General features: G+C 41.0%; 1 long non-coding RNA gene across 1 annotated transcript; it reads right to left on the reverse strand.

The window, feature by feature from the left end:
- Nucleotides 1-58,662: 58,662 nt before the first annotated feature.
- Nucleotides 58,663-169,723, reverse strand: LOC140908143 (uncharacterized). The gene is made up of 3 exons (XR_012157776.1): nt 169,658-169,723; nt 121,854-121,915; nt 58,663-58,804 (listed from the first exon to the last, which is right to left on the reverse strand). It is a non-coding gene; the product is annotated as an uncharacterized lncRNA (long non-coding RNA).
- Between the last annotated feature and the right edge of the window lie 118,635 nt (nt 169,724-288,358).

Here is a 288,358-nt window from a genome sequence, read left to right on the forward strand (position 1 = left end):
AGGCTGTAGAGTGGCCATGTAGCAAACTTAGCTTGACCAAGTCAGGAGGGGAGGGGGTTTGGAGTGCCACAGAAAGGGCAGCTTGATCCCTCATCCTTCCTGATAAGAATTGTGTTGAAGTTGCTGATACATGCATTTTAGAAGAGCAGGATGTGCCCCAGGAATGTCTATTGGGGCCTCAAGGCTGCAAACTCTGGAAAAACCCACACCTGGTTAATCAATAATCAGAAGGAGCCTCTTGCTTGACCATTGGAACTGCTTGCTTAACAAGTTTTCTTTAAGGGACATGTCATTCTATTATTAAATGTAATGTATAAATAAGGGAGAAAAGTTTGAGGTAGGGGGACTCTTTGAGACTGGACTCACCCTCTGGATGCATCTTGTGTTTCCCACTGGCAGACGGGATGCCGCTGTGCCACTTGAGAGCCACACTCATCTTCAGTAATTATCGAGGGTTGGGGGTGTTTTACTAACTTGCTGCAGACATGTGTAAGTGCTTGTGACTAAGTAAAGTGTAGCTTTAAGTGAAAGCACTCTTGTGTTGTCCTGTTTGTGCCAGCCATCTATCAGTCGGACGGTCGTGTCTCCCCGGATTTATTTCCTGACACCACCTCGCACAGAGTAAAAGTTACCAAGAGCTTTGGGTTGAAAGAACCCAGATAACACATCCTCAGTGCTTTGTGGTCCCACTTCTTCTTTTCTTGTTTTCTTCTTATTTATATGACTGTCAAACCTTTTACTATTGGTTTTAATTTCCTTTGCAAGATCCAATTCTGCTTGACTTTTGGCAGTTCTCACTTTATCCCTGAACTTTCTGACCTCCAAGAAGTAGCTTTCCTTGCTGATCCATCCCATCTTCCATTCCTTACAGGCTTTCTGCTTTCTCTTAATCACCTGTTTGAGATGCTTGCTCATCCAGCTTGGTGCACAACCCTTCCCTACATTTTTTTTCTCCTTGCATGGCATGCAGGCTTCAGATAGCTTCTGCAACTTTGACTTAAAGTAATTCTAAGCCTCCTCCACATTCAGATCCTTGAGTTATTTGGTCCAGTCCACTTCCCTAACCAATTCCCTTAATTTTTTTAAATTAGTCTTTTGAAATCAAAGACCCTTTTTGCAGATCTATTTTTGTTTTTTCCTTCCATTTAGTTTAACTCCCTGATCACTAGAACCAAGGTTGTCCCCTACAACCAGTTTTTCTATGAGGTCCTCGCTACTCACAAATAACAAATCTAAAATGGCATCACCTCTTATTGGTTCAGCATCTATTTGGTGAAGAAATCTGTCAGCTATCACATCCAAGAAATTCTGGACTCTACCATTATTAGTAGCACTTGTCCTCCAATCTATATCTGGGAAGTTAAAGTCTCCTATAATCATACAATTCCCAGTAGTATTTATTTTATTAAAAACTTTATAAGTATAATATCCAATGGCTGAAAGTTGAAGCTAGACAAATTCAAGGTATAAATAAGGTACGCATTTTTAACTGTGAGCATACTTAACTATTAGAACCACATGCCACGGGTTGTGATGGATTCTTCATGACTGGAAACTTTTAAACCAAGATTTGATGTATTCTAAAAGATATACTCTAGTCCAAACAGGAATTAATTCAGGGAGGTCTTATGGCCTGTGTTATATCAGATCTCAGACTAGATGGTCGCAATAGTCCCTCCTGTCTTTATAATCTATGAATCTATAATGTATGAGATATCTTAAATCAGTACCGAGATTTAAATAGTTGACTGGGCTGAACAGAGAATTTAAGCAAGTGATTGAAAGTTATGTGACCAAACACCTACAATATTAGACACAAGCCAAATTTTGCTCTCTGTTATATGCATTCATTCCTGTTAAATTTTACATGGCAACAGGTATAAAGAGGTCAGAATTTGCTCCATAAGGGTGTCAATATTCCTAAAGACACTTTAAGGATGACAAATTTTGGTACCTAAGTAGTTATACATGATTTTGCACATGTCGACATGATTTAGCAACACACTAATATGAAATAATGTATATAAGTAAATATACTGGCTCTAATCCATGTTGCTAGATAAGATGAAGGGAATGAATCCTTGTAACGCCGTTATCTTAAAATGAATGCAGATGCAGACAAATAGCTCTACAAACAGTACAATTTCTCTTGGGTCTATCTAATTATAGTTCAATTCAGTTAAATTTTAATCTAAAATTATTTGCATTATGGATATATTTAAAATAACTTGTATGATATGATTAACTCATGTTCTACAACAAAACTGCTCTAGCAACAACAAATGTGATAAGCCTGTCTGTCATTCTCCCATCAAAACATGTCATTCATTTGCATAGTATTTTCCCTGCAGAGGTCTGAGATTGTTTCTTTCTGATCAATTTCAGAAAAGGAGAAACAGATCATGAATAGACTAATCACATACAATGAAAGTAACAAGGCGAAAAAGAAGCTATTTCAAAATTCTATAAAAAGAAATTGGCTTAGAATTACACTTTTGCAATAAAAAGGTAATTGAAAAATTAAAGCTTTTTAGCACTAGGAGAATACTGCAGACTATGAACAAATATAATTAAGTTTGGACAAACAATGGAGAATATTGGACATTTTGTAACGATCAGATATCAAACCCCATCTTTGGGATAGAACTGAGGTGACCCCATCACCCCAGTTATACACACAATGATATTCAGTTACCTAATTTCAACATAGGCTGTGGACTGCCGATGCTTCCTGCACAACAGCCCTTGGTAGAGATACCTAGAAAAGGGCAGTTCTGTTCATGCTTTACAGGATAATAAAACAATAAATGAAATAAAGAGGTTATCTGAGGGCATACATCTAGTATTGCTCTGCTAAGTCTTTAATCATAGGATCCAATGAAAATAACCATAGAGAAAATGTCTTGCTATAAACTCAAAACTTTAGAGTAGGGGAAAATCCTGCCAATAATTGAAGAGCAGAAATCCTTAGTACTGGCACAGTCCTCCTTTCCCTCAGCCCAGTACAAGCACAAACACATACCACCCATTTGCTACCAAATGATTTTCAAGTGGTGAATATTTAAGATTGGGGCCCAAGAGCTAACAGCTAAATTGTGGGAAGATAGGAACTGAAAGGAGAAAAAGGGCAAAAGTTGGTAAATGGCAACTAGAACAAAGAGAAAATCTGTAAAGATTCATAACAGGGCCTAACACACTTTTTTTAGGGCCTTTGGACTAAAGTTATATCACATATTCCACTGCCAGTCTACATAGCTTCAATTTTAAGAGGCAATAACTCTTTCCAACTATTCAGCTTCCTACACTTGACACTTCATCTCAATGTCAACAGGACACATTGACAACTACATTTTCCTCTCTCCATGACAAAACAACAGGAAAGGTGGAGCCCGAGCTCCAACAACTGAATGGCAGCATAAGGAAGCCATGGTGGACTGAAGATCGATGTCACCTATAAGGTCACAAACAACAGTGTCATGCAGTTCTAAGAGCCCTGCACCACATGCGCACACCGAACACACTAACCAGAGCACTTGCCTCAATTCTCCATATGCTTCCCTCTGATTGCTGCCAGCAGGCTGTAGCAGAGCTGCTTCCCCAACTGCTCCTACCCTATTCCCTCTGCTTGGGAAAACTGCACTAGGGTTACACCTGTTGGCCTCCCAGTCCATGTGGAGAATGGAAGTAAAAGGCAATGGAGTTGGAGGTTGGGACAGGACATCACAACCTGAGGAAAGCGGAAGGCAGGGCTTAGCACCCGGGATATATGGCAATGTGGGGATTTAATCATAGGTGGCAAAGGAGCCAGTTTGGACTTCATAAGTTTCATTTCATAGGGCCTGCAAAACCTAGAGCTGTCCCTTTAAGGAAGGATGTAGCTGGAGTGATGCAAAAGGAATTTAAAGAAAGTCTAAGGATGTGACCCTTGGTTTCAAATACCTATGATCCAGGCTATGCAGGAACATTTAATGTGTTAAGCACTGTCAAGGTTCCTTCCCCACTCTGAACTCTAGGGTACAGATGAGGGGACCTGCATGAAAGACCCCCTAAGCTTATTTTTACCAGCTTAGGTTAAAACTTCCCCAAGGTACAAACTTTGCCTTGGCCTTGAACAGTATGCTGCCACCACAAACATTTTAAAAAAGAACAGGGAAAGAGCCCACTTGGAGACGTCTTCCCCCAAAACATCCCCCTAAGCCCTACACCCCCTTTCCTGGGGAAGTCTTGATAAGAATCCACACCAATTTGTACATGTGAACACAGACCCAAATGCTTGGATCTGAAGAACAATGAAAAAGCAATCAGGTTCTTAAAAGAAGAATTTTAATTAAAGAAAAGATAAAAGAATCACCTCTGTAAAATCAGGATACCTTACAGGGTAATCAGATTCGAAACATAGAGAATCCCTCTAGGCAAAACCTTAAGTTACAAAAAGACACAAAAACAGGAATATAAATTCCATCCAGCACAACTTATTTTACCAGCCATTAAAAAAAAGGAAATCTAACGCATTTCTCGCTAGATTACTTACTAACTTTACAGGAGTTGTAAGGCTGCATTCCTGATCTGTTCCTGGCAAAAGCATCACACAGACAGACCAACCCTTTGTTCCCCCTCCTCCAGATTTGAAAGTATCTTGTCCGCTCATTGGTCATTTTGGGTCAGGTGCCAACTAGGTTACCTTAGCTTCTTAACCCTTTACAGGTGAAAGGGTTTTGCCTCTGGCCAGGAGGGATTTTATAGTTCTGTATACAGAAAGGTGGTTACCCTTCCCTTTATATTTATGACAAGCACCATGCAACAAGACCCATTAGCAAATACTTCTTTGAATTCATAGCAGCTCTCTCCGCACAAGGACTCTGAGATTTGATCTATAGTGAAGGCTCAAGATGACAATAAACAAATTCCTCACGATGATAAAAAGAAGGGCACTAAAATGTGTCTGTAGACCTGGTTTTGCTCCATGGGTGAGACGCTTGAGACGCTTATCTTTGCATCTAAGTTAACCCAGCTACAAAATGGGGATAATGATCCTTGACATCTTTTCTAAAGCCGTTTGCTGTCCTGGGATGAAATATGCCACAAACGTGTAAAATAGTATACATTATTTGGAGAGTGATTTCTAGTTAATGCAGTTGTGTTATCTGCACTTCACTAAGCAGCACTTACATGTAGTTGAACGGCATTAACCACACACGGAATGGCAGATGAATATATGAGGCCCAAGTCTTTTGTGCCTGCTACTGTACAATGACACCATTGCAATTTGCATATTCCTGGGGGTAGAAGAGACATTTAAGGAGGAACAAAATAACCTGGAGTGCACTGTGTGATGCCTTTAAAAAGAGATCTATTCTTTTTATTCAAAGATTTTCTTTCCAGTTAAAGTGTAAGTGGGTGGTGATTTTTTTTTTATTTTTTTTTAAAATAATGTAAGGAAGCTCTCAGAGGGTGCAGGGGTCAGGGAAAGAAAAGAGGCATCCAGAGACAGGACCTAAAGCAAACCTGACTAAATTATTTTTAAGTGAGTTTTTTTTCCCCACCCTAGTTATTTGACAGCTTCCAAATTTTCATCATCAGCACTGGAGAAATGAGAAGTTGTGGTTTTGCTGGGTTTTTTTAAAAAGAAAAACACTTGTTTAGAATACATATTCATAAGTGAGCAAAATATGATAAACACTAGCTCAAGCAGACTGCTGCTGCTGTTGTATATAAAAATACATAATCATACTATTTAAAGTAGCTGACTGCAAGCAGAAGAGAGTGGGTGTAAGCAAGATAAGAGGAACTGACATAGGACAACTTTTTTTTATATGCAGATTTCCCCTCCTCACAAATATATCTGTCCCTCCAAATATACTTAGTGTTTGATATTCCAGCTTTTCAGATTTCTCCATTATTTCCCTACCCATGTTGCAAATGGATCCCAGAACTCTAGATTCAATAGCATTGTTTTAAAGTTGAAATCTTTTAGTAAAATAGTCTATACCCTAGATATGGCCTGATTTCCTTTAGTGCTGGGCAATCCCTTCTCTCGTTAAGTCAACAAGAGTTGCAAACATTCAGCATCTTTATAAATCAAGCTACCAAGTCAATGGAACTGGTTGGAAAAAAACTAATGAAAAATCCAGGAATGTCAGAATTCTTTCCATTTGACAGGGTATGAAACATATCAATTTTTTCATTTTTTCTTGACATTTTTAATCGAAAATTCTAATTTTTTTACAAAATTATTGAAAGTTTTCATTTACTAACATTTTAATAACCATTTCAGTAACCATTTTGATGAGAATTTTGATAACCGTTGCTAAAATGTTATGAAACCATGCAGAAAACCTAAATGTCTCAGGAAAGTCAATTGTATTTTGTAAATTAAATTATTTTTCAGTGGAAAAAAACTTTGTTAGCAACTATTTGCTAAAGTATCCTCACAAGATAGAGCCCCATTGAGACTTATTTAGTAAGAGTACAAAGTAGCTTATATCTATTTAGGGTTTATCTAAATGGAAAAGTGATATCACTATAAATTGCTACAGTTCTACCTTTATAATCCCCCCTATGGGCACTTCTTAGTCTCAATTAAGAGGGACTTTTTTCCGTTTAGTTTAACCTCCTTCCAAAGCAACCTAAGCTACACAACAACAACAAAAGAGCCCTCTTATTCTGCAATAAGAATATCCACATGGGGAATTATATAATGCTATCAGTTTAACTTCACACCTTAGCTTATGCTGGTATTATTTTCCTGGGGTAGACAAGTCTTCTATAGCCCAATGTACTTTAAAGACTAGGTCCCTGATCCTGTAAATCACTGCACCAGTAGAGCCCCACTGAGTCATGTAGTGACTTGCAGGACCACAGCCTATATAGGAATCAATTTTCACCAATGAAAATCAGCCACTTCCCTGGTGGAATGTGGAGGATGTATAACAGTATTACAGAGCAGTATAACAAAGATTGAGAGATATACTATATCCCACTGGGCCTACTGAGTGTGGGGTTAAGGCAAGAATTTTAATAGTCATAATGCAAACAGAGTAGGTTTGGGGAGCTATTATCTTTGCTGAAGAAAAAAAAAAGGCTATGGGATCCACAAATAACAATGTTTTGTTTTATCTCTCATCTTAGAGACAAAAAGACTGTCCAGCCCACCAGAGCATTCATCCAGAATAGTGAAAGACTCAGCTAGGGCCAGACCAACCATTAAATATCCTAATTTTTCCCATCATGAAATTCATGCAATACGTTTTCCTGAACCAACACTTTGAAACTCCTTTTGGCAGGTATCATTTCTGAAAGGGTCCCCATCTTTAGTCACAGGTCTCTATGGTCTCAGAGATTCCTGAATTTACAATGTTCTGTCTCTGCATGGGGGCAGAGAGATGTTATTTCTGATTATGAGAAACAGTTGTTCCTCCAAAAAATAGCTCGTTTGCCAGGTTTTTGAAATCATATTTGCGTTGCTGGAATTTCATGAAAAATACTTATCTTGTATTTTTGCCAAAAATTCAGTGCAGCAAATCTGATTGATTTTTGCTCTCAGCTCTAATTCTCTGAGGATGTACTTCAGAGGGGAACAAGTATGATGTTGCAAATCGTATTCTTTTCTTCCCCCAAAGGATCTGTCTCTACGTATGTTATATATATAACATATTCCAACTTGAGGTACTGTTTCTTAAGTCCTGCAATAAAAATCACATGCTTATCCTAGAATCATACAAGCTAGGGACTGGAATTACCTATTCTAGTGTATGCCCCGTCCAAGTGCTGGCTGTTTCTTACTTTGTCCATCTTGCTTTAAACCTGAAATTGGATAGTCTCTCTTCTGGCTGCCATCAACTGCTCAGACATTTGTTACCTCTCCCCTGCCACAGTACTTGGCAAACTTTAACAATCACCATCTTGACCATCGTTATTGGTCCACAGAGAATATGAGTCTGCTCTAGCTGCCAGCCAGGGCCTTTAGTCCTTTAGCAGCTCATACTGTAGAGGCTTATGCTTTAGTTCTGAAAGTCCTGGGTTCAATCAGTAGAGTGGGTTATGTAACACACACTGAAGAGTGAATTACACCAGCTCTGTCAAGTATTTTATGTACCACTTATGGAGATGCTGATAGTTTAGGATCAAGCATATTCCCATTAGCCTGAAATGAAGTTCAGTGGTTTGAGCATTAGTCTGCTAAACCCAGGGTTGCAAGTTCAATCCTTGAGGGGACCATTTGGGATCTGGGGCAAAAATTGGGGATTGGTCCTTCTTTGAGCAGGGGGTTGGACTAGATGACCTCCTGAGATCCCTTCCAACCCTGGTATTCTATTCTATGAAATTTCTCCATTCTTTGCTATTGCTGCCAGTGCCCCTCACACTCCCTTCACTATCAAAACAAATGTGCAGTTAAGTTTTTCTAGCAGAAAATTCTATGCTGTTTGAATTAACCTTGAGCTGTGTGACCATAGGATCATTTCAGTAGTGTGGAATCCTTGTACAATCAATGAAGCAGATCATTTAAAAGCTGTCTGCATGCATTGTAATGCCAAAGTAAGCAGAGGCAGAAAAGAAGGACAATTGACAACTAGACGTGTAATTAAGAGGATCTGCCATCTGCAGTTCCAGGAAGAGCAATATACTTCTGATGGAAATAATTTTACTGGTATTGGAGGAGGGGAGCAATGGCAGGGCTGTGTGAAAGTATCAGATGGGATATACATGTTCTTATTCAAAGCCTGATTCTGCAACTCCTGGGCATGATTTGTTCTTGCCCTGCACCTCCTGTAGTCATTTACACAAGCGTGAAGTAACCAATATCAAAACAGAATAGTAGCATTTTACACACACTTTATATTGCTATAAGCAACTACACTGGGTGCAAGAAAATGATGAATCACACCTATTGAGCTGAGGATGATTAGTTTTGTGAGTACATAACTAATCAACATGAGTCGACCAACTAGAGGAAGAAAGGCTGAGGCTATATGTCTGCACTGCGGGCTCTACAGAGGCATAGCTAGTGTCATAGCTGTGCTCCTGTAACTTTGTAGGGTAGAAAGAAAAGGAGTACTTGTGGCACCTTAGAGACTTTAGAGACTAACCAATTTATTAGTCTCTAAGGTGCCACAAGTACTCCTTTTCTTTTTGCGAATACAGACTAACACGGCTGTTCCTCTGAAACCTGTCATTTTGTAGGGTAGGCGCAGACTACAGCAACGGAAGGGGTTTTACTGTCACTGTAGGAACTGCACCTCCCCAAACAGCAGTACCTAGGTTGACAGAACCATCCTTCTGTCGACTTTACTGTATCTACACTGAGGGTTGGGTTGGCACCGCTACAGCACTCCAGGGTGTGGATTTTTCACTCCCGTGAGTGCCATAGCCATGTTAACCTAAGCTTTAAGTGTAGATCAGGCCTGAGTGGCGGTAGGGTTGGAGGAAAGAGACTCTGAACAAGGCAAAGAGGATGCCAGGGCAGAGGGGGAGGAACGCTGTGCAAGGCAATCTCCGATCCCGAAGACATCCTTAGATTGCTGTCCCTATTGCTGCTGCTCCACCCGAAAGGCATGCCTATATCACAGGGGAGCAAGGTTTTTTTGTTACGGTTAATTTGCTTGATAGAATGAAGTTCTGCTTTACTTTTGCCTGGAAATTTTTTTTGTACTTTTTGTGTGATGGGAACTAAGTAGCTTTGTCATTTATTACATTTTGCACAACAATGATCGATAAATCTCTTTAATGCATAATTTTGAAAGATGTGGTGTTCAAAACAAAGACTGCTTGGTTTTGGTCACAGCTCAGTGACATCTGATCAGGCCAGATACCAGTCTGTGAATGGCTGTCAGATTATAGATATCTGGAGTTTTCAAGCAGTTTCTGTGATCAGCATGCAGCTCCATTCATCTATCCCTTCCCATTCTTTTCATATGTCATATAATAATGATAATGAACCAGGAAGTGCATATTTGCAGCCTGCACAATAGACAAACAATTTATCATTTTCTATTTAATTAAAGAATAAAAAGAAAATTACCCATAACAGCCTAGAGTCTTCTGAAGGATTCATGATTAACACATGGCTGAATGACACTGAGGCCAGCAGTGCCTTCCACAGATGAGCACCAGGGGACAAATTTAGACATGGTGTAAGAGGGTGCAAAATCCCTTGGAAGTTTCTGGTCCAGTTTGACCAATAATGGATACAGTGGGGTAAACTGTGTGTCAGGCTGTTGATGTAAAGTGAGTATAACATAAATATTGAGTGGTAGAAGCGATACAGAGGAAAAGCAAATAGCAGAAGGTGTAAAATAAAGCAGCTCGTTTTTGCTTGGGAGAGCAGTTAGTTTCTTTAGCCCATACACATACAGGCTGCATTCTGTGAAGCAAATTAACCATTTGAACTAGAGATATTGAACACATTTTCCAGGCAGTTTAAGTGCAGGCACAAGCCTACTCTTTCTGATGACACCCTCCAATTGTTTTTAAGTGGGCTCCATTGTGTCTTGGAAGCACAGGCCTGGACTTGCATTAAGCTCAGTGTGGAGCCGTCTCTCACAGTGTGGAGGCATTTTGAAGAGGAGCATGCCTTCCCATTGGCCCCTATGCAGCTGGCCAGCACTGCTTGCTGGTGCATGTTAACAAACAATCTTAAAACAGCTGCAGGAAGGGGTGCTACTCTGGTTCTCTTCCAGAACATAATGTTCCATCTTCCCTCAGCAGGTGCTCAGCAGTAGGAATAGCATAGTTTTAAACTGAATTTATTTCAGCACCTCTTGGTTGAGCAGAACTTTATTTATAGCGTGCACCATGCAGTGAGGTTATACACCCCATGATGTATGGGAATGCAGAGCACAGTAGTAATGCTTAGATTTCCTGGACTTTCATGAGTCTTCAGTTCATTTCACTTGTATTTGCATTATATTTACCTTTGTACAGGCCACTTTCTACTGGGGGAAAAAATCACAGAAGAAATGATTAAACAAATTGTAAAAATAACATAGAAGAATGCATTAGTCTTCTGGCTGCTATGGTTTAAATTCAAATACACAGTTAACATAATGATCTATCATGAACTATTTCACCGAAAGAGAGAAGAGAGAGAGAGCGCTATGTAGCACAGAACATTGTAACAACATTAAGACAATTATTTCATGAACTTTCAATTAATTCACATTCAATTAATATTCCTTTCTAATTAAGAGGAAGGATGGTCTTGTGCTTAAGGCATAGGAATTGGACTCAGAAAATCTCTGTGACTTCAGATTTCACATTTTTGTGCTCGGTTTCCTCACCTGCAAAATAGGAATATTACTACACTACCTCCAGGGTAAATTCATGTTTTGTAAAGTGCTTTGAGAGTCTCTTGTAGAAAAACGAAATGTTTTTTTTATTAAAAATGTGTATCAGACAGAATAGAGACGGTTAAGAACTAACATGCTCTGAAGGACACGTACTTGGACAATTTCCCAAATGAGGCAAGGTCCCAGCAACATCCAATTAAAATGAAACCAATCATACCCACCTTCTCTATTGTCCTTAACTAGCTACAGAGTATCTTAATAAAATGACATTTAATGCACCTTTCCATTACACTTGAGCCAAGATTTTTATTTTTTCTCTTTTATTTTAAGTGAACACTTTCTGATCTTTCCCATGTCTTCTGCTTTCCCCATTGCCACAACATCTGTATTTCTTTCTCTTTTATCTTTTCTAGAGCTCTTCTCATCTCCAGCACTGAATTTCCTTGTAATCCCAAATATATGCTCTGACATCTTGGAGTTGTTTTACAATAATCTGCTTACTCTACTTTGCTTGTGATATACAAATTAGGGCAAAATTCATCACTATAATCTGTATTGCAGATCTCTTGTTTGGACTGTGAATCTTTCCTAGATATTCTACACTTGTTCCACACATGAAATAGCTCTTTGGAGCAAGAAATGTGCCTTGCTCTGTGTTTTGTAAAGCATCACATTTGGGCAGAATTTACAATGAAGACCCTTAGTGCATACCCGCAGAGAGATGTATTTCTCCCTAAAAATTCTCCTACCAAAGTTTTCCTTCTGGTTTGTTTTGTTTCCCAATCCCCAGACTTTTGAGACTACAATATTCCATTTTAGAATTAAATATGAGAACTTTTTTCTTTTTATATTCCATGAAATCAAGTTCAGCAAGATCCTTAACCTAGCTCTGAAAACATTGAGACTACATGAGCAGATTAAGAGAGCCCCAACAGCAGCTTATCCTGTAGCCCACTGACTACAGCACTGCCTTGTAATTAAGATTCACGTTCAAGTCCCTTCTCTGCAGATGGGAGGATTGAATGTGGGTCTCCTACATCTGAGGTGAGTGCCCTAACTACTGGGCCCTTTACGGAAACTACAAATTTCAGGACATATTAAACATTTTGTTCAGCCCAAAATGGACTTGGCTGAAATTTTTCAAGATTTTCAAATTCAGTTCAACCTGAACCAATTTTTCCCTGTTTTTTGGAACTGCCAGAGGACTGGGTGGGGGGAAATCAATTATTTTCCAAGCTCTACTCATAAGTTTAAAGTAAAGCAAATACCTTGTGGAATCAGGTCCTAAATCCTGAAATACTTGCTCTCTTAAAGTCAATGGGAGTTATTTTACCAGCGAAAAGGCTTCATAAGTTAGACCAAGTGGTATCTGTTGATCCCTGTTCTCCCTTCTGCTCAGTCTCGGCTGGTATAAAAATATCTTCCAGAATTTTTCTAGTTATACCAAGTTGGAACCAATGTTAGTTTACAAAAGCAGCTCTATTTTATTCTTTAAAATTTCAGTTTTACCTTTCATCATCTCAAGTATGTGGTCCATACAGATAGCCAATCATTAATTTGAAACTTAATTATGTCATGAATTTAACATCACTCTGTGTTTGCAAATTGCTTATGAAGTATTCCTGATTGCTTCTCATGGAATCTTTATTCTTATGTATCCAGTGGATAGTTTGTGATCAAATTCTAGCCTCAAAGTTGCTTGTATACTGTTTATTTTAACTCTGTTACCTGTGGTGTGTGATCACTAAAGTATGTAGTAATGTTTCTGCTCCCAAAATGGATAATTGTAACTGTAAGTGGGGGAATGGTAAATATCAGAAGATAAATAATACACTGTTATGAATAATCATTCATTCAAATCAGTGAAACTTTGGGAATTTGTGAACATTTTCACAAATAGTGGTCATTCAAATACAACTCTATGAAGAATGGCAGAGTTAAGATGAGTTAGTTTCTTCAGGAGCAAGCTACAGTTATACTATGACAAGGAAAACAATGCATTTTGAAAAATAAAATGTCCATTATAATCAAAATCAATAAAGCAGGAGACACCTGCATTTAAAAGGCTTGGCCAACACGTGCTGTTAAGTAGATTTAAAATTCTCCTAATGAACTAGGGAGGGAATGTACTTTAAATCCTCCAGTGTCCAAAGCTTTTACAGCTAGTGCACTCCTTCCTTTCCTTCTGCTTGCCTGAACTTAGCTATTTAGTGGTTCGGTCTTATAAATCAACTCCTATATATTCCTGTAAAGTCTACAGGGCTGATGCTACTTGGGGGACATTTCTCACTGTCTTCAAGAAAATAACTTTTAGCCAAAGTCCTAGATCACACAGCACAGCCTGAGTAAACAAATTAGGCATATGGGAAGCTTACTCAGGTTGGGGTGGAAGAAGTCCCCAGCACATTAGGGTGGAGGTCTGTGGTTCACAAAATGAAGATCCTTTATGCATGGCTCCCCATGCACCCAGTGCTGTGGAATCAGACTGTTCCCACTGCCTTCCATAGCAACAGTTTTGGGGATGGTGGTGGTACGATTTCGTTCTTTATTCTTCCACTTCTCTGAAAGAGCTTATTAAATAGAAAGGCGCAATAGTTTAAAAAAAATAGTTCAAATATCTTATTCCTTACGTCATTTTGAAAAAGTTAGTGCTAGAATGCTAGGAGAAGTGGCCCTGTAAAAATTCTAATATTAATCATAGTGTACATAGATTGCAAACCAATGGGGATTGGGGATAATGAAAACAATCACCTACAATGGGAATACTATCCCCTTAAAAATTACTGGAGTTTTATAGGAACAGAAATATGTTCCTCCAGTTTTCCTTTGAGTTTTGTTATAATTTGTCCCTATTACTAGCTAATAATATAAATGCAGACTATGCACATGCTGTGCTTGTTGTGTTGTTTAAAATACAGGTGATTTTGCAAAAACAATGACCATCAAAACATGCAAATAGATTGGCATTCAAATGTGGTATAGTCAATAGGATGCCCTCATATATTTCCTTTTCTACTTTGTATACTCCTTGACCATTCTGCAAGCTGAAACAGTAACTCTCTTTAGCATGCTGGGGATCATATTACAAAAGCATTACTTGGCTGCTTTCTTCCACAGGAGCATCTGCTCAACTGACAGTCTCTAGTGTACCAACTTTGTTTTGTCCAAGGCACCAAATGTGAGTAATGGATCTGGCTAAGCGTGATAATGAATGACGTAACTGTCAAATGGGTTTAATTATCAGAACATTACATGTGGGATTATTTTGTAGTACAGTTTTTTAGTTCACTTACAGGCAGTCTTGAATTTTCACAAATTACAGTGAATTGCATCCATCAAAGTAGTCACCATATAAACATATTTCTCCAATGTCCAGAAGAGTGGAAGGATGGCACTGAAGCACAGTTTGCAAATTCTAGAAGGAGATGATCTATATTGCTCTATAAAACGACCATCAAAGCACTTCTGGGGATAACGTATATCCAGATATCCTACAAGAAGCTTTTTAAATATCTAAGACTTCAAAACCACAAGGCACTCAAATGCGTAGTAAAAGTTTTACAGTTAGTGAAAGTGATGATTACTCAGTATCCCCTTACACAACTCTTCTTGGGTTCAGAGAAGTCTGAATAATATACAGTAGTCTGAGAACAGCTGTAACAAATGTGGGAAAGCCTCAAAGTGAGAATGCTCTATTGTGTTCTGGACCTGCCCTTGAAATAAGTATCCAAATACAAAGGCTTCTATCATACAGTAACTTCACAAGCCATACTTAGCCCAAAGGCTCTCTCTAGGCATTTTTTTCTCAGGAGCATGTTGTGAACATTGGTGGGCGGGGGGGGAGCATTCATAGGAGACATCACGAGTCACTGGATATATTTTCTGAGGGGCACAAAACCAGGCAAAATACAAACAGGGATGTTGAGCAGATAGTACACTTAATCATGGCTTCTGGGAAGCATCTAGCACAATGGCTCTCTGATAGCGGACTGTGGCCTTTAGTCATTACCACAATACAGATAAACAAACAAACAAATAAATAAATAAATCCGGTATGCTCCCCTTCCTCCCAGCCAGTGTGAATGAAAAGCAGAGCAATCGTTTATGAAGTATCTATTGTAGCTTGTTACACTAACACTCCCTTGGTTCTTATACTCAGGAAAATGCAACAGCTGGGATTGTGCCATCTCTTGCTCATGCATGTCAGCATGTGAAACAGCCCCAAGCAATCTTCTTCCTTTGATTAGATGGATTAGTACAGTAATTTGAGGGATATTCCATGGATGCAGTAGCATGTCTGGAAAAGGACAAAAAGAACGAGGAGTACATGTGGCACCTTAGAAACTAACAAATTTCTTTGGGCATAAGCTTTCGTGGGCTAAACCCACTTCATCAGATGCATGCAGTGGAAAATACAGTAGGAAGATAGATAGATATATACAGAGAACATGAAAAAATGGGGGTTGACATACCAACTCTAATGAGACTAATCAATTAAGGAGAGCTATTATCAGCAGGAGAAAAAAAACTTTTGTAGTGATAATCAGGATGGCCCATTTCAGATAGATGACAAGAAGGTGTGAGTAACAGTAGGGGAAAAATTAGCATGGGGAAATAGTTTTTAGTTTGTGTAATGACTCATCCACTCCCAGTCTTTATTCAAGCCTAATTTAATGGTGTCCAGTTTGCAAATTAATTCCAGTTCTGCAGTTTCTCATTGGAGTCTGTTTTTGAAGTTTTTTTGTTGAAGAATTGAAACTTTTAGGTCTGTAACTGAGTGTCCAGGAAGGTTGAAGTGTTCTCTGACTGGCTCTTGAATGTTACAATTCTTGACGTCTGATTTGTGTCCATTTATTCTTTTGTGTAGGTTTAGCAGTTATAGAAGGGGACGGGGAGTCAATTGTCTAGGGTTTCTTTCCAGCTCTGCCACAGACTCCCAGTATGATTTTGATCAACCAAATATATACTAAAAGTAAAACCATGAAGTGATCCTGCTGACACTGGTAGCCAGCATAGTCCAGAGATCACAGCTATCATTGGTTCTCCCAGGGGAAGGTCATACCCCTGTGTTCCGCAATGGGGCAGAATATGACTGGTTTTCAAGGTTACCTTCCAACAAAACACATACCAATAGCTGATCCTAAAGGTAAAAAAAAAAAGAAAAAAAAAAAGAAATGGATCTCCTGACAAGGTTTACATTCAGAAAGGACAACAAATTCTAAATCTTTTATATATATACAAGCCATCCTTGACGGCGTCTGAAAGCTACGCTTGCAGGATCAGCTCTTGGTCAAAATGACCTTCTTGTTTCAAAGCTTATCTTTCTGCCGAGGGTAGACTCCATCAAGAGATGGAGCTAAAAATGAACAGGCAATAGTCTCCACTGTCTTATCTGCATTTTGCTTCAACCTGCCAGGGTGGGCAATTTCCCAGAGAAAAAAACTAGCATCAGCGTCCAGCAAGTTCAGCAAGCATAGAACAAATCTTGTTAAACTTTAGATACATCCATTCAAAACTAAGGAATAGGCTTGGTCTATTCACTGCATCAGTGCTGGTCTTCTGCTACAGAATGCTGCATGGCCAAATGGACCTGGACTGGTAGACTGAAACTCTGCCTGCTTCTCATTGCTTAGTGTGTTAAGCCTACAACTCAGCCGTGTCATTTTCATATAATCGAATGTTTGTGACCTTTGTTTATAGAAGATTGAAAACTGAAATGAATCATGACATATATAACTTACTTGAGAAAATACCAAACCAATGTATATCAACATCCCAAAGTCCAATATTATAGTTACAGATATTAGCATTACACCCACTGCAGTTTTACTTTTTATCTGTAAATTAATGAATCTACAAATTCACTGCCTTATGTAACCACAATTTGAATATGTAACTAAAATTAAGTGTAAGGTGGTGCACATTATTGAACCAGCTTTTAAAACAAAAAATGCCTTAAACTGTGACTAACTAGTTTTTCCCAGGGTGGTAAAAACTGTAATTTTATCTGGTAAATACCATGCCATCCCTGCAGCAGGAGGCTGTAACTGACTCACCTACTTTATGGATTGGGCATAAAGGGGGGACACATGATACATACTTACCCGTAACATATATCCCTTGGACAGAGGAAACTCTTATCAAGTGTCTGAGGCCAACAGCAATTAAAATCCCAGACAAGCCCCCACTTATGTTGTGGCTAACAGACCAGAGATTCCCAGAGCTATAAACATAAACCTATGGCTAAGAAGCCAGGGTCTCAAAATGAGAGCTGTAACAGATCCACATCCTCTGTGGACTGGGCACAGAGGGGGACATGTAACTCAAACTGACCAATGCACTATACACACACACACATGAAGCAACTAATAATGTGTGTAAATACTCCATGCATATGCTCACAAATTTGTCATGTTTTTTAATTGTGTACTCATTTTGTGGAAAATGTGTCATATTAATCCCTTGTCTAACTACTGACTTCAGAGAAGCTGCAGGAGAGCACATTTGGTCCAGTGTCATTACTTGGTTTTTGTTGTTAAAATTAAAATTTTGGATATATATGTGAAAAAATGACCCCTCCTTGCCTCTCTGAGCCATATGATATATTTTACTTCTTCTCAAAATAGGTCAGAATGAAAATTTCCATGTGCTTTATAGTTTGGGGCACAGCACTGACTTTTGTTTTTGCCAGTAGGTCGGGGTGGGCAAACTTTTTGGAACAAGGGCCACGTCAGGGTTCCAAAACTGTATGGAGAGCTGGATAGGGAAGGCTGTGCCTCCCCGAACAGCCTGGCCCCTGCCCCTATCCACCCCCTCCCACTTCTGCCCCCCTCAAAACTCCCAACCCATCCAACCCTCCCTGCTCCTTGTCCCCTGACCACCCCATCCCGGGACCCCCACCCCTAACCACCCCCCCCCAGACCCTACCCCCATCCAACCCCCCCTGCTCCCTGTCCCCTGACTGCCTCCCCTGACCCCTATCCACACCCCTGCTCCCTGACAGGCCCCCCCGGGACTCCCATGCCCTATCCAACTGCCCCCTGATCCCTGTCCCCTGACTGCCCCAACCCCTATCCAACCCCCCCGTTCCCTCTCCCATCCACCCCTCCGCAGAACCTCCGCCCCATCCAACCTCTCCCTCCTCCCTGACTGCCCGATGGGACTCCATGCCCCTTATCCAACCCCCCTGCTCCTCGCCCCCTTACCATGCCGCTCAGCCGCGCTGCCCGGCTGGAACAGAGCGCTGGTGGTGCAGCGAGCCGAGGATGCAGGGGAGAGGGGACAGCGGAGGAGGGGCTAGGGGCTAGCGTCCTGGCCGGGAGCTCAAGGGCTGGGCAGGATGGTCCCGCGGGCCAGATGTGGCCTGCGGGCCGTAGTTTGCCCACCTCTGCAGTAGGTGCTCCTCTCTGCCCGCTCCCCCCCCATGTGGCAAGTGGTAGGGCCCTCGGGGGAAGAGACCGAGCAGGGGCGGGCCTTCAGGAGGGAGTGCAGGGGAAGCAGGGGGCAGTGTCACACAAAAGATTAATCCGGCCCTCCGGGTGCTGAGTACCCCCTATTTTTTTCAGTGGATGCTTGGGTCCCGGAGCACTCACGGAGTCCACGCCTATGGTTTGGGGGAAATAAATACATTGCTCAATCTTGCTTTTGCCCGCCTGCTCCATCTCACACTCACAAATTCATTGTCTTTCATACCACCGTAGAGTGGAAGAAGCTACTTGGAAGAGGCCTTGTTTGATCATCTGAAACTGTGCGACAGTGTCAATTTTGTATTATAGCTTAGCTCCCAGCCAGCAGAATGAAAATGAAGGAACAATTCAGAAGCTAAGACATAGTCCCCCAAACTGGGAGATCCTATTCTGAGTCAAACAACTATAAATATTACTTTGCATTTACACTGGTATATAGAACAGTGCTATTTGGCCCTTTCCCTTGCCCAGCATGGTTCAATGATTACGGCAGAGAACTAGGATTTAGGTTCTAGCTCTTGCCTCTGCACCTCAATTTACCCAGTGGTAAAGTGGACATCAGAAAGTTTACTCGTGTTTTTAGAGCTTAAAGTTGAGACATAAAGATTAAGCGAACTAAGTATTTTTAAGCATCATACATATAGCAAAATCATGAAGTCCATACTCATGCAAGACTCATTTCTTCCATAGGGCCTTGCCTGTGTAAGGGAATGAGTTATGATTTAAACCCCAGATTACAAACTCTTCTGGGGCAGGGAATACATGGCCCCAGTTCCGCAAGGTGCTGAGAGCCCTCAACTCTCACTGAAGCAAAGAGCACATAGCACCTTGCAGCAAGCATTGAACACCTGATGGGATCAGGCTCATTCTCCTTGCATTCTCTCCTCTGGAGTGCGCATCGAGGAGATACCCCATTCCCCCATTGTTTCATTTTTTTTCTCCACAAAATTATACTAGAAAATGAAAAATCACCAGTTCTGCAGTCAGTGCATTAGGAGAAAGCACCAGAACTAAACAGACAATCAAATCTGATAACACTTAACAGTAAAACACCCTCCCACTCACTCTCCCCGCACCTTCACCCAAGTTGTAGCAGTGGGGAGGGTGGGAATAAAATGGTTTTTAAGTGTTTTTCTCCTTCAAAGCTTTTACAAAAAGCTTTTAAAGTGAGCTTTATGGCTCTCCACTGACAGGAACATTATCTTTATCTGCTTCACCCTATTGAATGTAATAAATCACTGTACACCACTTTGGTGATTTCTAAACTCAGATTATGCCCTGTGAATTATGGGTAACCTCCTAAAAACACCCATACACACAGTTTCTTGGTGTAGATTTTGAATGCTAGCATACGTGAACATCTTTCAGAATGCTCTTCAAAATGAAGCAGCTTTGGATAGGCAGTGTCCTATGTACTTCTATTAGGTTTGTATAATTCAGAACACACTCGCTGTTACTAGATACTAGTTATGCTTATTCATCCGTGGTCTTGTGTGACACTTTTTTTTGTAGCCATTAGTAGAAGGCGGGAGTCATTGTTGACTATGAAACATGTATGGAGACATGCTGGATTTCTCAAATGACTGCTCTGACGAAGTGAGCTGTAGCTCACGAAAGCTTATGCTCAAATAAATTTGTTAGTCTCTAAGGTGCTACAAGTCCTCCTTTTCAAATGACTGTAACTGTGAATAAACACTAGAGTGTCAGTATCTGCTAGTCAGTGGATACTGGGCACCATGGACAGGCAGCTTGCTATCTACTTTGTGCCTCTGCTCCAGAAATGTCTCTGCTCAAATGATTCATGAAGCTATTCAAATTGGAATACCACAAATCTAATGCTAAAAAAGGAGTGATTCTCTCTAGGTTTCATTCACTCCATACTGCCAGCTGCTGATCTAATGTAATTTGATGTGACCCATGCAGTCAAGTGTGACATTTCATTTTTGGATCAGATACCTGCTAACAGAGGTGATAGTGGGTATCAAAATTGATCTTCTGCTAGAAGCAATTGCTATGTATGAGCTGTCAAAACAAGAACTGAGGATGGAAATTCCATTTTGTGAAGGATTTTGATGTTTGTCTTCATTCTGATTAGGTAAAACATCTGTAAAGCTAGAAGGTATCTGTAAAAGAAAGTCCCAGAAAAAAATATTTTAGGTCGACAGAAACGTTTTGTTTTGGCTTTTAAAATTTTTAAATTGTATTGCAATACAACATTTAAAAAAATGAAACGAGAAGTTCAAAAACAAACAAACCCAAAATATTTAATTCTACAAATATTGAAATGGAAATTTCGACATTGCCAGAACTTCCCCCCATCTCACCTCCCAATTTTTTTCTCCTAAATTACATTTTGGCAAATTCAACATGAGTGTTTTGACATCAAAGGAACTTCATTCCTTGATGAAAAATAATTGTATCAGAGTTTCTAACCCATTCTAGTCAACTGTATACTATTTCTCCTTATTGAGGCTCCAGTTCACCAAAATACGTAACCAACGCCTCCCTATTTAACAAACACTTAAATACATACTTAAAGTTAAGCATATGCTTATGTTCCTTTGTTGTCAATGGGACATAAACATGTTCCTAAAGTTAAGCATGTGCTTAGACAAATAGGGATGGACTGCTAAATCAGACATATTCAGTACTAGCTAACCTTGTACCCTTTGATAGCGTTATCCAGTAAGAGGGGAAATATTACATCATCATAACCTAATTTATTTATTTAGGCTCCTGAATTTAAATAAATATTTGTATGAATTAAATATTTTTGGAACAGGGACTTAAACCTGAGTCTCTCACTACTCAGGTGAGTACCCTAACCACTGGGTTAGAGAGTCATTCTCACTCTTCCTGGCAAATGAATATTTAAATTATGTATACAAAGTGGAACTACTTCAACAGGAGAAAGCAAAAGCCTGGTGGCTAGAGCATTCACTTGGGAAACCTAGATTCAAATTCCTGCTCCTCATCCGGCAGAGTGGGAAGACAGGCCTGCATCTCCTACATCCCAGATGATTGCCCTCACCTCAGTGCAATTGGCCACAATGAGGTTGTTGTCGTCACAAGAAAGGGCTGACCTGATTTAGGGAAACACTGCTCAAGACAATCTGCCACCCTCAGCAGAACACCAGTGTACTCCCCATTCTTATTTTTCCCTGAGAAGTTCCATAGCCTTAGTTTTAATGTGAGCATTGAATTTACCATAAAATGCCTACAGCATAAAATGCCTACAGCAAGCATGATACAGTAGTTTCTACTGATGCAAAGCTTTGGCACCTATCTGCATCTTTAGGTGCTAGATAGCTTTAAGAATCTGTGCCCCAGCCCCAGTAATGATTGGCATAAAGCATTTTGTTTTAAACACAAAAATAATAAATGGTGGGTTCATTGTCTTCTGGTTTCAGAGCCTTGCTCACGTTTACAAGCTGTTCTCTGTAAAAGGTGGGTTTTTTTTAAATGACAGCTGAAATTCTAACAAAATCACATGCTTCCAGGAGGTGGGGCTTTATAACCCCCACTAAATATCACAAGAGCTGACAAGACTGAGAGGCTCATGTTTTAGCTCTGGATTTCCTGGGTTCAGTCCCTAGCAAAAGACCAAGATGACTGTCATTACACATGCTTGAACTGTTCACACCTGATAGCAAAAGGTGAGGGAAATGCTTCTGGTAGCACATACTGTCAGATTCTGCCAGCTATACAAGGCCTCTGGTCAAGCTCTCATCCCAGCTAGCAATGCCCCTTGGTGATAAAAATAAAAACAACAACAAAGGAATGAGCTGCAGGAGTAAAAGAGAATGCAGGCAGAAATCTAGCAACAGAGTGGAGACTGCCCAGTTTATTGCACCCAATGCAGCATATGGGCAGGTGGCATATATGCACATTCAGCGCAAGGAGCTCCTGGCCCTCAGAGACAGTGTACGAGCTTTGGAGACCAGGTGGCTAAGCTGGAGGAGCTAAGGAAGACAGAGAGATACATACATGAGATTTTCCGGGACACAATAGAACAGTCCCATCTCCGGTCTGACAGCCTCTGTGCTGTTGAGGAGATTGAAAGTCTCAGGGAAGGAGAACATTCCACTGGAGCAGAGGGAAACGATCCCATAGTTGGGATCCTCCTTCCAGATGATGTTGTGGTATCCTTTTGCACTGAGGACACCTCTCCGGGGGAGGGAACTCCAGTTATTAGGAAAAGACAGGTATTAGTAATGGAAGATTCGATCATTAGAAACATAGATAGCTGGGTTTGCAATGACCGGGAGAATTGCAAGGTGACTTGCCTGCCTGGTACGAAGGTTGCAGATTTCTTGAGACCGCTAGATAGACTTATGTGTAGTGCTAGAGAGGAGCCAGTGGTCATGGTACATGTCGGTACAAGTGACATAGGTAAGGATTGGAGAAAAGTCCTGGAGACCAAATTTAGGCTGCTAGATAAGAGACTGAAGTTGACGACCTCCGTGGTAGAATTCTCGGAAATGCTTCCAGTTCCACATGCAGGGCCAGTTAGACAGGCAGAACTGCAGGGTCTCAATGCGTGGATGAGATGCTAGTGTAGGGAGGAGGGTTTTAGATTTATTAGGAAGTGGGGAAACTTTTGGGAAAGGGGGAGCCTATACAGTAAGGATGGGCTCCACATAAACCAAAATGGAACCAGATTGCTGGCACTTAAAATTAAAGAGGTCGTATAGTAGTTTTTAAACTAAAGGCTGGGGGAAAGCTGACAGGTGCAGAGGAGCACATGTCTCGGACAGAGACATCCCTTAGAGGAGGATCTACTAATGGAGATTCTCTATATCATAGTAAGGGGGAGAGTATGGATGATGATAAAATACAGGTAGGATCAAATGAAAAAAGAGTTTAATTCAATCACATGAAATGGGAGACAGCTAAAAAAGTGACAAGTTTTTGAAGTGCTTATATACCAGTGCTAGAAGTCTAAATAATAAGATTGGTGAACTAGAGTGCCTCATATTAAATGAAAATATTGATATAACAGGCAGTACAGAAACTTGGTGGAATGAGGATAATCAATGGGACACAGTAATACCAAGGTACAAAACATATCTGAAGGCAGAACAGGTCATGCTGGGGGGGGAGTGGCACTATATGTGAAAGAAAGCGTAGAATCAACTGAAGTAAAAATCTTAAATGAACCAAACTGTACCACAGCATCTCTATGGATAGTAATTCCATGCTTGAATAATAAAAAATATAGCAGTAGGGATATAATACTGACCACCTGACCAAGATGGTTCTAGTGACTGTGAAATTCTCAGGGAGATAAGAGAGGCTATTAAAATAAAAAACTCAGTAATAATGGGGGATTTCAACTATCCCCATATTGACTCAGTACATATCACCTCAGGATGGGATGCAGAGGTAGTTTCTTGACACCTTAAATGACTACTTCTTGGAGCAGCTAGTCCTGGATCCCACAAAAGGAGACAGGATCAGGTCCAAGAGGTGAATATAGCTGTACTGCTTGGTAATAGTGACCATAATATAATTAAATTTAACATCCCTGCAGCAGGAAAAACACCACAGCAACCTAACACTGTAGCACTTAATTTCAGAAAGGGGAACTACACAAAAATGAAGAGGTTAGTTAAACAGAAATTAAAAGGTACAGCACCAAAAGTAAAATTCCTGGAAGCTGCATGGAAACTTTTTAAAGACACCATAATAGAGGTTCAACTTAAATGTATACCCCAAATTAAAAAAACATAGTATCAGAACCAAAAAAGAGCCACCATGGCTAAACAACAAAGTAAGAGAACCAGTGAGAGGCAAAAAAGAGGTAAAAGTGGAAGTTAAATCCTAGTGAGGAAAACAGAAAGGAGCATAAACTCTGGCAAATGAAGTGTAAAAATATAATTAAGAAGGCCAAAAAAGAATTAGAAGAACAGCTAGCCAAAGACTCAAAAAGTAACAGCAAAAAAAAAATATTAAGTATATCAGAAGTAGGAAGGTTACTAAACAACCACTGGACGATTGAGATGCTAAAGGAGCACTCAAGGAGAATAAGGCCATTGTGAAGAAACTAAATGAATTCTTTGCATTGGTCTTCATGGTTGAGGATATGAGGGAGATTCCCAAACCTGAGCCATTCTTTTTAGGTGACAAATCTGAGGAACTGTTCCCGATGGAGGTGTCATTAGAGGAGGTATTGGAACAAATTAATAAACTAAACAGTAATAAGTCACAAGGACCAGATGGTATTCACCCAAGAGTTCTGAAGGAACTCAAATGTGAAATTGCAGGACTCCTAACTGTAGTTTGTAACCTATCAAATGATGCCAATTATTATAAAGGGCTCCAGAGGTGACCCCGGCAATTACAGGCCAGTAAGCCTGACTTCAAGTACCGGGCAAACTGTTTGAAACTATACTAAAGAACAAAATTGTCAGACACACAGATGAACATAATTTGTTGGGGAAGAGTTAACATGGTTTTTGAAAAGGGAAATCATGCCTCACCAATCTACTAGAATTTTTTGAGGGGGGGTCAACAAATGTGTAGATAAAGGGAGATGCAATGGATACAGTGTATTTAGATTTCCAGAAAGCCTTTGACAAGGTCCCTCACCAAAGGCTCTTAAGCAAAGTAAGCAGTCATGGGATAAGAGGGAAGATCCTCTCATGGATTGGTAACTTGTTAAAAGATAGGAAACAAAGGGTAGGAATAAATGATCAGTTTTCAGAATGGAGAGAGCTAACTAGTGGTGTACTGTACTGGGCCCAGTCCTATTCAACATATTCATAAATGATCTGGAAAAAGGGGTAAATAGTGAGGTGGCAAAATTTGCAGATGATACAAAACTACTCAAGATAGTTAAGTCCCAGGCAGACTGTGAAGAGCTACAAAAGGATCTTGCAAAACTGGGTGACTGGGCAACAAAATGGCAGATGAAATTCAATGTTGATAAAAACAAAGTAATGTACATTGCAAAAACATAATCCCAACTATAGATATAAAATGATGGGGGCTAAATTAGCTGTTACCACTCAAGAAAGAGATCTTGGAGTCATTGTGGATAGTTCTCCGAAAACATCCACGCAATGTGTAGCGGCAGTCAAAAAAGTGAACCAAATGTTGGGAATCATGAAGAAAGCGATAGATAGTAAGACAGAAAATATCATATTGCCTCTCTGTAAATCCATGGTATGCCCACATTTTGAATACTGCGTGCAGACCTGGTCACCCCCATCTCAAAAAAGATCTACTGGAATTGGAAAAGGTTCAGAAAAGGGCAACAAAAATGATTAGGGGTATGGAACGGCTGCCATATGAGAATAGATTAATAAGACTGGAACTTTTCAGCTTGGAAAAGAGACAACTAAGGGGGGATATGATAGAGATTTATAAAATCATGACTGGTGTGGAGAAAGTAAATAAGGAAGTGTTATTTACTCCTTCTCAGAACACAAAAATTAGGGGTCACCAAAAGAAATTAATAGGCAGCAGATTTAAAACAAATAAAAGGAAGTATTTTTTCACACAACACACGTCAACCTGTGGAACTCCTTGCCAGAGGATGTTGTGAAAGCCAAGACTATAAGCTTATAATCTACTGAGCATGTTCATCCTATTTGTTTGCATGTATTATTTCTTTGTCTGGAGTTAGGAGAATAAGATATAGACTTGTATTACTGATGTAAACACAGTAAGTGGAAGCCATTAAGGGTGCTTCAGAATCAGTGAATTGTACATGGCTCTGTTTACTTGCAAATCTTCCTGTGTACGTGAAGGCCAACCCAGGAAGAATGGAGGCTGTGGTCTCACAGGACATGTGACCATGTCACCTGACAATGAAATCCATCTTAAATCTGGTACTTTTCCATTTAGAAGGAGGGGTGAGGACCAAGAGAGACAAAAGATTCCCGCCTTGTGCCAAAGCTATAAAAGGGGGTGGAGCAGAACAAAGAAGGCTGCCAGTCATGAAAAAAAAAAAACCTAGTTCCACCTGAGATGTCTGCTGGAACTAACAAGGACTGTACCAGGGGTAAGGATTGGGCCCAGACTAGGAAGGAAACTAGTCTGTGAAAGAAGCTTATTGGAACATCTCTGAGGGTGAGATATTACCTGTAATTAGCTTCTTAATGTATTAGACTTAGACTTGCGTGTTTTGTTTTATTCTGCTTTGTGACCTACTTTGTTCTGTCTGTTATTACTTGAAACTATGTAAATCCTACTTTTTATACTTAATAAAATCACTTTTGTTTATTAATGAACCCTGAGTAAGTGACTAATACCTAGGGGAGCAAAAAGCTGTGCATATCTCTCTATCAGTGATATAGAGGGTGAACAATTTGAGTTTACCCTGTATAAGCTTTATACAGAGTAAAACGGATTTATTTGGGGTTTGGATCCCATTGGGTGCTGGGTATCTGGGTGCTGGAGCTAGGTGACCTGCTGAGCTGTTTTCAGTTAAGTCTGCAGCTTTGGGAGCATGGGTCTGGGTCTGTGTTGCAGCAGGCTAGCGTGTCTGGCTCAACAAGATAGGCTCTGGAGTCCCAAGGTGGCAGGCAAAACAGGCTTAGAGGTAATCTCAGTACCGCAGGTGACAGTCCCAAGGGGATCTCTGTGACTGAACCCGTCGCCTGGCCATTCTTATGTTCTGATGTTTGTGGCTGCACAATACTAGCCAGACCTACAATGCTTAACCTGTGCTTATCCTAGGGGCGAGGTGCATGTGGGGGCACAGCACAATTTCCCTTGTATTCCCTTTCCCCAGCTTCATGGAATGAATTTTGCCTGCATAATGTTTCTCTTGCTTTTTGCCTCTTATAAACTGGGTGTGAACCAATACTCACAAGCCAAGATTTAGCTGTGAACCCCACAAGACCCAAGGGCAGAAACTCCCTATAAATAGCTGCCCTGTGCAGCCCTTAATCTTCCCATTCCCTTTCAATGATGTAGAAAGATCAGACTCACTGAGGGTCCTCATAGGAGTGGAGACAGAGCAAGGCTTGGTCCTGAGAGGCTCTACCAGCAGGACAGTGGGGTGGGAGGAGGTATTGTTTCATATTCTCTGTGTGTATATAAAGTCTGCTGCAGTTTCCACGGTATGCATCCGATGAAGTGAGCTGTAGCTCACGAAAGCTCATGCTCAAATAAATTGGTTAGTCTCTAAGGTGCCACAAGTACTCCTTTTCTTTTTGCGAATACAGACTAACACGGCTGTTACTCTGAAACATCTCCATTATAGGACATCCATAGGGTGTTGAGGGGCAGAGAGGGGATGAGGCAGGGGGAGGATTGGAATCCAGCTCTCCTGCCCACTGGGTCACACTGTGGGGTGTGACTCTCACTCCAGTGGGATGTGGCCCTGCCCAGGGGAAGGAATCTCCTCTGGGAAGACCTCCCACAGCAGCTGCCTGCCCCTACCAAATAGCCAGGAATGGGCCTGGGAGAGCAGGGAAAGGGACCACTATACTGTCTCAGGAATTCCTTTCTCTCAATACCAAGGAGGAGACCAGGATGCCACTGTGTAGTGCAATGCCTAAGTACCTTTGTGAATCTATCTCTTAGGAGCCTAAATCCCATTAGCTTAGGGTTTGTATGTAACGGTTAACTAGTGCATTTCTAAAGAATTGTAGGCCTGATTCTAAACTTCATTACCCTGCTGTTATACCAGTGCAATGCCACTGACTGGGAAGAAGTTACTCCTGATTTATTAGTATTGACCGTTATAATGAGATTAAATGCATGCCTTATGTGCATTAAAGACATCACCCTAAAATCATTCAAATCAATGCAAAAACTCCCATTGATTTCAGTGGGCTTTGGCTGAGGCCCTAACACAGCAGTTCCTAATTTTTTTTTTCAGACTGGTCCACATTTCAGTGGATGTTGTCCATGCACCACTTTCTCTGCAGTGCACAATCCATATGGAAGTTACAGCAGTTGTTTAAGGTAATAGTGCACAAAGAAATCAAAACAAAACACTTATCTTCTCTAAAGATTACATCTGTGTTCGCACTAAGATGGAGTATGCAAGAGAGAGCACCTTTGAGAAAGCTTAATTTGGTAGGGAACTGTAAAATGTTAAGTCCTCCCTATTTTATTAATGTTTAGTATAATTTTAAAGCAGGACAAAGGTACTGACATTGCTTTTTTACTAATAAATGATTATTGAAAATTGCAAATCTATCTACTAGTCGTCTTAACATTTTTATCCTAGGTTCTTTTTTTCCAACTAATTAGAACTTCAAATAGACCAGCTGCAAGTAATAAACATAACAAGTAGACTAGCATTATAAACCTGTGTAGTTGTAAATGTATGTGTAACACTGCTTTTTAATGCATCAAGTTTTAACCAAACTGTCTGGGAAAAATTAAAAATTTAGCAGATTACACACGAAGGAACCATGTACTTTGGAGTTTAATTTTAACACCACAAGGCTAATAGCACTCAATGTACTGTGTTACCTCTTCTCACTACAAATCTTTGAATGTATTATAGGTCATAAGAACCATAGAATTTAATTAATGTGATTCTGGCAATTTATACTGCATGATGCAGACACAACAATAATAAATATGAACTGAAAAAAGGCCCCTGAGTAAAAATACACCAAAAACAAGTAAACAAAATTTGCTAATAAACTAAACTGCATAGTTAAAATTAATATAATTGGGAACAGAGTATTGCCCTACCAAACCAGAACAATGGCTTATGAAGTCTGATAGCCTGCCTCCCTTTCACAGCATCCAGTTGATCAATAGTTTTGAAGAAAATGAACATCCCCCTAATAAATTGTGCATTAGGGGTTTAAATCACTGAGGGCAAGAGCTTAGTGGAGTTCAATATTTATACAGATAATGAGAATATCCATGATTCCACTACATAAATTAAAAAGATTTTTCATAAGAGATATAAACCCTATGGCTTTTCGGCAGAAGCCAACCACTAATTGAGGGGAGTTTGGACGACACCACTGGGCTAGACATGGGTGTTTTGCAGTATTAGGATGGAGAGATTCCTCTTTGTACAATGAGCTCTAGGACAGATCTCTAGCTCAGGAAAGTCACAAGATAACATCCATTTTAAACATGTCACAATTCGTAAAAAATACTAACTCAGTCATAAAAAGAAAAGGAGTACTTGTGGCACCTCAGAGAGCTGTAGTTCACGAAAGCTTATGCTCAAATAAATTGGTTAGTCTCTAAGGTCCACAAGTACTCCTTTTCTTTGTGCAAAAACAGACTAACACAGCTGCTACTCTAACTCAGTCATGTGCACTTCGATAACCCTCAAAGAAGTGATGAGAGTGTAAAACAAAGATCTTCTGAAAAACAAATGAACATGCTGGACTGAATCAATAGCACCACTTCCTCCTCTGTGCTTTGCCTATACAATACAGCTATAGTCCATAAGCAACACCCCATGTGCTTTACATGGGGAAGAACTTTATTTTTATTGTATGGAGGATTTTGCATTTGTTAGAGAGGAGACAATGCCCAGTAATTAAAAAAAAAATCCAGCAAAAATCTCTTTTCAGATTGTTGGTTATGCCTGCAGGAAATTACACCTGATTGTTGTTCTCCTCGTTGATCTGCTTTAAATGTTGGATTAACCATCAGGCCAGCAGAGTTGTTGGGAGAGAAAAATAACTAGCTGAGATCAGCAACTTGTCTCATCATGCAAAGAACAGAGATTTTCCCTAAGGGGGCTTTGGTACTTGAGGCCCAGTTAAGCTGCACCCAGTGAATCGCTGAGACTTGGTAGGTATGCCTAACTTTAATCCACTCTGATTTCTGCACATCCAGCTGTGATACCTTGTTCTTTGACCTCCAATCCTCAGGATGTCCTGCCAGCCATTACTTAGAATTACCATCACTGTTCCTCAGACGTTCTTGTCAACTGCTGGAAATGGCCCACCTTGATTATCACTACAAAAGGTTTCCCCTCCCCACCCACCCCCCCCCCCCGCTCTCCTGCTGGTAATAGCTCACCTTACCTGATCACTCTCCTTACAGTGTGTATAGTAACACCCATTCTTTCATGTTCTCTATGTATATAAATCTCCCCACTGTATTTTCCACTGAATGCATCCGATGAAGTGAGCTGTAGCTCACGAAAGCTTATGCTCCAATAAATTGGTTAGTCTCGAAGGTGCCACAAGTCCTCCTTTTTTTTTTGCGAATACAGACTAACACGGCTGCTACTCTGAAACCTATTTAAGAATGAGACAGTGGAACGGCATTACCTTGAGTGCCTCACTTGCACTAACAATAGCACCCTACACATATGCTGTGCTTTTCATCTCACATTACAAACTCTCACGATCAATGTAGTGCATGTGTATCAGCACACACACACACCCCCCCTAAGAACCACTTCACCCACGGCTGAAACACAGCCTCCCATGTTGTGAAACAAAGCAGTGATTTTAACCATATGCAACTCTGCTTCTCCCCTCCCCCCCTACACACACACACAAACAGGTGGAAATATACCATTCATTTAAAGCTCAAGATCAATTTATTTTGCTAAAATGGAATGTAACTGAAATTTGGATAGGATTTTGGGGCTAAGACCTCTTCTTTTGAAAAAAAAAAAAAGATAGTGGATAATTAAGGACTGCACATTCACAACCTCAACTTAAGATCTCATCCAAAAGTCAGAAACCTCAGGGCCCAATCCTTTACTCAGGCAAAATTCTGAGGTCAGTATAACAGTCTTGACTTCACTGGGAGTTTTGCCTCTGCAACAATTAAAGGATCAGGCCCCTAATTAATTCCATGTAATAGTGTGAAACCACCTGCCCGGCATTTTAAATAATTCTGTGTTATCCTAACCTCACCCACTGGACTATGGTAACAGCCACTTTTGACAACCAGGCGTCATACTCTCCCCTCAGTTTCACCTGAGTAAATTCAAAGGATAACCACTACTGGAGTAAACCATGTTAATTCTAATGTGCCCAGACACCCCAAATGTACATTTTACATGGATTATCATGTGATTTTGAATGAATCTAATGCCCTTGTATTATAATCACTAATATCTTTCATTTGAAATAAATATTGCAAACTGCTATTTACCTTTAGCTGGTGTACGCTCTATGCAATTTTGTTTTCCTATAACAATACATAATTAAAGTATATTTCTCCTTTTCCCATAAACACTTCTGAAAAAGTAAGTGATGAGTTATCAGGAGGTATCATCTATTGTATACAGTGTTTAGAGTCTTCTGAAGTCTTATCTTTTATTCTCATTTTGCAGTCTCTTCCCTTTTTTGATCGGTACTGCTTGTCTCAGTTCCTTGTCTTGTGAATCTCATTTCACACATATCAAAGACACCATTTCAAAACAGCAATATTTTAACATTAGTTTGAGACTTCATGAGTGTGATGTTATATCTGCATCACAGGATTAAACACATCATTCTTAATTCATAAACATCTGTAAGTAACACACTTCCCCAGGGAAAGGTTAAAATAAAGGCACTTATTTTATGGATTTTTCCCCTCTAATACAGTGTTTCCCAAATTTGGGACGCCGCTTGTTCAGGGAAAGCCCCTGGCAGGCTGGGCCGGTTTGTTTACCTGCTGCGTCCTCTGGGTTGGCCGACCGCAGCTCCCACTGGCCGCAGTACGCCGCTGCAGAAAGCGGCGGCCGGTATGTCCCTTAGCCCACGCCACTTCCTGCAGCCCCCATTGGCCTGCAGCAGCAAGCCGCGGCCAGTGGGTGCCGTGACTGGCCGAACCTGCGGATGCGGCAGGTAAACAAACCGGCCCGGCCCAGCTGGGGCTTTCCCTGAACAAGCGGTGTCCCAAGTTTGGGTAACACTGTTCTAATATATCAGAAGTCTTAAACTTTGATTTTGGATTTTTATAAGATTACTATATATATGTTAATAATTAAATACTTTATGGGGACCCATCAAACAAATTTCAGGATGAAATTTTAAAATGGCAAAGCTTGCTTTTAACACTGAATTTTATCTTAATAAATAAATAAAGAAGAAGAAGAATGGAATCTGGACTACCTTACATTGAAGAGTCTGTCAGTAACTTGAAGGAGTTCTCCTCAACTATCATCATTGCAGATATTAAACATAATAATGGTTAGCTAATTTACAGTGCTTGTTCTGTCGCAAAGTCACTTATTAAGTATGTTAAGAGTATGATAGTGGTGTCATGTTACTGCTAAATCCACTCATACATCCAATAAATAATCTAATTTACGTGTTCATGGTTTCCCATGGACTGTAAAGAACTTTAGAATGAAAGAAGGCCAGAAATACAGCCTCGGTTTGTTCCTTCCTGTGAACAATAGTTCCCCCCTCCAGAAACATGTCTGATTTTACTTGCTGTCAGACTGAGTAAATTAATGCTAAACATTTTTTTTGCACAGTTGGTTGTGCATTGTACCATACATTAATACTCAGTGGCCATGACATTTGTCAGTTGTATATATATGGATAGGCAACATGCTACTCTTCTGCAAAAAAATCACTTGCCTTACCTGCTTCTACAACCCCATTCACTCCCTCCTACATTTCCTCTGCTGGCTCCTCCATTGTCTCATGCATCTAATTCAAACTCCTCATTCTCACCTTCAATGACATCCACCATTTAGCGTCCTTCTACCATTCTGCTCTTGCCTCCTTTTCCTTTTCCAGTCCACACCCTCTTTTCTTAGCACACATTGCTCATCGGGTTGCCCACCTAATGTCCTTCTTACTAACTAGCCTCTGTGCTTTCTTACACACAGCACCATATGTTTGCAACTCCCTTCCTGGCCCTATCCATCTTGGGGAGAGGGTATGTCAAATCCACCAGCTTCAGGTCCACCTAGAAAATAATAGCAAAAAGAAAAGGAGTACTTGTGGCACCTTAGAGACTAACCAATTTATTTGAGCATAAGCTTTTGTGAGCTACAGCTCACTTCATCGGATGCATCGGATGCTGTAGCTCACGAAGGCTTATGCTCAAATAAATTGGTTAGTCTCTAAGGTGCCACAAGTACTCCTTTTTCTTTTGCGAATACAGACTAACACGGCTGTTACTCTGAAACCTAGAAAATAATAGGCAACCAGTAAAGTTCACAGAGTACTGATGTGAAATACTCCTGGTGAGATACACTGCTGTAGCGTACTTCACCAGCTGAAGTCACCATGTGGACTTTAGGTGTGACCTCATATAGGGTGCATTTGTAACACCGACAGACCCCGGTCATTGACAGGCGGGATCAAACCTGGGACCTCTGGCACTTAGTGCGTGAGCCTCTACCGCATGAGCTAAAAGCCAACTGCCTGCTAGCTAAGGCTGTAGAGCAGGCTCATCTCTCTCTCGCGCGCGCTCTTCCGTCACCACTAGATGGGACAGAACACCACACCCAGGAGGTGTGTGGGTTACACATTGCAGTGAAGGAATGAAACATGGTAGCAAGGTTCCCATCTGAGAGAAATAGGAACAATTTCCTAGCTAGATGAAGATGGGGGGAAAAAATATCTCTGATCACTGTCGTTATATGATCATCTGACAGGAGCTGGAAATCCAACAGCATTATGAATACAAGAAACAAAACACACCCTCTGTCAGAGGGGCAAGAATAACCCTCATCATATCTTATGGTGACTTCATCCAGCCAACCAGGAACAACTCAGTCTCAACCAGATATAACTTCAGTCAGATCATTCTCATCCATGCCTCAATTTCTGCAAACCCTGGCTTAATAATACAGATGTTCATGTCCCTAGGTTGACTGTGATGTTCAATGGTCCAAGATGCTGCTGATGCAGCCTGACATTTTTATTTGAAATATATGTATTTGGTGCAAAAATGTGACCCAAAGGCCTATTATCTTGTGTAACTTTTTCCAGCAGCTCTCCTGAGCAGGCATAATCTGACAGATATTATGAGTTCTATTTGTATGGTATGTTTCCTGCTTATGCGCGTCTTTCCTATTATCCAGTGGTCATCACATAGAGCTTGTTTGGCTGGTAGCTGAATGTTACGGTACAAGAGCAGCATAGGGACACTTTTGTATTTGGAATATGTGAGCACAACAATATTATTATTTATTATTTGCATTACAGTGGTACCTAGAGGTCCTGCCTGAGATCAGGGCACCACTGAAGAAAAGCTCAGTGAGCGTCTCTCCCCTGATCAATTTATGAAATAAATAGATAAAGGGTGTGAGGGCAAAGAGAGGAACAGAGAAGTGAAGTGATTTGCCCAAGTTCACACAGGAGGTCAGTGGCAGAACCAGGATCAGATCCCAGATCTGAGTCTCAGTTCAATGTGCTACCCCTTGGATAGTGTTGCCTTTCTGTATCATGGTATACTAACCGACTGGATAGCTGGCTCTTGGAAATCCCTGAAACTGAGCACTCCAGTGGTTTTAGAGCACCCAAGCAGCTGGGGCAGCTGAACAGGGATAATATTGTTGTAAATTTTGTGCTGCTCATATTCACCTTTGAAAGTCCCCTTGTATTCAGAGCACCTCGTATTGAATGTTCCAATTCCCTTCTGTATTTTTGGCATGGGGAGCTGCCCTCTAGCATGCCGATCATGGCCCTGCAGTTGCAATGCTCTCAGCACCTCCTTGGGTTCTTTCAATCAACTACCCAGAGTAGGTTGGCTCAAGGCACGTACCCACTTCTGTGAGGTCTGATTTATTAAATCTTTCTCCTAAGTGTATCTCACTTTGTTAGTCACCCCAGTTCACACCCAATCTGGCACCATATGAGTCCTAATTAGCTTCTTACCCCGTCAGTAGCTCTCCCAGCTCCCCTCCTGGAGCTGGAGTTGTACTTTAAATAAGTACGCACCATTTCTCTTAAAGCCAGGAGTCCCCAGCTCTCCTCCTTGGAGCTGGATTGTAATTTATGCAGTCACTTTCTCTCTCCTAAAGCCTGGAGTCCCCAGCTCTCCTGCTTGGAGTTGAATTGTAATTTAAATCAGCTGTAAGGACTCAGCCAGGCTATCCCTTTCCCCTCCTGTCACCTTCAGGCTTAGAAGGGTTCAGCACAGAGACCTTTTCCTGATGATATCTCCCTGTTTTGAAGGAAGAGGCAGAATATATACAGCCCATTCTTCAACCTCATTCCCAATTGATGGGGTGAGGGGAAGTCTTGCCCTACCCATTCTGTAAGGCTCCTGGTCCCAAGCCCTTAAAGAAACAGTAACTAACTTTCTCCCAGACACTACTTATTCCCAGAACCACTTCCTCCCCAACAATACCTTTTGTTCCCAGGGGGTTTGCATAAATCAAAACATCCCAAAATCTTGAAGGGCCATGCTATGTAATTGGTGTGGGTTGATCACAAGGCACCACTACCCTTACAGGGTCAGACTATCCCCCCTCCGAACTCCCAAAAGTCACCTTTGAAAATCATCCTGCATGTGCTTAGTGGTATGATTGTACAATCTGTTGGTGACAGTTCAACTAATTACTCTGAGGATTATGCCTTCAAACAACAAATAACTAGCAGATGAACCTCTAAGAAACAAGAATCCTGATTTCCTTTAAAGGATAGGGCTGGGCAGCTGGCAGAAAACAAATTCGCTTTTTATCTTCCCCCTAACACAGAAATTCGTTAATGAAATCTGAGAGCTAGTTAATTTGGCACATGTTCTCATTGCATTACCATATACAGGTGTCTACGCCTAAGAGAGACGTGCAATTAAAATCTACATTGGTTAGGAAGGGATCTACTGCAGACAGAGAGCTATGTGTTGAGTTGACTGTCAAGGTACCTAAATTTGCCCAATTAGCAAGATACCCCTGAAATTTTCAGCTCAAAATTCCTTCAGCGAATCATTATTCACCCATTCATAACAGAATCTGAGGGAACATCATTCCAGATTTTGTAGAGGCCAGGAAGCTCGTTCATTATCCCCAAAGGAAAAAGCTTTTAAGAATCACAGTAGAATGGCACACATCAGGAAATATTTTTGAGGGAATGGCAGTCTGATTTCTCCCGCACCTGTCCATTATGTCCTTGCGGGAGCAGGAGACTGGCACTCACAAGCCAGAGTGAGATCCATTCCCTGCAGATCTCTGAATATATTGAAGAATTTCTAAAAAATCTACTAGCAGAGCAAGTGAAACAAGCTTTATTTGAAAAGGCTATACGCCCTCCCTCCTAGCCACCATCTCCCCACACACACACACATCCACACAAAGGAGTCAAGAGTTTCCTTTAAAGAATCTCTTGGCCACGTTTTGAAAGTGGGGAGAATAGTGGAGGGGATCTCTGACTTCACTGTAAAAGCAGAGGGCAGATGGACATGGTATTTCACATAAGGGATTTAAGGATATCAAATCCAGATATGGTGCTCATCGGTTTGTGACTATTGCACATGCAGAAGGGCAATTAAGACACGTCTACAGATTTAAATATGGATGAACTCATAATTTTTTAATTGCTCGAGGTTATAAATGCTTAAAAGGTTGTTAAATGGGAACTTTGAAGAAGAATATTCTTCCCCCTGTATTTTTCCCTTCAGAGGCTAACATTTGCCTCTTAGACTATTTTGGGGCTTTCAGGCTGAGACTATGTCTCGACTGCAATCATTGGCTGTGATTGCAGCTCGAGCTACCACTCTTTAGCTACCTTTAATCTAGTTAGCTCTGGTCCTGGAACAGTGAGCTTCTTTGCAGCATGGGCTACACCTGAGAGTAATTACCCAGTGGCTTTGTACAGCCTACGCTGAAGCTCATTCACTGCAGCTTCACTGTTCCAGGATTAAAACTAACTCAGTTATGTCTGCACACCCAGTGACTACAGTCTTAATACACCTGTAGTCTTGAACGTTGAGGGCTAGCAGCAGTAGTTTGGCTGAGCTGGCCCTGGTGTAGGGGGCCTAAGGATGATTTTATGATACCCTGCTCCTGGGGTCAGCTAAAGGCCAGTCTGACCATTTGGCTGTAGAACCACCTGGAAGAAAACATAAAATCACCACTGATAAAGTTTGCAGAAGACACAAAAATTGGGAGAATGGTAAATAATTAATAGGACAGGTCACTAATTCAGAGTGATCTGCATCACTTGGTAAACTGGGTGTAAGCCAACAATATGTGTTTTAATACAGCTAAATGTAACAGATATATCTAGGAACAAAGCAAGTAGGCCATACTGATAGGATGGGGGCCTCTGTCCTTATCCTTTGAAAAATGTTTGGGGGTTGTAGTAGATACTCAGCTGAACGTGAGCTCCCAGTGTGACACTGTGGCCAAAAGAGCTCAAATGTGGTCCTGAGATGTAGCAAATGTGAAAAATTGGGACGGGGGTGGGGGGGTAATAGGAGCCTATATAAGAAAAAGACCCAAAAATCTGGACTGTCCCTATAAAATTGGGACATCTGGTCACCCTAAGGGGAATCATGAACAGGAATAGAGAGGTTATTTTACCTCCATATTTGTCACTTGTGTGACCGCTGCTTGAATATTTGCGTTAAGTTCTAGTGCCCACAAATCAAGAAGGATGTTGGTAAATCAGAGAGGGTTCAGAGAAAAGCCATGGGAATGATTAAAGGATTAGAAAACACCCCTTATAGTGACAGATTCAAGGAGCTCAATCTATTTAGCTTAACAAAGAGAATGTTAAGGAGTGATTTGATTACAGTCTGCAAGTATCTACGTGGGGAACAAATATTTAATAATGGGCTCTTCAATCTAGCCAACAGAGGCACAACATGATGCAATGGCTGGAAGATGAAGCTAGACAAATTCAGACTGGAAATAAGGCGTACATTTTTGAGAGGGAGGGTGATTAACCTTTGGAACAATTTACCAAGCAAGGGTCATGATGGATTCTCCATCACTGACAATTTTTTAATTGAGATTTGATGTTTTTCTAAAAGCTATGCTCTAGGATGGACTTAGGCAAAGCCCTATGACCTACAGTATACAAGAGGTCAGACTAGATGATCACAATGGTCCAGTCCCTTCTGGCCTTGGAATCTATGAATCTATTATGAGGCCATCTGAATGCTTCTCTTAATTATGCCTAGCTGTCCAAACCCAAGGGGCCATTTTGACAGCCAGGGGTTGCTGGTCATGCTCCCGTTGCCCAGGAGTGCCTACTGCAGTGGAGAGTAAGGGGGGATGGTGTAGAGAAGCTATTCTGGCTCTTTGCCATCTAAGCACTTCCTCTTACACTGTATGGCTGCTTGGTGCTGCTGGAGCTAGAGCAGGGCCTCGTATCTCTTATACTTCTTACAGTATTTAAAAATAAAATAGTTATGTGGTGGCAGCCATATGTTGTTGTTTTTTTAAAGCAGAGAATAGACCCGATTGTGTCGAGCCCCTGATCTGCTGTATAAGAAAGGACAGGCAGCAGGAGACTCTCCCTCTTCTTGTGAATTCCTAAGCAGAGTGACCCCACACAGCAGAGAATTCATGCTCAAGGAGGACATGGATTTGACAGCACTTCTGTCAGTGCTCAGATCCCCAAGGTGGTGAGGAGAGGGCCAGGCCAGGCCTTGTTCTCCCTTTGCATGGGCTAGCAGAGCTGGGCAAGCACAGAGGAAAATGGTACAATTCTATCTATGGTTTACACAGGCCACAAAGGGGGGCAGGAGAGGTCTACTATCAACCTCCACCCCAAACTGTGCTCCCATGAAAGGGACAAGCAGAATCTGGACTAAAAGAAAGATCCAAGCCACACTGAAATCAATAGGAGTGTTTCCATTGACCTCAGCTGGCTTTGGGTCATGTCCTATGAACATTCAAGTGGTATGTAAGAGATTTAACCTACACTTAGAATACTGGTCCTGGGAAATTAGTAATTAGGGCTTTAAAAATATATAATTATAGCAAGTGCTATCATAGCAGCTATTAACATGGCTACCTCACCACAACTATATAAAAATAAGCTTCCGTACGGAAACAATTGGGAAGCAGTATTTTAAAGGCCAAGGTTGTGACAATCAAAGGTCACTTATACCCAGGAAGAATTATACTCTAAATACATACAAATATTTTCATAACTGGTAGCCATGGGAAAGTTTAAAGGTAGTGCAGTTTAAAGGTAGTGCAGAAAAACTACTGACTGGTATGGGGATTTAGGTAGAAAATTTAATAGCTGGACATTCCATCATCTGCTAGGAATGATGGATCTGGCATTAGTTTTGATAGTTTTACTGTTTTGACTGTTTTACTCAAGCATCAATAGAATATAAATTTCCAGGAAGTTGCTAGTAAATACTAGCAGTTGGTTTTACAGTTTGAAATTGATTTTCCTAGAGGTGGAATGACCATTTTCCGACATCTATTCATTTATGTCTGTCCTCTAAATTTCTATTGCAATAAAGGAAAGATAGACTTTTAAAAGATTGACTGGATCTCTTTTTATTCTGTCCTATTTTAAGGGGGTTATGTAAACTGTCACTGACAATGTCGAGAGGCTTTTTATCTGGGTATTTCCATCACTTTTTTGGCTATTACTAACTTGCATGGGAAGAAAAGTAAGTCTCCCTTTCTAGAGTAAGAATTGTGAAAGGATAGTCAAAGAAAAAGGAAAGGCTTTGAATAAGGCGAGACATTCCTTAAAGTTAGAGGATTTGGTAGATTATGAAAGGAAGCAAGCTCAGGCTCAAAAGGTTATTAGAAGATCTAAGAAGCCCTGCTGCCAAAACCTCTATAGCACTATTAATAAAAATACTTCAGTGGGTAAAATATGAAATAAGATTATAAGGATCAACGTAAGAGAGCACAGATTCTTTGCAATACCTAGTTTAATTAAAAGTGGCATTACTGTTGATTCTAATATAGCGACGTTGAACATGGTGAGGGTTTTACTTAATGTTATTAAAAGCATGATGATATAAATTTCACGTTTTTTCTGTCAGGAATTTTTTTAAAAAAGGTTTCATGTTATTCTTTAAAACTGTGATGAAGAGGATACATATTTTTTGTTGCCAGTTAGTGAATTTAAAGAGGAGGTATTACCCAATTTTGAGATACTTTCCCTTGACTGGCTTAATTTGTTTTACAGAGTCTTTAATCATGTAACTGACAAATGTATTTGTTAATATTTTAATCTCAATTGAAGTAAGAGACAAGTTTCATATTTTTCCGAAGTCATATGAAATTACTACAGCTGGGTGAAAGATCCATAATAAACCTCATACCAGGCATATCTCACTTGCTTCCATGTTTTGTTATCAACCCCAAACTTCTCAGGTTAATCTGAGCCAGGTTCTGGCTGAACCCTAGGGATTCCCCCCCCCCCCCGCCCACAAATGGAAAACACATACACACAGGTGATGGTTTCACAGGATTTTGCTGTGAAACTAGGCAGAGATTTAGCTGAGTTTTGAGGGTTTGTTCAAAACTCAAAAAGGCAAGAGATATGAAACCACCAGGAATGAAGAGAGGACCAGCCCAGAATGGGGAGAAAGCACATGGTGATAGGAAGGGGGGCATAATAGGCTTCATTAATGAAGCTGAGGAGTGTAGGCATATGACTAAGCCCAGGACCGGGAGACTTGCTGGGAGCAGCAACTCCCTATCTCCCTTTATAGACAAAAAGGGAAAATAAATGGCGTGTTTGTAGTAGTATCTGAGGCCAAGTTCATTTGCATATTAAGCTCCCTGGCTCCCCCACGGGTAAAAAAATAAGGGTTTCCTATCTGCTGCCAAGTATGATTTGTGCATGAGCAAGCAGGGTCAGTGGGAGAGGTAGCTCCCTAAACACATTAGAGGAGATGTGAGGGGGAAACAGGCCTGCCAACCTCTGCCTAAAGATGCCAGAAGGAGGAATGGGCATGCCACCAGCTGCCATGAAGATGCTGGAGTGATTCAGGTTAGTCAGAAGGAACCACCAATAGGGTAGCAGACCACTAGCTTTCCCTTCCATGAAGATAACAAGTTGGGGAGTGATGGCAGAAAGGTTGTTGTGTGGGCCAGGGCTACGAGGCTGGGTTAGAGTCAACATTCTTTAGACATGCATCAAGTTCCTGCATTTCAAATCTTTAGGATCCTGGTATTGGAATTTTTTAATGTATTATCGCTATGTTGATGTTGGGGTTTTGTGGGGTCACATGATTTGCATTTATTTTGCAATGTTGTATTGTTGTGATGAAACGCCATTATATATGCATCCGATATCACAATACATAAGGCGGAGAACTCAGAGTTAGGGTGCCTTTTTTTGCTTGCTTTCTTTGTCCACCAGGAAAGAAGCTCTTTAGGCACAGCCTGAAAACTAGATCATTCTGGGACATAGTGAGCATTAGATCCCACCCCACTTATTAAAAAAAGAGTCCTGTGAAAAATGGAACAGTTGGAATTACTGTTATTTTAGATTGGGGGGTGCAGGGCAGAAACAAGAAAGAACAAAAATAAAGTCTCCGTAAGAGAGCACGGTGTATATGTCTCCTCTGTACCACGCTGCCTCATCTCTGCCTGATGAAATAGTTGTCCTCTGTAGCAGCAGACTCTTAAAAATGTAAAGGTATAGGGTGTGAGGAAAAAGTCATACCAGTACATAAGTACATATACAAAATAGGAGGGAAAGGGTGAAATTATAGGCAGGCTCCACTTCCACATTGACTGGTGGAGGAGGCTAGCATGGACAGGAATGCAAACTGCATCCTACATAAGCTGGTGATGGGCAATCTAAATACAACAGAAAGATGCTGCTACTGTGTGCATTCCCCAAACGTGTGGAAGACATGGGGCCTGCCTCACATGCAATGTCTCTGAGAGTTGCCATCATTTTGCCTTCCTTATCCTAACCATGACTACACTCAGCACAGGCAGGGGCTTAAAGGGCAACCTACCTCTAAAAGTGTAAGAATCTTCGGGCTTGTCCACACTGTGTGCTAGTCTGCACTAGAAGGCTGTACATTTTAGAGCACACTAGTGTGTAGCACACTCTCTGGCCTGTGCGGATCCTGCTGGTGCCCACTAAAAGTTCCCTAGTGCATGCTGACGTAATACAGTGTGACACAGGGCTACATTAATGTGTGCAAGGGACCTTTTCATACCATGTCAGCAGGGTCCACATGAGCCAGGGAGCGCGCAACACACCAGCGTGCACTAGAATTCACACCCCTCTAGCGTGGGCTAGTGTACAGGGTAGACAAGCCATTAGACTCTCTTTCTGTTGTTGATGTTCAGCTGTGTGCAATCAACTATTTGCTGTAATCAAGATCTAAGCCATGGCTAGAGGGGGTATCTCCAGAATTAAGTTTAAAATCCCAAGCTTCCGCATGGTCAGTATCAAATCCCAGTGGGATTGTCTCAGCTCTTCATCCTCCTTTATCCTTCAATAAAGGGCCAGACCCAGTGCTTAATTTGTAATGAAAGAGGTGCCCTAGCACAGATCAAGCACTGATGCACCCCCTTGCCCCACACACCCTATACACCCAATCCTGCCTATCCTTCATGCACCCCCCATCCCGCATGCACCCCCAACCCCGCCTAACCCCCAGGCACCCCAATCCCCCATGCACCCCAAGCTCAAACCCTATCACAAACACCCACCCAAACATATCCCCACGCCCTGTGCAATTATCCTGGGTGTGGGGCTGGTGCTTTGGTTTCCAAATGGGAAAGGGGGTGGGGGAGAGCAATGCTGCCCCTCCAACCGCCCCTGTCCCCATCACTCTCTCAGTGCTGGGATGGGGGTGTTAATTTTCCACCCTACCTGATCCATTGCTCCTGCACAAAGGGGCTGTGGGCTCCACCATCTGAACCTGGATTGCTCTGCTTTCAGCCTGGATCCGGGCACCTGCCCAGCTAGAATCCCCTGGGGGGGGCAGAGAGCACCCCTCCCCTTGCGCAAGTGGGTCCAGGATTGGACCCAGCTCTCACCTCCTTCTGGTGTCGGTCTCTTTTGGGGGATGGGCTGGACAGTGCCCCTCCCCCCTGCTGAGCCTGGTTGCTGCTGGGGGCTGTGGCAATAGGATTGCAGGCACTAGGGAGGATCAGTGCCCCCTGGCTGGAGCACAGAACTGCCTCCCTGCCTGGTGCATCTTGTGCACCCTGCTCAGACTGCTCTGTGCGCCTACTCCACCACCCCCAGGGGGGCCCTGCCCACAGCTCTGCCTCCCGGAGCTTCCCTCCTGCCCTGGTGCCCAGCTACTCCTGCACCTCACTGCGCCCCAACTCCATAATCACCTCCACAGTCCCTGATGCCTCACCTCTTCCCTCGCTGCCAGCACTGGGGAGTCTCTGCCTCTCCTGGGCCTCCCAGAGGGCAGCAGCCTCCTTGCAGGAGCCCCCCCGCCTGCCTCCCAAAGGCAAGGGGGCACTGGCAGAAGCGCTGATGGGGGGTGGTGTTCCCAGCCCTGAAGGACTCGCTGTCCACGGCGTGGGAGCTCAGCTTGTTCCAGTATAGCCACAGCTGCACCCACTGGGCAGCGGGCAGGCTCAGTGTGCTGCTGGCCCTGCGCAGGGGTGCGGGTGAGGTGGAGATGCTGGGACCTGTGGACAAAGCGGCTGCAGCTCCAGTGCAGAAAGGGTGCTCTGTGGCCAGCATGAACCTTCTGCTGCCCACGCCAGGATGAGTAACATGCAGCAAGCCCAGAGGTGCCAAGTCTCAGCCCCAGCAAGCCCCAGCACAAATTAAGGACTGGCCAGATCCTATTTCTTTTGGAGTTGATGGAAATTTTACTATTGACTTTAGTAGGTGCCGGAGCAGACCTAAAAGGCCAGATCCTCAAAGGCATTTAGGCACCTAACTCCTTTTGAGGGGTGTGTCTTAGGTCACACCTCTATCCTCAGCATTTCCTGTTGGCTAACTTAGGCTCCCTGCTTAGTGTGCTTGCTTTTTTTCGGAGTCCCTTTTTAGGTGCCTAACTCTTCCAGTGCCCGGTATAAGGAGACAGCAGTTGTGAATTGTACTAAGTGGCTGGGTACCTACGTCCCCCTTATGAATATCACCCTTTGTGTCTAACTTGGAGGAACTCCTCCATTTTGGCTAACTCACTTGGTGTTTGTGAGCTTGGTGGACACTCCCAAGAATCCTCCACCACTCATTAGTGATATCATTTCATGTCTGTCTGTGCCATGGGGGAGAGAGGTACAGTAATACCTCTAATAGAATTTATTCAAAACTTGGTTTCAGGCTTAGCTGGAATCATGGTGTAAATAGGAATTTTTCACCAAAGGCCAAGTGTGGTTCTGATTAAATTAAAAGTGATCTGGGTAAGAGGATAAATTACCTGAGTCACAGTCAAACTGGGTCAAAGATGACCTACACTTCCCTCCTTACCATGCTTTGACATTGGTATGCACATGCTAGACTATTTGTGAATGCATGATATTACATGCATGCAAGCTTTGATATCTATCAGTAGTTAAATTAGTGTTAAAGTCCTTTTGATAAGGAGTGAAACTGGGAGTCTGTGGAGAATTACCATTAAGCAAGTGGCAGAAGCAAAGGAAAAATGAATAATCCTCCATTCAGATCACATTTTAATTTCAATCCTATTTCATTACATAGTGGCAGGGTTCTTAATATTTGAGGATAAGAAAACCTTATTTTTTAGATTTCATACTGGGAATATTGCTCTCAGTCATACATTATGCCTTATTAGTAAACACGCATCTGAGCTTTGTTCTGAGTATTTTATTGTGAATGGTCAGAATTGTTCAAGCTACTTACCCAAAATGTTTATACATTGTGGTAGATTTTTTAAGGGCACTTTCCAATTTCCCCCTCCCCAATATCTTAAAATACAGATCAGCTAGACTAAACTTCTGCTTAATTCTGTTGCATAATGAAGCAGAGTGTCTATTGCTTTACATTACATATATACAACAGTGTCTGCAGAGAGTGCTTTTGCTGGTGACCTCAGCCTTTACAAGACAAAAAACACAGCTGGGAGCAGTATCACAAAGCAGACAACCAAGAGGAAGAGAGGGCTGCAAGCTGTGGCTCAGTAGGGCATGGACAGCTGCAGAAATGGAACTGGGATGCAGCCTGTTGGAGGAAGCCAAGCTGAGCTGCACTGTAGCTATGAAAAAGATGTGGGAAGCTTTTTTGAAGCTCTGCACAACTCCCCAGACAGCATGGCCAGCTGAAAGAAAAGCACTGCCCATGACATAGCGTCCAACAGAACTTCTGGGGAGAGGAGGTGAAGGGTGCGTGCTGCTGAGGGCAGCTAGGGGAAACGACATCCATGGAGAGAAATCACTAAATGGCTGCTGGCCCAAACAGAGAAAGAGTTCAACAGCCAAGAGGTGAGGCTAGAATTGGGCTGGAAGATAGGGCATAGTGGAAGTGAGTTAAACCACTCATGCAGCTGATGCATAGGACCCGGCATGCCAATTTTATGGGACAGTCCTGGAGGAAGTAACCCAATTCAAATTAAACATGAACTCTTTTAGGTGGGGAATGTATTTTCCCAGGAGATCAGTAAAACAGGCCGGATGGTGAATACAGACACAGTTCTGGAGGGAAACATGTCAGGAGCCAACATGACAGGATGTTAAAACGAAGTGTCAGCTCCCGCAGTATCATCATGTAATAAGGATCAGCCCAGAGTTGACAGCCATGTGAAAGACAGTCCAACCACCAGACACAAATCCTTGCAGCACAGAATTATGATAGGACCAGAAGGAAGCAGGTTAATCCCACCCTGTACAAGAAAGGAGAATCTGTACAATTGAACTCGACTTGCTTAAATAGAGAAAAGCCTGTGGCTTGCCTAAGGTTTTAGCCACCAAGGCAAACATATAGATGACCATATCCACATTGTCCAAAAAGAATAAAATTCAGTCCTGATGAGAAATTCAATATTAACATTCATTAAATAAAAAGTTCTTAAACATTCACTCTCCTGGGGCTCACTATATCTTGCTTAATTTATGTTTGTCTCATCCAGACTGTAAACTATTCAAAGCAAGGACAGTTTTTATTTTTGTTTATTGAACAATGCTAGAAAATTGATTGTGCTAAAGAAATAATGTTAACAAAGGAAAAATTTTGAATTATATTAAATGCTTTTAGAGCACTAAAAATGTAAAGTGTTAAATTATTATTTGGAAGTATTAACCATTATGGTTCTAAAAAATAAATGAACAATAAGGACTAGATGGTTGGCTCAGCAAACTAGTAACATGATGCCAAGAAATGGCTACAGGCTCAAGGACAGCCTGGTCAGAATGGCTGAGCATTGTTACAATTTCAAAAGCAGTTCAGGAGCCTGCAGAAACTCAGCTGATGGTCTCCATCCAGTTCCTAGTGAACAGATGTCTACAACCGAAAAGCCACTATTAAAAATTAGCACTATATGGCACCTTTGGGTTGGAAATTTCAGAAGAAAGGCCAGTGAATAAATGGGCAGAAAGAATGCACTTCCTCCAGGTCATTTTTGAGGCATGTTGGGATGCATATATGGATAATAAATAAATGACTTCTCTCTACAAGGTGATAAACTGGAGCTGCTTCACCTCAATTTTTTAGTAAGCTCATTTTAACAAAGGGAAAAAGCGTGGACTAATGAATGTGTAGCAGTTGAAAATACTGGAGAGAGAGGTGAAATTGCTGCAGTCTCCTGTCTTCAGCATCTTGCTCTATGAGAGACGTGGACACTAAGGAAACAGGACATTCAGGGTAGACAGACTCCTGGGTAGACAGATGCATAATACTTCAAGCCCCAGTAGCTTGTCTACCACCCAGGATCTCAAGCCCACCTGATCCCCTAGTCGTGAGAGCCTGATCTCAAGCCCGAGCTGCAACATCCACATTTTTAGCACAGGTTTCAGAGTAGCAGCCGTGTTAGTCTGTATCAACAAAAAGAAAAAGAGGACTTGTGGCACCTTAGAGACTAACAAATTTATTTGAGCCTAAGCTTTCATGAGCTACAGCTCCCACCCTATCTAACATCCCATGAATGCATCCGATGAAGTGAGCTGTAGCTCACGAAAGCTTAGGCTCAAATAAATTTGTTAGTCTCTAAAGTGCCATAAGTCCTCCTTTTATTTTTAGCACACTGTTTCAAGTCCCGCTATAGTGAATCAGTGTTACCTGGGATGGGAGTCTCACTCCCAGCTGCAGTGTAGACATACCCTTTGAATTAAAATGCTACTTGCAATTGTTTCACATTAGCTATACCTCGCACACCAAACTAACAAGGAGGTAATTGCCCGAATTTAACTGGAGTGATACTGGGTATTATCAAGATGATCAGAGAAAGAACACTGGCGTTTGTGGGACATGTGGGTCGGATGAGTGGAGAAAGATTGCCAAAGCAAGTTTTTCAGGAGCTGGTGCCAGATGCTAGAGCACAAGACATGGGGCCTGCCTCACATGCAATGTCTCTGAGAGTTGCCATCATTTTGCCTTCCTTATCCTAACCATGACTACACTCAACACGGGCAGTGGATTAAAGGGCAACCTAACTCTAAAAGTGTAAGAATCTTAGGGCTTGTCTACACTGTGTGCTAGTCTGCACTAGACTCAAATCCTTGCAGCACAGAATTATGATAGGACCAGAAGAAAGCAGGGTGCAGAATCTGAACTTGCAGTACTGCAAAGTAAATGATCAAACTAAAATTTCTGCCCTTTTCCTTTTTATAATTCCAAAGTATATTTTAGGTTTTAGAGTTATTTTGTTATCAGATTGACTTCAGATATCAGAAAATTATTTTTTGTTCATCTGATACAGATACCACATGATTTGGGACCCCATTTCATATGCTATTGTGTTAGTAAAAGAACTGGTTAGAAAATTTTCCATCCTGTGAATAAAATTGAGGTTTTGAAGGGGTTTTTTTTGTTTTGTTTTCTTTTTTTCTTTTTTTGTCTTAAATGGGGATGAAAAGCCAAAGTTTCTAAATTAGTAATGAGAAAAAATTCCCCCAAAATTTCGTTTCAGGTCAACTGAAAAGTTTCATTTTGATTTTGAGACCTTTTTTACAAAAATAAAGTACATTTTGAAATGACCATTTGTTTTAAAATGAAAAATTGAAATTTCTCATACAAAAATATCAAGACAGTATGTTTTGACATTTTCAAAACATTTTCCCTCATCTTCTTTTTTTCAAAATGAGATTGTTGAAATTGACACAATTATTAAAAAAAATTCATTTTAGTTTATCAAAGAAAATTGTTTCAACAAAAAATTTCTGACCAACTCTATTAGTAAATGCATGGACTACATATACTAGAAACATTTATCTTAGCGAGACTAAAGCACATATTGGGATTCTAGCACAGAATATGAATCAAGGCCTTTGCTTGGTGATAAAAATTCCATATAATTTCTCTTGTGAAATGAATTTCACACACACAAAAATACATAGTCTTCTTTTGTAATACTTTTAAAAATAAAAAAAATGTCCCTTTAATACCCATGCTGGGGAAAAAACAGCGAGGTTGATATGTATTGCAGTTTAGTCATGTTTAGAAAAAAATCCATTCTGGATGATGTAATCTAGTGTTATGTCTAATGGATAATGACAGGGCAAGCCATGCCAAGACCATATTGCACCAACTGAGCTAGGCAGCCAGTGTTTCACCAGTCTGTCTTTATTAGTGGTATCCTACTGAAAAGCATTCTTCTATTGTAGAGATATACAGGCAAAGATAATGCTCGTTGTTTTTCATACATAAAAATGACAAGTCATCATCATAGTTAAGGGGGGGGAGTACAGTTATGGGGGACAGGGTAACTATTCTGCATTATTGGATTTACCAATTCCAAAAAACAGTGTTTTCATAGGAAAATATTTTCTAAGGACTCTATACTCTAGGTTCAACAATCTATATAAGACAAATGTGCTTGACTGAGGAAATTAATGCTTTGTCATCATCTGAATTGTTGAAGGAAAACTGTGCCTGAAGAAAAATATTTTTTTGACGGATTCTCCCTCAAAATGGACACAGCCCCATAAATGCATTGGTTAGCAGTGAAGATGCTTGCATGTTATACAACTGCATCAAATATTTAATGGATAATTTGCCACAACAGTATGAGGGACAGTTTGCTCAAGCCTACCTTCTGTTTGTAAATCATGCAGCCTCTTCATAAATTATATGCTGGGTTTTCTTACCCTGAGATATCCCATTTTGCTTGGAAGATGTGGATGTATTTAACAGAACTGGTTTTTCATAATAAGTGAGCTGGGTCTTATGAACAATAACAACAGCTATTCTGCACAAGTTCATATCCTGTAACTGGCTAATTATAGCATTCTGTATATTGTAAAAAAAGTGTATATTGTAAAAAAGTCTTTCATTTAATGGTTTAATTGTGTGAAACTGTATGGCTTGTAAAATGGACTTCATGTCTGTGCAGGGGAGTAAAAAGGAGTCTGTCACACAAACACACTTATGCCCCTGCATGAACTACATGGATTTCAGGTAGGTCCCCAAAGCGTGGGACCATGCCAGCATGCCAACAGGGCTTAGTTGGCCAGCAGTAAACACACATATCAGACCAAGGGAGAAGCAGGGAGAGAACAGGGCCTTCAAAGAGGTATCTCAGATGTACAGTGCCTCCCAAGGCAGTTTACACACTACTCCTTGATCAGCACTGTCCCTGAAAGTCATGATCTACATGATAGCTACCTGAGACCAGGTGAGAATCAGATTTTTTCCACTCCTGCTCACACTGAGCAGTGTTTTATTCCATGAGAAGTCCCACTATAGGCCTAAATGCCAAGTAAGTTACTGGTCAACTTGGGTAGGGGTGGCAGCAGGCAACAAGATTGTGTTTTGTAATCATGTTAGCTCAATTGAGTTAGTTTAACACATTTAAAAAGCCCCTTCTAGGCTTCCTTCTGAAGGAACCCTAGGGCACAACGCAGCTAGGTAACATGGCTTCAGATGGGCTAGACTTTGTCTTCACAGGGTTCTTCATACATGTTAAGCTAACATAACTGGAAAACACACCGCCTTTTGCCTGTCAAGACAGAGTCAAAGTTTTACACTTGACTATTTTAGTCACATAGTTAACTTCTAATACCATACCAAGAGAATCATGTGAATATTTAGAAATGAAAAAAGTAGCCTTTTTAAGTAAGGGGTTACTGAGATTATTTAGTAAATTTTGAAGCATTGATGGTTATGAGGAGATATCAATCACTAACCAAAAAATGGAATGATTCCAAAAGCAAGTCTCCATTGAGACAATGATGTCCTCATTTACAAACATGTTAGCCTCTGCTATTATTTTTAATAGATGCAGCAGTTACAAAAACAAGATTATGGTAGCCCTGCATACACCCTGTGGCATCTGGTAAAGTGGTCCACAATCTGCCCTTTTTTTTGAATAAATACATTAACTATGTGCCCAGTTTATCTTTGTGTATCTTCTGTGCAGGTGGCTGGACTTAACATTTAAAAGCAGAATGGGATGTGAGCTAAATCCCAACAGGAGGAGTCCTTTGACCTCTTATTAATGTACAGACATGTTAAACAGTCTATGAGCTCTAGCTGGGAATCTGTCTGCCTATTTTTGAAAAGTAGCTTTTATTTCCATGCTCAATATTGTACTGCAGCTGTCATATGGCCATGCATTTTAAAGTTCTTTGCCTGTCAATCATTGCCAAATTAAAAAAACAAAAAACAAAAATACAAAACCCTAAAAGCACCAAGATTTCAAAAGAGCAGAGATTCCAGCATTTTGCAGGGTAACTGGGCTGTCTGCAGAAGAACATTTGCTATATATTATTTCTAGACCAAAGAACCACTGTATTTTTTACTGTAAATTATGTATTTTGTCATGTGTGGTGGTGGGGAAGCAGCAGATTAATTGTGAGTTTACTAGATATTCAAATTAATCTGGGAGTATAGCGCAGAACTGAGACAAAGTGGATATTAATTTAATTACAAAGGACTAAGCCTGGGCTCCCTTCAGTGTATGTAGATGCTTGGGATAAGGTACTGCTGGTGGGTGAGGGTTATTCTTTTAGTAGCTCATGTGACTCTAAGGCCTGAGATGTCTGAAGTCTGTATTAAAAGAAAAGACAGACACTGATGTAGGGACACTAAAGACAATGGCAAATCTCCTATTGACTTTAATGGGAGCAGGCGCAAGCCCATTTGTACGGTTTGATTCAAAAACTTTAACCAACCAACTACAGTGGGGTCCTCAGTAAGAAGAGTGACTGTTTCAGTGTTTGGGGATCACCAGTCTGCTAGTGACAGGAGTAGGCATTGCTACTTTTAGATCAAAATTTAAAGTGGAATCACCTGAAAGCAAAATATAAAAATATTGGTGTAAGCACCGTGCAATCATAAAACACTAAATACACCTGTTTTCTTTCCGACACAAAATGGACAAGTGTTTTGCATCCGTGAAGTTGGGATGCACACATTCAGTGCTCTGTGGGTGCCTCTGAACATAGAGAAAACCAGTGGAAGGGCCAGATGTATTACTGTGTTGGTCTCATTCATATGCCTGTTATTACTACTGACAGGTAACTTACATTCTCCTTTTGCCTGCAGCCTAACCACCTTAGGCTCTACTCTCATCAGATTTTGTATGCTAAGCAGAATTGGAAGACCTCCAAAGAAAATCATGTGTTATGGGTGTAATACCTTTTTCGCCACTGGCGTAGTACCTGTATGCTGTGATCTGATGTGGTTTGCTGCATTACAAAGATGTATATCTGAAAAGTGTATAAATCATCATTTTTTTTTCAAAGCAACATGGTGTGTACATAAACATAGTTTGCTAGGGTGAATATATTTGCAGAAGATGCAAGCTCTTGGCGGCTCAGCTTGAAGCAGGGAGTTGGAACACTTTATATACCCATTGTTTGGCATAGCACTGCTGCTTCTCCTGAAATCTTTGATTCTGATTCTCCCTTCTCCCGTTTCTTCTATTCCCCACCTCACCATCCTCTCCAGAATTGCTTATCGGGCAGCCATCCATTTCAGCAGCCCTGAGTGCTTCAGGAGATGGACCCTTTGGGAACAGAGCACCTCCTGGAAAGAGTATTAGACCAGTAGTGAGCATCTTGAACATCCCTTCAATTTCTGGTTAACCTGCACACCACATTTTTCACGAGCATATCAGTTAAAATAATTTTAGGTGTTATAACAATAGCAGGTGTAGGCACCCTTTACTAGAGGGGCCTCTGAACTTAATTTGGAGTGTTCCAAATTTGGGAAGATCCTGAGTGCTGCAATCCAGCCTTGAAGACTACAACTGCCATGATGCCTTGGGGAAAAGAGTGAAAGTGAGCGAGAGAGAGAGAGAGAGACTCTTCCTCTTCTAGGGAATTCAGGGAGAGCATGTGGTGAGCTCCATTTTGGGAGAGGAGCTGAGATCACTTTGTGGAGTTCTATCCAAATCAGGACTGGAGGTGCTGCTAAATTGCTGCTGGAAAGCCAGAAGCTTCTGACGAGAACCTGCTGGGGTTTTGATCAAGCAAGGAGCCTCAGAGGATGTTGATGGGCTTCACTGAAGCCAGAGCGGAGACTGATGCTGTGCCAGAGCTGGCGGTACATAGAGTTTCTCTCAGCAACCCTTCTAAAACCTCTCCTGCATTCTTGTGAGGAGATCCTGCTTCAGGAGGTAGATACCTGCTCCACAGGGGAGCAATAGATTAGGTACCTCTTCAACATCCAGGAAGAGTTTTATTCCAAATATTCTAGTCCCCCAAAAGACACGGGAGTGGAGACCCACCCTTGACCTGAAGCAACTCAATGTTTTTATTCACAAGCTAAACTTCTGCATGGTCACAATAGTATCAATACCATCCATAGAAAAAGATATATAGTGAACAGCTCTTGATATGAAAGAAACGTACTTTCCTGCCAATATTCCCCTTCCTGTAAAAGATTCCTCAGAGTTGTGGTGGGGCCTGACCACTATCAATATAAAGTACTCTCATTCAGTCTGCAACTGCACGCAGCGTCTTCATGAAAGTATTTTCCATAGTAGCAGCACAACTCAGACCGGCAGTTCCACCATCTTCCTGTATTTAGACAACTCGTTACAAGGATGGACATGTCCACAAGTCAGAGCAGCAATGAGGTCAATGCTATATCTCCTAGCATCCCTGGGAATCTCTGGGAACATGGAAAAGTCTACTCCGACTCTGACCCAGACCATAGTTTTCATAGAAGCAACCTTAGAGTCAGTCAGAACAAAGGTTTATCTCCCTTTGGACAGATTCCAAGTCATAGGCAGACCAACAGATCAGATTAAACACGACCGTTGGACATCGATTCAGATTTGCCTTATTCTCCTTGGTCACATGGCATCAAGTACTTATGTAACACTGTTCACCAGGCTTGGCTTTGGCATATATATATATGAGCAAACACAGAATGAATGTGTGGTGACAATCCCCATCAAGATAAGGTTTCAGAGTAACAGCCGTGTTAGTCTGTATTCGCAAAAAGAAAAGGAGTACTTGTGGCACCTTAGAGACTAACCAATTTATTTGAGCATGAGCTCATGCTCAAATAAATTGGTTAGTCTCTAAGGTGCCACAAGTACTCCTTTTCTTTTTATCAAGATAAAAGTCTCTCTGACTTGATGGGAAGATCCTGCACAAGAGTGCCTGGACATTCCTTTATTATCCCCTGCACCCAGAGTTGTCCCTTGGGTACGGCAAAATGGGGTGCCTGCCCTGGGCTTCGTGCTTTGGGGGGCCCCACGGGTGGGGAGGTGAGGCGGGTAGGTGAGTGGGGTGAGACGGCGAATGGGGAGGCGAGTGGCAGGCAGGAGGGCAGGGGGCAAGAAGGAGCCCCCCATGAGAACCTCCCCTTCCCCTCAGCATCTCCTGCCCACTGGCAGGCCCCACTGATCAGCACCTCCCACTCCCTCCCAGCGTCTACAGCCTGCTGCGGATCAGATGTTTTGCGGCATCAGGAGGCACTGGGAGGAGGAGGGGGAAGGAGTGAGGGCCCAGCATGCTCGGGGGAGGGGGTGGAACTGGGCAGGTGTAATGGGAAAGAGGCCGGGTGGGGAAGAGGTGGGGTGGGAAGAGGCAGGGTGGGAAGAAGCAGGGCAGGGGTGGGACCTTGGGGGAAGGGATGGAGTTGGGGCAGGGCCTGGGCAGAGCCAGGGACAGACCCCCAGCAAATAGGTGCTGAGTTTCTAATGTCCCAGGCCCCACACCCTCCTAGGGATGGCCCTGCCTGCACTTAACAGGAAAATAATCACAGATGCCTCTTTGTTAGGTTGGGAGGCTTGGTCTGACGGGTGCACAGCACAGTGCACTTGGATGCCCCAGAAACCAGGATCTCAGAGCAGTCCAAGAAGCATACAAGGCATTCTTACCATTAATCCAGTCTCACCACATTCTCATAACATCAGTCAATATGACAACTGTATTCTACATAAACAAATAAACAGAGAGGAGCAATATCCATTCCCCTGTGTATTGAAGTGGTCAGTCTATGGAACTGGTGTATCAGGAACCACTGTACCTTATTGGCAGCGTACCCCCCCAGGAACGCAGAATTTGCTGGCAGACAGCCTCAGCAAGCACTTTGCCACCAACTGCAAAGGGGAGTTACACAGAACAGTGGTGAAAAAGTATCTTCAATCAGTGGGGAACCCTACCCAGGAGCTGTTCGCCTCCCAGACAAACAGGAAGTGCAGCACATACAGTTCCTGGAAAGCTCAGGTCTTATTCTCCAGAGAAAATGATCTACTCCCTTTGAGGGTCCATTTGAACTATGCCTTTCTTTTATCACACTACTTCCTTGAGTACTGCAGAAGACCATGAGTTATTCTCATCACACCCAAATAATCCAAGAAGTTCTGGTTCACAGGTTTTCTGCTTATGTCAGCCTGGCCATCCATCGGCACGCACACCGGACATCTTGTCTCAAGAGAATGGCAGGGTCAGACATCCCAAGCCTGAAGCTCTTCACCTCACAATTTGGTATTTGGATGAGCATCAGACATAGAACACTGCTGTTCCAAAACTGTGCAAGCCATTCTTCCTAATAGCAGAAAGGACTCCAAAAGTAAATGTTACCTAGCAAAGAGGAAACATTTCTCTATCTGGATACACTGTATGTCTCCTGAGACAACAGGTGTTCCTGATATTTTAGATTACCTCCTTACGCTCAGGAAAATGGGTCTTTCCCCAGGTCAATATGGGTTGACCTGTTGGCAATCAGCACATTTCACCCACCAACGGATGGCTACTCTGTTTTTACTCACCAAACACCTCTAGGTTCCCAAAGGGCTTAATCTGAACAACCCCTCAATGGGACCTTAATTTAGTACTTTCAGCATTTACCAAGCCACCTTTTGAACCACTGGCCACTTGTTTAATGCTTCACCTGTCTATCTAGTTTGCCTTTCTTGTTGCCATCACCTTGGCCAGACAGGCAGGTGAACTGGGGGCCCTAATGGCAAACTCCCCCTTACACTCTATTTCATAAAGACAAGTTCTCGCTACAACTATATCCAAAATTCACCCCAAAGTACTTCTAGAATGTCATATAAACCAGACTGTCCTGAATTCCTCCCGAAGCCCTATATCTCCAGCGTAGAGAAGAGACTTCATTCCCTTGATGAGAGATAAGGTTTTGCATTTTGCCTACAGAGAACAAAACAGATCAGAAAGTCACCTAGGCTGTTTGTTGTCATAGCAGAATGAGTCCAAGGACAAGCTGCTTCTTTTCAGAGGATCTCCAAGTGGATCTCTGACCATCTGCTACTTTGTTATCAGCTGGCATACCTTCCTGCCCCACATGGGGAACAGGCTCACTCTATGACAGCACAGCCAGTCTCAGAAACGGAACTTCATGAAGTATCTCTGTTATTTGCAAGGCAGCAAGGTGGAGTTCTGTCCACACATTCACAAGACATTATGCTCTGGTCCAAGACTGCTCCACTGAAACAACCTTTGGAATGGCAGTTCTGCAAGCACCTGCATCCTCACACTCTCCTCTTCTTTAAAGTACTGCTCTCGGTTACCCAGAGTGGAATACACATAGGGTCCAGCATTTGAAGACAAAAGGGAAGTTACTTACCCTTCATAACTGGAGGTTTTTCAACTATGGTCCCTATCTGTATTCTACTACCCACTCTCCTTCATCTCGTCTTCAGATAATCTCTGATCTACAGTAAGAGGAGGAACTGGAGAAGCATCAGTCTCTTCAAGACCCAAAAAAGAGCTCTGAATAGGCTCAAAAACTTGTCTCTAAATAATAAGATGGGTGAACTAGAGTGCCTTGTGTTAAAGGAGGATATTGATATAATAGGCATCACAGAAACCAGGGTGGAGTGAGGACAATCAATGGGACACAATCATTCCGGGATATAAAATATATCAGAAGGACAGAACAGGTCATGCAGGGGGGGTGGGGGAGAGTGGCATTATATGTGAAAGAAAATGTAGAATCAAATGAAATAAAAATCTTAAATGAATCCACATGTTCCATAGAATCTCTATGGATAGTAATTCCATGCTCTAAGAAGAATATAACAGTAGGGATCTATTATCGACCACCTGACCAGGACAGTGATAGTGATGATGAAATGCTAAGGGAGATTAGAAAGGCTATCAAAATAAAGAACTCAATAGTAGTGGGAGATTTCAATTATCCCTATATTGACTGGGTACATGTCACCTCAGGACGAAATGCAGAGACAAAATTTCTCGATACTTTAAATGACTGCTTCTTGGAGTAGCTGGTACAAGAACCCACAAGGAGACAGGCAACTCTCGATCTAGTCCTGAGTGGAGCACAGGATCTGGTCTAAGAGGTAACTATAACAGGACCACTTGGAAATAGTGACCATAATATAATAACGTTTAACATTCCTGTGGTGGGAAGAACACCTCAAAAGCCCAACACTGTGGCATTTAGTTTCAGAAAGGGGAACTATGTTAAGTTCACTCCCTCATAGAATATCAGGGTTGGAAGGGACCCCAGAAGGTCATCTAGTCCAACCCTCTGCTCGAAGCAGGACCAATTCCCAGTTAAATCATCCCAGCCAGGGCTTTGTCAAGCCTGACCTTAAAAACCTCTAAGGAAGGAGATTCTACCACCTCCCTAGGTAACGCATTCCAGTGTTTCACCACCCTCTTAGTGAAAAAGTTTTTCCTAATATCCAATCTAAACCTCCCCCACTGCAACTTGAGACCATTACTCCTCGTTCTGTCATCTGCTACCATTGAGAACAGTCTAGAGCCATCCTCTTTGGAACCCCCTTTCAGGTAGTTGAAAGCAGCTATCAAATCCCCCCTCATTCTTCTCTTCTGCAAGCTAAACAATCCCAGCTCCCTCAGCCTCTCCTCATAACTCATGTGTTCCAGTCCCCTAATCATTTTTGTTGCCCTTCGCTGGACTCTCTCCAATTTATCCACATCCTTCTTGAAGTGTGGGGCCCAAAACTGGGCACAGTACTCCAGATGAGGCCTCACCAATGTCGAATAGAGGGGAACGATCACGTCCCTCGATCTGCTCGCTATGCCCCTACTTATACATGCCCTCTGGGGCACCTGGCATTGGCCACTGTCAGTAGACAGGATACAGGACTGGATGGACCTTTGGTCTGACCCAGTATGGCCATTCTTATGTTCTTAACAGAATATGGCCCAATAAAACATATTACCTCACCCACTTTGTCTCTCCAATATCCTGGGATCAATATGGCTACAACAACACTACAGTCCTACTAGCTCTTCTACAGTATGCATAATGCTATCCCAACAAGTAGCATGTTTTTTTAATTACTTTGCTGACCTGGGTTTATTTCCAAACATTGACATTGATCCTGCAATCAGAACATGCGTGGACCCTTGGACCCGCATGGGAATCTGACATCAATGACTCTCCAGGAGTCAGCCTATATGGCTCCATAATATATTGCTGCCAGTTCTTCCAACACCAGTTCTCATTCTCACCAGTGTCACCCCTCTGCCAAATGGTAGCAGATGTCTGTGGCCTTGCAGGTTGGCTTCCCAGTGGTAGCAAAATCAGCAACATGGAGTCTGGGTTTATTGTAAGGGTAAATTATTTTATTTACATACATACACAAGTCCTAGAACAGGGGTAGTCACAAACAGCATGCAGGAAATTGCCTCTGCTCTCACACCAATGTTTGGTTTCCAGGAATCCACATTGCATCACACATTTACAGTAACAGAGAACAAACCCATCTGCTGCTCTCCACAGCTTCTCTTTATACAGAAGACCCCTGCAACAACAAAACAACCAATTGAACCAACAACAACAACATAATGAAAAAATCCACAATGATACAGCATTTCTCCCGGGATTAAAAACTTGTTCACTTACTAAGAATACTTGGAAGATTATGTAACAGTGACATCTGGTAACATCTGCCATAACAATATCAGATTTATTTAAAGTGTATTTAAAAATAAAAGAGCATTAATACAATGATATGGGACATAAAGCACATCTCATTATATTATGCTGTGGTACCTCATAACGTTCAATTCATCCTAATTCCTCTTCCACTTTTTTTAAAATGATCATTTCTTCTATTAATTCTAATTTAAATTGCAAGCTTCTCTGAGCAGGGATCTGTCTTGTTGTTTGTCTATGATCTGTCACATATTCCCTAATACACATATAAATACTAAATAGTGAATGTGAATGCAGCAATGGTGCCACATGTGAATGCTATAATTTCACGAACTGTTTCTGTTCTGAGTTTTATTATCCTCACAAATAGCACACAGGGCTTTTGGTTGCTACCCCAATAATAAACAACAATAATAGAAAGAAAGGGTTTGGAAGGGAAAACCAATACAATGTGAAAACTTTCTGCCAAGGATTTCAATGTGAGTTATTAAAAAAAGGAAATGCATTACACTGAGGTTATTTGATTCTACCACAGTACCCACAATATAACCCATTCCAAGCAAAGGAAGAGTCAAATAATATGGCATTGTTGGATTCTTTTAACTGGTGCCCATTGCAGCCTTTGCAGAATTGTTCATGATGTGTGTCAGTTTTCTCTTCTGAACTCCATCTCTTTTCCATTTCAGCCACCACAGGTTACATATTTGCAAAAAGTGACTTTCAGCTCGGAATCTTATCACAGCCCTATTGGCTTGGCTTCTTTTGACCTTACCTGGCAAAGCAACTGCCTCAGAGCCCCAAAAGGCTGTTTTGTTTTGGTTTTTTTTTGTTACAGCCTTGGCAACAATAATATGCAGCACACAAATACACAATAACTCCAGGCACCAGATGGGTTGGTTAAGTCTGTTCTAGTGTCTTGCCACCAGCTTGCAGACCCAACAGACTACAGATAACTGTCACTAAAACAAAAATACTTGTTGACTGTCAAATAACTGAACCAAATCTGTCACTGCAGTATGTTCTTGTTTGTCCATATCTGCACCAAACCTAGACTGCTCCTAGTTACAAACACTTGAAAGGATAACATAATAGAGTCTTCCTGAGGCATGAGCTTATACTCAACTGTCTTCACTTGTATGGGAGCTCACCTACAATGGCAGCATCTTGAAAGAGAAAGGTGAACAGTAGAATCATAATCAGGAGATGGTGACTTTGAAATAAATTTCTTTCCAAGTCTATCAAGGTGACTGCTACCTTATTTAAAGACTGCTGCATACAATAAGAGTAAAGAAGAGAGCAATATAGATACAGAGGAAGTTTTAATATCTGAGAGCCAAGGAAGAGGTAGGGGTAACAGAAGGCATAAAGCAATGGGCATTAAATAGGCAGGGGGCAAAAATCAGGGTTTCTCATATAAACCATTTACAGAAGTTAGGGTCTCTAACCTACTTAACTATCTTCATTCATATGATCTTCCAGAAAACACCATCCTGGCCACTGTCTATGTAGAAGCCCTCTACATCAACATTCCACACAAAGATGGACTACAAGCCATCAGGAACAGCATCCCCAATAACGTCACGGCAAACCTGGTGGCTGAACTTTGTGGCTTTGTCCTCACCCATAACTAGTTCACATTTGGGGACAATATATACCTTCAGATCAGCGGCACTGCTATGAGTACTCACATGGCCCCACAGTATGCCAACATTTTTATGGCTGACTTAGAACAACGCTTCCTCAGCTCTCGTCCCCTAATGCCCCTACTCTACTTGTGCTACATTGATGACATCTTCATCATCTGGACCCATGGTAAAGAAGCCCTTGAAGAATTCCACCATGATTTCAACAATTTCCATCCCACCATCAACCTCAGTCTGGACCAGTCCACACAAGAGATACACTTCCTGGACACTACAGTGCTAATAAGCGATGGTCAGATAAACACCACCCTGTACTGGAAACCTACTGACCTCTATACTTACTTACATGCCTCCACCTTTCATCCAGACCACACCACATGATCCATTGTCTACAGCCAAACTCTAAGATACAACTGCATTTGCTCTAACCTCCCAGACAGAGACAAACACCTACAAGATCTCTATCAAGCATTCTTACAACGACAATACCCACCTGCCGAAGTGAAGAAACAGATTGACAGAGCCAGAAGAGTACCCAGAAGTCACCTACTACAGGACAGGTCCAACAAAGAAAGTAACAGAACGCCACTAGCCATCACCTTCAGCCCCCAACTAAAACCTCCTCAGCGCATCATCAAAGATCTAAAACCTATCCTGAAGGACGATCCCTCACTCTCACAGATCTTGGGAGACAGGCCAGTCCTCGCTTGCAGACAGCCCCCCAACCTGAAGCAAATACTCTCCAGCAACCACACACCACACCATACAACAAAAACACTAACCCAAGAACCTATCCTTGCAACAAAGCCCGTTGCCAACTCTGTCCACATATCTATTCAAGGGACACCATCATAGGATCAGCCACACTATCAGAGGTTCTTTCACCTGCACATCTACCAATGTGATATATGCCATCAAGTGCCAGCAATGTCCCTCTGCCATTTACATTGGCCAAACCGGACAGTCTCTACACAAAAGAATAAATGGACACAAATCAGAGGTCAAGAATTATAACATTCAAAAACCAGTCGGAGAACACTTCAACCCCCCTGGACACTCAATTACAGACCTAAAAGTCGCAATTCTTCAACAAAAAAAACTTAAAAAACAGACTCCAACGAGAAACAGCATAACTGGAATTAATCTGCAAACTGGACACCATTAAATTAGGCTTGAATAAAGACTGGGAGTGGATGAGTCATTACACTAACTAAAAACGATTTCCCCATGCTAATTTTCCCCTTACTGTTAATCACGTCTTCTTATCAACTGTTTCAAACGGGCCATCCTGGTTATCCGTACAAAAGTTTTTTTTTTCTCCTGCTGATAATAGCCCACCTTAATCGATTGGTCCCATTAAGAGTCTGTATGGCAACCCCCATTTCTTCATGTTCTCTTATATATATCTTCCTATTGTATTTTCCATTGCATGCATCTGATGAAGTGGGCTTTAGCCCATGAAAACTTATGCTGAAATAAATTTGTTAGTCTCTAAGGTGCCAGAATTACTCCTCGTTCTTTCTGCTATCTTCATTCACAATACGCTACTTCACTTCTCTTAGACTCTCTGTCACTATATTATCTTTCTGGCCAAGTTGTGGATCCTACTTTTGTCTTCATGTGAAAGAACATCCAGGAGAGACACCAGCTTAGAAATTGCGTTGACCAACATCACAGAGAGCAGCTAATCCAAGTGATGAGTGGCAAATAATTGAGAAACCATTTCTCCCCACTCCCAAGCCCAGAATCTGATGACAGGTTGGAGAACCACTGCTCCCCAGGGAAAGTGAAGTGATGTGTTTTGGGCTATCCTATTCTGAGCCCCAGGGAATGAAGTCTGGTACCTTTTGATTTCAGCAACTCCCCTGCAGCTAAAGGACTGAATTCTCAGTTTCTCTTCACAGAGGGCTAGACGCCAGGATCTCCACAGAGACTGACATGCGTTCAGTCTATTGTCAGCTCCCTCTAGTGCACCACAGCTCAGGGAGGGATTGAGTCTTGAAAAGTGTGCAGGGCAGGCACTCCTCCAGCAAGTTAAGTCTGCTCTGTATACCAGTGTGGAAGCAGGGTAGCGTCATGAGCTTGCCTTATCTATTAGGAGGAATGTGCAAAACAGGGACACATGCAGTGGGTGCATAAATCTCCTTGAGCCTGAGACTAAACAGGGAGATTACTTAATTTCCACATGCCTCAAAAGGTGTGGCTCCTCTGTATCACAGCACATGGCTTTCCCCTCCTCACCTCCTTCCCTAAACTACTAGGCCTGCTAAGCAGAACAGGCCACATCCCCAACTAGAGTAAATCAGCATCGCTCCATAAATGTCAGTGAAGCAACGCTGATTTATACCAGCTGAGGATTTTGCCCACACATCTGAACATTTTTCTTCTATTTTTAGATAAAAAAAATACAAGTTAGGAATATAATCTCTATAAAATTATAACACATATAAATGGTTTCCTCCCCCAACATTGTATGTCAGATGTGGAGAATCACATTGTTTTGAAAAGGATTACAAATTAAATTTAGGCTACAAGATGGTGTAGGAAGCTTAGTCTTAAAATAGGGTGTTTGTAGGGGAAAGAAAAAAATATCAGACAGCTTTGAAAAATGGGTTTATTATTCAGCCATCATGGGGCCTCTGAGGGCTAATCACTAGCTGCTTTTATTATGCAAAACTGCATCTGGTGTTCAGCTTCAACATTTGGAGTAAGTACTGTATAATAACCCTGCTAGTCTATGCTTATTTTCAAGTTCTAATATTTTTAATATCCTGTTAAGCACACCATTGGCTTATCTTCAGTAAGAATCAGGTTTTTAAAAGAATTTAATGAATTCATCAAAAGCTAAGAATATATAAATCAGTTATTAGTTAGGCTGTTGATGGCATTAGACTACATATTAGTGTGCTCTTTTAGGAACACACAAGATGTGCACTGTGAAAAGAAGGGAAAATGCATGTTTCAGTTTAGGTTCATTTCCACTACAATCTTCTTCATGCTTTCTGGCACATTTATTGGAGAAGGTACACTAGATTTTCCCTGTTCTCTCTCGTCAACGGCAGGGGTTGGAACCTAATTTCTTTAATAAAAGTTAGAGCTGTCATGGCCATGAAGGGAACAAGCTGGGTTAATTTAATCAGCCATCCTAGTTGAGTGTTTAATCCAACATGCACACTGTGTTCTACTTGGTGGACTTCTTAGAGAGCCCAAATCTCATATGGGCTGAGCCTGAGGTAGGTTGGGTCTGATAAGCCCATTTTCTACATCCGTCACTGAGGTCTGACCTGAAGACCTGGCTTGGCTTTGTGTGCTCTGACCCTAGCCTCAAGAGTCATTCAAGGATCAAAGTCTAGAGCTGCAAGCCAATAGGCACATGCAGGCTGCCATCAGGCACATTCATTCTGTTGCGTATGCCTTCTTCAGAGAAGGGAAGCAAACTCACCCTTTGCCCATTGGTTAACTGCCTGGTTACTTGCTGACCCGAATGGGGTGAAGGGAAAACAGAAAGTGAAAAACCCATAAACTAAGTGCCCTTTCTGCTCTGGAATGGAAAGTAGTTGAGTGGTTGCCTATTCTATGTAAAAACAAGTAAGAGAAAGTCTGGTCACTATAAACACTTTAATTCCAAAAGCTCCCAGAACCGAGTCTGGAGAGAGCTGGAAGAAAGCTAATTGGGCCCTTCCTAAATTCATGAAATCTTTACATCACTTAGAAATACAAACTTTTAATTACCAATCTACTGTACCTGTAAAATTCAGTTTCACATTCTAGATTGCCCATACACTTTAGCATATAGTCTGTGGGATTCCATATGCATCTCTGAGGATCATGCATAAAAATGCTGCTGGCTTCACTTGATGGATTATGCTCAAAGAAAATGTGAGCCAGGTCTTCAGGTGGAGTAAAAATCAGTATGTGATTTGACTTAGCAATATGCATATTTTAATTCATTTTTTGTACGTTTTAGTTTGTTCATGACAGAAGTGCTAGGAGCTGTGACAGCTGAAACAGTGTCAGATGACTTAGCCGGTTCCATTTTAGATTAATTATTCCTGGCTGAAAATTACCCGCACACTGGTGTTTAATTAAGAATAAAATAGCCTGTCAACCAATAAATAAGAGTTTTTTATTTGATTTCAGCTGTTTCATTCTCACAGTATTCCAGAATATGGGATGCCTGTTATTAATCATTTTGTGCTTTGGGGAGACCAGGCTAAAGTTATAAACCTTTTCTTGAGATATATCATATAAGACAATTCAGTTACTGATGAGGCATGAATGCATCTAATGGCATATTCTGTTGGGTGATTTATTTTAATTGTCACACTGGGACCTGTTATTACACAGCAGTAGAATGGGTCACTGCATTAAAAAAAATTAAAGCTGATGCAAGGCATTCATTTTTAGCCTGTTTGTAAATTCAGTATTTGGGGTAGAGATATGCTGACTACATAGATACTGTGTGGCAACATGCTCAGCAATGGCAAACTTCCCTTTATAATAAACAACTATTTGCATTCGAATGGTAAGGAAATTCAGTGACTGGCACACTAGGACTCTGTCATACGCATTGTGGCCTAAGAGCAGTTTGGGGAGAGTATCCGTGGATGGGAGGCATTTCTGTTAACAAAAGGTTGCTTCAAGGGAATCAAAAAATGCTGGGTCATATTTGGTACTTCAGTGCTTCCCAGGATACAAGATGTCAGCTAGAAAGGTTGAAGTTGATGGACAGACAAGTTCACAAGCTGTAGAGTTAAAATTACAAATATTGCTTTTCTCTAGAAGGTTTTGAAACTAATAGTTATAACTGGAACAGTGTCAAACAAACAGGTCTTTTCTGTGTCTAACGATTCTGTTCTGTTTTGTTACCTCACACAGAAGGGTATAGCTTCATTCATCCCAAAGCTCTTCGTAAGTATAAAGGTCATTCCTAGACATACATAATGCAATGAAAATTTGGCCATTAACTTTAAAAGAGCCCAATCCTGTATTTATTGAATATATATCCAATTTCCATACTTGGCAGCTCCCACTGAGGAAATGGAAGCTGCTGGGCACTATATATTCTGGTCAGAGATGAAGAAATTCTAGAAAGGATTACTTTGTGCCTGATTCTCTGAAACCTGAAATCAATGGGTCCACTGACTTCAGTGGGTCTTGGATCAGGCCCTTAATCCACCACCCAAAGATAACCACCTATCTGGTTGCTGTGGGGAAACACAGCAACCATTTTACAGTGTGTTAAATCAAACTAGCTACTATTCTTTGAGGTCCCTTTTGTTTGGACAGCTAGGAATTTTGTAATATTTGGGTCACATTCCCCTCTAAGCCCAGCATTGACCACTAGATAAGTTCCTGGTCCTTCTATGAATTGCTGCTGAGGAGCCAATTCAGTAGTTATCCCTGAACAACCTTGAGGATATGATGCAGACCAGCAGCATTATATGGGTCATGCAAGACATAACAGTCCTATCTCCCCACATCTCTTCACAATTGCATAAGAGCTGGCCACAACTTAACCCTTTATTAGGAATACCGAGACACCAGGCATCCTGCGACATCTGCTCATGAGTGCATACCGGGGAAAAGGAGGAGGGGAGAAGGGAGAGGGCTCCTGGAGTTTTCTCCTAGCCATATATATCTCTGCACGGGGTCTAGGTAAAAATTGAGCTGGGGATCAAATGCACAAGCCTGCTCCACTAGCCTTTCAAAAGTGGGAGAGGCATGGAGAACGCATGGCATGCTTGCAATCTAACACAGGGCGATGGGCTTGTGACTTCACTGTGAGAATTTTAGTGGAGTCAGCACAAATTACTTCTCTGAGCTCCTCCTACTCTAGCATGGTCCACAGCTTAATCTTTCATTATTTTATCATAGAATGTAAAGACTCATTCATTTAGCACTACTTTTTTCCCAGTAACAGCTCACCAGCAATGTTCCCTCTCATTTTTGACAGGCCATGTGTGCAAAAAATTTCTTGTGTGCAAATTTTTGTGCTTTTGTGCAAATTTTTGTGCGTTCAGTGTTTCGCCGCGTATGCGGGGTTTAGAATCTGTGTGCGCACGCCCATGCACACAGCTTAGAGGGAACAGTGCTCACCAGTTAATTAATCTTAAGTAGTATGAAGTTTGACACCACTTTGCAAGTGTTTAAAACTTTGTTATTAACATTTTTTCTGGGCTGAAGAGTAGCAAAGAATTTCCTGGTCTAAGAGCAAAAAGTTGTGAGGTAGGTGGGCCTGTATATGAAAACTGAACCCCCAAAAGAGTGTGATTTTAGGAGGAAAAGACTTTTTGCTCTGACTGGGTTAAAGTCTAACCTTTTGCCCAAATTTTGTGGGTTAGAAATGCTATTCAGAGCTGAAATACTGAACAACAAAATATAAAAAGGAAATTATAAGCATCTATCTGTAGAACAAGAACAGTCAAGGAATTATGACCTGTTCCTCTGTGTGTGTGTGTGTTGGGGGGGGAGGGGAGCAAGGGACTGAATGTATGAAATTAATATTTGTTTGCATTTTTTAAAGCTATCTTTGAGCTGGGACTTTTGTGCAGTGTTGGAAATAATACCTGTAGACCAATCCATGACCTCAAAAGTCTCAGAATACTGACTGGCCTGTTGATTGGCTATATTTTTGGATCCACAGAATTTCACACCATGCTTTTTTTGTTTGCATGAAGATGACTTAATCAAACTCCACTGGGTAATGAAAATGTCTTCAGAGGGGGTGTACCACATTCTGATTCACTAAAACTCCGGAAGAGGACCCAATCAGGCCACTATCTTCAAAAACTGAAACAAATGAAGGATTAGATTAATTTGATATTAACCCACTTTCATTTAATTTGCCTACATGTATTTCCAATATATGCTTTTTGTTAAGCTATTTAGTTTAGTTACTACAATACATGAAATTAGGAACCTGTCTGGTTCAGATGTTTCTTCCCTACCTGTCAGGGTTTCAAACCTGCTGAGTCCTGGTGCAGATAACAGAGGCAACTCTTTGACCCACCTATTGGTGGTCCAGAAAATTGCCTTAAGATCCTCCCATAACTGGTGCCCAAACAGGCTACTGTTAGCTTCTGAAGGAAAGTCAGCTTATGTATTGGCCTTTTTCCCCCCGAATAAGCAATGTGGGTTCCAGAAGCTTTCAGGGAGTAGTGGATACCAGCTCATCAACCTAAAAGTGACCAATTTAAAATGTGCCAATTTAAAAGAAAAATAAATATTTGTAAAAGGTATGATTTTAGAAGCACAGATCGCTGCTTTCATGGTTTCAGACACCACTTTTTCTTAAATGGTCTAATTCAGAAGAGATATTTTGTATCATGTATTGGGAAATAATATTAGCCCAATCCTGCATACATTGAAATCCATCCATTGCCTGGTGAAGGTTCAAACAATTTTAGCGTCATATTACATTTATTTGTAACTCAAATGAAATAAGAAAATTCACACAGAAGCCAATATTACAGAGAGTTCGGGTTTGAACCTCCCGAACACCACGCTCTACTTCCATCTTTAGCTCCTCTATCCACAGCATAGCTCTCACGGATATCGATGGTGTTGTCAATGTAGCATGCTGACAGTATTTTACATGGCCTCTTCTGTCTAGGAATTCTAGTGGCCTCAGATCTTCAAACCTGCATGTGAAATCCTACCCTTTGGAAGGGTGTTATGTTTGAGTGGGGGAGGGAAGATGATAAAGCAAATTCACCCATGGTCAAATACATGGACCATCCTGCTGTGCACATTTGGCAAGGAGTACAGTGTTTCTGCAGCTAACATGTATTGCAAACACTAGTGTACAGAATGGCCAATTAGTATGGACACATCTCCTGGTCAGCAGGCCACACTCCACAGTAACCACGATGAGCTGGCAGGCAGGGCAATAGGTCCTATTCCTGGAGCTCTCTCAAGAGCTCAGTAGTGATACTGCCCTGCTTCTTGAACAGAGAAAAGGGGAAGTAGTAGGTCCTTCTGCCTCAGGGAACCCAAATATGGAGTGGCTATTTCTAATTGTTTTGTCTTCACTGCCTCAGTTTCCCTCATCTGTTCAACATAGGTAGTGTAACTGAGGATCAATTAACATTTAAAGCACATTGAAGATCAAAAGGGGATAAAGATGGGTCTAGTTCTACAATCCTCATTCAGGCACCATTCCTATTGCCTTCTATATTTATTACTCTGTTCCAGAAGACACAGCACTATCTTTACATGTGTCTATTCTCCAAAAGTGCACCACAGTGAGATCCCAATTCCTGCCATTAATTCCTAAGATGCTATGTGAAGAGAAAGTTTAGAAATAAAAAAGCTTCCCTGTCCATATTTTATTAATAATTACTGGATCAATATGTATTTTGTAAATGCAAGTGAGAAAACAGGCACATGCCCCATGGAAGTTGGCAAGTTACCCAAATAATATTCAGTTAATTTAGCCATGTGACAATTTTGATATTGTTTAATTAAGGCAAAAGCATAAGAATAAGTTCACCTGCAAAACAACAGTCTGAATGAGAGCAATTGAGTTTAAAAGCTAGTAGACATGTTTTTTTAGAGATGAGCCTGAGCTATACACATCAGCCCCAAATTGAGGTGTGTTCAGATTCATGCCCATCTCTTTCTTGTGTGTTTCCTGTGTTCTTTTATGTAGATGCTAACCACAGCCCCAGTTTTATTTACTCTCACTGAAAGGCTGCTCTTGACTAACCAGGCTGATCTGTTGATTAATAGTCTCCACTGCTACCACCCAGTACTGACATCATTACAGAACCCATGCCTGTATTTATTCCTATTAACTACATTGAGGAAATGTTTATTTTTATGTCAGACACTTGGACCTGAATCTAGAGACCATTATTTTTCATAAATGTCAAACACCAAAGTTTCCTTGTTATAGTTATTAAACACTAGTGGCACAATAGCAGCAGAAGCCAAAGCTCCCATGAGAATTAGCAGCATCATTAGTACATTCCTCTTCTGGCTCACTCCTGGCTGTTGACACTTATTCTTCTGAATTTCCTAGTTTCATTTGCTTCACTCAGGATAGCTCATCAAATCATACAAGCTGTAGATGGGAAAGAAGAATTAGATCATCCAATCCATCTCCCTGCAAATGCAGAATTGTTCCCTGCAATTATTTTTTTGTTTTTTGGTAATCTAGTTTTAAATGTGCCTAACAATGGGGTTTCACCATTCCCTCTGAGAGACTACTCCACAGTTTCCAGATACTACTGTGCTATCAGATAGTAATTCCTACTAATGATGTTGAACCCCTGCACCAAGCTAAAATAATTCTCCCTCCTGCTAGTATTTGTAGATTATCAAATCTATTCCCTCTGTTCCCTGTGGAACTCTTTGCCAGGGGATGTTGTGAAGGCCAAGACTATAACAGGGTTCAAAAAATAACAAGATAAATTCATGGAGGATAGGTCCATCAATGGCTATTAGCCAGGATGTGCAGGGATGCTGTCCTTAGCCTCTGTTTGCCAGAAGCTGGGAATGGATCACTTGATGCTTACCTGTTCTTTGGCATTGGCCAAAGGTTAGAAGGCAGGATACAGGGCTAGACAGACCTTTGGTCTGACCCAGTACGGCCATTCTGATGTTCTCTTACAATTACCCCACCCCCTCATACAGCTATTTAGCTAATCTAACCTTCTCTCATAACTCAGCTTTTCTAGCCACCTGATTCTTTTTTCTTGTTCTACACTGAATTTCTTTCATTTAATTCAGTGGAAATTTCAGACTGTTTTCACTTCAGTCAACTGTATGTTATTGGAACTCTTATCTTCCGGTTCTCACAACTGCCTATTTGGTGATGACAATCGGTTTACGTGCTCACACAGATCTCTCAATTCAGATGGGAAACCAAATTTTTTTTTTTGTAATTTTCAGTAAACCATCATTTTAAGTGCTACGGTTGTGGTTCTACACAGATCCAAATGTTTCCCCTGACTTAATATCTGAATTATTTCTTGCAAGTATGCTTTTCATCTCTCTTTTCTGGAATCTATTCTCCGTTAGCATTAAAATCATGTGCCCCTCTGTTTTTTCAATGCCTTACAGTCTGAAAGTCAGCCTTTACACTAGTAATCTGTGTTCTTATACTACCTTCCTCACCATAGTATCCAAGCAATGTGACTAATATCTTTTCATGCAAGATATTGTCATTGTTCTTTCATCTGTGTGTACAGGCTCCTGAAATTGCTGTTCTTCTACATCAAAATATTTTCAATCTCGTCATTCATTGGTTCCAATCCAATGATCTTTCAACCTTGTTTTCCATTTAGCTCATTTATAATACCAAGAACTTCTTGCTGTAAGCTCACCTAATTTTCTGTCAGTTTCTGCTTTTTTATTTCCATGGCAGTTTCTCTGCTATGTCTAATCTCTGAAGCTATTACTGCATCGTAGCAATTTAGAAGATGTGGTATCTCACTTTCCTGTGTTTTTGAATTCTCACTGATAGATCAGAGAAAATTAAAGAAGGGAAGCTACTGATGATGAAAGCTATCTAAGATCTTAAGATAAAGTCACTTCTGCTTCTCATTTTGTATGGAACAACCAATTGCTGCCTGTTTTATAGGTGTCTGACAGCCTCTTTTTTTCCAAAACCAGGTCAACAAACAGGTCAATCTATTACTATCTTGAATTGAGTCTGCTTTGCTGGATCATTCATTGCACTGACATCCACATTTGAAGTCATTCTCTATGGCCTCTTCTCAGTTTCACTCACATTTCCTCAAAACAAGATGACAACTGGATTCAGATTCTCACTACATCATTGTTGTGCTCAAAAAAAATAAAGCTACACCTCAGACTACAATATAGTATACACTGCTTTAACTGATTGCTTTGTTTTAGGGAGCACCGTGTAAGCTGGTGACTCATTCTGATTGTACTGGGTGCCACAACTGGTTTAGAATATTTAAAATCAAGTTGGAGAAAAATAAAATATTTTCATCTATATTCTCTTGACAAAGAACTCTTCCTCACCTAGTAAAGTCTGCTGTTTCTAATCTAGGTATCAAACCCTCTGAAAAGCAAGAAACTGAGCACTCTATTTCATATTTTTCGCATCACCTTAATTATCTGTGTTGGAATATCGACACTAGCAATGTTGGGATTCCGCATATTGTTAAAATATTCTCATTATCAGTAAGAACTTGAACAATGTATTAGCCACTGCATTTTCACCAGCACTGCAAACTTCCCAACAGCTGCTGTGAGAACACGTGCCCCTCTATTTGTTTCAAATCAGTGTTACCAACCACATCTCACTGTTTCTAAAGGTTCCTGAAGCAATGTGCTCTTCAGGAGTAGATTGCATAGCAGGATTTTCCCCAGCATATTAAAAATTATGCAGTGGGTATTATCCCTTGTTTCAGATGCAAGCCCACCATTATGAAAGCTCCCAAAATATAAACACAGGAGGGCTTTAATTTAAAAAACAAACAAAAGTAATAAACAAAAACCTTTTAATTTAAAGAAAGGAAAAATGAACAGTGAGGTCTGGTGAGCAGGACTGACTTGAAACTATTAGACACAGTCACCCGTAAAGGTAAAAGACCTAGCAGGAGTGGATAGATTTGGATGTAAGCAAGCAAACATATCTCAGAGGACTTGATGGACAACTACTCACCTGTGAAATCCCACAAGACTCAGTCCCATTTCTTTCACCTGATTCAATGCATAGGTTATAGTCTTTTTGGGAAGTCATAACAAGCCACGGACTTCACAGCCAGCATTAAGTAGAGAATATCCCTCTACAGCCCCATCACCCAGCTCTTCAGGTGCTCAAACAAAATGAGCATTTGGATGAAAAAGATTCCTGAAACTTAATCCGGGCAAGATACAAGTAGTCCCGGTGGGCAGAGAAGTGTTTTGAAGCCTTACTCAAAACCATTATGTTGCTATTAATCTGATGTTCATCAAGGTTATATATTGCCCACACCTCTGCTTCTTGCCTCGCCTTTTCCTTGTTGCCCTTCCCAGGCTATGACCTCCTGTTAACATGAGAATGTAACACCATAATCTTTTGTTCTCCCCAGACTCAGTCAGCAGTCCTTTGTCCATGCCAGGCTAAATGATTTCTTACCTTGATAATGCAAGGTTGAAAGGGAGATTTCTCCCTCCTTCATTAAGAAGTCTTCAGCCTAGAACCCTTATATAAGTACTGGCCCAACACTGGCCTCCAGTGTTATACTGCTCAGACCTTTTCTTCTGGCCTCACCTCTCAGGGGAGTCCTCCTTTCTCCTACCAATCCACAGGCGTGTTGCCATTACTCCAGCTCCCTGCAGGTCTCTCTGCAAACTGAGCCACAAGCTTCCCCCATAGATAGTCTGCCAGTCACATGATTTTATCTTGGTCATGTGCTCTGGACCTGCCTTTCCCATCAGTCCCTTACAGGGAACTACATCTCCCAGAATCCCTCTCCAGTCCTTTCCTGGAAGGCCAGTTCTAGTCTTGCAAAAGGAAGCTGCAGAGAATTGTGTAAAATAGCTAGGGAAACACAGCTTCGCAGTATTTCATAACTAATGTGTCGGCTTATTTGGGGTAAGATTGAATCTGTTCAGAGAGAAAAATAGGTTAAAAAGTGTTAATAAATGTGCTAATCATCTAAAATACATATTGGATTTTTCCATAAAATGAACATGTATTCCAATATATTGTAGAACATAAATTAAGGTTCTCTGCTCTGGGCTATTTCTGGCATTTAAAGTAATTGCTGTAATGGATATGTTACAGCTATATCCAGATGTTACTATAGCTAAGATAAATGCTATTAAAAAAAATAACCCACCAGCAAATAGCCAGTGGATTTGCTTTATCATCTTACTGCCACTGAAATGAGCAGCATTCAGACTGAAGGTTTTCAGAGGGCTGAAGTGAAACTCACCATTGGATGACTCACAAATTAAATAAATAGTCTTCCCACCTGAAACTGACATTAAATAAATATTTTGTCATGTGCTCCCTATATTGGTAGGTCCACCCAAAAGGTAAGCTTTCCTTTTCCACTGAAGGATCCTCGGTTCACAAGAGACCATGAACCTGATATTCTCCTCTTGCATGGGCCTGTCTTTGAGGAGAGTAAACTAGGAGGAAAATCCACTGCCTTTTGATTATTGGTTGATTGGCACTGATTCTGTACCAGTTTAACTACCGTTTAACAGTGAACATTTGACATGCACATTTTCATCGATTGACTATACCATGATGATGGCTTACAGTATGCTAATCCTGTCACAAACTCTTTTGTCTAGATCACCAACTATATGGAGAGATTAATGGAGTATGACTAAACCAGACTGGTCTGTTCAAGTACTATGGCAGCTGGATTACAGAACATGGTGAGCTTGAATGTGAGATGCAGTGCTGAGGAGTGCTGGACCAGTGTGGAGTAGCCTCACAGGTATTGTGTACTACAAGCATATACCACTGAGATGGAAAGCCCAGCTGTATAGAAGAGTAGTGCACCTCCCGCAATGCTGTACAGTGCAGAAGCCTGGGCAGTATAGAGACGGCAGATTCAATGCCTACAGGTGTTGAGATGAGATGTCTTTGTGTAATAAAAAAAGAGTTTCAGGAAGGGGCAGATTTCAGAATCAAAGCATTAGGATGTCTGTGACATAATGTGTGTGACAATATTCAAGAAGTGTGGTTTCGCTGGTTTGGACACACAGAGGATGAGTGAATGAAGAGGACCTGGGGAAGAAAGCATGCAGGGAAGGTGGTAAGAAAGAAACCCCGAGGAAAGCTGAGGAAGAGCTGGATGGATTGCGTTAAAGAAGATGGTAAGCCTTAGACCCACTACAGGCAGACCAAGAGAGCAGATGCTTACATGAAGACCAGGCTCCAGATGATGTGATAAGATGAAGAAGTAGTTCACCAACTTTAAGTGAGCTACTGATTCTAGAGATCTCTTTAGTTCCTCAGTTCCTAAAGAGGAAGGACATCCCAGTGCTTAGAGTACTAACCTAGACTCTGGGATTTAATTCCCGCTCAGACACAGATCTCCTGTATGAACTTGGGCAAGTCAGTGGAATCAATGGAAGTTAGGAACCTAAATATCTTTGTAGATCTGGGCTTTAGTCTCTCCGTGCTTCAGTTCTCTATCTGTAAAATAGGTATAATTGCACTGCCCTACTTCTCATGAGGATATCTACATTAAAGATTGTGAGGTGCTCAGATACTATGGTGACTGGGCCATACAAGGACCTAAGAAAGACAGATTCCCAAAGAATCAGTTTTCAGTAGATAGCTAGAAGAAAATGTTTGGATCAAGTTATCCTACTCAGCTGTTCAAAAATAAATGGAGGGAAAAGACGGAAATCACAGATCTCAGCTAGACCCTGTCTTACATCCAACTGCAGACTCAACCTTACAAAGTGCTGAGTGTCTCCTGAAATGTCATGAATATTCAGCAGCACCTCTCAGGAAATATGGTACTTTGCAGGATTGTGTTCTGTATTGTTATCTGACAGTGATGGACATCTGGCAGACAAAGAAAAACAAGAAATGACTATGATCAAGGCTTCCTGGTTCTGTTCTCTACTCTATTTTTAGCTTATGATGTCACAAGCAGAAATTTCAGCTCTGCTTGTTTAGTATTAGTGACTGGCCACTGATTTTTGTGTCTTATCTACCTATCTTTTTGTGGCCATCATTTTCATTTGTCAGTTGCAGAGGTGTACACCTCTGCTCTTCCTCAGTAACCCATAACACATTATTCACAATAATAGAGTATCTTGTCTTGGGGACACTAGACTATATACTGTCTGTACTTTTTCTGTGGTCTGCCTGTTATAGGCTTGAGTGCCCCAATTTCAAAGCAAACACTTGCACTGAAGGAACTTTTGCTCTTGATGTTCAGGCCCTCACTCCCTCCTCTTAACCTCTGATAATAATAAATAATAAAATAAATAGTAATAATAATAATAATAAAATATTAAGAAATGTGTGTCCCAGTTTTCTATTGAAAACATCTCAATCTATGTCTTGCTCACTACTCTATCTTGAGTACATGTGCTTCAGTCATTCTGGAAATTTTGTTAATTCAAATTAAATAATGTTTCTCAAGCCACCTTTCTTCTCCCCAAAACAGGGTAACAGTTTATTTAGTCACCTACAATACACTTAAGATTTGATCCTGCATGGTGCTCACTACTTTTCACTCCCACTAAACTCAATGGAAGTATAGCATGGACTGGATCAGGCACAAGAAGTTCAGACAATTTGGAGAAGCTTTGGAGAATAATCCAAACTGTGAGTTCATGGTCTACCTACTTGAGACCCTCCATTTCTCCCAGACCATACTGTTGCAGATGCTGTAAGCAGAAGCTCTCAGTTGGAAGTATCTTGATTTAATAAAGAACTAAGATGCCCGTAGAGACTTCTCCATGAAGGGTCTTCAGCTATGGAACAAGTTTCTACTCCCAGTTCAAAATAGCCTGAGATTGTTGTCCATACTGTAAGGTCTATCTTCTTGGTGGGGTTCATAGAGGGTGGATCCTGATGGGGGAGGACTTTATAGAGGACAGGAGTTTTATTGGGGAAAGTCACATCCATAGGGATGTGTCAGGGACGGAGTTATGCATGGTGGACTTTGCTACTGATTTTGTTTTGGCTGTACGCTTTTTTTTAAATTATGTCAAAGGCTCCCAGAGTTGTAATCAGGTGTCTTTAATTATATTATTTAAAAGTGAATAAATAAAAATGCTATCCAAAGTGAACCTCCAAGGCCTTTTGATTAGTATAGTTCTTATTAATAAGCATGTAGATAGTCGAGATACAATTTATTGCATTGTATGGGACGCAAAATATCTGCTTCCCAGTCATGGACCAAATAATTAAAATAGGTAGCCTGAAAAAGTTTGGAAGTTCTGTTTGGCGAGACTAAGAGAATAAAAAAATGGGACATAGGCACTTTTGAAAATGTAACCCCATTTGAATGAATCACCTGCAAGTCTTCGGCTCCGCCCTTTGCCTCCATCTCTGTGACCTTCCCTTTTCTCAGTGACCATGTTGGACTGAAGGGAACCAAAGTCTTTTAGTGTGTTGTAGGCTGATTAGTCACAGTAAGGGAAGGATGTTTGGATTGATAATGTAGTGACAGTTGTTATATAAGAACCGAGATGGATGGATGGATGAATAGAGATGCTTTTGGAGGATTGCATAGGAAGAAGGAGCTGTTGACTTGCAGGCAGTTAGGCACATTGGTTCTTTATCTGAACCAATGTGAACATGAACAAATGTTTTTTTGAATCAGGCAAGTTCTCACTGGTTCCAAACTGGTTCATCCTTAAGGAAATCCCTCTTCCCTTTGTAATCTAACCAGCCAAACACTTGTGTGTATATATTGCAGAGAGGGGACAGAGAAGGAGAAATGCTAGTTCAACCACAAATAATGGACATAATCTATGTTTATAAACAATCTACATCACAAAGAAAAGAAACTGAACAAAATTCCTGACCTTGAAATCAAATAATTTTATCAAATGTCTTTTTACAAAGGCGGAATGCACAACAAATTAAGCGGAAATAATAAGCAGCAGTGAGAAATCACTGATTTGAATCATACATGACAGATAATTGTTTCACTTGAGTGAGGTTTTCACCCAAAACAATGCAGTTTAATAACTAAGCATTTTGTGTGATGTTCTATAAACACAACTAGAAAAGCCCAGCTGCTATAACTATTTTCACTCAAGATTGGGAAATATTTCTCTCACACCCCCAGATCTACAACTCTGGTCATTTTTGTAATGGTGGAGCAAAACCTGAACTTCTAAGCATGGTCAAAAAGGCTGCACCCTTAGAGGTGTTAAGCAATGTAGCAGCTGAGTAAATCACTCATTACTGATACTTCCCTGACCAAAGGGATAGCCTATAGTAATCAACAGGAGATAGCAGGGGTATGTAGTCTAGCTGCAGCTATAAATTTAGAGGCTTCCTGCAAGAGCCCGTTCTTGATCAGAAAGAACCTGTGACAGAGTGAGAAAGAGTTTAGTGACTGAGTGAGCTGCCAAGTTAAAGAGAATTTAGCTGCACTGAGAGCTTGGCTGCAGGAAGAGAAGTCTGAGGGATTTAACCAGTGATGAGGTGCCAAAATCTTAACGGGTTCCCTCCTCACCTCACAACAGGGTCGTTGCCCCCCCACAGGACCCCTGCCCCATCCAAACCCCTCCCGTGTCCCCTGACTGCCCCCAGAACTGGGCAGGAGGGTCTCGTGGGCCACCGTAGTGGGTGCCCACCCCACCCCTAAGAGCCAGAGGCACCTGCCAGAGGGCGAGGTGGGGAGTCCCAGAGGTGCTTACCTGGGGCAGCTCCCAGGAAGCATCCGGCAGGTCCCTCTGGCTCCTAGGGGCAGGGGAGCATAGCTAGCAGGGGTGCAGGGGGAGCGCCTGCTCCCCCACTGATCACATCAAAAGTGGTGCCTTAAGCGCCGACCTTCCCTGGGTGCTCCGGGGCTGGAGCACCTACAGGGAAAATTTGGTGGGTGCAGAGCACCCATCGGCAGCTCCCCGCCCCGCGCCCGGCCCCAGCTCACCTCACCTCCACTCTGCCTCCTCCCCTGAACACACCGCTCCGCTCTGCTTCTCCGCGCCACCCCTCCCACCCCCGGCTTCCCGCGAATCAGCTGTTCGGCGGGAAGCCTGGGAGGACTGAGAAGCAGGCAGCAGCTTCCCGCTCAGGCTGAGGGTGGTGGAGGTGAGCTGGGGTGGGGAGTGGTTCCCCTGCATGCCCCCCGCCAGGTTACCTGCTGCGGAGCGGGTGGCCCTGCTCACACCCCCTACCCCAACTCACCTCCGCCTCCCTGGGCCTGAGCGGGAAGATGCAGCCTGCTTCTCAGCCTGCCCCAGCTTCCCGCACGAACAGCTGATTCGTGGGAAGCCTGGGGGGGCAGAGAAGCAAAGCGGGGCGGCGCGTTCAGGGGAGGAGGCGGAGCAGAGATGAGCTGGGGCCAGGGGTGGGGTGGGGAGCTGCCGGTGGGTGCTCTGCACCCACCAAATTTTCCCCTTGGGTGCTCCCATGGAGTTGGTGCCTAAGGCGCCACTTTTGGCTGGTTAAATTTAGAAGCCCTTTTAGAACTGGTTGTCCCTCGCGGAACAACCGGTTCTAAAAGGGCTTCTAAATTTAACAACTGGTTCTAGCAAACCGGTGTGAACCGGCTCCAGCTCACCGCTGGATTTAACAATTAGAAAGGCACAAAGGCCCCAAGAAAACCAACTGACAGAATAAAGAAAACTCAATACACTTAACAAACATACCCTAAACTTAAGCTAAATAGAAAAGCCCCAAGAATAAAAATGCAGTCAGAAGAGCAGCAGCAGAGTGGGGCATACCCAGTTCTTTGCATTGTAATAAGTAAACATTTCTAATTACCTGCCTTGTGGGCAGGTGGCGTATGTACGCATATGGTGCAAACAACTCATGGCCCTCAGAGACAGAGTACAGACTCTGGAGGCCACTGTGGCTGAACAGGAGGGGGCAATGGGAGATAGAGTGTGCTGGGACCTACTTTCCAGATGATGTCATGATATCCTCTCACACTGAGGATATCCTTTTGTGGGCATGGACTCCAGTTATTAGGAAGAGACAGGCAATACTAGTGGGGATTTGATTATTAGAAATATAGAAAGATAGCTAGGTCTGTCATGACCAGGAGACCACCACAGTGAACCGCCTGCTCAGTGCAAAGATAATGGATCTCATAAGACATCTAGATACTCTTACAGTGTAGTCCTGTGGTCCTGGCACCTGTAGGCACCAATAACACAGGGAAAGTAGGAGAGAGGGACTGGAGGCCAAATTTAGGCAGGTAGATAAGAGATGAAAAATCCAGGACCGCCACGGTAGCATTCTCTAAAATGCTTCCAGATCCATGCATATGGCCAAAAAGACATGCAGAACTGCAAGGTCTCAGTGTATGCATGAGAAAATGGTGTAGGGAGGAGGGATTTAGATTTATTAGGAACTAGGGAAACTTTGGAGAAGTAATGGCCTATTCAGGAGGGATGAGCTTTTCACAGCTCCCATTGGCGAATGGCGAACCGCAGCCACTGGGAGCTGCGGGCGGCCGTACAAGTGTAAACAAACTGTCTGGTGGCCTGCCAGCGGATTACCCTGATGAGCCACAGGTTGCCCACCACTGTTTCAGAGGATTTTTTTTTTAAACTGAGGGATGGGGAAAGGCAGCAAGTATGGAGAAGCACATAGTCTGGGTGGAGATGTCCCTTAGGGATGAAATTATTAAAGGGGGAACTCTATCCTAGTAAAGAAGATAGGCAAGAAGTTGGTAAAGTATAGGTAGGAGCTAGAGAGGAACACTCAAACAAAACAGAGTCATATTTAAAAATAACTAATGAAGACAAGCAACTGAATATTGACAAAATGTACCAGTACTTACAAACAGGTGCTAGAAGTCTAAATACTAAGACTGGTGAACTAGAGTGCCTGGCACTAAATGAAGATATTGATATAATAGGCATTACAGAAACTTGGTGGAATGAGGATAATTAATAGGACACAGAAATACCAGGGTATAAAATATATATAAATGACAGAGTAGGTTGCCCTGAAGGGGGGAGTGGCATTATATGTAAAGAAGGCAGAGTGTCAAATAAGGTATACATCTTAAATCAAACAGAACCATTGAATCTCTATGGATAGAAATTCCATGCTTGAATAAAAAGTATAGCAGTAGGAATATACTGCCGACAACCTGACCAGGATGGTGACAGTGACAATGAAATGCTAAGGGAGGTTAGAAAAGATACAAAAAGCAGGAAGTGAAATAATACTGGGTGATTACCACTATTCTGATGTTTACTGGGTACACGTTACCCCAAGACGTGATGCAGAGATAAAATTTCTAGACATCATAAATGACGGCTTCTTGGAGTAGCTACTCCTGGAACCCACCTGTCTGGGGAGAGACAATTCTTGATTTAAACCTAAGTGGAGCACAAGATCTTGTCTAAGAGGTGAACATAGTTAAACCGCTTGTGAATACTGACCTAAGGTAATTAAATTTAAGATTCTTATTGGAGAATAATGCCAAAAGACCCCACCACAGTCACTTTAAAAAGGGGAAAACCACAAAAATGAGGATGCTTTTTTGATGGAAATTAAAAGGAACCATCACAAGGATTAAATGCAACATGAGGGCTATTTAAAATGCGACATGAGGGCTATTTAAAAACATGATAATAGAAATTCAGACTAACTGTATATCTGAAATCAAAGAAAATAAGAAGACCAAAAGAGTGCCACCATGGCTAAACAGCAGAGTAATGGACACTATTAGAGGCAAAAAGGTATCTTAAAATTTGGATGTCAAAACCTAGTAAGGATAATAGGAAGGAGCACAAATTTTGGCAGGTTAAGTGTAAAAGTATAATAAGGCAGGCCAAGAAAGAATGTGAGAAGCAAATTGTTAAAGATGCAAAAACTAACAGTAAGAAACAGTCATGGGGGCTACTAGATGACAAAGGTGCTAAAGGAGCACTCAAGGAAGACAAGGCCATTGTAGAGAAGCAAAATGAATTTTTTGCATTGGTCTTCACTGCAAAGGAGATGGGGGAGAGCACATGAGGCCTATACTTTTAAGGGTGACAAATCTGAAGTACTGTCCCACATTGCTGTTAGCAGAAGAGGTTTTAGAACAAATTGATAAATTTGTTATAAGTCACCAGGACCAGATGGCATTCACCCAAGAGTTCTGAAGGAACTCGAATAAGGAACTACTAACTATAGTGTAACCTATCATTGAAATAAGCCCCTGTAGCAGATGACAGGAAAATTACTAATGTAGTGCTGATTTTTCAAAAGGGCTCCAGAAGTGATCCTAACAATCACAGGCTAGTGAGTCTAATTTCAGTACCAGGAAAAGTGGTAGAAATTATAGTAAAGAACAGAATTATCAGATACATAGACAGACATGACTAGTCAGGGAAGAACCAACACAGTTTTTGTAAAGGGGAGTCATGCCTCACCAATATAAAAAAATTCTTTGAGGTGTCAACCAGCATGTGGATAAGGGAGATGCAATCAACATAGTGTACTTGGATATTCAGAAAGCCTTTGACAAGGTCCATTACCAATGGCTCTTAGTAGTCATGGGACAAGAGGGGAGAGCTATTCCTGTAACCCACAAGGGGAGACACAATTCTTGATTTAAACCTAAGTGGAGCACAAGATCTGGTCTAAGAGGTGAACATAGTTAAACTGCTTGCTAATAGTGACCTAAAGCTATTAAAAATAGTTAAGTCCAAAGCTCTGTGTGTAAAGAGTTACAAGGGAAATCTCATAAAACTGTCTGACTGGGCAACAAAATGGCAGATAAAATTCAATATAGATAAATGCAAAGTAATGCACATTGGAAAAAATAATCCCAACTATAGATATATACTGATGAGTTCTAAATTAGCTGTTACTGCTCAAGAAGCAGATCTTGGCATCATTGTGAATAATTCTCTGAAAACTCCAACTCAGTGTTCAGCAGCAATGAAAAAAAAAGCTAACAATGTTAGGAACTGTTAGAAAAGGGATAGAAAATAAGACAGAAAATATCATAATGCCACTATATAAATTCTGTGTTCAGTTCTGGTTGCCCCATCTCAAAAAAGATATAGTGAGACTGGAAAAGGTTCAGAGAAGGGCAACAAAGATAATCAAGGGTATGAAATGGCTTCCATATGAGGAGAAATTAAAAGATATTTGGGCTGTTCATTTTAGAAAAGAGTTTACTACAAGGGGGATATGATAGAAGTCTATAAAATCATGAATGGTATGGAAAAAGTGTATAAAGATGTATCATTTATTCTTTCCCACAATACAAAAACCAGGGGTCACCAGAAATTAATCAGTAGCAGGTTTATTACAAATAAAAGGAAGTACTTTTTCACACAATGCATAATTAACCTGTGGAACTCATTCCCATGGGATGTTCTGATGGCCAAAAATATGACTGTGTTAAAAAAAGAACTCGATAAATTCATCAATGTCTATTAGCCAAGATGATAAGGGTCATACTCCCATGTTCGGGGTGACCATTAAATAAAAAAGCTTTCACAAATTGCCATATTCTATACATTTCCCCTGAAACTCCACTACTGGACACTGTCAGAAACAAGATACTAATACTAGTTGGATTATTGGTCTGACCCAGTATAGCAGTTCTTATGTTCTTAAAAACAAAGAATTTGAACAAACATGATCCACAAGAACAGATCATTAAAATGGAAAGACTATACAATTGCCTGTTAGTAAACAAGAGAAGGAAGGATTGCCCAGTGGTTAGGGCATTAACCTAGAAATTAGAAGACCAAGATTCAAGCCTCTATTCTGCCAGCAACTTTCTGTGTGATCTTGATCAAGTTACTTATGGCCAGATTTTTAAAGACACCTAAAGATGTAGATAGAAGCCTAAGTCCAAAAACACCTAGGCACCTAAGTCCCCTTGATTAAATATTGTAAGGCTCTTAAGTTTACATACCACAGTAATAGAGGCCATACAAGTACCTAAGATAGATAAACGGTGATGTCAAGCTGCCATAGCTGTGTCTATGGAGGAAATGCTTAAAATGCAGCACAGAGTTTTGGCTGAATGACATTTATGGACAGAAACCCAACATGTCCTGATTAAAAGGGTCTCAAAATTTTCCCCATCATGACCTCTTTTGTGAATGTCCATTTATATTGGATAGATAGGCACTCATATTAATTAATAACTATATCCATACACTTCCAAACACTGAGCCAAATTCAGCAAAACTGGTCCAGGGAGATGTAGATTGAATCTCCCTGATCTAGGTTAGCTCAATGTGCCAGCTGAGAGATTCACCTCTCTACAAGACAGCCTATGGTCTTGCTCTGCTTTAAAGGGTTATTTATGCTTATTTTGTGTGTCTCCATTATTATAATATGGTTGCTATTTTTTGCAATTTAAAAATAAAAGAAAATGAAATGCATAGGAGGGGGAATAAAAAGGCTGCTTTCAGGGTTCCCTCCCCACTCTGAACTCTAGGGTACAGACATGGGGACCCGCATGAAAGACCCCCTAAGCTTATTTCTACCAGTTTAGGTTAAAACTCCCCAAGGCACAAATTCTCCCTTGTACCTTGGATTAGGTAATGCTGCCACCACCAAGTGATTTAGACAAACTCAAGGAAAGGACCACTTGGAGTTCCTACTCCCTCCTAATATCCTCCCAAGCCCCCATGCCCCCTTTCCTGGGGAGGCTTGAGAATAAACAAGATGAGCACAGACCAACCTTGGGTTTTTTTAGGACACTAAAAAAACCCAGTCAGATTCTAAAAGAAACAGAACTTTATTATCAAGGAAAAAAAAGGTAAAAGAAGCACCTCTGTAAAATTAGAGTGGAAGATAATCTTACAGGGCAATCAGATTAAAAAACACAGAGGATTTCCCTCTGGGCCAAACTTTAAAGTTACAAAAAGAAAACCAGGAATACACCTCTCAGCTTAGAGAAAATCACAAGCCAAAACAAAAATAAGATAACGCATTCCCTTGCTAGTACTTACTAATTCTAATGGAGTTGGATTGCTTGCTTCCTTGATCTGTGTCTGGCAAGCACACCGAACAGACAGACCAAAAACCTCCCCTCCCCCCAGATTTGGAAGTATCTTGTCCCCTTATTGGTCCTTTTGGTCAGGTGCCAGCCAGGTTACCTGAGCTTCTTAACCCTTTACAGGTAAAAGGATTTTGTGCCTCTGGCCAGGAGGGATATTATAGTATTGTATACAGGAAGGTTGTTACCCTTCCCTTTATGTTTATGATAGCTGCAGTCATGGTTATGGATCTAATAAGGTATGTCTACATTACATTGTAAACCCTAGTCTGTGGGACCTGCACTTGAAGATTGGTGTTTCCATGCCTGTGCTTGAGCATCCAAACTGCATTGTAAACCTGGGTCTCAACTGTGGTAATGTATCCATACTGTGCTCTGCAGAACTTCTGACTCAAAGGCTGGGTTTGCAGCTTGAGCTGTGTCCACATTGCAAAATGACAGGGCTTGGATCCAAATCTCAGTGGGAGTCAGGCTCAGGCCCTCCCTCCCCTCTGCCCAACTATGTCCTAGAACTCAGGTCCTGAATGCTTGCTGATCTGAGTCAGACATATTTGTGTGGGATGACAGGCAAGTTTGGGCTCAAACCTGAGTCTGAGTCCAGGTTTACCATGCTGTGTAGACATACCCAGAGAGTCCTCTCCTTTTTGTAAGGGTAATGCTGCAGTTCAGCACAGCCCACATGAAGTTCAAGTGGACATGCCATCCATTTGACTCACAAGCTACTGCCAGCGTTACAAGCAGTGCTCATTCTCACACCCTTGATTGGCCTGTTGCACTGAAATCAACAGGAGTCTTTCCACTGACTTCAATGGCCCTATGTGCCTAGGACATGCTCAGTTTCTCAATGAGGTACTGTTGAACATAGCATTAGGAAATGTTACCATTTTAAGCATTTAAGAATGTAAACCCAATAGTGCCCTCGACCCACTACAGCCTGTATGGGGTCACCACCCACAGTTTGGCAAATGCTGAATTAAAGGAAACAGCCCATAGAATAGTGATGAAACCAACAGAATTAAATTGAAGTTACTCTAAAATCCTATGTAACCCTTCTGCCCGTCAGAGTTGGCAGCAACAAGGGCCGGGTTCAATATCTAGGGGATCCATTCCAATAACACAATGCAAACCGGCTCGAGCCCCCACCCAGTGACCTGGGACAAATATATACCACCCCCGCTGGGCGCCTCCAAGAGGCAATACTTCCCCTCTCGCAAGCACATAGTCTGAGTGTAGCAAAAGCCTTTTAATAACAGAGAGAAACAATGTGGCATTATGTTGGGGAAACACCACCAACAGGATTCATAACAAAACCCATGAGCAAAAAACACACCACAAGCAAATTGGGGCGTGTCCTTTCCCTTGGGTTCTTGAGTCCAGCAACCCCAAATCACCCGAAGTCCCAAAAGTCCAATGCCCCAAAGTCTCTGTCCCTGGTCAGGGCAGCCCCAGAGTTCGAAAGTTTATCTGCGGAGCTTTATCTCCCAACCTGGGTGGAAATGGGACGGGGGTAAGAGGCACCTTACATGATCTGAAGCTGACTGCCCCACAGCTCCATAGCAGTGCTCCGCTCCGCCAGCCGCCCCACGAACTCCGTCGCTCAGCTGCGCGGCCCACAAGCAGCTCCTGCCATCCACAAACTGCTCCACCAGCCGGTCCGCAAGGCACTCCAGCCGGCCCGCCAACTGCTCCACAATATATCTTCAGGCTCCCCCACTACTTAACACAACACTCAGTGATTTCAGCTCTTAGGTGAAGTCAGCTTGTAGTAGGGAAGCCCCAGTGCTGGTGCACTGTCAGCCCAAAATGAGCTCAGCAGCCTATAACTAGACTTCTAATGAAATCAAAATTAGCTCTGATATTCCACAGTGGAGAGAGGAGGAAGCGCAATTAGCATGTAAGGCCCTCACCAAGGGGCCCATGCCACCAAGTATTAGTACTTGTCCCCAGCCTCTCTCCATTCACACAGTTTTGGAACCCATGACCCTTGCCTAGCGAGTGCTACTTAGTTGATGGTGAATCCCTCCATCATAACAAAAGGCCACGTGCAGTTCCAAGCACAGTTCCCATAATCAGGGTAATAACAATTTATTCTTCCTGCCCCAATAACAGAGACACTGGGGATCCCACAGCAGCCAAAGTGACCATTTGGGCAGCTATGGTCTCATTCTAGGCGTGGTGGGTGTGCCTATGCAAATGAGATCGGCCCCTGAAGTTCTTTTCCACAACTTGCCACACCTCACCACCAGATGTCAGGGTGGAGCTCATCCTGACACTGCTTACACCTATAGAATTTAACAGAGAATTATATCCTTTCTGTAGCTTTTCTTAATCATCCCACAGAATTGTACAACAGGGATAAAATTCTCTATCAAGTTCTACAGGATTTAAAAAACAAAAACAAAAACAAAAAACCACGTTAGAAAAGTGGTATTTTCAGTTCTGTAGGAACTTTCCATAAGGGAACTGAAGAGTCCCTGCATGACCATCACAACGTTGCTAATGTCCTATGTCCTAATCTGACCAAAGTAATTTAGTTATGATCACAGTCATAAATCCCATGAATAAAACATCTTCTACCTAGGTACTAAAGGAGTTATTACTGCATTATGGGAAGAATCTTCCCTTTTGAAGAAAGAACCGTACATTGCCTCTTTTTGATTTCCCAGGAAGGTTTAAATGTCATGGCAGTGTTGAGAGGAACAGAAGATATTTCTCTATGTCCCAGAGTATATCCTCACTCAGAAATTATACCACCAGTTACTAATTAGCAAAATCCACATCCTCACACCTGTAAACCAGATGTCGATGAGCATACAAATGCAGCCACAGTAATTCACACATTTTCTACCACATTAGAGGCTGGTAAATCATTATACTCTAATGTTAAAAAAAAAAGTAAGATAATAATAGAAAGTCTCTCAGCAGCTGTCATTGTGGTAGAAACAACACACCCCTGCTAGACAGCATTAACAATCCACTAAGTCTCATTGCCCTGGATCACTGCCAAAAGGCTTACATCACCACTAACATCAAATCTCATACTGTAATAATGTACTTTAAAATTCATCAACAGACCTCTTTAAAAAAAGAGGAGTAAAAAGCTGGCCATGCAATCTCTGAGATGCTTTGTATACTATAGCATGTAGTTAGTTAATAAGCTGACATTCAAATAGATAGAGCTAACCTAGAGAGACTATTATTAAATTACATTGTATCCCATGGTAGAGAATACAGTTGGACCTGAAATCCCTATTGTGGTGAATTGGGTTTCATTTAATGAAATCTTCTTCATTATATCCCAACTTGATGGAATGAAAGCGAAGTAAATCTCTCAGGCACACAGTCAAAAGTAATCTCTGATCTCCTAAGGTGACAATGCCCTCAACATGATTAACATTTTTAGATTTGCTAAATGTCTCATATGGTGAAGACTAGCGGTGGTCCCTGGGTATTTTAGTATCATCAATAGTGCAACCTTAAAGCAGCAGAGTTCTAACTAGGGAGGAATACACTGACTCTGAGCTGCAAATGGACCACCACACTCTGTGCCTACCAGGATAGGACAGTGAAGTAGGCCTGTGAGGATAAGTTCTCTGGTTGATCTGGGTCACCAAAATCCATCCTGTAGAACCATGCTATTTCAGTCTGATTCTGCATATGCTTTTTTTTCCCCTTCTGAAAGCATAGCACATGTATGTGGATCCTTCTTGGGCTCTCATCTAGTTTAACTCCATTCCTCCCAGCCTTAGATCAAAATGATAATGCTTTATGGGCACAGAAGATCAGATATATATTAGAAATGCATACTCCTTTCTGCAAGCATCAGGGGATTTACAGAATTACAAAATATGCATGCACTGTGCCTCTGCATCCCTGCACCCAATACTGAAATGTAATCATTTTTTTCTAAGTGGAGAGCCTAAAGGTAGGCATGTAAATGTATATTTAGGCACTTAATACTCAGTGATTGATATTCAAAATGTGGACATCAGTGAGAGCTCTGGGTGCTCAGCCCTTTTAAAACCAAGCCTTTTACTTAGGTGCCTAAACATGGTTGGAAAATGTTGGTCTATTCTCAGGCATGGGTGGGAGAGGAATTACTGCCCAATACAAGTCAATACGTGTTGCAGTGAATGATCTATATTGAAATAAGGGGCTTAATTCTCCAAAGGAGCAAACATCTTCAGCTCCTATTGGAATCAGAAGGGAATTCCAGGTACTCAGTACCTCACAGGGTTAGGCCCTAGAGCTGCTAGAAGAACAGGGGAAACAGATAGCTCAGTGGTTTGAGCATTGGCCTGCTAAACCCAGGGTTGTGAGCTCAATCCTTGAGGGGGCCATTTAGGGATCTGGGGCAAAAAATGGAGACTGGGGGTTGGACTAGATGATCCCCTGAGGTCCCTTGCAACCTTGATATTGTATGATTTTATCACAAAAATGTATATGAAAAGGTTCCCCCCTTTTTGTTACACAATTTGCATGTAACCTTAGCCCTGAGGCATAACTGCAGCTTTCCCGCTTTTCTCCTCAGAGTTACAGGTCCTGGGTTCACCTATAAGGGTGCCTGGTACCTCTGCCCAAGGAAACCCCTCTGGGTGCAGAAAACACAGAGGGCTTGTCCATTGGGGAAATATTTAACACAGTCTGTTACAGAGGAATGTCAGTCAGAGCACACACAAAAATAAAATATTTATCACAATTCCCAGAGTAATAAAACAGTAACCCAGGCTTTATTAGGTATGGTGAACTCAGGATGGGGGGAAATGGAAAAAGGGATCGGGATAATAGAAGTCAAACACAACAATACATAAACTCCACCTCTCCCAAATGTACAGCCAGTACAGCCCACCTTATGCTCCCTTCCAGCATCTTCCCGGGCAAATACACACTTTAGGCTCAGTCTTTGATAGGTGGTGCTGTGCTGAAGTCAGTGGCTGGCTTAATACAAAATAAACAAACAGGGGTGTTCTTACAAAGTATCCACACCAAGGATGATAAGCTCATCCTTCACAGTTTCTGGTCTGGCTGACCATTAGGTTGGCTCTTGGTAGCCTGATCATGACTCTACTCAGGCTCCTGGGTTTCTGGTCTCTGCTGAGATGACATGTTCAATATCCCAGAAATCCCAAAAGGTCTCAAAGTTTTCCCATACATAAGAATGTGGAGGGTAGACAGGTCACATCTGGCTGTGATCCTTCTCACCCCACTACGCTCCAAATACAATCACAACTGAAAGTGAAACCAAGCCCTTTGTCTCTGAGTTCTAGCTTATGATTGGTTCCGGGAGTGTTGCCAGCTGGCTCTATCTCCACCACAGACCCGAGGCCAGTGTTCTCAGACTTTTGTACTGGTGACCCCTTTCACATAGCATGCCTCTGAATGCAACCCTCCCCCCCCACACACACACACAAATTAAAAACACTTTTGTATATTTAACACCATTATAAATGTTGGATGCAAAGCAGGGTTTGGGGTGCAGGCTGACAGCTCATGACCCCCTAATAACCTCGCGACCCCCTGAGGGGTCCTGACCTTCAGTTTGAGAACCGCTGCCCTAGGCCAGGGGAATAGCATCCTGAGCCTCTGTAGCCACTGCTGCTGTAGTCTGGGATGAGTCCCCTTGAGCCTCACTGTGGTATTTCAGGAGTAGTATCTCCAAAGGGATTACACACAATTCTAAGTTTTTCAGTCAGTTCAGCTGGGCTCAGAGCAATGTGACTAGACACACACAGACAACAAATTTTCAAACTTGGCTGCATACATTGTGGGTATTGTGCATGTAAACCCTTCCATTTTGAAGACTAGCAAGCACTGATCTATGTCAAATACATAATTAAGAACTTATACTCACCTTTATCCTTTTGCTCATGCAGATGATAGCTCGTGGGTGCAATATAGAAAAACAGATTTAGTTTGTTTTGGTCCTGCTTTGAGCAGGAGGTTGGGCTAGATGACCTCCTGAGGTCTCTTCCAACCCTAATCTTCTATGATTCTATGAATATGGGTTTAGCATAACCAACGACTGCATGGGCAAGCTAGGTGGGAACAGGTTAGGGGGTGAGCTGCAAACACTTGGCTCACAGTGACACAAATTATTTCGGTGTTGTGTGAAAGAAGAGAACGTTTGACCTTCCTTGACTGTGATTAGCTGAAATCCTTCTCTTAGGATATAATATCACTTATTAGCTCTATGCCATCAGTTTAATACAGCCATAAAACATTTGTTTTGATTTTCTGGTTCATATATTCCCATCACCTATCAGGACACATTCAGAGGGTGGTTACAACTCTCATATACTGGAAAGACAGAGACTTTTTAGTAAATAACAATATTAAGCACTGTGATGGGATGTACAAACCCCACTCTGGGCCACACAGGCTTAACAAGCTAACATGTGCTCACGTAGTACCACCCCATCACACCTGAGAGAGAGGTCAGAACTGAAGGGAGACACTTAAGAGGGAAATCCCTGTTGATGACAGACGAGGGAACATAAGAATGGCCATACTGGGTCAGACCAAAGGTCCATCTAACCCAGTTTCCTGTCTTTCAACAGTGGCCAATGCCAGGTGCCCCAGAGGAGAGAGAGAAGACATTCATTCAGGGAAGAGAGCAGACATTCATTCCTCAGCCCCCAGAGAGGGGGTTAGCTAAAGACAGGAGCTTCTCAGATGCTGCCCGATGGTCCCTCCCTGAAGGAAGGAAAGGAGGTCCACGCTGACTCACCTTGAGAAGGCACCATTCCCCTCTATTACTTGCAAACTCGATTTAGGGCCACAGCCGGCAAGCACCCTCTGAAGGAAGCAAGCCTAAATCCAATTTTGGGATGATTCAGTTGCGTTAATTCCTTTTTATTCTATTCATTGACAACCCCAGAAGGGACAGGTTGTCTGGGGGCCAGTCGGAGGGCGAGCCTCTTTGGACTGGAACTGGAGTGGGAAAATCACCCAGACATCAGAACCTAGGGAGCACCATGGGGAAGGAATGCTGGTGACAAGTGCTCACACTTTACATCTTCAAAGCACTGTGAAAAATATTGATTAGGTTTTAGATTCACAAGCAGTGGAGTATTTTTAGCAGCCAAAATCTAACCATTTATGCAAGCACCATGAGCATACTTCACCCAAGCTGAAAAGATTCTTGCCATTTTGTTCCTTTGGGAAACCTGAGACAGGCAATGAAAAGAGAAAGGAAAGTAACCACACCAAAAAAAGGGAGCATTGGAGGTGTGATCAACAGTAATTAGCCAAATGTGAATAAAAATCAACCTTCCTCCCACTGAACTGGATCTGACCAAAGAATTCAATTCATGCATGTTTGCACCCTGGCGCATGTGAGCTTTTTGCACTCAGTCACTATAAACTACTAGAAAACGGAACAATCTGACATCAGAATAAAAAATAGACTGAAACCTATTATCCCATCACTTGTTCTCAACTTTACAATGAAAAATTCAATTGAACCCTGACAACTATCTACTTATTCAGACAGCAGTGAGCTGCAGAACACTTTATTAGCTTTAAATGTTTTGGTGAAGGGAATAGTTATAAAAAATAATAGGTGCAATTGATCATAGAACCATAGGGTTAGAAGGGACCCCAAGGGTCATCTAGTCTAACCCCCTGCCAAAATGCAGGATTTGTCGTTTCTGAACCATCCAAGACAGATGGTTACCCAGCCTCCTCTTGAAAACCTCCAGTGAAGAAGCTTCCACAGCCTCCCAAGGCATTCTGTTCCATTGTCCTACTGTTCTTACAGTTAGGAAGCTTTTCCTGAGATTTAATCTAAATGTGCTATGCTGTAGTTTGAACCCATTGCCTCTTATCCTGTTCTCTGTGGCAAAGAACAATTTTGCTATGTCCCTTTTTGGCATCCCTTTAGTTTTTCAAGCACCCAAGTTACTTTTTTACAGTGCAGCCAAACAGAAGCATTTAATTAATATACTTATAATGGTTAGAGGGGTTGCTTATGATATGAATTCAGTTTATGAATATTCACTTACATTGCTGAACAAGCCTACAATATGGCATGGCAGTCAGGTTTTGTTCACAACAAGGATACCAGTGGTAAGGAGTGCAGCAAATTGGCAGAGTGCTATGTGGAAGACTATGTAATGCTTGCTCACACTGAGCCAAATTGATTGCATTGACTTCAAAGGGTCCGGGATGAATTTACCCTACAGTGTCTGGTCTTTGATAATGCTGTGCCTTGCTCTTTTGAGCACTAAAAAATACACTATGGGCTGGATTGTGAAGTTACAACCCAGATGAAGTAAGTGATATTGCATAGGTGCCCTGTTTCACAACCAAGGCAGGAACAGGTCTGTGACTCACAATCTGGTTCCTTTTTGCTCTTGCTCTAGTTGAGACTTAAATATGCAGTAACGAAACAGCTGGCACAAATTATTTCCTCTCTGTAGCGGCTCATGTGCACATAATGGTGCATTAGGAGAAGTGGATCCAAGACTCCACCCACTCCCCAGCCCTGTTTGCCCATTCCCCACCCACCTACATGGGAAAGGGAGTAGCAAACTGGCTCTGGTTCCTACCCACCTACACAGGTTCCAGCTTCTTATGCCCCATTACTGCCTTATGTGGGTGCACAAGAAAGCTCACCATTGAGTCCTGAGTACTTGAATAAAAAGAGTAAATGGATCATTTTGCTGTCAATGATGAATGCTCTCTTCTTCTCCCTAACATTAAGGGCTTTGTTTTTATGTGACAGACCATTTATGGGGTAGATACAAGAAAGGTTGTGTAGGCTTTAAATATCAGCTACCATAAGGAAGAAGAGAACCATGAAAAATTCTTAGATTGTCAACACAACTAAAAAGCCAGCAAAAACCATTGTAATTTAAGCAACAAGCCTGACTTTTCCTCTGACAATGAAAGTAATGTTTAAGGAGACCCCTTATGGAGAAAATGTTCCCTCCACTATCTGATACACAGTCCTATCTACAGGTTACCTTTATGACAACCTGCAGAAGCAGCCAGCAGGCAGATGGACAGAAAACTGAATGCTCTGTTGGCTGCCTGCCATTCTCTGTATGGTGGCTGATAATAATACTTAATCAAATTCCTATCTGGGGTCTTTATCTCACACCAATGTATGCATGTATTCACTTGTTATTTGGATCACGTCTCCTCAGTGCTAGTAACAATTTGAAAATGATAACATTCACTGCTATTTTTATTTCTCTTGCAGTGAAAGACAGGATTCCACCCTCCCTATCCACCCCTCTCCCTCCCCCAAGACACATATATTGGATTATTGGCCTTCAGTTGAACTCTTTTACCAGGAGTCGTTTCCTTGCAGATTAACGCTCTAACAGAAAGCCTTCCTGTTTATGAAAATGAAGAATTCATATACAAAGCTGAACTTGGCTACAGTAGAGGATCAATGTTTAAGGGGCTGGTAGGAGAGAACACTGCATTACTGTTAATAAATCCTGGCCAGCGTGAAGATTCTGACAATTGTCCATCCTTGGGGCTCTAAAGAGGTGACCCAAGTCACACACAAATGAAGAGGTTAAAATCATTACACCACTGAAAAGAAGTGAATCTTTAAAAGGCATATTTTACTGATTGCTAACCTCTCCATTTTAAGGTTGAAGCCTTAACAGGTTTATTATGTCTTGTGAACTAAATTCTGCTCTCAGTTGCTCTTGTTTTACTCCAAATTTTATATTGATGTAGCAGAGCTCAGGATCTTTCCCACAGTTTAAGCCTCAAATGGCACAGAGGTTAGGGAGAGCAGAAACAAGAGCCCTTTATGTAAATGATGTTTTTAATATGGGAGTGTGACAATCAGGGTCGAAACACTCCAAGGGAAGAACTAGGGATCTGAAACCCAAAGAATAAGCAATTGAATCAACTGATAGTATACGATGTAACTCTGTATAAAAAAATATCAAGATAGATCTTTTATGAAAGCTTGTAATGTCCTAAACCTAACAATTATGAGATAGGTCTACAGGCTATGGTTATGAATTTATATAAATAGAGAACTAGCTCATAAAACTTTGCCTCTACCTCACAACAGGATGGCAGTCAGCCAGGCAGGGAGGGGTTGCCTCCCTACCCAGACAATACTAGCTCCAAGCACCTAGCATTGTACAACCCAAGAAAAGACAAATGATGGGCCATTAGGGTTAATGGGAAAACACAGACATCCTGGCTAGAATTTCCCCACCCTAAGTAATCATGAATCACCATGCCAGGAGAAAAGAAAAGAAAAAACCCTCTTTTAAAAGGAGGCTTGAAACTGAAGTCCTCATCCGGAACTGAGGGATAGTCTTAAAGGCAGGGGACTGTCTGTGAACACTGGATCCCACTTATGGTTAGGGGGCACATTCCGGCACCGATTCCGTGGGTGCTCTGGGGATGGAGCACCCATGGAAAAAAAATAGTGGTGCTCAGCACCCACCAGCCACCTGCAGATCAGCTGTTTGGCTGGGGGTGGGAGGCACTGGGGAGAGGGGGTGGAGTGGGGGCAGGAAGAAAAGGGAATTTATTCCATACAGAAGTGTAAAGCCTGAAGATGTGTCTGTGTGTGTATTTTCTGTGTAACTTGTATGTGTCTGTTTCCCTTACTTTTTCGTCTTTGAATCTGTGATTTTTCTATCAAAATAAATCTTTTATTTATTTTTACCCCAGCAGGTCTCCGACGTGCAAACTCTGTATGCCAAAGAGAGCTGATAACTGGGGGCTGTTTTCACATCTTCGGCAAATAACAAACCAGACGTGAAAAGTCTGAGTGCCTAGTAGTTAAGAATGGAGGATAAACCGATTTGGGGCATCTTGGGACCAGAAAGGCCGTTGGGTCACCCCGCAAAGGGGTAACTAGGCTGATGTAAGCCAGGCTAAAACCCTTATGCTTACAGGCTGACTACTGGTGTCAGGGCTTTGAGCCATAACATTAAGGCACCCAAAGTTAAAAGGCAGGTGGTGAGAACCCCTTGACTTGCCTGGGTGATCCCCAAACCGTCATAGGGAATGACTACTAATGCTTAGGTTAAGCCTTGGAGCATGCATAGCATGAATTAGATGTTGAAGCTGGCTGCCCATCCTTTTAATGGAAGTGTTGGGCCTGACACTGACTCCCAAGTGCTTACTAAATATTATACCCCAGAGCCAGCCAGGGGATAGGCAATGTGGGAATCAAGCATTTCAAATACCAGATGTTTCTTGGTGGGTACTGCAGCAACATCACTCATTCTGCCTGAGCCAGGACGGGTGACAGCAGAAAAGCACACCTCTCATATTGTGGTAACATGTGGCCTTCAGCGATCACTCAAGATATGTCTACACAGTATCAAGGAGCAAGCCTCCTGGTCTGGGTCCACAGACTTGCAGTAGCAGGGCCCAGGCTAGTGCACTAAAAGTAGCTGCGTAGACAGCACTTTGATGTTGTGGCTCAGGATGGAACTCAGGCTCTGAAGCCCACCCCCTACCGCAGGCTTCAGAGCCCAAGCTCCAGCCCTAGCTGTAACCACTACACAGGTACTTTTAGTGCACTAGTGCAAGGGGGGGGGGGGCTTGTGCCCAGATGCAGCATAGACATATCCATAATGATGATAGTAGATCTGCTACTGGTGAAAGGTGCCATATAAGGTTTAGATATTATCAATTATTATGTGTTCAGTTCCAACATGAGCTTCTGCAGCACCATGCCCAGACTTAAGGGCACAGTCAGGGGTGAAAGTGAGCTGGTCCGGGCCGGTACTGTGTACCGGTCAGAACCCGCACCAGCCCATACCCAGCCCACATTAAAGCGCTACCTCAAAGCGCTGCCGCGGCGGTGCTTTAACATTGCTGCCCCTTCTCCCCGTCGGCTGCCCTGCAGGTAGGGTCCGTACCAGCGCCGCCACCAACAGGGGAGGCAAAAGAGGCAGGGACATTAAAGCGCTGCCATGGCAGCGCTCTATGGATGGTCCTTTGCCGCGGTGGCACTTTAATGTTGCTGCGCCCCCGCCCCCATTGGCGGGCCCCCGTTGGAGTTTGCTGGGGATCTGTGCTAGCCCTTTTTCAGCTATCTCAGATCAGAGGGTTTTCCTGTCTCTCTCATGTGTCATAGAGAATGGGAAGGGAGAGGTGGTTTCTATGAACCCTCCCTCAAATTATGTTTCTGAATTATGCCCATTTTTGGCTTCAAATGACCCTGACCCTCACATTTTCCATGAAGTTAGGGTTAGGGGGAGAGTGAGTACAACCCATGGCAGCCAGCAAAAGCAAGAGAGAAGAAACACATTGTTGGCAGGCATAGACAAACTAGCTGGAAAAGTCAACAAACCAGCATGAATGTAAGGCCTTGTCTACACTTCCTGGGGGTTCAATGCACGGCGATCAATGCATCGGCAGTTCATTTAGCAGGTGTAGTGAAGACCTGTTAAATCGACCGCAGATTGCTCTCCCAACGACTCCTGTACTCCACCTGAATGAGAAGCGCTAGGGGAGTTGACGGGAGAGCGTCTCCAGTCAACATCGTGTAGTATGGACCCCATGGTAAGTAGATCTAAGTATGTCAACTTCAGCTTTGTTATTCATGTAGCTGGAGTTGTGTAACTTAGATCGATCTCCCCCTTTAGTGTAGACAAGGCCTCAGGCTTTTGCCTCAAACCAAACACAAACTTTATTTTAGATTCAAATTGGTTTAAGCTAGCCCCATAGTGAGATTTGGGAATCCTGTCCCAGCAAAGTTTAAGAGTCACTGGCAGGTCAAATCTGGCCCAAATCAAAGGGTTTTACAAAAGCTTGGCCTATGAAAGCAAAAGTTACTAGAAACTGAATAGTGAAATGGCCTCATTTATTTTAACTGGTCAATCTGAGAGAAAAAACAAACAATATAAATACTAAACAGTAAACAAGATTTTAAAAATAGTCAGTTTAAATCATCTTAGGTGGGTAAGTGTGTATATATATATATATATGTGTGTGTGCGCGCACACACACACACACACTCATTTTTTCATGTTACAAAGAAAAGCATCCTTTGGTTACAACTCCACCCACCCCTCCCAAAACAGTACATTAAATATGAATGTAGCTTAACCACATTTTTATATTATTTTCATATAAATTAACAAAGTATCTTCTGTGTATGACAGGCAAAGATAAAAGGGTCTAATACCCTTATTGTCAGTATAGGGAATTAGTATCTAAACAGTCCCATCTCAAAATCAGCTAAACTGGGACAGAACAAAAACAGAATACTTCAACCTAAACCAACCATACCAGCAGCACTACCCTCAATTAAACAATCTTGAGGTTCTTCCCCTTCTTTCAGGGTAGCAGCCATGTTAGTCTGTATCCGCAAAAAGAACAGGAGTATTTGTGGCACCTTAGAGACCAACAAATTTATTCGAGCATAAGCTTTCTTGGGCTACAGCCCACTTCATCAGATGCATAGAATGGAACATATAGTAAGAAGATTATATATATATACACACACACATACACAGAGAACATGAAAAGGTAGAAGTTGCCACACCAATTCTAAGAGGCTAATTAATTAAGATGAGCTATTATCGGCAGGAGAAAAAAAAACTTTTGCAGAGACAATCAAGATGGCACATTTCAGACTGTTGACAAGAAGGTGTGAGGATACTTAACATGGGGAAATAGATTCAATTTGTGTAATGACCCAGCCACTCCCAGTCTCTATTCAAGCCCCAAGTTAATGGTATCTAGTTTGAAAATTAATTCCAGTTCAGCAGTTTCTCATTGGAGTCTGTTTTTGAAGCTTTTCTGTTGCAAAATTGCCACCTTTAAGTCTGTTACTGAGTGACCAGAGAGGTTGAAGTGTTCTCCTACTGGTTTTTGAATGTTATGATTCCTGATGTCAGATTTGTGTTCATTTATTCTTTTACATAGAGACTGTCCAGTTTGGCCAATGTACATGGCAGAGGGGCATTGCTGGCACATGATGGCATATATCACATTGGTAGATGTGCAGGTGAACGAGCCCCTGATGGTGTGGCTGATGTGATTAGGTCCTATGATGGTATCACTTGAATAGATATGTGGACAGAGTTGGCATCGGGCTTTCTTGCAAGGATAGGTTCCTGGGTTAGTGTTTTTGTTGTGTGGTATGTGGTTGTTGGTGAGTATTTGCTTCAGGATGGGTGGCTGTCTGTAAGCGAGGACTGTGAGAGCGAGGGATCATCTGTCAAGATAGGTTGTTTTGTTAGTCTCTAAGGTGCCACAAGTACTCCTGTTCTTTTTCCCCTTTTTTCTGTCTAGAACACAAAGGTTCTACTTCCAAAATGCTTAGCCACAGCATAACAACTTGATCTCTGGGGCTGCCTTTTACACGATGTTCTTCTGTGATGTGCTGAGTATTCTTAGCTTCAGCTCACCGCAGTGAGACTTGAGGGAGTAACAAAATTAGGAAGACTGAACATAGCAGGAACATGAACAAGAATTTAAGAAAAGGAGTACTTGTGGCACCTTAGAGACTAACCAATTTATTAGAGCATAAGCTTTCGTGAGCTACAGCTCACTTCATCAGATGCATATCGTGGAAACTGCAGCAGACTTTATATATACACAGAGAATATGAACCAATACCTCCTCCCACCCCACTGTCCTGCTGGTAATAGCTTATCTAAAGTGATCATCAGGTGGGCCATTTCCAGCACAAATCCAGGTTTTCTCACCCTCCACCCCCCCCACACAAATTCACTCTCCTGCTGGTGATAGCCCATCCAAAGTGACAACTCTTTACACAATGTGCATGACAATCAAGTTGGGCTATTTCCTGCACAAATCCAGGTTCTCTCACATCCCCCCCCACCCCCATACACACACAAACTCACTCTTCTGCTGGTAATAGCTCATCCAAACTGACCACTCTTTCAGTTTGGATGAGCTATTACCAGCAGAAGAGTGAGTTTGTGTGTGTATGGGGGTGGGGGGGATGTGAGAAAACCTGGATTTGTGCAGGAAATAGCCCAACTTGATTGTCATGCACATTGTGTAAAGAGTTGTCACTTTGGATGGGCTATCACCAGCAGGAGAGTGAATTTGTGTGGGGGGGGTGGAGGGTGAGAAAACCTGGATTTGTGCTGGAAATGGCCCACCTGATGATCACTTTAGATAAGCTATTACCAGCAGGACAGTGGGGTGGGAGGAGGTATTGGTTCATATTCTCTGTGTATATATAAAGTCTGCTGCAGTTTCCACGATATGCATCTGATGAAGTGAGCTGTAGCTCACGAAAGCTTATGCTCTAATAAATTGGTTAGTCTCTAAGGTGCCACAAGTACTCCTTTTCTTTTTGCGAATACAGACTAACACGGCTGTTACTCTGAAACCTGTCAAGAATTTAAGAGAGATGCAGGGTATAGTGTAGTGTTAAAACTCCTTAGGTTGTGCAGAGTCCAATCACCATGATAGGAAACAGATGACTTGGGGTCAACTCAGAAGGTAGTTATCAGATTTGAGACAGAGCTTTGCAAAAGTAATGCTATCAAACATGGATGATAAGAACTGAGATTAGCCTCAATGGAAACCAGCTGGTTGAATAAGCCTTGGGGGCAAAACAGCTAAAGGGAGAGAATACATTCCTGTTAGTAAATTCTCAAACTTAGCTGCAAAATAAGTTTTAAAATATGAACAGTGAGTAACTTTCATAGTAAATATGTCTAAAGAAAGAGAAAAAACATTTCTATTTTGTGCCCAGATATCCTAACTTTTAAATAAGAAAAAAAAAAAACCTTGACAATGCTGAGCTCATCATTCATCAATACATATAGGAGAACTATCTGTAGCAGGTACATCAGAAAAATGGAGAGCCAAACTATAGGATCATTGCTATGTGGCCCATTCATTTAATTAATTTCATATAATAATTATTTTTGCCAGTTGTGCTGCAAAATCCTAGTTGTCTCTGGAGAAAGTTTATTGATTAGTTTTTCTGTTTTGGGATGAAGATGCTGTAGTCTGATTAGCATCTCTGCTTTGGGATGAAGATGGTGTTTCAGATGTCTGATAACATGATAGTGACCTACACATCAACACCATGAAAGATCTTGAAAAATCTTTTGCTCTCATAAGCCCTGTAGCAATCAAAGCCTTGAAGTCCTTGTACTTTAAAATACTAAGATTTTCAATTTTAAATAAACCAATTAAATCTTACTTGTAGCTCCCCATTAGAACCACATCATTACAATTTTAGTATTCTTAATCTCCTTAATTTAATTTGTGTTTTTTCAACTCAATAAACCATGGCAGTTATTGCAGGAGAAGTTTTCATCCTGCCTCCTTCTCATTTGCCTGGACCAAATACTTGGGTCAGGCCATCCCGAGTTGTACCACTAAGCAGAACCAATGAGAAGCTAAGGTCCAACCCTGACTATCAGCAGACAGGCATGTTGCAGCTGACCTTTGGGAGTGGCACGGGTAGGGTATTCACGCTAAGCAAAACCACTAGTCACAGTCAGTGGTATTTTACTCATAGGATGGACAAAGTGGGGTGATGTATGGGACACAGCAGCAGTATCACAGCTGGCAGGGAGGAATATATCACCAACCAATAATATGGTTGTACTTCTGGTTTTAACAGAACTCAGTGGGCCAGATTCTTACCCCCCCCCCCCCAGTTCAATCACATTATTGTTGCCTGAGCAGTACAAGGCTGCATCTGGCCAACTGAGAATTGTCTGAGTAAAGGAGAATTCTCAACACATGTTAAACCTGGCTGAAGTGGCTTCAATGTCCATCTCTTCTCTCCAGAATACGGAGCATGTTGGGTTGAGGGGAAGGGCCTAATGAAACTGGAGAGGGATGGAAAAGGGACACATGTTCCCCTATGCAAATTAACAGTTGGTGTATGATCCTTTAGGTCAGGGCAGAAGCATCTAGAAAATCAAGGACCCATAGCTGATACCTCACTATTCTGTGCTGAATATATCTTGGCACAGGAGAAAATCTGGTCTATTGTGTGTAAGGCTGATACTGAGGCATGGTGTCCAGCTATGTAGATGTGATAGGTGGGGATGAATCAAGGAACCCTAAAAACCCACCACCACCAAGCTATGAGGACACTCATAAGGAGAATAAAATAGGGGTTCAGAAATGGAGTTAGACACACAATGTAACTTATTAGGATAATGAAATACAGAGACCAGAAGGTCTACACAGCAATGAAACAGCCCCGCAGCCTGAGCCCCATAAGCCCGTAAGCCCAGGCCAGCTGCAGGTTTTTCTTTGCTATGTAGACATACCCAGCATGAGAGGATCAGGCCCTTAATGAGTAAGTTACACAAGGCAGCATCATTTTAAGCATTCAATACCTGAATGCTTCATCGTAAAAAATAGGGGTGAAATGTTGGTCCCATTGAAGTCAATAGGAATTTTGCCATGGACTTTAGTGGAAGCAGGATTTCATCCTGTGCATGGAAATAATTTATGTCATGATCATGACTTAGGGATTTGCTTTAGTAAGGACTGAGTGACAAGAGCTTTCACTTGGAAATAGCAGTATGCATTATTACTTCTACTACTTTTGCCACTATTATTATCTTATATTCCTATAGTTCCTTTCATTCCAAAGTGCTTGTAAACATATTCAGGAGTCACTTCACCAATCACTGAAGTGTTGTCCTTTCAGATGCAGAAGATACTGCACAACAGGATAGACAATATCAATACAGTAAAATAATCTGAGACAGGAAATGAAGAATACTGTATCCAATTGAAACAGTAGGAATTTAGGCAAGTAGAATGGAATTTATTTACTCTGACTTTAGCCCAGACATGAGTAAACACCCCTATTCATCCAAACATTGATGTGCCCACAAAATAATAAGGACTACAGTTTCATGCCACATCTGAAAGACACCGGGGCTGGTCTGATCTGATATCACAGATGGTCTGATCTGATATTTCAACACTGGTGAAATGCCACATCTGAAAGACACCGGGGCTGGTCTGATCTGATATCACAGATGGTCTGATCTGATATTTCAACACTGGTGAAATCTGGAATAACTCAGTTAAGTTAATATTACCTCAATGTAAAAAGCAGTATAACATCAGAATCAGGCACAGTAACTCCAACACAGAGCCCTCTACCACCAAGTAGGTGCACCGGTTCAGTATTCACTCAAAGATTATCATCAAAATCACTTTCTGCGGCATTCAGGGATCCCCTTTGAGGTCTCCCATCTAACTACTCATCAGACTCCAATTTAATTAGCTTGTAAGAACTAAGATGAGCCCAGCCTAAGGTGCAGCTTTCAGTAATAAAAAGTCTCTTCTCTCTAACATGAAAACCCCACAAAGAAACCAAACCAAACAAATTTAAATCCAAGATGCTTGAAGTATGGCTTTTCTATTTATGGTTTTGATCCAACTTCATTAAAATTAATGAGAACTGAATTAGACTCTCATGGGTCTAATCCAAAACCCATCAACATCAATAAGAGATTTTTTTCTATTGAGTTGGACTTTGAATCAGGAGATATATATATATGCATGCAGTGGCATGATTCAAGAACTTGGAGCACTAATCCAGATATAATTCTGGTTCACTGTGTAATTCTGGATAGGGCATTTAATGTCTCCATGTGTATTTCCCCATTTGTAAAACAGAGATACTAATACTGTACCACCATTATGTCACAAGGGGGTCATGCAGATTATTAGTGAATGTTTGTACAGCATTTTAAAGATAAAAAGTGCTATATAAGTGCTAAACATTAGATGTGCTACTGCAAAATACAAAAGCATTTAGAAATACATTTTCAATGATATGTATGCTATTGTAGTCTGATTAGTAGTCAGTGATATTAGTAATGAGAGCTGTGTTGCTAAACAATATATCACATTGAAAATTAATTCAGTCATAAAAAAAATCTTGCCTGTTCCCATTAAAGGGTTAAAAACTTGAATTTAATTCTTGTTAAAAATTCCAACCACAACTAGACGGAGAGAATTTATTTAATATTATGCAACAGAATAAGATTTGACTAAAGGTTTTATGGGATTAGCTGTTTCAAAGTATCTGTCTCTTCATAAACTGCAGTAGATGGGGTTGTGACTGTTTAAGTAGATATTATTTAAACAATCTCCTGAAAACAAGCTTGCATAAACTAAGATGAGCAAGGGCAAAGAGGCTTATTCTGATCTTTTAGATTTAGATACAGAAACATGTATCTTGGATTTAACTAAATATCTCTTCCTGTAAGGAAAGATTATTAGGATTATCTACTTTTGCATGTTTTGATGGTGTAGTCAGGATTAGGTGATGGGGGAAGTTTGAGTTCAGTGGGTCAAATTCATCATTGGTTTAACTCCACAGACTTCAGTGGAGATTCACTAGGGAAGAATTTGACCCACAAAATCTGACTCTCTGTGCACATAATAAAACTGATCAAGATCAGTACTAATTAATAGGCTAAAATTCACCCAATATAACTACAGCCAAGGTAAGAGTTACAACAGGGATGAATTTGGCCTTACATCAGTTCCCCCCACCCCACCCCCAAATTGTCTGTTTTAGTTTCAACAAAAATAATATGTCTAATTTACTCCTTTTCCCTGTTCGTTGTCTGCTTTCAGATATGTGCAACCCCTCACCTCAACATATGTTATTACATGGACAGCAGGATATAGATTTCTATTTAAACAACGAGCATCAAACATATAATAGCACTCTTCATCTTAAATTACATGAAAATTAAAGATGCATAAAGCATAAGCAAGGATATGGCCCACTGGTTTCAGCAAAACAATCTTTCCTCTTTCTTATCTGTGAGCCAGATCCTCAGCTGGCATAGATTGGCATAGCTCCACTGAAATTGAAGGAGCCATATGGATTTACACCAGCTGAGAATACATGTGCAAATACACATATATCACACACATGCACAAATGGCCATTTTAACTAGGACTCTTCCCATTTCATGGAAATTATTAGAATTCAATCCATCTGATATATAAAAAGAAATCCTTTTTTAGCTTCACCTTTTTCTGTAAAGGCTGCAACGGCAGGTAGATATTTAAAGAGCTAATGCTGTAGAGAGTTGGGTATTTGTTTCCTTGTAAATTAAACTTTAAAAAACACATTTGAATTCAAAGTATTTTAAAGCTGAAACCTTTTTTTTTTTTGAAGGTGTAATTATATTTCCTACTATAACCATCCTTGTGTGATATGGTTCATGGAATAGCTAACAGCGAAAATGTTGTTTAATTTACACCTGCTATGTGCTAGGGGTATAAAAAGATCTTTTAAAGTCATTGTTATATCAGTTTGACAGCACCACATTTTCACACTGAAATGCTACTAGTTGGATACATTCTATTCCATTCTTCTCATGGAATATAAAAGCTTGTTGTAGTAGAGTTTATTTGTATATTGCTGGCTATCCCCATGTTGAAGAAAGTAACCAAAAAGTCCTTGTTTCCAATGCCTTGAAAATAATTATAAATCTCTTTTATGGACATTTCTTTCTTTCTTTCCATATATCGAAGCACAGTAGTGTGTTCCCAGAATGATAATAATCTATTTCTCTCCTCACACTACTGAGCTGGCAGTGACCTCACCTGACCCAATTGAAATTGATTTTGTTGTTGAACTCCTAGCTAGTGCAAATTAATCTTAGATCCATACAAGATCAGGGAAGCAAGACAGAGTACAAAGACTCAAGTAGTGAGGGGAAAAATTAGTTTGAGAGAAGGTATTTTAAGTTTGGAAAGATAAATGGCTACAATGACTTGCTTTGATAGAACATCTGTAGCAAAGGAGAGAGAATGACAAGGGCTCTGAGAAAAAGCTGTAATTTAATAGCCTAATTTCCTGCCTGGTCCTGCAGAAATATCTGTCTGTTTCTGACAGCTGATGAAAATGCACCAGGATTTGATTTGCTCTCCAGTGTGGGACAAGTTCAGTCCCATCTCTCCCTCAGGCTACATGGCTACAGCAGATGGGCACTATCTCTAGTTTCCACCTCCTTCATTGTGGATTCACCATTATCTTTTTTTTTTCTTAATTGTATTCACGGCCCTTAGTTCTCTAGTTTATTATTTATCTTCTTGTTTTCAAATATAACAATTAGTCTCTCCTTATTGATTTACTCCTTGCGCCTTTGTTCACTCTGCTTGCATGCTATATTCCTTTCCCTCACTCCATGTCTGTCTTATCTATTTAGTTTGTAAGCTTTTCAGGGCAAGAACTGTTCACTGACTGGTGTGCGTACATGGCCTAGCACAATGGTACCTCATTCTTAGTTGATCCTTAGCCACTACCATAATTAATCATTATGGATGCCTGAAACACTTTGAACACCAGTATTTTTTTAGTACCTTTAAGAAGAGTTGGTGACTAAAAACCAAACACAAACCACATCACTCCATTGTCCTTTAAAGAGTGGATTTCAATTATAACTAACACACTGACCTTATTTTTACAATCTGTAAAAGATCCCTGTGAACACTACAGTCTTTGACAGAACTCAAGGATATTTGATATTATAGGGACCCTGCAGCCCATATTATTAAAACCACCAATCCCTAATGCCTGATTTATCATGCTAAATAAGGTGAAACAGTGTAACAAATAACTTTTTGCCATGGAATTGAAAGAATTGCACCTACGAAACTCCATGCAAAAATTTATATCCTGAAATAAATGTTCTAATATTGTATAACTAGATGTTGAATAATTTAAGCAGAATAAATTGAAAAGACTTAATCAGCTACAATGCAGCAGAATTTAACCTACTGCAGACTTCAGAAAGATTTGAGGCAGAATAAATAACAGTCACCAAAGGCCTGAAACTCTCCTGTGCAGTCAGTATCCGAACCCATTCTTCCCCTCTTGATCAGCTGCTTTGGTTACAGTTATGGCCATTGACCTACTTTTCAATTCTTTTGCTGCTTTTGTGTTGCAAAGACCCATCTAGATTACCCCCTGCCTCCCCGCAAAAAACAACTTTACCAAAGTAATATTTTATTACCAATAAGTCATTTTAAAACTATTACATTTGGAATTTAAGTAGACTCTTAAATAAAGAAATGAATACGTCAGTGGCATTTCAACATCAAAGCTCTTAAGCCTTTGTCTAGACATGCGTTTAAAGGTGCGTGGTGAGAATGTGCAAGACAACATGTTTGTTCTAGAAGTTTAGTATCGACAAAACAGTGTGTACTTAAACATGCGCGATGCTGGCTGAGTTAAAGCGTAGAATGTATACATTGTCTTTTGTACACTAGACTTTTACAGCATGTTAGTTAGCATATTCTAAACACACCTTTAAATCTAAGTCTATACAAAGTCTAATTTATGGAGATGCAGCATGATATTGTCCAATGTGTAAGGCCATAGGACTGGGAGTCAGACCTAAACTCTACCACTGACCTCTTGTGTGACTTTGGGCAAGTCTCTGTGCCTCTGTTTCCCCTCCTACCCTTTGTCTCTCTTGTCTATTTAGATTGTAAGCTCTTAAAGGCAGCGGCTGACTTTCTCTTTCCATGTTTGTATTTCTACAACACCTAGCATAATTGGGCCCCAGTCTCACTTCTAGGTGCTACCATATTAAGATTACTATTACAAATAATAATAATTTATTGCAGAGGTCACAAACTGAAGATGGCTGCCATTATCCCATCATTTTAAAGATAGATTGTTTAAACAGATTATTAGAACATAGGAACGGCCCTACTGGGTCAGACCAAAAGTCCATCTAGCCCAGGATCCTGTCTTCTGACAGCGGCCAGTGCCAGGTGTCCCAGAGGGAATGAATTGAACCGGTCATCGTCAAGTGATCCGTCCCCTGTCGCCCATTCTGTGCACAGTGAGAAAAAATACCAACATACCAATACACAACACATTCCCTCCCATTGTTGTTATCATGCATTCAGGGGAACCAGTTTTGCTATTGATAATATGAAGTGCTGGGCTCGTTTGAAATACTTTTATCAACATTTTACAAAGCAGCGATATTTTACAGAGTGAAAACTAGAAGGAGAGAGATATGATGCCTGCTTTATTAAAAATATATAATCAAAGTTTGATCTTCTGCTGAATTTATGAATGGAAAGTACGGAAAGTTGCCTTAGCTTTTACAGATTAGGAAATTATTTACTGGATCTAACATATCTGCTTTTTATTTTCTAATACTTATTTGTATGCCATACTATTAGTCTTTGAAAGTGCCCCTATTCAAATGTTTTTAGAATCCTTTAATGTTGTGTCCACAGTGTTAACGCACCATCAGCACGTAGTTTGCTGTGCCCTCCCATCCCCTACATCAGGCTGGGGAGTGATGAATGGAACCATGTAGTCATGAATCTGCCAGCTTTGCCCTTCTCCTGTCCCAAGCCTACACTGCATGCTGTGGTTCAAGGAGACCTGAGGAGTTGTGCTTTGTAGTGTGCAGGCTCCCAAAATCCAGCCATGCTCCTCCTTGTTCTATTGTGATCAGAGCTGTTCTCACTCAGGTTTTAGCTCATAGTATGAAAGAAGGTTTTAGCAAGGATTTTACCAATAAGCCTATTCCCCTTTCCTCACCCAACGCAGCAGTTTTGCAGAAGGAAACTATTTTTGTACTCATAAAGCAATTTGTTTTGATGTTATGTGAACAAAATTATGGCCCAGACTTTACTGGTATAAGTTGGCAGACCTCTATTGACATCAGTGGAGCTGTGCCATTTTACATACTGACAATTTGGCTCAATAATTTCTTCTAACAAATGTATTTGCTACCTTTACATAACAGACGTAAAAGACTATTGTTAGCGAAATGCTGTACACATGAAAGACACTTTTAGAATGATTAGAAGCAAGGTGCATCTTTCAAAACAAAGTTGTTTGCAAATAGTGTCTAAACCAAAGAGGAAAACCTGAATATGAACACTGGTAGGAAAATCAAAGTTCAGAGATGATGGCTTAAAAAGTGCAAAGCCTCATTCAGTTGTAAGTGTTCTTAATGAACAGATTGGTCAGTTTTTTCAGAAAGGCTTTGTAATTTCAACTTGGTATTATTCTAGAAAACGATGTATAGAAATGATACTTAGTTCTAAGTCACACATATATCCCCTGGTGAAATAGTAAAGGGGTATTGAAATCTCTTGTAAAATTAGAAGACTGCATCATTTGAAGCAAGACAGGTTTTCAGGATGGACCAATTTCCAGTTTAGTGCCTTTCTACAGGTTGTATTCATCATCAGTCAAAGCCAGGATGTAACGACTAACCCAATGTCCTCTGAAATATACTAGCTGTTTTAGAGAAAATGAGCTTTAACATCTGAAGGCAGCACCCATAAATTCAGTATTTCTCAAGAAGTACCAAGTGATTTTTGTATAAGTTATTTTCTAATTACTACTTGGAACAAAATGCTCAAAAATCAATAGGCTGTTCTTGATTACTGATTTAACCAGGCAAAACAGGTTATGTTCACTAAGTCAAGGATCCAGAGTAGCAGCCGTGTTAGTCTGTATTCGCAAAAAGAAAAGGAGGACTTGTGGCACCTTAGAGACTAACAAACTTATTTGAGCATAAGCTTTTGTGAGCTACAGCTCACTTCATCGAATGCTCAAATAAATTTGTTAGTCTCTAAGGTGCCACAAGTACTCCTTTTCTTTTTAAGTCAAGGACTAATCTTACAGTGTTAACCAATACTGTAATTACAATTCATAAAGAAGCAAAGAGGAAAAGGAAGACAATTTAGTGCAAACATGTTTGTGTGTCTCTGGAACATTTCCCAAAACAATTACAGCTCATACTTTCAGTTCCATGTTTCACGCCTCAGATTTTGCATGTAAGACACTAAACACATGTGGTGATATCAAAGAATTACTGAAAAAATTACATTTCTTACATTTTGAAATGTGAAAGAAAAGTGCAATAATGTGAAACTGCACAAATTCTTGGAAGTGTAGTGATGTAGTATAGATTAGAGTCATGTATACAAATTCTTGAATGTAAAAATAACAGAAAATTCTCTTTACCAAGGAAATTCTCATCATGCTTTCTTTCAGCATTTGTAAAGCTCCCATCACTGTAGTGTCTAGATGTTGTACATAGGTTATAAAAAACAACTGAGTACTGTCCAGAGACCAATCACTTTTCCATCCTGTGGGCTGGATTGTGCATTTTGCACAGAGGCCTGAGCATGGAGCTGCACTGATCCAGTCGGAACTCCAGGAGAAACTGTGCTTGTAATACATGGAGACCCAAACCAGAGTAGAACTGAAAAAGGAGATCTTTGTTCTGGCACAGGTTCATAGAGAAAACTAATCAGTCTCCATCTTGGAAAAAACTTCCTTATTCCCTCCCTTCCCACAACCCACTGGAGAATGCTCAGTACAGCATTTGGTCTTCCAACGGTCGTCAGCTATTGTCACATAAGTCACCATGAGACAATAAGCATAACAAAAATACCTACAACATTACAGTGCTACAGAATAGTAACATCAGATGGATGGAATGATGTCACTGTGGTCAGTGCACTACACTGCCTCAAGAAAGAGCCATGTTCAATTCCCAGGCCCATGTCTCACTTGTTGGCCATCACAAGTTAGGTGTACAGCAGAATCAGTATGTTCTGCCCCTCTAAAGGAGGAATCTAGCTCTGTAGCAATAACTTCACCCAGACTGGAACAGCTATGGAAAGTCTTTGTGGGGTCTCTGTGAACCAAAAATCCAAATTTCACCTGATATACTACACACCTATTTACATATTTTTTAAAAAAATCCCTGTTACTGTAGGATAACAGACATATCTATGTTATGCAACTTGTTGTACTGATTGTTTACTTCACTACTGGTCATTCAATGTGAGAACTGTACATAATTAGCAGTGTAAATGTGGGGGCATGGGCTTCAACATGGGCTAACAATACAAATATGTACCCAGGGTCCCCAGTGTTAGGGTGACCAGATAGCAACTGTGAAAAAATGGGACAGAGGGTGGGGAGTAATAGGCACCTATATAAGAAAAAGTCCCCAAAAATGCGACTATCCCTTTAAAAATGGGTCACCCTTTTGGTCACCCTTACCGAATGTGCTTGTTCAACCTGTGCTGAAGCCCGTGCCACTGCATCTTCAGTGCTACTTTTAGCCATGCTAGTGTGAGTAAAGCTAGTGCAGGTGTATCTACCCAAGCAGTCATCGTGCCTTGCATTGCAACGTAAGACACGCTTGTAATGTAGCAATGGCAATTAGTGAAAACATGGTCATACTATTAAGGTGTAGCTGCCATGTTGCTGTACAATGGATGTAGATTGGAAATACCATTAAACATGCATATTTGTTACTGCCTATAGGTATTTTCTCCTGACAAGGTTTTGGTGTATCAATGTCTGTTACACATATTTCTTCCAAGAACCAGCAAAGCATCGAAATGATGGTCATTGCCTAAAAGATTTTTTAAATATTAATGAATCAAGTAGCTAAATTACAAGCACAAGAAGATGCATGCACTTATTTTAGACAGGCCACAAAGAAAGGAATTACTAATACAGCTCACCTTGCAGCTTATGCTAAAATATGACATTTGTTTCTGTATTATACAAACACATAATCCAGCCCAACCTCATTACTGTTAGACAAAGTTGTGTGGGTGCCATATTATTGGACTCTGCTTTTTTTCAGCATCCATTCCTGTAGGCCTGTAATCCAGTGGAAAGCTGGCGTGTGCAAGGCAATGCACTTCTTTGACTCTCTAATCCTAGCATGGAAGCTGTGATCACAACTACCATGGGTACACACCATAACAGCCAACTAAATACACAGGTATGTAATCTTACTATACTATTAGTTTAGATCTGATTTTTCCCAGATCTGTCTCTTTATTTCACCATTTCTCTAGCATTTAAAGCAATTCCCTATCTAAAAGGACCTGTTCCATAATCATATGGAAATGTGGAATCAATTTGTTGATGAGGGACCTCAGATGTAAGTTTAGAGTTTTATGGTTGATTGATCATTAAAAATATTTCTGTAGATGACACAAAGGTCCAAAGCAATTATAAAATACTACAGGATTTCAATTTTTATAGTTATTTTGAGAGTCAGAGTCTCAAAATGCTTTATACTGTGAATGAACACAAGAAAATTTCCCCTGTACCAGCCAGAAGTAAGTATAAAGGAAAACATAGAGGAAAGATTGTTTATTCTCTTAAGATAAAACTGTTTTTATATTTGATTTTTAGAATAAAAAAGATGTTTGTTAATCACAGCTCAAGGGAATGTTCTAAGTGCTTCAGTGCTATGGGAATGGGTTCTATACAAAAGCCTAAGATAGAGAATGCTTGGGGGTAAGGGTAGAGGTGTGGGTGAGGGGGCAGAACCCACCTCACTCTCAGAAGCTACAGGTTAAAATTCCAGAAGAGTTGACTGACAACTTCAGTTGACTGACAACTTCAACTGACAAACCTTCAATTTGCACATGTAAATCAGATGCTTATCTGCAACCACAAAAAAGGGAAGTTTGGCTATGACTGGGCTGACAATCAGGCCATATCTATAAGATAGATAGATAGATAATATGTTATGGTATTATTGGTAACACAATGAATAATACTGTTGAGCACATAATAATGTCATTGGCTAAAAACTGTGAGATCCCTGGTGATCTAAGGGCATGTCTACACAACTGTGCAGTGTGAACTATGAGAGCGAGTTGCAGCACACAGCAGTGTTGCTAGCATGAAATAGATACCTTTTAGTTTGCACTAGCAGGGTCTACACAGGGCAGTTACAGCTCTACTCTTCAGTGTACTGCAACTCACACCCCTATGTTCCGCACTGCAGGGCTGTGTAAACAAGCCTTAAGTGTCAGATTTTCAAAAGTATTTAAGATCCTAAAGATGCAAATGGTGCCTGGTGGGATTTTCAGTAGATTAGGTGTCTAACTCCCATTTATTTCAATGGGATTTAGGTGCCTAATCTCTTTAGGCCCTTAGGGAAATCTCATCAGGTGACTAGCTGCATCTTTACACTCCTAAATGACTTTGAAAATCAGAAATGAAGGGTTCAGGATGTGGGAAGGGGCTCCGGGCTAGGGCAGGGGGTTGGGGTATGGGTGGTGGTGAGGGCTCTGGCTGGGGGTGCGGGCTCTGGGGGATTGGAGGGGGATCAGGGGTGGGGCAGGAGGTTTGGGCATGGAAGCTGGGCAGGGGTGCTGGCTCTGGCCAGCACTTACCTCAGGCAGCTCCCAGAAGCAGTGGCATGTTCTCTCTCTGGCTCCTGGCCAATGGGAGCTGCAGAGCTGGCACTTGGGGAAGGGGCAGCGCACAGAGCCCCCTGACTGCCCCTACACCTAGAAGCCAGAGGAGGGACAGACTGCTGCTTCTGGGAGCCACACAGAGCCACAGCAGTCAGGGAGCCTGCCTTAGCCCTGCTGCGCCACCGAGCGGTCTTTTAACTCTGGTGCTGACCGGAGCAGCCAGGGTCCCTTTTTGACTGGGTGTTCCAGTCAAAAACCAGACACCTGGCAACCCTAATTTCACTCCACCCATTCTGTGATCATTTGGCCAGTGCTCACAGAATGTTAGTGTTAGCTGGTAAATGCTTCTTTAATGTGTAATATTGTCATGTTCTCGTATGCATATGTGTAGAGGTTCTGCATGTTACATTGTAACAGGTGCATTATTGTGTCATAGCATTATATTAAAGCTTTATACTATGTATGAAGGGTCTCCTTGTACTATAAGTATTATATTGTAGATACTTTATATGGTCTGTGTATTCTATTGCCCTGCCTTAGTGTGTGATTTCTAAATAGAATGCAATTGTTATACTATATATAATATATTACAGTGTATTCTTTCCAATTAAGTGTAATTGTATCTGATTATTGCCTTTAAATAAATGTTGGTTTTCAAAGCACTACTGCATGAGGGAAAGCTTATATCTGTGTCCTCTCACAGATTAACAGAACACAACTCTTCTGGGGAGTCCTCTGAGGCTCAGAAACAAACTCCCTGGTAAAACCCCAGCAACTCCTCTAGGCAGGCCACCCCTTATTACCCACTGAAGTAGGCCAAATTGACAATTGGCTAACAATTACAGACAGGCCACTGTTAGGGTGCCTTTCGTCCAAATTTTGGGGTAACACTGTCTACACCATGTTCCTAGTACTTTTACATGTTGCACCCATGAAAATGTCTTCCAGGAGCATGCTCATCCATATACACAAAGACAAACATTGCAGTTCCCGTGGTCTATAGGCCAGACAATTACAAAACAAACAAACAAACAAAAAACACAAGAAAGGTAGTGCAGGGAATGGAGCATAAAAAAAATTGGTCTAATCAATGGACATCAGCAGAAGGGCAATTGCAGAGCATAGAATGTGGAGATTACTGAGGGGGTTCTTTAATGATAGCTTATAGACTTTAAGGCCAGAAGGGACCATCATGATCATCTAGCCTGGCCTGCCCCATTGCATGTGACAACCTCACCCACTCACTCCTGTAATAGGCCCATAACCTCTGGTTCAGATACTGAAATCCTCAAATCTTGATTTAAAGATTTCAAGTTAAATAACATCCACCATTTGCTCTAGTTCAAACCAGCAAGTGATCTGTGCCCCCACACCATAGAGGAAGGCGAACCCTGTCCCCGAGTTTCTGCCAATATGACCATGGGAAATTTCCTTCCCTACCCCAAATCTGGTGATCAATTAGACCCTGAGCATGTGGTCAAGAACCACCAGACACAAACCTAGGAAAGAATTCTGTGCAGTAACTCAGAGCCCTCCCCATCAAGTGTCCCATCTCTAGCCATTAGAGATATTTGCTAAAAGCCATCATGGATGTGCCATATGTCATTGTAGGCAATACTATCATACTATCCCCTCCATAAGCTTATCAAGCTCAGCCTTAAAACAATTAGGATTTCCCCCCAACGACTTCCCTTGGAAGACTGTATTCCAGAACTTCATTTCTCTGATGGGTAGAAACTTTTGTCTAATTTCAAGCCTAAACTTACTGATGGCCAGTTTATATAAATTTGTTCTTGTACCAATATTGGCCCTTAACTTAAGTAACTCTTCTCCCTCCCAGGTGTTTATTCCTTTGATGTGTTTATAGAAACAATCATCTCTCCCTGCATCTGTTGTTTTGTTAATTAAACAAGCCAAGCTCTTGAAGATTCCTCTAATTCAGTAGGTTCTCCATTCCCCTGATCATCCTACTAGCCCTTCTTTGAACCTGTTCCAGTTTGGATTGAGCTCTCTTAAAACTGCACACAGCGTTTCAGACGAGGTCTCATTAGTGCCTCGTGTAATGGTAATACTTCCCTGTCTCTACTGGAAACACGTGACCTGATATATCCCAGGATTCCCTTAGCCTTTTCCACGGCTGCATCATATTGGTGACTCAGTCATCCTGTGATTGATCAATACACCCTGGTCTTTCTCCTCCTTTGTCACTTCTGATACATCCCCAGTTTATAGCAAAATTCTTCTTGTTACTTCCTAAATGCATGACTTTGCACTATTAAATTTTATTCCATTTCTATTACTCTAGTTTTCAAGGTTGTCCAAATCTCCTTGTCTGATATTCCGGTCTTACTCTGTATTGGCAATACCTTACAACTTTGTGTCATCCACAACTGTTACTGGCACACTCCCACTTTTTGTGCCACGATCATTAATGAAAATGTTAAATAAGATTGGTCCCAAGACAGATTCCTTAGGAACTCCACTAGTAACTTTCCTCCGGCCAGACAGTTCACCTTTCAGCATGACTTGTTGTAGTCTCACCTTTAACCAGTTCTTTACCCATCTTGCAACTCTCATATTAATCCCCATCTTCTCCAATTTAACTAGTAACTTTCCATGTGGCACTGTATCAAATGCTTTATAGTAATATAAGTAGAAGAGATCTACTGCATTTCCTTTGTCCAGAAAATTGGTGGTCTTTCCAAAGAAAGAGATCAGATTGGTTGGGCACAATCTACCTTTTGTAAAACCATGTTGTATTTTATCTCAATTACGGTTTACTACTATGTCCTTAACTTTTCTCTTTCAAAATTTGTTCTAAGACCTTGCATGCAACTGATGTCAAATTAATGAGCCCGTAGTTTCCCAGATCACTTTTTTTTGTCCTTTCTTAAATGTAGGTACTGTATCTGCAATTCTCCAGTTACTGTGATTATGGATTCATTAATAATTCTTGCTATTGAGCTTGTAATTCCATGTGCCAGTTCTTTTAATATTCTTGGATGGAGATTATCCAGGTTCCCTAGGTTGGTCCCCTTACACTGTTTGAGTTTGGCTTCCACCTTACATGTGGGAATTTCTGCTCCCATATCCTTGTTCCCATTAGCCACCCTGCCATTGCCCTCAAGCTCCTCATTAAGCTTATTAAAAACTGAGGCAAAGTAGTTGTTTAGGTCTTGGGCCACAGCTAGGTCATCTTTAATTCCACTCCATCCTCAGCACTTAGCAGTCCCACTTGTTCTATCCTTGTTTTCTTTTTATTTATATGGCCAATGAACCTTTTATTATTTTTTTAATTTCCTTTGCTATGTCCAACTCTGCTTGGCTTTTGGCAGTTCTCACTTTTTCCCTATACTTTCTGACCTCCAAGAAGTAGTTTTCCTCACTGATCCAGCCCTCCTTCTATTCCTCGTAGGCTTTCTGCTCTCTCTTAATAATCTGTTTGAGATACTTGTTCATCCAGTTTTGTCTGCAATCCTTCCCTATGAAATTTTCCCCCTTGTTTGGGATGCAGGTTTCAGGTAGTTTCTGCAGCTTTGACAAAGTAATTCCAAGCCTCTTCCACACTAAGATTCTTGAGTTCTTCGGTTGAGTCCACTTCCCTAACTACTTCCCTTACTTTTTAAAGTTTTCCCTTTTGAAATCAAGGACACTAGTTGCAAACCTATTTTAGTTTATCCTTTCATTTAATTTAAACTGAATTAACTCATGAACACTTGGTCCAAAATAGAACAACTCATTGTAGAGGCCAATGAGGTGCGCGCTACTTACCAATATCAAATCTAAAATGGCATCACCTTTGTTGGTTCAGTGTCTATTTGTTGAAGAAATCTGTCAGCTACCACATCCAGGAATATCTGGGCCCTATCATTATTAGTAGCTCTTGTCCTCTAATCTATATATGGGAAATTGAAGTCTCCCATAATCACACAATTCCCAGTAGTGTTTATTTCATTAAAATATTTAAGAAATCTCTCTCTATATTCTTAATAGGGAGCCTTCAGTCATGTAGACCTACCTCTTCCTGATATTGGTGCAATTCTGCAGCCTTCCCCCTTCTTTTCCTTCTGGCTGAAAATCTTCTGTTCTCATTAGCAGATGACTCTCAGAAGATAGCCAGAGTTCAGAGCCCCTGGAAGATTGCAGTCTCCATTCTCTTCCCCTCTTCTTGTAGGACTGTTCACTCTTTTCTTTTTTGCTCTTCCATCTTCTCTTATTGCCTGTGTCTCCCCTTCATTTTCCATTTCATCAAACCTGTTCCTCAGCAATCTTTGTTGTTCACTAGCCAGTCTTTTCCTCCACCTTTTGTTCTTGTAGTCACATGCTTCCTCTAGCCACTCTTCATCCAGCAGTCTACCCTCATATTGCTCTAGCCCCGCATGCATCTGCAAGTCTTTAGGTTTTCCCTTCAGCTTCTTCTCTCCTTCCCACCACCATCCTCTCAAATCCCCATCAAAACTCAACTGTCGTTTCTAGCTGCATCTCCAAACCTCGGATCTTCTCTTCCATTACACATTTATCATGCAGCACTTCATACAAAGAAAGCACCTTTCAGGTACTCTTCTCCAGGATAATGTACATCCCACAGCTTCAAGAAGGAAAAAAACAACACACACACTCTTCCCACCCCCCACCCCCCCAAAAAAACACACACACACTCCCCCAAACTCTCCTTTTAAACTCCCCTGTTTTCAGTTCTGTTTGATGTCTCCTGTGCCACTGGCTGGCTTTTTGGTTTTCTGCCTTTATAGGCCTGCTGATTAAGGAAGCCCTGGATCCTAATCAAGGTTCATCTGTGATCAAAGGCTCTGCTTCTCACACAACACACTGTCCCCTACCAGACTTTTCAAAGTGAAAACAAAACAGCGAGCGAGCAAGCAAACACACTCTGAAGAACTCACTCACTGCCCCTAAGGAACTGGGGCTTTCCTCCTTCTCTTCCAACAGATCTCTACTCCAACTCCCCTGTTTTTCATCTCTTTCTGCTGGCTCCTGGGCTGCTTCTCCTGATAAGAATTGCCACAATGTCTTTACCCAATGACTTACCCAGAGAATTGCCATGCCTATTCTTTTCTCTGCCACGTCTCCTTTGGACTTTACACCTTGCCTCCCAATGTATCTGCAAGTTATTTATACAACCAGAGAATTACCTCCAAAGTGCAGAGTTGGTACAACTCACTAGTGATAATTCAATGCCTGCATTACACCAATATTACACATGTGCAGCTGCCAACATGTAGTACAACATAGGAAAGAATTAAAAACGACATTAAAAACAAAAAGATCTTTTAGCAACAAGATCAGGAGGTCATTACAGCGATGCAGTTTCTTTGCTAAAGTAATTAGGGCCAGATCCCGAGGTTCTTATTCAGTTTTTACTCAGTCCTGATGCAGGCAAACCTGCCATGAAAATCAACAGGAGTTTTATCTGAGTAAAAGGACTATTTCAAACCTAAGTGATGAACATTGGGGTGTCCATCACCCTTATTGTATAGTTTGATCCATAAAGGAGTACAAGGAACAGACAGGAAGGCAGGCTTTCTGATAAGTTAGTAGCCCACCTTGTTCCCAAGCAGAGGAATGACTAGTATAAAGAGAGAAGGGGAATCTCCAGGAAGAGAGTGGGGGGAATGTTTGTAAAATGACAGGTTGATTGAGACTTCACTCTCAGCAGGCTGTTTTCAGGATACCTGACAATGGAGTGCTCTGTACTACAAATGCCTGAGGGCTTTCCTGTCAAACAATGGAGGAGGCCTGGGTCTTCATAATGGATTATACGTGCTAGAACTTTGCTTTTTCAGTCATGAGAACATAATACCATCCAATGTGAATACAGTGTAATGTTCTCATAGTTATACTGATACAATCTGCTGTCCCGCAGGTGAGCTACAAACCAACTTAAACAGGAACTTTGAAAATAAGCAGAAAACATCCCAATCAGTAGGTCAAGAGAAAAATGGGGATGCAAGTAAAAATATTTGCATATCTTCTGCACATGCAGAACTCTATATTTACATGCACAAAATGAGCAATTGTGCATACAAATAAATAGTGAGGATCTCTGGTTACCCATTTAATATGTGGAAATGCCTGTTTGTATGTACAAATATGGCAACTTGTGTTCACAACAGATGTGCATTCATTTGTGTTGTCATGTGCTGCGTTTGGACCTGAAAATTTGGCTCATGGTACATAATAGCAAAATATTTCACATTTTTAATTTTTACTTTCTGGAAAAGATAGTTGTTGTCTAAACAATGGTTCTTCCTTCCAGATGGCTGCAATACTGCATATGGTAGCAGAAACAGTTATATTACTGATGCGTGACATCACAGTCACGTCCAGAGCAATAGAGGGCTATGTCATAAACCACTGATTTATTATATCACTGCAGAGTCAAACAGAATTTGAATATAGGTGTTGAAGGGTGAATAGTTTATTCACACTGGCTTAGACAAATAGCAACCTGAGACTTCCATTTTTCAGTTAAACTGTTCATTTTGTCACCTCCTTTGCTCACCCAACCCTATACCATATGCAGTGTTTACTTTGTGCCAGGGCTTGCCAGGACCAAGCCCCAGAACCATGAGGCTTGGTAGTCCATCGCCCCGGCATCTCTGGGCTGCCACGTCAGTTATGAAAGTAAAAAGTTGCTTGAGCCACGGCACCTAATTGCTTGAGCAATTAAGCACTGCCCATATGTCTGCTTTGTGCACCTGTCATGTCTTATTTGACACCTAGGACTGTAAAGTCTCTGGGATGAGGACTCCTTTCTTTGTTATTTGTCTGTACAGCACCTAGCACAATGGGACTGTAAACTCTGATCCAAGTTTCTAGGTACTAACATAATACAAATAAAATAATAATAATAGGTTTTAGTTAGCAGAGAAACTGAGAACTTACTAAATAGAATGGAAGGACAATAGAAATACCTTTTACTATGAAAAGTTTCCAACTAAATATAGAGTAGAACAGAAAAAAAGTTTTACGTGTATCTTATCAATATTCTTGTTGGTTTGTCATCAAAATTTCAATTCAACAGAAATCTTCCACATTACTGGATTTGTTATGTACATTTGTGAAGTCACCAAGAAAAGTAAACAAAAAGGAAAAAATTTAATATTATGATTATTATTGTTTAGCTTTCCCAAGTGCAGTTTTCTAGCTCCCTTTGCTTTTAATTTGTTCTTCTCATTCTTCTGAGGTCTTATTTTTTTGCTATTCTTCCTAATATTCAGCCTGCTTCTGATACCTGTATACTCACTCTGAGTGATCCTTACTCTGGCAATTAGTCTCATTCAACCGAGTAACAACTGCAAGATTAGAGCTAAACTCACAGCCTTACTTACAGTGTAAGGCTATGTCTACACTACGCAGCTTATCACATTCCCTGCCCTCACCTCCATTCTGCTGACAAAGAACTTCCACCCCCGAGTGGCATTTGCGTTGTCAGCAGGAGAGTGCATAAGTCGACCTACGCTACACAAATCCAGCTATGTAAATAATGTAGCTGAAGTTGACGTATCTTAGGTTGTGTTACCATGGGGTCTACACTGTGTGGGGGGGATGGAGAAAATCTCCCATCGACTTACCTTACTCTTCTCATCAGGGGTAGAGTAAAGGGGTCGACTGGAAAGCGATCTGAAGTTGATTTGGCAGGTCTTTACTAGACTCGCTAAATTGATTGCCGGTGGATCAATCTCAGAGCGTCGATCCACGCAGTAGCATAGACCTGCCCTAATACTGGGTTCAGGGTTTAACCTCCTCAGAGCAGACACATTTGCCTAATTCTCCAGTCATTTACAATTATCTAACTCCATTGTCTTCAACTGAGATATTTCTGATTTACTCTGGTGTAAGAGGAAAACTAGTCCCCTTGTTTTCTTAAGTTTTTGTAATGGCCATGTACACACATTGTGCTTCTGTATATACCTTATAACAAAATAGAAGAGTAAAGAATAATAGGAATAGGGCAGATGACAGTGGAGCTACACTAGTAGTATAAATTAGAGCACCCCTTAGGCTACTGTAATTGACACAGAAAGCAGGCTGGTGAAGAATCAAGGAACCAGTACCAGCTCTCTAATGATACCCATACTTCCCTGCACCAGAAAGAGCTGTGGCCCAGGGGAGAATTCAGTCCTAAAGATACAGAATAACCTGCAAATATCAAAGGTAACAACTACTAGAGTTAAACCGTTCTAAATCTTCAGGACGGGATAGCTTGTACCCAAGAATTTTAAAAGAATACACGGGAACTTTCTGAGCCATTGATGTTGGTAATTAAAAAATCTCGGAGTACTGAAAAAAAGCTATTGTGCCGAAGGATGAACAAAATGACCCAGGTAACTATAGATTAGTTATCACATCAGTTTGGGGAAAAATCATGGAAATACCAAGATGAAGTCAGTACAGAATTAAAGGATGGCGGTATAATTTATACTAATCGACATAATTTTATGGAAAATAGATCGTCAAACAAAATTGTTATAACTCTTGGAAGAAACTACAAGATTAATTGACAAAGGTAATTGTATTCACAGACTTCTGTAAGTCATTTCACTTAGTACCTAATGACATTCTGGTTAAAAAAAATAGCACAATATAAATAAATGCAGCACACATTAAATGCATTAAAAACTGGCTAACTGACAGATCTCTAAAAAGTAGTTGTAAATGGGAAATCATCATTCTTTGGGGTTCCAGTGTGGGCCTAAAGACTAATTCTTGGCCCAGTTGTTTAAATAGTTTTATCAATGATTTGGAAGAAAATGTGTCATTACTGGTAAAGATTGCAGATGACACAAAAAGCAGCAGAGAGATACATAATAAAAGGACATGTCAGTCATATGGAGCAATCTCATATGGAGCAATATGCTAACCTGGGTTCATTTAAATAACATGCATTTCAATACAGTTAAATGCAAAATCATATCTAGGAACTAAAAATTTAGGTCACACTGATTGGATGACTATTCTGGAAAGCAATGACTCAGAAAAGAACTAGGGGTCAAGACAAATAAACTGAACATGAATTCCCATGCAATGTGGTGGCAAAGACAGCAAATGCAGTTCTTCAATATATAAGGAGAGAATTATTTAATAGAATGATGGAGATATTTTACTACAGTTCACAGAATTAATGAGACCATTACTAGAACACTGTGTCCAGTTCTGCTGCCCACACTTTGACAAAGATTTGACAAAGTGGAAAGGATTCAGAAAAGAGCTACAAGAATGAATCTGGAAAACCTGCCTTACAGTTAGACAAAAGAAACAATCTACTTCGCCCAGTATGCAGAAGTTTAACAGGTGCCTTCATCATAGCCTGTAATACCGACTTTGGGAAAGATTTTTTTATATTAGTGTGCTCTTTAATCTAGCAGATTAACAAAGGCATAAAAAGATTCAATGGCTGGAAGCTGGAGCCTCACAAATTCAGAGTAGAAATAAGGCTTGTTTTTAACAGTGATGGTAATTAACCAGTGGAACAACTTACCTGAGGATATGGTGGATGCTCTGTCACTCGAACTCCTTGCAATCAAATGTAAAGTCATACACCTAGGAACAAAGAATACAGGCTAAATTTACATGATAGGGGACTCTATTCTGGGAAGCAGTGACACTGAAAAAGATTTAAGGGCCATGCATTTTGGCTGCTGGTGCACTTATACCAATGCCCATCATTTTGACCTGTAGACTCATAGACTTAGATATCTAAGGTTAGAAGGGACCATTATGATCATCTAGTCTGACCTCCTGCACAATGCGGGCCACAGAATCTCACCCACCCACTCCTGCAATAAACCTCTTACCTATGTCTGAGCTATTGAAGTCCTCAAATCATGGTTTAAAGACTTTAAGGTGCAGAGAATCCTCCAGCAAGTGACCCGTGCCCCATGCTACAGAGGAAGGCAAAAAAACCCCAGGGCGTCTTCCAGTTTGCCCTGGAGGAAAATTCCTTCCCAACCCCAAATATGGCTATCAGCTGAACTCTGAGCATATGGGCAAGATTCACCAGCCAGATACCCAGGAAAGAATTCTCTGTAGTAACTCAGATCCCACCCCATCTAACATCCCATCACAGGCCATTGGGCCTATTTACCATGAATAGTTAAAGATCAATTAATTGCCAAAATCGTGTTATCCCATCATACCATCTCCTCCAAAAACTTATTGAGTTTAATCTTGAAGCCAGATAGGTCTTTTGCCCCCACTGCTTCCCTTGGAAGGCTGTTCCAGAACTTCACTCCTCTGATGGTTAGAAACCTTCGTCTAATTTCAAGTCTAAAACTTCCCGATGGCAAGTTTATATCCATTTGTTCTTGTGTCCACATTGGCACTGAGCTTAAATAATTCCTCTCCCTCTCTGGTATTTATCCCTCTGATATATTTATAGAGAGCCATCATCTCTCCCCTCAGCCTTCTTTTGGTTAGGCTAAACAAGCCAAGCTCCTTGAGTCTCCTTTCGTAAGACTGGTTTTCCATTCCTCGGATCATCCTAGTAGCCCTTCTCTGTACCTGTTCCAGTTTGAATTCATCCTTCTTAAACATGGGAGACCAGAACTGCACACAGTATTCCAGATGAGGTCTCACCAGTGCCCTGTATAAAGGTACTAACACCTCCTTATGTTTACTGGAAATACCTCGCCGGATGCATCCCATGACCACATTAGCTTATATGTGGTCATGGGATGCATCAGGCGAGGTATTTCCGGTAAACATAAGGAGGTGTTAGTACCTTTATACAGGGCACTGGTGAGACCTCATCTGGAATACAGCCATATCACATTGGTGGCTCATAGCCATCCTGTGGTCATCAATACTCCAAGGCCCTTCTCCTCCTCCGTTACTTCTAATTGATGCGTCCCCAGTTTATAACTTAAATTCTTGTTATTAATCCCTAAGTGCATGACCTTACACTTCTCACTATTAAATTTCATCCTATTACTATTACTCCAGTTTACAAGGTCATCCAGATCCTCCTGTATGATATCCCGGGGGTCCTTCTCTAAATTGGCAATACCTCCCAGCTTTGTATCAACCACAATTTGTTGTTAGCACACTCCCATTTTTTGTGCCAAGGTCAGTAATAAAAAGATTAAATAAGATTGGTCCCAAAACTGATCCCTGAGGAACTTCACTGGTAACCTCCCTCCAGCCTGATAGCTCAACTTTCAGTATGACCTGCTGTTGTCTCCCCTTTATCCTTATTCACTTTTCAATTTTCATATTGATCCCCATCTTTTCCAATTTAACTAATAATTCCCCATGTGGCACCGTATCAAACGCCTTACTGAAATCTAGGTAAATTAGATCCACTGCTTTTCCTTTGTCTAAAAAATCTGTTACTTTCTCAAAGAAGGAGATCAGGTTGGTTTGGCACCATCTACCTTGTGTAAAACCATGCTGTATTTTGTCCCATTTACCATTGACCTCAATGTCCTTAACTACTTTCTCTTTAAAAATTTTTTCCAAGACCTTGCATACTACAGATGTCAAACTAACAGGCCTGTAGTTACCCGGATCAATTTTTTTTCCTTTCTTAAAAATAGGAACTATGTTAGCAATTCTCCAGTCATATGGTACAACCCCTGAGTTTACAGATTCATTAAAAATTCTTGCTAATGGGCTTGCAATTTCATGTGCTAATTCCTTTAATATTCTTGGATGAAGATTATCCGGGCCCCCCCGATTTAGTCTCATTAAGCTGTTTGAGTTTCGCTTCTACCTCAGATATGGTAATATCTGCCTCGATATCCTCACTCCCATTTGTCATGCTACCATTATCCCTAAAATCCTCATTAGCCTCATTAAAGACTGAGACAAAGTATTTGTTTAGATATTGGGCCTAGATTATCCTTAACCTCCACTCCATCCTCAATGTTTAGTGATTCCACTTCTTCTTTATTTGTTTTCTTCTTATTTATATGGCTATGGAACCTTTTACTTTTGGTTTTAATTCCCTTTGCAAGGTCCAACTCTACTTGACTTTTAGCCTCTCACTTTATCCCTACATGTTTTGACCTCAATAACCTCAATTGCTGACCCCTCCCATCTTCCACTCCCTGTATGCTTTCTGCTTTTTCTTAATCACCTCTCTGAGATGCTTGCTCATCCAGCATGGTCTACAACTCCTGCCTATGAATTTTTTCCCCTTTCTTGGGATGCAGGCTTCTGATAGCTTCTGCAGCTTTGACTTGAAGTAATCCCAGGCCTCCTCTGCCTTTAGATCCATAAGTGCTTCAGTCCAATCCGCTTCCCTAACTAATTTCCTTAATTTTTGAAAGTCAGCCCTTTTGAAATCAAAAACCTTAGTTGCAGATTTTTGTTTATCCTTCCTTTAAGTTTGAACTGAATTAGCTCATGATCACTTGAACTAAGGTTGTCCCCTACAACCATTTCTTCTATGAGGTCCTCACTGCTCACCAAAACCAAATCTAAAATGGCATCCCTGCTTGTCGGTTCAGCAACTACTTGATGAAGGAATCCATCAGCTATCGCATCTAGGAAAATAGGAAAATCTGAGCCCTATGATTATTACTAGAACTTGTCCTCCAGTCTATATCGGGAAGTTAAAGTCTCCCATGATCATGCAGTTTCCATTAGTATTTACTTCCTTAAAAACATTAAAGGGGGCTCTATCCATATCCAAATTAGATCCCGGCGGTCTATTGCACACCCCAAGCACTATCCCAGGGGAGGCTCTATTAGCTTTCTTCCCCAATGTGATTTTTGCCCAGACGCACTCTATCTTATCCATTCCATTGTTTCTTATTTCTTTACATTCTACCTCATCACTGATATACAATGCTACTCTACCACCTTTACCTTTATTTCTGTCTTTCCTAAACAGCACATACCCTTCAATATGTGTAGTCCAGTCATGACTACTATACCACCTGTCACGGTTCCTCCCCCACTCTGAACTCTAGGGTACAGATGTGGGGACCTGCATGAAAAACCTCCTAAGCTTATCTTTACCAGCTTAGGTCAAAACTTCCCCAAGGTACAAAATATTCCACCCTTTGTCCTTGGACTGGCCGCTACCACCACCAAACTAATACTGGTTACTGGGGAAGAGCTGTTTGGACGCGTCCTTCCCCCCAAAATACTTCCCAAAACCTTGCACCCCACTTCCTGGACAAGGTTTGGTAAAAAGCCTCACCAATTTGCATAGGTGACCACAGACCCAAACCCTTGGATCTGAAAACAATGAAAAAGCATTCAGTGTTTTACAAGAAGACTTTTAATAAAAAATAGAAGTAAATAGAAATGAAGAAATCCCCCCTGTAAAATCAGGATGGTAGATATCTTACAGGGTAATTAGATTCAAAAACATAGAGAACCCCTCTAGGCAAAACCTTCAGTTACAAAAAAGATACACAGACAGAAATAGTTATTCTATTCAGCACAGTTCTTTTCTCAGCCATTTAAAGAAATCATAATCTAACGCATACCTAGCTAGATTACTTACTAAAAGTTCTAAGACTCCATTCCTGTTCTGTCCCTGGCCAAGACGACTACAGACAGACCCAGACCCTTTGTTTCTCTCCCTCCTCCCAGCTTTTGAAAGTATCTTGTCTCCTCATTGGTCATTTTGGTCAGGTGCCAGCGAGGTTACCTTTAGCTTCTTAACCCTTTACAGGTGAGAGGAGCTTTCCCCTGGCCAGGAGGGATTTCAAAGGGGTTTACCCTTCCCTTTATATTTATGACACCACCATGTTTCCGTTATCCCTATAGTATCTGGTTTCACTTCCTGCACCAGTAGCTCTAGTTCCTCCATTTTGTTACCTAGGCTCCTCGCATTGGTGTACAAACATCTTCATTTTTCCTCATTGTTTCCTTGTTATCCCCTCACCCCCCACTGTCTGTCTGGAGCTGTCCCTTGTTTTACACTTGAATTGTAAACTCTTTCAGGTGGGGATTATCTTTTTATAATCTTCGCCTAGCACAATGGGGACTTCGTCTCCCAGGCATTGATGATGATAATGGAAACATTTGTTAACCAAAACCCATTTTTTCCACCAAAATATTTTCACAGAACATTAGGGGAAAATCTATTTTTCAAAACTTTCCATGAAAAATAAACTGACAGTTTTAGATCATCTTGATTGTTGGGCATAGTACTTATGCCATAAGAAAACCCATTGATACCTGCATTTTTAAAGCACTATAATGGAATATGTCTGTTTTTCTTTATTAATAAAACAAGTGGATCTAGTGCTTCTGAAAGATACTACATTCACAGACTAGGAGAATGATGTTTTCAATATATTCCCAGAATAGGTGTAACAAGTGCAATGGAAATACACTTCAAAGTCTGGCCAACTTGCTTCAGTCTTGACCTATAGGGACCATCTCTAAGGGTGAATTCAGTATTTTTGCTCATTCTACTTGGCCTCGCTGCTGAAACTGCCAAGTTCAAGTTTTGTGATGTGGAAACCTGCCCTTAGGAAATGAACTGAGTTTTGTGTTAAAACATTTGCAAAGTAATAAAAAACTATGACTGATTTATTGTGAAATTGGTGCCAGAATTGAATCCAAAGGTTCATTACCTTTAGACAAATCTGAACTGATTTTTGAATACTTAATGAAACATAAAACCAGTGAAATTTTGCATAATTTCAGGATTAGTTGTGAATATATTACAGAGATATGTGCACAATCATTTTTGTCTTGTTTTTAAAATGGATCAAGGCAATGGAAATGGCCAATTAAATACATTTTTGAAAGATTTTGTTCAGGAAGGATTTTAATACAGAGCCAATGTAGAGTGATAGTAAAATACTTATTTTTCCCTCCAATATATAGTCAGGGGAGTAAATCTCAGTGATTGTTTTACTTAGTAATTATTCTGCCTCTTAATAAAGTAGACAATAAGATTGAAACTGCCTATAAGTCAGTAGAGCTGATCAGAAAATGTTGACCAAAAAACACCAAATAAATGTTTGAATCATTTTGTCAACATTTTCCCCCATTTTGGTTGTTGGAAAAAAATGATGTAACTTAAATTTCAAAGAGAAATGGAAGGGAAAATTTTGCAATTTTTTTTTTCTGTTTTGCCACCAGCTTTATACAATAGTTTCAAAGTCAGTTTAAAACAAATAAAGAACTCATATTAAAATGTTACAGTATATTTACTTTGGGAGGAAGGGATGGAGAAAATCCTGTGATTGCAAACTGAGGCCTTGATCGTGCACTGAGACTTTTGGGGGCGCACACTCAATTATATAGTCACCATCAAATATCTGGAGCTGAATCCTAGTTACTTTATTTGTGAAATCTGAGCAGAATTTGGCCCTTCACTTGAAGATGTAATGACCTCACTGGGGATTAGAATTTTCTTTTAAATCTACTGCTGTGCTGCTGACAAACAAACATGTCTAGCCACTATTTGCATGGACACAAACTCCTTAGCTAGGGACTACATCTTCATGGTATATGATTTTCAGAGATGTTGAACATCTAAAACTTGGACTTGTTGGTGATGAGCACCTTTGAAAGCCAGGCCATTTACTTACATAGGTACCTATAGAGAGGCATTTCTTGATAACCCTGAGGATTCCAGTGAACGTAGAGAGCCTGTTTAGTAAACATGCAAGCTCTCCATAAACATACAACAATCAATGGCAACAATCCATAGAAAAGTTAAAAAAATGACATGCTGCAATGGCTGCCAATGGAACAGGGAAACCTTAATAGGGAAAGAAACTTTATTTCTAGTTTGTAAAGGACATTTGAAACAACTAAATAAAAGGAAACATTAAAAAACTATTTAACTTTGTCTCATGCAATTAATTGTTCCAAGTTTCTTTAGAATTATGCAACCAATGAACAAGTGCTTGTCAAATCACTTTTTAATTACATTCATACATTTGTTCCTGTTTTAAAATGGCCACATACTCCATCTGCCCATGCAAAATGCTTTGGTATTTTCATCCAACTTTCTCACGTAAAGCTTTGCACCAATCAGAAGCAGCACACTTCGTTGTTACAAAGACCATGACTGCAGACTCTCTCTTTTGGTCCTGATGATTAATTATCTTTCTGCTGTTGTATATTATATTTCTATGTATCTTTTATGATGAACATTCAAAAATTGTACAAATGGTAATAGTCTTTTCATACTGGCAAAAGTGCCACTGACTCACGGATAATAGAAGGCTTGCAAGTTACTTTTCACAGATGGGCACCATTTTCTGGGTGCTCAGCTTGATACCCTAGGGTTTGATTGACAGAAGTGCTGGGCACTCACCGCTGGATCTGAAGGATAGATGTTCAAATCATAGCTTCCATTAAGTATTATAAGATGCTAACTACTTGGAAAAAAATCAGGTCCTAGGCATTCAAAATGGGCACTCAAACCTGGTGGACACTTTTGACCTTAATTTATCCCTGCCTCGGTTTCCCATCTGTAAAATGGGGATAGTAATACCCCTTTACCTTTATTGTGAAGATAAATTTATTAATGTTTGCGAAGGTACTACAGTGATGAGTACCATAAAAAAAGTCCATGACAAAATTAACAATTCTGTCTTCAGAGCAAGGTTTGGATATTGTGCAGTAAATGAAGGATGCACCACACATTTAACAATGAGGAGACAACAAAACATTGACTAATTTCTTATTAAGTGAGCACTGTCCATCCTGTGCACTGAATGAGGCATGGTTCTTGTGGAAAAACTGATACGTGATCATATAATTAAAAACTGTCTTGTAATGCATATGGATAACGGGGCAGAATTAAGGTTGACAGAGCAATCTTAATTCTGGCATTTCCTAACTTGCATGCTTGATTTTGCAATCTTAATGTTCTTTTAACATGGTTGATTTGGGTGAAATTATCATCACCTATATTGTGGCTGCCAATTCACAATCGGGCCCCATTGTACTAAGAACTCCACATACTGAAAAGACTATCTATCCCCCAAAGAACTTACGGTCTAGCCCCAGCTTTTTCAGTGAGTCATTTAATATTAATTTAACATGAAATACAGTGGGCAGCACCACAAAAATGGAGGTTTACAGGATCACTAAAGTTTTGGTGGACAGTAAGGAGATTTTTTAGGTACAAACTATTGGGTTGGCAAACTACTGGCAACAACAACAACAAAAAAATAAAGGGCTGTGGCTGGGGGGGTGGCAGACTGCAGAGGGAACGACAGACTGGGAAACAGACAGGCAGTACAACCTGACAACTGGCAAGGTTTTGAAGCGTGAAGGTTAGTCTCAAAATACCCATTCTAACACTCCAGTACTGCAAATACCAAATGCTGTCCCCTGGAGTCATCCTTCACTACCACTATGAGTTATCATTTTTGGAAATAATGAAAGTGTATTGCAACTCGAAGCCGCACAATAGACAGGTGTGACCCATCTGAAAGAGCTGAATGTCTGTAAAGACTATTAGGAAACAAATGAAAAATGAATGGCAGCAGTATAAAATATAACATTACTAATGCAATGCAGTAACATGAAATATTTTTACACCAGCATTGGCCCAGCTATTCAAAGAGAAAGAAAGACCATTGATGTAAAATAGACTCATTTCTCCTAATAGAATTGCAATGGACTGCTTTAGATTTGCAAGATATCAGCTGTATTTGGTATAAATTTAATGTTTAAGGAAGATAAACTCAGGATGGGAAAATGTCAGCTTAATATAAACGAAGTGACCATAGACAGCTCAGCTACAAGTCTTTATGGGCTTGATCCAAAGCCCATTAAAGTCAATAGGAGTCTATTGACTTTAGAAAGTATTGGATCAGGCCACAAATTACTGGGTTAGGTAACAGCATTAAACTGATGAAAAGTATGAATAAATTTAATTACTGTGATTGATTTTATCAAATATTGACAACAGTAACTAGGCATGGTTTAAAAAGGAGAGCCAGAGCTTCAGCGTGCATTAATCAGCATAGCTGTATTAACTTCAATGGAGCTACACCAGTTTAGACCTCCTGATGATCTGGCTCTGAATGTTTATATTATAGAATCCATGAAGTTCAAAGTTGGCCTGAAAAGATTTGTGATGAAAGTTAAATACCTGCTTGGAAGATCCCCATAGAAAAAATAGTAAAGAGATATTTGAAAGCTGTTGTATAAACCATTATATACACTGAAAATATTGCAACTCACTCCCCTCAACCCATCCAGCTCTAATTCCTAATATATCATCAATAAAAATTCTGATTTTGAACTCCTTAGACAGTACCAAGTTCTTCAGCCACCAAGCTCATTGTTTCAAAAGCTAAATGACATATTAGTATGTAAGAATTCCTTTCCAGTAGGCATAAACATCAGATAATGGATACAAATATGCCCCACAATTCTCCTGTAGCCCAACAAAAGTAATTTTGTGTTTAGTTAAGTTAAAACAAAGAATTTTCCCCTTGTGAAGAGTACAAAATATAATCATCATTTACATTATAAGTGAAGTGAGCTGTAGCTCACGAAAGCTTATGCTCAAATAAATTTGTTAGTCTCTAAGGTGCCACAAGTACTCCTTTTCTTTTTGCGGATACAGACTAACATGACTGCTACTCTGAAACCTGTCATTATAAATTCAAAATCTCCTTCATTCAAGGGTATCAACTGGGCATGTTTACAATGCAACAGTGATAGGTTAATCAAATCTCATGGATTTGGAAGTTTTGCACACTTTGCAAACTGTTTTGTTAGCAGGTGGTTTTTTTGGGAGGGGGGAGTCAGCAGATTTCACAAAAAGAGTTCAATTTTATGTTGTTGCTGCAATTTAAATCCAATAATTTGTTTTGGTTGATTCAGCTTAAAAAATGTTTCATGTTAAATAGAAACCTGTTCTAAGCACAAGGGATGAAAAAACCACATCACTTCAAAAAAATCATTCTGACACAATTTGTAAGTAAGGATGAACAATATACTGTATTCCTGGCCTGAGTCTCCTTTCCAGCTGTTTCAACCCACTCCAGTAAGGCAAACAGCCAGAAAAACAATGTAACTGGATTTCCTTTCTGTAAGATGAATCCCCAGGTGGCAAAGTTGCTGTCGTAGGAGGCATTCTGAAGAGAAAAGGAACATAACCAGGCCACCCATAAATCCTGGCAATCCAAACTTTCAGAGTGAAGCGTGTCCTCCCCATGCTCTGCTGCCCTGAGCATATCTCAGTAGCAGCTGAGGATCTTGCCCCATGTGTTTATTTCTTTTAGTACCATTCTCTCTCCTCTCTTTCTTTGTCAATGCCTCTGAGTATTTTTCATTCTGCTTGTTTGCTCTGCTCCTTTTTTCACTGGATATTTTTTCTCTGTGACCCATCTGCTTCTTTCTTAGCTTATTCTAAGCAGAATGTGAACCCAATAACTTTCTAGCTGGTAGAAACATGAATCCAGAGTGTTTGAATTAGGCAAGTCACACTTGTTCATCCTTACTTCCAGTTTATTGGAATAGCAAGTTTAATTATGAAATGAGTGTCTAAATGAATATAGATCAGATTATCAACAAGATGTGATGCCTCCTACAGAGATGTCAGTGGAGAGATGAACGTGATTCTTATCTCACATCTGTTTCAAACTGCTGTAACTCTTGGCTTCAGTGGAATTACACCTGATTTGCAGCAGTGTGACAGGAAAATCAGACCCACTGTGGATAGTGAACAGGTCATTAGTTATTTTATTTTCCTGGTAAGTGATCAGATGAAAGCATTTCAATGGGGAGAAATTCATCTTGGGAAGATAAATAAATGTGTTTGCTAGAGAGAGTGATTTTTCTATCTGTTTCACTCAAGTTAATACACTATAAAGGAGGGCAGGGTACCAGGAAGTATAGATTGCAAAATAAACAGATCTCTAATATTAGAGCTCTCCTCTATGATGGACAAAGAAACAACAGGTTCTAGAAAATTAAGTCTAACTTATTCAGTATAAATATTTTAAAAACTACACATTTGTTAAAAAGTAAAGCAACTCTCACAGCTCAGCTGACACTAAAATCCAGATGTGGTAGCCAATCATCTGTGGAAGCAAACTGTGCCAGAGATAATTATGAATGCTGTTGTTGGCTTTATTGGCCATCCATTATAAATATTTATTTTGAAGAAGATACTTTTAACTTCTGATGGGCTTGATTCCATGTTTTGCAGTTCCTTCAGCCTTATTCCATCACAGTGCATTCTGTCACAAGGATAAAACTGAAAGTGAGTAGCAATGAGAAAATTTGGATTCACTAACAACGAGCTGCCATTATTACATCTGAAACAAACCTAGTAGATGGGAATGGATTGAACAGTGTAAAGTTCAAGCTTTCCATGAATCTGCACATACTACCAGTTGCAACTAATAGAACTGCTTTGGGGGAGCAAACCTCCTGTTTACTAGACATTAATTTGTTCTCCTTCCTCCTCCTAAATTAGTTTACTGTTTGTTCTAGTTTAATCCTTCGCCTATCCTTACAGTAGCTCTTAACAAAACATTTGGATGTGCTCTCCACTCATTTTGAAATGTTTATCTTAATAATTGATACAGCAGCACAGGTACCAACGACATCATTTTTTTTCCATGTTTACTGATCATTCTGAATAGTGAATTATACCAAATTTAGTGGGTTCGAAGACTATTAACTTATAAATGACAGCACCTCTCCTTCTAAAAAGCAGAAGGAACCTTTGTGTCCTATTAGCAATGTCTACCATACTGTGTTAGTCTAGTACAATTAATAAAATAAAACAGATATGTTGGCACATTGAATATCCTTTGCAGGAATCAGTTAGCCTTTAATCATGTTAGCCTAATTTAATCAAGTGCTAATCTGATATGAAGATGACATAACACTAACTTCAAGTACCCCTAATTTTGCATTCAGAATTAACTTTATACCTATTTGGTAATGTGCTCAGAGTAGAAAATAAATACACTATCAGACTTCAAAATGCTGGTTGTATTTTTTAAACTATTTGTCTGAATTTATAACCCATTATATTTAAAATACAGCTTCTGGGTCTGAATTACAGCCCTTTTTATTCAGAGATTGTTTAATATTTCAGGGGGAGGGATTCTCCCAGATTTTTATGAATGTTTGTTCTCTGTACACTTCTTCATATTCCTTGAATATTTTTATCCTTCTGTATCAGGCTGTAATGACACCGACTAATAGTAAAGGTCAGACAGTAAGGTTCTGGTAATAAAGATATGTTTCAAGAAAATACAAGAAGCACCCTTGGTTGAACTCTCTGTGAGGTCTGCACACTGCCATACTGGCAATGTGAAGTAGATACTGGCAAAGGGATACACTGAAATAGAAAGCAGTGAGTCTTATCAACCACACAAAACCATTGTGTACTTACCCTAAAAAATGGTAAATCACTGAAAAGGTCACAACCTAATGTGTACAATAGGGTATGAAATAAAAGGCCCTTTGTCACAGGATGTAAACAGAAATATTAAAGCCAGATTCTTGGGTGGTGTAAGCTGACAGCATAGTTCCATTGACTACACTGATTTACAGCAACGGCAGTTTTGGCCCAGACCTTCCAAATCTCTTGCTCTTAAAAAACACCTCAGGTTGCCTGTGGCAGGAAAAAAAAAAGGTAGGATACATTCATCCATATCCAATTAGCCCATAAGTGATTATTGCTTATTTATGCTGCGCCCAAAAGTGGGGTAGATGCTTTACAAAACCAAGACAAAAACTTGATTTGCAATGAAACTTTGGTGTGGTGATGCTGGGCGTCACTACACCTAATTTTAAGGCACCTAGAAAATCACTGGGAGTCACAAAGCCTGGGTTCGGCAGAGAGACTGGCACCTCAGAATGTGGTTCACACAGGCCAGCAGGCTATGAGGCTACTCACCTAAGATACTCAATGGGAGATGTCAAGACAAGGGGCTTGTGCTAAGTCTCGCCCCCTCTTAGAGATAGGTGCCTAAATCTGGGCCGAAGGGAGGCTTGGGATTCTCAGCTGCAACTCCTCTTTTGGTGTTAGGCACCTACACCATTTTTGCAAGAAGGCTGGGGGAGGAGGAGAACTTCCCTCATAACTTTTAGCCCAGACGTTAGAGTACTCTCCTGAGCTGAAGGAGACCGCTGCTCCTAGTACCCCGTGTGCCTGGGGGGGCAGAAGGGATTTGAACAGGCATCTGCCATCTCTCAGATGAATGCCCTAACCACTGGGCTACCTGGTATTCCGATGTGGGGCTCCCTCAGCCTCTCTTGGTGAAGCTGTTGCACTGTGGATCAATACTGAATGAATCATTGGGCCAGAGCGAGAGAGTGTGAGCCACAGCAAGCATGAGAACAACTCTGTAGCCTGGCAGTTATAGCACTCACATAGGTGACCAGGATCCAATCAACATGTGCACTTAGGTAACCAGGGGTCTCCCACATCCTAGGTGAGTACCCTAGCCAAGGGGCTAAAAATTAAGAGGGTGCGCCCAAGGGAAAAAAAATTAACTCACTTCCTGACAAGACAGAAGTTGATCAAAGCCAACACGCTGTGATCATCATAATCCAAAACCAGATGGTGCCTGTTAGGTTTATCCATTCACAGCTGATCGGCTGCAGGTGCTAACATGCCTAGCCTTTGGATGAAAGCCAGAGGCTCAGACTCTTTTGCCTCTACTCTCCAGCTCCCTGCTATCCTATCAGTTTCACCAGCTTGTTTTTAGTCTTTGCTTTCTGTCTGCTGCTAGTGGTGCCTGCTCTTTTGATAACTGGGTAGACAGGAAATGCTGAGATCCCTCTCCTTTCCCTGGCCAGTTGTCCACTCTGTTCCTCTATCCTTCCCATAAGCTGGGTGCAAGCGTACTGAGCAGCAAGATCTCTTCTGCAACACCCCTCCTCCTACCCTTCTCCTTGTTGGAAGCAGGTGAGTGGGTAGGACGCATGCTATATATACTGAGGGAGGAAGAAGTAAAGAGCAGGGGGAAATAGTGAAAATGAAAAAGGATGAAGGAAATGCAGAGGAGGGTTTCCACTCAAGGAGAGGTGCCTCCTGAAGATGAAGTGGAAACTAGGAAGCAAAAATAGGACGTAAGTGATATTTTAATTTACTGATTAAGGACAATGTGTGATTTATTTATTCATTTTAAATATCAGAGCAAGACCATGACTGAGGAGCGGGGCCGGGGGTTGACAGAGGAAAGGTGTGTTAGATGACCATCCATGTATGGCTAATCATACATCAGTACTCTCTGTAAGCAGCCTGTCTCCTATATCTCATGTCTTAATCTAAGGAATTATTAAAAGAGCTAGCTATATGTATAGCATGGATGAGAGATGACTGAGGGGAGAGATAATAAGTCTACAAATATTTAAAGGGCGTAAAAGCCATGAAGAGAGAGAGAAAGTACTTAGTGTAGTAATGGAATTAATTTAATATCAGTAAACTTGGGCTGAATACCAGCAAGTCTTCCTCAGAGTGGGCCACCTCATAGAATTCATTTTAAGCAAAAGGCCCTAAATCAATGAAGAGTTCTGCCTAAAAAAAATCTATGGCCCACACATGGTCCCTGTGACACACTCTCTTGAATGATGTAATGCAAGTGTTATCACTTGCAATATTTAAAATTAGACTGGACAAAGTGCTAGTAAGTAGACCATAGGGAAGAAGACAGACTTGGCAATTTAATACTGCCAAATGTTATGCTGGTGTAAACTGGCACATTGTCTCTGAAGTCCATTTACACCAGCAGAGAATTTGGCCCACAGTTTTTTCACATGATTCTGCTCTATTTGGGCAGGGAGGACAAAGCAGCTTGGTGGAAAAAGAAGGGGAAGGGATCAAGTAGTGGTGCATCTGTTCTCTGTAAAAGTGTGCCCTTTCAGTCTATTAACATAAAAACGACATTGTACTGTGTGTTTGCATGCAAGCATATGTGATAATCTTCCAGCATCTAGGCCACAGAAGAAGTTTAGAGACCTAATACTACTAATGCATAACTCATAGATTTCCTTTAGCTCAAGTGGTCATGGCCTATTTTTGTTGAACTGAAGAACTAGGGTTGTAGACCTGATTCCCTAGAGGAGCAGTGTGTGTGAGCCAGATAGCAACTGTGTCTCAGGTCTGCAACACATGAATTTGTTACAATATCAAAGTGAGGTTGAAAATCCTTTTTAACATGTTATTACTGTCTAGGAATCACAACATTTTATTAGTTAATATTTTCTGCATACCCCTGAGAATTATGTTAAAGTCTCAAGATTTTAAAAGTAAAATTAGTTTCTTATCCAATACCTATAAAGTTAGGGTCTGATTCCTATCTGGTCAAAGTTTCAATTTGCTTTGATTCTCTTCCATTCTGAGTCTGGACTTGACCAACATAACTGAACTGCCCTAAAATTATAGCATTATTTTACAGTAAATGTTTCAAGTCTGCCAAGGGAGACAGGAAAGGAATGTTTTAAAAATAAATGTTATGAAGGCCCAAAAGCTGCAGTTGAAATCATTCACAGAATTGCTTTACATTCAGAGAGGACAGAGGTTAAAAGTCTGAGGCCCCAATCCTGCAAAGACCCCCATGTGGCACTCATTGCAAAATCAGGCCTTTACTGAGCCATAATTATAGCAAAGGCAAGATTTAGTATCCCAGTCAAAATGAACAGCTGATGTCTCTCAAATAAAGAAGTAGTTAGGCAGCTCTTTTATAATGCATGCTGGGTAGATAGCCAACCAGGTCAATGCCATTATCATGCAATAGTTACTATAGAGCATACTACCAGTAGAAACAAACAAACACATTGTTCACTCTTACAAAAAGCTACTAGCGTATCCTAGAGTGAATTTCCAAAACACTGTTTAACATGGGAGATGTTGGAATTTTGACCCTTTACTATACAACCTTATAGTATTTTGTATAAGAGATAACTCATGAAAACATTTTTTCTACGTGAATTTGAGTGATTCCCCCCCCGCACACAAATAGCTCCCCAATATTTTCTAAAAAAAAAAAGGAGTACTTGTGGCACCTTAGAGATTAACAAATTTATTTGAGCATAAGTTTTCGTGCGCTACAGTTCACTTCATTGGATGCATTCATTTTCTGTTGAACCATGTAACAGCATGCCTGCCCCACCCTGAGGGTCTTACGATGCATGACACTGGACTCCAGCATAACAGACTGAAAGGGGCCTTTGTTTGCCTTCTATCAACCCTGAGTATAAGGATTAATGTTTTACTACTGATCCCTATCCTTCTACCCTGCAAATACTGTTCCAAGACAAAAAAGAAAAGTCCCAGAATAATTTACTTCTAAAAAGTCAATATCTAGAAACAATCAGCTTGTACTATAGACTCTGGTATATCATCTCAAAAGTCAGAATACTATATACAGTCCATGGGAATTGTATGTGCTATGTTTATTGTTATAAGTAAAGCTTGTTGGATATTGAAAACTACATATGAGAAGATGTTCTTGTGGTTAAAGCACTGGCCCAGAACTCAGGAAACCTGAGCTGAATTCCCTGCTCTGCCAAATACTTCCTGTGTGATCTCGGGCAAGTCATCATCTCCATTATATAGATGACCAACACTTTCCTTCTACTACATTTCCTCTCATCTATTCAGGTTGTACGCTTTTTGGGGGCAGAGACCAGAATGTGTGTACAGCACATAGCACAATTGGGCCCTCTAGAAACTTTTGTAATATACGTAATAATTATATCCATGAATAAAGAGGCCAAATTTTATTTACTTCCATTTGTGGTGCAATTTTATTTATTATTCACAAATATTCTGAGGACAGTTGCATATGCATGAATATGTTTGTGAACCCTGGCAGTTGCAATAATTCCTAACAGAAGTGATTACATTATTATGAATTATAAACTGTCATTCTTAATTTCCTATTGAAAAATTTGTCATCCAGTCAGGTGGCAGAAATAATCACACTTCAGTATAAGTAAATAGTTGAGATGAACAATTCACAAACAAGACACAGTCTGAAAGTTATTCATGTGAAATATAAAGCAAATATTTACAAATACCGCACAGATAATGGATATGATTGCAATTTTTTCCAGAACAAAATAAAAGTTGAAATTCATTACATTTTTTGGTTGGACTCAACTAATACTCAACTATTCTTTGAATAACTCTTGTTTTAAGTAGAATCATAGAATTTTAGGACTCAAAGGGACCTTGAGAGGTCATCTAGTCCAGTCCCCTGCACTCATGTCAGCATTAAGTATTATAGACCATCCCTAACAGGTGTTTGTCTAACCTGCTCTTAAAAATCTCCAGGGATGGAGATACCACAACCTCCCTGGCCAATTTATTCCAGTGCTTAACCACCTTAACAGTTAGGAAGTTTTTTCTAATGTCTAACCTAAACCACTCATGCTTCAATTTAAGCCCATTGCTTCTTGTCCTATCCTCAGATGTTAACAACAATTCTTCTCCCTCCTCCTTTTAACAACCTTTTATGTACTTCAAAACTGTTATGTCCCCTCTCAGTCTTCTCTTCTCCAGAGTAAACAAGCCTAGTTTTTTCAATCTTCCCTCATAGGTCATGTTTTCTAGACCTTTAATCATTTTTATTGCTCTTCTCTGGACTTTCTCCAATTTGTCCACATCTTTCCTGAAACGTGGTGCCCAGAACTGGACACAATACTCCAGCTGAGGCCTAATCAGCATGGACTAGAGTGGAAGAATTACTTCGAGTATTGCTTACAACACTCCTGCTAATACATCCCAGAATGATATTTGCTTTTTTTTGTAACAGTGTTACACTGTGACTCATATTTAGCTTGTGATCCACTATGACCCCCAGATCTCTTTCTGCAGTACTCCTGCGTAGGCAGTCATTTCCCATTTTGTATGTGAGCCACTGATTGTTCCTTCCTAAATGGAGTACTTTGCATTTGTCCTTCTGAATGTTAATCCTATCCCCCAAAGCACTTGCAATGCCTCTCAGCTTGGTATCATCCTCAAACTTAAGTGTACTCTCTATGCCATTATCTAAATAATTGATGAAGATATTGAACAGAACCAGACCCAGAACTGATCTCTGCGGTACCCCATTTAGTATGCCCTTCCAGGTTGATTGTGACCCATTGATAACTACTCTCTAGGAACAGTTTTACAGCCAATTATGCACCTTCCCTATAGTAGCTCCATCTAGGTTGTATTTCCCTAGTTTTAAAAACCTTGAGTGTTGTGATTTATGTGTTTTCTTCCTCTTCTTTTTTTAAAGTCAAGTGAAGAATGGCAATTTGTCTCCTGGATAAAGCACAAGACTGGGAGATCTAATTCTGCCTTTTACTCTCTGCATGATCTTGCATGGATCACTTAATTCTCTGTGCTTCAATTTATCAATCTAGGTATAGCTTACCTCCATCATCATGTCCTCAAGAGTAATGTGGGAAACAATTTTGACATTCAGGGAAAAATTTGACATTTGAAAAAATTTCCTGTCCTGAATTGGGGCAAAAGGTTGAAATAATGAAAAATTACCATTTTAAAAAAAACCTCATGAGTATTTGGGTCGACTGAAACAATAATTAAAAAAAAATTGTTCTCAACTCTTAGTTTTTTATAATTAGCTTAAATTTCCAAGCAAAAAGAAATTTAGAATCCAAACGCTCAAAATTTTTCATTTAAAAAATGAAAAAAAAGATGTTTAAACAATTTTGATTTTTTTCTTTAAAAAAAAATGGTTTAAACCAAGATTTTTCAGAACAATCCCTTTCCTGCAAAGTTTCGGTTTCAATGAATTAGCATTTTCCAATGAAAAAGGATTTTGCTGAAAAATTCCCAACCAGCTCTCCTTAAGACTAATCAACCAGTTTTTAATAGGGTTAAAGATCCTCTGAAGAACAGTGCTATGAAATATTGTTGTTTCCATGCCATATGCTTCAGTGTCATGAAGACAGTTTTTCTTACTTGTAACTACCAATGAGAATTCCCTTTAAGAATCTATATTGAAATGTTCCTCCTCAGACCAACTATTGTGCAGAGTGTACTGTGCTGGTTGTTTCTGTTTCCTCCCCTTCAGCACTGAGAGCCAGATTTAACTGTTCTTCATGCTGAGTAGTACTTTCTGCTAGAGTTCATGGCACCATTCCCATTAGTGAGTCTGTACAATGACATCAGGGAAAGAGTTTGGGCAGCAGTATTTTGGATGGACTGGAACAGTGGTGGGCAACCTGTGGCCCATGGGCAGCCCACCAGGGTAATCTCATGGCAGGCCGCAAGACATTTTGCCGATGTTGAACATCCGCAGGCACAGCCCCCCGCAGCTCGCAATGACCACGGTTCACCATTCCCAGCCAATGGGAGCTGCAGGAAGTGGTGGGCTGCAGGAATGTGCTGCCCGTCACTTCCCGCAGCTCCCATTGTCTGGGATCAGAGAACTGTGGGCACTGGGAGCTGCGGGAGGCCATGCCTGTGGATGGTCAATGTCAGCAAAATGTCTCATGGCCTGCAATCAGATTACCCTGATGGGCCACAGGTTGCCCACCACTGGACTGGAAGGTGGATGAGGTTCATATAAAAAAGACCTGATGTCAACTGTCCCAGTGGAAAACGAGTAGGAGTGGACCACTCTAATAAGGAGAGTTCATTGGGACTGTTCTAGTGAGTGAGTACTACTTAAGATGTGTAAGGGTTGCAGATTTGAGCCCATAGTTTGTAAAGTATTTCAAGATGAAAAGCACACAACACTTGTAAGACCTTATTAGGGCTTGTCTATGTTAAGATATAGATATTCAGGCCTGCCTGTAAAGGCCTATACTTTAAGAATGTAGGTATATGTAGCTAGTAATTTAGCTAGTAATAGAGGTATACAAGAAAGAATCTGTGTAAGGGCCTTCTCTCATTGTGACAGTCTGAGGCCCTGTTCTTAGGCCAATGCCTTTGGCTAAGCAGCAGAGGCAGCCATAAGCTGGGAAGCGAACAGTTACATCCTCACATTTCAAACTAGTCAATATGGGGCTGTTAGGAAGGTGATCTGATCTATCACCTCCAGAGAAAGGGAAGAGCCTAGAAGATGTAAAAGTAAATTTAGGTTGATAGTTTTCTGTCTGGTAAGAATTCACTTATCATTAGACACAGCTGGGAAACCCTTATGTCTTTATAGATGTAATTGTGAAATCCTCACTTCTGTATTGTTTTGTCATTATAGTTTCCACTTTGCTACTGTTTATTTGCATGGTCTCCGTCTGGTTCTGTGATTGTTTCTGTCTGCTGTATAATTAATTTTGCTGGGTGTAAACTAATTAAGGTGGTGGGATATAATTGGTTAGCTAACCATGTTACAATATGTTAGGATTGGTTAGGTAAATTTCAGCAGAATGACTGGTTAAGGTATAGCTAAGAATATTACTATATAAATTAGGGGCAAACAGGAAGTAAATTGATATTTGAAAATAAGGAAAAAGGAACTTGGATGTAAGCTTGCTGGAAGTTCACCCCAATAACATTGAATTGTTTGCACCTTTGGACTTCGGGTATTGTTGCTCTTGGTTCATGCGAGAAGGACCAGGGAAGTGGGAGAGTGAAGGAATAAGCCCCCTAACAGTCTACATATACAATGCAGCATCAGCATAGCTGCACTGATCCATTTGTGCCACTGTAGCAACTAGTGAAGTCTCTACCTACGCCAATGATAGAACTTCTTTTGTCAACGCAGGTACTGCACCTTCCTGAGAGCAGGAGACGCCCGCTGATCAACATAGTGCTGTCTTTACCAGGGGTTCAGTCGGTATAAACTGCATCCATCTAGGAGCATGGGTTTTCCACACACCTCTGAGCAATGTAGTTATACAGATAGGCTTGGTCTACACAACAGACTCATTAGTCATTCTTTACAATAAAAACAGGACTCTTTGGCAAAGCTCACATTCCCATGTAATTTCTATTGGCTGATAAAATTCCTTTAATCAAACAGCACATATGAGTTCACATAAAGACTCGGACCTAAGTATAACTGGCGCTACGTATTTCATGGCAAACAATTCAAAGTACTAAGTAACGTACAATGTTAGAATCATAGAATCATAGAATATCAGGGTTGGAAGGGACCCCAGAAGGTCATCTAGTCCAACCCCCTGCTCAAAGCAGGACCAATTCCCAGTTAAATCATCCCAGCCAGGGCTTTGTCAAGCCTGACCTTAAAAACCTCTAAGGAAGGAGATTCTACCACCTCCCTAGGTAACGCATTCCAGTGTTTCACCACCCTCTTAGTGAAAAAGTTTTTCCTAATATCCAATCTAAACCTCCCCCACTGCAACTTGAGACCATTACTCCTCGTTCTGTCATCTGCTACCATTGAGAACAGTCTAGAGCCATCCTCTTTGGAACCCCCTTTCAGGTAGTTGAAAGCAGCTATCAAATCCCCCCTCATTCTTCTCTTCTGCAGGCTAAACAATCCCAGCTCCCTCAGCCTCTCCTCATAACTCATGTGTTCCAGTCCCCTAATCATTTTTGTTGCCCTTCGCTTGTTGTACCAATAAAATAAAAACCAGCAGGATCTTATTAAAGGGAAAAAGGCAAAATACCACATTTATTGTGAATACAGAAAGAATCATAGTAAGCAGTTAGTTATAGCTATAACATTCCATTCAATCTCATATTTATTCACACATTCATTCATACACACACACACACAGGTTCTGCAAGGTTGTTATCATAGTTACCAGCCTTAGAGTTGCTCATGCCAAGCCACTGGCCAGGTGGCCTGGACATGAGGAGGGAGCAGGGCCTTGTCAGATGCTCATCTGATGCTCCTGGAAGTTGGTTTGCAGAATCAGACCCCCCAAAGTTCTCACTTTTTAGAGTCTATTTTTATAGGAATTTCTTCCTATGCCAGTCTATGGGAATTGCTTCATCATGCTGTTGCTGAATCAATCAGCAGATAGCACATTCCTGACGGCTCCAAGATGTTATCTTGTTCTTTGGTTCTCCCATCCTTGAGGCTGTTGGGTGGATTCCAGTCTGCCCTCCGGGGGGGGGGGGTCCCCTCTGGTTATTTCCAATTGACGCCTTCTTCAGCCGATGGACACTGGATTCTTAGGCTGGCACCTCCCTGATCATTCAGTTATTATCCACACCAAGCATCCATCCACATACATCCTCTATCTCTATTTTAATCACAATGGTTAATACAACAAAAGGGTGGGGAGTCTCTGGGTGCTGTTTCTGTTGTTAGAGTATTGCTTTGAGTCTCTCTCTCTGTGAATTGCTTTGAGAATAGACTCGGTCTTAGAATGTACTAACACAATTAGCAGCTTGCAAGTTTCACACATAGAGGGGAGAAACAGCACCAAAAACCAAGAGACCTCTTAATTAGTAATACCCTGGAATTTAAACTCTGGGGAATCAAACTCATTTGTGATTTTAATACAGAACTTCTTTAATATGATCCAACACGCTGGACTCTCTCCAGTTTATCCACATCCTTCTTGAAGTGTGGGGCCCAAAACTGGACACAGTACTCCAGATGAGGCCTCACCAATGTCGAATAGAGGGGAACGATCACGTCCCTCGATCTGCTCGCTATGCCCCTACTTATACATCCCAAAATGCCATTGGCCTTCTTGGCAACAAGGGCACACTGCTGACTCATATCCAGCTTCTCGTCCACTGTCACCCCTAGGTCCTTTTCTGCAGAACTGCTGCCTAGCCATTCGGTCCCTAGTCTGTAGCTGTGCATTGGGTTCTTCCGTCCTAAGTGCAGGACCCTGCACTTATCCTTATTGAACCTCATCAGATTCCTTTTGGCCCAATCTTCCAATTGGTCTAGGTCCTTCTGTATCCTATCCCTCCCCTCCAGCGTATCTACCACTCCTCCCAGTTTAGTATCATCCGCAAATTTGCTGAGAGTGCAATCCACACCATCCTCCAGATCATTTATGAAGATATTGAATAAAACCGGCCCCAGGACCGACCCTTGGGGCACTCCACTTGATACCGGCTGCCAACTAGACATGGAGCCATTGATCACTACCCGTTGAGCCCGACAATTTAGCCAGCTTTCTACCCACCTTATAGTGCATTCATCCAGCCCATACTTCCTTAACTTGCTGACAAGAATACTATGGGAGACCGTGTCAAAAGCTTTGCTAAAGTCAAGAAACAATACATCCACTGCTTTCCCTTCATCCACAGAACCAGTAATCTCATCATAAAAGGCGATTAGATTAGTCAGGCATGACCTTCCCTTGGTGAATCCATGCTGGCTGTTCCTGATCACTTTCCTCTCATGCAAGTGCTTCAGGATTGATTCTTTGAGGACCTGCTCCATGATTTTTCCTGTTCCTGTTCTTTTGTTGCCAAGGCCTTATCCAACAACAGACAGCCACCTCCAAGGTTGCTTACTCACAGCAGTTCTATGAGCCTTCCTTGTTCCATAGCTGTGCAGGTTGCTCCTTAGTCTGAAGGAAGGAGCAGTCCCCTAACAGTAGTGTCTACATAATGCATTAAGTGGCGAGCTTGGAAAAGAGGAGGAATCAGATGCTTTGACTAACCCAGTACCCAGGTAGCCCACTTACTCACGGGAATGACCTCAACATGCTTACAACATCCTCTGATATACTAATGCAGTGGTAAGTTCTCCTCTGACTGGCTTACAGTCAATTCAATCCAGACAGAGAAAAATTTTAAAGAGGTCATGTGGCCTAAAAACAGCTCTTTAGCTGACAGCTACCTCACATAGCAATGCCAGGAAAAAAAGAGGGGCCGTAATGGGTGATTCCACCTGCTATTACTGCTTTTTCATCAAATGTATGATTGGGACAAGGGACCCTCCATTTTAACGAGTGGGGGAGACTAACAACTCATGAGGGTAGGACTCTTTTCCACATCTGGCAAACAGGGAGTAGCAAACAGCAAATATCACAGATAATATTAATATATGTGATAATAATAATAATTAATTATTAATTAATTAATTATTAATTAATAATATTTACAGATAGTCTACAGGCCAGACAAGAGCCTTCCCTTGTAGCTACAACTCAAAAAGAAAAAAGTAGGGGGAGGGTCCAGTGAAGACATTTTAGCCTCAGATGTGTATCATTAATGCGTGTGTCCATCTGTGTGTGCATTTGCCTATGCACGTGGGTATTGCATTCTGTGGTCCCCAGCAAAGTTGCTCTACCTACCCATGCAACCCTCATGTTCTGTGCTCCCACTGCTCTGTCCTCCTGGGTGTTCTGTGTGCCCTGTCCACTGTGCTTAAAGTAGATTGAATCAGGATGGGGAAGCTTTCACTGCATAAACTGAGGAGGAGAGGGAGGTGTGAAGGAGCAGTGCTGCTGGCCCGATCCAGGGAGGATTCCCATCTGGTTTTACCTGAATGGGAGTGTTGCTCCAGACTGCTCCCCCTTACTGCTTAACCCCTGTCTGCTCCCCACTGTGCTCTGATCCCTTCCCCCATACTTAGTGGTGATCATTCCCCATAATCTCTACATACACTCATACCCTCACCCCTGTTTTGGTCCAGTCTCCCAGATAGTGTCTATCCCTCTCCTGGCACTACAGTACTCTCCCCCAACATTAGTAGTGGGGCTAGCTGCTTCCTCCAACGTGCTCTGGGAATCTAGCACGGGGACTCTTCTTCCTATTCTTATTGTGAGTGCAATTTCCCAGAGCAAAGTTGAAGTCTTGCCTCTGGCTTCCCTTTCTGGCTGAGTCAGCCTCTGTAGTTCAGCTGCTGAGTGAGAATGAGCTCATCAGCTCTTTGGTGGCTCAACAATGGAGAGAGAAGGGAGTGCTGCATTAGCTGAGGCTGCTATATGTAGCAGCATTTTCAGGGTTGGTGTTGGGGCTGACCTGGTCTTCCCTTACCATAGGCTCAAAGTTGGGGAGTAGAGAGAGACATTGTGGACTCTGAAAATTGGAGCAGGAAGGAGAAACAGGGACCTCACCTCCCTGTTGTTTCACCTATTCTCTTCTCGCTGCTATGCATTTGGATTACTTCAGAAACATCCTCTGCTTTTAAAACTGCAGCAGGGGCATGAGGGTCAGAAGGGGAGTTGTAGAGCCAACTGCTCTAGTTTTACATTGATGGAGCTCCACAAGTACTCCTTTTGATTTTAAGGAAGTTATTTCTGATTAATACCAGTGTGAGTGACATTAGAATCAGGGTCCCTATGGGCATACAAAGGTGGGCAGCTCATCCATTATATTTACAAGTCAATAGACCTTTCCCCACATTAAGTCATCCTAATATAGGCTTCCAGAGTTCAGAAGACTTGTATATATTATCTTACACACTAATTATATGCATAGAAATTGTAAGCAAATCCCTGGCCGATGTAACTCTTCACTAGTGGCCATTACAGGTTGTGCTGAATAGTTTGAATATGCTAACTTGTTTTACTATCAACATTTCCATATTTTTAGAATCAAAACAATCTTTCAAAGTCACCTTATTTTCATTTTACAAAGTTCACTACAGAGTAAAAAGTGCTAGCAGCCTGTGGCTTCAAATTGGCCTTTGTTTTTAATAATTAAAAACAGTAAGTCAGAAAGTGATTTAATTTTCTGTAAAAAGAGAAATCAGTAGAGGAAATAACCTAGACTTATGTCATCAACATTTGCCAGGAACTGAACTGAAGAGGACAGAACAAGAGTGTCATTGTTTCAAAAAGATTTCATTATGAATATGCTCAGATGGTTTTGATGACATCAGGCATAGTCAAGACAGAGCAAAAGCAGAGAGAAGCAATGGAAGGGAGGTGGGAGGGGAAATAGCTAGAAAGGTTTCTTTAAAACCAGAAATAATCCACTAATTAGTGGGTTTCTCTGAACTGGTGATTGCATAAATATCAGCTGATAGGTGTGATAAAAATCCCAGTGTGGCTGAGGGTCACCCAAAAATCTTCAAGGCCTTTTGCTCTTCTAAAAATGATTTCTAGAAAACAAATTGCTATGGCTCACAGAAGAATCTGTTTCACAAGCAAGCCCAGTATACATGGGTCATGCTTCCTTTTGAAGGGAAACACAGACTGAAAAATCAAACTAAAAATAAAGTAGTGTCAATGGTACTGAAAGCTATCAAGTGATTGCTGTAAGATCTTAACACAGCCCAGCTCCAAGTTTCAAAGGTCAGCTAAATGAAAGAGAACTTTACCGCCACAAAAACAGTCAGAAACCTCCTCCAGGGGGACAATAAAACCTAATTATGACAAAAAGCACTTACATGACATTTTTAAAAAACCACTGCAGAAAAATCATTAGATTAACCAGAGGGCATGATAACCCCAGAACTATTATTCATTCATTCATTGATGGTGACAACATGCTCACCAGCAAAATGATTACTCATCATGAATTTGAGGGTAGAAAGAGAAATGGAATACGTGTTTATATTCAAAACCTGTTTCAAAGGCTTCTATAATATTATAAAATTTATATCTTGACAGAAATTAAGGCTCTGATTCAGCAAGGTGCTTAAATACCTGACTAACTTCAAGCATGTGAGTAGTCCCAGTGAAGTCAGTATACTAGATTCTTACCTCAGCTATTCCAGTGCCATTCCAGACTAACTCCTCTGAAATCATCTGTGTTACTCTGAAAATGGCACTGGTAAGTGAGCTGAAAGTGGCCCTGTGATTCACAAGCTGAAAAAGTAGGATTACTCAGATGCACCAGGGGATACACCTGTTAGTTTGGAAACCCTTCTCTGTACACTATATGGGAAGAAGCAGCCTACAGTTTTAAAAACTGAAGGATGGAAGGGGGAATTTGAAGTAGCTTTAAGGGGAAAGCAAATCTGGCTATAAATAATACAAACAAATTAAAAGGATCCCACAAATCTAGAACATATCCATTCAAATGGGTTCATTTGATTCAGACAGCACAGATGAGAATCCCACATTTGTCCCCTCATGGCCAGGTAGGGACCTACAGCAATGACTTAAATCATTAGAGTTTTTGCAGTTACTCCTTTCCTTACTAGTGATTGTGCTAAGCAAGAGGGATTAAAAATATATTAAGAAACCCAAAACGAACAAGGTTGTACTAAATGAAAGGCAATGATGTTGCAAACAGTTATGCCTTTTTATTTACAGCTCCTGACATACATTTTCATTCATTCCAAAAGTATGAGAAAATGCTTACATGGTTTCAATTTTTTTTAAAGTGATACCGCGGTTGTTTCTTGTGTGTTGATCTGTCTGGATCACTGAAGCTTTACTCAACAGCCACCTGTTGATAACAGCTACCATGGCTACTATTCACCAGTTCAAATTTCCTGTTACTCATTATCTGAACATAGCTGCTTACATCCTCCTATATTGGTCTCTCATGCCTTTCTCTCTCAGTCAAAACAAGCTAACATATTGTCCTCTTTCAATTTCCTGCCCTAGGAAAAGTCAGTCTGCAGGATTATAGGGAAAACCTGAGAAGCAAGGAGAGTAAACAAAACCACTGGGCCTATTTTTAGTAAGGCAATAAGGAGAGAATGAGTCAGCCCACAACTGCTGATTTAGTCCCTCTTGCCTTACTCAGAAGACAGGTAATGTAATGATTCATGAGCTTGTGGCCTAAGGGAGTCAGAGGGAAGCTCAGAAGCAGGCGCCACAGTCTGAAAAACCTACAGCTACATAAAATACCTGTGGGAAATATTTTGATAAGAGGTGTCTGTAAAGCCAGTGTAATTGCTTGGACTCTTTTAAAGAGGAAATTGCCATCCTTTAAGAACAACTCTGAAGAGCTTAGATAAATATTGTAGAAGAACTATTCCCATATAAACTAGAGCAGTTAGTATCTGTTTTCCTCAGTTTGTTTTGGACTTCTTGAGTCAGATTTTATCTTTTGACGGCAAATCCACCAACCACCTGCCACCTGTATTTATAACTTTCTGCTGACACTACCTGTATTTGCATATGTTTACCCAATTTATTTTAGTTTGTCTAAACTTATTTTTAGCGAACCAACCACACCAGTTACACAAATGATGCCAATTTACATGGTGAATTGAAACTAAATTAAACAGGTTTTTCCCCCCCTAAAAGTTTACATAGATGAAACAATTTGTAATTTATTTACTTAATGTTACTGTTGTAGCAGGGACCCACAGTTCTGTTTAAACTGAAAAATATCAAATGTTGAGGTAATAGAACATTACAAAAAGGATGTGTCAAAAAGTTTAAATGACTCATTTTACACTTAGGATGGATGACTCTCAAAACATTCAGTCTGAAGTTTGAACCATAACTGAACTTCTTGAGACTACCTCCTCTCATTCTTTTACACCTTTCTCAGTCTCTACCAACAACTCCTTAACTTAGTCCTGGATCCACAACTCAAGCATTCATAGATTTTTACAGCTAGAAGGGACCATTACAATAATCTGTTCTGACCACCTGCACAAAGGCGGCCATGGAACCTCACAATAATTTCTGCATCAAGTCCATAATTTATGTTTGATCATTTTGACTTGTGCTGTAAATGCTTCTTGGGGCTTGAACTTAGGACTGCTGATACCATAAGTAAGCACTCATTTCCCCAGGCCATCTTTTGCATGTCTAAATACCTCCCTTCTCTCCCCCCAAATTTAAAAATTGATGATGGGCCTCTTTCCTGGGGCCTAAGAACTTCACTGATTTCAAGAGTTAATTTAATGTGGGTCACTGATGTGCCCCACAATACAATGTATAAGTAGGAGGGTCTACATTATTTCAAGTGGGAAGGTAAGGATTGTCATGGTGGACTCCAAATCAGGTCATAAGAGTCAGTGGAATAGAAGAGGTGATATGTTGAGGACAAGGCACCATTGATCAAGTGAAAGAAAGTGAGTGTTGTGAATTTTCAGGAAGCATGCTGTGAGTTACTGGAATGACGAGGAGTCAGGAGAAACCTGGAAACTAGTGGAAAGCAAACCAAGAAATGCAGTGAATGGCTAGAAGGATGCTCCTACTGGAGGCATGAACAGGAAGAAGTCATAGGTGTGGTTGTGCACATGAGAGATGCAGTGTGAGAAGGAGAGATCTAATTAACAGAACTTTTCCCAATCTTGCTCAGAACTAAATCAATGTAAAGACTGCTGTTACCTTGAAACATGAGCAGGCTTTGATTCAAAATCTTTAAAAGTGTTGCTAAACTGTGAATCAGATGCTAACTGCATAACCTGATTCCAGTTCACTATCTCACTATAGCCTGAATGCATCCGATGAAGTGAGCTGTATAAATGCTCAAATATATGAGCTCAAATAAATTTGTAAGTCTCTAAGGTGCCACAAGTACCCCTTTTCTTTTTATAGTAGGTAAAGTTTTCAACACCTTCAGATGAAGAGTTTCCAGCTATCTAGGGTACAACAGGGTCAAATCCTGCTTGTTTTACTAATTCTGAGCAGTACTACTGAAGTCAGCCTGACAAACTCCACTAAAGATAATGGAACTACTTGCATGCATACAGAAAGGCAAGATCTGACCCAATGAAATCAGTAGATTTGCAGCCACTTCCCTTTGGTTGCATTTATCCCAAAGATTCCTAGTTTGACAAAGAGGACTTCAGAAACGAACAAACAGTCTTATTAATTATGGGTTGCATTTTAAAAAAGACAGAGAATTGCATTAACATAACATTTCATATTTTGTATTCTATGTTTCCTTTTAAAATCTTTACATAAATACAAATAAACTTTAATTTGTGCTAAGACAGGAAATATTAAACATTTTGGCACAGCAAGATCAAAAAAGGTGTAAAGGTGTAAAGATCCTGTAATTTGTTCAGGTGGACCCCTATATGCTTGTGTGCACCCCATTAAATTTAATAGGGCCTCTCGAAGATGCAGGGGTCCACCCAGGCAGAACAAATTGTACCATGGGGGCTTTAATGTATAGTTTTTGAATATCATGAGAGGGAGGCTTTTCTTCCACTACTAAAGGAGATTGTCAGACCAAGTGAGATACAAACTAAGAGAAACCTATCTGTTTAAATATGACTTTAACATACTCTAACAGAAAGTTCTTCATAAAATTCTCTTAGCAATCAGAGTGATCTGTAATGGATGTTACAGATTTTACATTCCAGACTGCAAATCAATACTGAATGGATACATGAGGTTTTGTTAGACCTTAGTCTTGAGCCCTTCAGATCCTCCTAACCTGAAAAGATGCCCTTTTCAACAGTGAAAAATCCCACCAAATGGATTTGAACCCAAACTGGCTGAATGATAACATGATTAAACCATTGATCTTCCTGAATGATGTAAACCACTAAGAAAGAAACTACCATTGAATGAAATCAAACAAAACCCTTTAATTATTGATCAAAGATATAAACAGGTGATGGGGCTGTAATTTTTAGCCATGTCACTATATGGAATTATGTACTTCACTTTTTTAAAAAATACATAGTAATTTGGAAGATACTCTATAAATCTGTCTTTTTAATTATGCCCTTTAAAAAGATATTTTTGTAACCCTGTTTGAAATCAATTACTCCCTGGGCTTCCCACCATGTCCAGTAGTGGTGTTGGGTTTTTTTTAAACTGCCAATGGCTTTCGAAGTAATGCTACTTTAAAATGCCATATCCCCTTAGATTGCATCACTCTTTTCTAATTTCAAGCTACCACTGCACTATTTTGTGTTATAAATCTTTAACATTTGGATGCTTTCATCATTCTGAATTTAGTTGAATTAGTGAAAAATGTTCCTAGTTTCTTTTATGAGTCACATTATATATAAGAGAGGGAGACTAAAATACCCCAAATGTACTAGAATTAACTATTTCATCTTTAATATAAGAACAAGACAAATAACTCAACTGTAACTGGATTTTTTCCACCTAGAAAACCCATGAATATATACATTGAATGTTTGAAAAAGGACAGAAATAGATACATATTGTATTTTAACTGTAGTTAGAGAGTATCCGTACAAATTCTAGATCCAGCTAAAGCTACTCCAAAATCTGGTGGCATTTTGCTCCATGGTTTAAGATTGTCCTATTATAAAAACAGATGCTAGCTGCAAAGTTCAGAATTTCAGCCAAAGTTCAGATGTGTTTGGATCTGGAGTTTTGTTTAGTCCCATACCTAGTAGTCATGTATTAAAGATTGGTTTCAGAGTAACAGCCGTGTTAGTCTGTATTCGCAAAAAGAAAAGGAGTACTTGTGGCACGTTAGAGACTAACCAATTTATTTGAGCATAAGCTTTCGTGAGCTACAGCTCACTTCATCGGATGCATACTGTGCAAAGTGTAGAAGATCTTTTTATACACACAAAGCATGAAAAAATACCTCCCTCCACCCCACTCTCCTGCTGGTAATAGCTTATCTAAAGTGATCACTCTCCTTACAATGTGTATGATAATCAAGGTGGGCCATTTCCAGCACAAATCCAGGGTTTAACGAGAATGTCTGAGGGGATCGGGGGGGGGGGGTAGGAAAAAACAAGGGGAAATAGGTTACCTTGCATAATGACTTAGCCACTCCCAGTCTCTATTCAAGCCTAAGTTAATTGTATCCAATTTGCAAATGAATTCCAATTCAACAGTTTCTGGCTGGAATCTGGATTTGAAGTTTTTTTGTTGTAATATCGCAACTTTCATGTCTGTAATCGCGTGACCAGAGAGATTGAAGTGTTCTCCGACTGGTTTATGAATGTTATAATTCTTGACATCTGATTTGTGTCCATTTATTCTTTTACGTAGAGACTGTCCAGTTTGACCAATGTACATGGCAGAGGGGCATTGCTGGCACATGATGGCATATATCACATTGGTGGATGTGCAGGTGAATGAGCCTCTGATAGTGTGGCTGATGTTATTAGGCCCTGTGTTGGTGTCCCCTGAATAGATATGTGGGCACAGTTGGCAACGGGCTTTGTTGCAAGGATAGGTTCCTGGGTTAGTGGTTCTGTTGTGTGGTATGTGGTTGCTGGTGAGTTGCGCACGAAAGCTTATGCTCAAATAAATTGGTTAGTCTCTAAGGTGCCACAAGTATTAAAGATTATATATTTTTGATGGGGGGGAAGAGAGAACATTTTGTCCCAAGTTATATATTATTTTGCAATTATTCAGCCCTTTTCAATTCAAAGTATCACCATATAAGCATTATTTATTTAAGTCCCCACACCATGATGGATAAGCATTATTTAGCCCATTCTATAATGGAGAACTAAGGAGAATATAAATCTCACACAGCAAGAGAGTAGCAGAATTAGGACTAGATTCCAGTAATCCTGGCAACTAGTTTCCTGCTCAAGAAAACACATGGAGCTGAATCCTAAAAGGTACTGGGTCCACATAGTTAGGCATTCCATTGTGAAATTAATTTTATTTTGTTCACTTTAAGTCATTTATAGTTTGGTAAAACCACAAAATATTTTCTCTAAACTGGGGAATACTATAAAATACAAGGATACAGAAAATCATGAGAATTCAAAATCCTTTGAAAATGTTCTACACAGCAACAAAAATGGTCTCTTTCTACTCAGTAATAGATAAGGCTATCTGGACTAGATACAGTATAAAGAAGTCTCTGTTGGCATAAATTGAGTTGTTTTATTAGTTTAGTAGCACAGCACTAACTTTGAAAACTGCAGACTTTAGACCAGTCATTTCCCATATCGCTCATAATTACATTTTTGTCCTTGAATCCTTGGGGGAGGTATGTGTATAGCAAAACAAACAAACAAACAAAAAAACAAAACAAAACAAAAATAACCACACCTCTTGAAGGCTATTACCAGGCATTACACTATGGTGAGAGAATTTTTCCTCAGTTGCCCAGAATACCTTATCAGGCTCTGAATGGAGAGAATCTTCAGAAAAACCTCAGAAGGGGTTTAAATTTGCCAAAATTGTAAAATTTGCTTTAATAAAAGGAGTGGTGATGGTGTCAGGACCCTCTGACATCTTTAGAAGAGTAATTAGTTTTAAGAATAGGGCTTTAATTAAATTAGTACTAGTTTAAATTAGAAAATACAGTAATGGCGGCCATAGGAATACATGGGAGCTCATAGAAATGAATAGGGATGATGCAATCTAGACAAGGGATTACATTGTTTCCTGTGGGGAATGACTCAGCAAAATCCCATAGGAATACATTGTAGCCTATAGAAGCCAATGGGACTTCCAGACAGGAAATAGCTAGAGTTCATCTAAAGGTCATCTGAAAAACCCCATAGAAATGTATTAAGCCCATAGAAGTCCATGAGACAATGGAGGAACAGGGGAGGAGCTTTCTGTACACATTCGCATATGTGACCCAGTAATTAGCATACGCTAATATCTGGACGCTAATTGGCTGAGTTGACTGTCACTTCGGTACGTGCGATATAAATTAGCATATGCAAATCCTTGCATGCTGATTGGTCAAATGATAATAAATTATGTAATGAGCTGCAAAAATCATATATCATATATAAAGGCAGCAGCTAACTCTGCAGAGATAGTGATCAGCAAGAGAGCAGAACACTGCCGAACATCTATGAGATGATACCTGTGCAAGAGAAGCCACCTGTAAAGCTGAAGAACTGCTTGGAAGCCCAGCCACTAAAACAGCAGCCTTAGCAACGATTGCTCCTGGCACCCTGCCAGCAGGAGGTTTTTGCAGCAGCGGCCAGCAGGTTTCCCTCTCTCCTGCCTGAGAGGACACTTACCTCAGGGGAAGGCAGCAGTGAGCAACCCAGCAGGCAGCAGCACACAGACCACCAACAGACACCGCTCTCCAAAAGACTTGACAGAGCAGAAGGACCGTTCCAGGGACGAGTCAGAGAGATTTTATAAAAGCCTCTACGTTTTAATTCTTTTCTATTTAACATCCCGAGGCATAGGGGGTTCCAACGTAAATAAAGCTGGATGCCTGTGGTTTGAGTGAGATCTCCCTACCCATCTGATAACTGCCTGATCAGCATTTATTGGATGTTTAGGGTTAAGTATTTAGTATTAAGTGTTAACTAATATATTGTTCTATGTATTTGACTTGATACATTGTTACGAAGTATAGTGTTAAGTAAATGATTATATTGTTATAGTTATGTGATAGTTAATTGTAACTTATTGCTGTGTTGTGTTTTTATCTATCATGCCACTTCCTTTATATTGTATCTGTAACCTTTACTGTTTGTTTTATTTATTTTTACCTCTATCTCCTCTTATTCAGAAGTGAAAGATTACAATAAAAGTTATTTTTGTTTTCAAAGAATTTACTGCTTGCTGCCTATTCTTGATAGGAGGGCTGTATCTGTGTCCTTTAAGGGGAAATTTAATTGGCCCTGGTCAATGGCTTTTCTCTGGAAAGTCCATAGGGTAGACCATAACCTTTAATACCAGAATAGAGGGTTTAAATTAAAAGCAGTGGTTTTAAGTAATATCATTGACCTGATAGAATTGGGTTCAAATCCTCCAGTAGCATATTTTGCATCCCTGGTGAATAGATAGGATAAAATAATAAGTTTCAAATCTTCCAGTAACAATACAGCCCAAATATTATTAAAGTGACATGCAGCTTGTGGCCCCAGCTCATGGCCTTAAGCATGGAAGATGAAGAAACTACTCTGGCTAAGTACCGTTGGTTGTATGGAGAAAGGATGTAGGAAAGTGGCACCAATTTAGCTCAAATAAGTACATATAATGAGAAGAGGTTGGGTTTTGTTTTGTTTTTTTTGGGGGTGGGGGGAGGGGGGTCTTGCATGTTCAGTGAAAGAGACAAGCCAGGTGAGGTAATATCTTTTACTGGATCAGCTTCCCCCACGTTCTCTCTATTATACCCTGGGACTGACACAGCTACAACTACACAACATGGTCAATGAAATGCATTTAAAAATAACAATTAAAACTATCATTTCTGAGCTGATATCTTTCTAAAACTAATTTGTGATAGCCAGAATGTGGGAGCCTGACATAAAAGATTGCAAGTGTTTTTTTTTTTTTTCCTTTCTGCTGAATTACTGGTTTAACAATCAGAAGAATGCTAATATTTAACTTCTTAAACAGAACTTTTTAACATTCACACTGCAGTGGCCTAAACATAGGCTAGAAATGGTAATTTTAATTAATCTTTATTTTTAAACACCATGTATTGCATATATGTGGCAATAAGCATTTCTCATCTGAACTTTCAGATGAGTGTTGAATTCAGTAAGATGAAAGTACTAAGGAGGGAAGTTCCTTTAGTAAGGTTGAGTCTGTTTAGTGATTGGCTAAAAGACGTGTGACGAAAGCACAGGCTATTACGGAAAAGGTTGTTGGTGATTCAATAGACCGTGCTCTTCTCTCCAAATCAGTACTAGGCCAAAGGCCCAGCAGAGTTTTAGAGGGAACTGTTCTTCTAAAGGTACTGTCTTGTTGGATGAGATTTAAATCTATGATTCTCCTGACTGCTCACAGTCACTAAACAACCCATGGCACTGTTCATGAGGCAGTCAGAAGGCATGTGGCCTAGTAAGTACAGCACTTGCCTGGCACTAGGGAGACCTGGATTCTCTTCTGTTCTCTACAGGTTCTTATACTGTGCTCTTCACCATAGCATATGAGTACCTTCCAGTAGTGCATTAAGCAATTTGATTAATATCTATCTCATGTGATTTCTCTCATCCACTTCTGAGGGGGAGAAGTGTGTATAATGAAGAGTTTTGTTTTAGAATTTTGTTTACAGAAAGAGAAGTAGAACTTGTATATTATATGTAACCCTTCTGCCAGGTGGAGTCAGCAGCACCGAGGGCCAGGTTCAATATCTAGAGGTTCTTCTTCATAATATAACACAGAACTGCCTCAAGACTCATTAATTTGGAAAAATATGAAAGTATGTGACCATGAGCAAACACCCACCCCTGGGTACATTGGGCAGTGTCCTTTGCCTCAGTTTCTCACCTTGAGATGTGAAAGTCTAACAAATGTTCTTTTAACCTGCCATTGCCCTCTCCCTCCCCTGCACCCCATGCACAGTTGCGGTCCTTGGTCAGCACAGGCCCCGAGTTCAGAGGTGCATTCACGTAAGTTCACCTCCCACCCCAAGAATGTGCACACATATGTTTCATCAAACCATGCCACCAATCACTTTGATGTCACATTCTGAAGTTCTACCATTTAAACCAGCTCTTAATGATTGCAGAAGGTATGGGGGAGCCTCAGTGGGCTGGGCAGTCTCTTTCACAGCAGCACTCACCCACACCAGGTCTAAAGCTCAGCAGCTAGACCTGGGGTTATCAGTGACTGCAGCTCTAGCAATCACTTAGCAAAATAAAGACCCTCAATTGAGTCTGATCATCTTTCTCTTTAAACAGTAGAATAGGGCAGGGTCAAATAGTGCCCAGAACTCTTAAGGCAGAGCCCACGCTACCAGGCACAAGCATCTGCCTGCAGTCCTCACTCTCTTTCATTAGGATTTGACATTCCCTACCCCTTCCTTAGCAAGTGAGGTTCAGCTTAGGGTGGCTCTCCTCAATCAGAGCAGGCTAAGTATAGTTTTTCTTCCCTTTACTCATACGATTAGGATAATATTCCATTACCCCGTACTCAAATACTAGAGTGATTTGTAACCCAACACCAGACAAAATCCATCATTTTGGCAGAAGAGTTCCCTCTGCTGAGGACTTTGGCAGAGTAGGGGTGTTCATGCAAATACAGTCTGCTCCTGAACTCTTTTCCCTCCAGCTCGTCACTAGATGTTAGGACAGAGCTCATTCAAAGCTTGCTTACATCTAGACACACTGTTATACGTTTCTACTAGATAAGGCAAGGTCAAAGAAACGTGCACTTAGAGCAGAAGGCGGTGACACAGGTGATGGTCATTAGTTCCCAGGGGAGTTGATTCCACAGTCTTGGAGCCATCCCCACGAAAGCTCTGGTCTCCTGCATAGACAAGCTTTACCCTATTGAAGAGCATTCTATTGTGCCAGAGGAGCATAATGGTTGACCAGTCTTCAACCTGCAATTTTAGTGCATTTCTTAGGTATCGTGGGCACAGTCAATGGAGCACTTTGAAGATAAGAGCCAAAATTCAATAGTCTATAGGAAGCCAGAGATGGGAGGGCAAGTCTGATATGTTTGCAGTAGCCTGTGTTACTGAAGAGATGCACTGCAGCATTCTTTACTAGTTGGAGTTTCCTAAGTACTGACAGCTTCATGCCCATGTATATCACATTGCAGTAGTCCAGCTGAGAAGTGACTAGGGATATGTCTACACTGCAGCTGGGAAGGATAATTCTCACCTTAGACAGATGTACACACTCTAGTTCTGCTCAAGCTAGCTTGCTAAACCTAGCCATGGGGCCACACAGGGACATGTGGCAGCTCAGGCTAGCCACACGAGTACAATCTTATCTGAGATCCTAGCCTGATTCATCGCCTGTTTCACCATATCCACACTAGTATATTTGGCATGCTAGCTTGAGTAGAGTTAGCATGTGTACCTCTACCTGAGCTGGGAATTACACCTCTTAGGTGAAGTATAGATGTACCCTGACATGTGAATAACTGAGGCCAGATCATCATCTGCCAAGATTGGACAGTCTCTCCTAGCCAACCAGCTGTAATAGAAAGCATTACTCACAGATGCTGTTCTGTTATACCTTAGCATCAATGAAGAATCCAAGAGCACTCCTAAATTATAGACTGAATTAAGCATTATGGGTGTCCGCCTTCAACCAAAGGAGTCTGCACCAGGGCTGCAAACTCTTCAGAAATGCTTTTGTCTGCTCACCAGCATCAACTCCATCCCACTCAGGTTCAGCTACAACAGCTGTTCTTCATCTATGAGCTGTTCTCATCTAAGCACTGTGCCATCTTGGTGGTATAGCTGTACATGGTGAAGGACAGGTAGAGCTGTCTGCCAGTCACATATTGCTGGCATTGTAGTCCATGTTGTGTGCCCAGTTCACCCAGTGACTGCATGTTGTTGAATGAGTAGGACTGGAGAGATAATTGATCCTTGTGGGACTGTACAAGTGAGGGAGTCTTGTTGTAGAGGTGCAGTTTCCCATCACTACACACCATGTGCAGCCCTCCAGGAAGGATTCAAGCCATTCCCAGCTCTGCCCCTGGCTTGACTGACTTGCCAGAGATCACCTATTTCCCTCATCTGTAAAATCGGGATAAAAGTGCTCCCTTCCTTTGGGAAGTGCTTTAAGGTCTATAGATCAGAAGTACTACAAAAGAGAATAATTATACAGGTGTTGTTGTTAATCCAGATAACCTGGGAAAATACTAATTTGCGTAAACATAGGCTACTCTCATAAATTACCCCTGCAGTTTCACTTGGATGTGTTATTTGTCAGGAGATCAGCATATGGGCAGTTTGGTCTAGCAAGGAGAGCAGGAGTCAGCATCAGAGCCCAAATGCCAGAGTCCAGGCAGAACAAGAACTAGAATTGAAAATCAGAACCAGATTACCTGGAGTCAGGGAAGGCAGGGTAGGGCCTGGGCTGGGCTGGAGAAGGGCAAGGGCAAAGGAAATAGAGAATCCACAGGCATATGCATTGAGCTACTGCTGGGCTTAAGAACAGGCCTGCTGGCTAATCAGGTGGGGCTGTCTGTTGGGCAGCTCAGCTGTGCTCATTAGGCCATCAGGAGACTGAGCAGCTGCAGCTGCAGGGCCTTATTCCTGGTAGTATTATGCTTTACGTCCTGCCCTAAACTGTTGTCTAGTTTCCCCTCAAAGGCATTTAGTAGCAAGTAGCACAATTCATGCATATATTACATACAAGCTGCTATGTCAAAAGATTACTATTATAGCAGTAAAATAAAAACTTAAAAAGTTAGGAATTGCTAATTCAGTCCCTTTGTATCTATAGTATAGGCTCTGGGATTGGGGGGGGCACAATCCTCAGGTGTGCCAAACCCATGCTTGGTATAGCTGAGGATGAGGGAAGCAAAGGCAGTTCTAATACTTTTGTTCCTCCCTGATCTTTAGTTGACTGGGGGCCACATCAGCCCCAGCACACACTTCTATGGGCAGAGGGCTGCACTAGCTTTTGCTAGTTAGAACAGTTCCTTACGGACCCTTCTGCAGATGGCAGATTAGTGGAATGCCTTGCGCTCCAGCCCCATGTCTTCCAGCTCTTGTAATGTCCTCTCTTCCCCATCCTGATAGCCTCAACATTCCCCCTGCTTTGGGTGTGGGGAATGGAAGTGTTGGCCCAAGTCAGACGGGATGGCTTTACACCAGCCCAGGATTCCCTCATGTTCAGGAAATCCTCACTTACCCCTTGACAGCAGATTTAAGGTGCCTTTACGCCTAGTGGTGCATGGGGACCTTAGAAGCAGTCTAGGATCTGGCCTCAGGAGTTTAAATCCAGACATTCATTGGCTGATATATTTTTATCACACTTGAAAGTCTCTCTCTCATCCCACCCCTCTTTTGGTATGCACACTCCCAAATATCCACATGCTGAATATTTTCTGACTGACACCCAGAAACAATCACCTCACTGTATATGGCTGATATTCATGGTGTTTTGCAGATTTCTGACTCAAGTCACCAGTCCCTACAAATTATATGAATTCTCTCACAATGACCCTTTGAACCTAAGGAAGAAACTTCCTCCCCTCTAGAATAAATTCTCTGGCTGGAAAGAAGAATTCCTTTGAAGTGTTCAGCAGGGAGGTATTGACACAGAATTGTGGTCTCTGTATTGCTTAAAAATGTAACAGTCCCCGGACCTCACAGTTAGAATCATTCTCCAGTTCATTTAAATTACAGTTTGAATATGTACCTTGATTTAAAATATTTTCTATTTTTAAACCTGGAAACCAAAATGAGTAACTGCACTAATGTCAGGCATAACTTAATGGCCCTAGAAGCAAAACAGATGCTGAGAATCATCAAGGGCTTCAGAGAAGCAGTTGGGCATCAACATCATTTTCTTTCCTTACACTCAGCAGTTAATAGGGTTTTTGCTGAAAGCATCTCGGAATGGTTGGTACTAACTGGCAGGAAGCTTACTGCACATTTGCACATTCCAAGTGTCCACTCATGTGGAGTGAGGTCACTGGTATAAGTTCATGAATTCTGGAAAGACATCTAAGAGAATTAAAGTAATCCCATAAACTGACATCATTTGAGAGGAATTAAAGAATACTCTGGAAGAGACAGGAAAAACCAAAGACATTGCTAGTGTTATAGAAAAGCCACACAAATAAAAATAAATATTTAAAAATGCCAGTAGGCAGCATAGATCACAGGCTAAGTGATATTTTATAATTGTGTATGTTTTTAAAATCATAATTTTATTTCAGCCAATTACAACACACCTCAGAAGGAAGGGCAGTAGGAAGTTAGTTTTAAATGTTTAACAGAAGATACAGGGGAACATGTGCATAATCAAAAGCTTAAAAGTGTCAAATTCATGCAAATTGCTGGAATTCATACTGTGGGCTATGTGCCCAGTATTTTCTTGACAAGACTCTGTATGACAGAGGTCTATGTTTTGTGTGCTACAATATATTAATACTTTTAAAAATGAAAGTAGCTGAGGGCAAATACATTTTCAAAATACCCATGTCATTGGGCTTATGCCTGACATTAGTGCAGTCATGTCTTAGTGATGCAGTTAGGTCTTTGTTTGGGACTTCCTAGACTAATCCAATTTAAAAAAACCACTTCCCTACATATGTCATATTGTGTACATATAATTTATTTATCTTTACATGAAAGACAACTTTTGTGTTTTATTACCCATTAAAAATAATCTTCAAGCAAAAATGAGGCATGTAATGGGATCTCAGTGGGGTGATAATGTGTTTTCACCAATAAGAGCACATAAACAAGGAAAAAACTAACATGTTTTGCAAAAAACTCGGGCCAAATTCCTAACCCTTCTGAAATTGTTATCTCCTGCTTCACCTGTCTGATAACTGTGCTTGATAGACATTTGGATTCATCCAGCAAAGGACAGGAGCTACCTGTTCTACTTCAAGGTTTCCACCAGATGAAGTCACTTTTTGTCACCACCCAGAATTCTCCACGGCAGAAGCTGCATAGGGGATGAACTGAAGTAACTCATTCCCCAGCCACCCTAATCATTGCCTGCTTCATGGTCCGTGCCACCTACCACTGAGGCAGTGAGGCTATGGGATGCAAGATTGCACAGATCTTGCACCAACTGGAATCTTGATGCAGACTTTCTGACTCCCAGTGCCTTCTCTCACCATTTCCCTTGGTCAAGAATTTAGACCCTGGGCACAAAATGTAGGTAAATTTCTTACCACAATGTCGTCACCAGTAAATATACCAAAATGTGCAATTTCACCAAATGGTTTTATATTTATTTTCTTGAGGATTATGCCTCATGGTTATTTATTGTGGTTATGTGGTTATTGTTTCATTCAAGTAAAGTACAATAACTGGTTATAAGTTTATCTGACAGGAAGAGGAAAAGGATGATAACAGTGCCCTGCATAACAGCACATTCAATCTAAGGATCTCCAAGTGTTTTACAAACATTAATAAGACAGGTATGTTTAATTAGTCCTACCTTAACCAGAAAAGTTAATCTTTTCTCATTAGAAGTGTCATTTTCATATAAAACATTTCCAGTGTTAGCAAAATAGAAACAGAAGGGGGAAAAATCCACAACAATTTGAAGTGTTTTTCAGTGTTTCCTGGCAATATTAAGTAATTTGGAAATGTTATCATCAACTTCTGGCCTACAGGCAAGATGGACAAGTGCTCTTCAGTTTTCAGTTTTGTACTGCCTTTACTGCTCAATTATTGTAACTCACTTTCTTGTCTTAATAAATAGTTTTCCCATCATCCATCTTACCATGTTAGAGATACTTGACCACACAGAATAATATTTTCTAGACTGTCACCTTTCTTCTATGTATGGAACTTAAATAAGTTCTGCCTGAATGTGTCTGAAGAACATCTGTTGCAAATACTCCTTTTGAAGTCCTCCTAATTCTTTCTGTGAGATGTGTAGGAGACACCAATACAACCACATCTTACGATCTCTGATCAGCAACTATCCTCTTGTTTCATTGCGTAACACTCACAACTACAGCTGGATCTATGCCAAATATATACTAATATTTGTCATTTTTTCTTAAAGCCCAATAATTAAAATGTCCATTCTTTTAAACAAGACTAGTTCATCAAATGTGACAGTGTGTGGACTGGAATAACCTTTTGTTATATGGCCACCATTCCGTAATCTTAACATTTCACCTGAGCTGTAGGTAGGGAGAGGTTCCCTCCCACCACCCTGGAACTCAATGTTGTTCAATGGGGAGGAAATGGCAGATTTGAGTATGTCTATATAAATTGTCAAGTTAGATACTGCTGATCTACCAACCACCAAACAGACCCCTAAACTCACTATCTTAGAAGATGTAAGCATCCATGTCGATGATTTTGACACACAGGTGCAAAACCACATATTCACCTTATCTGACATGGTCTATCAGATGGTTTTTATTCCTTCACATAGAAGTACATACTCCAGATCTGATTTTTAGTATGTACCTAAGAAAAAATGCACAGGATCTCTGGGCTAGACCCACAAAGGAACTTAAGGGTGTTGCAGAGCTCAGTGTTGCAATACCTAACTTTTACGCACCTAATGGAATTCTCAGCCCTGGGTTAAGTGCCAAATCTCCCAAAGGAGAGAGAAAAGGATTCTCAGAAACCAGCAAGCTGAGCAGGGAGCTGCCTACACTAACGAGACTGTAGGAAATACCAAGGAGGGGGACAGGGCTTAAGCCCCAGGCCTCTCAACAAGAAGGTGGTAGTAGTGCCCCAAGGGTTGCCAGGTGTCCAGTTTTCAACCGAACACCCGGTCAAAAATGGACCACCCCCAGCCTTCCCCTTATACTTAATGGTCAGGGCACTTATCTGGGATGTGGGAGACCTGGGTTTGAATCTCTGTTCTACCTGGTATAGAACAGGGACTTGAATGCAGGCTATAGGGTATTCTAGGATGGATTGCTCTCAATTTCTTGTGTTGTAGCTGTCCCACTTTGTATTACTAATTACATATTCATTGTGCAAGAGTGAAAATGAGTCTATTGCCTAGTTGTTAAGGAACTCACCTGGGAAATCTGAGTCTTTGTTCTAATGATTATTTATATAAAGTGGAATATCTTCAACTGCAAAGATTGGAAGACCCACCATACCCTACAGCCTGGTATTTAAGTGCTTAAATACCTTTGAGGATCTGGGCCAGAGCAATTAAGGTATTTATCCAAGGAAACACAGGATGTTTGTGTCAGAGCCAGAAGTTAAACCCATGTTGTCTGAACCTCATCCATCATATGAAAGACATTTTTTCCCCAAATATATGTACAAGTTTAACCACTACTTAGCTCAGCATGGTTGTATGTAACTTTCTGCTTCAGGACATTCCAAATGAATGTGGTTACAAAGATAAGCCAGAGCTAAACTGGTATAAATTGGCCTTGCTCCATTGATTTCAGTGGAACTAGGCCAATTTACACCAGCTGAGGCTCTGGTCCTATAACTTTATTAGCAGCTGTGGCTGTTTATCATCTATCTGGACTGAGTACAACGTACAATATTTAATGTAACAGCTTAATTACAGAGTGTCCACAAGTACAGAGTAGCAATAATCAAATGTACAAAGGTTCTAACCTCATGACCAAATCTTAGCTGAACTAGAGAAAAGCTCTACTAATTATTCCATAATATAAGGGTGCATAATAGAAGACTGAGCTTCAGTTATGAGACAAGACATATCTTCTGCACTCACGTATTGAAAACACACTCTGTGGAAAAACATGTTTCAAATGAGGCACTTTCTCTACATACTCCTGTATAAGTGCTAACTGTGTAATTAAGATAGTGTTAGGTGATCCCTGATACTCCTTTTTAAATATAAAAGCATGGATTGTAAAGTAAATTGCCCCCTTTTAAAAAAAAAACCTCAAATGAGTACTGTTTGACTTCTCACCTTTTCACCGACAAAGTTCACCACTATGGATCTGCACATAGAAGAGAATTAAAGCTCTGCCTCAGCACAACCCCAAGCATTGGGTAAGGGTGGAAATCCAGTTCTGGATCCAAATCTAAATTTTGTGTATTGGGCCCATCTCTAATGTTAACACTGATCATAGCACGTGGGACATGCATTAAAAGTTACTTCAGTAAAGACAAAAATCCATGGGCCAGATCCGTAAATCAGCATAGCACCATTAACTCCAATGGCAATTGAATCAAGCATTGACTATTGCAACTGAGATCCTGGACCCATGTTTGTAATGTAAAATAATCCTTATTTTGCACATTATAAACATGCCGGAGGCTGTAAAAGGAAGAGTGAGCAATTCTCTAACGATGCTGACAGGTTCAAATGGATTCTAGTCAGAGTTGCTGTTAAGACAAATTTAATGCTTCAATAAACATGTACTGCTTTCAGTGAAGCAAAAGGGATCCTCACACTCAAATCTAGTGGCAGAATTTGACCTTTCAGCCCCACCAAAACATGGCCTAATCCTGCTGTCCTTACTCAGGCAAAGCTGGTTTATGTTGCAGGAACAAAATAAAACATAACTCACACTTTTAGACACATTTTTGGGGTTTTAGCCATTTTTTTTGTTTATTTTTAGCTTTTACCGCCTTTAAGGTTTTTTGCATAATGAACACGAGAGAGTTTTGTGGTTGGTAAAATGCTGGCCTCAATTATCTTCTTCCTAACATCCATGTAAACTCCTCTATAATCAGAGGAAGGGCAGAATTAGGTTCAATTAATTCAAGTAACTTTGATTGCAACTTCCTTGTGTAAATTATGTGTGAACATGAGATATGTGGGGCATATGTCAGAGCAATGCTCATGGCCTAAAGTGTCTTAGCTTCTGGAAATAAAAACAAAGGGCCTGCTTCTCCACTCACACAGGTGTAAATTAACAGTAACTCCAGTGAAGTTAGTGGAGTTATAATGGTGTAAAACCAGTGTAGAATAGAAGTAGATATAATTAACTTAATTCTCTTTTCACATTTACTAGCTTTACACCAGTGTAACCTTATTGACTTCAGCTGAATTACTTTTGATTTGCATCCAGGTGAGAGAGAGGAGAATCAAGCCTATTGTATCTAAAATGTAACAATAAACAGTGGACCATTTTTAAAAGGCCATGAAAAAGGTACAGCATGCAGGAAAATTGCTTTGTTTGCTTATTCATTTGCACCTTTGGAATGTTATTTTACTAATGCAACACATTCATGCAACTTGCCTTTTCAAACTTAACGGTAGAAGAGTGACACACCTGACTGAAAAGGTATCCACATTTCCATTTGAAATATTACCTGGAGTGGTTACAGCTTGCTAATTTGAGGTTGTGTGTTCATTATATTGAAGCATACAGGCAGGCACAGTGGTTTAATGTATTTTTAGGTTACTCTCAAGTGTGAGGAAAGCTTCAGAACAATGCATTACAAAGAGAAAAGGTTGCATTTCTCTACGCTCACCCTCAAACTTCAAACTGAATATACAATAACAAATGGTTAGGTCCATTTTGCAAAGGCATCTCCCTGCAGATTTCCATTCTGACTAGTTTAAAATTTTAAAAATAGTTACTGTCGTCCTCTAGCATACATAAAAGTAACTGAAATAGAGCTGGAGTACTTGTGGCACCTTAGAGACTAACAAATTTATTTGAGCATAAGCTTTCGTGAGCTACAGCTCACTTCATCGGATGCATTCAGTGGAAAATACAGTGGGCAGATTTTATATACACAGAGAACATGAAACAATGGGTGTTACCATACACACTGTAAGGAGAGCGATCAGTTAAGATGAGCTAATACCAGCAGGAGAGCGGGCGGGGGAGGGGGGAGAAAACCTTTTGTTGTGATAATCAAGGTTGGCCATTTCCAGCAGTTGACAAGAACGTCTGAGGAACAGTGGGGAATGGGGGGGGATAAACATGGGGAAATAGTTTACTTTGTGTAATGACACATCCACTCCCAGTCTCTATTCAAGCCTAAGTTAATTGTATCCAGTTTGCAAATTAATTCCAATTCAGCAGTCTCTCGTTTGAGTCTGTTTTTGAAGTCTTTTTGTTGTAATATTGCGACTTTTAGGTCTGTAATCGAGTGACCAGACAGATTGAAGTGTTCTCCGACTGGTTTTTGAATGTTATAATTCTTGACATCTGATTTGTGTCCATTTATTCTTTTACGTAGAGACTGTCCAGTTTGACCAATGTACATAGAAGAGGGGAATTGCTGGCACATGATGGCATATATCACATTGGTGGATGTGCAGGTGAACGAGCCTCCAATAGTGTGGCTGATGTGATTAGGCCCTATGATGGTGTCCCCTGAATAGATATGTGGACACAGTTGGCAACGGGCTTTGTTGCAAGGATAGGTTCCTGGGTTAGTGTTTTTGTTGTGTGGTGTGTGGTTGCTGGTGAGTATTTGCTTCAGGTTGGGGGGCTGTCTGTAAGCAAGGACTGGCCTGTCTCCCAAGATCTGTGAGAGTGATGGATCGTCCTTCAGGATAGGCTGTAGATCCTTGAGGATGCGTTGGAGAGGTTTTAGTTGGGGGCTGAAGGTGATGGCTAGTGGCATTCTGTTACTTTCTTTGTTGGGCCTGTCCTGTAGTAGGTGACTTCTGGGTACTCTTCTGGCTCTGTCAATCTGTTTCTTCACTTCAGCAGGTGGGTATTGTAGTTGTAAGAATGCTTGATAGGGATCTTGTAGGTGTTTGTCTCTGTCTGAGGGGTTGGAGCAAATGCGGTTGTATCATAGAGCTTGGCTGTAGACAATGGATCGTGTGGTGTGATCTGGGTGAAAGCTGGAGGCATGTAGGTAGGAATAGCGGTCAGTAGGTTTCCGGTATAGGGTGGTGTTTATGTGACCATCGCTTATTAGCACCATAGTGTCCAGGAAGTGGATCTCTTGTGTGGACTGGTCCAGGCTGAGGTTGATGGTGGGATGGAAATTGTTGAAATCATGGTGGAATTCCTCAAGGGCTTCTTTTCCATGGGTCCAGATGATGAAGATGTCATCAATGTAGCGCAAGTAGAGTAGGGGCATTAGGGGATGAGAGCAGAGGAAGTGTTGTTCTAAGTCAGCCATAAAAATGTTGGCATAGTGTGGGACCATGTGGGTACCCATAGCAGATACAATTAACTTAGGCTTGAATCGAGACAGGGAGTGGATGGGTCATTACACAAAGTAAACTATTTCCCCATGTTTATTCTCCCCCACCCCCCACTGTTCCTCAGACGTTCTTGTCAACTGCTGGAAATGGCCCACCTTGATTATCAGTACAAAAGGTTTTATTCCTCTCCCCCACCCCCCGCTCTCCTGCTCATATTAGCTCATCTTAAGTGATCACTCTCCTTACAGTGTGTATTGTAACACCCATTGTTTCATGTTCTCTGTGTATATAAATATCCCCACTGTATTTTCCACTGAATGCATCCGATGAAGTGAGCTGTAGCTCACGAAAGCTTATGCTCAAATAAATTTGTTAGTCTCTAAGCTGCCACAAGTACTCCTTTTCTTTTTACGATTACAGACTAACACGGCTGCTACTCTGAAACCTGAAATAGAGCTGTCCACTGAAGTGGATTTTGCTCTTTAATCGTTAAATTTTATTTTATTTTTTCTATTCCATTTTCTGACTCATGCAAATCTAAAAACGTCGCTGTGTGCCACATTTTCAAATGTGGCCTCTTTCTTTGAGTTCATAATCATTTTTGTGTGCACTTTTTGTGCACTATTTTTCTGCATACTAGCATTCCCATGGATCAAGCAAATTTGCTTTTCCAAATCTAACACAAATCAGTTTTGTATGTATAAATTCTATTGTGTGTATATGCAATTAATGATGCACAGAAACCATGTATGACAGTGACTTGCATGTCTAATGTGGTAAATGCCGCAAATAGACAGACCTTTGAAAATTTGACCTTATTGATTTGTAGGACTTTATATGCTACAATCACTTTACTGAGGGCTTGTCTCCACTACCGGTGGGATTGACGCTGCAGCAATCGATCCAGTGGGGGTTGATTTAGCGGGTATAGTGAAGACCTACTAAATCAACTGCCTATCGCTTTCCTCTTGACTCCGGTACTCCACCGGAACAAGAAGAGTAAGGGGAGTCGACGGGAACATTTCTCCTGTCGACCCAGCAAGGTGTGGACCCCGCGGTAAGTAGATCTAAGCTACGTCGACTTGAGTTATGCTACTAACGTAACTCAAATTGCGTAGCTTAGATCGACTTTTCCACGTAGTGCAGACCTGCCCTATGTGAGACACTTGTATTTCTTGAGTCTTTCATCTCAAAATATATTTTCTAACATATGAAATAATAACCAGATAATTAGGCAAAACAATTTAAAATATGAACTGGCATAAGATAGAAAAGTGCAAGTTAAAGAATATTATTGGCATCAAAGTTTACTGATGCTATTAGTTTCTCCCTGTGAGCCATACTGTGCTAGCCTTATTTATATTAATAGTACCTTACTTCTTGAGCACTAGGACTAAAACCAACGGGACTAAGAGGAGGCAGTGTAGTCTAGTGGAAGGTGTAATGGAGTGGGACTCAGAAGACCTGTCTTCTATTCCTGGTTCTGCCATTAGCCACTTGGGTAAGTCAGTTTGACTTCCTGTGATGTAGTTTCCCCAGCTGGTCTTCTTTGTAATATGCTTTAAGATCTACTGATAGAAAGAGTATATGAATTCTTATGAAGTAAAGTATTATTCCATTTAAGCAAGGATATGACAATCTGTCCCTAAAATAGTATATCTCATTTTAATGATCATCTACTTAAAAATATCATGGTGTTTTGACTTAGATTGTACATATTATTTAATTCAGATTGTACATTCTTTGGGACAGAGGTTGTTCTTTTACGCATTGTTTGTCCAGCACCTAGAACAATGGGCCATCCATCCTGATGGAGGTGGGTGACTCTGGATGTTACTATACTACAAATAATACTTTTTAGAAGAATTTAAATAATCAATTCTTTGAGAATTTAAAAGCAATTGATCTTTGATTTTTCAAAAACAAATATAAATATGTCCTTAGATTTGACTATGGAATGGAATAAAAACTTATGGAAATAGCTATCCTAAATCAGAGCTGTTTAGTTACCTTCAGTGTGATTCCGGTTAGACATGTCATCCTGGCATCTCAGCAGGTCCAGTACTTCCACCAGAGCTGCGGTCTGATGAAATAGGCCTGAGAAAACAACATTTGGTCATTAAACAATTTATAGAGGTTATAATTTCCACTGGGCAAGTCTGCACAGTGTCCTTGGAAAACTCTGCTTTTTCTACCAGCTGTAATCAAATGCGCATGAATTAGGAACAGGCTGCCAGGTGGCGAAGGACATGATTTTTACAAAAAGAGAGCTTGTACTGAGCAGAAAAGTGCTTGGCACTCGATGCTATAGCAAAATGGGATTTTGAAATTTTATTACAGAATGCAGAATAAAATAACTAAATGCTATAAGCACAGGAAAGCAAAATAATGAAAGTTAAGAAATAAAATGGAATAAGGGATTTACCAACGTTAAGCACTTGGTAAATAACCTTTGAGATGTTTATTGCTTAAAATGGGATAAACCCCCTGTAAATCTGGTAACTGTGTATGCCTAGATTTATATCCAGAAAACATTTTCCCCTCACCCACAGTTTATTCATCCTCTTGCATACATGGAACACTGTACTATTGTAACCCAGTGGTTTAGCACATATATTACAGGTTCGTCTCCGTGACTGTTCTGCCGGAGATAACTGATACAGCCCCCTGCTGTGGAGCCTGGATCTTTAGCTGAAGCAACAGAGCCTTATCCTTTTGGCCCTGGTTCAATCCATACAGTGTAGGCTAAGATAGTGGCCATCATTAGGGGCAGCGCTTGTGGGGGGCTATAGCCACCCCCAAATTTGCCTTAGCCCCTCTGTATCCACCTCTCCTAGCACAAAGGTCAAATGTTACTTCTCCACTGCTGCTTTCTGATCTGAGCTCCCGGCCAGCAGCCGCCGCTCTCCAGCCGCCCAGCTCTTAAAACAGCGCTGCCGCCAGCAGCAGTGCAGAAGTAAGTCCAGGCAGGGGGCCGGAGAGCTGGTCCTGGCCCAGGTCCCTGCCCACTGGTTTGTGCCACCCAGGGCAGGTGGAGGGTCCGGGGCTCCCCACAGCAGCCCAGACTGACCCACTCCAGCCTGGGCTTCTGGGCCCAGTACTCTGTGGTTGCTGCTCTCTGCCAGCCCCAGAGCCGTATCCTCCTACCTGGGAGGCTGTTATGGGCTGTGAGCAGTCGAAGGGCGGCTGGGAGCTGAGGAGAAGCCACTCTCCTGCCCCAAGCAGCAACAACAGGAGGAGGAGATTGGGGAGTGCTGTGGATTCCCACACCATGGCATCAGCCAGTGCAGCAGCTTCCCCCCACTGCCCAGCTCTGGCTTCGAGATTCCAACCTGGCTAGGGGGCTGAGCCTTGGAGGAGGGAAAGGAGGGGCCAGCACTTACCTGAGGAGGAGCAAGGGGTAGGGTCACAGAAAGGGGTGGGGGCTTGTGGTGGGGGAGGGTGCATCTCCCCCCCAATTTTTTGTCTAACCAACCTCAGCCCCCGCATCAGGAAGAGGCTGGCGCCATCACACTATGTCACCAGTATGCACAGTTTATTTTTCAGGAACAAAATAAAAATATTTGCAGCAAATTTCATCTTAAAGTAGAAGTCTGTTTCCTTTGTCATGATTGTGCCTCCTTCCTTTGTTTTGAAATGGGAAAACAAGTGATAGATTCCCCATTCCTTCATACCTTGACTGCCCAAGCTCTCATGAACGCTGGCGGTACACGGTTTTATCACTGACTAATAGAGAGAATTTTCACGACACCTCTTGTTAAAACACTGACTGCACATCACTATCACTGTACTATGTTTCCACTAAGCGAATGAATTTAGTGTGCACTGGATGAAGGTAAACCATTTGATGACTCCCTGTTGCACATATCACTTCTTACTGGTCATAAGGTAAATAAAATAATTTTAGTAAAGCAAATCATAAAATCTTGGTAGTGCTATAAATAACATTTTCATATATGTAGCATCCAACCTTGCACACCACTGCACCATCATTGTAAGATTTTTTGTAACAGAAAAGGCAATCTGAGCAAATAACCCTCTTTTTCTTAGTCCTGCTTCCCTGCTTTTTCACCATACCCATAAATTATTGCAACGTGATGTGTAAAAGCACCTCATGAAAATGACTGGCCTACCCATATGAGAATACAGGTATTAAAGAGAATTATACATTTCACATGAAATAAATAGAACTGGTCTCTGGAGAGTTCTGATGAGACAGACAGGCCAGGAGACAGACAAATATTTTCATAAGAACTCATTTGAAGAGGTTGCACTGGTATTTCTTGCAAAGCTGTGAGCCCTTTATGGAATATCATCACAGTGCTACATTATTGGGGATAGAGGAAAGCAGTGACCATAAATATGGGTGCTCTAGCAAGGATAAGGGACGTGGGCTCAACGGGTAGTGATCAATGGCTCCATGTCTAGTTGGCAGCCGGTATCAAGTGGAGTACCCCAAGGGTCAGTCCTGGGGCCGGTTTTGTTCAATATCTTCATAAATGATCTGGAGGATGGTGTGGATTGCACTCTCAGCAAATTTGCGGATGATACTAAACTGGGAGGAGTGGTAGATACGCTGGAGGGGAGGGATAGGATACAGAAAGACCTAGACAAATTGGAGGATTGGGCCAAAAGAAATCTGATGAGGTTCAACAAGGATAAGTGCAGGGTCCTGCACTTAGGACGGAAGAACCCAATGCACAGCTACAGACTAGGGACCGAATGGCTAGGCAGCAGTTCTGCGGAAAAGGACCTAGGGGTGACAGTGGACGAGAAGCTGGATATGAGTCAGCAGTGTGCCCTTGTTGCCAAGAAGGCCAATGGCATTTTGGGATGTATAAGTAGGGGCATAGCGAGCAGATCGAGGGACGTGATCGTTCCCCTCTATTCGATATTGGTGAGGCCTCATCTGGAGTACTGTGTCCAGTTTTGGGCCCCACACTTCAAGAAGGATGTGGATAAATTGGAGAGAGTCCAGCGAAGGGCAACAAAAATGATTAAGGGACTGGAACACATGAGTTATGAGGAGAGGCTGAGGGAGCTGGGATTGTTTAGCCTGAAGAAGAGAAGAATGAGGGAGGATTTGATAGCTGCTTTCAACTACCTGAAAGGGGGTTCCAAAGAGGATGGCTCTAGACTGTTCTCAATGGTAGCAGATGACAGAACGAGGAGTAATGGTCTCAAGTTGCAGTGGGGGAGGTTTAGATTGGATATTAGGAAAAACTTTTTCACTAAGAGGGTGGTGAAACACTGGAATGCGTTACCTAGGGAGGTGGTAGAATCTCCTTCCTTAGAGGTTTTTAAGGTCAGGCTTGACAAAGCCCTGGCTGGGATGATTTAACTGGGAATTGGTCCTGCTTCGAGCAGGGGGTTGGACTAGATGACCTTCTGGGGTCCCTTCCAACCCTGATATTCTATGATTCTATGATGACCAGAGATGTTGATTTCATGGTCAAGAAAGTATTCCCCCCACCCATCCTGGCCCATGAAAACTTTTGATAAAAACAAAATTGTTTTTCCATAATATTTTTGAATCTTCTGATGAAAAAATATTTTGGTTTAAAATTGATCCCCCCTACCCCCCGATTTTGGTTGTCAAACATGAAGAAATGTTTGATTTTCCATGAAAATGGAAACAAGTGTCAGAATACCTGTTTAACTGAAGAGCCATTTTCCATCAAAAAGTTTTGATGGAACATTTTCAACAAGCTACAACAATTGGTCATCAGTAATTTTTCTGGACTATGCAGGGAAGTAGATATGCAGATACCAGTAGACAGAATGAGCATCTGATGCATTCTAAAAGGTGATGGCATTATTTAAAATAGGAAAATGGAAAGACGACAGGGCTAGTGGAGCGAAGTTTGGTGGTTTCACACATAAAAAAAAGTTTTGCACAGAAGATATGTGATGCTCAACTCTGACAAAAATGTAACCATTACATTACAGTCAGTAAGCATTTCAGAGTTACTGTGTGCAATATGAAATGATCGTGAATAGTGATTTTCAGCAGGACGTACATGCACTGCTGCTTTTTGTATTCATTATCATCTGCTACATTATAGGCAGGGAATTAAAAGAATGGGGGTTTTATATCAAGGTCACTGAACCAGGAGCATTGTTCAATTGCTCATGTAAATCTCAAAATGGGGAAGTGTTAATGTGATTAGCACAGACTTCTACTTGACTATAAGGTGGATAGAAAGCTGGTTAGATCGTCAGGCTCAGCGGGGTAGTGATCAATGGCTCCATGTCTAGTTGGCAGCCAGTATCAAGCGGAGTGCCCCAAGGGTCAGTCCTGGGGCCGGGTTTTGTTCAATATCTTCATTAATGATCTGGAGGATGGTGTGGACTGCACCCTCAGCAAGTTTGCAGATGCCACTAAACTGGGAGGAGTGGTAGATATGCTGGAGGGTAGGGATAGCATACAGAGGGACCTAGACAAATTAGAGGATTGGGCCAAAAGAAATCTGATGAGGTTCAACAAGGACAAGTGCAGAGTCCTGCACTTAGGACGGAAGAATCCAATGCACCGCTACAGACTAGGGACCGAATGGCTAGGCAGCAGTTCTGCAGAAAAGGACCTAGGGGTTACAGTGGACAAGAAGCTGGATGTGTGTCAACAGTGTGCCTTTGTTGCCAAGAAAGCTAATGGCATTTTGGGATGTATAAGTAGGGGCATTGCCAGCAGATCGAGGGACGTGATTGTTCCCCTCTATTCGACATTGGTAAGGCCTCATCTGGAGTACTGTGTTCAGTTTCGGGCCCCACACTACAAGAAGGATGTGAAAAAACTGGAAAATGTCCAGCAGAGGGCAACAAAAATGATATGGGGACTGGAACACATGACTTATGAGGAGAGGCTGAGGGAACTGGGATTGTTTAGTCTGCGGAAAAGAAGAATGAGGGGGGATTTGATAGCTGCTTTCAACTACCTGAAAAGGGGTTCCAAAGAGGATGGATCTAGACTGTTCTCAGTGGTACCAGATGACAGAACAAGGAGTAATGCTCTCAAGTTGAAGTGGGGGAGGTTTAGGTTGGATATTAGGATAAACTTTTTCACTAGGAGGGTGGTGAAGCACTGGAATGCGTTACCTAGGGAGGTGGTGGAATCTCCTTCCTTTGAGGTTTTTAAGATCAGGCTTGACAAAGCCCTGGCTGGATGATTTAGTTGGGGATTGGTCCTGCTTTGAGCAGGGGGTTGGACTAGATGACCTCCTGAGGTCCCTTCCAACCCCGATATTCTATGATTCTATGATATGTAGCGAATATCTTAGATGTTAGCCAGAGGCCAGTAGCTACTGTGTTCGTGAAAATGCTCGTTCTCAATAGAAAACATGTTACAGCATGTGAGTAAAATTTTTAGAAGAACCTAAACAACTGAAAATTTTACTCTATAGCCACAAGGTGATTATCTGTAGGTAAGAACTGATATTTATAGTGTAGCCATTGAGGCTTCACAAGAGATGCCACAGAGTCGCAAGATGTTACAGTGCATTCCTGCAGCTCTACTGCCACATACCATGTGGTGTTGGAGCACAGGCCTGTGATCTAAAATCAGTCCAAGATACTTAACTGGCAAATGGTTCTCATTTGCCAGGCAGCCAGAGAACATGAACAAGAGTCGCTTGTCTGTTAAAGCAGGGGTTCTCAAACTTTTCCACAGTGTAAACCAACATTACCTCTAATTTTCCACCTTGTGTGCAGACTCGAAAGCTGACAGTGCATGAGTTTAAATTTGTGCACAGCTACTTGTCAGGGTCGTGGGTGGGTGTGGGGAATGTACATGAAGCAGTGCTAGGTGTATGCATATGTATATCATACATCAAAAGCTGATTTGGGACACAATCAGTAAAGAACTAAAGGGTAGTAGCATAATTAATGCAAATCAACTTGGCTTAATGCAAAATAGGTTTGGTCAAACAAACCAACTTTTTTGGTGAGATCAGAAATTTAGTTGACAAAAGGTAACTGTTCGCATAATATACTAGATTTTGGTAAAGCGTTTAACTTAGTGTTGCACGACGTTCTGATTTAAACACATACAATTATAACAAATCAGAGTATAATTGAAAATACTGAATATATTATAATCATATTAAATGGATTCAAAACTGATGGTAGTCCCTGGGGAGGAGAATAACCCTGAGATTATTGTCGGGATGGGAGGAGAGTTCCAGGGGAAGGGGGAGATCCTGAAGCCCCACATCCAGCAGCTTCAGGTAGGGGCAGAGCATTGTGGGGAGGGGCTCACCTGCACACAAGTCAAGTCACACTATTGTGGGTGCCTCTGAATCTGCAAGTGGGAGACCTAACGAGTTGGAGTGGGGAGCCAGGCCCAGGCCCAGAGGACTGGAGCTGCCACTGTGGGGTGAATGCGGGGCAGGTTCAGCCCTCCCCCCCACCAGAATATTTTCACCAGCCAGTTGTATTTACTCCAGTAATGGAATCACACACACAGAGTAAGCAAGGCAATACGTGAAGAAATGATGGGAGTAAAAGTAATCTTCCTTAAATAATAAAAGATATTAAAAATGTAAAAGCTTATATGAGATTTACTTTGATCTCCATGACGAATATAGTATCCTCATTAATATTTATACAAACAATTCATGTGTTGTTATTTGTTGTTTGACAGATGTTATCACAGTGAAACTAGTAGGAGAGAAATAAACAAAGTGATCCTTTGTTATAATGTGTGCAAACATGCTGTAAAAATAGGTGTTTTATTGTCTGTATAAAACAGAAGCCCGTATCTCTTGGCAAATGAGCCACCACAATACCTGAACAGCCACATAAGACAATGTTGTCCATGAGATTCTGCTCTCTCACCTGGGAGGTGGGTCGGGGGGGCCAGGGTAATGTGCTAAAATAGTTTGCAACCTAAGTGGAGGGACACGCCCAGCGAGTAATGATGGGAAACCACCTCTACCACTAGACCCATCTTTTCAGTATCTACAGGCAACCAAATACATGAGCTGGCCAGACAATACTGACTTAAGTGCCAGCAAGATGCACGTGGCACACAGCTCTACTCATCCTTCACCACATACAACTATACCACTACCACAAAGATGGCCCCTTGCTTGGATGAGATTAACTCATAGATGAAGAGCAGCTGGCTGAATACGAACAAGAAAGAAATGATGTTGGTGGGCAAAGAAAAGCACTTTGAAGAGCTTGCAGTCTGCTTTGGTTGAAGATATACACTCACAATTGGTCAATTCGGTCTCTAGTTTAGGTATACTCTTGGATTCCTCGCTGATGTTAAGCTATCACATAGCAACATGCATGAGTAACACTTTCCACCGTCTCTGGTTGGCTAGGAAACTCCATCCCATCCTGGCAAATGATGCCTGGCCTTAATTATTCATGCCTTTGTCACCTCTCAGATGGACTGCAGTGATGTGATATACCTGGGCACAAAGACATCAGCACTAGGAAACTCCAAGTAGTATAGAATACTGTAGTGCATCTCCTCAGCTACTGCGAGCACATCACATCTATTCTCCACTCTCTACACCAGCTTCCCATAGAATTTCAAGTCAAGTTCAAGGTCTTGGTCCTGATCTTCAAGACACTCAGTGGCCTGGGCCCCAGATATCTAAAAGACCACGTAAAGCTCCAGGATGAAGATTGTAGTCAACAACTCTACTTTCTTGGGGACCAGTTTGAGACTGTGAAATGAACTCCGCAGGAATTAGGGACTATCACAAACCTCACCATATTCTGCTCTAGATGCAGGGTACATTTCGTTGACCTTACCTTCTCTTACACAAAGAAATAAAAAGATGTATATTTTTAAAAAATCCTCACCAAAACAAGACATGCCATTGTACACACTTCTCCCCCTGGGGAGGGAATGAGAAAACAAACCAACATATGACAGATGTGTAGTCACATTGCTTAAAGCAACTGAAAGGCATTCAAATACTATGATGTAAGTATGGTATTAGCACATCTATAAAATGTCAGACCACTCCCAAGTGACCATCCAAACATGAGCATATTCCAATAACATCTACCGGGCAATGAATACTAGAACATTGGTCAAAACTGATGACTTCGGTGTTAAAGTCCTAGTAAGCAGTTGCACAATGACTACTGTGGATACTGCAGGACCTAGCATTTACTCCCCAGTCACAGCAAACCAGTTGTTAGTGCGCATTAGTCTGAAGTTCTCATGGAAGGGTGTTTGGACCATTGATGGTACATGGAGCACTTGCTTTTGATCTGCTGAGAGCGAGCTGGTCACATGGCTCCTTATTTCTAGCTACTAAATTCCATTAACCTAATTAAATACTTTAATTATTGTAGTTGATGCACAGATGTTTATTCCATCGCCAATGAAAGGAGTTGGTCCATGCAACTCTGAATGGGAGACTGGTTGGTCCACAAGACAAGTTCTTTATTAAAATGTGGTCCACTCTGGGGTTCCTTGGAGGCCATACACTCAGGAGCTGCTGTTAACTCAGCAGAATTAATCAGAAGAAAGAGGTGCATGAAGATCTCATTGTCACCACCCACCAATCAGTAACTCATCATCTCACTATTAATAAACAGATTCATAGTTTATAAGCCCAGAAGGAACTACCATGATCATCTAGTGCAAGGGTGGCCAACCTGAGCCCGAGAAGGAGCCAGAATTTACCAATGAACATTGCCAAACCGCCACAGTAATACATCAGCAGCCCGCCCATCAACTCTCCCACCCTGCTTCAAGCACCTCCCACCCACTGGCAGCCCCACCTGTGGGTGCAGGAGGCTCTGGGGGGAGGGAAAGGGGAGGAGTGAGGGCACGACAGGCTCAGGGGAGGGGTTAGGAAGGGGTGGAGTGGGGGCAGAGCCAGGGGTTGAGCAGTGAGCACCCCCATCACACTGGAAAGCTGGCGCCTATAGCTCCATTCCCAGAGTTGGTGCCTATACAAGGAGTCGCATATTAACTTCTGAAGAGCAGCATGTGGCTCCGGAGCCACAGGTTAGCCACCCCTGAATTCTAGTGTGAACTCCTGCATAAACAAGCCATAATGTTTTACCAAGTGATTCTTACAGCATGCCCATAACTTCTGTTTGACCTACAGCATATCTTTTAGAAAGGTAGCCAATCTGTGTTTAAAGACTTAATTACCCTCACCGTTTAAAAGTTGTACCTTATTTTAGACTGTATTTGTCTAGCTTCAGTTTCCAGCCATTGGATCTTGTTATGCCTTTGTCTGCGAAATGAAAGAGCCCTCTACTATCAGAAATCTTTTCCCCATGTAGAAATTTAAGACCACGATCAAGTCATCTTTTAATCTTCTCTTGGAAAATCCAGGTAGATTGAGTTTCATTAGTCTCTGACTGTGAGGCTGAGTGGCAGAGATCCCATGTCGGGGCAGCTTTCTATCCCCCTCAATGCAGTGGAAGAAGCCTCTTCAGCAGCCCTCCACTAGACACCATGGAAGAAGGAAAGCAAGCATGTTCAAGGTGAGACCACTGGGTTGTATACAGTCTGAATTTATTACACCCATAGCCAACATTGGGAGGAAGCAGCCAGACATCGGTGTTGCCAACGGTTGAAATTTTATCTTAAGACTCATGATAACTGGAGTTGTACTTAAAGCACCAACTACCAGAGACATGTGATTCCATAAGAATCTCAGCTTTCTTTTTTTTTTTTAAGTTAAATTTCTAGTCCCCATGGCTTCAGAGAAAATCTTGAAAACTTGACTTGTGGGAACCCTAAAAGGCTGAAAAACCTGAAGGCAAAATAATCAAAAATTTATTTCATGATTTGGGGGGATGAGACTCATGATTTTTGAGCCTTTCAAGTAACAAATACCTAAACAAGCATTGGTACTTCCCCAACAAGCCACTGACAGAAGGCAAAGGCAGCAATAGATTTTCTATATATATTTGTTTTAAAAAAACAAATTTAACTCTACTATGTTTGCTTTCCCCAAATACTCTAGTAAATGATATCCTGGCAGAAGCATTCACCTAAACAACTCATTTTAAACCAAATATCAAGGAATATTAATGAACAAAGAGTTTCAAATTGTAGAGTATTTGCCCTGGGAAACTGATTCAAAGAGTTACACTCAGATAAAGACGGAAGGTCCTAAGCACAGGTTTGCGCTGAAGAGTCTAAGCACTTGGTTGCTATGGTGACGGTGCTCCTAAGAAAGAGAGAGATTCTGCTGTGCTTTAGCTGACTTTCTTTTATTTGAGCCTTGCTTCAGCCTTCAGGACAATGATTGTTTCCATCACTTTTTAATACAGCTAAGGACATTTCTGCAATATGTAATTGTAGCAAACACCTCCTATTTTCTGTTTACATTATAAGCACGAGGCTACAACTATGATATGCCTAGGATAGGGAAGTTGTTGAGAATTGCTTCATGCTAGCACAATAATATTCAGCAGTGAAACTTGAAATTAAATATCTCCCTAGTCTCTTGCATATTGAAAAAATATAATCAAACTTGTCCAGACTTGACCTTGCATACCAGAATTAACTGATTAGCTCTACTTTCTTAGGAAAGACGGGGGAAAAGGATGCAATGTTGCCGACAGCTACTTCATTGGTATTGTCACAGCTGTGCTAAAAAAGATGCTTTTGTATGCGGTAATTACAATAACTGTCACCTCACTGAACACATGGAAAGTTAGATTGTGACCAAACAAGCTGCAGTTCAACACTGGTTATTCTATAGATGTGAATATGGCTCCTGTCATTTAGATAAAAATAAGGGAACCTGAAAGATTTAACTAATCATCATAAACTACGTTTTTCTCCCTGAAAGCTAGTTCTTATTTCAGTGTTTAATTGTGTATCTATCTATTTCCCTTTTTTACCTCACACACAGAGGTAAAATTCTGTGCCCAGAATTACGCTTCAGATTTTTATGTAGGGTTGGTTGAATAAGTTTGAAATGTCAATGAAAAATTGAAAGAAAAATAAAGAAGTCAGCAAAATCTTTGCTATTCTTCAACAGCTCTGTAGCTGATCAAGTGGTTGGTTTTTTTTAAAATTTCAACAAAAAATTGTGGAGGGGAGAACTGGGGTACACATCTTTCAGTTTTTATCCTAGTTCTACTTTCATGTCAGACATTTTTTTAATTTATTTTTCCAGATTTCATTTTAAAAGACTAAATTTTCATGTGAAATTAGAGTCTTCAAACACTGGGCCAGATCTTCACCTTTACTCCTGAGGGAATTCTGCGCCAAAAAAATTAAAAATTATGTGCACAATATTTTAAAATTCTGCAAATTTTATTTGTCAATAAATAAACGTGGCTCCAGCACAGCAGTGGCGAGCACAGGACACTGGCTGCACTAAGGTGGGAGATCACCCTGAAGCCCCCACCTCCCCGGCACAGGAACTCGTCAGTGAAGCTGCACCTGACCCTGACACAGTTCAAGGGCTGAGCCTGCCCCAGAAACACTCCAAGGCCCTGCTCCTCTGCGCCAGGTGTGGGCAGGCAGGCTCAGCCCAGCAGATCCAAGTTTGGAGGGGCTTAGTGTGGGGGGATCCGAGTGTGGGGAGAAAGGTTTCTGTGTGGGGCAATCTGGGTGTAGGTGGCTCAGAGGGAGATCTGGATGCAAGGGGTTCATTGCGGGGATGCAGGTGCAGGGGCCATGGGACTCTGCAGGGCTGGTCTGGGTGTGGGGAGATGGGGCTCAGCAGTGGGTCTGGGTGTGGGGGCTTAATGGGGGGTCCAGGTGCTGAGGCAGTGGGGCTTGATGGGGTGGGAGTCCAGGTGCAGCTGGTTGAGGATCAGTGGGGTGGGGGGCTTGTCATAGGGGTGGGGGGCTTGTCAGGATGAGGGTTTGACGGGCCTGCTTAATGGGGGAGCCCCAGCTGCTGCCAAGGGGACACTGCATACTGGGCTCTCGCTTCTCCCAGTGATTTCCCTATCCCCTTTTCTTCTCCATCCCTCTACCTTCACTCCCACATTCCCTTCCCCTGTCCCATTCCACCCCCTTCCTTCCCCACTGCCTCTTCCCCCCACTCCCTCACCCCTCTTCCCTCATTTTCCCCAACCACCCCTTACCCAGCCCCACCACAGGTACTCACTGTTGCTCAGAAAACGGGAAGGCTCCCAGCACACAGAAGGGGAGCATGACTAGCACTAGGACCCATCTGACTGTGGAGCCCAGACACAACCTCCTTCAGCTGGGCAGCTCTGCGCTTGCAGAAACGAGGGGGGCAGTGGCACATAACCCTGTGTGCCGCCCATGCCTCGCCTCTGTTTGGAGGGGGAAAATCCCCCCCAAACACTGCACCCATGGTGGGGGGGGGGCATTTTCTGCAAGCGCGCAGTCATGCAGAATCCCCACAGGAGTACACCTTGTATAAAATGGTGTAGCCTCACAGACTTTAATGGAGCTACATCCCTTTATAACAGCTGATGCAGCACAAAAAAGCATATAAAACAGACCACACATGAGCTACTTTATAAATATCAGATGTTGGTAGTTGTGACACTGTATCCCATAGTCTTCCAAGTGATATTATGATATGATTATGACTGTTAAATATTTTATGCAAGATAGGTTGTGTGAGATATCATTGAAAAGGTTATGTTTTGCTGAATATGATTATCCTATTTGTATTCACGTGTCATTTTTGTATCCAAATTTATGAATATTGACTATGTTTTTGTATTTCAAAATGTAGTTACACTGGGGCAACGCCCACTAGGCAGAATGCGCTGAGTCTAGATGGCTGGCTGGGAAGGGCACATTCAGGTTAATGAGCCATTAGGAAGAAACAATAGGCCTTAGGAGAAGCTTATCTCCCACCTAGGGAGCCTTCCTGAGGATGCTACAGACAGCTTCCGAGTAGTGGCTGCTGTGACACTACAGGGACATGTGACCACGTCACCTGGTGCCTGACTTCGTCTTGGGATGTCAGTATATTTCCACTTAGTGGCGTGGGAACCAACCTTTGAAACAAAGGGTTCCCGCCCTATGCTAAAGCTGTATAAGGCAGGGGAGTGACATCATCTTGGTTCTTCACTGACTCCCCACCCAGGAAGACTCGCGGAAACATCTGAGGAACAAAGACTGAACTGGGGGAAGTGCTGGGCCCAGGCTAAAGGGATTTTTAGCCTGTGAATGGAACACGTGGGGATTCCAAGCTGTAAGCAAGTGCAGCTTGCTCCTTAAGAATCTGCAGCCTGCTTGTATCATTAGTTAAGGTGAGGATCTGCTATTTATATCCAATGTATTTAGTATATTAAACTTAGTTTGGGTTTTTTATTTCTTTGCTAAGTAATCTGCTTTGCTCTGGGTACTATCCCTTATAATCACTTAAAATCTATCTTTTGTTTCTGCTTTATCTAAAACCAGTGTGTGGCAATCTTTCATAGAATCATAGACTTTAAGGTCAGAAGGGACCATTATGTTCATCTAGTCTGACCTCCTGAAAAACGCAGGCCACAGAATCTCACCCACCAACTCCTGTAACAAACCCCTAACTTATGTCTGAACTACTGAAGTCCTCAAATCATGGTTTAAAGACTTCAAGGTGCAAAGAATACTCCAGCAAGTGACCCATGCCCCACGCTGCAGAGGAAGGTGAAAAACCCCCAGGGCCTCTGTCAATCTGCCTGGAGGGAAAATTCCTTCTTGACCCCAAATATGGCAATCAGCTAAACCCTGAGCATGTGGACAAGACTCACCAGTCAGACACCCAGAAAAGAATTCTCTGTAGTAACTCAGATCCCACCCCATCTCACATCCCATCACAGGCCACTGGCCATATCTACCACTAATAGTCGAAGATCAATTAATTGCCAACATTAGGCTATCCCATCATATCATCTCCTCCATAAACTTATCGAGCTTAGTCTTGAAGCCAGATATGTCTTTTTGCCCCCACTGCTTCCATTGGAAGGCTGTTCCAGAACTTCACTCCTCTGATGGTTAAAAACCATCGTCTAATTTCAAGTCTAAACTTCCTGATGGCCAGTTTATATCCATTTGTTCTTGTGTCCACATTGGTACTGATCTTAAATAATTCTTCTCCCTCCGTGGTATTTATCCCTCTGATATATTTATAGATAGCAATTATCTCTCCCCTCAGCCTTCTTTTGGTTAGGCTAAACAAGCCAAGCTCCTTGAGTCTCCTTTCATAAGACAGATTTTCCATTCCTTGGATCATCCTAGTAGCCCTTCTCTGTACCTGTTCCAGTTTGAATTCATCCTTCTTAAACATGGGAGACCAGAATTGCACTCAGTACTCCAGATAAGATTTTACCAGTGCCTTGTATAACAGTTCTAACACCTCCTTAGCTCTACTGGAAATACCTGGCCTGATGCATCCCAAGACCACATTAGCTTTTTTCACATTGGCGGCTCATAGTCATCCTGTGGTCAATCAATACTCCAAGGTCCTTCTCCTCCTCTGTCACTTCTAATTGATGCATCCCCAGTTTATAATTTAAATTCTTGTTATTAATCCCTAAGTGCATGACCTTACACTTCTCACTATTAAATTTTATCCTATTACTATTACTCCAGTTTACAAGGTCATCCAGATACTCCGGTATGATATCCCGGTCCTTTTCTGTCCTCCCAGCTTTGTGTCATCCGCAAACTTTATTAGCACATTCCCGCTTTTTGTGCCGAGGTCAGTAATAAAAAGATTAAATAAGATTGGTCCCAAAACTGATCCCTAAGGAACTCCACTGGTAACCTCCCTCCAGCCTGACAGTTCACCTTTCAGTGTGACCCGCTGTAGTCTCCCCTTTAACCAGTTCCTTATCCACCTTCAATTTTCATATTGATCCCCATCTTTTTCAATTTAGCTAATAATTCTCCATGTGGAACCGTATCAAATGCCTTATTGAAATCAAATAAATTAGATCCACTGAATTCCCTTTGTCTAAAAAATCTGTTACCTTTTCAAAGAAGTAGATCAGATTGGTTTGACACGATCTACCTTTTGTAAAGCCATGTTGTATTTTGTCCCAGTTACCATTGACTTCAATGTCCTTAACTGCTTTCTCCTTCAAAAATTTTTCCAAGGCAATGCATACTACAGATGTCAAACTTAACAGGCCTGTAGTTACCCAGATTGTTTTTTTTACCTTTCTTAAAAATAGGAACTATGTTAGCAATTCTCCAGTCATAAGGTACAACCACTGAGTTTTATAGATTCATTAAAAATTCTTGCTAATGGGCTTGCAATTACATGTGCCAGTTCCTTTAATATTCCTGGATGAAGATTATCTGGGCCTCCCGATTTAGTCCCATTAAGATGTTCGAGTTTGGCTTTTCCCTCAGATATGGTAATATCTACCTCCATATCCTCATTCCCATTTGTCGTCCTACCATTGTCCCTAAGCTCCTCATTAGCCTCATTAAAGACTGAGACAAAGTATTTGTTTAGATATTGGGCCATGCCTAGATTATCCTTAACCTCCACTCCATCCTCAATGTTAAGCGGTCCAACTTCTTCTTTCTTTGTTTTCTTCTTATTTATATAGCTATAGAATGTTTTACTATTGGTTTTAATTCCCTTTGCAAGGTCCAACTCTACATGGCTTTTGGCCTTTCTCACTTTATCCCTACATGTTCTGACATCAGTAAGGTAGCTTTCCTTGCTAATCCCTCCCATCTTCCACTCCTTGTAGGCTTTCTGCTTTTTCTTAATCACCTCTCTGAGATGCTGGCTCATCCAGTTTGGTCTATTACTCCTGCCTATGATTTTTTCCCCTTTCTTGGGATGCAGGCTTCCGATAGCTTCTGCAGCTTTGACTTGAAGTGATTCCAGGCCTCCTCCGCCTTTAGATCCACCCGTTTTTCTGTCCAATCCACTTCCCTAGCTAATTTCCTTAATTTTTCAAAGTTAGTCTTTTTGAAATCAAAAACCCTAGTCACAGATCTATTTTTGTTTATCCTTCCATTTAGTTTGAACTGAATTAGCTCATGATCACTTGAACCAACGTTGTCCCCTACAACCATTTCTTCTATGAGGTCCTCACTGCTCACCAAAACCAAATCTCAAATGGCATCCCCTCTTGTTGGTTCAGCAACCACTTGGTGAAGGAATCCATCAACTATCGTATCCAGGAAAATCTGAGCCCTATTATTATTTCTAGAACTTGTCCTCCAGTCTATACCTGGGAAGTTAAAGTCTCCCATGATCACACAATTCCCATTAGTATTTACTTCATTAAAAACATTAAAGAGGGCTCAATCCATACCCAAATCGGATCCAAATGTCTGAATATTGGTGGCATCATAGCAGAATTTGTGGAAGCCTTCTTGATCCATTATTAGGGAGCATTCATCAGCTTACCACCTAATGATCTGCTGCACACCATCTATCCATCTTTTTGCTGGTTGTCCCTGCTACAATGACCCACCACCATTCCTTCCATGACAATAACCTCAAGAAAGTTTCTATGTCTGCACCTGATGTGACTAAAGTACATCAGTTTGTGCCTGTTGGTTACCAACAGCAGGGTCTGTTTCTCTCCAATAATATTGTTGAGAAAATTACGTTGGTACAAATCTTTGTAGTCTAGGCAAACCTTAGGGACTCTCAATGGGAGCACCGCAGCTAATTTCTCCAATTAGCATGCTTCACTGGATGCAAGGAGGTTTCAGATAGTCAAAAAACAGACTAAAGAGACTTTGTAGATTAATGATGATTATAGTGTTCTTTCCATTCCACTGGTATCTCAGGAGGATGTTAAATAGCAGCTACTAAAGTCAGACATTTTTAAAATCAAATAACTTGCATGCAAGAGTTTTAAAAGAGCTGACTGAGGAGCTCACTGAACTGTTAATGTTGATTTTCAATAAGTTTTAGAACACTGGGGAACTTCCAGAAGACTGTAAAAAAGCCAAATTGTGACAATTTGTAAGAAAGGAAATGGGATGACTTGGGTAATTATAGGTCTGTCAGTCTGACCTCGACCTCAGGCAATATAATGGATCTGATTCGGGACTCACTTAATAATGAATGAAGAAAAGGTAATAATTAATGCCAGTTAACATAGGTTTATGGACAATAGAACTTGTCAACCTAATTTCAATTTTTTATGATATCACAAGCTTGGTTGATAAAGGTTATTGTGTTGACATAATATACTTACACTTCTGTAAGGCATTTGACTTGGTACTGCATGACATTTTGATTAAAAAACGAGAATTACCTAAAATTAACATGGCACACATTAAATAAATTAAACTGGCTAATGGATAGATAATTGTAGAGAGGGCATCATCAATGAATGGCTGTGTTTATTGTTGGGTCCTACAGGGATCTGTTCTTGGCCCTACGCCATTTAACATTTTTGTCAATGACCATGAAGAAAGCATAAAATCATCACTGATAAGGTTTGCAGATGTCACAAAAATTGAGGGAGTGGTAAATAATGAAGAAGGCAAGTCATTGATACAGAGCGATCTGAATCACATGGTAAACTGGGCACAAGCAAACTACACAATGGCAGACACTATCATGAGAAACAGTTACTGTGAAAAAGATTTGGGGGTCACGCTGGACAAACAGAGGAACATGAGCTCCTAGTGTGATGCTGTAGTCAAAAGTGCTAATGTTATCCTTGGATGCATAAACAGGAGAATCTCAAATAGGAATAAAAGCTTATTTTACCTCTGTATTTGGCACTGGTGTAACCGTTGCTGTAATGCTGTGTGCAGCTCTGGTGCCCACAATTTAAGAAGAATGTTGAAAAATTGAAGAGGGTTCAGAGAAGAGTCACAAGAATCATTAAAGCAATAGAAAATCTGTTTTATAGTGATAGAATCAAGGAGCTCAATCTATTTATCTTAACAAAGACGGCTGGGGATGATGTGATTACAAGCTACATGGGGAACAAATATTTAATAATACACTTTTCGATGTATGAGGAAAAGACTTAACACTGCCCAATGGTGGGAAGGTGAAGCGAAACAAACTCAAACTGTAAATAAAAGACATAACTTTTTATCAGTAAAAATAATTAACCATTAGAACAATTTACCAAGGGTAATGATGGATTCTCCATCACCGACAACTTTTAAATCAAGACTGGATATTTTTCTAAAAGATACCATCTAGGAATTATTTTGGGGAAGTTCAATAGCCTGTGCTATACAGGAGGTCAGACTAGATGATCACAATGGTCCCTTCTGGCCTTGGGAATCCATGAAAACCCACTACCTTGAATTGCACTCAAAAACAAACAAGAAGCCAAGAAAACAGAAGAACTGATGTATGCAATATTGAAATAATTCTCTATTTGAGTATGTAAACAGCTAATATAAAATGTCATCATAATGACAGTATTGCCAACCCTAAAGTCCCAAAAGTCATGAGATTGGCCTCCAAACCATGAGATTTTAAAAACATATACAGTGTGGGTTTTGGTCTGTCTTTGGATTTTCCCCTCCCCTCCCCTCTTTTGAAAATGGTGCTGGCTGCTTCTCTCCTTTCTCTCCCACCCAAAACCTCCTCTTGGCTCCTGAAAGGAGGAAGGGGAAAGACTTCTACCTGCCTCCTGCAGCAGCATCCACTGGGTGCTATGCTCCAAGGAGGCCAATCAGAAGGAGACTTCCCCTAGGCAGGGCTGAAATTCCCAAGGGGGCTGCAACATCTTTTGTCATGTGAAGACTGGCTCCATACCCAACCAAAAATCTTATTATTTGTGAGGAAATCATGAGAGTTGGCAACACTCATGAATATAAAATTGTCAGGTCCAAGCCTGCAAGCATTTTAACATGAGGTATTGATGCCTGTTTTCATGAGCAATCCCATTGCCATCAAGCAGGACAAGGGCCTACATTTATAATTACTTTTTTTAGTGCACAGTTATGTATCTCTACCCCTTTTTGCTATTTAATGTTTGTAAAACACAGTTTAGTCCTGCACATTGACTGCCTTATAAGGAATGACAATACGTGCTGTGATTCATGTATGATTTGTAGAGTTCATGTGTTTATCTTTTGACAGTAGAGGGTGCAGATACCTTGTGGGTCAGACCCTCAGCTTGTGTAAATCAGGATAGCTCCATTGCCTTCACTGGATCTATGCCAATTCACAGCAGATGAGGATCTTGCTGAATGCATGACTGGTATCCTAGCATTGCCCGTAATTATGGAGGAAGATGTAATTTCAATGCTCTTAGTTGTACAGTTCCACATTATCAGCCAGCAATAAGTAGGGGGAAGGGCCATGCAATACTGTAACAGGAAGGCTGAGTCTAAAACCTTGTTGACTGTAAATTACATATTTAATGCAGTGTTGTTGTAGCTGTGTTGGTCCCAGGATACTAGAGAGACAACTTGTTGGTCCAATAAAATACCTCATCCATATTTAATGCAAGCTTTCTGGCTACCAAGGATTTCTTTCCCGATTGCCATAGAGGCACAAAAGGGCTTGCATTCTTAGTTGTGAAAATAAAACCCAGTACTTAATGTGACTGCTAACAAACCCTGGACGCCTGAAAGTGTATCTGAGTAAAATGATCTGACAATGCTATCTAAAGCCAAAGTCAAGGTTTAAGCATAAACCACATTGTCTTCTAAGCTTGCTTTTTTTTTTTTGCACCCACCAACTGGCTTGCAGCTGTGTTGTAAATGAGATTTCCAGTGCTTAGTGTTAGCCATGGATTAGACACAGATTCAGAGCACATGGAACCTGCTCTTGCTGATTTACTGTTGCCACTGACCTGAAATGTTTACAAATATTTTACATGGCTTTTTTTCCCCAAAGGCATTTACTACTGCTTTGTTTCTGTTCTGACAGCAGCTTGCAGATTTGTACCTTTCCATGCCTGCCACCCCCCTTTTTGATATTCCTTACCATATTGCAGCACAACAGGGAAATTAAGGACACTTTCATGCATGTGCCAGTGCCTTACTAGAAAACATGAACAATTTTATTACAGAAATAATTTTGTTTAGTAGGTTATTTAGGTCAAGATTGCGCTTTTAGGCAGAGCCCTGGGCATGATACATAGTTGCATCACAGCAGGAAGAACGCTTGAAAAGAATTCTGTCTGAAAGTCTTCTGGGACACAGTTCCTCCAGCTCTTCCCTTTTACACTTAAACGGAAGTATGCTATTGTGATGTTGCATTACAAAGCTTATAATCCACTGAGTTCATCCTATTTGTATGAATGTATCATTCTTGTATCTGAAGCTAGAAATATGAAGTATTACTCTGAAGTCCTACTGTAACTATGCGAAGTATGGGCCATTAATGGTGGCTTGGAATCTTGATGGCTCCCATTAACTAGGACAATTGGTTGTGAATTGCTCTGTTTACTTGCAAGCCTTCCTGTGTACCTGTGAGTCAGGCCAGAAAGAATGGAGGTTTGGCGATCTCACAGGACATGTGACCATGTCACCTGGTATTGGAATCCATCTTAAACCTGGTGCTCTTCCATTTAGAAGGAGGGGTGGGGACCAAGAGAGACAAAAGATTCCTGCCTTGTGCCAAAGCTATAAAAGGGGGTAGAACAGAACAAAGGGGGCTGCAGTCCTGAGAAATCCCCTAGTTACCACCTGAGCTGGAACTAACAAGAACTGTACCTGGGGAAAGGATTGCGCCCAGACTAAGAAGGAGTCTAGTCTGTGAAAGAAGCTTATTGGAACATCTCTGAGCGTGAGATTTACCTGCATTCCGTTTCTTAAATGTATTAGGCCTAGAGTTGCATGTTTTGTTTTATTTTGCTTGGTAACTTACTTTGTTCTGTCGGTTATTACTTGAAATCACTTAAATCCTACTTTTTATACTTAATAAAATCACTTCTGTTTATTAGTAAACCCAGAGTAAGTGGGGGAGCAAACAGCTGTGCATCTCTCTATATCTACTTTATACAGAGTGAAATGGATTTATTTGGAGTTTGGATCCCACTGGAAACTTCGTATCTGGGTGCTGGAGATAAGTGACTTGCTGAGCAGTTTTTGGTTAAAGTCTGTAGCACTGGGGGCGTGGACCAGAGCTGGGTCTAAGTTGCAGCAGACTAGCATGTCTGGCTCAACAAGGCAGGGTTCTGGAGTCCCAAGCTGGCAGTGGAAAACAGGCTCAGAGGTAATTCCAGCACGTTAGGTGACAGTCACAAGGGGGTCTCTGTGACCGAACCCGTCACAGCTGTGTCAGCCCTTTAAAAGCTATAATGTGTTGCTCTTCCCTCTGCGCAGAGCTTTGATCCAAGTAGATTCTATGTACCCACTTAGGTAGAGGACAGAGGATCCCTCACTCCCCAATGAAGTTGCTATAACCTGGTCCAGTTCCCCTCTGGCTGGACACCAGTCTGTAAAAGTAGACCCAGGCATGCAGTCCATGTGCTCCTAAGCCAACAAGGTCTTGGCTGGGATGCCTCACTGTTCCTAGCTCTTGGTCTGGGTGTCTAGGAGCTTGTCTATCTGGAGAGTTAGCACGTGGCAAGTCAGGTAGTAAATTTAGAGCACTTTAGCCTGACATGCTCTAACTGGTCACGTGGGCATTGCTATCAAACCCTAAAAGCTGTATTAGATCCAGGCCCCTAGACCTAGTCCAGGCCCCCAATTGCTTATACATGTTTCTTCAGCATTTCACCTCATTGTGGACTATGAGCTTCTCAAATAATCACTTCAGGGACAACCACAGGATAAACGAACAAGGAATACAGGCTTAGCAGAGGAACTTCTTAACCACAGTCACTTTTACTCTTAAGAAAGCACTAGAGTTACAGTTCTTTGCAAAATAAACAATCCTGAGATGATCCCTTCTGAGTCTGATCTCACCCCTTCTGTGAGTCTGAGGTCTGATCAGCATACCAGGAAAGACAGAGTCCCTCCTGCCCCATCTCTCTCCAGCACAATCTTCTGACATATGGCAGTGGATGGCCCCCTTTGTCAGAGGAATTACCTCCCGCGCACCTTAAATAGTTTGTCCCATTTTGCCCATGTGTTCCAGCTGGGAAATTACAGCCCCTTCCCCCAGGCAGGCTTCTGTAGGGAGTCCATTGTCCCGTAATGATGGGCCAGTATTTGAGTGGCAAAGTTGATGGCCTTAGAGTTTTCTTTTATGGCTTCTCAGCCATAGCCATTCAGCTAGGTGCCAGGCCCCTAATGCAAAATGATGTACTAATTGAAAACGGAGGTTACACTATGACATGAACATTACAAGGAAGGTTACAATCCAAAATAGAGGTTACAATGTAAAATGGAGTTCACAATTTGATGTAGACCTATCCCATATCAGTCACAGTGACCACGCAGGACAGAACACAATCTAGTCCTGACTGGTAGTGAGTGATATCATGCACCTGTCACTGCTTTGCTAGATGCTTGCGTAATTATTGGAGTTCCACTGTAATACCAAGACCTATGGTGCTAGTGGTATTCCCCATGTACCACATCACAGAGGGAAGCACTGTAGATACATGAGCAGCTAGGCTGTATAGGTGATAGTTCTAGTGGGTCCCAATAACCACTCAGACACATGGCTATGGGAAAGGATTTTACTGCAGCTGGCAGGAAAGGGGAAGGTTGCAAATGCTCTAGGTACAAAGTAGGGCTGTCAAGCGATTGAAAAAATTAATCATGATTAATCGCACTGTTAAACAAATAATAGAATTCTATTTATTTAAATATTTTGGATGTTTTCTACATTTTCAAATGTATTGATTTCAATTATAACAGAATAAAAAGTGTACAGTGCTCACTTTACATTTACAAAATATTTGCACTGTAAAAAACAAAAATATTTTTCAATTCACATCATACAAGTACTGTAGTGCAATCTCTTTATCATGAAAGTTAATTCTACATTTGTAAGTTCATGTGCAAAAAAATAACTGCATTCAAAAATAAAACAATGTAAAACTTTAGAGCCTATGAGTCCATGCAATCCTATTTCTTGTTCAGCCAATTGCTCAGACAAACAAATTTGTTTACATTTGCAGGAGATAATGCTGCCCACTTCTAGTTCACAATGTCACCTGAAAGTGACAACAGGTGTTCTGATGTCACTGTTGTAGCTGGCGTCACAAGATATTTACATGCCAGATGCGCTAAAGATTCATATGTTCCTTCATGCTTCAACCACCATTCCAAAGGACATGCGTCCATGTTGATGATGGGTTCTGCTCGATAACAATCCAAAGCATGTTCATTTTCATCTGCGTCAGATGCCACCAGGAGAAAGCTGTTTTTCTTTTTTGGTGGTTCAGTTTTTGCATCTGAGTGTTGCTCTTTTAGGACTTCTGAAAGCATGTGCCACACCACATCCCTCTCAGATTTTGGAATGCACTTCAGATTCCTAAACCTTGGGTTAAGTGCCGTAGCTATCTTTAGAAATCTCACATTGCTACCTTCTTTGCATTTCATCAAATCTGCAGTGAAAGTGTTCTTAAAACGAACAACATGTACTGAGTCATCATCTGAGACTATTATAACATGAAATATATGGCAGAATGCAGGTAAAATAGAGCTGAAGACATACAGTTCTCCCCCCAAGAAGTTCAGTCACAAATGTAATTAAACTCATTTTTTTTAATGAGGGTCATCAGCCTGGAAGCATGTCCTCTGGAATGGTGGCTGAAGCAGGAAGGGGCATACAAATGTTTAGCACATCTGGCACATAAATACCTTGCAATGGCAGCTACAAAAGTCCCATGTGAACGCCTGTTCTCACTTTCTGGTGACATTGTAAATAAGAAGTGGGCAGCATTATCTCCTGTATATGTAAACAAACTTGTTTGTCTTAGCAATTGGCTGAACAAAAAGTAGGACTGAGTGGACTTGTAGGCTCTAAAGTTTTACACTGTTATTTTTGAATGCAGTTATTTTTGTACATGAACTTACAAATGTAGAATTAACTTTCATGATAAAGAGATTGCACTATAGTACTTATATGAGGTGAACTGAAAAATTCTGTTTCTTTAATCATTTTTACAGTGCAAATATTTGTAATAAAAATATAAAGTGAGCAGTGTACACTTTGTATTCTGTTTTATAAATGAAATAAATATATTTGAAAATGTAGAAAAACATCCAAAAATATTTAATAAATTTCAATTGGTATTCTATTGTTTAACAATGCGATTAAAACTGTGATTGATTGCAATTAATTTTTTTAATGATTAATTTTTTTGAGTTAATCGCATGAGTTAACTGTGATTAATCAACAGCCCTAGTACAGAGTCTTAAAAGTTACAGTTCAAAGTGAGCAATAGCAGTAAATGTTTCCGTCCCTGAGGCAGTTCAGTCAAGAGTCAGGGCTCTTCAGGTCTACTGCCTGGAGTGCCCTCTTCTGTCCACTCTCTAATCAAGCCAATAAGCATTTGTGAGTTTCCAAGACAGGTTCATTTGGTGTGTCTCACTGGGACTCCTCTTTGCTGGTTCCCTGCCCAGTTGCTTCTGCTTCCCCATACGTCCCACACAGACCTACACCCATCTGTGTTGTCTGGCAGTCTCAGCCTGTTCCACGTGCAGCTGTGTCTACAGTTTCTGGGGGCTTCTCTCCAGCACCCTCCTGCCATACGACTCCCACTCCCAAATAGAGTTTGGCTACTTCCTGGTTCAAGACTTTTCCACTTACTGGCCAGGTGAAGGGGAATGCAATGGAAAGGGGGCTGATGGGTCCCTGCATAGCCAGAGGAAGGAGATGTACAACGGGGAGGGGGCTGATCAGAGCTGTAATCCCCTGCTTTGAAGATCCACCACACATGTGTCACTTCCTCTCTTAATACCATGCCACAAGGTTATCAAAAACCAAAAGACCTCCACCTTGAGAAATCATGGCACTTTTCTAAGAGACAAATTCACTGCTGGCACAAGTACAACTATCAGCCACCAGGTCTTGAAATATAGAGGTAAAATAAATGAAGTCTGGAAATCCCACCAGATTCATGGCACTGTCTGTGTGGTCCTGATTCTGCTCTTCTGACACTGTTTTTACACTGCTGTAACCCTATTGGCTTAACCCCACTGGGCTGCAACCTCACTGACATGTATTTCTTGATTTTACACCAGCGTAAGTAAAAGCAGATGCAGGCCTATGAGCTCTCAGTGTGCCCATGATTATCTAGTGGTGGTGTGCCCTCAGTTCCTACTGATCCAAAACTTGTCCTAACCATTTGTGCAGAAGAACCATATTATTTTGCCCCACCACTTTCATACAAACAGGGGTAGGATTTAACCCTTAATGGATATTAACTGAGGGATGTCAAAAAGAATGCAAATTGGTAAACTCTGCAAATCAAGTAGTGACAAGAATGGAACCCCAGTCACAAAAACTGTAATCGTAGGACCTTGTGGATTAGTTTTGTCGGTACTGTGAAGAAGAACTGAAGAAGACTGGCTGCAAATCATGAAACTAAATATGGCAACACCTACTGTGAACACCTAGTATTTTCCAGGTAAGTATTTTTTCCCCTGTTAATACATGGTTGTCAGTTTTGAAAAGCAACAGTAGTTTTAATATACTGACATGATCAAAACAGTACCATGTATACCACACATGCACTCCATCGTTTATGGAGCATTTCATGTTATATTCCAAAATATATACATTCATTTCACATTTAAGACAGACATCACCTTATTTTAAATGTTGTACCCACTTTATTAGACATGGCAAATACAATAGCATTCAATGCATGTTTCTCCCTCCACTATTAAAACATGCAGTGACACCACAAGGTGCTACACGTGCATGGTGGATTGTAAGTCCTTCTCCTTATTGGCCAGATACAGTTCACGTTATGTGCCCATGTGCATAAGGCACTCCCCAGCATGGCTTGTTTATATTCTGGGTAATACCATAGAGGGTGGTAAGCAAACTGCACAGCCACTACTCCCCCTCCCATGTGAGATGGCAGACAAAAGTGGGTGAAGACAATGCACAGCTAAACCAGTGCAGCAGGAAAAGTTATCTGCATCAGATACAGATCTAGCGTAGATTATTTCCCTAACTGGCACAAACGTGTGGGGGAGGGGGAGGGAGAGGGGTGAAAATCAGGGACCAGACTTTGAGCAAAAGTCTAGTTTCTGAACTGCTCCCCCCGGAGAGTAGTTACACATTGGTCCTTACTCAGGGCTTGTGGCACAAGGCATAATCTAGCCCTTTCCTAGCAATTCAACAGGCTGAGAGGTAAAGGGCACATTTGTTATTATTGGGGAATTCCATAATTAATGAAAATTGCAGTAGTAGCACATGCACACACACCTGCTACAGTGTGGTCTGTGTGCTGTAAAGAATATTTCATTTTCTAGTCTTTTTATTTTTGGTCTCACCCGAGCAGTTAAACTTTCAGTTTTTCATAGTAGAATTTATTGTGAAAGCGGCAGGCAAATTTATGAACCAAGGTATATATATCTACAGCAAAAAGCTACCCATATTTGCTTCACTTCATAGTTTGCTCCGAACAGCCACAGACCCAGCCATCCTCACTGTTCAATGGGAAACCAGTAGTAGCAGCCAGGAGAGCAGACATGTGGTTAACAGTTAACATCACTGTTTCTGATCCATGAGTCTCCAGACGTTCATCAACAGCAGAAGAACTGTGGAATTATTCTCATAGTGCTCTCACACGACGAAACAATATATTGGAACAAACTTCACCTGACAGATTTTGCAATAGGGCTAAAAATGAGCTGTTCTGAACAGTCACCATCTCAAATCCAAGGGGCTGAGGCCCCTCTGGTTAATAACTGCTAGAGAGCAAGGGAAAAAAATAAAACAAAAAGGAGTATCTCCAATGTGTAACATATTGTTACTTTTGCCAGGAAATGCTCAAATAATTTTGAGAGATGGTGTAGCATACATTTATGGAAATGCCTGAGACTTAGTGAGTAGTGAGCAAATAATTCTCAAATCACTAATTCAATTAATTGATTCCCTTATTCTCTTGTCCACAAGCTAGTTGTGATTCCTCATATTTCTTAATTATTTGAAAATATTCCATGTTTTTTTGTGAATTTTAGTGCTATTGACTGTTCACAGTTTTTTGAGGGTATTTGATGTTCACTATTCCAGCTCTATTATTTGGTTGTGAATAGCCCAATTGATCACACAGTACTGGTTCTGTGCCTTCCTAGTGGTTGAAATTCATGACCGTTCAGATGACTGGCACAAGGCCTACACTTTAAGTGGGACTGAAGTGGCGCATAACCTTGGGCTAGTGTAGCCCACTGACAAATGAGAGTTACAGGGCTCTCTCTGTTTGGCTTTCACTCCCCCTTTTTCACCCATTCAGGGTAAATTTTACCCCAGACTGGTTTGTGTGAGAATTTAACATTTAGTTTTGGCAAATACTTTTAAATGTGACTTTGCAATTCCCTTTTCATAAATATATACATCAATAAAACTCAAATCTCACAACAAGGGAACAGCCTGGCGGAATTCATTTAAAAATTCAAGCAAATCTTAGCAAAACGCTGTTTGCCATAGTTGACTAGTCCTAGTGAAGACAACATTCTATTTTGCTATCCCAGTAAAGAACAACTGTTTGTAGCAGAAAGAGAGGGGCTTAGTGCGACGCCAGAATCAAAGTCAGGCCCCGCCATGAGGCAAACACCTGTTTATAAGTTTACTGTCCAGTACATGAACTTGGCAAAAACATGGCTGGCATTGCTAAAACACAGGCACTCTGAAGAAGTACTAGGCACTAGGTATTCACATAAACAGATTCTAGAAGGCTAGGACAGATACACCCCAACGTAGAGTTATGGTATAAATACAAACCTAGGAAATGGTACAGGAACACACCGACCCTGAGTAAAGAGGACGGGAGGAAAAATGACGACGGGTGGAGATGTTTTGTTCAAACCACCAGGTACAAGGTGTAGAGTCAGTAACTAACAATGTCAAGAATGTAATACTTTACTGGTTGGTGTCAATGAATAAAAGAGAAATCACAGGAGGGGCAACTTTGTCCAGCCTAGGGAACAGCAGAAAGTCCCGCTGCTGACTTAGCTGAGAGTCCATTGTAATGAGCATACATGTGTTAGTGTCCATTTAGACATTGATCTGGGGAGCTAAGACCATGCTGACAATAAACTTGGGTGAGAGCCTTCACCACCAAACCGAGTCTGTGGTTTTTCTGGGTAATAATATCAAGGTCTGCTGGGTTAGCTAATGCACAGAGCCGGGAAAGCACACGAGAGAAGACATATGCACACCAACTGATAACATTGTTATCATATCAGCTAACATCACAGTGGAATTTAAGGCCATTCAATAACATCTCTGTAATCTTTGCACAGAAATTACAGTTTGTGTAATGTTTCACGACACATCGTCTAAAAATAGCATTCTCTCTCTTCCCTTTCAATACATAAGGTGCAAATTAAAGCCCCCATTCCTGCAAACTATTTTGTATGTGCCTAACTTCACTTGCATGAGTAGTCTTACTGACTTCAGTGGGCTTTAAAATGTGGTCAGCCTGATCCTAGCTGAGGTAAATCAGTGACCTCAACAGTGCTCTGCCAGTTCATACCAGTTGAGGTTCTGGCCAATGATGCATATACTGCAAAATAATAAAATGATACTGAATATCAAAATGAATAATAAAATTATATCATCCTCAGCATTTATGCATCACTTTGTAGAACATGCTAAAAAAAATGTACCTAACAATCCCTCTCCTCTTTCCTACTTCCATTTACCTATTCCCTTCACATTAAATATATATATATATCAGACTAATATTTTAACATCAGTTAATGGTTTTGCTCCTCACAATGATGCAGTCTATGTTTTGTATTCTATTTTTTACAAGAAGGTAAAAATGAGGGTACACATTTCCTGTTATTCAAAGTGCTGGTGTTTACTTCCCATGAGTGCCTGATGATTAAGTACTGCTCTTAATAACAACATTTAGATGTTAGCCACGGTTGTGGTAAATAAGCACCCCTACTTTCACAATAAGCCAAAAAATCAAGCTAATCCCATTTCAAAACAAGCCAGTCCCTAACAACCCCAATGTTCTATGTGACTGGATCCCCACAGCGTGCAGCCTGGGACTGTGGTGGACCTGCTGTGCACCCCTGACTATCTCCCCACCTTGCCCCTGCTTGCTGGGAGCTGATCCAAAAAAAAAAAAAAAAAAAAAGCAATAAGCTACAAGCCAAACAAGCAACAAGCCAAAAACTAGCCAACAAGCAACTCACAAGCTAATTAAGCCAAAAGGCAGCCCAATTTCGGTGTTTTTTTCCATAGGTTTGGCCTGTCTAGTTAGGACCTCATTCTGACAGGCCCTGAGCATCCACAACTTCAGTGGAAGTTGAGAACACTGTCACTCCTCAGGATCAATCCCTTTTGTATTAAATGATACAAACGTTTAATTAATCCTCACAACACACCTGTTGAAGTAAGCAAATATCAGCCCAGTTTTACAGATGGGGAAACTGTCTCAAAGGAGGGTAAGTGACTTTTCCAAGGCCATGTTGAGGCTGAAATAAGAACTCAGGGGTTCCTGGCTCTCAACCCTGCGTTCAGTCCACTAGACTATGCTGCCTGTGTTGCTATTGCGTTAGTTTCCAGACTGCTTTCAGAAGCAGTGTGACTACTTTACAAGCTGGCAGGAACAAGAAAATCTTGAAGTTCCCCATGGTGCAGAAAAAACAGATTGGAATATTGAAGATTGAAAAGTAGGTCAGACTTAATAAATGCATTTTTAAGTAATCCAGACTTTAAATTAAACCCTAATATCAAATGGAAGAATTTTCTGCTCTGTGCCAGTAACCAGAGATTCACCCTAGTGCTTTTATGATGTTAAAATTCTTGTTCACACAGAAATGGCTTATGCACATTTACATCAAAAAGGCCATGAGAGAATCTCCAAAATTAGACTTCCAATTCTAAATAAGAAAAAATGCAGAAAGAGGATGGGAATAGGGCCAAGATGTACTAAGAACAGCATCATTTACCTAGGAGATATTACATGTGGAAAAATCACTGCTTTGACTTGGAATACTGGAATTGTCTTGCCAACTACCTTCTGATTCCACTGCCCATTGCAAATTGAAAGAATTTCATCTATTATTTCCTCAGAACAATATTTTTCATTTGCTATTAGGCTATTTTTATGGGCTCTATTTTATGATTGAAACATAATGTGTGCTCAGCTGCTCTGCAATCTTGCCTTGTGCTCTGGAAAGGACTATAAATTGTAACAGCTCTCAGTGTTCCTTCTGCCACTGGGTGTTGACACTGGAGCTGATCCACCTACTGCCTAAACCTAATGCCAGATCTAATGGTGAGATAATGCCAGATACAAAAGAAGCAGATACATGAGGAGGACAGGAGCAGCTCATAAGTGGAAATTCAAAGGCTTGTAAGTTAACTGTGCGCCACACTGAGAAATATAATCTGATGAATTTTTACTCTTCCTACCTTCCCACATCCTCTGTTCTTTCAGCAGACCTCCCAAGTACTGTGAGAGGGTGTCCTGCAAAGGGTTTTGGCCCTCACGTCCCTAGGTGCATAACTGCACAGAACTGCTGCTGAGGATGTCTACTTTGCAGGACATGGGATGTCATAGATTCATAGATTCATAGATATTTAGGTCAGAAGGGACCATTATGATCATCTAGTCTGACCTCCTGCACAATGCAGGCCACAGAATTTCACCCACCACTCCTAAAAAAGACCTCACACCTATATCTGTGCTATTGAAGTCCTCAAATTGTAGTTTGAAGACCTCAAGGAGCAGAGAATCCTCCAGCAAGTGACCCGTGCCCCATGCTACAGAGGAAGGCGAAAAACCTCCAGGGCCTTCCAATCTGCCCTGGAGGAAAATTCCTTCCCGACCCCAAATATGGCGATCAGCTAAACCCTGAGCATATGGGCAAGATTCATCAGCCAGATACTACAGAAAATTCTTTCCCGGGTAACTTGGATCTTACCCCATCTAAAAACCCATCACAGGCCATTGGGCCTATTTACCATGAATATTTAATTACCAAAACCATGTTATCCCATCATACCATCTCCTCCATAAACTTATCGAGTTTAATCTTAAAGCAAGATAGATCTTTTGCCCCCACTACTTCCCTCGGAAGGCTATTCCAAAACTTCACTCCTCTGATGGTTAGAAACCTTCGTCTAATTTCTAATCTAAATTTCCTAGTGGCCAGTTTATATCCATTTGTTCTTGTGTCCACATTGGTATTGAGTTTAAATAATTCCTCTCCCTCTCTGGTATTTATCCCTCTGATATATTTATAGAGAGCAATCATATCTCCCCTCAACCTTCTTTTAGTTAGGCTAAACAAGCCAAGCTCCCTGAGTCTCCTTTCATAAGACAAGTTTTCCATTCCTCGGATCATCCTAGTAGCCCTTCTCTGTACCTGTTCCAGTTTGAATTCATCCTTCTTAAACATGGGAGACCAGAACTGCACACAGTATTCCAGGTGAGGTCTCACCAGTGCCTTATATAACGGTACTAAAACCTCCTTATCCCTACTGGAAATACCTCTCCTGATGCATCCCAAGACGACATTAGCTTTTTTCACAGCCATATCACATTGGCAGCTCATAGTCAACCTATGATCAACCAATACTCCAAGGTCCTTTTCCTCCTTGGAAAGCTGTCATTTGGGAAGCTGGCAGTAATAGGAATCTGAATGATAGAACCAATTCCCATTGCTTGTGATTGTCTGTCTCTCTCTGTTCTAGTTACTTACCTTAGACCTTAGTCCATCCCATGCTTTGCTGCAGACTGGGCTACCCACATTTGCCATCTTTGCCTGTGAACTGCCCTTTTCTCCAAATCTTCCCATTTCATGTTGTGGTGCTTGATGTCGTTCTGAACTGTTCTTTTCTATGTTATTCACAGTCTTCCTCTTTCTTCTTGCATTTTCTGGCTTCCATTCAAAGGCGGTATTTGGTAAACGTTCTTTTTCCATTCTTAGCACATACACCAGCCACTGATGTCTTCTCTTGTAAATTATTTGCGAGAGAGTGCCTTGTCCAGTAATTTTTCTGACTTCTTCATTCAACTTCCTATCTCTATAGGTTATTCCCAATAGTCTTCTCCAACACTTATGATGAAATGCATCCAGCTTTTGCATATCTTTCTTGGTAAATTGCCATGTCTCACTGCTATATGTTGTGATGGCGATAACAATTGCTTTGTACACATTCAGTTTTGTCTTGAGGGAGATGTTTTTGTGTTGCCAGATGTTTTTGAGTCTTCCAAATGCAGTGTTTGCCTTCCCGATTCTTCTTATTATTTCCTCAGAACTAGTACCATCTTGGCTGATGATACTTCCAAAATACATAACTGTACACCTTCTCCAGTTTCTCTTGTCCAATTTTGATTTCTGTTCCTGTAGTCGCCATTAACATGACTTTACATTTCTTTGCATTGTATCTTAAGCCTCCCACTATTGAGGGACGTGATCCTTCGGCATTGGTGAGGCCTCATCTGGAGTACTGTGTTCAGTTTTGGGCCCCACGCTACAAGAAGGATGTGAAAAAATTGGAAAGAGTCCAGTGGGGGGCAACAAAAATTATTAGGGAGCTGGAGCACATGACTTATGAGGAGAGGCTGAGGGAACTGGGATTGTTTAGTCTGCAGAAGAGAAGAATGAGGGGGGATTTGATAGCTGCTTTCAACTACCTGAAAGGGGGTTCCAAAGAGGATGAATCTAGACTGTTCTCAGTGGTACCAGATGACAGAACAAGGAGTAATGCTCTCAAGTTGAAGTGGGGGAGGTTTAGGTTGGATATTAGGAAAAACTTCACTAGGAGGGTGGTAAAGCACTGGAATGGGTTACCTAGGGTGGTGGTAGAATCTCCTTCCTTTGAAGTTTTTAAGGTCAGGCTTGACAAAGCCCTGGCTGGGATGATTTAATTGGGGATCGGTCCTGCTTTGAGCAGGGGGTTGGACTAGATGACCTCCTGAGGTCCCTTCCAACCCTGATATTCTATGATTTTATGAAACCTATCTTCTCCATTCTTCTTTTACTTGGTTTGTGCATTTTTTGTAGTCCGTTGACATCTTCATTGATCAGATCAATGTTGTCAGCAAAGTCTAGATCAAATAGTCTTGAATTGTTCCATTTTATGCCATATGGATCACTGTTGCATTGTTTTAAAATCCATAGTTGATGACTAGCATAAACAGAAAAGGAGACAGGACGCACCCTTACATGTGTCTTGATGCTGAATAGCTTACTCAATCCATTTTCCATTTTAATGCAGCATTTTGAGTTGGCATAGAATGCCTTCACAATGTTAGTTAATTTTGTTGGAATTCCATATTATTTCACAATTTTCCACATTGTTTCTCTGTTTACACTATCAAATGCCTTTTGAAAGTCCACAAAATTGATGGCAAGACTGCCTTGGAATTTAGTTATGTTCTCAGTAATCCATCTCAGGGTGAAAATAGCGTCTGTGCATGATCTCCATTGTCTAAATCTAGATTGTTGTTCATGTAGGATGATATCCATCTAGTTACTAGACCATCAGAAAGAACTGTGATATGCACAGAAAAGGACAGATTTACTCTTACTGGCAAATAGAGGTCCACACTGCACCAGCCTGCCCTGTAGCACCCCATCCATGACTGAATCCCAAGGAAGGCAGGGCATCTTCCACTGCCACCCTGCTCTACAGGTTTCACCCTTGAAGCTCTACTAGTGGTTTGAAAAGAGCCCTATTGACATGGGTGGCAGTAAGGACGGACTTAAGTACTGTATCCACCATAGCCTCTGTGCCGACCCCTTTCCCAGCCAGCCCTGCCCACTCTGGAGATTGTTCTGACTGGCGAAGGCCTCTTGGCAGTGTGGATACTTGCAGGCATTTTGCACATTCACAAGCCACCATGTTCCAATGGACTTTCCACTTTCTAGTGCCATTTTTCAGGGGCATGGAATTAAGTTGGTCCATGCTGTATAATTTATTTAGCTATTATTACTTTTCTATCAGTACTGAATCAGGCCAGATACTGACATCCAGTCACTGACATTGGGCTTACATCTTGCCAGATTCACAAATTGCCCTATCTGATTACTAGAATGAGTTCCAGAAATGCCAGTTATTCAATGTTTTAAAATATACACTTCACAGTTTACAAATGGTCAGAGTGCTTCCTGCTGTCATGATCAATGTTGGGAAAGCAATGCTGAAGAACAAGGTGTATTCAGGCACCCGATCTCATAAGATCAGCATGGTATAAACCAGATCTTCTTCAAGTGTAAAGCAGCATAACTCTACTGAAGCCAATGGATCTATGATTCTTAATTATGCCTGTGGCCCAATCCAAGTCACAATAAAGTCAATGCACTTTCTCATTAACTTTAACAAGCTTTGCATAAGATCTCCATTGAAGGTCAGTCCCACAGAGGGATAGCTATACACTGCAGCAGTTCTCAAACTTTTGTTTTGGTGATCCCTTTCACACAGCAAGCCTCTGAGTATGACCCCCCATCCTTATAAATTAAAAACACTTTTTAAAAAAAAACATTTAACACTATTATAAATGCTGGAGGCAAAGCGGAGTTTTGGGGGTGAACGCTGACAGCTCGTGACTCCCACGTAATAACCGGGTCATGTCCCCCAGTTTGAGAACCCCTGCTATCCAGTGTTCTTTTTAACCAACAAATGATATCAGCATTTCTAAAACTTGACACGCTTCATATTTTATCAGCAGACCTGTAAGTGATGAGGTTTTCAAGGGATTTAAAAACCTTCTTTGCCTTTTAGAATCATAAAAGTATTATAAAAGAATCATATGCTTGCAAATATAATTTATTGTTTAATACAAATATGACTCTATATAGTGAGATAAAGTTGCCATACAGGAAAAAAAAGTCTTTGATTTTAATAGTGTAAGTATGATTCACTAATGAAAAATTACAATACCAACACATGAAAATAAATAGCTGTCCGGTTGTTGCTGACAATCTTACTACAATAGCAAAGTTTAGGTTTGTTTTTTGCCATAATTTGTAAAATAGTTTTTTCTTGTTATTTATAAAAATACACCTTGGAAATCAGATTGAAATTGGTTTCCTTTCCAATTCTCTTTTTCCAGGTTCATGTGCACGCATCCAGTTATTTAAGGCTTGCATGTGCTGGATTGCAGGCATTGATTTTTGTTTAGAAATATCAATATTGACCACTAAAAGACTAAAGAATTTGTTTTTTTAAAAAAAGGGTACAATAAGAGAGAAACAAGGAAGATTGAACATTGGGCTTATGAATTATGCCAATGTCTTTTTAAACATGAATAATTCTGCAGCTGTTCAGGACTCAGACTGTGCTTCGGCCATATCAGGAAAGATCTTGAAATATAACACGAATTACAGCAGTTATATTTAAGGGGTAACGAGAATGGGACTGTGTTTTGTAAAAATGAAGCTTAGAGTCCTCAACAATGTGCAATCTTACATTACTATTAAAACTGTCTCCAGTTTTGCTAACAAAATAATGATTATTTTTTGCAATAACGAAACCGGATTTTAAAGTTCTTTAAATTGTTGACAACATTTGTGAGAGAAAGTATGTTATGACTACCACCATCACAAACAAGCCACTGCTGAGGTAATTTTTTTTTTTTAATGCACCCAATTACCAGTTAGGGTGACCCAATTTTGTCCCGATTTTACAGGGACAGTCCTGATTTTTGGGTCTTTTTCTTATATAGGCTCCTATTACCTTCCACCCCATCCCGATTTTTCACACTTGCTGTCTGGTCACCCTATTATCAGTGGAGGTGGTTATACCATGGAGTCATTGTTCAGAAAACATGCCATGTTCTGAGTGCAATCTCAAGCTGAATTTTTTTCCCCCTCTGTTCCTGATGTCATAAACTGTCCTTTTTGCAGAAGGCCCAGCAGGGGGCTGAGGACAGAGGCAGTTCTGACATTGCAGGCTGCTGCAGGGTGAAGTGTCATGCAGAGCTCAGAGACCATGGCTGTCACTCAAGGAATCATTAGCAATGAAAGGGAGGTGGTGTAGCTTGTTGTGTTGTCATCACACTGTAAGCAGGTTGGCTGCAGACCAAATTAGCTTGCTTGGGGAGTGTGAATCAAAATGACAAGAAATCTGAATGTTAATGAAAAGTTTCTCTTGCTTTAGGCTTCAGACTCCATCCAGCAAGCTGTCATCTGGAAGACATTATGTCTCTCTCTCTTTTGGGCATAAATTTTAAAGTTTACACAAATATGAAAATATGTTTTTCTTTTAAAAATCAGCAATGCTTGGATTTATTTTCCAGAATTCTGTACTGGAGTCAGAAATGGACCGATGACGTTTAAAGCTTATGTTTTAGGAAACTGAACAGGAGAGCAGTACAAAAAAAGCGTCCTGCCTTTCCTGAAGGTTAATTATGTGTATTTCACAAGACAATTAAAGTTATGACACTAAATGCCCTGCAGGTGCTGACTGGAGTGTAGCTGCACCAATTTGCACCAGCTTGCACCAGCAGAGAATTTGGCCCATCTGTCTGTAAACTGTTCAGGTGGTATTGCACTTTGTCCATGTTAAAATAAACCCACATAAAAATCAGGAGTAACTCCTTTGAAGTCAATGAAATCACATCCATGTAAAACCAATATGCAGTAACTGAAATTAGACAGAGAACCTTAATGTACATAATAGCTCATTTTCTAACATAGGCAGTCATATGTCTTGCCACTTGGTATGAAGTATAGTTCACTTTAATACACATCCTCTCTCTAATAGCTATTAGACAGCTCTAAGATAGCTGATTTCAAAAGGTTTCTTCCTTTCCACCCACCCCCCACCCCCGACTTGCACTGAAAGACACCTGGAAAATGGCATTTCCTGTCACCTGGCATACACTAAACATTTGAAGTCCTGTTCTTCACGATGCATTCCAAGGCAGGAAAGAAACTAAAGACACTTCTATCTAGCACAGTTACTATATATGCTACAAAGCAAATAGCAATTAATATTTTCTTTCCCTTGATTTAAAAGAAAAAGAAAAGAACAACCCATGAACAAGTTAAATTCTTCCTCACAAAATTCAGCCAGAACTAATAGTCTTGGAAACTGAATTCATGAAATGGTAAATGCTGATGTTCTAACTTATAATTTAATCAAGCAACCATGCAAGTGCCCTTTTCAAATCAACAGTCTGACAGACTCTAGCATAAAAGGGAATATAAATCTCTGCGCCCAGCACAGGAACGCTTTTCCAATTCGGACAGACATATTTCAGCGACACAGAAATGTGCATGCTATCACTGGGAGACAATTAAGACATTTGTAAAGCAGTTATGATAATTTATAAGTTTTTAAAACATGCAATTTAAGACACATGGTCCAAGAAGATACAGGTTCTTATGAAGAATATAATTAAAGTAGCTTTGGTGGAGGTTTGTTGTGTTTTTGAAAAACACATATCTGTGCAAGTGATTGGTTGTAGAATTTTTTTCCTGCATATCCGATAATAGACCAATAAGGATTGGTCCAAAGCCCACTGAAGTCAATAAAGGGCATTAGATCAGACTGTAAGACTCTGGTCCAGAAGACCACTACTCATCTGCTTCAAGTTAAGTCTGTACTTAAGTGTTTTGTTGGATCACTGCCTTAGTTGCCATGCTTTTAGATTTTGGATAAAAGACTTTGAACTCTTTACAAAATAAGGATATTGGTCAGTTAGGAACATAGGAATTGCCATACTGGATCGGACCTTAAGTCCACGTAGTCCAGTATCCTGTCTACCCCAGTGGCCAGAACCAAAGGTTTCAGAAGAATGAGTAAGAACCCTGGAGTAGTCAAATGTGGGATATTGTCCCCCCACATCAGGTCTCATCCTGAACTCCAACAGATAGATTAACTTAAAACCTGAAGCATGAGGTTTAATAGCCACATTTTTATTAATTTGATGATTCTGGAAATCCTTAAGATTATATAAATGTCCAATCCCTCTTTGAATCTTAAATTCTTAACCTCAACTACTGACTGTACCAAAGACGTCTACAGTTTAATTATATTTTTCCCTTTTTTACTTTTGAATCTCTCACTTTTAATTTCATTAAACGTCCTCTTGTTCTTGTGTGATGAGTAAGGCTTCTGTTTTGGGGGGGCTTATTAATTTAATTCTGGAGGGCTTATTTTTAGCAATCTTTTAGTTTTATGTAGATGTCCAAAAATTGGGGTGATTTGGTGCTCTCTTTTCATATACAGTAATAACTAATTATATACACATAACAGTAGTATATATCAGTGATTCTCAACCATGGGTATGCCTACCTCTGGGGGTATGCAGAGGTCTTCCAGGGAGTACACAACTCATCTAGATCAGTGTTTCTCACCTTGGGGGTCACAGCCCCCAGGGGCAGGGTGGGGCGACGGGACAGGTTTAGGGGGATCACAAGTGCAGGGCCACCATTGGGGGTGGCATGCTTCAGCCCTGCTTTGTAGGGCTCAGGCTTCAGACAACGCTCTCAACTGAAAACCAGGCTCAAGTATCACACTGAAATGTAAGTACAATATTTATATTCCAAATCAATTTCTTTTATAATTATATGACAAAAATGAGAAAGTAAGCAATTTTTCACTAATATTGGGCTGTGATACATTTGTATTTTTATGTTTGATTTTGTGAGCAAGTAGCTTTTAAGTGAGGCGAAAATTGAGGGTATGCAAGACAAATCAGACTCCTGAAAGGGGTACTGTAGTCTAGAAAGGCTGAGAACCACTTGTATATATTGTAATGCACTTATATGTGGTACTGTTACAAACAGCACTATGTTAAAGAGCACAAGGGAACCTTCAGTGTACAGCAGCAGGGTCTACATGGACCAGTTAATGTGCAGGACATTAAAACTCTTCAGAAATCATACCCCCGTAGTCCACATTTACTGCTCAGTATATACAAGTCCTTACATACAAATAATCATTTTTGATGTTTCTCTGATGTTTATTGGATAAATACCAATTTCTCTGTTTTTTCTAAATTGGGGTTATTTTTATCCATGTTTATTGTTTAAAACCAAAATCGGAAGCCCTAGTTCTGAGATAGTAAGAACAGAAGTTCCCAATCTGCCACATCTAGACCAATAAATATTTTATATATTCTGTATTATGTCCCCTCTTCTTCATCTCCTTGCTAAGGTAAGCAATCCCAGTCTTTTCTGTCACTTCATAGGAGATTTTTTTAGGCCCTTGATTATTCCCATCACCCTACTCCAAACCCTCTCTATTTCTGCAATATCATTTTTGAGACAGTTTGACCAGTACACCACACAGTATCCTTCATGAGGCCTCGCCATTGGACTTATATAAAGGCATTCTAACACTCTCCATTCCATTCTTTATGCAACCTAATATTCTGTTTGCTTTTTTGATGGCAGCTGCACACTTAGTGAAAGTTATCATTGAGCTGTCTAGAGTGATACCCAGCTCCCTTTCTTGAATTCATATAGTTGATTTAAAATCCGGTAAGGTGTCTGAGTAGTTTAAACTTTTCCCGCCAATGTACATTCCTTTGCATTTATCAACACTGAATTTCATTTGCCATTGTGTTCCCCCATTCACCAGTCTTTAGGTCTTGCTGAAGTTCCTAATGGTCCTCTCTACTCCTAACAAACCTAAATGATTTTGTGTCATCTGCAAATGTTGCTGAGATGCTGGCAGACCAAGTGCAAGTTTATGCCAAGGCCCCTAGGCCTCAGCTGAACACTGACAAATGCTTAGATGGAAACCAGTCTGGCTCTCTTGTGTGTTAGTATTGGAAAAATAGGTATTAGATTTATAAAAATGTGTTTAGACTTTATGAAATGCCTGTAAATTGCTGCATGCATTAATCTCACTTGTAATATCCGTATGCCATGTTATAAGAGTATATTAAATGTTCGCATTGTAAACCTCTAACTGTGTAACTCACCAACAGTCAAGAAAGAAACATTACCCAGTGTGAAATACTAGTTTGCTGCAGGAGGTATTATCTCCTGTCCAACAAAGAGAATGTCCATAAACACCGGACAAACCATTGTTGAATGTTAGAGGACAAAAGACTTTGTTCATTGCTTCCCCCAATACCCATGAAGAGGAGATGAGCATGAGGGCTTGGCCCATCAGCTTGATCTCGGGGGGAAAGGAAGAAAAATCCCTGACCGGGTGAAACTGAATCTTTATTCTGCTTGGATTCAGAGGGGCAAGGATTACTAAGTATAAGCAAAAGATCCCCAGTGCTTGGACTGGATTGGTCATAAAGGACATATAGAGCTTGCTTATTAAAGAAGTTTCTACCACCTTTTGGAACCTAACACTGTAATTTATCTATATGTATATGTTTACCTGCTTTAACCATGTAAAAACCTCATTTCTTTTTCTTCATTAGTAAATCTTTAGTTAATTTATTATAGGATTGGCTACAAACATTGTCTTTGGTGTAGGATTCAAGGTGCAATTGACTGGCGATAGGTGCAAGGTGCCAATTGACTGGTCTGGTCCTTTGGGACTGGGAGACCATCTGTCAGAAAGGCAAGCTTACCTAGGTGGCAAGATAGATTGCAGTACCCAAAATGTCTGTCTTTAACTCCACGTTAAGACTGCTGTAGTTCCTGAGTGTCACAACAGATAGTTAGCTGGTGAAATCTAAGTATAGAACTCACAGTTGATTTCTGGGGTATGCCCTGCTTAACAATCTGTCCTGAGGTTAGAATTCATGCCTGTGAGCCACTCCAGAGAGCTTAACAGTTGTTTCCTCACTACTCGCCCCTTTTATTATTATTAATGATAATAAATGCATTAAAGAACATGGGACTTAGCATGGAACCTTAAGGCCATTTAATCCTACTCTTTGCTTTCTGCCTCCTAACCAGTTTTTGACCGATGACTATATTTTGCCTCTCTCACCATGAGTACTTCGCTTCCTTAATAGCCTCTTGCGTGGGAACTTGTCAAAGGCCTTTTGGAATCTACATATATTGTGTCCACCAGTTCTCCTTTAACCACTACATTATAACACAGTGAAAGAATCCTAAGAGATTAGCGAGACATGATTTTCCTTTACGGAATTTGCATTGGTTAGTCCCTCATCAGATCACAATCTTCCATGTTTTGTTATTGGTTTAAATAATTGTTTCAACTAATTTTCCCAGGTACAGATGTAAGGCTTACTTGTCTATAATTCCTCAGCTCACCCTCAGAACTTTTTTTTTTAAATATAGGTACAATATTTGCTTCCCTCCAGCCTTGTAGAACAGTGGCTGTTCTTAATGAAAGGTTACATTATATTTTTTTAACATCTCAGTTATCTCCTTCAGAACTCATGGATTCATAGCAACTACCACTTGTGATTTTTTGCTTTTTTAAACTATTGGCTTGTTTTAGCACCTTTTTCTTCAGATACCTCAAATCTCTGAGAATACCTCATCTTTTTTAACAGATAAGAGCAGATCCATGTTACGTATCTCCAGATCATCCTCTACAGTGAAGAATGATGCAAAATATAAATAAAATAAAACCAACCAACCCACCCTTTTCAACAGTCTCTATCTTCCTTAATTCCTCCATTTTATCCCTGCTATCAAGCAGACCTACAGCTTTTGAATCTCTGGCATGTTTTTACACCATTAGCTCTTCAAAATCTATTTTGGCCCTTCTCATTTTCCTTTTATTTCCTGCTGTAACTTACACTCCTGTTTATTGGCTTCACTAAGTGGATTCTGAAGAATTTTTATTTGGCTTAAACAGATTAACAAACTTTGCCATTTAGTCATTTGTTTATTCCTTGCGTTCCTTGTTCAGTGGTACATCTCCTGAGACTCCGATTTTTTTTTTAATTAGGCCATATTTAGTCCTCATTGTAAGTCACCTAATTTTCAGAGGTGCTGTGCACCCGTCGCTCCCATTGAATTTAGTAGGGTTTATGAGTGCTCAGCACCTCTGAAAATTGGGCCACTTAATGCCATATTTAGATGTAATGAAATGTTTTACTTTAGGCATCTAGGTTTGATAATTTTGGCCCAATCCCACAATCTGGGGCATGCAAAACTAAAACAAAAAACAAGTCTCATGTAAGAGTGTGTGTAATAATCTGTGATCATACGCATATACAACTAACAAGATATAGACACAATATAAGGGATTAAACAATTTACAGCACACAAACAAGCCTCTGCAATTCTCAAATCAATAGCTAATTCAAAGATTTTACAATATTTGTTCAAATACATTTGATATTTTTAACTTGACAGCTCCACTAGACAGTTAGTTAAAAGGAGAAGCTCCATTAGCTCTGCCAGTAGAGAGAGCTGGTAAACCACTCTGCAGGCTTGACTGCTGTTCAGGAACAGAGCACTGAGACTCAAGCACATAAACCAGTTTATTAGAATAACTTCCAAATATATGACAAAAATAATTAAATAGAGACTAAGGCCAAAATTTACAAAGCTGGAGTCTAACATGGGGTACATAAATCAGCATGTAGGAACCTACATAATCTAGAGAGTTATTGCCTAGAGGAGTACCTAAGTTTTTCCTGAAGTGGCACATAGTATAGCTGTGTCATAAGTGACAAAGTATAGGAAATATCAGGCATGAACATATGAAACAATCAAGCTGTGAGAGATTTTTTTGATACACGAGTTAAGTTTCCAGAAAGTGAGAGAGTACCACAAATTGAAACACACTTTACATAAAAGGTTAGTTTCCAGTGAGTTCTAACTCATGTTGTTTGAAGTCTTTTTTCCCTTAAAAAAAAATCTTTAGTTTTAAGTTGAATTTTTTTCCCTACTAACTCAACAATTGTTTCATATTACCCTGCAACAGCAATTCTGATGAACAGTAACATCAACTAGGGCAGTAGTGGCCCAATCTTATTACACAGGAGGGCCACGTAAACCTAAGTACAACCTTGTATGGGCCAAACAGGTTCTACATATTTTAAGACGATTTAAAGTCACCTGTATTGATTTATATTTTAGGTACAGCTTGTTTAGTATGTATTTAGATAGGTTGTTTCTAGGTACAGTATCGTCTGTTTACTCACTTGTGTAAATCAGCCGTTAGTATATTTGTTGAAGCAGACTGTGGACCTTATAAAATGCTCTGGTGGACAGTGCACAGCCTGTGGGCCATAGACTGGCACCCCTGGACTAGGGAATATAGCATATTTTACATTTTTTCAGTATCAAATGTCTTCTTTCCGTTTTAACTCTGAAAAATTTATTTTTGTTATGGTTAAAATATGGTCATATTGTTATTTGTTCCTCATTACTTACACACTGTCACTAGATGAAGTATTTTTAACAGACTTTTTCTCTTAACACACTAACGTACTTATGGCGGCAGGGGGAAGGGGTTGGTTTGTTTTGCTATACCTAAGGGGAAAACAATTATGTAATCCCTTTGGTACAGATCTTCCCCCTCATAACTCCTGTGCAATTTCTAGATACTGTAGCAGTATGTGGTTTAGACCTGCTGATTAGATAGAATTGATGGAGTGCCTAATTCAGAAGTGATGTGTGAGATACAATAATTTAGACTTGCTTCCACTCACTGAGAAGTAATTACAGCCACATTTTACTCATGTGAAAAGGAGTTTCAGTGGAATTTACAGGCTGAGAAGGTGAAAGAAGGAGTAACAAAGTATTGGTTGAGATACTTTAGCTTCCACCTTCCTGTGGCTCCTCAGCATGTAATTTACGGTAACAGACTTGTTCTACCAAAGTGTAAGAGAATCTTAATGAGTGGGAGAACGACTTTACTCCAGTTTACGTCACCTCTGAAATACAGCCATTGTATGCATCCACAGATAGAAAAACTATGGTAAGAGAATGCTGTTTAGGTTGCAAAGTCAGGACTCAAAAGTTAAGAAATTGCCAGATTTGTTGTTGCCTGGTCAACCTTTGTTCTGCCCCCTTGTGCATCCAACCTGTGCATTAAGTGAGGCAGGGCTCCAGTGGAAAAACCAATATATGATCATGTAACTAAGGATTAAGTCTGCACAAATATAAATCTGACATTTACGAACTTGCAAGTGCTTAACTTTGCAACTTAACTAACATTCTTAACAGATTTTTTGTAAGTAATTTCCTAACTTTTTACAAGAAAAACAAATCCTAGTACAATAATAATTATGTCTATCTCTTGAATAGCACTTTTCAATGTTAGATCTCAAAGCGTGTCACAGTCTCAACCCCCACACCCTAACAATGTATCAAAAGTAGGGCTTGAATCCTAAAGTTTTAGCCTTGCAACACAGCGTGGGTTACAGGACTTAAAAATTCATTAGTTGACAGCAGGAGAAGTTTGTTATCTGAGAGGACAGATAGGATGCTGAGTCCTAGGGGAGCCTAGCCCAGCTGTCCCTAGCCCCCTCCCTCCACCTCCCCACAAAGCTGTGGAGCACTCCAGCCCCATGTGGTACCTTCAGAGGGATCTGTAGACTGAAGGGGCCATGGTCTGGTTGAGGTCTGCTTCTTCCTCCCCACATTTGGGACAGGGGCGGTGAGTTGTATGGTCCTGTGGTTCCCGGGGTTCCAGCAATATTCAGGGACCAGGGGCCCGGCACCACCAATTTTTGGGGCTGGGTCTCTCTCCTGGCCCCGCCTGCCTCACCCAAGTGTCCCCCAACCTGCACTTGCTGCCCCCGCACGCCTCCCCTGGGCCCCAGAGTGTCCCTGCTTCTCCCCTGCAGCTCCCAGCTGCCTCTGTGTTGCTGGCTCCCGGCATCAACTACTGCCACAGGGTCCTAGTGCCCCCATTCACTAGTGGATGGGCAGGCTGCCCTGACCCTGCCCTTCCACCTTGGACCCTTCCCTTTTCTGGCGGGACCCTCCACCAGCACAGGGGCCCCCCTTGCCCACAGTCATCGCTCCTGCCTCATGCTGGGCAAGGGGCAGCCCCATCCCACACCTGCAGTGAGGCTACAGTGAGGGGCAGTAGCAGGAGAGGAGGTGCATGTGATAGTAGACCCCCCTTCCCCAGCACCCGCCACAGGGGAGGTGAGGGGGCTTCCTGGACATGAGAAGAGCCCTAGGAGCATGTGCAGTGACAGTAGTGCGAGGTGAGCGTGCTGCTGGGGGGCGAGAGGGGGCCCCCCTCCCCTGGAGCTTGCTGCTGCCAGAGGAGAGAGTGCTGGGGGGGGGGGAAGTCCTCCTCTCTGGCCCTAGCCCTGGGGCAGCTTGCCTGCACCCCAAACTCATCCCCAGCCCTGCCCCAAACCAGAGCCTTCACCCCCAGCCAGAGCCCTCACCCCCCACACCCTAACCCTCTGCCCCAGCCCTGAGCCCCCTCCTACATAGTGAACCCCTCATCCCCGGCCCCACCCCACAGCCCTTATCCTGCACTCCAACTCTCTGCCTGAGCCCCTCCCACCCCCCCAAACCCCTCATCACCAGCCCCACCCCAGAGCCCTCAGATTTTTACATTTAAAATTATATTAAATAATATAGAGAAATCAGCTTCTGTTCTCTTCAAATTAGTCAAATGATTCAAAAAAATCAAATGATTTTTAAGCAAATCCTCTAACATAGGAATTTGAAGGAAATTAGCTTGAAATTTTGTTCTGAGAAGGACTTGTTAAGAGTGAACTGGAGTGTATCATTCCCCAAACCTTTCTAGAGCACAGATTGAAAGCAAAGATTTAAAAGATGTATGAAGGCTTTTTTGTTGTCGATATATTTAATTCAACATACTGTATAGTTAGTTTACATATAACCTTATAATGGCAGGATATTTCAGATTCAAATCCAACCTTAGTTCTCTGTAACTAATAGTGCAAATACCAAACATCAAACATGAGCCAGTCCTTTGGCTCAACAAGCTCAAAAAACCCTCCTAGGCTGAGTTCCAAAAAGGTCATTTAGGTTGTAACAATCTTTTACCTATCTGTAGCAGTTTCTAAAGCATCAGATAATATCTGAGATAAGAAGACTGGATTGCTACCTAGAAATTTTAGAATAATGATACCACACACACACATATACATATATTCTCCCTGACAAGAATAACCAGTTGGATGTTTTCACATCAAAATACAAGTGAGATATTGGTCCACTAGGAGTATTTCAGACCCACACAATTTCCAGGTAAAAATATCAAAGTATATCTTGTCTATTTTTTGTATCGTCTTATTTTATTGTTAGTTTGGGAAAAATCTCCCTTCCTCCCTCTCTTTCCTAATGTGCGTAAGTGATATAGGGGCCTAAGTCTCATTTTCAAAAGTGATTTAGGAACCATTTCTCATTAAAAGACAGTGGGATTTAGCGGGCTAAATCATGTAGGTAATTTTGAAAATTTTACCTGTAATCTCTTTAAAGGTTAGGGGAAAGGAGCTCTGATCAAGGGTTCTTTTTGGTATTAGAGATATGGAGTTGGGAAGTCAGGTGGTTCTTTCAAAGGCATCAGTTCTATTGCAGGTCAGAGGGTAGCAGTTAGAGTTCTGGAGATGTGAAGGAGCTGCAGACAGTTTTTGGAGAAAGAAGTGTAAGATTAAAAGAAAGGGAAACTATTTTAATTAAGTAGAAGAGAGGATAAGGTAGAACTCCCAAGAATCAAATTAGCATCCGCAGCTACATTCTTCATCACTAGCCATGCTTTCATAACTAGAGAGTCATATATTACCACTTTGTTAGGGGTACCCTGTAGGACTGGAAGAACTAAAATAGTCAAACATTCAGAGCATTATTCCTTGATAAGTAGGTATATTTATTGTATCCTATCCCTAAATCCTTCATACATCGGTTATGTCCTTAGTAGAGGTGGTCACTAAAATTGTGTGTTCTCATGAAAAATTTCCAAAAGAATTGTTTTTGTCAAAAAATGTCTTTGAAACTTCAGGTTTTTGCTAAAAAACCTAAAACAGGAAGGAGAAAAAAAAAAGAGTGAGAGGGAGGTTTGGCTAAAATTTTTCAGTTTTCTTAAGAAAAAAATAAAAATGAAGATTTCCCACATAAATTACTGTTTTTGACAAAAAAAAGCCATTTTTGATGAAGAATGTTTGACCAGATGTTTACTCCTCAGGCCTCTATCCTGTGTGCCCACATGCTTAATTTTAAACCTGTCAGTAGTCCCACTGAAATCAAACACAGACAGCAGCGTTTGCACGATCAATGCTACATGTAGTTCTGCAGGGATGCACAGTAAGAAAATTCCAATGCCTTTCCTCCTTCAAAAAATAAAAAACTCCTCATGACCAGTAAAACAAAGACAGAAAATATAAATAACTAGAAGTGTTAACAGAACCGATATGGAGAGAGCCCTTTCTCAGGACTTATACCTCTTGCCAGTCATTTTTATTTAACCAGTCTTCTTGCTTCAGTCTTCTGATTATTACACAAATACTTCATGCTCTGGTTGTTTTACAAGTGCACTAGCTCTTAGGAGAAGTGTAGTGCTACATGAGGCTGATATATTAAAAAATCCACCTGGGAGGTTTACATTTTATATCTTCAGCACTACTAATTATTCTCTAAGGGATTAATTACAGTAACTTTTTTAGCTTTTCAACAGGCTTATATTCACACTCAAGCTAATTTAAGAAACAGTTTGAATTGTGATCACAGAAAAATTCTGCTTGTTTCTTTAATGTATAATCTGCTGAATAGGTACCACAGGTGTTAAATTAAATCTACATATTGACCTGGAAATTTAAAAAAGACATACTATCAGTTCCACTTGTTTTTATGCTCTAGAGAAAGCTTGGCATGAATAAATTATGGGGGAATGAGATGAACATGCTGGAGGTCAGACCTATTTGTGATGTGTTCAGTTAAAGAGGTTCTGGTTACTCAATCAGTTTGAAAAGTTAGCACGCTATTTTCTCTAGTAGCTTTTGGTTAGTTTCTTCTCCCGTGTTCTCTATCTATTTAATAGAATGGGGTTTCCCACCACCAATTTAAAAACAAATCTTATCCTGGCCCAAATGACTAGACGACCCCAGCCAAGATTTTCAAAAATAACTACTTAACCAGCTAGGCTCCTAAGTTTGGACTGAGGCACTTAAATTTGCCAGATTGCAAATCCCGTACATGCAACAAATACTTGTCTTTCTTCCCTACCCTAATCCCTGGGTATAAAGCTTCATGTCATATTTTCCTCGCTATTCTCATTTTTTCTTCCCCTGAAGTGGGTGTGGGGAGGGGAAAAGAGATTATGTGTATGATATAAGAAAGGGAAAGAAATCCCTTCTCCTATTGCAGTCAGCCTGGCAATTTAAATGCTGCTGAAACCTTCTGCAGAGTGCCTAAGACCTGGGATAACCTTTTGTTCACCAGCCAGGATTAATCTGTACCATATTGTGTACAGAAAACTTCCATATGATAACAATGAAGAAGGTGGTGAATTGTGATTGGCTAAGCATTGTGCCCTTAGCTAGCGTGTGCTAAAGCATTCTATTTTTATTATCGTTATCCTGGCCTCTGAATTGCCACCCTACCCACTTTGTCTCATCCACCTGTTTTGTCTTTTCTACTTGGGGCAGGGCAGGGCAGTGTCTTGCTATATATTTGTACAGTGCACTTTCGGGCCCCAACCTAATTGAGGCCTTAGGCATTACTGCCACACAAGTGTTAAATAGTAATTAACAATGCCAATCCAAGCCATCATACAGGATGCAGCAGACCTCTGGTATGACAATCACAGTATGTCAGGGTGGCTCTGGTAAATTAAAAATGGAACTTGGCCTTAAAGAAAAGGCAGGACTAAGTCAGATGGTCAAAACTAGATTTTTTGGTTAAATAGGGACCTTCTTCCATGGACAGACATTGTAGTTTAAGGGCATCATCAATATTCCTTAATTTATGGGCCTCCTGAATGGTAATCTCCAAGATCCTTCCCCCCTACACAGACACTTAGTCGCAATTTCCTTTTGGGGTTAAAACAAACAACAAACAAGAGGAGACCGAAACAAGACATTTCTTGAGACTAGCAAAGCACTTTGTTATAATGTGGGGTCCTATTTTTCAGAGATTAGCGCATTTTGAAGCTGACCATACATTTGAATTATGTTGTAGACTGCTAGCCATTGGCAAAACTATCAAAGGTTCTGCAAAATGTAATTCCATGATTTGCTATAGTACCCCCAGCAAATTATTGCAATTAACTATCATACAACAGCAACAAATGGAAATTTTACACTTGGCAAAGCTGGAAAAGCTAAAAATGATGTGCTTGCTCCACTGTAACTGAGCTTCATCCCTTTGGCAGTAGGGCTCATGGTGTTTAAATTTCATTTTTAAATGCAGTGCCTTTTAACCTGCTATGTTTAAAGCAATTTGAATAAATAATCCGTGCAACTCATTAAGGGCTCCTTTCTGTAGCCACTACACATGCAGAATTCCCTTTGAAGACCATTTCCTTTTTGTTAATTTCCTTAATCACTTGTTGAAGTTGTATATACTACTGGCTATTTTAAACACTATTAACTTAGAAAAAATTAAACAGAATATTTGAAAACAAACCAATATTTCCCCGTCATCCACAAAAACGTTTCAGGTACTTGACATGGCTAAGCAACACCTCCACTGCCACAGTGACACTCATATACACTCTTGCTAGCTCAGGGAGAGCTAGCGTGAATAGACACTACATGAGAAGAGGAGTCACACCACTAGCTTGTAGTGTAGACGTAGCCACAGACACCGTAGAGCAGGACGACAACAAGGCAACCATTCTGCATGTCTCAGAGGATGCTGCAGCAAATCCATTATCCCACTCTGCTGAGAGCAAGAGTTATATTAGGGCCTAGCCTCATGACAGCTGAAAAAGCTTTGTAGATTATAGTGAATCACAAATTGAATGAGTCAAAATATGACGGAGTTGCAAAGAATTCTAATATTCTGAGGTGTATTAACATAAGTGACATATGTAAGGCACTGGAAGTAATTATTCTGCTCTACTTGGAACTGGTGGGGCCTCAGATGATATACTATTTCTCTAATGTGGATAAGGTCTTATAATATGGAGTTGTTTTGTAAGGTTTCAAGGAAGGTAAAAATAGTGATGCCCAGAATGAAGAGACCCTGATTAACTTGTCTGGGCCAGCCTGTTATCACGAAAAAAAAAGGAGGACTTGTGGCACCTTAGAGACTAACAAATTTATTTGAGCATAAGCTTTCGTGAGCTACAGCTCACTTCATCGGAGCTCTAGTTAATATAGTTAACAGTGTGAATATAAAGCATCTAATTACTGACTAGACTCTTCACTGCAGTTCATTCTTCTTCAATTGTCAAATATCTGAGAATCTTGCTAGGATATCTCTCAGACTTTCATTAGTTCAGGATGTTATCACTTGGGATTTTAACCTTGTAAAGAGACAAGCATCTCCAGAAAGGTCTGACTGCCCTTATCTCCCTTTGACATCTGTGGAAATTTGTGGGTGCTCAGGATCTCCCAGATGCTCACTAAGCGGATTTCAGGATGAAGCCCCACTTCTGATTAATCTAAATGCCTTTAATTGTGCCATTTACACCCTACATGCTATATGTGTAGTTAATTATGATTCATGACTCAGTCTTGGAATGTTATTATTTGCTGCTTTAGCTTGAACCCAATATATTGGATTAATGAGCTATGTCTAATATTTGTGATTTTATATGGAAAACTTTAATACAATAGAGAATTTGTACCTTGTAGAATTCCATCCATGTCAGTCTCGTCAAATTCATTAGCAATTGTGTCAGTAGATCAAGAATATGACATGGCCCTTAGGATGAAACAGCTTAAACTAATAATACAAATCCCACTGAGTAGCTCTTAAATATAGATATCCTGTCTTAATCTCCAAATCTAGCAATTTATGAGTCACCCACACACATTTTTTGGGTAACTTAGTCAGCACAAAAATGTTATTACCATGAATTGAAACTCTGTATTAGGTGCCAAAAAGGTGTTTCATATATTGATACACATTGGAAAAGTTTTCTATTTGAACAGGAGTACTTGTGGCACCTTAGAGACTAACAAATTTATTTGAGCATAAGCTTTCGTGGACTACAGCCCATGTCATCAGATGCATAGAATGGAACAGATAGTATGCATACAGAGAACATGAAAAGGTGGAAGTTGGCATACCAACTCTAAGAGGCTAATTAATTAAGATGAGCTATTATCAGCAGGAGAAAAAAAAACCTTGTCGTGATAATCAAGATGGCCCATTTCAGACAGTTGACAAGAAGGTGTGAGGATACTTTACATGGGGAAATAGATCCAATTTGTGTAATGACCCATCCACTCCCAGTCTCTATTCAAGCCCAAGTTAACGGTATCTAGTTTGCAAATTAATTCTAGTTCAGCAGTTTCTTGTTGGAGTCTGTTTTTGAAGCTTTTCTGTTGCAAAATTGCCTCTTTTAAGTCTGGTACTGAGTGACCAGAGAGGTTGAAGTGTTCTTCTACTGGTTTTTGAATGTTATGATTCCTGATGTCAAAGATCTACAACGTGTCCTGAAAGACGATCCCTCACTTTTATGGATCTTGGGCAACAGACCAGTCCTCACATACAGACAGCCCCCTTACCTGAAGCAAATAGTCAAAAGCAACCACACACCACACAACAAAAACACTAACCCAGGAACCTATCCTTGCAACAAAGCCTGATGCCAACTCTGTCCACATATCTATTCAGGGGACACCATCATAGGACCTAATCACATCAGCCACACCAGAGGCTTGTTCACCTGCACATCTACCAATGTGATATATGCCATCATGTGCCAGCAATGCCCCTCTGCCATGTACAATGACCAAACGGGACAGTCTCTACGCAAAAGACTAAATGGACACAAATCTGACATCAGGAATCATAACATTCAAAATATCTTCTTACTATATGTTCCATTGTATGCGTCTGATGAAGTGGGCTGTAGCCCATGAAATCTTATGCTCTGTCACAAATATAAAGGGAAGGGTAACCCTGACATGCTCAAATAAATTTGTTAGTCTCTAAGGTGCCACAAATAGTCCTGTTCTTTTTGCGGATACAGACTAACACGGCTGCTACTCTGAAACCTGTCTATTTGAAAGCATCACCACCACCACTGGTAAGCACAAGGAATTTCTGCATATCTCCTTGTCTCTTAAACAATATGAGTCCTCCACTACCAAGCAATGAATTCCAGCCTAATTGAAACAATTAGGCTAATACTGTTATTAGGAAAATACTTCTTTATAAATCATGACACATTAAATATTAATTTCTTATCTAACTTGCAGTATGACTACACACAGTCCCATTCGAATGTTCACTGCTGACAATAGAAATGATGGCCCTAATCCAGCAAATCGATGAATGTGACCTTCATGTGGGTGCAGGGGTCTTTCTATGAGCATCACATTGTAGAATACAGTAATGAAACTGTGAGTGATATCAGAGAACAAATACCATATAACTGATCTATGGTGTGTCTGCCCAATTAGGGGAGTTTTCCTTGCACTCCACAGGCTCAGACTGAGCTTCATGAGACAGCACCCAGATTCATGTAAAAGTGACCTTTAAGGATAATACGCTATTTGATGCAAGCATATGATTCCTGCATTAAGCAGAAAGACTCTAGTAGATCATTATTGTTATTCTGATTTGAGAAGTGTCCCTTCATAACATTTAATTTTTAAAAAATTACCACGTGTGTCAGTGGCTCCTAGAGCTCCGAGCCACTATGTTAGATGATGCTCATAAGTATAAAAGAGAGTTCCTGCCCCAAATAGCGTGCAGACTGTATCTCTTACCTGTTTAAATGGCAGGGAAAATAGCATTATTAGTGTTGTTTTAGAGGGGTGGGAGGGAACGGAGGCACAAAGCGATAAGTGATTGCTCAAGGTCACACAGGAATTCTGAAGCAAAGCTGGGAGTTCCTTTCTGAAGAAAATCCATTATGATTTGATGTTCTGACAAAGCAGCAGTAAAACAGAGCAAGACAGACTTCCAGTTAGTCACAAACTACCCCCCTAACAAATATTCACAGAACACATATCATAGAATATTTTACAGTCACAGTGCACCTTTTATACAGAAGCATTTGACACATTCACAAAGATGGGCATACTGTACTTATATGCATAAGTTAATCACGTTACCTACCATCAATCACGCTACCTACACAGTAAATGCTTTGGGATGGAACACAATAGCTATTTTATAGCTCACAGTAAAGCTACACAATATTTTAGGACACAAAGTAGTGAGTACCATACTCTGGGGCTTTTCAAAGTATAACACACATCTCAATACCGAGACCCAGGTCAAGTTCCATTTGTGACCACACAGCTCACATTTCTTTCCCTTCAACATCTTTGTGGCAATTTCAGCAGCTGCTTACCTAGAAAAGTAAAGTAGTGGTTTTTTAGCTGTCATCTAAAATAAGTTTGGAAGAGGAAAGCTATGTTGACAAAAACAAGGAGAGCCTATGCCATCTCACCAGCAAGGTTTCTATGCATCACCAAAATGTTGTCCGCGGACCACAGTTTTAAAACTACTGCCTACGAAATTGCAGGAGAAAGGTGGGCAAATTGACACCAAGCTGGGAGGGGTTGCAAGCACTTTGGAGGCCAGAATTAGCATTCAAAATGATCTTGATAAATTGGAGAATTAGTCTGAAATCATGAAGATGTCTGTTGAATTTCAAGTGGAAGGAAGGAAAGAAAAAAAAAAAAACTTACCTGCACAAATACAAAATGGGAATAATTGGCTAGGCAGCAATACTGCAGAAAAAGATCTGGGGTTAGAGTGGACCATAAACTGAACCAGAGTCAACCATGTGATGCAATTGTGAAAAAGGCAAGTATTCTGGGATGTGTTAACAGGTGTCATGTAAGACACAGGAAGTGATTGTTCCACTCTACTCAGCACTGGTGATGCTGCAGTCAAGGATCTCATAGGAATGAGAATTTGATTCATATGTCCAGTTCTGAGGACCATGCTTTAAGATAGATGTGAACAAACTGGAGAGTCTCCAGAGGATAGCAATATAAATTATAAGAGGTTGAGAAATCGTGACCTATGGAAAAGGTGGGAAGAATTGGGCATGTTTAGGCTAAAGAGAAGAGAAGAAACGGTGAGGGAGGCAGGGAACAGGATAACAGTACTCAAGTATGTAAAAGCAATCAATTATTCTCCAGGTCCGTCAAGGGTTGGACAAGAAGTAATCAGCTTGGTTTGCAGCAAGAGAGATTTAGGTTACATAAGAAAACCTAACTATAAAAATAGTTGGACTAGAACAGCTTATCTAAGAAAGTTGTGGAATACCCATTGTTGGAGGTTTTTAAGAATGGGTAAAATGATCAACTGTCAGGGATGGTCTAGGTATACTTAATTCTGCCTCTTGAGGTCCCTTCCAGTCCTACATGTCTATGATTCTATAAGTGCAAGTAGAATGTGATTATCCAAACTGGATATTTTCCTGGACAGAGTACATCTCCATAATCTTGTGAAAAGTATCATGCTACTGTTAATGGACTACAGTAGCAAGATCTTTTGTGTCATGTGTTCACCAAAAAATATCATTTCCATCAAAACAGTGACAACTAACATCATGCTGGGTCATTAGCTCAATCCTGACTTATGATGTGATCCTGAGCCATTCAAGTTAATGATAGTTTTGCCATGAAATCCAATAGCAACATGATCTGTCCCCTAGAAATCTAAGAATGCCCTACACTCATCCCCAAAAAAGTGGGCTTCTGTGGAATTCTGGGATTTCTATGTAGATTCCTTATCCTAGCTATGACCAGATCTGACCCCACTTAACTGGTGAGATATGAAAATCGATCAGCCGGAGTGGTATGGCAGTAGAATATGCACATGTACTAATGATGTCACCTAATGATAAAGTTAGGCAATCTCCTTTTCCTTGAGGCACTCTAGCCAAGACTGTCAAAAAGTAAGGATCCTAAATCTGTATTTAGGCACCGAAATAAGAGGTCCAATTTTAATCATCCAGTGCCCAATACCTCCCATGGAGCTCAATCTTCTTAGCGTATGCGCAACGTGCCTCAGGTGGAAGGTGACCAGGATTCATCACCAAATTTGGGCTGCTGGTTAGATCATTACCTTCCCTGGCTCAGGTCAGGTGCTGACAGGGTATGCAATGTGAACACTGACCAATGCCCCCTATAGAGCTCAATGAAAACTGTTGAGTGCAGTGCATTTTTGAAAATTGGCTCTCTTATTTAGGTGTTTGAATACAGATTTAGGGATAGATTTTCTAATGCATCTAAGGGTATGTCTACACTACCGGCCAGATTGTTGGGTAGTGATCAATCTATCAGGGATCGATTTATCACGTCTCGTGTAGATGCGATAAATCGATCCCCAATCGCTCTGCCATGGACTCCTGTACTCCACTGAGGCGAGAGGCAGAAGCTGAGTCAACGGGGGAGTGGCGGCAGTCAACCCTGCACCGTGAGGACACAAGATAAGTCAACCTAAGATACATCAACTTCAGCTACGTTATTCTCATAGCTGAAGTTGCATATCTTAGGTCGATCCCTCCACCACCACCACCACCCTCCCAGTGTAGACCAGGCCTTCGGGATCTGGAGCACAAGTCTGATTTCAAATTAATGAAATTTGTGATCCTAAATCATGGGGCCATGATGAAAAATCACATCCTGGGCCTCCATTTTAACAATTATGACAAACTGTTCTGCCTCATGTAACTGAAAATGAACTCTTGTCTTTCTTGATCTCTCCTCCAACAGCATTAATCCTTCAATTACAAATGCATTTAGGGTTCTCATCTTCTCTTGATGTGCAAACATACAATAGATCCTATTTATTTCCAAAGGGAATTTGATTCATATGTCAAGGGTCAATAGAACATGGTCTTTTCACCCTCTCTTTGTCCTTTACCTGGGGGGTTTGTGGGTGGGTGGGCAGGGGGGCCAGAAAAAAAAAGCGAGTTGCCTTCCTACATATACATAAATAAGAAAATGATAAAGAGGTATAGAATTATGTTTAAAAATATTAAGAATCCTTTTCTCCTTGGTCTTGACTGCACATAATTTATTTTTAACCATAAAAATTAAGTAATAGGATCAAAGAAAGACTTTAGTTGTTCTTGATGGGAAGTGAATTGTGCTTTTTATTATACAGTATGTGTCATTCCTCCATAACAAGTGTAGCAGGGTGAATAAGTGTTGTGAATCACAACCTAAACATTGAGTATAAGAAGCTTTCAGTTGTTTTTCTAAGACAAAAAATAATCAGATTCAGATAAAACCAGACGCATTAAAATAGCTGACTTGGGCCTTGTACACACTACTGCGGTAAGCTGATTTAAGTTACATTACTCCATCTACGTGAATGACATAGCTGGAGTAGACATAACTTAGGTCAACTTATTGTGGTGTCTAAACAGCACTGCGTCAATGGGAGAGCATCTCCCATTGACTTACCTTACTCCTCTCATTCCAGTGGAGTACTAGAGTTGACGAGAGAGAGCTCTGTGGTCGATTTAGCAGTTCTTCACTAGATCCGCTAATTGATCACAGCAGCGTCAATCCCTGGTAAGTGTAACCATGGTCTTGGACTGGAAATTAGAGGAGAAACAAGTAAGGGGACAAAAGTAAGAGAAGAGGATTCCTCGAGTCAACAAAGCAAGTGCACATCTTGATAGTTGTTTTTTTAATTTGCTTTCTTCACCCTCACCTTTTCAGGACTTACAATACTGATAGCAATCGCCTCAGTTTGTAGTTGGTCTGTTTAATGTGTATGGCACTTATAAATTAGTTGTAACTGTCTTGCAATAGTGTTGCCTTGAGTAAGATACAGACCTCTATGTAAATATACATAGCTCAGAGATGCTTAGTAATTCTGAAATAGTTGCTTGGGATATTTCTAAATTAATGTTACAAGTTTCAAAGCCTCATGAATATAGCTTGGCTGCTAGCAGCTAGTCATTAGGGTTTTTTTCCAACAATACTCTTTTCTCCTGTATTCAGCCTCTCCCAAGAAACAGTAATAGAAGGAGATACTAAAGCCTGATCATTCATAATGAATGTAGGCAAAAGCCCTAGAAGACTGGAAGATCAGGCTTTCACTAGACACACTGATCTATGTTGCAGGTTTAGGGCCTACCAGGTTGTGACTGAGCATCCTTAACTTTTTTTGACCTTTCTTCATGAGACATGAAGATAGTCACTCACAGGAAGAGCTCAGCACTTTGAAGGACTGGGACTATCAGATTGAGCATGGGAAAATAATCCATTTCCATGCTTCCCTCCTATGTTCCCAGAACATACAATGCAAAAGTTAAAAGCAGAGCAGTGAGTCAGAAGGTCATTGACAACACAGAAGCAAGCAGCATCAAGAAGATTTTATGCTCAAGGACACTTTAAAAGGCTAATAAATCCTAAACACTAGATCACAGGGAAATTATAACAGTCAGTTCATATGGAATTATAACAGTCAGTTCAGGAGTAAACACTGCTAAAATATTAATCCTCTCTCAATGAGAAGTACATTTTTTTTAAATTTACCCACAGCTGGCAACATTAAACAAATGCTCCCTGTAAACATCTGCAAAGCTACTTCATTATCCACCTTCAAAACGCTCCTTTCCCATGATGCCTACAAAAAACTTGACAATGCCTAGGCTGCTGGTGACTGATACCACTGCCTATCGGGCTGACTAATAAGATGCTATTTCCTTATACTCCCTCATCTGTCTGTGAAAACCCATCCATTATCTCCTGTTTATACTTAGGCTGAAAGCTCTTTGGGCAGTGACTGTCTTTTTGTTCAGTGTTTGTACAGCACCTAGCACAATGGTGTACTCATCCATGAATGAGATTCCTAGGCACTACAGTATAGACAAAGGAATGCTATGGCAGCAGAAAGCCATCACACCTCAAAAACTCTTAATAGCAAACAAGGAAATAGTTGATTTAAGAGTGTATATACCCAACTTGTCAATAGTAGATTATAAATAAATATTAAAAAAATAATTTAACTACTCAGTGTGCTCTGTAGTGGACAGTCCATAGAAGATCATAAAGGAAAAAGGCACATTTCTGTCTAAATGTTATTTTGATAGAAATGTGGCATATCAGCAGCCTAACTTAACATGAAAGTATCTTTACTGTGTTCCTTCCTAAGTGGAAGTTGTAGTCATTTTCCACAACCACAATCTCCTCTGTTGAGTATCCAGCATCAGAGTCCCTATACTTTAGTTTATCCCAGCAAAAGCCAGTAATATATACAATGTTTAGATAAACTATATGAAATATGAAAATATGCTATTTATGGAATATTTAACAAACCCAAGTAAATAGCTGCATCATCAGTTAATATACTGTAAACTAGAATCTAAGGCCTGAATCCTACAAATGCTTAAGCATGTATTTAACTTTATATTAAATCTAAGTTTGGGGGTCTCTTGTTCTCCTGCTGATAAAAGTTGAACACAGTGAAATGGAAGCTATCTTAAAAGGCAAGGAAGAGAGGCAAATACATAAATGTGATTAGACAAGGAAAGCATAATTTATAACAAAATATTCCAGTTTAAAGTAACAAATTACGGTAAGTGGATACTGTGTTGCCTAGCATCAATGGAACATTACCCTTAGTCCATGATAGAAGCAATTCTGAACTTTCAGAAAACCTTTGACAAAGTTTCACATGCTGGATTATTAATAACCCCCTCAATATGGGCTACGTAGTAAAACACTCAAATGGGTAAATAATCTGATAATGAGTGGAAAGCAGAGAGTTGGAGTTAAAGGTTGTATTCTTCAGGAATACTGATGAGGAAGGGAATCCCAGAAGGCTCTATACTAAAACTAGTAGATTATAGGGTTGTCTAAATCAGTTGCAGGTTATCTAAATCAATAGTAAAAATAAAGTGTCAAATAATTAAATCTGTAGAGACTACCACAACAGGCTATACTTTATAGGATAATCTTAATAAATTAAGCAAATGGATTCAGGGGTGGGATGTAAAATTTCATGTTTCTGATTCTAAAATAGTGGAGTTGTGTGGAAATACCCAAACTAAGTATAGTTTAAAATTCATTATTGGATTAGTTGATACAGTTGTGTAAAAGGATCTTAATGTGTCATTAGAACCATTGTTTACATTTTAAGTTTAATATTAAGCAACATTATGGAAGGAAGCTTAAATGTTGATTTTTCAAGATTGATGCAAGTCCAAGGACACTTTATGAAGAACAGCTAGACCTGCCTTACAATACTATCATGAACATTTATCATTCCAGGCACCAAATCTATTCATCTGCTTTTTATAATAACGAATAAAGAAACATTCACCACATTTGTCATCAAAAAGTTATTTTTCCCAGGTGAGTGGGTTAGTATAATTTCAAATGTGATATATCCCACAATTTTCAAGTCCTGGTCACCTATACAGTTCAGAATATATAGTTCAGAGAAAGTATAACATAGGACAACACAGGTGACAAAATGAAATACAGAGGTTTATATTCTCTCATTGTCATATACTGTGGCCTTTAAACTTGGTACATTTTGTCCTTGTGCATTAGAAATATTTGTATAATGTCCCATTCCCATTGAGCATATTCATAGTATCATATCAAGTAGTATTCATATCAAGTATTCATAATAGGAATACTTCATACCTGTGAGGCACCCATATCTCAGTAAATCATATAAGGTAGTGTCACACTGGAAGGGGTCACATCATAAAACATAATGATACAACTACTTGCGAGCCAAAAGCTTCTGAATATGACATTACATTGATCTTTTTGGAAAGAGATTCTAGGATAAATCTCTGAAATATTGGGGGAAAGGAACTGAAACACCTGAAAAAAGATCTGAACCAAACATTCATGATGACCCAAATCTTTCTGGTTAATTAGATCTCAGAGAACTGTTGTTTGCACAGATAACCAAAATAGTCACTACTAAAGGGGTAGCAGACAGCGTGGGAGATTCAGTATCTCTCTAAACTGTCACATCGGGAAAAGAAAAAACCTTGAAGATGTAACACTATCCAGCTCAAGTTGTTGGCAGACATTAAAGTAATTGAATAAGTGGGTAATTTTAAATTATCTTCAAATAATTCAACTTTCAGCTATCTCTGTCCATTGAATAATGCCATTGCCTCTGGTCCTTTCCATGCTCTCATACAATCTAAATTCGCAATTACTCTTCCCTCATCTCTGAATGAAATGACATTTCCTAATGTGACTGAGATCTTATAGCTTGCTGCTCTGGCTGAGGACTTTATAAAGGCTAGGGAACCTGTCTTCCAGCTTCATAATGACCAAACTCACATTAGCTTTCATCCGCTGAGTCACTACACTTGTATGATGACTTCTGTAACCTCCATTAAGGTGTCCATCCATTATCTCTCAGCTTTTTAACATCTTAATGTATAGGGAGGAATTCTTACAGGATGTACTTAATCCATAAAATACAATAAAACTGTTTAAATACAGATTTAGATTGAGACATAATTCAGGAGGCATAAAGAATCTGATGGTAATATTTTTCCTTCCACAAAAAATGGAAATTTTATAGGAGAACAGCTGAAATAGAAAAATGCAGATATTTATTAGAGGATCTATAGGACATGTAGTGTGTTTTTCTTCAGGTATCATTCAGATAACAATAGTTTATTTGTGCTGTATTTGAGACCAGTATTTGGCCCATTGTGAGATTTAATTAGTTAATGTTTAATGCTCTATATAACCTAAGTTAACTCCATTTTTTCCCCTCTCTGCTCAGATTGGCTGAAGTCAAATGCCGTACAAAATCAGGTACTATTAAATTCTTTGGACATACACAGTATAAACACACAATAAAATATTTTTATATGTAACTACTCCATGCAGAGGACTTCAGCAATGTATGCTCTGGCTTTGGAATAGCCTCATTGTTCATGAGCAGTGAAAACACAAGCAACCTCAAATGACATGCAACAAAACCATTTTATGACACTATTATTATTTACTTATTTATCTATCTTATGCAACACATTCTGGGCTGCAGTGCAGACCAGTGAAGGGTTGTGTGACCATTCGCCTTGCAATATTGGGTGCCTTACAAAGCTTTGCTGCTGTAGCTCTCAACCTTGGCCGCTCACAAACAGGTCAACCCAAAGCGTCTGTATAGTTGCAGCCCTGTAGCTACAGCTCTGACCCCAGCAACACTCTGGCTTCCACCAGCCTTGGTTACTAATTGTAGGGTGACCTCACACTCCCAGTCCCAAATTTCCCCCCAAAAATGTGTTTTGCACCATCCAGCCCTCTCCTGGGCAGTTCAGATATTAAAGATCATTTGCCGCTATAAGGGGTCAATATTCAAGAGTTTACTATTTTAACTGGAGTTACCCAAACAGTGCAGTTTAAAACACAACATTGGACTAGTTTAGATTAAAAATAAAACAAGTTTATTTAGCTACAAAGAGGTATAGTTGTACCTAAAATCTAAGGTGTCAAAATTAGAAATGGTTACAAGAGAAATAAAGATAAAATGCTTTCTAGTAGCTAAAATTTACCAAGCAAGACTTGGTTCAAGGTAAAATCCTTACCACAGATTCCCAGCAACACTGCTGACCAAATTCTCAGGTCAGGATCTCTCCCAGAGTCAAAAGGCTGCTACCTTTGTTGTCTTAGCTGAAAAAGAAAGATGGGGAGAGATTTCTTGGGCTGTTTTTGCTCCTCACTTTTATAGTCCAGTCCCCCTTTTAAGTGGATTCTTCTGAGGGTTACCCCTCAAAGCAAAGTTTATTGAAACAGTAAAAAGGCAATGTGGAGTCTGGTGGTGAAGGTGGTTCCATGCTTTCTTCTCCCTTGTGTATGCTGAAATGCAGATTTGCCTTGTTTCCTGCCATTTCCCCTGTTTCTATGTATATGTAAATTGAGATAAACACACATTCCTTTGTTTATGATTGTGAGGATGGTGCCCGTGGGAGCCAGCTGAGGTCACGCAATTAGAGTGAACTGCAAACAGAATGGGGCAGACAAACCCCAAAAGCTGGTGGATACTCCAACACTTAGATTTACCAAGCCAGGACAAAACAGCTTCTGTATTACCCCACTGGTTACTCAGAAGTGCAAACACAGTTCCCTCAAAGTACCCTGCCTCAGGCCTCCATCCAGACACACACATCAGATATGATGACGATTACTGAAAATCTTATCTGATCATATAAAAGAAAAGGTTCTTCCAATTCCAAAGGATCAGCCACACACCAGGTCAATATAAAAACTTAAATTTTATCCCAAATACATGCTTAGAGCCAATCCTTATTAACTAAAGTAAAATTTATTAAAAAAGAAAGGAGAGAGAGTGTGTTGGTTAAAAGATGAATATACATACAGACTTGACTTCAATTTTTGAGATTCAGATACATAGCAGAGATGAGCTTGTAGTTGCCAAAAGTCCTTTTAGAAACAGTCCATAGGCTATAGATCGATGTCCATATACAGGGTGACTCCAGCCAATGACTGGGGATCTCAATCCTTATGGCTCAGGGTTTGCCCTTCTTGAAACCCAAAGCAGATCTGAGATGAAGAATCGTGCCCCAGGATTTTTAATACATTTCCAGAAGCCTTTTGGCCTGAGAAAACAATAGGCTTAACTTTCCTTCTCCCAAACATCATGGCAATTAGCCCAGGACAATATATCCATTCAACAGTTCAGATACAGGTTACCACCACCTTTAAAGAGACTTATAGACAATAATACTATTTCACTTATGTGTCTTCCTAAATGTTAATATTCCTTTTTTGATCTTTGAATTAAAGCTATAGCAATATTCATTTACATATCTTCCTAACAAGTCTTTAAAGTTTGGCCATGGGTCATGTCAGTCTGAGAGTTAATTAACTCTTTCTGGCCCTGTCACCTTTCAATGAGATATTATATTCACTTATAACTTTACAAGGATAGATTTGTTTTACAACTTTGACCTAGTCAGGGCTGCGTGGCATAGAATATGTGCTAATATTTTCATACGGGGGAATTCATAATTTTACATACAATGTTGCTATATACATTTCGCCATGACATTGACCAGCAAGGCATATTTTGTACAAAGATTATTACAATGGTGTGTGAATACAGGGTACTTTCGATCACAGTATGTATTACAATAGTGCCTAGGGAACCCAACGGAAACCATGTTCCTGTTATGGTAGGTGCTATATGTACACATAATACAAACACAGTTCCTGCCCCAAAGAGCTTGCAACCTAAATAGACACAAGTGGTAGCGTTATGACTTCCATTTTACAGATGGGGAACTGAAGTAGAGAGAGATTAGTTAGCTTGCCCCAGGTCACTCAGGAAGTCTCTGGCACAGCTAAGAACTGAGCAGATATTTCAAGTCTCAGTCCTGTACCTTAACAACAAGACCAGTCTACCTCTTACACCAGCAAGTATTCTGCATGCCATTTTTCAGAATTAAAATTATTACTATTTGGTTCTGTATCCCTCCCCCTGTACCATCAGGTATTACTGGCAGGATTTGACCCATAATAAACAGCAGTTATGGGCAAGGGGTAACAGATTTAGAAATTAGTTTAGCGGAGATTTACTTACATTTTGTTACTGAAAGAGTAACAAACATTTGTTTTAGAGGAAAAGCCCAGGAAATGTTTAAGGGGCAAATCCAACACCAGAATGGAATGGTTTCATTAATTTACAAAGGTTCTCTCAAACCCCCATTTTTAATTCACCCTGCCTTATCCCTAAGTATGATCATGTTGTTCAAATAAGCTGCAGATGCCAACAATAAAACCTAAAATCTAACCAAATTTCAAACTCCATTTTTACATTCCAGGCTCCAAAGGAAAACTGAAGGTTGCATTACAGCCACTCTAGACTTCAATCCTTACTTATTATGTTTCCAATAACACTGCTGGAGGTCCTAAATCATGTTAAAGTTGGTCTGTAAATTGGATTTTCAAACTTCAGAAGAAATGCATAAGCAGGGTAATGCACTTTCTTCTTATCTTGCATCACCAGTGCTTACACTAATTTCAACAAAATAATCTCTAAAAGGCACAGATTTTGTAAATTAGCAACACCGTATCCATTGGAATCCTTCCTTCAGATCATCTGTAGGCTTTGCATTAGAAGAAGGGAAAAAAAGAAGTATAAAGCAACAAAAAGTTAAGTCTCTGCCTGAAGCAAGCAGCATGATGTGAGAATTGATACCAGATTTTATTTTAATGAAAAGCAATTTAAGGAAGTTCTTTATAAAGTGGATCAAATAGTCTTTGACTAAATAAGGTAACAGTGTATTTGCTCTTCACTTTTTGCTTCTGGTGTAGTACTCTCAGCTAGCTTTTACTGAGATTTGCAGGACTTACTTGAGGCCTCTCTTTTTCTTCCTGGTCGCCCCGAAGTGGGGAGAGGAGTTGGCAATGTTGTTTATTTTAATTACTGCCTCATGGGGCCACAATTGTTTATTGTAAAAAGTCACTAATGAACAAATGACCCTGCCACCTGGAGCACTTTACAGGCTGGTGGTAAACTCCAGCTATTTAAACAAAAACCTTCTTGGGCTATTGATTCACTGGCTGGGTTGGATTGGACCCTGGGTGCACGTGACTGCTAGGCAACTGAGTGCTCATTGTTTTACACTACCTATTACACAAAACAAATAAATCTTCTTCACGTTACCTTTTTTCCACACTCCATCTAAAAGAGCACTTATTATGTGACAGTTCACTACTAAATATATATTTGTGTCCATGTGTGTTCAGGTGACTATATTAGCAAATGTTTTCATAACCCATCGGGGTTACAACAAATGTCTATAGCTTTAATATACTGGTGATGTTAATGCTGCTATAAAGACAGAAGTGGACAGGCCCAGAGTATAAACTCCTTTATATTTATTATGTTTGGATATTGCACTGCCCACTTCATTGTAAGCTTAGGAGGTTTTCATGCAGGTCCCCACATCTGTACCCTAGAGTTCAGAGTGGGGGAGGAACCTTGACACCTAGTTTTCCATCAAAAAACTGTGATGGAAAATTTTCACGAAGGCCTACTCAATATACTACAAATCACATACACTGAGTAGATAATCAAAGAGGAGTTCACTTCATGGAAGAAAGCAGGCTATCACTTGATCCAATCCACTCCAGTTTTTTCTAAATTTAAGAGTCCCCTCCACACACACACACAAATTGTGCAGCAGGAACACCTGAATTTGTCACCACATTTGAATTTGAAGGTGTTATGTGATGATTGTCAAATATTTTAAATTGCTACTATATATTTGTTTCCCTCTGTGATCGACTCTGGTTTAATTTTAAGATTCAGCCCCTTCAGTGAATACTAGAGACACATCTGTCTAGCAGTTATACTGTTTTATCATGTCAGCTCCCATTTAACATACAATTATTTTAACTTGTAAAGGAAAAATATACTGCTAGTAGAATCTTGTATTATTAGAAACAGGTTGCTAAAGTTTCCCACCTCACCCCCCACCTTCTGAAGAAGGCCTCCACCATAGGAAGCCATGTTAAGATGGAGTTGTTGTGATGGGAAGCCAGGAGAGGGAAGAATTCATTCCCATGTGCTTGTCTTCCCTGAGGGAGCTATTAGCCTATTTCAGCAAACAGGCTTTCCATAGCCACAACAGGTTTTCTTCTATTAAGCTCACAGGTAGTACAACTAATGAAGAAACTGCCTGGACTCTGACTGCCAGAGTGGTGTTCACATTCCTGAAGAGAGACTGCCTGCATAGGCCTAATTCTGCCATGCTCTCTTATTTTGAGAGGGATCCTACCCTGCTCTGAGCCACATTCTCCCACCCTTACAACAGTTAGCAACTTGAGTAACTTTCTCCACAAGTTGTTCCATGCAAATCAGTGTTGTGAGCATGTGTAATAACTGGGTCTACAAATGAGGAATAGGGTATGAAAGTTCATAAAGTGCAACAATAATCTATAACAATAAGCGTTGATGGGAAAAGGTGCAAAAAGGGAGACAAACTGAATTAGCACAAACAAAAAGGCTTACTGATGTAATTCTAGGATCATGTTAATTTTATGCCTGGTAAACAAGAAAAGAATGGGACTAGAAATCAGTAAGCCAAACCTGGTGTGTCAGAAGTTAGGCAAACAAAAACAATGAGGGGATGGGCTATTCCAGTCATCATTCCCTTTTGGAGTCCTTAAAATAAAAGACTTTGGGGGTGGAAATTAGGAGAGAAGAGAAAGCAACAATTGCTGACTGAAAGAGAAGGAAAGTACAAGCTTCACTATCACAGAGGGCACACCCAACCATCTCCTGGGGTCCTGGAATCCATTGTGACACTGCAGGGCCTTCTTCATACTAATTCTGAGAGATACTTAATACTTCAAATGTTTTGACTGTTTTTCCTTCTTTTCTGTATATTTAATAAAGGATTAAAAATATTTTTAGTAGTGTTTCCGCCTTGGTACTAAGCACGCTGAGGTCTCTGTATACCAAACCCTGAACTTTGTTTAAAACTGCTGAATGCTGAGCAGCTTCAGGGTCATTTGGCCCATATATTCCATCTACATTAATACAACATAACTATTGTGATTTATTTATTCACTTTTTATGCGTCCCATGATTTCCAAATACCTGACAGCAAAGTTAAAAAGTTTTGTCTTTATCAAACATGGGACTGTATTTACATGAACCCCTTTGGCTCTGCAGGCTGACAAAAAATCCATAGGAGTTACATGTGCCATATTAATCTAGAGTTCACAAGATAGCAGATACTATGCCTGACTCTCTGTTGTGGGCCCAGTTTTGAATTCGGCCATCCTTGCTCACATTAGTAGTACCTTAGTCTGTGAGTATTCCCCTTAACTAACCTTGGGATTTGTTTATGAACCTTCCAGCCTTTCCCTGAAAAAAATCAAGGAATTCTCAGAAATACAGACCCACTGGCAATGGTGACTGCAGCATAGAAACTGCCTCCAATAACTTCCAGTTAAAAGTCTGGTTTTTTGCTTCATTTCACATGGCAAGAAGTGCCCCCACATGTTCAAAATAGCATATAGAGAAGCTGAGAAAGGCCACAAATGGCCTTCTAACAAGTCAAAAGCCAGGGAGAGTCCCCAAGGGGAGGAAAGGATAGAAGTCAGAGAAGCAGCAGCTCTAAAATTAGGGAGTCAGATGGAAAGGATCCCGTGGGGGTGAGCAGAATTAGTATTTAATTGCAGAACATGCTATACCATAATGCACAGGCACAAGGAGAAAGAACTAAGATTGCAAGGGCAATTTATATTCTGTCATTTCCTAAATGCTGAGTGCTTGGCTTTGCAACCTTTAAAAAGGTTCCTTAATGGAATGTTGAAAAATTCTAGCTTTCTCTGTATTTTTTCTAATATATTTTTCAGAGCCAGATTCTGCACCCTTTATTTGCAAAGAAGTATTTACTTATGAGAGCTTAAACAAATGGGATTAGTTACATGAATAAGTCCTATCTACCATGAGCAATGGCTACAGCATCTGTCCCTCAATTTGTAGGAAGTTACTGAGTATCTGAATTCAGCCTTTGGTATGATAATTATTATTAAAGTGTGCAGTACTTTATAAATCTACCTCAACTATTCCACCTTTTCCATTTGCTGGGTTGACAGATTACAGAAGGGATTTAAGTAATGCCCTCAAATCTGAAAGTAGCAAACCCTTTAGCAGGATGTACAGGCTGTCTGGAGGCATCACTATATATGCTGTGCTGATATATGTTTTGCAATATCCAGGAGGAAGCAGCATAATAAATAGACTTGTTATTTTGTAGTAATACAATGACTATTACTGGGCATTAGAGGTATTATAATTCAGATATACAGACAATAGCACATCGTATAGTCAGATATTACAGAGGATGAATTATATGGCTACATAGTATTATAAAATCCTCCTTCTTGGAGAACTGACAGTTTAAACTCTCCCAGTGTTGAGATTAAAACCACTGAAATGTGAAATGGCTGGTTTAGTGTCATGTATAATGCATTATTTCTCCAATCATAAATGCAATCTCCTATAAGATTTTCTGGACCAGTATAGATACTTTACACAATACTGTTGGCATTTATGCATCTTTTAATTTATTATATAATGTCCCCATCCAGTGCCCTAAACACATGTATGACATTTAATTAACAAGACAAGCCTACGCAACTTAGTCTAATTCCATTTTTAAAAGTGACTTCTAGGCATTTAGGGACCTAAGTCTCATTGGAAGTCAATGAGATTTAGTCTCTTAAATCACTTTTGTAAATGGGACTTAGGCACTTTTGAAAATTTTACCTAAGGCATGCAAACTGGAATGAATATCTAGGGCCAGATCTTCAGTTGCTGTAAATTTGTTCAAGTGACTTAAGTGGCACACCAGCTGAGGCTCTAGCCCCAAAGTATAAAAACCCTCACCCCCACCCCCAAAATAAGGCTCTGCCACTGCTCAATACCACCACTCAACCCTGATTCCCAGAAATATGTTCTCAACATTAAGAAACTGCATCTCTAGTGCACTGACAGAGAAGTAGTACTCATCCTGTGACCCTATTTAGTGATTTATAGGTTAAAAACAGACACCTTACAATTGTACTGAGGTATGAACTGGAAACCAGTGCAGATGGTGGATCAGAAGATGGAATATATGCTCCCTGCAAGAACTACCATTTAAAGTGGGCCAAGGACATCCATTTTCAGCATAAACAAGTTTCCAGGTGATTTTAAGGGGTAGGCACATGGAGATATAGTAGTAATCCAATCTGGAGGTCATAAAGATCTTAAATCACTGATGTGAAATTGTGATAAATAAAATACAACAACTTTTGATCATCGCAGCAGTTGAAGATAAAACAATTCTAATTTGTAAACCTGAGTAACAAAAGGTGAGCAATTTCACCTCTGCTATTTTATCCCCGTGTTGCCTCCGCCCAAACATCCTACCTAGATTTTAATCTCAATCACAGTCAGTGTAGGGTGCAGGGCCACCAGTTTCTACAGGCTCACCCTGAGAGAAATATCCATGCGGAACACAATCTGAGATCTGTTGGAGAAGAGATTTCCTACATAACATTGATATTCCTGTCAATCATGCTTGGAGTCTTAATGTTAGCTAGAATGTATACTATAGCTGAGGTACATCTTTTAAGTCAGGATAATTTAAAAAAAAAAAGATTTTGTATCCATATAGGTCACTAAAATGCCTTGTTGCATTGCAAAATTGTACCATCATATGTGAACATGTTTTCCTTTAGTTGGTAGCCTCTACAGTTCTGCTAGGACAAGGATATTTAATTGCTGATCGTCTTTGATGCCCATGTTCGAGTCAGACATCTTGGCACCCGTCCTCCTTCCCCGCCCCCAGCCCAAAAGCGATAACGTGATTCAATATGGTAATTAGAGGACCTAGTGATACACATAATGAAGGTAACACTCAAAATGGAGGTTGAACTACATGTCAGATTGGGGCACACAGTTATGACTCCCAATCTCTCAGATTGGTGAACCAAGCCTTTTGAGAAAAGAGCTAAACCACGATATGGTAGATGTGTACTATATTGGGTACAATCTGTCCACATAGCAGTGAGTGACAGTATCTCAACATAGAGAGAGAATTATGAGTGAGAACGGGAATGGTGAAAGATGATTTACCATACCAATCAGTAGTAAAAAAGTGATATAAAGTTTAAATTCTAGTAGAATCTCAAACGAACTGCAAATGTAATCACCTGCATTAATTTTTAACTCAAAAATCCAGCAAAAGCCATGAAACGCACAGTTGAACTGGCAGCATTTTCTTTAAGCATTTCTAAGGTATTTTGAAGAGTGATTTTTGCACACCACAGCATTTATTCTGCATTTCGGCACCACTACACAACATGCAGGTGTACATAGTTTTGCATTTCCTGGCTTTATTTGGTCTCCAGGTAACAGATATGTTCGCACTGTAAAAGAGGTACAGGATTACAGTATGATTCAAGGCCCACTGAAGTCAATGGAAAGAAAAGCACTGACTTTGATTAACTTTGTATGACACACTTAGGGTCCCTTTGTGGATCTAGCCCAAACTTTAGGCGCCGATTTCTAAAATTTCAGTCCTAAAATCCCTGCTCAGCTTTCGCCCAACCCTGTAAGTACCTACATTTCTGGTGTTAAAGTCCCCTTGCGGCCTAAAAATCTGCCACCAGACATGTGCACAGTTGCCTAAAGACTGATGACAACATGCCCAGCTCATACCTAATCTCCATCTGGATCCTCGAGATGGACCCCACAAGAATTGCTCTATCTACTCCAGTAGGTATGTTCTGAGCATGCCTACTGGATCAGGCCCTGCACAAAACACAGGAGGTGGTGCTTCCCCACCCCCCCCCACAAATCCCCATAACTTTTATCCAAGTAGTCAGAGCACTCACACGCAGGATGTGGGAAACCTGGGTTGAAATCCTGCTTTGCCTGTGGAGCAGGAATTTGAACCCCAGTGTCCCACATCCCAGGTGAGTGCCTTAACTACTGGGCTAGAGAGTCACTCTCATACTTTGGGCCAGTGACTAAACATACAAAGTGAAACAGTTTGAATAGGAGGGATTGAGAGAGACCCACCTCAGGAAAACCTGATGGTTGGGGCCCTCAGCTGGGATGTGGGAAACCTTGGTTCAAATCCCTCCTCCACTTCAAGCAGAGGGCGATAGGAACCAAGGTCTTTCACATCCTGGGGGAGTGCTCCAACCACTGGGTTATGGTATAAGGGAGGCATCAACTACACTGTCTCTTCCTACCCTCCTCTTTTTTGGGGGGGGGCGGGGGGGAAGGAGGGTGAGAGAGGGCTTAAGCATCTAACCGGCAGGCAAGTCTAAGCCCTGGTCTACATTACAGAGCTAGGTGGATGCACGGCAGCTTATGTTGACCTAACTATGAAAGTATCTACTCTAAAATACTTTCACTCCTGCCAACATAACTCACACGCTACACGAAGTTAATTCCACCTTCACAAGAGTTGAGGCAGCATCAGTGTAGTGACTGTGTTGCTTCCCTGGACTGCTGCTAGCTTTCAGAAGCCATCCCACAATGCCATACACTCACAGTTCAATTGTTGCAAGCGCTCCTGGTGAGGACATGCACCACCAGCACAAGGAGCAAAGTGTAGACACGTACAGGTGATGTAATTACTGCAGCAGCTGTATGCCAACGTTAGTTAGGTCAACTTAATTTTGTAGTTGAGACACTCCTTAAGTCCTCTATATGGATCTAGCCCTTGCTGAACTCCTAGATCTAATTTAAGTGACTTCCAATATAAAGAGTGACATAATCAGGTAATCTATAACTGCTTCAAATAAAAGCAGTTCACTTAGTTCCTCACTTTAATGATGATGATGAAACAAAACCAAAAGAGTTTAAAATTGTGCGTTTAAAAAACCAGCAATTGTTTTCAGAACACACATCATGAGTGCTTCAAATAGAACAATAAACAGGGTTTAAGAAGAAGAATAACACTGCCCTTTTCCTTCTGTCTAATCCATTGTAATGTCCAGAATAAATAAGAGCATTAGGGTTTTCTTCAAAAATGAAAACAGCTGGGTAGCAAATAATAATTCTGTGTCAATGAAGTTTAAAGACTGATGATTATATGGTACCTTGCACTGCTATATTTGCTAGTTGGGAAATGGTGTGGGAGATTCAGCAGGCAGAACTAATTCCTTCTGAGACAATATTGAGGTTATCAAGAATCCCAAAATTAAAGATCTGGTCTATTACAACTGTCAGCTTTTGAGGTTCCTCAGAGGAAATGCTTTGGAGTACCTTGGGGCATAGACAAATGACCTGAAAATAATTATAGTTCAAGCAACTAGCCTCTGGATTTTCCACAATATCCATAGCTATTTATGCAACAAATTACCTCACTGAAGGAAGAGGCCAAAGTGGTTTTCTAGCAGACTGGACATCATGACAAAACTCCTACAACATGTTGGTACAGACCCAATCTGTAAAGCTATTCAGCTATCGTGTTAAATATATTTTCACACTTTCCTGAAGTATTAGTTGTTTGCCCAGATGTAGATTTTCAAAAGCATAAGGGGAACCGAGTGTGACATTCCATTTTTTGCCAGTGAAAAGCTTTCCTAATAGTCTTAGAATTTGACTGAAAACTAAATTCTCTTTTTCTTACTGCAAAGGTTTGTCATAAAAAATTATGAGATTTACAGGTACTAGAATTTCAATTTTGCAAGAAAATTTCAAAATTTATTTTCATTTTGAATCAGAACAAAAGCTACAAGTTTTAAAATGTCATATGAAACTTTGCCTTTTTTTAAAAAGAAATCACAATATAAAATATATTTGAAATAAAAAGTAATTTCAAAATGAAAAATCGAAGTGTTAGTTACAAAAATGTTAAAATGGAATATTGACATTATTGAAATGCTTTTCAATTTTTCTTTAAAAAAATTGTGAAAATTGACACATTCCCACGGAAAGTTTAGATTTTGACCAAACAGCTTTTTCCAATGGAAAAAACTTTGTTGGGAAATTTTCAACCAGCTCTAAAAATAAAAAGGAATGATTCAAATATTAAGCTAGAAGGACTAAGTTTGCTTTGTTCTGCAAGCTAACCTGTTGTATGAATATTACATATTCTATATATTTTTGAAGCATTAATATTGTGTTAGCTTATTGGATTAATTATGAAAGGTCATGGATAACATTTCCAAATAAAACTTGGAACTAGTCTGATTTACGGGGCTTTTTCATGGTTTTCACAGGAAGTCAGGTCAAATAGAGTGTTTTCAGCTGAATTTTGCTTTGAGCTTTTAGGGTTGTTTGAACTCAAACTCAAGAATGGTCTCAAGAGACACCAACACAGGTGAATCAAAATTGGAGATGAGGATTTCATAGACCAACTGTGAATTTAGGACCATACTGATTTTATCAGCCATGTAACAACCTCTTTCAAGAGAATCATAATCTGTGACTAAAACAGTATAACTGAACTCTGTTTTCCAATCATGAATATTTTCTAATTTAGTAAGGAAGAAATACTTGGTACAGTGTTATGACTTTTCACGTTTCAGTACATTTATGTGTTAAAATGATCATTTTTTTTTCTATTGAACCTCAAATTGTACAATGGAACCTTATTTATTAAAGATCTGAGAGTCTTAATTAGTTTCACAATCTGTGAAATGTTATATTTAACATTTATATTTTTCTATGTGTTTCTTATACTACAAGATCTTTAAATATATTCAGTGGGGGCCAAATTGCAATACCGTTAATTTGTTGAATAGGTGGCATCACAATTAGACCCTAGGCACATCCCCTAGGCTTCCACAAGTTTTATTTACCTTAAAGTACAGAATATTCACTTCAAATAGTGAGTGCATATTTTGTTAATGGATGGAAAGTGTAATTGTGTACTTTAGAGTTTTAAAATGTAACACAAGCAATGTGTATAAACGACCCAAATTAGCCTAAAGAAAGATTTTAAGACCTCTAATAAAATTTGATCAATTTAAATCTTCCTTAAAAAGCAATCTTCTGTAAGTCCACCTATACTTAATGAGCTCTCAGAAATCCTCAACCACTGAACAAGATGATGATAATGCATGGCTGTGGTCTTTAAGGGAAAGTGCTAGGCAACCTCAATTATAAGCATCACTACCAGTTCTGGTGAGTGTAGATTAGGTCTATCTTTAAGGCTTATTTTCATCTCAGTGAATTAAGTACTCCCACTTCCAAATTCCAAATCTGCAAGTCAAACTTTCTTGCCTTCCAAACTGGTTGTCCAACACATGAGGCTGGAAAATGGAATTTCTGTACCATAGGAAATTCCTATAGATCTACATTTGTTTTCATCTCAGTTTGGGACAAAAAGCCAAAAAACCCACACTTCTTGTAGAATGAAAATTCCGTTTGTTTGTTTTTTTACTTTAGTGTTGCAATCAAGAATTTTTACATTGTTGATAAATTTGAACATTTAGAAACATTTCAGTTCTACACTGTACCTTGGAAAGTAAAGTTTTTGCCCCCCCCTCCCTCAGCATTTTTCCAAAAAATATTTTAATTACAACAAAATTATTCAATTAATGATTTGTTGGAAAATATTTGACCAGCTGTGTTGTTCAGACAAACTTTGTCACTTATCAAGGAATATTGATGTTGTATGTATGGATACCTCCCAAGCACTCTCTCTTTCAAAGAGGTCTTCTTATTTGTGCAAGGAAGGAGAAAGTGCCCTTTTTCTCCTCTTCCTCAGGCTCATGCCTCACATTTCCTGCCCACCCACCTCAAACTAGTGTCTGCAGTAAGTTCCTGCTCAATGGTACCAGCTCTCATGGGCATACTCAATATTTTTCATATTAATTTGAAAACAAAAATAATTAATGAACAGCAGTTTTACAAGTTCTACACACTGCTTACAGTAATGGAATTGCTAAATTCCTCATTTACAAGAGTAAAACTTTACAATTGAATGCATGCAGGGCAAAATGATTGCTTGGAATTTTTGGCTTTGTGCTACATGTTTAGGAAGTCTACCTTCCACATTCAAGCCATGTCTAAAATAAGGAATTTAGAAAATAAAGCCCCCCCTCAGGGATTTGTAATGGAGTGCACTCACCTCTCGCAATTGCTCAGTCAGCCTTGTCAGTCTGGTCTTCTCTGACTCAGCCCTCCAGCCAAGTCACACACGGTTCACATGCAAAACAAACAAAACGTCTTCCAGGGTGCCAATACAATATATTCTGCACCCCTTCCCAGGTTCAGTCTTTAATCACTCCAACAGGGCCCATTTCAGTACCCTTGCTTGGTCTGACTAGGTTGCAAGTCTCTGACTCTGGAACTGAGCAGTGCACTGAGGGCTTCTTCCCTGGGGACTCCTTGCCTTTACTTGAGTCCTCAGTTACTGCAGCCTTCCTACTGAGCCACCTGCCTTGGACTCAGTTCACTAACCACAGCTCTCCACTGAGTCAGTCCCAGCAACTACCTGCTTAGTCCCTTGCAGCTCCTGCAGCTGCTCTGTCCACCCTTTCAACTCCTGAAACCAGCCAGGAGCACCTCTTGCACCCCCAGTCTCTGCAAGCAGACTGAACTCACTCTGGCCCTGCAGCTCCTTTTATATGAACCTGCTAGTTATATGAAAGCTGTTCCTTGTAGCCACTCTACGCAGTTTGGAGGACCTCTCTATTACTCTTTTCTGGTGTGGGGCGAGGCAGGGCCGTGAGGCCTCCAGACCTAGTCCACCCTGTCACAGGATTTTTTTTAATTCTCCAAATCGCAGAATATCTGCGTGTTACAGAAGTTAAAAGGTAGAGGTATGTGCAAATATGTGTGAGCATGTATGAAAGTGATTTATCTACTACTTCTGCTGTTTCAGTGCATGGTTTGGTTACGGTGTTTCTTAATAAACTGAAATAGCAGCACCATAATCCACTATCTTCAACCACTGGAAAAAGCTCATAGAGTAAAAAGAATGCATGCATTAAAATAACATTCTCTATGCATTCAAAAGAATGAGTAACATATCTACCATGCTTTACTAATGTCTTTAGCTTTTATCAGGAAGTTAGTATCAGCTAGATAAATCATCTGCATTCCATTTTATCAGGCTTTCAAACGTAATAGCTATCATCCATCCAGACCACACAGGTCTATATCTCAGGTAAAAAGTAAAACAAAACTGTGTGGTCTCATTTGTGAGCACTCTAAGGACAACTTATTGTTAACCTTAAAATAATCTATTGCATTTAAGATGCATAACCTATTTTCAGTAACCTTAAGTGATTATGCCTCGATTTTTTTCTACTTTCTAAGTCAATCACAAAAGCTGCCAGAGGAAAGTGTAAATTACACCTCCTTGCACCAGCCTAACCTTCCCAATATTCCAGCTGAAAAAACCTCCACTGCTATCTTCCCTCAAGATTTCCACTGGGGAACAGAGGAACAGGCAATTTAATTTGTGATGAAGCTCAGACAGTGGAGGTCATTGAGCAGTTACACTCCCTAGCCACCCCTTTTCTGAGACATCACCACTCACTTTTAAGCCTGCACAGGTCCTTTGTGTAGAGAACAATGATGGGGTGTAAAAGAGGTTGCAGACATTTTGTGCTGTTTCTTACTGACATCTGAGAAGGAAATTAAAACGGCTTCTCATCTTTGCTGATGGGATTAGTTGAGCCAGTCAGGGAATGGGAAGAATATCATTTGAATTCTGCTATGACTTTCACCATGCAAACTGGAAATTCAAAATGAGTCTCAATCATGAGAATTGTGACCCAGTTCTTCACTCAGCTGCACCAATGGAATTTGATTCACCTCTACCCCTCCACAGATCCCCTGCCACTTGATTCCCTACCTTCTGCTCATGCTGTCCATCAGTGGAGTTAGGTTGGTGTGAACCTCGTGTAACAGTTGAGAGGATCAAGCCCTCCAGGTTCACGAAAGCTTCATAAACTCAAAACCAGCTAAGTTTCATGTGTGCTCATCACCATGGGAGTGGCCATGTGGACTCTGGCCATCTCAAAAGGGAGGGGTGAGGAAACGGGGCCCATGATTCTGCCCATCCTACACACCAGCCATCAGAGCTGTCTAGTCATACAAGAGAGCAATGACCCATTAGTGGGTGCGGTCCCTAATGCAGGCTGGGGCACTCTGGAAGTCCTGGACAGAGGCTCAGACTACAATTCACAGTCATTCTTTACAATTACAACTAGTCAAGAAAATTAACTCGTATCTGATATTTATACTTATGCCCCGTGGTTTGTTAGAAAGAAGGCCACCACTGTGGCTTGAATGATTGATAGTATGCTAAGAGTTCCATTGTCTGCAGCATTACAGAAAGAATTCTAATGTGTCAAACTGAATGGAAGCTTTATCATTCATCCTTTTAAGTGGTGTTATCACTAATATGCCTGCTAAACAGTAGGAAAAGCATAAGGACTGGTGTGACAGCTCAGTTGCAAGTAGGATGAGTATTTTAATACCTGTATCATTACCTATCCCCAGGAGCACTAATGGTTTAGGGCAGAGCTTCCCTAACTTTTTCATAAATATGCACCATATCTTGGTAGGGAGAATAGGATGGAACACTTTTCATTTAATCTGCAATTACAGACTGTCTCCTCTCTCACCATTGTGCATGCACACTATTGCAGTTGCTTCCATAGGAAAATAGAGAATATAATCTGTTAGCTGTCTTTCACTATTCATTTCCTTCCCGACTTCTTTTGTCCTTTCCCCTTCACATGCTTGGTTCCCCACACATGCTGTCCTACACTACTTTCGTCTCATCACGCTCTCCCGGACTACACCGTATTACTTGACTGCTTCATTCCTTTCTCCTCTGAGTATCCCTCTTTCTGGAGGGGCTGGCACCCCCCGCCCACACATACACACTCACACACACGGTAGTGGCTCTGGGCTCCCAGGATAGCTCCTGCTTTCTTACTTCCCTTGATAGAAGCAACTATGCTCATTCTTGCTCCGTTGCATCCAGTCATTATAGTGCCAGCTTTCTCTTTGCACTGAAGAACGTGGACACCTGCAAAAGCAGATTTAGAGTCCAATCCTGCCCCCAGAGGAGCCACTGGGCTAGAACCCTCTCGCCCTGAACCTTGTGTAATCATTTAGATTGATGCATGTAAAATGCCACTAAATTAGAAGGGTCATGACTTACATCCACTTTGCAATAATGTAAATGACTACACAAGATGCAGGACAGTGGAGAATCTGTTCCAGTAAGAACTTTGCAGTTGTTGTCAATGAGAGCAGGATCAAACCCTGAAAACCACTGTTCCTTTTGCGGGTTAGTTAGTGCTGTTTGTGATGGCTATGAATGAAAACTACAACTTCCTACCTACCATAGGGTACATGCTGCAAAAATCAGGCAACAGAAGGAGGATGCAAGGGACTAAAACAGGAATAGATAGAAAAGTAATAAAATAAGCACTGTTAACGCTTATTTGCTCTAAAAACATCCCAATTCCTCTCTAAATATTACTCAGGGTTCTAAAGTTACCTGCCAAACCTGAAGCAATTGTATTTTCAGCTTTGGAGAGGTGCCTTCATAAAATTTGCCCTCTTTGCAGAAAAATCATACATTGAAACAGCGTGAGATTTACTTAAACTTAAAATGCTTGTGCAGAGATTAAAAAACTAGGGTGGGATATTTAAAAGCAACATCACTTTTCTTGGTTGAACTTCTATCGGTTTTAATGTTTTGACTGTATCACCCATATGAGATGAAGGAAAACTGTAGGGAAACAAAATCACAAAAGTTGGTTTTAAACAACTTTTTTTTATTCAAAAGTGGTCTAGGAGCTTTGTCCAGCTGCACCCACTTTCTCCCCGCAGATGAAAGTCCAAATATGTGACTTGCATATATGGAAGCTTTGAGTATCTATTCAATAATATCTACACTTAAATTCACAGGGCAACAGGACCATTAATTACATTTCATCAGACCAGTTTGTTAGGGCTTTTGATACAATATGATCATGTGGGCCAAATTGCTACCTCAATTAAATTAATGGGAGTTGCACATGGTGCAAGTCAGCATAAAATTTGGTCTAGAATTTCTATAGATCCCAAACAAGAGAAACCTACCAAACATCAATGCAATGCCTTTTTGTTTAACAGTGTTTGACTTTACACTTAGAGCAGAAACCTGCCTCTTGGTAGTTCACATAACGTAAGGACACTATCTCAGCATAACAACTTTAATTGTACAACCATAACCCTTCACCCCAATTATGTTCAGTCTTGGCTTATTTATTACCAGTGCCTGGTGCATTCTCTGTAACAGCCTTTTCCCTTCAACACTGCATTTAAAAAAAAAAAAAAAACCACCAGCAATATTTTGTACTCCACACACATTATCATTTAAAAGTCCCTCGATTAAAGTTCTCTCTCTTTGAGAAGATGGCATGCAATTAGTGTGCAGGAAAAGCCTGAGACACCTATTTCTTATTTCACTTTTTATTTACGCATCACTAGTTGTTGTTTTTTTATCCCTTTCTCCCAAGAATGATCTTGCAAAAGGCAAAAACTAGCTGAATAGTATTATCAATTTAATAAGTGTATCTGTGACATTCTGGGGTTCAATGCAGACCAGTAAGCGGGTGTGTCATCACCTGCCTGGGTGCCTTAAATGCTCTGCTGCTGTGGCTCACAGCCTAGACACCAAGAGCCAGCAGACAAACATGCAGTCTCCTGAGTGTCTGTGTGCTTTACAGCTCTGGTTCAGAGCCCTGACCTAAGCAGTTTAGCATCTTATTGGAGTCGGGGTGTGCACAGGAATTTAAATTTGATCCCTTTGGTGATGGGGGGAGGGGCACAGAAGCTCACTCTCTCTCTTCCCCCATCTGGCCTGGAGCAAGAACTCGCTTTCCCCCCAACCCCACCTGGCCCAGGGCAGGAGCTCAATCTTGCCTCTCTCCACCCTGCCCGGCCCTGGCAGGAGATCAATCTTTCCTCCCTCCACCCTACCCCAACCCCAGCCAGAGCTCAATCTTGCTTGCCTCTATGGTCCCACGCCAGAGAAGTTCTGCACCCCTGACGATTATTGGGGAGGCACAGGCCCCTGGTTCCCCACCCTGCACATGCCCCTGACTGGTGTTAACAAACACTATTTTAATCAAAACACTGGATTGGTTTATAGAAAAAAATAAAACAGCTTTATTAAACAAGAGACATATGTTAGGTGATGCCAAGTCAAAGGATTAAAGGTTAGAAAGGGTTATAAACAACAAAAGAACGAATACACTTTTAAGACTAAAACTTAATTTCAGCCATTTACAATCTATGGCTATGTGTATATTACAGCTTATGTCAGCAGAACTTATGTCACTCAGAGGTGTGAATAAAGCACCCCCCAAGCAACATAAGTTGCACTGACATAAGTGCTGGTCTGGACAGCGCTATGTCGGCAGGAGAGCTCTTTCCCATTGGCATAGAGCGTCTTCACCAGATGTGCGGCAGCTCTGTATGTGTAGACATACATAATGAATTTCCAGAGACTTATCCCCCTTGGTTGAAGGGCCCATCTTTCTGCTATCTCAAGAACTCTGGCCTCTTTAGTCCCTCAAGGTGTTGGATAATTTGGGGTTCTCTTCCTCTCTTTATAGTCCAGTGAACCTCTGAAAAAGCATCTCTCGATGTTCATTAACCCTGCTTCAAGAAGCAGGAAGGTTTCTTGGGTATGCCATCTCCATCCCCTGTCAAGATTGTTAAATGGTCATCATTCCCCACTCATTCTCCTGATGGCTTTGTTCACCCTTCATGCCAGTATGCCTTCATAGTCTCTGCCCGGTGACCCGGCTGGAAAGACAAGCAACTAGCATGTCCAGATCACAAAGGATTGTGTCATTCCCTATCTTGTGAGCTTTAATGGTTCTGTTTACCACATATGTAAATTGCCACCCCATTATCACTGGTCAACCCTGCTTCACTTGTATTCAAGACTGGGGTAGACCTATTTTCTGCTTTGTTCAAATACAGACTTGAAAACATAATATCGGAGAGCATCCCTAACTCCACGTATAGTATTATTGTGAAATGTATGTATTGTTAACCACCAGTGTGCCCATTTTCCAATGGTATATTATAGGTCATCTTTCAGATTATATATATATATATATATATATATATATAAAATGACCAGAGGGGCTGGAACAATTTTTACAGTGGGAGTGCTGAAGGTGGAAACCACGTATTTGAGTTGCTATTACTACTTCAAGGCAGGGGGTGTGGCAGCATCCTGAGCACTGCTAGTTCCTGCACCTATGATCATGACACCAGTGAGCTGGGGTACACTGGTCAAGCCTGCTCAAACTCATTGCTAGATACCAGGAAGTCCCTTGCTTCTGGCCTTGGAATGCTGTTAGGGTCACACCTCCATCCTTACAAAACTGCCAGAGGGTTAGGCACTGGCTGACCCAGAGGCAGCAAATCAGAGCTCTCTTTCCTGGACAGGGCGTCTGCCACCATATTTCTTTCCCCTATGTCAGAAGAAATCTGTTTTGTCTCCTTTGTCTGTTTACAGTCTCCAGGACATATCAAAGTGTCTATAATATCACTTAGAGAGTTGTTACAAACATTCCACAGTGACATTAATGACCCATGTGTTATTAGCTTTCAAATATATTATGGCACCTTTTCAATAAGTATCATGACACTCGTGTGTGAGATGTAGTGATTATGTCAGGTGTGATAAGAGTTGCTGACACAGAGCAATGAGCCACTGTGGCGGGTTTTGTACCTCGTCTACCCCTTTGATCTGGGGTTGGGGGGCGAGGGTAACCCAGCCTTTCTGCGCCTACGTCTTTTCTACTACCCATCCAGTAGTCTGTACAGTGTGTCTCAATGGCCAGAGTCCCCCTAAACTCTCTCCCCCTAGTGGGACAGCATGGCCCAGTGGCCAGAGTCCATATAGTATGCTCCTAGTACACTATGGCCCAATGGCCAGAGTCCTTCTAAATCCTTTCCCCCTAGTGGAATAGCACAGCCCAGCAGCCGGAGTCCATATAGTACACTCCTAGAGCAATATGGCCCAATGGCCAGAGTCCCTCTAAATCCTCTGAGGCAACCGAGGGGTCAGCGAATTATGTCACCTCAAGAAAAGGGGGGGGGGGGGCGTAGTGACCCCCAGTAGGAGAGCCCAGGCCCACCCGCCTTCACCAGGCTCTGACCCAGGGCCCTGTCAGGGCGGAGTGATCCGCCACAGGGTCAGCGGGGAATCCGACTGAAACACGCTGACCGCATAGTGGTGGGAGGTACCACTCCCTTAGCTTCCCTGGGTCTCTTCCTACCAGTCCTCCAGTAGCCGTAGTCCCTGTGGCATCAGGGTCTCCAGGACTCTCAGCACCAGATGCTTCCTGGGGTTCCGATAGCTGCGGGCCTCTGGTCCAGGTTCCTGGTTCTTCAGCTCTCCCCAGTAAGGGCTGTAACGGCTCCTGGGCTGGAGCCTCTGCTGACCATCCTTCCTCCTCAGCTGCCAGCCCTGACTGAGGAGCCCTTCAGGCTTTTATACCTTACTTCCAATCAGAGCATGCCCAGCAGAGCCATGGGGGCGTGGCTTCCTCTGCTAGGAGGGAAGAGTTCACCCTCTCAGTCCCAGTGTGGGGCCGGTCCGCACCATCACAGCCACAAATAGGCTTCTGGGTCACAGTATCAAATGACAAAGTGATCAAAGTCTGGAAAGTATCAATTACATAGTATGATTCATAACATCAGAGAAATGCAGGGACTGAAGGGACCTCAAGAGGTCATCTAGTCCATTTCCCTGCACTGAGGCAGCATCAAGTAGATCTTGACCATCCTTGACAGGCATCTGGCAAACCTGTTCTTGAAAACCCAGTGACTGGCATTCCACAACCTCAGAGGCCTATTCTAGTGCTTAACCATCCTTATACTTAGCCCTGGTCTACACTGGGGGGGGGGGGGGTATCGATCTAAGTTATGCAACTTCAGCTACGTGAATAACGTAGCTGAAGTCGATGTACTTAGATCGACTTACCATGGTGTCTTCACCTTGGTGAGTCGACTGCTGCCACTCCCCTATCGACTCCACCTGCGCCTCTCACGGCGGTGGAGTACAGGAGTCGACGGGAGAGCACTCGGGGGGGGGGGGGTCGATTTATCACGTCTAGACTAGACACGATAAATCAATCCCTGCTGAATCGATCGCTGTCCCCCGATCCCGCGGTAGTGTAGACATACCCTTGGAAAGAATAATAAAACTTCTTTGCTGCAGATTAACCCCATTACTTCTTGTCCTACTTTCAGTGGACATGGAGGACAACTGATCACAGTCATCTTATCTCCCATTATCTTATTTGAAAACTATCAGATCCTACCTCAGTCTTCTTTTCTCAAAATTAAACATATCCAATTTTTTTAAAACATTTCCTCATAGGTTATGTTTTCTAAACTTTTTATCATTTTTGTTGCTTTTCTCTGGACTCTCTCCAGTTTGTCCACATTTCTTAAAGTGTGATGCACAGAAGTGGACAGTGCTGAGCAGAACAAGACAATTACATCCCACAGGACATTCCAGAATTACTCCCCCACCCTGAAGCAGAATTCCTGTGCTTCCCTGCAGAAAATGGCAAGAGAAGCAAAGGGAAGCCATATGGGGGGCAGGCGCAAGGGGGGGATGACCATGGATGCAGTTTTGGGGGGAGGATTGCCCCCGCAACAGAGAGGAGAAATGAGGGAGCACATGGGGTTACGTGCCACTGCACTCTCCCCCCCTACACACACACACCTCATTTCTGCAAGCGCAGAGCTGCCCAGCTGAAGGAGGCTGCGTCTGGGCTCCGCTGACTCTGCAGGTGCATGCTGGCTCCTGGGTCCTAGTGCTGGTCAGATCCCCTTCTGTGTGCTGGGAGCCTTCCTGTTTTCTGTGCAACAGAAGGCACCCGCGGTGGGGCTGGGTAAGGGGAGGAGGGAGGGGAAATGAGGGAAGGGTGGGTGAGAGGGTGGAGGGAAGAGGCAGTGGGGAAGGCAGGGGGAGGGGAATGTAGGAGTGAGGCATAGGTGCTGGAACTAGGGGTGCGGAGGGTGCTGCTTCACCCCCTGGCTTGAAGTGTTTCCATTATATACAGGTTTCAGACTAACAGCTGTGTTAGTCTGTATTCGCAAAAAGAAAAGGAGTACTTGTGGCGCCTTAGAGACTAACCAATTTATTTGAGCATAAGCTTTCGTGAGCTACAGCTCACTTCATCGGATGCATACTGTGGAAAGTGTAGCCCGATAATGTCACGGCAAACCTGGTGGCTGAACTTTCTGACTTTGTCCTTACCCATAACTATTTTACATTTGGGGACCATGTATACCTTCAAATCAGCGGCACTACTATGGGTACCCGCATGACCCCACACTATGCCAACATTTTTATGGCTGACTTAGAACAACGCTTCCTCAGCTTTTGTCCCCTAATGCCCCTACTCTACTTGCGCTATATTGATGACATCTTCATCATCTGGACCCATGGAAAAGAAGCCCTTGAGGAATTCCACCATGATTTCAACAATTTCCATCCCACCATCAACCTCAGCCTGGTCCAGTCCACACAAGAGATCCACTTCCTGGACACTACAGTGCTAATAAATGATGGTCACAAAAACACCACCCTATACCAGAAACCTACTGACCACTATTCCTACCTACATGCCTCCAGCTTTCACCCTGACCACACCACATGATCCATCGTCTACAGCCAAGCTCTGCGATACAACCGCATTTGCTCCAACCCCTCAGACAGAGACAAACACCTACAAGATCTCTATCAAGCATTCTTACAACTACAATACCCACCTGCTGAAGTGAAGAAACAGATTGATAGAGCCAGAAGAGTACCTAGAAGTCACCTACTACAGGACAGGCCTAACAAAGAAAATAACAGAACGCCACTAGCCATCACCTTCAGCCCCCAACTAAAACCCCTCCAACGCATTATTAAGGATCTACAACCTATCCTGAAGGATGACCCAACACTCTCACAAATCTTGGGAGACAGACCAGTCCTTGCCTACAGACAGCCCCCCAACCTGAAGCAAATACTCACCAGCAGCCACATACCACGCAACAGAACCACTAACCCAGGAACCTATCCTTGCAACAAAGCCCGTTGCCAACTGTGCCCACATATCTATTCGGGGACACCATCACAGGGCCTAATCACATCAGCCACACTATCAGAGGCTCGTTCACCTGCACATCCACCAATGTGATATATGCCATCATGTGCCAGCAATGCCCCTCTGCCATGTACATTGGTCAAACTGGACAGTCTCTACGTAAAAGAATAAATGGACACAAATCAGATGTCAAGAATTATAACATTCATAAACCAGTCAGAGAACACTTCAATCTCTCTGGTCACGCGATTACAGACATGAAAGTTATGATATTACAACCAAAAAACTTCAAATCCAGACTCCAGCAAGAGACTGTTGAATTGGAATTCATTTGCAAATTGGATACAATTAACTTAGGCTTGAATAGAGACTGGGAGTGGCTAAGTCATTATGCAAGGTAACCTATTTCCCCTTGTTTTTCCCTCCTTTTCTTTTTATTATATACAGGGTTCACAGTTTCATTCAATGGCTCTCAGCACCCTCACTAAACAAATTGTTCCAGCACCCCTGGAGTGAGGGGAGAGGGGTGGGGCGTTGGGCAGTGGGGAAGGGGGATGAGATGGAGAAGAAAAGGGAATAGGGGAATCGCAGGGGGAAGAGGAGCCCGACATGCAGCATCCCTTTGGCAGCAGCTGGGGCTCTCCTGTTAAGCAGGCCCATCGAACCCCCATCCTGACAAGCCCTACCCACCCTGCACCTGTACCCCTCCGAGCCCCCCCACCCAGACCCCCACTCCACTGATCCCCAACCAGCTGCACCTAGCTGATCCCCAACCAGCTGTCCCACTCCCCCAGCACCCAGACCCCCCACTGAGACACCCACACCCAGACCCCCCCACCAAGCCCCATCGCCCCACACCAGGCCCTCCCTGCTGAGCCCCAACCACCTTCACGTGGATCCCCTGCAGAGACCCATTGCCCCTGCACCTGGAACCCTGAACGAGTCTCTATGCATCCAGATCTCCCACTGAGCTGCCCACACCCAGATTGCCCCACACAGAAACCTCTCATCCCACACCTGGATTCCCCTACACTAAGTCCCTCCACACTTGGATCCTTCTGGGCTGAGTCTGCCTACCCACACCTAGTGTGCTGGCACTGAGGGGCAGGGCCCTGGCATGTTTCTGAGGCAGGCCCAGCCCTTGCACTGTGCCAGGGTTGGGTGCAGCTTCACTGCCAAGTCTCTGTACCAGGGAAGGTGGGGGCTTCAGCGTGATCTCCCACCTCAATGCAGTCAGTGGCCTGTGTTTCCACACTGGAGCCACATTTATTTATTGACAAATACATTTTGCAGAATTTTAAAATATAGTATGCATAATTTTTATTTTTTTGGCACTGAATTTTTAATTTTTTGGTGCAAAATTCCCTCCAGAATACAGAATGGCATTAGCCTTTTTCACAACTGCATTGCATTGTTGAATCATATTCAATTTGTGATTCACTATAAGCTTAAGATTCTTTTCAGCAGTACTACTGCCTAGCCAGTTATTTGCCATTTTGCATTAGATTTTTCCCTTCTAAATGTAGTACTTTGGACTTATCTTGATTGAAGTTCATCTTACTGATTTCAGACCAATTCTCCAATTCATCAAGTTCAATTTGAATTCTAATCCTGTCCTCCAAAGTGTTTACAATCTCTCCCAGTGTGGTGCCATTTTCAAATTTTATAAATATTTTCTCTGCTCCTTTCTTCAAGTCATTAATGAAAACATTGATTAGTACCAGACCCAGGACAGATCCCTGTGGGTCCTCTTTGGATACATTCAGTCTGAGAGCAAACCATTAATAACTACTCTTTGAGTATGTTTTTTCAACCATACTTTCAACTCCTACTTCATAGTTATTTCATCAAGACCACTTTTCCCCAGGTTGCTTATGAGAAGGTCATGTGAGACTGTGTCAAAAGCATCACTAAACTCAAGATATATCAGGTCTGCTCCTTCCTCCCTAACCCCTAGGACAATGACCCTATCAAAGAAAGAAATTAGATTGATTTGGCATGATTTGTTCTTGACAAATTAAGGTTGGCTATTACGTGTCACCCTATTATCTTCAAGGTGCTTACAAATTGATTGTTTAATAGTTAGCTCCAGTATCTTTTCAAGCATTGAAGTGAGGCTGACTGATCTATTATTCCTCTGGTCCTCTTTGTTCGGCTTTTTAAAGATACATTTGCCCCTTGCCAGTCCTCTGGGACCTCACCTGTCCTGTATGAGCTCTTGAAGATAATCACTAATGTTTTCAAGATTGCTTCAGCTAGTTCCATAAGTACCCTAGGGTGAATTTCATTAGGTCATACCAACTTAAATATATCTAACTTATCTAAATATGCTTTAACCTATTCTTTCCCTATTAATAACTAATGCTCAAATAAATCAATACTTCCTATTTATTTAAAATTTAATTTACAATCTGAAAACACTTAGTACTTTTGATGTAATCTTTGGGTATGTCTACACTGCAAACTAGACACCTGTGACTCACCCATGCCAGCCAACTCAGGCTTGGGCTGCGGGGCTGTTTCATTGCAGTATAGACATACCCTTAGGGCAGAATTTTGACCTCCCCATTTCAGTTTTATATTCATTTCCATTGATTTACTCCTGAATTACAGCAATGTATGTATAATCAGAATCAGACCCACTGACTGCAGAATTTCATTATTCCACTTTTATTTCTAAGTTTAGACCATTGACATAAAATTCCTTATTTTCTTCTCAGGCCTCATATGGTCCTAAGTATACTGGAGAGAAAGAGGTTAACTAATTTTTTACATTGCAGGCACATTATATAATTGGAGATATATAAATAAAGTCACCATGTAATAAAATTATACACGAAGGCCCCATTCCTACAATTTACTATGCACAGGTGAATGCTGAACCCACACCGACACTTCAGAGGGGTTCTGCACTGACACAGTAGTCCATCGATACATTGTGCATTGCACAATTGGGCCAGTAAATTACATTTATACTAACTAACTAACTGCTGTGACCATATACATGAGACCAAAAGCACAGGGGGTCCAGTATATTTCATCAGTGATAAAGAGATCTTTTACTGGATAGCCTGATATTACTGTATTTTGAAAAAAAAATCACTGATTTCAAAAGCTGCCAAAGAACACTGCCCTGAAGTTATAAAAATGCAGATGCAGTTAACATAATTTTTGTGGCACCAAGTTTAATTCAAAAGGATTAAATAAGTGTATTCATAGATTTTTAAGACAATCAAATCTAGAAGCCATTTCCTGCATTAATCTTCCAGCTAACTTAATTATACAGCCCCAGGCTCTGGCTCCTGATCAATTAACAGAGCTGTAAAAATCTGGAGCCCAAGCCTACCACATATTAATCACCACATCTGATGTAAGGAAACAGCCTTTATTGTGGTTTGAAATCCAACCAGTAACCACAACTGATGTAGCTGTATTCCACTTAAAAAATAGAGTTTTTTTTAATTAGTATATCTCTCAACACTGTAATATGCTGTACTGATAGACGGTCATGTTAAGGACAGATTAGATAAGTATTTAAAAATAAAAATGTCTTCTATAAACTACTGAGCAACACTATGGATATCTACGCACCAAAAGGAATATTTTCAATAGCACTGTATGTCATATAGTCATTGCTAACTATCTGACATTGTAGCTTTTTAAATTGTTTTTCTTTTCATTAAATGAAAATTGTGTTCCCCAGATTAAGCTAATCAAATCATAAATGCATTACAAGCAATTTAGCAGTGATTTAAACATGCATTCGATTTCTTGCCCCAGATCTACAACAGGTTTAACAATGTTTTTGTATTACTTCAGTGAGTGAAATTCCTGGGCAAATTTTCTGCTCCTATGCTACCAAGAAGTAGAAATATACAGAAAATGAATTGTAGCTAGTGGTAAATGATGGAACAGTCAGGGGAAATGGTTCGAGCTCGATGTGAATTCAAGTGGGTTGAGGATTCTTTGAAAGGATGAGCTGTGCTGCCATTGGGACTCAATCAGAATTGTACTATGTGCTGGGCACTAAAGTACATAAATAGTTTCAATACCATTGAGAACAATTCTTTTCAGTTGTAACACCTTTGACATGGCTGAACAGATGCAGTAAATTCGCGTCTAAAATAACCAACAGTGGATAACAAAAAGAAAGCACAGAAATGTGAATACATTTACCAGTTACAGTGAAAGGAATCCAATTATGAAGACGCTTATACCACTCTTTGTTCAGGAGACCATTTTCAAAATGACATCTTCAAGCTTAGCGAAGGTATCCATTCAGGTTGTGATTCACAACCCAACAATTCTACATCAATTGGCCTGATCCAAAGCCTTTTGGATTAGTGGAAAGGCTCCCGCTGGCTTCCAATGGTTTTAGATCACAATGAATTTCTGCACATGCTTAACTACTCTGCTGAAATGAGGGCCATAGTCCTTTAGCTAAGGCTTCAGGGACAAGATGTCAGTCATTACACTAGACTATGAACAATCTATTTAAAAATATTTAGATAGACACACTTATCCGATATTCTTTTCAGAGAATTAAACTTAAATATATACAATTAATATGCTTTGGATAATTTCTCAAATGTTGGAGTCTTTCCTAGTTAAGAGAGAGGTTCTCAGGATTTAAAAAAAAAATTTTGTAATAGTAGTAGTAGGAATTATTTGAACTCTAGAAGCACTCACTGTGTGCTAGTCACTGTTTACAAACACAGGAAGATACTGCCCCAAGGAGCTTACAACTTAAGTTCCTGACAGTGCATTGCTGTGTAGATTCCCCATTGGCTATATATTACAAGGGGAGCTGGTAGTGACCCCATCATTTAGGTTGCCTAACCCTTTCTATATATAGTGATCTTTTATTGAAGAAGTGTTCACACAGCCATTGTCTGCACCAGGCCTTTTGATATTTGGCATCAAGAATACTCTCAGGCTAGGAATGTGCCTTTTCTTTGGTCTATGAAGCTCCACTCAGCTTTTACTGAGATCAAAATTTAAAAGTTACCGTTTCCCTTTCCTCACTTTTTCTGTTCAGGATAGTTTTGGTACCATGTCAAAATAACTAAACACGGACACTGTAGGGCAGCAATGCTCCCAGCACCAAATCAGCAGCAGCATCACACTTTGTACTGGGGAAACCTGGGAACTGCCAGAGCAGCTGTGTGGGAATGAGAAGAGAGCTGAGCCTCTGCACAGGATGGGCACAAAGGGGCAAAATTAAGATTTATAAATGATTATAAAATTAAGGTTGCCCAAGCAACTGTACATCTAACATTTCTTAACTGTCAAGTGTTTGACTTTACAACATAAGTACTATTCCTTTTTAATGCATTTTGGATGTCGACTGTATTACTAAGATTGCACATATTTTGACTGAATCCTTCTGGCACCCCTGAGTCCTGGCATATGTATATTTTTATACATTATATAGTTTAGAAATGCATGCTTACTACACTCTATTGTCTGACTCAATATATGATTAGATCTAGATCCTGCAAATGGGTCCCTCAGGTTGTGTGCCTGTACCTGCATGGATCCCCGTTGAGTCCAAGATAAAGGGATGTGCTCAGGCATATCCATTTGCAGGGTCTACCCCTTACCTATAAGACACCGATCCGCTATCACAGAAACAGTGGGCCTTGGGAAGGTATTTGACTAATAAGGCAGCGAGTGGCCCCGCTGATCAGTTCAGGGAGCAGTTTTTCCTTTTAGTCAATGTGTTGAACAACTCATTAACAAGACATTCTTTCTGTAGGTTTCCTGCTGCTAAAGTGATTTTTGTTTTAATAGTGCCAATATGCAAGTGATTTCATTGATACAATGTATAACACTGCAAGATCTACCAATTGCATTAATCACTAAAAGGTAACATTGTATTAATAGTACTGCACTGCTGAATAGCTTTCTGTTTTGAAAAAGCTATGCAGATTTTTGCTGTTGTTTATTTTTTTAAAAAAAATTAGGTCAAAATTAGCCCCATTGTGCAAATCATCTACTTTATTTCCACAGGAAGTATCTTGCCTTATTCAGTCTAACAACAGAGGGCTTTATTGCAACAGAGAGCAAGAAGGGCCTCTTGATCTCAGCAGGAGTGGCTTTCTTTAAAGTACCACTGGAAAGGATTTTAAACCAGGAGGTATTTTTATCTCTGTCTCAAACGTGGAAAGATTCATTTTTTTTCCAACTCCCCTGATTTTTTCTGAAGATTGAAATGTCAGACAAGCTGCTCAATGACTCAAGACTTGTCTAGGAAACTGAATATTATTAAATGAAAATAAAAAATAGATTTAGGGCAAGAAGAGAGAGAACACGAACATCCGATCTGCCAAATCTGAACACCACACAGAGAAATCAGCCCTTAATTGTGCACAAATTGAAAATATGATGCCCAGTTCATATCCCATCCAAATTCTTAGATGATGCCCTATCAGTTTGAATTCACAGCTCTCTACTGATTTATTCTTTTGTATTTCTGGAAAGCAGTTTTTGTTTTGTTTTGCTTTGCTTTTTGTATTCACAGCCTTCAAACTACTAAAGGATATTGTTTGTGCCAACAGTGCTTTATGTTCCTCTCAAGAAGGAAAGAAAGAAGTCTTTAAATAGGTCTCTAGGATCCTGTAAAGTGGATTACAGGGAATCCAAGTAGTTGAAACAGTAGTTCTAGAGCATGCTACTGTTTGTCTGTGCTGAAAAGGCTATCTATATTTTTAAGATCCTCTATTATATGTAGCTACAGTATAGCCATTAAATTCTCTCTATCACCCTGCAGGTTATTGTGTTAACAAATAATGCCATGTGCTTTGTGGCTGCATCCTGATACTATATCAGTGAGCTACATGAAAAGATTTTTGTACTGTCCCCAAATTCACCTTTTCAGAATGGATTGACTTTAACTACAGTGAACACATCTATTTGAAATGGACCTCTAAGAGATCTTTCTAAGCAGCTAGCCCATAAAGCTCTGTGACATCAGCAGCTACTAGGATGTGGGATACCCCACATCTTAAGAAGCCAAAGAATGCCAGAGAGGGTGGGGAGGGTGGAAAGTGAAAAACTTCCATTCTTCCATATGTATAGAACTTGTTCAGTTTCACAGACTAGGAGCCATATTGTGGCTTCTGCAGCCGTCGGCTTGTTGGGGGAAATGGAGAGGAGCACTGCAATAGTGGCAGTTCTTAAAGAACAGAGGCAGACAAAATGCCTCAGAGTCTGGGGGAAGGAAGCAATAATATATTGCTATACACGGTATTGGTCTCAGACCACAAGTGGCAAGATTCTGACTACCTCCTCTCCAAGAGCACAAGGGGGCAAGAACAGGCTCTTGGGCCCTCTCTCCACCTTATAAGCCCTGATAGGAAGGGTCAGAAGCTTGTCCCATACCTCTACATCAAATATTGGTCTCCACAAAATGCTCAATATGGAGGTAAATCCTGCCATCCTTCTTCAGTTCTCACCCAGGCCAAAACCTGCTCCTGTACCACTAAGCCTCTCTGAATGAAAACCCAGGAGCCACATAGACTTTCTCCACAACATATCTGTCCATCTTCCTTCAGCTCTGCCATTTTCCCCTTTCAACAAAGCACTTTTGACATGCAGCCCTACAATGGGGGGGACACTTAACCTCTTGAGCACTTCCTGCTGCCACATGTGTTACTGCAGGCCTTTGCCCACCCTGGCACCCCCTGTCGGTTGTCACACTTGCTTAGCAGGTCTTCAGTGGCTCAGCCCTCTGGCCAAGTCATACAGTCAATATGAACAAACCCCTTCTGGGTTAGCAAAACTCCAGCAGAACTATCTGCGCTCACCAGGGTCTTCAGCCCCATCTCTTGGCCCTTTAAACCCCACTCTTTTCTTGGGCTTCTACATGAGACTTCTCAGGGCTTAGTCCACTTCACCAGTGGAGAAACCTTGGCCCACCCACTACTCCAGGTCCCAGCCCAGGGACCCTATAAACAGCAGTCATGTACGGCTGCCTCCACTTCACTGCTGATATTCCCTAGGCTTTTTCCCATATAGCCCCTTTCTCTTTACTCAGAGCTGCACTATAATTGGGTTCAGAAAAATAGGCTCCTCTGGTTTTCATCTGCTCTGGAACTAAAGTGGTTACAGAGAAAAGAAAGAAGTGATAGCAAAAACTAGCTAATTATGTATTCAGATACATATGTCATAATTTCAAAGGAAGCCATTCATGCATACACACTATTTGACCTCCATAATGGTATTTTCCCCTATGCTTAAAATGGTCCGACAAAAGCGTGTGGTGTGTTTGGGGAGGGCGTCACTCATTTTTTACAGAAATGAAAGTAGCATCACATCCACCTGTCTACTCTGCCCCACATCAATTCCATTACCTCCCCTGCTCTGCCCCCGCCTAGCTGCCACATATCAATTCTGGCCCCACATCTCTTATCCAACCCCCACACCCCCCAGCCTCAGCCTCTGCTTCTGCTGCAGCTCTTTGGGATGTTCAGCCCCTTTTCTGAGACGTTCAGTAACTCCTCTGCCCCATCCTAGGCCTGGTGTTTCAGAGCGGGAGAAGGGAGGTAGGAGCAGAGAAGTCATCCCTTTACTCTCAGAAAGAGAGGGAGAAGAAGGAGCAGAGCCACTTTGAGCTGTTGGGCTTTTCTGCTTCCTCCTCCTCCCTCTTCCCCTCCTGTGAGAACAGTGTTGGCTCCCAAAGGGAGAGAGCTCTGCCTATTTCCAGCAGTAGCTCTGATTGGGTGCCCTTCTCCAAGAGTCAGGGAAGTGGGGACAGTAGCAATCAAAGGGGGGTTCCCCCAGGCACAGCAGACATGTGAACCTCTCAGCAACCAGCTCCAGCTGTAAAAATTTTATTCCCCAGGTCTTTGACCCATTGCCACCTGGAGCACTTTAAACACTGATTTTGATCACTTATTCATTTTCTTTACTGCTGAGTAACTCTCATGTACATAGCTGTCTCAAGGCATGGCAAATACATAAAGTGAGCTGTTCTCTAGCATACAGAAGTATAATAAATCATATTATACATCCCATTTTTTCAGTTTTAAAATTAGACTGACTAGAAACCCAATTCCAAAGGCTAATAAAAAAAGAGAACTGGTAGCCAGGTCTCCAATTAAAAACAAAAATAATTTACTTACAGTGAAAGTGATTTACATTTTTTTTTTGCATGGAACCCTGCCTAATATAGGATCCCTGGCTCCACATAGGATCAGCAGATCTTCACGAGTGTATAGTTTACTAGACAGCAGAATTTGTTTGCATGGAAACTGGCAAGAGAAAGCTCATTCAAGCAGCTCAATTATTTAAATTATCAAGAACAACTCAGTTACACAGCCTGTAGCCACATACATCTAACAGCAGATAGGGCCCAGTGTCAGCAAATCAACACTACTGAAAACCCAAGATTCTACATCTACAAACAGGAAAAAGAATTTTTATGGCCAGATTTTCAAGAGAGTTCAGATCCAGCCATTCCCATTTAGGTGCCTTATGGGATCAGAGTCCAGCAGCCGCTACTCTGTTACCTGTTATGAACATCTGTTCCCAGTTGTAGGAGCTGAACAGGTTTTAAAAACTGGCTCATAAACATCTATAACCAGATCAAACAAATAACAGGACTTAATTCTGATCCCATTTACATTAGTGTAAATGCACAATACCTTCCGTGATGCCAGTAACATTCCTCTGGATTCACAGTGCTGTAACTGAAGTTAGAATCTGACCCTTCATTTTTTACTTGGATCCTTCCAAACTTCCCTAAAATTGTTTAGAATCAGAATGTTTAACTCATAGTGTTATGAGGATAATATACACAAAACATTACACATCCGTTTTGTTAAACTTCTTGGGTGCACTAGGTGTTCACGTTCATTAGCTAATTGCCAGTCAGCACAGCATTGCCAATCAAGTTACTAGATCAGCTGCTGCACTTAGAAGTACATTTTCATTTTTATTTCCTTGTAGAGGAAATACAGTGTATGATTTACACATAACATTACTAATTAGGAGAGTGGCATCATAATACCAGCATTCAGAGCTAAGAGCACAATACTACCAGATACAAGACATTAGCCATAATGATAGCTCTTCAAATTCCTCTTCAAAGGCAGAATAACAGAGTTGTATGATGCCAGATACTGATATTGCAGGATTTTCCATATAGAAGGAGGGGAATTCAATCCCCAGTTTCTTTTTTTTAAAAAATTGCAATCTCTTTGAGGCAGAAACCAATGTCTTTTTCTATGTCTGTATAGCACCTAGCCCAATAGGGCACATATCCTTTTAAGGGCCTCTCAGCATTTCTAGAACATAAATATTTAATAATAAATTAAAACAACCCACCACCACAGTTGCTTCCACTGCCAGTAAATTGCAGGGCTCATTGAGGCATTGGCTTGTATGTGTCCCCAAATATATGGGACAAACAGCGTAACTCCTAGAAACACTTCAAAAAAAAAAAAAAAGATGCACATCACGACTTCCTAACTCTTCCTGACAAATATTCATCTTTAAAATCCCCAGCTCTACCCCAGTCTCTCCTATGCTACCAAACATAGATGGAAGCACAACAAATTGACTTGCTTACAAGAGATCCATAATTTCACATAACAGACCTAAAATCTTTTGGACAGCTGACCCAGCAACACTAGCCAAGAAAGCCAAATTTTCGGAAATATTCCCAGGTGTAACACCACCTTGACTCAGAAAACACATTAACTGATGTCCAAAATTTAAACTGAACTGAGAAAGCTGAGATAGGCAGAACAAAAATGCCTAGTCAACTTTAACTTATACAGCAATAAATAGCATATGGTACGTGAGATGGAACTGGAATTCCAAAGACCCATAGTAATAGATGCAAATTTATAATGGCTCACATGGCCACCTCCTTAGCACAGAAGATCATGAGTCCACATAACCATACAAAACATCAAGATCCTGCATGTACAGGATGCTCCATCAAATACTATATAGACACCAGTTCATCTACATATCTTTCTGCTTCTTGCTCTCAGTTTGATTTGTTGCAACAAATACCAGCCTGACCCATGACTTGACTAATTGCCTGTGCGACAGTGAATTATTAAAATGCCTTTGGTAAATTCTTTATGCCAATTTCTAGTTTAACTTTATTTATATTATGTACAGCTAGCTACTTAATGGTATGCCTTCTCATAACACAAATAGCTTGCTAAAAATGCCCATACTAGACAGAAAAACTATGTTAATATTTACAGTGCCATAGGCACATAACAGACAAAAAAAAACTATGGGGTTTTCCCCCTTAGGATCTTACAGTTTAACAGCTTAGTTGTACAGACAATGAACAGAGTCTGAATCACGTTTAAACAATATATTATATCCTCTCTGAGCTCATTAAGAAGAACCCACTGCCCTACTGTCTACACTTTATGAAATCTATAATAAAAAAAAAATAAAAAACAAGACACTATGATCCTGCAGTCCTTCCTCATCCTAAACGCCCGTGAAGTTATTCAGATGTCAACATGACTTTATTTTATTTCCGATTTTATATTATTTTAGGAACAGTAAAAAGCTTAAATTTAGCAAAACAAAACAAAAATCCCTACATACTACAATAAAAAAAGAAAATTAAACTGTTGAAAGCTATAATAAAATAAGGTTAATGGTCTGATTTCAGTCCACTGAAGCTAGTTTCTATAAAGTGAGTGGTGAAACACCTTCCTATAAAGCAATCCTTAATAATACTTCAAGAACTCTTGTGTGTGATTTAATATGTTTTACATTCTTTTCAGAGTTATGTGTTCTGAAATGTCTAATCTCAGGGTGGTCTGTACGTTCCAAGGAAATTAAACAGTAAATAAACAACCACTACCCTGCTTATAAGTCTCCAAATCTGGATTGAGTTGTTCTCAGACAAAGTGTTATTTTTCAAGTGAAGAAACACTGCTCCTCAGAAAACTGTGGGTTTTATTTTTAAAAAGGGGGTTGGGAGGGGGAACTCTAAAGTTTATTTTCCTAGATCACTATCCAATTCTAAAAACTGCATTCATTATGGGTGAAATTCACCTCCGTGCAGAAGGTCAGCCCTCGGCCTAGGTAGCGCTTGGGTATGTCTACACAGCTCATGCAAGTGAGCCTCCAGTCCCAGCCTAGACTCAGGTTAGTGGGGCTCATGATAGTGCTCTAAAACTTGATCTGTAGACAGTGCTTTGAAGCTGTGGATAGCTTAGCCTAGGCATCAGAGCCTGACCCACAGCTTCAAATAGCTACACAGCTATTTTTAGACCACAGACATGAGCTCCACTCCCCCAAGTCTGTCAAACCGGCTGGGAGGCTCACTTCCATGAGCTGGGTAGACATACCCTTTCAGTTCCATTTAAAACCCCGAATTAGGGAATCTGGTACAAGGCCTATGAACAATTTTGCTTCCACACAGTGGAAGCTTCACACTTCCTTCCTGCCTGAAGCTTCACACGATGGAAAACTTACTTCCAAAGATCCCAGCCTCTTGGTTCCTGTCAGATGGTGCCAGTGAATATAGAGATGTTGCAAGGGATTTTGCCTGAGAAAAGTACAAGGGGGAGGATCCATGGGGTTAACCTGTGAAAAAGCTTGCAGCTCCCAGGCCATAGTCTCTCTCTCTCTCTCACTTGCTCTCTCTCACCACACACATACACACATCTAAAAGAAAATAAGGCATTCAGAAAAAATAAAGCACTTGACTCATACACAACTATTGATATGATGCTGTACAGGAACTTTGCATTTTATCCCCTATTGTGTTAGATGCTAAGAAATACTTCAGAGAGTAGAGTCAAATCCTATTGATATGACAGGCAGATCCTATTTTTTCTGGTAGTCTTCACGGTCAGGACTTCACACTACAAATTAGTGACTCCAGTGACCTGTGTAAATTTAAGAGTACCTTCAGGTTAGTAATCCTGAAAGTAATAGACATATGAAAAACACAGCTCATTCATGCCTAAAACTTGCATTCTAAATCTGGATCCTATTAGTGATATTTAAAGGGATTTAGGTTCCCAGCTTGCAAAGAGACCAGTATTGAGTTTAAATGTTAAGAATAATACATATTTATATCAGACACAAAACCCCCCGTATATTAAAACAACATTCAGGTTGTAAAAAATAAACACTAAATTAGGAAATGCCAAAATAAGGTTGCACAGCACAAAATTAGGGAAATGCCAGAATTAAGGTTGCACTGAGACCATTCCCCACTTGTATGTATGCATTATGATACTGTGTTTAATTACTTGATCACATATTACTTTTCTACAAGACCCCCTCTGACTCATTCAATGCACAGGATGGACAATGCTTCTTCGTAAGCAGTTATGCAATATTTTGTTTTATTCTCATTGCACTGGGTCCGCACATTGAATACATTATTCAAAACCTTCTATGAAGACAAACAGTTATTTCCTCATGGTCTTTTCTATGGCACTCATAACTATAGTCTTCATTTATCTTCACAGAACCTCAGTGAGGTAAGAAGGTGGTATTAACCACATTTTACAGATGAGGGCAGAGAGAGATTAAGGTCAAAAGTACCTCTAATTTTGGGTGCCCAATCTGAGATGCCTATGGCCTGGTTTTTCAGAGTAGTTAACCTTAAATAGCAATCTAAATGCTCAAAGCACAGTTCCAATTGACTTCATTTGCAGCCATGAGTGCTCAGCACTTCTGCAAATCAGACCCCAAGGTCTCAAGAGGCGCACTCACAAAATGAGAACACACAGTTAGTAACCACCTGGGAAAAGTTTGGTGTAAGTGATTTGACTGGCATCACATAGGAACTCTGTGGCACAGGCAGGGATTTAATCTAGTTCTCCAGGGTAGCATTCATCTGTCTTAACCATAAGATCATCCCTTTCCTTCCTGCAATCCTCTGCCTTAGTCACTATACATCTTCCTACTTCTGCAACAACTGAAGCAGGATGCCTACGGACAATAGACTCTGTCACTGCAGAATCCTGATTCATCCCCAGTGTAGGTCCATCCTGTGGACTGAATGAGGCAGGGATCCTGCAGAAAAAGTAATATATGAACTAATTAAAAACTGTATCATAATTCATATGCATGGGGGGCTGAATTAAGATTGGCAAAGCAACCTTAATTCTGGCATTTCCTCATGTCTGTTTGACTTTGCAATCTTAATAATGTTCTTTTAATATTTTTATTTTATGTGTGTGTGTGATTTCCTTGCTTTTTTAAAAAAGCAAACTGAAAAAACAACAGAAATTCTATCATGTGGCATCATATTGACACCCATATGGTTCATCAACAGTGTTGGAACCTTTAGATCCACAGCACAGACCTCTTCTGTCACTCAAGCTAATGAAGTAGCCCATAACAACAGTAAGTTGTGACCCTTGAAGTGGAGTAGCACTAGACAAGGATGGCATACTTTGCCAGGGGGCTTCTAGGTATCTGCTAAGAGCAGCAGAATGGTGAGACTCAAGAACCCTGGGTTCCAGTCCATCCCCTGGAAGGGAGTGTACTCTAGTGAGCATAGACTCTTCTGTCTGTTCCCCTAAACTTGAGCCTTTCTGCCCCATCTCCTCCAATCTGTCCCTATCCTGGTCCTATTTATTTCCCTCAAGTGGCTCCTTGTCCCAGTCCCAGCAAGTTCTTTGTGCCAGTATCTATTCTTCAGGCTTCTCATCCTAGTCCCATGCTCCTTGCCAAGTCAGTCCTAGTCTCTCCCTCTGAGCTCGCTGACCAAATCCTAATCTCTCCCCCTTCCAGTGTCCCCCCCTCCCTGCACCCAGTCCTGGTCTCCTTGTCCTGCCTGCCCCAGTGTCTCCATTTCTGACTCCCCATCTGATTTGTCTCTCCTCTCAACTCCACAACACTGAGTCCTCGACTCCCTACCCAGGGTCCTCATCCAGTCTACTCCCACTCTCACCAATTTCTTGTCTCAGTCTCTTCCTTCCCTGTCTTCTTGTCCCAGTCTCCTTGTCAAATTAGTGTCAATCTTCCCCCTCCCACCAGTTCCTCATTCAATCTCAGGTGTTGTTCTCCCAGCCAGCTGGCTCCCAGTCCACCAATTTCCTTCACCAGCTCCCAGTCCCAGCCTTCCATCCCCACATCTCCAAGTCCTAGTCTCCCTGCCCAACATCCACTCAGGTTCTCTCCTCCCTCCTACCAGAGTTGCACCAGACTGCTTTCCCTCAGTCTATTCCTTTCTTTTTCCCTTGGTCCAGCTTTTGTCCCTTCTGCATTGGAATCAGGCAGCTTCCTCCTTCATGTTTCCTGGGTGCCAGTGTGTGGGGGGGGGTCATTGAGAGCACAGAAGAGACAAGCTCCTTGCTCTCAGTTCTGGTGACCATTTTCATCCCAACCTGGAGCAACCACTACAAGAAAAGTCCAACTTCACCACTATAGCCCTGAGCTGGAGCACGCTCATCTGCTCTGTAGGGATGCCACATGTACATCTGGTCAGCACTGGGAGCTTTGAGAGGCTCAAGCATGCTCAGGGAGGCCAGAATCTTCAGAGATTTGAGTTGCTAAGAAACTGGAGAACATGTGCATATGCAAACTGAGATTTTTTCAAGATTTCTAATTTTGGCCACATTTGTGTGGTTTGTAATGGAAATGGCAAAAGGCAAATCCCTGACACAAAGGCCACTGCCCTGCCAAATTTCAAAGTCACTGCTCCAAAGCATGAGGATGCTAGAGCTTCTCAAAGAAAAGGCTGCTAGAATTGTTTTACTATGAGAAAAACAATACTTATTTTTCCTAGCCTCATTCTCAGAAATGGCTGAACCACTATGGCCATAATTAAAAAAAATACATTCTGACAAAGGAAAATTTCGGCAAAAATGATTGAAAGCTAAGTTATAAGCGACTGAAGGTCTTATAATTGGAAGTTTTGGGCAACCTTTAATAATGGGTGGTATGACCAGCCCCCACCTGGTAATAAAAGGCCATATAGGATAGAGAATGTTCTGATTACAATACATTATAATCATCTGGTGAGAAAAAATCCTAACAGATAGCATTTAAAACAAAACAGACTTTTTTTTCCTTTTTTTTTATGTTTTGGCTGTACAGATCAATGTAATCAGAATAAGCAACATATATATACATTGACTGGATCTTACTAGCTTTAGTTCTCAGTGCTGAATTTGGAAGCATATTTGAAATTCCAACATCTGGGTTGGTTGTACTACATTATAACCGACTCCATCTGGAATGGAAACTGAAGTCCTCTGTTTAACCATAGAACAGGCAGATCACAGATAGTAGCAGTGTAAGCATTACAAAGGATGAGAGTAATTCAGTCATGCAGTCCGACTCTTCTTGCCTCTGTTATGTTTCACAGCAACAGAGAAATTAGATAAAAACGTAAGATACCCATGCATAATGGTTGCAACACTATTTTATTTCTTAGAATTCAGAACACACAAGAACCCCAAAACAGAGACACAAAGCAGGCTGTTCTTCACTTGTCTTCACTGCAACAGTTAGCTTGAATTAACACACTAGAGTTAACTGCACTTAAGAACATAAGAATGGCCATACTGGGTCAGACCAAAGGTCCATCCAGCCGAGTATCCTGTCTACCAACGTGGCCAATGCCAGGTGCCCCAGAGGGAGTGAACCTAACAGGTAATGATCTACTCATCTCTCTCCTGCCATCCAGCTCCACTCTCTGACAAACAGAGGCTAGGGACACCATTCCTTACCCATCCTGGCTAATCGCCATTAATGGACTTAACCTCCGTGAATGTATCCAGTTCTCTTTTAAACCCTGTTATAGTCCTAGCCTTCACAACCTCCTCAGGCAAGGAGTTCCACAGGTTGACTGTGCGCTGAGTGAAGAAGTTCCTTTTATTTGTTTTAAACCTGCTACCCATTAATTTCATTTAGTGGCCCCTAGTTCTTATATTATGGGAACAAGTAAATAACAAGTAATAACTTCTGATGTGTCAGATTTTTTATGTGAATGTTTCTCGTCTGATCTGGCCCATACTTTGGCCTCTTTCATCACCTCCTCCTGACTAAAACCTAGAGAATCTCTATCAATACACTGTCCTCTAGGAGAAGTCTCTGTCTGATCCACGTGCGCCTCTGCAGCAATCGGCTTTCCCCCAGCTCTTAGTTTAAAAACTGCTCTGCAAACTTTTTCATGTTTTTAAGTTCAGTGGCGGGTATTCCATGTTTTTGGGGTCTCTAAAGTGGCTGATCTGGAGTATAGTAAAATAAGCTCAATTAACATAAAAATTAAAAACAGCATTGCAGTTCCTTTAAACCAAGGACCTCATATAATTATACAGAGTAGAGGTAGCGGATCATTCAGTTTGGGAAACACTGGAGTGGATTACTTTAAGCAAGGTATCCTCAGTTTTGCTATTTCCTTTCTGGAGAAGGAAATTAAAGGGATTTCTATAAATAAAACTAAAATGCAAGCCCTGAACAGTAAGCTCAAGTCTACAGAGAACTGTATCACGGTAGGAGAGGGATAGACTGAAGAGATAACAAAAGGCGAGTTAGTGGTAGTCCAACAACTGAAATACTTAGAAAAACCAAGAAATGTGACCGTATTTCTTGGCATCTCAAAGTGGAATGAAGTGGATGAAGACTTAACTGCATTCATGGAAAATGTAAAGCCCAGAGTTCTAAACTTTGACCTGGTCTATGTAACACAGTTAGGTACATGTAAGTTGACTTGTATCAGCCTAGTTGTGGATCTGTTTCTAGGGATATCAGCCTTATTTCTTCATTTTCAATACGACCCTTTCCCACACCAGTCCATGAGGACTTCAGCAGGCACCACTGCAGTAAATGGGCGAGCAGCATTTGGGCTCAGGCAACTTTGGGAGGCCAACAGCACCTGTGCTCTCTGTGCCTTTGTTAATTTCAGGAGCAAGATATCAGCTAAAATCACCACTGCCTGTGAAAAATAGTGCCAGTACCCAGGCTATTGTCCTGCACTCGTACCCTTGGAAATAGGAACCAAAACTTTATTGTTTCATGCAGGCGAACAATTATCTCATCATCTCCCCATCCCAACAGCTGTGCCATCCTCACCATGGCTGGGACTGGAGATAGGTGTTGTGCAGAGGCACTCCAAAGCTGAAGTGCCAATAAGCGTATGTTGTTTAAACCTTTAGGGGAGAAAGGGAAGGGAGTCGTGAAACTTAACTTTCACTTTTGGTTGAAACTTTAAATATAACGATACCTCTCTGTGTTTCATCTGTAGCTGCTGCCATTGTGGCTTGAAGGGTCTCCTCTCCCAGAATGCCCAACAGTGATAAGGAGAGAAAAAGAAGGGGACATGTTCAGTGAGATCCTGCAAGCTAGCACTGCTTGCAGGATGTCACTGAACAGAGGACCTGGAGGATGAACAGTGAGGATAGTATGGAGAGGGAAAGAACTGACAGGAAAAAAGTGCAGGAGTTGGAGAGAGAGAGCTGCACCAGGACACAATGGGGCTTCTCTGGGAGCAAAACACAAATACTGCAGACTCTTGTGACCTACAAGTTCAACAATCACAGGCGAGCCCCCCTTCGCAGCTAGTGAAGAACTCCATTTTAGCACTTTCCTGCAGCCGCCCCACAACATACCACAGGGCATCAAGGGCAGCATCCCTACCCCTCCCACACTACACCAGGGGACAGTAAGGACAACCACACCTTCACATTCCGCAACCGTGGCTCTGACAGTTTAGTGTTTGTGTAGCTAAAATGGACACTCCTTTTTGTGCCAAAATCAATAATAAAAATGTTAAATAAGATGGGTCCCAAGGCTGATCCCTGAGGAACTCCACTAGTAACCTCCCTCTAGCCTTTCAGTATGACCTGTTGTAGTCTCCCCTTTAACCAGTTCCTTGTCCACCTTTCAATTCTATCCCCATCTTCTTCAATTTAGCTAATGTGAAACTGTATCAAATGCCTTACTGAAATCCAGAGAGATTAGATCTCCTGCATTTCCTTTGTCTAAAAAATCAGTTATCTTCTCAAAGAAGGAAATCAGTTTGGTCTGGCATGATCTACCTTTTGTAAAACCATGTTCATATTTTAATCCCAGTAACCTTTCACTTCTATGTGGTTAGCTACTTTCTCTTTCAACATTTGGTCCAAGACCTTGCATACAATTGGGATCAAACTAATAGGCCTGTAGTTTCCCAGATCACATTTTTTCCCTTTCTTAAAAATAGGAACTATGTTAGCAATTCTCCAATCATAGGGTACAACCCCCAAGTTTACAGATTCATTAAAAATCCTTGCTATTGGGGGTTACAATTTCATATGCCAGTTCCTTTAGTATTCTTGGATGGTGATTATCTGGGCCATAGGTGCTGGAACTAGGAGTGCTGGGGGTGCTACTGCACCCCTGGCTTGAAGTGGTTTCCATCATATACATGGTTCACAGTTTGGTTCAATGGTTCTCAGCACCCCCCACTATAAAAATTGTTCCAGCACCCTTGAGATGGGCACCCTGATTTAGTCCCATTAAAATGTTTGAGTTTGACTTCCACGTCAGATGTGGTAATTTCTACCTCCATATCCTCATTCCTATTAGCCATCCTGCCACTACCTCTAAGCTCCTCATTAGCCTCATTAAAAACGGAAACAAAGTATTTGTTTAGGGGTTGGGCCATGCCTAGATTACCTTTAATCTCCACCCCATCCTCAGTGCTTTAGTGGTCCCACTTCTTTATTTTCTTTTTGACTATAGAACCTTTTACTATTAGTTTTAGTTCCATAAAGTTTAAAGAGCACAAGCTTCTATTTCCACCCCTACCTCCAGACTTTAGTCTAGCTACACAGGCTACAAGTGACTTTGCCGTACTTTAAAAAGTAGATGAAGCTTCTATTTCATATTTGGAAAATCTTCAAGTCACTTCCAGTATTTTGTGCAATTAGCACTGTGGTGCTGAACCTGAGCCTGCCAGCCACAGGGGCTCAGGAGAAACATCCAGATTTAACTCATATTGGGCACAAGGTTTTTGTTAATTTGGTTTTGATTTTTGTCTCTCCACAGCTCTCAGGAACTGGAGCCATAAATGCTCACACAATTAAAGCCTTAGATGGCAAGTGACAGACAAGAGATGAGGGGAGAGGGATACAGTAAAATCATTTGCAATTTTTCATTGGTCATAAATAATGAAGTCACTGCCAAACATCCTCATCTGCCCCTCAATCCAGCAATCAAATTGGCTTCTTATAAATTGATTTCTTACATGTGATGAGACATTAAGAATGTTACCAGTCTTTCATCGTTACAAGAAGAATTTAATCTTTCTAAAACTGATTTGGTTATTAAATGTAGGCCTGATGTGTGGTTTGCATGTAATACAGTAGAAAATAACAAAAAACATCAAGTATTTTTCTGTTATCCAGAAGTAATAAGTACTTCTAGTTTGGCACAACTCTAACACCCATCAAGATTTTCTTTATTTTTGTGCCCAGAGTGAAACATCAATTACAGTCACATGCTTTGGTTGTCTTGGAACTTATCAGTATGGTGATAGTTTCAAAGAGAATTACAGACACAGTGTTGTGGTGTATTCCAGAGAGGACCATTTTTCAAAGTAAAAGCCTAATGTAAAGTATTTAGGGTAATATTATATAAATAAGCAATAAGACTGAGGATTCAACTGTAGCGCTCTGTGATTTTCCTTTGAAAGTTTTTACTTTTTGGAGTTCACTGTAACCTCATTACGTCTTGCTGGCACTTTCTCCAGTAGAGGCAACAGCTGCACAACACTGATAAACTTTAGGACGGCGGAAATGGATAGCTGGGGTTGTTGCTTCAGTATAAGAACACCATATATAAAAGTTCTTACTTGGCACCATTTGCTGTGGTTAAATCTCACAATGCATAATGCAGTTAACAGCAGCAAACTTCACAAAAACACATTTATTGAAAAAAAAATCAGTGTGTATGATTCTCCATGCTGTTACACCACCTAAAACGGGCGTACCACCTCTGACATAAATGGAATGTAAAATTGGTGCAGGGAAGTGGAGATTCAAGCACATAAAGCTCATTATGCATTATTTATTTTTTTATAATAGCCATAGATGCACATGGGTGGCACTTCTAAAAATCCTTTGAACGTTTGTTGAATAAAATAAATATTTATGTAAAATGCAAAACTCAATTATTAAATCTGCTAACTCAATATAGAAATGTGCTATACCAAGTATGTCACTCTGAGATACAAGAAGCCTCTGTTAAATGAGCAAGCCCTCAAAGGGTTCAGGTTTTTCCTCTGTCATTTCTAAGGAAGAGCCACATGAGGGTTTTGTCTCTTATTCCTAAATTCACAAGCAAATAAATGGAGGAAGTTAAATCTTGCCCATATGCTCAGGGTTCAGATGATTGCCATATTTGGGGTGGTTAAGGAATTTTCCTCCAGGGCAGATTGGAAGAGGCCCTGGGGGTTTTTCGCCTTCCTCTGTAGCATGGGGCACGGGTCACTTGCTGGAGGATTCTCTGCACCTTGAAGTCTTTAAACCATGATTTGAGGACTTCAGTAGCTCAGACATAGGTGAGAGATTTATCGCAGGAGTGGATGGGTGGGATTCTGTGGCCTGCATTGTGCAGGAGGTCAGACTAGATGATCATGATGGTCCCTTCTGACCTTGATATCTATGAAACTATGAAAAAAAAAAAAAGACTTTCAGTATACCATTAGCATCCTCCTTTCCCCTGCCAATATCTTTATCGTGAGCCAAAATTACTTCAGTATTACATGTTGGAATCTACAAACACTCTGGATATGGAACTTTTATTATTCTAATAGAACATCTATGCATGGACAACATTAAGAAAAGGCCCTATGTGAAAACAAAGTGGGTATCTATTTCTTGGGTATGATTATCAAAAACATCATTTTGGGGTAAAGAATATTACCTTTCTGCTCATCAGCTCTTCTAATTCAGATTAATGTGCTTCCTGTAGAGAAATTCAGGAAGATGTAGAAAGAATTTGCATAGCTAATCTTATGTGAGGGACCTTAAAAAACACAAAGGGCTAATTTTGAAATCAGTGTGATAACCACCAGAAAGCAATTCTCAATATTTAAGCAACAGAGACTAACTCTCTGTCAGCACAAGGAGAGAGGTTAGCTTTGGTGAAGTCAAATGCAAAGAACAGAAACACTTTTGACATGGTCAGGCCTGGCTCTAGAAGACCTCAGAGTTTCCAACAAACAATTTGGAGGCTTAACTGTAGAGGAAATCTGTTTATAAACAGTGTTTATTCCCAAGAGCTGTCACTCTAATCTCTATTTTGTTATGGTAGGACGTATCAAGGCATCACACTAGGATACTCTCTCTCCTTAATACACTATTCCTTTTACTTTAAGGCTGGTCTACAGCGCAAAGTTCGGTCGGCTTAACTACATTGCTCAGGGCTGTGAAAAAAATCATGCCCTATGTGATGTAATTAAGATGATTTAAGCCCCAATGTAGACACTGCTATATTGACAGAAGAATTCCTACTAACTGGATACACCTTTTGGAGAGGTGGTTTTACTTCAGTAATGGAAGAACCCCTTCTGTTGCGGTAGTACATGTCAACAGCACAGCATTACACTCTAGAGTTTCTCATGTAGACATAGCCATATTCTCTAAATGTAGTGGGCTGCAGCAGCACAGTATAAAGTATGTGAGTGTAAAAGGATGAGGACAGTCAATAAATCCATTGTCTCAAAATGCTCTTTGAGGGAAGGTAGTAGCCAGGACGTAGCTGCATAGATGCTCACACACCAGTGGGCTTGCTGCCTTACATCACCTGCATATGTCTCATATAGTTAAGCTTCACGCTGTTGGAAAAGACTTCAAAGTTGAGTGACCATTAAAGTGAAATGTATTCTTTGTTCCATTTCTAATACAAATGGCTATATTCAGAGTAAGGACAAAAATGAAAAGTTATAAAAGTGTGCACATACATATACAAAAACCCTTTGTATGTTCTTTTAACATAGCACACACAAAACTATGACCAAAGTATGTAAAATAAAGAATGGTCTCAAGCAGGTAGATTGGGAACAAGAACAAGGGGACATAAAATTGAATTAATAGGAGGGAAATTCAAAAGTGACAAAAGGGAACACCTTTTCCACATATCATGTGATTAAACTATGGAACACAAAACACTTAATATGATTCAAAAAGGGATTGGATATTTTTACTGCTATCAAGAACATCCAGAGTTATACACAATCAAAAATTTGGAATGGATATGAAACCTCATGCTTCAGGGCTTGAGCCGATCTCTAACTATTAGAGATCAGAATGAGACAATGTGGGAGACAAATTGTTCCACATCTGTCTACTGCAAGATTTTTACACCTTCCTCTGAAGCATCTGGTGCTGGCCACTGCCAGAGACAGGATATTGAGCTAGCTGAACTGTGGCTCTGATTCAGTGTGGCAATTCTTATATTCTTACTAGGTAGTGCTTACAAGCAAAGGACCACATTCTTTCCAATTGTTTACGCAAGGTACTCGTGACAGACAGTCTGTCCTGAAAAGGATTTGTTGGTTCAGAAAATGAGGTTTCAAGGCCATTTTCATGGAAGTTTCCATAATACTTGATGGCCTGTATTTAGGACTAGACTTCATGCTGAGTAATGTTTCAGAAGTGCCACCCCTAAATGTCCACTTCTTGAGAAGGGCATGTCTTCAGAAAATACAAATACAGTTCTAGTAAGGGCAACTCTGTTCTATGCACTAAGGTTTCCTGACTCAACATCACAGGATCATGATCCATACCCATCCAAAGCAGGGGATGAGAATTTTGTAGTCAAATAAATCACTAGAATGCTCACCAGGGAGCAAAAAGGAGGACAAGACTTGTACAAAATAAAGAAAAAAAAATCACAGCTAATACATTCTATAAGAATCATAGAATATCAGGGTTGGAAGGGACCTCAGGAGGTCATCTAGTCCAACCCCCTGCTCAAAGCAGGACCAATTCCCAGTTAAATCATCCCAGCCAGGGCTTTGTCAAGCCTGACCTTAAAAACCTCTAAGGAAGGAGATTCTACCACCTCCCTAGGTAACGCATTCCAGTGTTTCACCACCCTCTTAGTGAAAAATTTTTTCCTAATATCCAATCTAAACCTTCCCCACTGCAACTTGAGATCATTACTCCTCGTTCTGTCATCTGCTACCATTGAGAACAGTCTAGAGCCATCCTCTTTGGAACCCCCTTTCAGGTAGTTGAAAGCAGCTATCAAATCCCTCCTCATTCTTCTCTTCTGCAGGCTAAACAATCCCAGCTCCCTCAGCCTCTCCTCATAACTCATGTGTTCCAGTCCCCTAATCATTTTTGTTTTTTTTGCCAATCAGTTTTGTTGCCCTTCGCGGGACTCTCTCCAATTTATCCACATCCTTCTTGAAGTGTGGGGCCCAAAACTGGACACAGTACTCCAGATGAGGCCTCACCAATGTCGAATAGAGGGGAACGATCACGTCCCTCGATCTGCTCGCTATGCCCCTACTTATACATCCCAAAATGCCATTGGCCTTCTTGGCAACAAGGGCACACTGTTGACTCATATCCAGCTGCTCGTCCACTGTCACCCCTATGTCCTTTTCCGCAGAACTGCTGCCTAGCCATTCGGTCCCTAGTCTGTAGCTGTGCATTGGGTTCTTCCGTCCTAAGTGCAGGACCCTGCACTTATTCTTATTGAACCTCATCAGATTTCTTTTGGCCCAATCCTCCAATTTGTCTAGGTCTTTCTGTATCCTATCCCTCCCCTCCAGCGTATCTACCACTCCTCCCAGTTTAGTATCATCCGCAAATTTGCTGAGAGTGCAGTCCACACCATCCTCCAGATCATTTATGAAGATATTGAACAAAACCGGCCCCAGGACCGACCCTTGGGGTACTCCACTTGATACCGGCTGCCAACTAGACATGGAGCCATTGATCACTACCCGTTGAGCCCGACAATCTAGCCAGCTTTCTACCCACCTTATAGTGCATTCATCCAGCCCATACTTCCTTAACTTGCTGACAAGAATACTGTGGGAGACCGTGTCAAAAGCTTTGCTAAAGTTAAAGTTTGCTAAAGATATTTATCTGGTTGTATTTACAATCCTGCCTCCACTGTTTGAACTCTCTGACCAACAACAGGGGCCTGATTTTCAGAATTGCTGAGAGTCATAGAAGTACAGGACTGGAAGGAACCTCAATAAGTCATCTAGTCTAGCCCCTGCACTTGAGGTGAGATGAAATAATAACTAGACTATTCCTGACAGGTGTTTGTCTAACCTGTTCTTAAAAACATCCAATGACAGAGATTCCACAACCTCCCTAGGCAATTTGTTCCAGTGCTTAAATACTCAGCCATTAGAAGTTTTTCCTAATGTTCAACCTAAACTGCCCTTGCTGCAATTTAAGCTCATTGCTTCTTGTCCTATCCTCAGAGGTTTAACCCTCCTCCTTGAAACAACCTTATATGTACTTGAAAACTATCATGTCCCCCTTAGTCTACTCTTCTCCAGACTATACAAACCCAATTTTTTCAATCTTCCCTCATAGGTCATGTTTTTAGACCTTTAATTGCTTTTCTTGCTCCTTTCTAGATTTTCTCCAATTTGTGCACATCTTTCCTGAAACGTTCCTCCCAGAACTGGACACAAGACTGAGGCTTTGTCAGTGCAGAGTAGAGTGGAAGAATTATTTCTCGTGTCTTGCTTACAATACTCCTACTAAAATACACCAGAATGAATCTACAACTTTGAGTCATTGGGAGCTGTGGGACTCAGCATGTCTGAAAGTTAGATGCTAAATGTGTAAGAAAAACAGATTCTACTATTGTTTCAGGTCAGCAGTAAGCTGTAGGTTGCCAAGAAACTGCTAAAACTTTGTATGCTGTTCATTAGGATTCAGCTATAGAAGCTAATTTTTAATCTGTCAGTTTGTCCAGTTATGACTATTTAAAATCAGCAGAAGCTCTTTGATAAGCATCGTTAGAGTAACAATCAGCTCAAACTGGAGGCACAGTTTAGAGTCCCCTAAACCCATGACCAATTCCAGACAGAAAAGAGTAATTACAAGGAAATCCTTTGGTTTAATCTCAGTTGAATTTCTTTTAGGACAGCTGTTAAGCATTTCAGGTTTCATGCAGGATTGAATCTGTGAGTGAGCTTAGAGAAGTACAGGAAATTTAGGCCATGTTCATTTTCATTGACTGGAAAAGAGAAATTTAATTGATCCCTGGAGACAGTAATCTATGGAGACTATCATTGCCTGCTTCTCCAAGTTTCAGAAGAATTGTGACTGCCTCTACTAAAAGAGGTCATTTTCACATACGTAGAAGTTATTATGGTGTCTGACTGGTAGGCAGAATCAGTGAACGGCTGGAATTATTTTTTTAGTTAGGCTGTACAGCCTATTGCTCTTAAGAAAAAAAATCTGAAGAGATGGTCTTCGATTGCACCATGCACATCAGTGACTCAACACCTTAAAAGCAAATTCCCTGATGAAAGTCAACCCTTAGGGTACATCTGCTGACTAATATGTTACACTGTGATCTGACATTGTCTGGGAATGAGTCCCAAACAACATGCAATCAAGTTCTTTGTCCCTTCCCTGGATTGCTCTGATAAAGAAAAAGATTAAAAGAAAAATCAGATAATCAGTCCAAGGCTGGACCCTTACAGAGGTCACTATCAGTGTGATGTTTTGCCATGTGTTGTCATACCATGGTATCTGAGACCCCACCAGTTAACTACACTACAGTCTATAAAGTAACTATTTATAAAAGATGTCTTGATAATGACCACTATATCCTTGGGGTATCTTCAAAGAAGGTTAATCAGGAATATGGCTGCTCCATTATCATCCAGGAATGGAAGGATTTCCGTGGGGCTAGGGCATTGGATTGGGAATTAAAAGACCTGCATTCTATTCCCAGTTTGAACATGAACCTGCTGTGTGACCTTAGACAAATAATTGTGTCTCCTTGCGTCTTGCTTTCCGGTCTCCGCCTTAGTCTAGTCTATTTTACCAATTTAGACTGTAAGCTCTTTGGGGTAACTATGTATGCAAATGATCAGCTTTCAGGTGACTAAGAACCTTTAAGAAAGGCTGAGAGAGGAGATTTTCAGGTGAGCACATATCAGTTATGTAAACTTTTCATGTGCACTTCTTGATTCAACAGACACTTTATTCAGCAGCATTATGATGTCTCGATGTAAACCTCTTCCAAAAAAAAAAAAAAAAAGTGTTTGCCTGCTAATCTGACCCTTGCCTCTGGACATTGAGCTATATTCAATTGTGAAGCATGCCCAGAGTGAGTTAAGGCTAGGAATATTATAGCAACAGTCTTGCAGACATATTTTAACTGGGATGCACAAGTTTGGCTCTCTCAGTATGGCAATATAATTGAAATAGATGAGCATAGGATCTCTGAACAGATAACACATTTGTCCCTTTCTTTTTTTTCCCCTCTTATGTGTAAAATGACTCAACTGTTGTGCTTAAAGATACAGCAGAGGCTAGGAAGAGGTGGAGGAAGCCATGGGAGACCTCAACTTTTCATTTTTATTTGTCTGTCTATGAATTTAAAAAAAAGACCCTCATCCTTACAGAAGCACATAGGCTCAAAAACATTTTGTAACTCTACAGCATGCAACTGTTCAGGAAGAGAAAAAAATATACATCACAGTGATACATCAGGGGAAATGGTGATCACAAGATCTGGGGCTTGATTCTCCACTGTCTTGCACCTTGTGTAGTCATTTATACATGTGCAAATGTGTGCAAAAATGCTACTAAATTAAAGTGGTGGCATTTTACTCTCACTTTGCACAGGTTAAAAAAAATGACCACATGAGGTACAAAGCAGTAGAGAATGAGGCCTCTACATCTCCATGGTGAAAAAATGTAATGGAGAGCACTGAACCGGGGACTGGTCATTTTTTATTTATTTCATAATGTAGCACTAGATGAGAGGATTCCATGGGGACAATTAGGAACAAGGCATATTACTTTTTCCTCCCTGTAAAGCCTATTAACAAGCTTATTACATGAATTCCTTTACTCGATAGACTAAGGAGCTCTCCTCCCAAAGCCTTTTATTTTATTTCATTTTTTTTAAATTATACTTGTGCACTCTGGGACTTTGAAGAGCCGGATTGTTTTTTTTCATAACATTTCCATTCATATCTTCATTAGGAGAAAAAGGGCTGCTAATCCTAGACTTGCTCTTCTTGAATTATAGCACTGGTACAGGGGCTACTGGCTAAAGCACAGGACTATCAATCAGAAGATCAGGGTAAAATTCTGGCCTTGCCATGGATGGGTTGAGTGACCCCGTGCTAGTCACTGAGGGTTTCAGAAATGGCCTCCTGAAATTAGTATCCAATATAAAATGAGAACATCTATGTTAACCACCTAATTTGCAGTCTTGGTTATCTATAATTTTTGTACACAACAGCTGAATACAGAGTTAGGGTAAGATGGTCTTTCAGTAAGTAAATAGATAAGCAGAGCTGGTTGGGAATTTCTCAAAGTGTTTCCATCAGAAAATGCCTGTTAACCTGAGAAACCTTCCCATGAAAGTTCCAGAATAGGAAAAAACAGACATCCACCTTAAAATATACAGTAGCCTGGTGGTTAGGGTACTGTTGTATGAACCAGGCAAGGTACTAACAAGCTTCAACAGGACTTTATTTTCCAAAGTGGAAACCTCTTTACCAAGCTGCTGCTGCACCCTCTGTAGCTCTCTCCCAGCCTCTCAACTCCTCCTGCCATCCTTCCTATTTCCTGTCCTTTCAGACTCCCAACAGCCAGTGCTCCCAATTCTAATCATTACAAGCAACATCTAAACACATCTTCCCTCCTCTCTTAAGAAACTCTCCCAATTAAAACAAACATTATTCTTCTAACAATAGTGACACAGGAACAAATATGAAACAAGACACGATACTGTTGGCAGAAATATTACACTGAAAACACTGTAGATAACAGTCTCTAGTCCAGACAGGTGGTCGTCTGGGTCTGACAGGCCGTCTCTCAAGCCCTGGTTCCAGTGCAATGTCTTGTTGTATTGGTAGTATGGTGAAGTCATCCAGTGCACACTGGGTGTTGGCATAATCTCCTCTTGGTGCATAGGCAGGTGCAAGATAAGAAGCATTCCATACCCGCCTATCAGAAAGTAGATAGGTGTAAGGTCCCTTCTTCTCTATGATTTTAAGAGGAGCCGTGAATTTATGGTCCCCTTTGTGTAAAATTCCAGGTTTTTGTAGTCTAAGAAAGGAACCACACTCAAACTTTGGTTCCTTAGCACCCTGCCGCTTGTTTGTGAAAGCCTTAGACTTTGCTTAGTTCTGTTCGACTGTTTTTCTCGCATCATCCTCGTTTGGGGCATCAGGTCATGGCTTTAACAATCCAGCAATGTTCAGTTTAGTATTCATCTGTTTCCCATGAAGTAACTCTGTGGGTGATCTTTGTGTTGTGGCATGTCGTGTAGCCCAGTTTGCTTATAAGAAATCAGTAGTACAAGGTATCCACAATCGCCCTTCCAGTTTAGTTGTTTGCAAACTCTTTCAAAATTCTGTTAAATCATTCGATTTCCCCATTGGCTTGAGGGTAATATAGGGATGACCTTCTGTGTAAAATGTTCCTCTGTGCTAGAAAAGTTTCAAACTCCAGGGAAGAAAATTGACTACCATTATCTGAAACCAGTTCTTTGAGGCTACCTTCCCTGCTAAAAACTGAAGAGAGGAACTTAATTACTGTAGCAGAAGAGATTTCTGATGTAAACACTATCTCAGGCCATTTACTGAAATAGTCTATTAAAGTGATAGCATAACGGCAGTCAATTGGAGCAGTATCAAAAGGGTCCTACAATGTCAGTCGCCACTTTTTCCCATGCAGATTCAGGAATAGGAACAGGCTATAAAGAGAGGGGTAGATGTCACTGCTGTCTTATCATGCATTTGGCAAGTGACACAGGATTTTATGAGTGTTTCAGTTTGAGAGTCCATCCCTGGCCACCAATACAGATCCTGTAGTCGTTGTTTGGTTGGGACAATTCCTTGATGAGTATCATGTGCCAGGTGTATAAGTTTTGACTAATTCTTCTGGCACAAGGAGCCGGTGTGTACCTCATAGCACACAGCCATCAAACAAAGAAAGTTCATCCCGAACTCTAAAATAAAAGGCAGCAAAACTGGGTCAAGGTTTTTAGTGTGACTGGGCCATCTCTTTGTAAGAAATTCCCATAGTTTTTGTTGAATTGGACACGCTGAACAAGCAGCTTGAAATTGTTCTCTTGTAACTGTAGTGAGAGCGCTTGTAATAAGTGCAACCACTATAGCCTCATCCTCTGGTGGACCATATGGTGAAGGCAAAGGCAGGCAAGAAAGGCATTCAGCAACCACATTTTGGTTTCCAATCTTATATTCCAGTTCATAATTGAAAGAGAGTAGTCTTGCAGACCATTGAGCAATACGGTATCCTGCTCTTCCTAGTCCTTTCGTGGTGAGCAATGTCGTCAAAGGGCTGTGGTCTGTGCGCAACTTGAATGTACGGCCCCACAGATAAGTTCTCCATTTTTCAGTAGCCCAGACACAAGCAAGTGCTTCTTTTTTGACTGTAGAATATTTTCTCTCAGCATTACTTAGTGTCCTTGAAGCAAATGCAACAGTCTTCTCTGTGTTGTCCTCATGCAGTTGTGTGAGAACAGCCTCAAGTCCATAATCAGAAGCATCAGTAGTTACAATTGTGGGCAATGCAGGACTGAATAGTGCAAGTACTGGACTATGTACAATCAAGTCTTTCACCGTTTCAAAACTAGCTTGTGCATCCGTTGTCCACACTAAGGTTGAACTTCTCCATAGTAATTCCCATAACGGTTCAATGACAGAAGCATAATTGGGATTGAATTTTGCATACCAGGAGGTAAGACCCAAGAAGGAACGTAAGTTTTGCAGATCTGTTGGAAGAGAAGCATTTGAAATTGCCATGATATGATCTCGATCAGGTTTTAGTCCAGCCTGTGAAATTGTATGCCCCAGAAAGGAGAGTTCAGTTTGTCTAAATTTTCATTTAGACCTATTGAGCTGGAGGCCTGCTATGCTGATGCAGTTTAGTACAGACTGCAGGTTGTCATGCTCCTCAGAAGTATTTCCAAACATGATAATATCCAAATAGCCCTGAACTCCATGTTGATTATTTAGAATCAATGACATCATTTTTTGAAAGGCACTTGGGGCAGATGCGAGACTGTATGGAACACGTTTAAAACAAAAGACTCCCTCATGTGTAATAAATGCTGTGAGGTCTGCTATCTTCATGCAACATAATCTGGTGGTATGTGCTCTGCAAATCAAGAGTAGAAAACATCTTTGCTCCACAGAGTTCTGCAAATACTTCTTCTATGTGAGGAAGAGGATGGCTGTCAATCACAATAGCTTTATTTGGCTCCCTTAAATCCACACAAAGGCGAATGCCTCCACCCTTCTTCTGCGTCACTACTATAGGTGAAACACATTCTGAGGAGTCTCTCTCTTCAATAATGTCCTTTTGAACAAGTTTTCTAAGTTCCTCTAAAACAGCTTCCCTGACTGAAAATGGTAAGCACAGTAACTTCTGTCAAACAGGCATCACATTATTCCGCATTTTAACTTTATGCAGAAATCCATAAGCACAGCCGAGTTTCTCCTCAACCTGGTGTTGGGTCCCAGCTGAAACTTGTGTGTACCGCAAGAGAGCTTTGCTGAGGAAAATCAATCTGTCCATTAACTACACTGAGATTTAAAGCAGCCAATAAATCTCTGTTAAGGATAGGAGTGCCTTTGTGGACAATGTAGAACTCTGCAGTTACACAGCAATCACCAAAAGTAACTATTACTGGCAGGCAGCCACATACTGGAATATGTTTTTTCATATAGCACATCAAGTGAAGTTTGGGTTCAGTAAGAGGCACATCTTTAAAGTAATGCAGATAGATGGAATCAGGTAGTATAGATACTGCTCAGACAGTGTCCAGCATTAGCTGACTAGAGTGTGGTTTGCCTGAGGGTATGGCGGGAACATTTACAGTGCACTTTATCTGTTCCGGAATACATGCAGTAGTGATTTTGTCCACACTCAGCGCAGTAACATCTGGTATTGTAACTTCATGCACCTGTTGATTGAACTGGCTACTGTGACATACTTTAGCAAAATGTCCAATCTTTTTGCAATGATTGCACTGAGCTAGCTACTTTTGCCGGACATCCTGTGTAGCTTGCAAGGTGTTGTGGGGATCCACAGCAAAAGCATGCTTTTACTGTATTTTGAATTTGCTGATTTGGTGGTTTTTCATTCATTTCCCTCTTGCAGTTGTGTCTCTGTAGTGATAGTGAACTTTTCTGCAAAGGAGTCACAGCCTGGACTGTGCCTCCTGTATCCATGCTCATTATTTTGGCTTCAGCTGTAGCTGACTCAATCTGAGTAGCAATGGTTATTGCTTTTTCTAGTGTAAGTTGTGGTTCTAGAAGTAAGTGTTCTCTTAAATGAAGCATGGTTGTTTTCTCAATGAGCCAGTCTCTAATCATCTCATCTGCCATATTCCCAAAGTCACAAATTACTATCAGACTCCTCAAGGAAGCAACATACTGCATTGTAGTTTCCCCTGGTTTCTGTTCACGCTGGCGACATCTGTAGTGATTAGTTACTACATTCACTTTTGTCACAAAAAATCTTTAATGCAGTGAGTGCAGTCTCATATTTATCATCTGCAAGGGGAAACATGTAAAATATACGCTGCCCTTTTGCTCCAAGGCAGTGGATTAGCAGAGCACGCTTCCTTACTTCAGAAATCTCTGTAGCACTGATTGCAAGCAGATAAGTCTCAAACATATGGATCCAGACGGTAAAAGCAATTGGAGGCTCACCTGGGCTTTGCAAAAAGGGTGCAGGTGGGTTCAGAGGCAGAAGATCCATCCTCATCACCAAAATATTGTATCAATCAGGCAAGGTACTAACAAGCTTCAACAGGACTTTATTTTCAAAGTGGAAACCTCTTTACCAAGCTGCTGCTGCACCCTCTGTAGCTCTCTCCCAGCCTCTCAACTCCTCCCCCCCCCCTTACTGTTTCCTGTCCTTTCAGACTCTCAACAGCCAGTGCTCCCAATTCTAATAATTACAAGCAACATCTAAACACCACAGGTACTCACCCGGGATGTGGGGGAACAGATTCAGAGCACAAACTTCAGCCTGGGTCTCCTATATCCCAGCTAAGTACCCTAAGCACTGGGGTATTTGGGGAGGGGGATGTCTCTCACAAAAAGTTTCACTTTGATCTCAGTGAGGAAAAAAAAAGTGCTGAAACCTCAACATAATTCACAAGAGGAAATTCTTGTTTTCCAACCAGACCTAAACTTAAGATACTATACAGGAGCACAGCTGGCAGATTTTCAGTTGCCATAACCATACAGCTAAGGGTAGCCTAGAATTCCTTCTTACCTGTAAGGGGTTAAGAAGTTCAAATAACCTGGTTGGCACCTGACCAAAAGGACCAGTGGGGAAAGAAGATACTTTCGAATGGGGGGGGAGGAGGCTGTGTGTGTTCTCTTGGGAAGCAGAGAAGCACCAGGTCAGAAAACTCCTTCTCCTAAAAAGAGTCTCAATATTGCAAAAAGAGTAAGTAAATAAGGCAAGGCATGTTAGATTATCTT

Source organism: Lepidochelys kempii, chromosome 3 (genome assembly GCF_965140265.1).
Source record: "Lepidochelys kempii isolate rLepKem1 chromosome 3, rLepKem1.hap2, whole genome shotgun sequence".
Classification (NCBI taxonomy): domain Eukaryota; kingdom Metazoa; phylum Chordata; order Testudines; family Cheloniidae; genus Lepidochelys; species Lepidochelys kempii.